Source organism: Parasteatoda tepidariorum, chromosome 1 (assembly GCF_982258835.1).
Source record: "Parasteatoda tepidariorum strain Cologne lab strain chromosome 1, Ptep-v5.0, whole genome shotgun sequence".
In the NCBI taxonomy this organism is placed as follows: domain Eukaryota; kingdom Metazoa; phylum Arthropoda; class Arachnida; order Araneae; family Theridiidae; genus Parasteatoda; species Parasteatoda tepidariorum.
The window spans coordinates 99,087,458-99,375,815 of NC_141755.1; the positions used below are offsets into that span (position 1 = coordinate 99,087,458).

General features: G+C 30.3%; 6 protein-coding genes and 1 long non-coding RNA gene across 10 annotated transcripts; 4 read left to right on the forward strand and 3 right to left on the reverse strand.

Moving 5' to 3' along the window:
- Nucleotides 1-25,414: 25,414 nt before the first annotated feature.
- LOC107439669 (uncharacterized) lies at nucleotides 25,415-61,001 on the reverse strand. 2 transcript variants are annotated; one of them, XM_016052338.4, is made up of 4 exons: nucleotides 60,845-61,001; nucleotides 52,870-53,515; nucleotides 45,208-45,312; nucleotides 25,415-26,460 (listed from the first exon to the last, which is right to left on the reverse strand). In XM_016052338.4, exons 1-4 carry the CDS (start codon nucleotides 60,868-60,870, stop codon nucleotides 26,233-26,235), a joined length of 1,005 nt encoding a protein of 334 aa, XP_015907824.3. In that variant the 5' UTR covers nucleotides 60,871-61,001; the 3' UTR covers nucleotides 25,415-26,232. The 2 variants fall into 2 exon arrangements, with proteins under 2 accessions (XP_015907824.3, XP_015907823.3); XM_016052337.4 differs by lacking the exon at nucleotides 25,415-26,460 and adding an exon at nucleotides 33,951-34,992.
- A 4,288-nt stretch (nucleotides 61,002-65,289) lies between these two features.
- Nucleotides 65,290-65,670, reverse strand: LOC147816640 (uncharacterized). The gene has a single exon (XM_087157103.1). The coding sequence runs from the start codon at nucleotides 65,668-65,670 to the stop codon at nucleotides 65,290-65,292; it is 381 nt and encodes a 126-aa protein (XP_087013229.1).
- A 15,162-nt stretch (nucleotides 65,671-80,832) lies between these two features.
- LOC147816641 (uncharacterized) lies at nucleotides 80,833-89,653 on the forward strand. Its single transcript, XM_087157113.1, has 5 exons — nucleotides 80,833-81,139; nucleotides 83,859-83,966; nucleotides 85,356-85,460; nucleotides 89,317-89,456; nucleotides 89,639-89,653. Exons 1-5 carry the CDS (start codon nucleotides 80,926-80,928, stop codon nucleotides 89,651-89,653), a joined length of 582 nt encoding a protein of 193 aa, XP_087013239.1. The 5' UTR covers nucleotides 80,833-80,925.
- Nucleotides 85,361-117,222, forward strand: LOC122268407 (dynein axonemal heavy chain 10). Of its 2 annotated transcripts, XM_087149446.1 has the most exons (19): nucleotides 85,361-85,460; nucleotides 89,317-89,456; nucleotides 90,966-91,187; nucleotides 92,869-92,946; nucleotides 95,006-95,236; nucleotides 96,504-96,740; nucleotides 99,239-99,448; nucleotides 100,909-101,091; nucleotides 102,062-102,178; nucleotides 104,993-105,235; nucleotides 106,377-106,547; nucleotides 108,568-108,727; nucleotides 108,809-108,939; nucleotides 111,249-111,335; nucleotides 112,879-112,989; nucleotides 114,159-114,293; nucleotides 114,724-114,912; nucleotides 115,865-116,025; nucleotides 116,991-117,222. In XM_087149446.1, the coding sequence occupies exons 3-19, from the start codon at nucleotides 90,978-90,980 to the stop codon at nucleotides 117,178-117,180; spliced, it is 2,844 nt and encodes a 947-aa protein (XP_087005572.1). In that variant the 5' UTR covers nucleotides 85,361-85,460; nucleotides 89,317-89,456; nucleotides 90,966-90,977; the 3' UTR covers nucleotides 117,181-117,222. The 2 variants fall into 2 exon arrangements, with proteins under 2 accessions (XP_087005572.1, XP_087005574.1); XM_087149448.1 differs by lacking the exon at nucleotides 114,724-114,912.
- An 18,295-nt stretch (nucleotides 117,223-135,517) lies between these two features.
- LOC107439670 (uncharacterized) lies at nucleotides 135,518-207,444 on the forward strand. 2 transcript variants are annotated; one of them, XM_043054345.3, is made up of 5 exons: nucleotides 135,518-135,851; nucleotides 178,896-179,038; nucleotides 197,718-197,939; nucleotides 203,019-203,126; nucleotides 203,932-207,444. In XM_043054345.3, the coding sequence occupies exons 2-5, from the start codon at nucleotides 178,922-178,924 to the stop codon at nucleotides 204,004-204,006; spliced, it is 522 nt and encodes a 173-aa protein (XP_042910279.2). In that variant the 5' UTR covers nucleotides 135,518-135,851; nucleotides 178,896-178,921; the 3' UTR covers nucleotides 204,007-207,444. The 2 variants fall into 2 exon arrangements, with proteins under 2 accessions (XP_042910279.2, XP_087005578.1); XM_087149452.1 differs by lacking the exon at nucleotides 135,518-135,851 and adding an exon at nucleotides 162,532-162,704.
- Nucleotides 207,445-211,760: 4,316 nt separating this feature from the next.
- LOC107439668 (uncharacterized) lies at nucleotides 211,761-221,119 on the reverse strand. Its single transcript, XR_001583557.4, has 3 exons — nucleotides 220,980-221,119; nucleotides 213,410-213,641; nucleotides 211,761-212,099 (listed from the first exon to the last, which is right to left on the reverse strand). It is a non-coding gene; the product is annotated as an uncharacterized LOC107439668 (long non-coding RNA).
- A 39,971-nt stretch (nucleotides 221,120-261,090) lies between these two features.
- Nucleotides 261,091-277,784, forward strand: LOC122271829 (uncharacterized). Its single transcript, XM_043054346.3, has 2 exons — nucleotides 261,091-261,463; nucleotides 276,385-277,784. The coding sequence occupies exons 1-2, from the start codon at nucleotides 261,458-261,460 to the stop codon at nucleotides 276,934-276,936; spliced, it is 558 nt and encodes a 185-aa protein (XP_042910280.2). The 5' UTR covers nucleotides 261,091-261,457; the 3' UTR covers nucleotides 276,937-277,784.
- Nucleotides 277,785-288,358: the final 10,574 nt, after the last annotated feature.

Genomic DNA, 288,358 nt, shown 5'->3' on the forward strand with positions numbered 1-288,358 from the left:
ATAATATTTTTTTAATATCTTTTTCAATATTTTTACGTGAATGAAGTGTTCAATATATAAAAATTACTATTTTTCTTTGGGAAAGAGCGAATAGTTGATAAAAAACGGTTAAATTTCGGCTCCGAAGACTCGCATAGGAATCACCCCGTATCTTCCTTTAATATTAACTTATAATTTTCAAACTCGGCAAGAGATTGGTGTTTAATATACTAAACAATCATACCAAAGAGAATTTTTATAGACATATCAGGGGGTTTACAATGTCCGTTAATAGGTTCCATTAGGTACCCGCTTTAAAGTTCTTTAAGCTTGATATTCGCGGCAGCAGTGTGTGAGGCATAGCGTGGTTGGAAGCATGACGGGCTAGTAAGCAAAGGGTTTGGGGATCGATACTGGCCGAAGATTAATTTTTAAAACTGCGATACCGGTCAAGGTTAATTTTTATTTATTTATTCTATAATATTTTTTTAATATCTTTTTCAATATTTTTGCGCTAATGAAGTGGTCTATACATAATTATTATTTTTCTTTGGGAAAGAGCGAATAATTGCTAAAAAACGGATAAATTTCGGCTCCGAAGACTCGCATACGAATCAACCCGTATCTTCCTTTAATATTAACTTATAATTTTCAAACTCGGCAAGAGATTGGAGTTTAATATACTAAACAATCGTACCAAAGAGAATTTCTATAGACATATCAGGGGGAATACAATGTCCCATAATAGGTTCCATTAGGCATAGTGTGGATGGAAGCGCGTCGGGCTATTAAGCAAAGGGTCTGGGGATCGAAACTGGCCGAAGATTAATTTTTAAAACTGCGATGCCGGTCAAGGGTTAATTTTTATTTATTTATTCTATAATATTTTTTTGATATCTTTTTCAATATTTTTACATGAATGAAGTGTTCAATATATAAAAATTATTATTTTTCTTTGGGAAAGAGTGAATATTTGCTAAGAAACGGATAAATTTCGGAACCGAAGACTCGCATACGAATCACCCCGTATCTTCCTTTAATATAAACTTATAATTTTCAAACTCGGCAATAGATTGGAGTATAATATACTAAACAATCGTACCAAAGAGAATTTTTATAAACATATAAGAGGGCCTACAATGTCCCATAATAGGTTCCACTAGGTACACGCTTTTAAGTTCTTTAAGCTTGATATTCGCGACAGCAGTGTGTGAGGCATAGTGTGGATGGAAGCGCGTCGGGCTGTTAAGCAAAGGGTCTGGGGATCGAAACTGGCCGAAGATTAATTTTTAAAACTGCGATGCCGGTCAAGGGTTAATTTTTATTTATTTATTCTATAATATTTTTTTGATATCTTTTTCAATATTTTTACGTGAATGAAGTGTTCAATATATAAAAATTATTATTTTTCTTTGGGAAAGAGTGAATATTTGCTAAGAAACGGATAAATTTCGGCACCGAAGACTCGCATACGAATCACCCCGCATCTTCCTTTCATATAAACTTATAATTTTCAAACTCGGCAAGAGATTGGAGTATAATATACTAAACAATCGTCCCAAAGAGAATTTTTATAAACATATAAGGGGGCCTACAATGTCCCATAATAGGTTCCACTAGGTACCCGCTTTTAAGTTCTTTAAGCTTGATATTCGCGACAGCAGTGTGTGAGGCATAGTGTAGTTGGAAGCGCGTCGAGCTATTAAGCAAAGGGTCTGGGGATTGATACTGGCCGAAGATTAATTTTTAAACCTGCGGTACCTTTCAAGGGTTAATTTTTATTTATTTATTCTATAATATTTTTTTAATATCTTTTTCAATATTTTTACGTGAATGAAGTGTTCAATATATAAAAATTACTATTTTTCTTTGGGAAAGAGCGAATAGTTGATAAAAAACGGTTAAATTTCGGCTCCGAAGACTCGCATAGGAATCACCCCGTATCTTCCTTTAATATTAACTTCTAATTTTCAAACTCGGCAAGAGATTGGTGTTTAATATACTAAACAATCATACCAAAGAGAATTTTTATAGACATATCAGGGGGTTTACAATGTCCGTTAATAGGTTCCATTAGGTACCCGCTTTAAAGTTCTTTAAGCTTGATATTCGCGGCAGCAGTGTGTGAGGCATAGCGTGGTTGGAAACACGACGGGCTAGTAAGCAAAGGGTCTGGGGATCGATACTGGCCAAAGATTAATTTTTAAAAATGCGATACCGGTCAAGGGTTAATTTTTATTTATTTATTCTATAATATTTTTTTGATATCTTTTTCAATATTTTTACGTGAATGAAGTGTTCAATATATAAAAATTATTTTTCTTTGGGAAAGAGCGAATAATTGCTAAAAAACGGATAAATTTCTGTTTCGAAGACTCGCATACGAATCACCCCGTATCTTCCTTTAATATTAACTTATAATTTTCAAACTTGGCAAGAGATTGGTGTTTAATATACTAAACAATCGTACCAAAGAGGTTTTTTAAGACATATCAGGGGGCCTACAGTGTCCCATAATAGGTTCCATTAGGTACCCGCTTTAAAGCTCTTTAAGCTTGATATTCGCGGGAGCTGTGTGTGAGGCATAGCGTGGTTGGAAGCGCGACGGGCTAGTAAGCAAAGGGTCTGGGCATCGATACTGGCCGAAGATTAATTTTTAAAACTGCGATACCGGTCAAGGGTTAATTTTTATTTATTTATTCTATAATATTTTTTTGATATCTTTTTCAATATTTTTGCGCTAATGAAGTGGTCTATACATAAAAATTATTATTTTTCTTTGTTAAAGAGCGAATAATTGCTAAAAAACGGATAAATTTCGGCTCCGAAGACTCGCATACGAATTACCCCGTATCTTCCTTTAATATTAAATTATAATTTTCAAACTCGGCAAGAGATTGTAGTTTAATATACTAAACAATCGGTCCAAAGAGAATATTTATAGACATATCAGGGGGCCTACAATGTCCCATAATAGGTTCCATTAGGTACCCGCTTTAAAGCTCTTTAAGCTTGATATTCGCGGCAGCAGTGTGTGAGGCATAGCGTGGTTGGAAGCATGACGGGCTAGTAAGCAAACGGTTTGGGGATCGATACTGGCCGAAGATTAATTTTTAAAACTGCGATACCGGTCAAGGTTAATTTTTATTTATTTATTCTATAATATTTTTTTAATATCTTTTTCAATATTTTTGCGCTAATGAAGTGGTCTATACATAATTATTATTTTTCTTTGGGAAAGAGCGAATAATTGCTAAAAAACGGATAAATTTCGGCTCCGAAGACTCGCATACGAATCAACCCGTATCTTCCTTTAATATTAACTTATAATTTTCAAACTCGGCAAGAGATTGGAGTTTAATATACTAAACAATCGTACCAAAGAGAATTTCTATAGACATATCAGGGGGAATACAATGTCCCATAATAGGTTCCATTAGGCATAGTGTGGATGGAAGCGCGTCGGGCTATTAAGCAAAGGGTCTGGGGATCGAAACTGGCCGAAGATTAATTTTTAAAACTGCGATGCCGGTCAAGGGTTAATTTTTATTTATTTATTCTATAATATTTTTTTGATATCTTTTTCAATATTTTTACATGAATGAAGTGTTCAATATATAAAAATTATTATTTTTCTTTGGGAAAGAGTGAATATTTGCTAAGAAACGGATAAATTTCGGAACCGAAGACTCGCATACGAATCACCCCGTATCTTCCTTTAATATAAACTTATAATTTTCAAACTCGGCAATAGATTGGAGTATAATATACTAAACAATCGTACCAAAGAGAATTTTTATAAACATATAAGAGGGCCTACAATGTCCCATAATAGGTTCCACTAGGTACACGCTTTTAAGTTCTTTAAGCTTGATATTCGCGACAGCAGTGTGTGAGGCATAGTGTGGATGGAAGCGCGTCGGGCTGTTAAGCAAAGGGTCTGGGGATCGAAACTGGCCGAAGATTAATTTTTAAAACTGCGATGCCGGTCAAGGGTTAATTTTTATTTATTTATTCTATAATATTTTTTTGATATCTTTTTCAATATTTTTACGTGAATGAAGTGTTCAATATATAAAAATTATTATTTTTCTTTGGGAAAGAGTGAATATTTGCTAAGAAACGGATAAATTTCGGCACCGAAGACTCGCATACGAATCACCCCGCATCTTCCTTTCATATAAACTTATAATTTTCAAACTCGGCAAGAGATTGGAGTATAATATACTAAACAATCGTCCCAAAGAGAATTTTTATAAACATATAAGGGGGCCTACAATGTCCCATAATAGGTTCCACTAGGTACCCGCTTTTAAGTTCTTTAAGCTTGATATTCGCGACAGCAGTGTGTGAGGCATAGTGTAGTTGGAAGCGCGTCGAGCTATTAAGCAAAGGGTCTGGGGATTGATACTGGCCGAAGATTAATTTTTAAAACTGCGATACCTGTCAAGGGTTAATTTTTATTTATTTATTCTATAATATTTTTTTGATATCTTTTTCAATATTTTTACGTGAATGAAGTGTTCAATTTATAAAAATTATTATTTTTCTTTGGGAAGGAGTGAATATTTGCTAAAAAACGGATACATTTCGGCACCGAAGACTCGCATACGAATCACCCCGTATTTTCCTTTAATATAAACTTATAATTTTCAAACTCGGCAAGAGATTGGATTATAATATACTAAACAATCGTACCAAAGAGAATTTTTATAAACATATAAGGGGGCCTACAATGTCCCATAATAGGTTCCAGAAGGTACCCGCGCTTTTAAGTTCTTTAAGCTTGATAGTCGCGACAGCAGAGTGTGAGGCATAGTGTGGTTGGAAGCGCGTCGGGCTATTAAGCGAAGGGTCTGGTGATTGATACTGGCCGAAGATTAATTTTTAAAACTTCGATACCTATCAAGGAATAATTTTTATTTATTTATTCTATAATATTTTTTTGATATCTTTTTCAATATTTTTACGTGAATGAAGTGTTCAGTATTTAAAAATTATTATTTTTCTTTGGGAAAGAGTGAATATTTGCTAAGAAACGGATAAATTTCGGAACCGAAGACTCGCATACGAATCACCCCGTATCTTCCTTTAATATAAATTTATAATTTTCAAACTCGGCAATAGATTGGAGTATAATATACTAAACAATCGTACCAAAGAGAATTTTTATAAACATATAAGGGGGCCTACAATGTTCCATAATAGGTTCCACTAGGTACCCGCTTTTAAGTTCTTTAAGCTTGATATTCGCGACAGCAGTGTGTGAGGCATAGTGTGGTTGGAAGCGCGTCGGGCTATTAAGCAAAGGGTCTGGGGATCGAAACTGGCCGAAGATTAATTTATAAAACTGCGATGCCGGTCAAGGGTTATTTTTTATTTATTTATTCTATAATATTTTTTTGATATCTTTTTCAATATTTTTACATGAATGAAGTGTTCAATATATAAAAATTATTATTTTTCTTTGGGAAAGAGTGAATATTTGCTAAGAAACGGATAAATTTCGGCACCGAAGACTCGCATACGAATCACCCCGTATCTTCCTTTAATATAAACTTATAATTTTCAAACTCGGCAATAGATTGGAGTATAATATACTAAACAATCGTACCAAAGAGAATTTTTATAAGGGGGCCTACAATGTCCCATAATAGGTTCCACTAGGTACCCGCTTTTAAGTTCTTTAAGCTTGATATTCGCGACAGCAGTGTGTGAGGCATAGTGTGGTTGGAAGCTTGCGGGCTATTAAGCAAAGGGACTGGGGATCGATACTGGCCGAAGATTAATTTTTAAAACTGCGATGCCGGTCAAGGGTTAATTTTTATTTATTTATTCTATAATATTTTTTTGATATCTTTTTCAATATTTTTACGTGAATGAAGTGTTCAATATATAAAAATTATTATTTTTCTTTGGGAAAGAGTGAATATTTGCTAAGAAACGGATAAATTTCGGCACCGAAGACTCGCATACGAATCACCCCGTATCTTCCTTTAATATAAACTTATAATTTTCAAACTCGGCAAGAGATTGGAGTATAATATACTAAACAATCGTCCCAAAGAGAATTTTTATAAACATATAAGGAGGCCTACAATGTCCCATAATAGGTTCCACTAGGTACCCGCTTTTAAGTTCTTTAAGCTTGATATTCGCGACAGCAGTGTGTGAGGCATAGTGTAGTTGGAAGCGCGTCGAGCTATTAAGCAAAGGATCTGGGGATTGATACTGGCCGAAGATTAATTTTTAAAACTGCGATACCTGTCAAGGGTTAATTTTTATTTATTTATTCTATAATATTTTTTTGATATCTTTTTCAATATTTTTACGTGAATGAAGTGTTCAATTTATAAAAATTATTATTTTTCTTTGGAAAGGAGTGAATATTTGCTAAAAAACGGATACATTTCGGCACCGAAGACTCGCATACGAATCACCCCGTATCTTCCTTTAATATAAACTTATAATTTTCAAACTCGGCAAGAAATTGGATTATAATATACTAAACAATCGTACCAAAGAGAATTTTTATAAACATGTAAGGGGGCCTACAATGTCCCATAATAGGTTCCACTAGGTACCCGCTTTTAAGTTCTTTAAGCTTGATATTCGCGACAGCAGTGTGTGAGGCATAGTGTAGTTGGAAGCGCGTCGAGCTATTAAGCAAAGGATCTGGGGATTGATACTGGCCGAAGATTAATTTTTAAAACTGCGATACCTGTCAAGGGTTAATTTTTATTTATTTATTCTATAATATTTTTTTGATATCTTTTTCAATATTTTTACGTGAATGAAGTGTTCAATTTATAAAAATTATTATTTTTCTTTGGAAAGGAGTGAATATTTGCTAAAAAACGGATACATTTCGGCACCGAAGACTCGCATACGAATCACCCCGTATCTTCCTTTAATATAAACTTATAATTTTCAAACTCGGCAAGAAATTGGATTATAATATACTAAACAATCGTACCAAAGAGAATTTTTATAAACATATAAGGAGGCCTACAATGTCCCATAATAGGTTCCACTAGGTACCCGCTTTTAAGTTCTTTAAGCTTGATATTCGCGACAGCAGTGTGTGAGGCATAGTGTAGTTGGAAGCGCGTCGAGCTATTAAGCAAAGGATCTGGGGATTGATACTGGCCGAAGATTAATTTTTAAAACTGCGATACCTGTCAAGGGTTAATTTTTATTTATTTATTCTATAATATTTTTTTGATATCTTTTTCAATATTTTTACGTGAATGAAGTGTTCAATTTATAAAAATTATTATTTTTCTTTGGAAAGGAGTGAATATTTGCTAAAAAACGGATACATTTCGGCACCGAAGACTCGCATACGAATCACCCCGTATCTTCCTTTAATATAAACTTATAATTTTCAAACTCGGCAAGAAATTGGATTATAATATACTAAACAATCGTACCAAAGAGAATTTTTATAAACATATAAGGGGGCCTACAATGTCCCATAATAGGTTCCAGAAGGTACCCGCTTTTAAGTTCTTTAAGCTTGATAGTCGCGACAGCAGAGTGTGAGGCATAGTGTGGTTGGAAGCGCGTCGGGCTATTAAGCAAAGGGTCTGGTGATTGATACTGGCCGAAGATTAATTTTTAAAACTTCGATACCTATCAAGGAATAATTTTTATTTATTTATTCTATAATATTTTTTTGATATCTTTTTCAATATTTTTACGCGAATGAAGTGTTCAATATTTAAAAATTATTATTTTTCTTTGGGAAAGAGTGAATATTTGCTAAGAAACGGATAAATTTCGGCCCCGGAGACTCGCATACGAATCACCCCGTATCTTCCTTTAATATAAGCTTATAATTTTCAAACTCGGCATGAGATTGGAGTATAATATACTAAATAATCGTACCAAAGAGAATTTTTATAAACATATAAGGGGGCCTACAATGTTCCATAATAGGTTCCACTAGGTACCCGCTTTTAAGTTCTTTAAGCTTGATATTCGCGACAGCAGTGTGTGAGGCATAGTGTGGTTGGAAGCGCGTCGGGCTATTAAGCAAAGGGTCTGGGGATCGAAACTGGCCGAAGATTAATTTATAAAACTGCGATGCCGGTCAAGGGTTATTTTTTATTTATTTATTCTATAATATTTTTTTGATATCTTTTTCAATATTTTTACGTGAATGAAGTGTTCAATATATAAAAATTATTATTTTTCTTTGGGAAAGAGTGAATATTTGCTAAGAAACGGATAAATTTCGGCACCGGAGACTCGCATACGAATCACCCCGTATCTTCCTTTAATATAAGCTTATAATTTTCAAACTCGGCATGAGATTGGAGTATAATATACTAAACAATCGTACCAAAGAGAATTTTTATAAACATATAAGGGGGCCTACAATGTCCCATAATAGGTTCCACTAGGTACCCGCTTTTAAGTTCTTTAAGCTTGATATTCGCGACAGCAGTGTGTGAGGCATAGTGTGGTTGGAAGCGCGTCGGGCTATTAAGCAAAGGGTCTGGGGATCGAAACTGGCCGAAGATTAATTTATAAAACTGCGATGCCGGTCAAGGGTTATTTTTTATTTATTTATTCTATAATATTTTTTTGATATCTTTTTCAATATTTTTACGTGAATGAAGTGTTCAATATATAAAAATTATTATTTTTCTTTGGGAAAGAGTGAATATTTGCTAAGAAACGGATAAATTTCGGCACCGAAGACTCGCATACGAATCACCCCGTATCTTCCTTTAATATAAACTTATAATTTTCAAACTCGGCAATAGATTGGAGTATAATATACTAAACAATCGTACCAAAGAGAATTTTTATAAACATATAAGGGGGCCTACAATGTCCCATAATAGGTTCCACTAGGTACCCGCTTTTAAGTTCTTTAAGCTTGATATTCGCGACAGCAGTGTGTGAGGCATAGTGTGGTTGGAAGCGCGTCGGGCTATTAAGCAAAGGGACTGGGGATCGATACTGACCGAAGATTAATTTTTAAAACTGCGATGCCGGTCAAGGGTTAATTTTTATTTATTTATTCTATAATATTTTTTTGATATCTTTTTCAATATTTTTACGTGAATGAAGTGTTCAATATATAAAAATTATTATTTTTCTTTGGGAAAGAGTGAATATTTGCTAAGAAACGGATAAATTTCGGCACCGAAGACTCGCATACGAATCACCCCGTATCTTCCTTTAATATAAACTTATAATTTTCAAACTCGGCAAGAGATTGGAGTATAATATACTAGACAATCGTACCAAAGAGAATTTTTATAAACATATAAGGGGGCCTACAATGTCCCATAATAGTTTCCACTAGGTACCCGCTTTTAAGTTCTTTAAGCTTGATATTCGCGACAGCAGTGTGTGAGGCATAGTGTGGTTGGAAGCGCGTCGGGCTATTAAGCAAAGGGTCTGGTGATTGAAACTGGCCGAAGATTAATTTTTAAAACTTCGATACCTATCAAGGAATAATTTTTATTTATTTATTCTATAATATTTTTTTGATATCTTTTTCAATATTTTTACGTGAATGAAGTGTTCAATATTTAAAAATTATTATTTTTCTTTGGGAAAGAGTGAATATTTGCTAAGAAACGGATAAATTTCGGCACCGAAGACTCGCATACGAATCACCCAGTATCTTCCTTTAATATAAACTTATAATTTTCAAACTCGGCAAGAGATTGGAGTATAATATACTAAACAGTCGTACCAAAGAGAATTTTTATAAACATATAAGGGGGCCTAACAATGTCCCATAATAGGTTCCACTAGGTACCCGCTTTTAAGTTCTTTAAGCTTGATATTCGCGACAGCAGTGTGTGAGGCATAGTGTGGTTGGAAGCGCGTCGGGCTATTAAGCAAAGTGTCTGGTGATTGAAACTGGCCGAAGATTAATTTTTAAAACTTCGATACCTATCAAGGAATAATTTTTATTTATTTATTCTATAATATTTTTTTGATATCTTTTTCAATATTTTTACGTGAATGAAGTGTTCAATATTTAAAAATTATTATTTTTCTTTGGGAAAGAGTGAATATTTGCTAAGAAACGGATAAATTTCGGCACCGAAGACTCGCATATGAATCACCCCGTATCTTTTTTTAATATAAACTTATAATTTTCAAACTCGGCAAGAGATTGGAGTATAATATACTAAACAATCGTACCAAAGAGAATTTTTATAAACATATAAGGGGGCCTACAATGTCCCATAATAGGTTCCACTAGGTACCCGCTTTTAAGTTCTTTAAGCTTGATATTCGCGACAGCAGTGTGTGAGGCGTAGTGTGGTTGGAAGCGCGTCGGGCTATTGAGCAAAGGGTCTGGGGATCGATACTGGCAGATGATTAATTTTTAAAACTGAGATACCGGTCAAGGGTTAATTTTTATTCATTTATTCTATAATATTTTTTTGATATCTTTTTCAATATTTTTACGTGAATGAAGTTTTCAATATATAAAAATTATTATTTTTCTTAGGGAAAGAGTGAATATTTGCTAAGAAACGGATACATTTCGGCACCGAAGACTCGCATACGAATCACCCCGTATCTTCCTTTAATATAAACTTATAATTTTCAAACTCGGCAAGAGATTGGAGTATAATATACTAAACAATCGTACCAAAGAGAATTTTTATAAACATATAAGGGGGCCTACAATGTCCCATAATAGGTTCCACTAGGTACCCGCTTTTAAGTTCTTTAAGCTTGATATTCGCGACAGCAGTGTGTGAGGCGTAGTGTGGTTGGAAGCGCGTCGGGCTATTAAGCAAAGGGTCTGGGGATCGATACTGGCAGATGATTAATTTTTAAAACTGAGATACCGGTCAAGGGTTAATTTTTATTCATTTATTCTATAATATTTTTTTGATATCTTTTTCAATATTTTTACGTGAATGAAGTGTTCAATATATAAAAATTATTATTTTTCTTAGGGAAAGAGTGAATATTTGCTAAGAAACGGATACATTTCGGCACCGAAGACTCGCATACGAATCACCCCGTATCTTCCTTTAATATAAACTTATAATTTTCAAACTCGTCAAGAGATTGGAGTATAATATACTAAACAATCGTACCAAAGAGAATTTTTATAAACATATAAGGGGGCCTACAATGTCCCATAATAGGTTCCACTAGGTACCCGCTTTTAAGTTCTTTAAGCTTGATATTCGCGACAGCAGTGTGTGAGGCATAGTGTGGTCGGAAGCGCGTCGGGCTATTAAGCAAAGGGTCTGGTGATTGAAACTGGCCGAAGACTAATTTTTAAAACTTCGATGCCGGTCAAGGGTTAATTTTTATTTATTTATTCTATAATATTTTTTTGATATCTTTTTCAATATTTTTACGTGAATGAAGTGTTCAATATATAAAAATTATTATTTTTCTTTGGGAAAGAGTGAATATTTGCTAAGAAACGGATAAATTTCGGCACCGAAGACTCGCATACGAATCACCCCGCATCTTCCTTTCATATAAACTTATAATTTTCAAACTCGGCAAGAGATTGGAGTATAATATACTAAACAATCGTCCCAAAGAGAATTTTTATAAACATATAAGGGGGCCTACAATGTCCCATAATAGGTTCCACTAGGTACCCGCTTTTAAGTTCTTTAAGCTTGATATTCGCGACAGCAGTGTGTGAGGCATAGTGTAGTTGGAAGCGCGTCGAGCTATTAAGCAAAGGGTCTGGGGATTGATACTGGCCGAAGATTAATTTTTAAAACTGCGATACCTGTCAAGGGTTAATTTTTATTTATTTATTCTATAATATTTTTTTGATATCTTTTTCAATATTTTTACGTGAATGAAGTGTTCAATTTATAAAAATTATTATTTTTCTTTGGGAAGGAGTGAATATTTGCTAAAAAACGGATACATTTCGGCACCGAAGACTCGCATACGAATCACCCCGTATTTTCCTTTAATATAAACTTATAATTTTCAAACTCGGCAAGAGATTGGATTATAATATACTAAACAATCGTACCAAAGAGAATTTTTATAAACATATAAGGGGGCCTACAATGTCCCATAATAGGTTCCAGAAGGTACCCGCGCTTTTAAGTTCTTTAAGCTTGATAGTCGCGACAGCAGAGTGTGAGGCATAGTGTGGTTGGAAGCGCGTCGGGCTATTAAGCGAAGGGTCTGGTGATTGATACTGGCCGAAGATTAATTTTTAAAACTTCGATACCTATCAAGGAATAATTTTTATTTATTTATTCTATAATATTTTTTTGATATCTTTTTCAATATTTTTACGTGAATGAAGTGTTCAGTATTTAAAAATTATTATTTTTCTTTGGGAAAGAGTGAATATTTGCTAAGAAACGGATAAATTTCGGAACCGAAGACTCGCATACGAATCACCCCGTATCTTCCTTTAATATAAATTTATAATTTTCAAACTCGGCAATAGATTGGAGTATAATATACTAAACAATCGTACCAAAGAGAATTTTTATAAACATATAAGGGGGCCTACAATGTTCCATAATAGGTTCCACTAGGTACCCGCTTTTAAGTTCTTTAAGCTTGATATTCGCGACAGCAGTGTGTGAGGCATAGTGTGGTTGGAAGCGCGTCGGGCTATTAAGCAAAGGGTCTGGGGATCGAAACTGGCCGAAGATTAATTTATAAAACTGCGATGCCGGTCAAGGGTTATTTTTTATTTATTTATTCTATAATATTTTTTTGATATCTTTTTCAATATTTTTACATGAATGAAGTGTTCAATATATAAAAATTATTATTTTTCTTTGGGAAAGAGTGAATATTTGCTAAGAAACGGATAAATTTCGGCACCGAAGACTCGCATACGAATCACCCCGTATCTTCCTTTAATATAAACTTATAATTTTCAAACTCGGCAATAGATTGGAGTATAATATACTAAACAATCGTACCAAAGAGAATTTTTATAAGGGGGCCTACAATGTCCCATAATAGGTTCCACTAGGTACCCGCTTTTAAGTTCTTTAAGCTTGATATTCGCGACAGCAGTGTGTGAGGCATAGTGTGGTTGGAAGCTTGCGGGCTATTAAGCAAAGGGACTGGGGATCGATACTGGCCGAAGATTAATTTTTAAAACTGCGATGCCGGTCAAGGGTTAATTTTTATTTATTTATTCTATAATATTTTTTTGATATCTTTTTCAATATTTTTACGTGAATGAAGTGTTCAATATATAAAAATTATTATTTTTCTTTGGGAAAGAGTGAATATTTGCTAAGAAACGGATAAATTTCGGCACCGAAGACTCGCATACGAATCACCCCGTATCTTCCTTTAATATAAACTTATAATTTTCAAACTCGGCAAGAGATTGGAGTATAATATACTAAACAATCGTCCCAAAGAGAATTTTTATAAACATATAAGGAGGCCTACAATGTCCCATAATAGGTTCCACTAGGTACCCGCTTTTAAGTTCTTTAAGCTTGATATTCGCGACAGCAGTGTGTGAGGCATAGTGTAGTTGGAAGCGCGTCGAGCTATTAAGCAAAGGATCTGGGGATTGATACTGGCCGAAGATTAATTTTTAAAACTGCGATACCTGTCAAGGGTTAATTTTTATTTATTTATTCTATAATATTTTTTTGATATCTTTTTCAATATTTTTACGTGAATGAAGTGTTCAATTTATAAAAATTATTATTTTTCTTTGGAAAGGAGTGAATATTTGCTAAAAAACGGATACATTTCGGCACCGAAGACTCGCATACGAATCACCCCGTATCTTCCTTTAATATAAACTTATAATTTTCAAACTCGGCAAGAAATTGGATTATAATATACTAAACAATCGTACCAAAGAGAATTTTTATAAACATATAAGGGGGCCTACAATGTCCCATAATAGGTTCCAGAAGGTACCCGCTTTTAAGTTCTTTAAGCTTGATAGTCGCGACAGCAGAGTGTGAGGCATAGTGTGGTTGGAAGCGCGTCGGGCTATTAAGCAAAGGGTCTGGTGATTGATACTGGCCGAAGATTAATTTTTAAAACTTCGATACCTATCAAGGAATAATTTTTATTTATTTATTCTATAATATTTTTTTGATATCTTTTTCAATATTTTTACGCGAATGAAGTGTTCAATATTTAAAAATTATTATTTTTCTTTGGGAAAGAGTGAATATTTGCTAAGAAACGGATAAATTTCGGCCCCGGAGACTCGCATACGAATCACCCCGTATCTTCCTTTAATATAAGCTTATAATTTTCAAACTCGGCATGAGATTGGAGTATAATATACTAAATAATCGTACCAAAGAGAATTTTTATAAACATATAAGGGGGCCTACAATGTTCCATAATAGGTTCCACTAGGTACCCGCTTTTAAGTTCTTTAAGCTTGATATTCGCGACAGCAGTGTGTGAGGCATAGTGTGGTTGGAAGCGCGTCGGGCTATTAAGCAAAGGGTCTGGGGATCGAAACTGGCCGAAGATTAATTTATAAAACTGCGATGCCGGTCAAGGGTTATTTTTTATTTATTTATTCTATAATATTTTTTTGATATCTTTTTCAATATTTTTACGTGAATGAAGTGTTCAATATATAAAAATTATTATTTTTCTTTGGGAAAGAGTGAATATTTGCTAAGAAACGGATAAATTTCGGCACCGGAGACTCGCATACGAATCACCCCGTATCTTCCTTTAATATAAGCTTATAATTTTCAAACTCGGCATGAGATTGGAGTATAATATACTAAACAATCGTACCAAAGAGAATTTTTATAAACATATAAGGGGGCCTACAATGTCCCATAATAGGTTCCACTAGGTACCCGCTTTTAAGTTCTTTAAGCTTGATATTCGCGACAGCAGTGTGTGAGGCATAGTGTGGTTGGAAGCGCGTCGGGCTATTAAGCAAAGGGTCTGGTGATTGATACTGGCCGAAGATTAATTTTTAAAACTTCGATACCTATCAAGGAATAATTTTTATTTATTTATTCTATAATATTTTTTTGATATCTTTTTCAATATTTTTACGTGAATGAAGTGTTCAATATTTAAAAATTATTATTTTTCTTTGGGAAAGAGTAAATATTTGCTAAGAAACGGATAAATTTCGGCACCGGAGACTCGCATACGAATCACCCCGTATCTTCCTTTAATATAAGCTTATAATTTTCAAACTCGGCATGAGATTGGAGTATAATATACTAAACAATCGTACCAAAGAGAATTTTTATAAACATATAAGGGGGCCTACAATGTCCCATAATAGGTTCCACTAGGTACCCGCTTTTAAGTTCTTTAAGCTTGATATTCGCGACAGCAGTGTGTGAGGCATAGTGTGGTTGGAAGCGCGTCGGGCTATTAAGCAAAGGGTCTGGGGATCGAAACTGGCCGAAGATTAATTTATAAAACTGCGATGCCGGTCAAGGGTTATTTTTTATTTATTTATTCTATAATATTTTTTTGATATCTTTTTCAATATTTTTACGTGAATGAAGTGTTCAATATATAAAAATTATTATTTTTCTTTGGGAAAGAGTGAATATTTGCTAAGAAACGGATAAATTTCGGCACCGAAGACTCGCATACGAATCACCCCGTATCTTCCTTTAATATAAACTTATAATTTTCAAACTCGGCATGAGATTGGAGTATAATATACTAAACAATCGTACCAAAGAGAATTTTTATAAACATATATGGGGGCCGACAATGTCCCATAATAGGTTCCACTAGGTACCCGCTTTTAAGTTCTTTAAGCTTGATATTCGCGACAGCAGTGTGTGAGGCATAGTGTGGTTGGAAGCGCGTCGGGCTATTAAGCAAAGGGTCTGGGGATCGAAACTGGCCGAAGATTAATTTATAAAACTGCGATGCCGGTCAAGGGTTATTTTTTATTTATTTATTCTATAATATTTTTTTGATATCTTTTTCAATATTTTTACGTGAATGAAGTGTTCAATATATAAAAATTATTATTTTTCTTTGGGAAAGAGTGAATATTTGCTAAGAAACGGATAAATTTCGGCACCGAAGACTCGCATACGAATCACCCCGTATCTTCCTTTAATATAAACTTATAATTTTCAAACTCGGCAATAGATTGGAGTATAATATACTAAACAATCGTACCAAAGAGAATTTTTATAAACATATAAGGGGGCCTACAATGTCCCATAATAGGTTCCACTAGGTACCCGCTTTTAAGTTCTTTAAGCTTGATATTCGCGACAGCAGTGTGTGAGGCATAGTGTGGTTGGAAGCGCGTCGGGCTATTAAGCAAAGGGACTGGGGATCGATACTGACCGAAGATTAATTTTTAAAACTGCGATGCCGGTCAAGGGTTAATTTTTATTTATTTATTCTATAATATTTTTTTGATATCTTTTTCAATATTTTTACGTGAATGAAGTGTTCAATATATAAAAATTATTATTTTTCTTTGGGAAAGAGTGAATATTTGCTAAGAAACGGATAAATTTCGGCACCGAAGACTCGCATACGAATCACCCCGTATCTTCCTTTAATATAAACTTATAATTTTCAAACTCGGCAAGAGATTGGAGTATAATATACTAGACAATCGTACCAAAGAGAATTTTTATAAACATATAAGGGGGCCTACAATGTCCCATAATAGTTTCCACTAGGTACCCGCTTTTAAGTTCTTTAAGCTTGATATTCGCGACAGCAGTGTGTGAGGCATAGTGTGGTTGGAAGCGCGTCGGGCTATTAAGCAAAGGGTCTGGTGATTGAAACTGGCCGAAGATTAATTTTTAAAACTTCGATACCTATCAAGGAATAATTTTTATTTATTTATTCTATAATATTTTTTTGATATCTTTTTCAATATTTTTACGTGAATGAAGTGTTCAATATTTAAAAATTATTATTTTTCTTTGGGAAAGAGTGAATATTTGCTAAGAAACGGATAAATTTCGGCACCGAAGACTCGCATACGAATCACCCAGTATCTTCCTTTAATATAAACTTATAATTTTCAAACTCGGCAAGAGATTGGAGTATAATATACTAAACAGTCGTACCAAAGAGAATTTTTATAAACATATAAGGGGGCCTAACAATGTCCCATAATAGGTTCCACTAGGTACCCGCTTTTAAGTTCTTTAAGCTTGATATTCGCGACAGCAGTGTGTGAGGCATAGTGTGGTTGGAAGCGCGTCGGGCTATTAAGCAAAGGGTCTGGTGATTGAAACTGGCCGAAGATTAATTTTTAAAACTTCGATACCTATCAAGGAATAATTTTTATTTATTTATTCTATAATATTTTTTTGATATCTTTTTCAATATTTTTACGTGAATGAAGTGTTCAATATTTAAAAATTATTATTTTTCTTTGGGAAAGAGTGAATATTTGCTAAGAAACGGATAAATTTCGGCACCGAAGACTCGCATATGAATCACCCCGTATCTTCCTTTAATATAAACTTATAATTTTCAAACTCGGCAAGAGATTGGAGTATAATATACTAAACAATCGTACCAAAGAGAATTTTTATAAACATATAAGGGGGCCTACAATGTCCCATAATAGGTTCCACTAGGTACCCGCTTTTAAGTTCTTTAAGCTTGATATTCGCGACAGCAGTGTGTGAGGCGTAGTGTGGTTGGAAGCGCGTCGGGCTATTGAGCAAAGGGTCTGGGGATCGATACTGGCAGATGATTAATTTTTAAAACTGAGATACCGGTCAAGGGTTAATTTTTATTCATTTATTCTATAATATTTTTTTGATATCTTTTTCAATATTTTTACGTGAATGAAGTTTTCAATATATAAAAATTATTATTTTTCTTAGGGAAAGAGTGAATATTTGCTAAGAAACGGATACATTTCGGCACCGAAGACTCGCATACGAATCACCCCGTATCTTCCTTTAATATAAACTTATAATTTTCAAACTCGGCAAGAGATTGGAGTATAATATACTAAACAATCGTACCAAAGAGAATTTTTATAAACATATAAGGGGGCCTACAATGTCCCATAATAGGTTCCACTAGGTACCCGCTTTTAAGTTCTTTAAGCTTGATATTCGCGACAGCAGTGTGTGAGGCGTAGTGTGGTTGGAAGCGCGTCGGGCTATTAAGCAAAGGGTCTGGGGATCGATACTGGCAGATGATTAATTTTTAAAACTGAGATACCGGTCAAGGGTTAATTTTTATTCATTTATTCTATAATATTTTTTTGATATCTTTTTCAATATTTTTACGTGAATGAAGTGTTCAATATATAAAAATTATTATTTTTCTTAGGGAAAGAGTGAATATTTGCTAAGAAACGGATACATTTCGGCACCGAAGACTCGCATACGAATCACCCCGTATCTTCCTTTAATATAAACTTATAATTTTCAAACTCGTCAAGAGATTGGAGTATAATATACTAAACAATCGTACCAAAGAGAATTTTTATAAACATATAAGGGGGCCTACAATGTCCCATAATAGGTTCCACTAGGTACCCGCTTTTAAGTTCTTTAAGCTTGATATTCGCGACAGCAGTGTGTGAGGCATAGTGTGGTCGGAAGCGCGTCGGGCTATTAAGCAAAGGGTCTGGTGATTGAAACTGGCCGAAGACTAATTTTTAAAACTTCGATACCTATCAAGGAATAATTTTTATTTATTTATTCTATAATATTTTTTTGATATCTTTTTCAATATTTTTACGTGAATGAAGTGTTCAATATTTAAAAATTATTATTTTTCTTTGGGAAAGAGTGAATATTTGCTAAGAAACGGATAAATTTCGGCACCGAAGACTCGCATACGAATCACCCAGTATCTTCCTTTAATATAAACTTATAATTTTCAAACTCGGCAAGAGATTGGAGTATAATATACTAAACAGTCGTACCAAAGAGAATTTTTATAAACATATAAGGGGGCCTAACAATGTCCCATAATAGGTTCCACTAGGTACCCGCTTTTAAGTTCTTTAAGCTTGATATTCGCGACAGCAGTGTGTGAGGCATAGTGTGGTTGGAAGCGCGTCGGGCTATTAAGCAAAGGGTCTGGTGATTGAAACTGGCCGAAGATTAATTTTTAAAACTTCGATACCTATCAAGGAATAATTTTTATTTATTTATTCTATAATATTTTTTGATATCTTTTTCAATATTTTTACGTGAATGAAGTGTTCAATATTTAAAAATTATTATTTTTCTTTGGGAAAGAGTGAATATTTGCTAAGAAACGGATAAATTTCGGCACCGAAGACTCGCATACGAATCACCCCATATCTTCCTTTAATATAAACTTATAATTTTCAAACTCGGCAAGAGATTGGAGTATAATATACTAAACAATCGTACCAAAGAGAATTTTTATAAACATATAAGGGGGCCTACAATGTCCCATAATAGCTTCCACTAGGTACCCGCTTTTAAGTTCTTTAAGCTTGATATTCGCGACAGCAGTGTGTGAGGCATAGTGTGGTTGGAAGCGCGTCGGGCTATTAATGAAAGGGTCTGGGGATCGATTCTGGCCGAAGATTAATTTTTAAAACTGCGATACCGGTCAAGGGTTAATTTTTATTTTTTTATTCTATAATATTTTTTTTATATCTTTTTAAATATTTTTACGTGAATGAAGTGTTCAATATATAAAAATTATTATTTTTCTTTGGGAAAGAGTGAATATTTGCTAAGAAACGGATAAATTTCGGCACCGAAGACTCGCATACGAATCACCCCATATCTTCCTTTAATATAAACTTATAATTTTCAAACTCGGCAAGACATTGGAGTATAATATACTAAACAATAGTACCAAAGAGAGTTTTTATAAACATATAAGGGGGCCTACAATGTCCCATAATAGCTTCCACAAGGTACCCGCTTTTAAGTTCTTTAAGCTTGATATTCGCGACAGCAGTGTGTGAGGCATAGTGTGGTTGGAAGAGCGTCGGGCTATTAAGCAAAGGGTCTGGGGATCGATACTGGCCGAAGATTAATTTTTAAAACTGCGATACCGGTCAAGGGTTAATTTTTATTTTTTTATTCTATAATATTTTTTTGATATCTTTTTCAATATTTTTACGTGAATGAAGTGTTCAATATATAAAAATTATTATTTTTCTTTGGGAAAGAGTGAATATTTGCTAAGAAACGGATAAATTTCGGCACCGAAGACTCGCATACGAATCACCCCGTATCTTCCTTTAATATAAACTTATAATTTTAAAACTCGGCAAGAGATTGGAGTATAATATACTAAACAATCGTACCAAAGAGAATTTTTATAAACATATATGGGGGCCTACAATGTCCCATAATAGGTTCCACTAGGTCCCCGCTTTTAAGTTCTTTAAGCTTGATATTCGCGACAGCAGTGTGTGAGGCATAGTGTGGTTGGAAGCGCGTCGGGCTATTAAGCAAAGGGTCTGGGGATCGATACTGGCCGAAGATTAATTTTTAAAACTGCGATACCGGTCAAGGGTTAGTTTTTATTTTTTTATTCTATAATATTTTTTTGATATCTTTTTCAATATTTTTACGTGAATGAAGTGTTCAATATATAAAAATTATTATTTTTCTTTGGGAAAGAGTGAATATTTGCTAAGAAACGGATAAATTTCGGCACCGAAGACTCGCATACGAATCACCCCGTATCTTCCTTTAATATAAACTTATAATTTTAAAACTCGGCAAGAGATTGGAGTATAATATACTAAACAATCGTACCAAAGAGAATTTTTATAAACATATATGGGGGCCTACAATGTCCCATAATAGGTTCCACTAGGTCCCCGCTTTTAAGTTCTTTAAGCTTGATATTCGCGACAGCAGTGTGTGAGGCATAGTGTGGTTGGAAGCGCGTCGGGCTATTAAGCAAAGGGTCTGGGGATCGATACTGGCCGAAGATTAATTTTTAAAACTGTGATACCGGTCAAGGGTTAATTTTTATTTTTTTATTCTATAATATTTTTTTGATATCTTTTTCAATATTTTTACGTGAATGAAGTGTTCAATATATAAAAATTATTATTTTTCTTTGGGAAAGAGTGAATATTAGCTAAGAAACGGATAAATTTCGGCACCGAAGACTCGCATACGAATCACCCCGTATCTTCCTTTAATATAAACTTATAATTTTAAAACTCGGCAAGAGATTGGAGTATGATATACTAAACAATCGTACCAAAGAGAATTTTTATAAACATATAAGGGGGCCTACAATGTCCCATAATAGGTTCCACTAGGTCCCCGCTTTTAAGTTCTTTAAGCTTGATATTCGCGACAGCAGTGTGTGAGGCATAGTGTGGTTGGAAGCGCGTCGGGCTATTAAGCAAAGGGTCTGGGGATCGATACTGGCCGAAGATTAATTTTTAAAACTGTGATACCGGTCAAGGGTTAATTTTTATTTTTTTATTCTATAATATTTTTTTGATATCTTTTTCAATATTTTTACGTGAATGAAGTGTTCAATATATAAAAATTATTATTTTTCTTTGGGAAAGAGTGAATATTAGCTAAGAAACGGATAAATTTCGGCACCGAAGACTCGCATACGAATCACCCCGTATCTTCCTTTAATATAAACTTATAATTTTAAAACTCGGCAAGAGATTGGAGTATAATATACTAAACAATCGTACCAAAGAGAATTTTTATAAACATATAAGGGGGCCTACAATGTCCCATAATAGGTTCCACTAGGTACCCGCTTTTAAGTTCTTTAAGCTTGATATTCGCGACAGCAGTGTGTGAGGCATAGTGTGGTTGGAAGCGCGTCGGACTATTAAGCAAAGGGTCTGGGGATCGATACTGGCCGAAGATTAATTTTTAAAACTGCGATACCGGTCAAGGGTTAGTTTTTACTTATTTATTCTATAATATTTTTTGATATCTTTTTCAATATTTTGACGTGTATGAAGTGTTCAATATATAAAAATTATTATTTTTCTTTGGGAAAGAGTGAATATTTGCTAAGAAACGGATAAATTTCGGCACCGAAGACTCGCATACGAATCACCCCATATCTTCCTTTAATATAAACTTATAATTTTCAAACTCGGCAAGGGATTGGAGTATAATATACTAAACAATCGTACCAAAGAGAATTTTTATAAACATATAAGGGGGCCTACAATGTCCCATAATAGCTTCCACTAGGTACCCGCTTTTAAGTTCTTTAAGCTTGATATTCGCGACAGCAGTGTGTGAGGCATAGTGTGGTTGGAAGCGCGTCGGGCTATTAATGAAAGGGTCTGGGGATCGATGCTGGCCGAAGATTAATTTTTAAAACTGCGATACCGGTCAAGGGTTAATTTTTATTTTTTTATTCTATAATATTTTTTTTATATCTTTTTAAATATTTTTACGTGAATGAAGTGTTCAATATATAAAAATTATTATTTTTCTTTGGGAAAGAGTGAATATTTGCTAAGAAACGGATAAATTTCGGCACCGAAGACTCGCATACGAATCACCCCATATCTTCCTTTAATATAAACTTATAATTTTCAAACTCGGCAAGACATTGGAGTATAATATACTAAACAATAGTACCAAAGAGAGTTTTTATAAACATATAAGGGGCCTACAATGTCCCATAATAGCTTCCACAAGGTACCCGCTTTTAAGTTCTTTAAGCTTGATATTCGCGACAGCAGTGTGTGAGGCATAGTGTGGTTGGAAGCGCGTCGGGCTATTAAGCAAAGGGTCTGGCGATCGATACTGGCCGAAGATTAATTTTTAAAACTGCGATACCGGTCAAGAATTAATTTTTATTTATTTATTCTATAATATTTTTTTGATATCTTTTTCAATATTTTTACGTGAATGAAATGTTCAATATATAAAAATTATTATTTTTCTTTGGGAAAAAGTGAATATTTGCTAAGAAACGGATAAATTTCGCCACCGAAGACTCGCTTACGAATCAACCCGTATCTTCCTTTAATATAAACTTTTAATTTTCAAACTCGGCAAGAGATTGGAGTATAATATACTAAACAATCGTACCAAAGAGAATTTTTATAAACATATAAGGGGGCCTACAATGTCCCATAATAGGTTCCACTAGGTACCCGCTTTTAAGTTCTTTAAGCTTGATATTCGCGACAGCAGTGTGTGAGGCATAGTGTGGTTGGAAGCGCGTCGGGCTATTAAGCAAAGGGTCTGGGGATCGATACTGGCCGATGATTAATTTTTAAAACTGCGATACCGGTCAAGAATTAATTTTTATTTATTTATTCTATAATATTTTTTTGATATAAAACTCAGAAAATTTATGTTGAGTTGTGTTAAGCACAGTTAGAAAAGAGAACGCAACATAGAAACATTGGTAAATACAAAACATGTTTATGACATGATTAAAATTGGTAAAATTAATAATTGCTATTGACATTTGGTCATGGATAGTAAATAAAAATTAATTGGGTATAGGGAATCGCTATGACAAAAAAGTTGTAAACTTAAGGAAAGATTGAATTGTTAAAAGCATTTTTGGTAACAGCAGCAGATGATATGGCCAGGGACTGTCCCGTTGATGATATTGAAGCAAAACAATTGTCAACCAGTAATCCAGCAAATCTAGTTAAGTGATGACCCTAAGCTATGTATAAATATGTAACAGAACATTGTACAAATATGTGGATGCTTAAGAAATATTAGGTGTAAGATAGTAAAACACAGAGACATGATAAAAAAAATTTAATGGCAATCAAAAATTAAACACAAAATAAAAATATAAAGCCCTAACGTATGTAAGATAATGTAAAAAAGCATTGCAAGAACCTAAGTGGAATTAAAATAAAAAACTAATGAGAATGAAAACACTGACTTTGATATATGATAGCAATAAAATGAAATTGTCACCGAACAATTTAAAAGAATTAAAAAATTTTAATTATTAAAGAAATGATGGATCTGGCTTGATGATAAGCACTTAACTGCGTTTTTCAACATGAAGATTGTTTGCAAAATGCTATGTGGAATAGAACACCATTAATAATGGAAAAGTGATGTGACTTTGCCATACAAATTTCTATGGTAGCCATAGATTACCATAGGCTTCTCTAAGGCAAATTTTCCTAAGGGAGTTGGCGCATTTTCTCTAAGTTATACAGATTTCAACGAATTTTCCTTTTTTCTTTTACAAAAATGTCCAGAAATATTTTTAATTCCTGTTTTTTAGCTTGGTACTTGTTAAAAGTTCTTACCATTGATGCATTTTAACAATAATATTCTTTTTCCCCAATCAATAATATATTTGATCAAGAGAATCTGCTGCCTTGGTAACCACCTTTCCTAAATTTGTTTAATTAAGAGGAAACAGAGCAATTAATTTTGTATGATATCCAAACAAATTCTCCAGTATACATTTTACCAATTTCTTTATAGAGCCGTAAATGGGCTATAGGTGGCGTAGAGCAACACTCTCTACCTATGGCAACACTTCGCATGCTTTCACTAGGTGGAGAGTCATGGAAGAAGGAAGTACATCAGTTTCTCTCTTGATTTTCAAATAAATTAAAAACTTTTAAGTTAGGAAGCTATATGGAACTGAAAACTACATTGAACATAGTCCTTAAAGGAAGCATCGTGGAAATTTTAAAAAATATTTGTGTCAAATACGAAAAATATTAAGAAAGGTAAAAATTTTTTTTTTATAAGTAATGATAACAAACATTAAGAATCAATTTTTCTTTATTATTATAAGTTGAGATCAGACAATAAGAAACCACTTAAGTTTCACGTAATCTAAAATAATAATCTGCCTAAATTGTGGCATAAAATAATTAAAATCAATATTTAGATTGATAATAATTAAAAACTCATAGTCATTACTTATAATATATTAAGAATACCATGTTTTCAGAAAAACCAATTAATAATTTTGGCTATATTATTTATAAATGATATATAAATTATAATTACAATAGCTTATAATGCAAGTATTATGCATCATTAATGTCTAACAAATGGCCCCAATGTTGCAAATGAAACTTGTCCCTGATTTTTGACAGCGTTTTATCTGATTTCGACAATTTTTGAAGTATTAAGGCAAGAAAGAATTTAAGAAAAGGAAAAATTAAAAAAAAGTAAACTACCAGATTTGATAATAAATTTAAATGCTAAAATTTAGTAATTAAAAAATTTGCTAGTATATCTGCAATACACAGATATTCTGCATCATAGATACAAGTTAATAAAAAAAAATTATCTTTTAAAAAATACTAAATCATACCACAATAAATATATCAGCATTATGAATTCAATAAAAACTAAAATCTTATTTACTTAATTAATAAAATATTTCTAAAAATAAAATACGCAAAATATGACAATTGAATAGAATTGTTTTCTTAATGATATTTTTTCCTATTTTTTTTCATTTTTATTGAAATATAAAAAAAAAGTTTTAAAAAGAAAGGAAATAAAAAAGATAGGACCCTTTATGAAGAATAAAAAATCGAAACATAAACAATACAGAAAGAAAAACATTTTATTTTATTCTCTATTATAAAATCTACAATATATTAGAGATATAAACATAATTGAGAGATTGAACATTTGTAACATAATTGAACGTAGTAGTAACATCATAAAATATTAGAAATAGAAAAACCATGTTAATATATCCGAAAAATTGATAAATAAAAGCTGATAAACTTTCGACAAACGATGTAAAATTCTGATGGAATCATTACAAATCGAAGGCAATAACAATTATCATATCGTATTAAATGTACAGGAATCAATTTTAAAAACCATAAGGTAGCGCCGAGAAACACGTGGATTTAATAAAAAATAGTTGATGGTAAAACTAAATGTTTTTTTATCAATTAAGAAATTTTCAGAAAAATAAATTTCCATTTTTTTTTCTTCTTTTTTACAAAAATGAGTCCAAAAAGTAAAACCCTGGATCGACCCCAGAATATAATTTCTAAGTTAGAACAGCAATCCCTATGATTCCCGCGAATTCTTAATAACGAGTTTAATTGAATTAAATTATCAAGCCTTGACGGTAGGGGATTAAGAAAATTAACACTAAAAAACATTAATAATTTATACTATATTATAAAACACTATCTATCCCAATAAATTTCGTAATAAAAAATAAGAATAAGCAATGTGAAGTATCAAAAGGTAATCATTGTTCCCTCCCCATTTTTTTTTCTTTCTATACCAAACATTCACATTTTGTATGATAATATTTCAGGAAAGTTAAAAAAAAAAAAAAAAAATCCTTAAAATTAAGCATCAAAAATTATTTTACGAAGCCTGATAACATGATTTGTAAAGATTATTAATAGTCTTCAAATCGAGATCGTATACGCTTAGCCAAACGCATGTCCGTCATATGACTTCTGTGATTGGTACAAAGAACAGCAGAATTTTCAAACAAATGAACGAGATACATTTCTGCAGCTTCCTGCAATGCCTCAATCGCCAGAGCCTGCCATCTCAAACCAGGTATATTTTCAGTGATTTTCCTTACGAGAAGAACAAAAGGTAATTTTGGTAACAGGAGTTTCTGAAAAAAAAAAGTCATTTTTAACTTTCGGAGTAATTTTTTACAACAATGAAGATTAATAAGATATAAATATATCACTCATTGAGTTGTTCACAGAGTTGAAAAAAGAAAAGAAAATTTTTCTTTTTTTTGGTTTGCTTTAAACAAAAGGTTAAACCAAAGCAAAATTAACCAAACTATTAGGAAGCATTTAACAGACACCTTTTTTAACTATTGGTTAATATTTTGAATGAAGAATAAAAAAAATATTCATTTTTGTGAATTGGAAAAAAAATATTATTTCCACTGGTGTTTTCCTTAAGCGCTTTTTAAAGGGCTACCCACGCTGCTTGCCCTTTGATCCCAATAAAAGACCCCTTTGTAAAAATAAGTCGCCATCCCTTAAAAGCAATTCATATTCCATTTTGAAAAAAATTTATTTACTATTAATATAATACTACACTTATCTGTGTTTATAGGTTTAATTCTGATTACCATTACAAATATTTCTTGGGAGGGGGGGACATCAATAAATTTTTTTTAACCATTTCTAATACCTTTTTTTTTTTAAAAAAAAATTTACCTTTAATTGTTCATTTTTCTCATAATTTTCAGTCTAAACTATAGAAAAAAGCTTTCAAGTCGTTTTTATCAATTAATCATTTTTTATTAGTTTCCTTTTTTGGAAAGAAAAAAAAATATGCAGAGAGATTGCCTTTTAATTATTTTTTATAAACTAAACGTCTTCTCTTATTTTGATAATGAGCGAGAATTACTTTCTGAAATATGTGTTTGAATGTCATTTTTTTCCGCTGTGAGATACAGAAAATACATTCAGCAAACAGCGCATGCTTAATCAAGAAGTTGATTTCTTTATGTACGGAAAAATCTGTAAATGAAATGACGTTTCGATGACTCGATTCAAGTTTCTTAAAGTGGCAACACCAACGGCTCGAAATAAAGAGCAAGAAAAACGGTAGAGCCGCACTGAAATTCGAAGTTACGAATTGAATTTGTTCAACACCTTACATAACTTTTTTATGACCCCCCGTTCCGGCTCTATGACAAACATTAGGGTTTTCTTTTTTTTTTAAAAAAGCATGTTTCCACAGCTGCAAAAGTGGAACGATCGGATTTGAACAGAAAGAAGCGAGGTTCTTTGTTCTTACACGGAAACCCACACGACTCTGATGCACATTATTTATTCTCTGCAGAGATAATGCGAAAACGTGAGAGGGAGTGAATTTTTTACAAATTGTTTTATCTATACCCAGGGGGTCTGTCCAGGGTAAATTTACTACTACTTAGTGGTACTTTTACAACTTCAACTTCAGGAAAAACGGTAGTTTCAGAAATAAAAAAGCAAGTTCTCATGCAAACGCTGTTCTCGTTGCAATCTATGGAAAGGATGGCCTGGCAGGTAGGGGCACTGGGTCTGTGTCGAAGAGTTTGATCCCAGCCGGCCGAAAACTCCCCGTGTAATAAATGGTGACTGATGAGCGGTAAATCTGTCGAGTCGCATTTCCTCCATGTTCCCATAACAAATCAATACCTCTGGGGGTAGGGTACTGATCCAGGAGTTTCCTTGTCTTCTGGATTGGTTCAAAATTACAAGGCTACGGAGTTGAACATTAGTAGTCGTAAACTAAATATTGGGTCGGTTGATCAACGATGAATAAAATAAATGGAAAGGAGGAGTTTTTCTGGCAGCAGTCTTTTACGAAAAGGTAGCACGTGTTTGATGAGATGATAAGCCCAACCGCAAAGCGAGATTTTTTTTTTCGCTGAGTCTTTTCAACTGAAATGTGACGAGGCTCTCCCTTTCTGAACTTCACAGGAAATCGAAATTCGAACATTATCTTAAACACTATTGTAAATTTATTCTAACAGACATTTATTTTTTTTTTATGATCCGGTTGAAAAGTTTCTTTCAATTAAAATAACTTTTACTACTAGTACTGTTAAATTCATGTTTTTATCAAATTCAAGTTGAAATTTAACTATGGACAATGATTATGAATTTTGAAAATATGGGGAAAGCCATATAGAAATTTACCAGTCAATTGTAGTGAAAATTTTTGAAAATATTTACTTACTTTACCATATTTTTATGTTGATTTTTTAATATTCAAAAATTACGTCTTAAATTTTCACAAAATAGGTACCTCTAAAAAAAAAACTAGACGGACCCCTGATACCACAAATAATAAAAATTGCATAAAATAAAATGGAACAGAAGTCGGAAAAGTGGAAGATATTTGTGATCGGAAGATCGTAAAACGGGTCCGAAATTAGCAAGTCTTCCGATGAAACCGAAAGAGTTGGTAGGCACGAATACCATAAACATTCACTTATTTCTATTTGACATGGTTTTCTTCAATGACTTTGTTACATTTGGTCCATCACTATAAAAGCTAATAAGTTATTTGAGATAACTTAGATACAGCTTTTTTTTATACTGGTGTCATAGCCTAAATGAAATGATCCTAAATGCTTAGTAAGCACCTTTTACTTTACTTCGCTATAAAAACATATCAAGTTGTTAGGTTTTTTTCTCCCCACTGAATCAGAGTTCCATCCATCTGAATTGAATAGTAAGTTCCATATTTGATTATCTCATTCTTGAGATTAGCTTTGAAAAAGGGTCCCATGCCATCAAGAACAAAACACTTAGTTCTAGAGATGGAAAACTTTGTTTGAACTTGCTATTTTAGAATCCGGAAACATTTCAGGAAAGACTTCTGTAGCAGTGTCACTAAATACAAATGGGACAATACATTTTGCTACTGCTAGAATAAGTAAAGTTTCTGTTGCAAATAACTATCGCTTTCGGAAGTTCTTCTGTCATGAGATGCCATGACATCATAGTAAAAATATTTGAATTTTAAAATATGTGTAATTCTGTAGAGCCGTCAAGAAAAGCTTTCAGCTGATTACAAACATTATCAACTTTTTTTCACAAGAGGGGAGGGCAAAGTAGCATAAAGCAAAGTTGGCTTGGTATTTAAAATCTGTGTCTCCTAAATATCATATTACTGTTTTGTAAATAAAATGTATATAGTTTTCAATTATTCTACTATTTAATTGTCGCAACACTTAAACAGCACAACATCTATGAGAAGCTAGTTTATTTTTTTATGCCACAGCAAATGCAATAAAACCAAGATTCTAGAAACTGGCTCTTGAGAATTTTTACTGGCTCATAAAAGTTTTGTATGTCCTTGGTTATAAAATTTCAAAGAATAATAAAAAAAAAATAGCACATATTAGAAAGTTTAACTATTAAAATTTTTTTTAAGAAAATACGAATGGAAAATTGAAACGGAATTGTCAGGGTAGCCACTCAAATCTGGAAAGAAAAAAACCCTGTGTTTTCCCTGTAGATACTCGTATTAAGCACAATATATTAAGAGGAAACACACTACCACTGCGCTTTTGTGTGTGCTATATTGTTATAACTATACTAAATTAAATTACTGGAAAAGTTAGAGAAAAAAGGTACAGCTGAGCACATTTCAAACAAATAATGATAGAGTAAATTAAATAGTTTGGTATAGTTAAAATATCATCCTTAAATACGCCATAGACTGCGTTTTGAGTGGTCACCATTTTTTAAAAGATGAAAAAAGGAACAAAATCCCCTGTTATTTTAGGTGATTTTTAAATTCCCTGTATTTTTCAGGTTTTCCCTGTGAAGTGGCAACCCTGATTGTGTGAAGGCCAAATTCTATGTGTTGATCTAATTCCATTAAAAATTACAGATATGCTGGGGGGGGGGAAGAATTCAGTGAAAAAAAGATACTACAGATGTCAGTTCGGGGAATATGGGATGTTGCAAAGATAAAAGGGGCCACATTTCCGTGAAGCAATAAGAGGTGAATTTTTGGAAGCATATGGGGCATCATTTCAGAATGAAAATATTAATGTTCAGTGGTGACCACTGATTTTGCTGAAAACAAGTACATATGACAGGGTGCGTAGTCAAATCTCTCAACAAAAAATAAACACCTTTAAAGTACTTTTCAAGCACTTAAAAAATCTTTTTAAGCACTATATACTTTAACAAAATGCAAAATTATTTTCAAAGAATTTGCATGATCATGATAAAATAACTAGTTTCTGGAAAAGAACTCTTATCTATAGTGGATTTATTCTCTTTTTTTATTGAATTGATATAATCTATTTTAAAAAAGTGGGTTTGACATTTTCATGAAAAGAAAGAAAATTTGACAGTATGAGTAATGTGTGTGAGTAATATGTTTAGCTCAAGGTTTTAGCAACACAGTCAAAATCTCTTAAATATGCTCCTCTATTCAGTTAATAAAAACATCTATATAAGTATATAAAGTTTTTATTTACTAATTTACTCAACAAATACAAAACAAGCAACAACAAAAAAAAAAAGATTGTTAAAGACATAAAAAAACATAAAATATAAACCATAAAAAACATAAAATATAAACATACTGTTCTTGACTTAAAAATCAGTCAAATAAAACATAAACAGGCCAATTATCGTGAACAAAATATAGTCTAATGATCAGGGGTAATTGTGAGCCCAAGTCAAAATTCCGGAAAATTTCTTGAGTAAAAAAAAAAGAAGTTTAAATCGAAAAATTAAAAAAAATTTTAAACAGGGTTTTTTCCTTTTTCTCAATATTTCTTGGTTTACTTAAAATATATTTAAAATTTTACACAAACCTATACCATTTACAAATACCTATGTCGACCTGGAGAAGTAATAAAAATTTACAAATACTTTTTTTTCTTGAGTTTATGATTATAATAACTATTTACAGATAAAAAATTAATATTAATCTTGAATATACGCTTATAAAGTATCTGACTCTCCCTTACAAATAAAATAAACTGTGCTTTTAAGTTCCACCTTTGAAAATTAGATTTCCAGAAACTTTTGTGATCAATGATTTTTTGAACCGTCTGAACCCTCGATCTCCGGAAACTTCCGGATCACGGTTAGCAAAAAATCCGGAAATCCAGATTTTTTCCGCAGCACAATCAGCCCTGAATGATGAATCTAGTCATTTTTGGTTAATGATTTTTGTCTTTTTTTAAAATTTAAATAGAAATTAAAAATATTATTTTTTGGATTAAATGAACTGAATTTTTGATGTGAGCAATCCATATTTACCAGCACATAATAATGAGTAAAAATATAAAGAACACTTTTTATGTTGCATGGCAGGGAAATTTTAAAAAACATATTATTCAAAAATAAAAATTTTAAATCAAGGCTCTATAGGAATCATTTTCCAGTTTCATAGTTAAAAACAATGACAAACTTATTTTCTTAAGTATAATTGCGAAGTTTAAAGATAGGTATGTAAATCAAGAATCATTAAAATCACAACATAACACATCATTAAAATAACTCAATATTTTGCTTTGATGGGCACAGCACAAAAATTTCAATCACAGTACGATATATATACAGTATAATTTCATTTCACCTGTAAAATAACAGTTTAAAAAAGACAATCATTCATTTTCAATGTAATATTGCCTGGATACCGAGAGAAGCAAATGCTAATTAACAAAGTTTGGTAAATTGTGGTTTTGCTGTTATCTATTGCAATTAAATATGAAGCACTTAAATTGGTTTACACATAAAAAAAAAAATATTAATGTATATGTAACTCACATGATTCTTATATAGCATCTTCATACAGTTATCTACTGACAATATGCTCTGATATCTTACAATAATGAAAAACATATGAATAAAACATTTTATTTCTATTTCATTAAATATTACTTGGCTGACATAAAGGTCATTATTACACAACTCATATAAGGAATTGTACTCAAAAGATGAACTCATAATGTTATGAATGACAGCATAGGACATTTTTCAAGTCTCCAAGTTAAATAATTTCTTTTAAAGAAATAAAAAAAAATCATTTTAAATTTATAAAGAGCAATTCTATAAAACTCTAGTATTAAAGCAAGATAACTATAGTGTAGAATTCAAACACTGCAACACCAACTTTACAACTAAAATTTTGTTTGCAGGAAAATGGTTCCCAAATATGTACTTGACTGCCCAGAAGCAGAAAGTGCCTAAAACTGTGACGTACGTCGCAGAACAAATGAAGTCCTGCAGAACAATTTGTATCTTGAAGTGACAGCGTTTTCCTGCGAAAGCAAGCCGTAAAAGAATTAAAATTCTAAGATTTTGTGAAGCAATTTGTGAATCGTGGGGATTCACGATTGACAGAATTGTTTTTAAAAGACCAAATGCTTTCGATGGAGATTAAGAAGTTGTTTGAACAACAGACCAGCGAATGTTTGTGTTTGCAAATGGTGCCCCATCTGGGTACTTGTCCCTTTGAAAGACATTTAAGGCAGCTCTTATTTTAATGTTCGGACCTTCATATCATAGTCATTTTATTAATAATTCATCATCGTCATTAACAAAATTTTGTACTTCAAAAGTGATTGAAAAAGTAACAAATCAAGAATGTTTGCCTTGGTTTAAAAAATAATGTTGTGTATCTGTGTATGATCCTGTATTTTAATAAATGAAAATATAGTATTTTAACGAAAGTTGACTTTTTTTCGCTGTGAAATGCTTGCAGAGCATATGTATAAATTAATAAGTCCTGTTGCAGAACATTTGAAAATATTCTGCTTATGGGCTTGACTGAAATAGGAACGTGCAGCGTACGAAAAAAAGAAAGAAAAAAAAAAGAACCACTCTGAATAACTTTTGATCTGACGGTCTAAAACTAAATCTCAATGATTTGAGGGGGTCACCTCAAATATACTAATTAATTAGTGCAGATGACATTTTAAGTTATGAAATCACAAAAACGTACTCTCTCTCCTCATAGGGGGTAGCCGCAATCTGGGAAATATGTCCCTCATAGTTTGGTCAGGATATCGATGCAAAGTTTGGATCTCTTAACTTTACTTTTTGCTAAAGATGCAAAAATGAACAAAAGTGAAATTTTTAATGAAGAAAAAAAAATTAAGCAACGCATGCCATGTAAATTAAAATAAAATGCTATTTTTCTACAATATTTAAAAATATTGAAGAGATGAAATGATCCCACTTAATTAATAAATCAAAATTATTAAAGAATAACTTGCCACTAATATTAATACGCAATGCAAATTAATTAGAAAAAAAAGTAAACCACCAGATTTGATCATAAAATTAAATGCTAAAATTTAGTTAATAGCTAAATGCTAAAGTTTAGTTTAGCACCATAGATACTAGTTAATGAAAAATATATAAATATATCTTTTTAAAAATACTAAATCATACCACAATAAATATATTAGCATTATGAATTCAATAAAAACTAAAATCTTATTTACTCAATTAATTAAATATTTCTTAACAAATTAACATAGAATTGTTCTCTTAGTGATATTTTTTTCCTATTTTTTTTTATTAAAATATAAAAGCAAATTTGTTCAAAAAGAAAGCAAATAAAAAAGATATGACCCGTTATTAAGAAAAAAAAAATCAAAACATAAACATTACAGAAAGAAAAACATTTTATTTTCTATTATAAAATAAACAATATATTAGAGATATAATCATAATTGAGAGATATAAAAAGCATTTATGATTGAACGTTGTAGTAACATCATAAAAACTTAGTAAAATATTGGAAATAGAAAAACTATGTTAGGAGAGCCGAAAAATTGATAAACTTCTGATTAACAATCAACCAACGATGTAAAATTCTGATGGAATCATCACAAATCGAAGGCTTTGAAAAGAATGGTGACTCCCATTCGAAATTATCATGTCATAATAACTTATTAAATATACAGGAATCAATTTGAAAAATCAAAAGGAAGTCGCCAAAAAACACATGGACTTAAATAGTTACTGGTAAAACTGAATGTTGTTTATCAATTAAGAAGTTTTCAGAAAAAAAGTTTTTATTTTTCACAAAAATGGGCCTTAAAAGTAAAACCCTGAATCGAAACCAGAATATAATTTCCAAGTTAGAACAGCAATCCCTATGATTCCCGCGAAATCGTAATAATGAGTTTAATTTAATTAATTTATCAAACCTTGACGATTGGGGATTAAGAAAATTAACACTAAAAAGCATTAATAATTTATAAAATATTATAAAGCACTATCCATCCCAATAAATTTCTTAATGAAAAATAAGAATAAACAATGTGAAGTATCAAAAGTTATTCATTGTGTTCCCTTAAAACATTCACATTTTAAATTAAAATAATTTTTTAGGACAGTTTAAAAAAAAAAAAGCCTGAAAATTACAAAACAAAAATAATTTTATGAAACCCGATTTGTAAAGTTTACTAAAAGTCTTCAAATCGTGATCGTATACGTTTAGCCAAACGCATGTCCCTCACGTTTAAAGTCACACGACTTCTGTGAATGGTACAGAGAACAGAGTCTTCAAATAAATGAACGAGATACATTTCTGAAGCCTCCTGCAATGCCTCAATAGCCAGAACTTGCCATCTCAAACCTGGTAGATATTGATCAGCGATTTCCCTTATTACACGAGCAAAAGGTAATTTTGCTAACAGCAGTTTCTGAAAAAAAAAAAAAAAAATTTCATTTTTAACTTTTGGAGTATTTTTTTAAAACAAGGAAGATTAATAAGATAAAAATATATCACTCATTGAGTCATTCACAAAGTTGGGAAAAGTTTTTTTTTTTTTTTAACTGGCTGTTTTTGGTTTACTTAAAACAAAAGGTTAAATCAAAGCAAAATTAACCAAACTATTAGGAAGCTTTTAACAGACATCTTTTTTAACTATTGGTTAATATTTTGAATGAAGAATCTAAAACTATTCATTTTTGTTCCACCAGTGTTTTTCCTTAAGCGTTTTATAAAGGGCGGCCCATGCTGCTTGCACTTTGATCTCAATAAAAGCCCCCTCTTAGCCCTTTCTGTGAAAATAATTTGCCATCCCTTAAAAACAATTCATATTCCATTTTGAAAAAAATTAATTCACTGTTAATATAATAATTACATACTGGTACAATTATCTGTGTTCATAGTTTTAATTCTGATTACCATTACAAATATGTATTTACTTTATTAGGATAATTCTCAATTGGTTAAATTTTTTAAATAATTTTGGGAGGGGGAAATATCAATAAATTTTTTGAATGATTTTAACTATTTTTTGATACTTTTTTTTAAAAATTTAGCTTTAAATGTTTATTTTTCTTATAATTTTCAGTTTAAATTGTAGAAAAAAAAGCTCTCAAGTAGTTTTATCAATTAATCATTTTTTATTAGCTTCCTCTTTTGGAAAGAAAAATATGCAGAGATAGCCTTTAATTATTTTTATAAACTAAACATCTTTCTCTTATTTTGATAATGAGCGAGAATTACTTTTTGAAATACACACATAAAATAGTATAAGAGTGTAATTTAAAAATTGTTAAAGACAAAATTCAGTTATTATATTTAATATTACACATTTGATACTATGTGTATAGTGATTTATTCAATATTCATTATTTAGATACCCTTAATAAAAATAATTGATGAACACAGACTTGCAACTACTAGAGATCTACAAAAACTTGATAATTCATGTTAAAAACCATGCTTTAATATTAAAGTTATTCTAATTTTCCTGAAAATAAACAAAAAATGCACATAAAAATTAAGTTACATTACTACACGTAGAATAATTTTCAAACTTGACGTTAAATGAGTAGTGAGTTAGTATTTAATAACCCACACATTTTTTTTAATTTTAAAAATGGGCAATAACTAATGAATCTTGTTCTATCTAGTTTAGAGCTAGAGCAAGTTCTTCAGCTGATTTACTTTTCAGTTTTACTTTAGTATTTGTAGTGAGTTAGTATTTAATAACCTACACATTTTTTTTATTTTAAAAATGGGCAATAACTAATGAATCACCTTCATTAGTTCTAAGTTGATAAAAAAAAAATTGTTCTATCTAATTTAGAGCTAGAGCAAGTTCTTCAGCTGATTCACATTTCAGTTTATTTTAGTATTTGTAGTGAGTTAGTATTTAATAAAACACATTTTCTAAACATTAAAACACAAAAAAAAAAAAATTACAGTATTCTCTTGATATCTAGAAAACCTTGTTACGAAAAAAAAAAAATTTTTTTTCCTTGGCATTATATATCCACCTAACGTTAATTTAAATTCTTACATCGAAGAGTTTCTCCTCCAAACCTAGTTATTACTAATTTTTTTAAAAATAGAAAATTAATTTTTTCGGAAAAATCACAATATAAGTTCAAATCCATTATTTTCTACTAAGTGCATAATTCTTTTCGTCTTTACATTTTAAAAATAAAATTATCACTGTTGTATTGAGACTTCTAGTCAACTATCATTACATATATATACAGTTGGACTTCTATTTATTTATAAATATTTCTTAAAAAAGAGCTTTTGGCAAAAACAATTTAAAAAAATTCAATACTGAATGGCTCATACTATTTTTTAAATTAACAATTACTTGATTTAATTCTGTAAAAGGTAATTTAAAACTCTAATTAATTTAACTATTATTTAAGGTTATTGAGTGTATTTTTCTTAAAAATTAAATAAATGTTATTTGTAATAGTAGGGGAGAGGGGGGGGTACCTTTCAACAGTTTTTGCTAAAGAATTATTTTCTAAGTATGGTGTGAGTGACTATGCCCAAATATGAGTCACTTACACCATATCACCTCCTGGGGGGCAGTTTTCAACAGGTGGCGGGGCACATTTCAACAATCGAAGAGAACTTAACAAGATCATACATTTTGGAAAATGAACTTTATTCATAAAATAATTATAATAATGAATCAACATATTGGATTGGTTTAGGTTTTTTCTACATTTTGTCTTTAATAAAATCAAAATTTACGGAGAATGTCACGAAAAATACAGCTAGAGCTGTTCCGCCTTTTAAACTTGGTTGAGGCAGTTTCATTTTAATGTCATTTCTTTCTATACTACTAATATCCTCTTTTTCTGCAAAATAAAGTGTTAATTATCATGCAATGGTAATGCGTCCTCGCTCTCCAAAAACTACCTACCCCACCTAACGAGCTGCTCCTAGCTTGGCAACAGCATTCGGAGCTGTTAAAACTCCAGTTTCATTCAAGTTATGTATTTGATCAACTGTAAAATGACCAGAAGTAAGAGCTCTCTCATAATTGTTGAAAAAATTTTCAACATTTTCTTTTTTAAAAGCTGTAGCTCTTGTGAAGCTGGTGTTTTCAGGTTTTCCTTAAAGTAAGCTGTGGGTGACGCTTCATAAAACCTTTAACCCAGTCAATTCCAGACGTTTCATTTTTGTCCCAGCTACTTGGAATTTTGGAGTTGAAACGCTTTGCGTAATCATAGGCAAGTTGTCAAACTTGCATGTAAGTTACACTATAATTGAGAATTGAACAGGTAATTATGTATTTACAAAGCCGGGTTTCTTGCTGGATGTCGAAAACTTTTTGTCTTGTGTATTTAGAACTGTAGCATTTTGTGTTAGTTGTACATTGTTTGGTTTCACCAACCAAACAATTATTTGACTTTCTTTTTTTTAATCTATAAAATAAAGCTGAAAAGTCCATTCCATTTTTATATACTGTAAGAAGGTAAAATAACAGGACTGAGCATTTTATTAAATATAATGTTACATCGCATTGTAAACTTTTCAATTTTCTTAAAATTAAATTAATTTCATTCTAAATCGAATTTTCGTGAATATTTTCATAAAATTTTTAAAAAATTATTCTATTGAATAAATTACTTGTTAATAAATTCTATTTTCAGCAACAATGCAACTAATGGAATCCTGATTTTAAGCTTTTAAAAAAATTCAATTAATTGGAAAAATTTTCGCTAGCATGCTTCCTTGAACACATTCACATGTTTTTCAAAAAGTTTAGTATAATGCCTTACAGAAAAAGTTGAGTATTTTAAATGTAACAACTGTAATTAATGGGCTTTTTGCAGACTAGTGACTTTTGCAAGATTACTTAACAAAAAAATAAAAAGCCGAGGCACCTTTCAACACTGTTGAAATGTGCCCTCTTAGCTCTGTTGAAATCTGCCCCTGGTAAAGACATTTTGGTTCAAGTATTATCAACCACTTTAGAAAAAGACTTTTTACTAATGATTAATACAGTTAGAAGCAGAATTAAATGAACTATCAGATGAATAAATATCACTTACCTTGTTAAAAGATTACTGGTAGATAAACAGTTTTAAAATCAAAACTGTCTTTTTACTTTTTGGAATGTTAAAGCATGTTCCACAGAGTAACACAACAGTGATAAAAAGAAAGTGTTTAAAACTAAATGTCAACAGTTATGCATAGTTAAAGCTTATTGTCTGGCATATTGGCCAAACATTAAGCAATGTTAGAAGACAAAAATTCTAGTTGTTGAAAGGTGCCCCATGATGAAATCTACCCACCTCTCCCCTATATTCAACAAAACATTAACAAGATTAATATTGATCATACCGAATTTATAAAAATATGTAAAGAATTAAGCAAACTTTAATAATTTTTAAATGCAAATACAATGAGTATTGAAGTTAAAAATTTTTTGTCAGAAGTAAATTATTATATTGTCCCAACACTCATAATATTTAACAAATCTGTGATAATTAAATTTTTTATATCAATTGTTTTAAATCAAATCATTAAGGGATGAATTAAAGTATTTTTGAATGACAAATCTGAAAAACATAAGATTTTTTTGCTGCTTTAAAAATTCTGAAAGCCCCTAACTTCATACTTATTTAAAATCTTGCCTCTAAATATTACTAAGATTCTTCCTGAAACAAAATAAGAGCACTGAAAATTTTGAAAGTAATAACACAATAATAAAATGCAATAAGTAAAAAAAGTATTAGTAAAAAAAAGTAATAAAGTAAAATAAATGTTTACAATATGTAATTAGTGGGTGGTCCCTCAGATAAAAATTTACGCTTAAGAAACTCAATTAATTCTTATCTTTATTAAATTAAATGAATAAAAGGGAGGTGGAAATTGAGGTTATGAAGCTTTGTGATTCTTGACTGCTCTGAGGATCAACATGAAAATATGTATTTAGTGAATGATCCCCAAGTTAATTCCAAGATCATGCTATTCTATAAATAGAATAGAGCAAGAAGGCCATTAGCTTACCATTGACGAGTAGGATGGCACTTCATTAACGATAAAATTAAGAAGAGAAATAAAATTTTCTTTTGCTTTGGCAATGTTTAGTTGGTCCCCGAAAATTCAAGGGAAGTTTCAGTTCCATTTCAGAGAGTGGAAAATGAAACCTGATATTGAGAATAACTTGCAAAATGAAGCAGAGTTGCACGTGAGAGTGCAAGAATCCTTCCCACTGAATCCAGAGCAACCCCCCACATGGCAGTAGCTTGGTTGCCGCAAAAGTGCGACTTGACGATACCCTCGGGGGAAAATATCCCTTTTGGGTCAGATAGGCAAAATTTAAGCCTACTACTTCAATTTGGAGCATGTAGGCGTAGGTTTCCACAATTTGCGCGAATTGGAGCAGCACTTGCAACACTGGGGGACCTAAATCCATGATTTTTTTTTAAAAAATAGCAAAAATCATGACATTTCATGACAAATTTTGTTCAATACTGAAATTCATGACTTTCAAGGTGCGCGGATACCCTGTATAGACCGCATAGAGCCTGGCGATAAAAAAAAACTATCTGCTTTACTGAGACAAGTGGCAGATGTAGGCAAAAGCCTGTTAAAATCTTGATTGCTTCAACGATTACCTAATTATGATTAAGAAGTAGCTGGGATTGCAAGCAATTCCAGCTACTTCTGCTAATGAGTTCAATGGCCCACAAAATATCTGATGTAATGTCGGATTACACTGCAAACGCTAAGGATTTAAAAATGGGATTTCAAAAATTTAGGTTATTTTACTAGAAATATTAATATGTAGAAACAAATAATCGAATTAAATGTAATAGTTGTCAAATTTCTTATGCACTCGTAATCAACCATTTTACCGAAAACGACAAGCCCTTCAACAGATAACACCAACACTCAAAAGTTTGACATTAAGTCTACAAAATGCCCCAAGCTTGTGCTTTTTGGGAAAACCAACTGACCAAGTATGTACAATGATGAGCCATGAAAGCCATAATAACTGTCCTTTTTGTTTATGAAAAATCATTAGGATTAAAATTACTTGCTGAAACAAGTGTAGATTTAAGTATTATACCTATCTTTTTTTTGGAATGCCAGAAACCTACAACTATTTTGAATTTGAGAGTTGCTAATGGACCAAAAAACAACTATTGAATTTAAATATAGGTTTACACCATATTTCTCCATGGATATTTTAAAATTGCAAAAGCTAAATTTGCATATTTAGTCTTAAAAGATTAATGCAGCCCTTCAAAAAGTAGTCCATTGCACATGGTTAAGAAACCAGGGGGCTCATGGCGACTATCCAACACTTAACGCATGGGTCTGCTTAGGTTTTTCTATGATGTACCTATTTTGTGAAAATTTAAAGAAAATTAAATATTACGTTAAAAAATCAACACAAAAATATGGTAAAGTAAGAAAACATTTTCAAAAATTGTCACTACAAACAAAAATTATTTATGACTGGAATTTCTATACATTTCCCCCCATATATTCAAAAACAGTTTTGCTATTATAAAGTTTTGGGCTAAAAATTGTACCCAAATTTCCAAAATCCATAAATATCATTGTCCATAGTTAAATTTCAACTTGAATTTAATAAAAACATGCATTTAACAGTACTAGCACTATATGAGAAAATTTTCAACTGGGTCATACAGAAAAAAGTTTCATGGAAAAAATGGCACATAAAAAAATAAAGGTCTGTTGGAATAAATTTACAATAGTGTTTAAGATAATGTTTGAATTTTGACTTCCTGTAAAGTTTATAGAGGGAGAGCCTCATCGTTTCATTTTTAAAAAAACTCAGAGAAAAAAAAGCTCACTTTGATATGGTGTGAGTGACTGGTTAGTCTTACAGTAATGCACAATCTGACGTGCTACCATTTCATGGAAGAAAAGAAGCTTTTCTGGCAGAAAAGCTCTTCTTTTCTACAGATTGCAACTAGAACAGGGTTTACAAGAGAACTTGCTTCTTTATTTGTGAAACTACCGTTTTTCCTAAAGTTTAATTCTGTGAAAGTACTGCTAAACGGTAGTAAATTTACCCTGAACAGACAATGCCAAGATGGTTACTGATAATTATCCAATAAGACACATGATTCTTCAACAAATTTGTATGGTAAATGTATATTTTCTTTTCTAAGTCATATTTTCATCAGGTCCCCATGAATAAAGAAGGCACTCAGAAAACTGCAGTTTTAACGCCATTTGGTTTAGTTGAATTCAATTGCATGCCTTTTGGTTTAAGGAATGCTGTGCAAAAGACAGTTTTTTAACAGACAGATGACATTTTGAATACATGGCCACCAGCTGATCACCAACACTATATACATTATTAAATTAAAATTTTCACAAGAGAAGGGAGTGAAGTGACATCACTTATTTCTTAAGGTTAACATAAGCACTCAAAGAAGAAGTAAATTTCTCTTTAACTTAAATAAGATTTAAGTGTTCAAATTAGGCTTGGTTTTTAATATCTGTGTCTGTTACTGCTTTGTAAATAGAAGGTACATAGCTTTCATTGATTCTACTATTACATTATTTGTCACAACAATCCAACAGCCAACATCTAAAAGAAGTTAGTTTTTTTTTTTTTAATGAAATCAAAATTCTAGAAATTGGCTCTTGAGAATTTTTACTGGCTCATAAAAGTTTTTTATGTCCTTGGTTATAAAATTTCAAAGAATAATAAAAAAAATATGGTAACTAAAACATATTAGAAAGTTCGACTATTAAAATTTTTTTTAAGGAAAATATGAATGGAAAATTGAAATGGAATTGTCAGGGTTGCCAATCAAATCCGGGAAAAAAAAAATTCCATGAAGATCTTATACACAATATATTAAGAGGAAACACAATACCACTACTCTTTTGGGTGCGCCACATTGTACTAACTATTTTTAATTTAATTATTGGAGAAACTTAGAGAAAAAAGGTACAGCCGAACATATTTCAAACAAATAATGATAGAGTAAATTAAATAGTTTAGTATACAGTGTTTTCACTACAGTGCGAGAATCTCGCATATTTTTTTTCTTCCTCGCATTAAAAAAATATTAAGGCGAGGAGCTCGCGCACCCTATTAATGAATTTCAAAATGCGTGAATCTAGTGAATTTTGGAAAAAATTTCGTCTTCCGCTATTTCGAATGAAATCCGCTTCGTTTTTCTTCCCTGATCTTTCATTATTTTCAATATCGGTCCTTGTTATCTAGCTTCCCTATTTACCATTATAGTTCAGAACCAGAGCCCCCTCCCCCCTTTCAAAACACATTTTTCTGCAACCACTTGTTTACCGTAGTTAAGGTTTCTTCATGTAAAACGTTTAAATTTTTTGTGCCTGAATGTAAGATGGACAAATACATTGTTAAGACAAATGTCGGTAGAAACGGTAAAAACGAAACAAATAGGGATATTCAACGGATATGGATCAAATACTAGCATGAAGTATGAACTTGGAAAAAACTTCAACGTACTTCACGATTTTATAGCAGAAAAAATTTAAAAGCCTATGCTGGCTGATGTAGAGGATAGGAAAGTGTGTGCACAATGCTACAAATTTACTTAAGTGTTTTCGAATAATTCAGCATCTGTTGCAAGGTCATTTAGCACCCAAAACCGGACTAAGACAAAATATCGTAACAGATTGAGCATTTGAGCAACCTAATGAGAATAGCTGATGAAAAAGTAGATATAGAACATTTTTCATATGATGATGCAGCAAAAATATTTAATGATTTAAAAAATAGAAGATGTTAAAAATGTATTATAATTAAGGAAATATTTTCTTCCCAGGTCTATTCGTGTTTTTTTTTTTTTAATTTTTAGAAATCTCACGTAATTTTTTGAAATCTCACCCTGTTATTGAGAAAGGGTGAGATATTCTCACCCATTTTTTTTTCTGTAATGAAAACACTGGTATAGCAAAAATATCATCCTTAAATAAGCCATAGACTGCGCTTTGAGTGGTCACAATTTTTTAAAAGATGAAAAAAGAAATAAAATTCCCTATATTTTCCCAGTTTGTAAAGAAAAACTAAAAATTCCCTGATATTTTAGGTGATTTTTAAATTCCTTGTATTTTTCAGGTTTTTCCTGTGAAGTGGCAACCCTGATTGTGTGAAGGATGTGTTGATCTAATTCCATCAAAAATTACAGATATGCTGGGGGGGGGGATTCAGCGAAAAAAAGATACTACATATGTCAATTCAGGGAATATGGGATGTCGCAAAGATAAAAGGAGCCGCATTTCCGTGAAGCAATAAGAGATGAATCTTTTGAAGCACATGGGGTATCTTTTCAGAATGAAAATATTTATGTTCAGTGGTGACCATTGATTTTGCTAAAAACAAGTACATATAAGAAGTTACATACATATAAGTCTACGGTATTATATTGAGCTCCTTAAAAAAAAAAAACTTTTGAAAACTTTATTGTGTGTAAGTTTCAATTGAACAGATTTTGATTTAAGTTCAATTGACTACTAATGGTACCAAAAAAAAAAATAAATAAAACAAAATTAAATATAAATTACTAATTAAAATCAAAAATAAAAGTTGTGATCGCCTTGTTACGATCACTGGTTACCCATTGGTGAAATGCTCTTTCTTTCTGAATTGACTTAAACGCCACAACATTTCAAATCCGGGTTTAAGCTGAGTCTAACAATTCATTAGCAAAAAAGCTAAAATCTAAAAAAAAGTTTTAGCAAAATGCTAAAATGCCATTAGGCTTATAAAATTACTTTATATCAAACAAGTGCTGTAAGATATCTAACAAAGAATAGCTTAATGTACAAGAATATCAAAAAGAATACCTATAACAAAAAAAAAAACACATTTATTATTTATCAAAACATTTTGGTTTATAATTAACAATCTTCCTTTCTTTCATGTTTGCCCATTTTACAAATGCTTCTTGAAAGTTAAATGCACTTTCAGGGCCCTCAATATTAATCATTAATAATCTAGCCATTTTTGTTGATCGCTATGCTTCATCTCGTTTGATCACGTTTTTTTCGTGAACGCTAGCGTCATGGTTCTTCTTGCGAAAGATATTTAGATTTTTTCGCCTTGTTTGACCAAGTTTTTTTCATGGATGTTAGCGTCATGGTTTTTCGCGGAAGCTTTTTTTTAAATGGAATTTAGTAAAATCCTTTAGCAAAAATGCGAAAATGCTTTGTTGAATTTTAGCATTTTTGAGGGGTCTTTTCGCATTTTGCGAAAAAAGCTACCGTAGCGGAAACCCTGTTTCAAATCATGGGTAGCAAAAACTGTCTCAATTGAAGTTTGACGTCGGATTGATTTTCATATCCTGCCTATGTACGAGTTTCAAGATGTCACAAAATACTTTCCCTTCTTCGGCATTCAAATTTATATTGAAATCACCGTCAAGTCAGTCATTATATGTTAATAATAAAAAGAATATAAAAATACTTTAAATTATTACTATGTAAATATATTTAAAATGTTTGCTAATGAAAAGAAGAAGAGCAGCGATCGCCATAGCAATGCATGTGCACTGTTTACTCTTGAACGCAGTTTAAAAGTATGCGGACGCCATCAAATCCAAACCAAGATCCTTTTTGCCAAAGGGGTAATAAATAATAATAAAATAAATAAAAAATATCAACTTACAGTTTCTTTTTGGCATATTTGAATTTCCTTTATAGCTTTATTTCCCCTTCTTCTAGGCATACCAGATTTTCTACGTTTTGAACCAGAGGGAACACTTGGTGGGACCTGGAAAAAAATAATAATACCAAGGTAAAAAAAAAAAACTAAATTTTTAAAAATTCATTCTTTTAAAAATCTTTTCAAAAGTTGAATTATTGGTGATCTACAGCAGTGGTGCGCAAACTTTTTTTGACTGCGACCCTTTTAGTAGAGGGAAAATTTTTGGCGACCCCTAGAGATAAATGTTCACAAATAAGATGTATATTTCGCGCATTTCTTTCGTTTCATCGAATAAAAACATCATCATATTTGACTCATATTAATTTTATTTATAATTTTAAGAAAATACTTTTTGTATAACACAAAAATCAGTAAATTGCCCTTTTATGAGATGTATGTGGCTGCAAGTTTCTAATTATCTCATCGATGTTTGGATGTATGTTGCTAATTGCAATTCGCATATCATCTTCAGGGTTTAAACAAAAGCGGTATTTAGTTTTTATTGAAACTAGTTTGCTAAATCCAGTTTCACATAAATTCGTTGATGCAAATTGTATTAACACTCTGATGGCATTCTTGCATAAAATGGGATATTGTTTTTCCACCGATAGCCAAAATTTTTGTCAAGGCTGAGTCTTAAATTGATTTCGACTCAGTAGTTCTCACTAATTTGAAGAGTTGAACTGCATATGTCAAAGGAAAATGGATCACGAATCCAACAAAGATTTTCAGGAAAATCCTCGAATATGTTTTCTTTAACTTTTCAATGTGATTGGAAATGATGTTTTTAAATGTAAATATATCTATATTATTTTCCTTGACAAAATCGTTAAAGCAAGGGAACATGTTGGTGTTGTTTTTATTCAGTTCAGTTTGCCAGAGACTAAACTTATTCCTAAAAGCTTGAATTTTACTGGCTGTAGTTATGATAGTTGAATTCTCACTCTGCAAGCTCAAATTTAAGTCGTTAAGTTTTTCGAAAATATCAACTAAATAGCTCAGCTTCCCTAGCCAAACTTCATTGATATAATAACTTGCCAATCTATGTTTCTTTTCGATTAAATACGTGTACTTCATTTCTTAAATCAAATATCCGTCTTAGTATTTTCCCACGTGAAAGCCATCTGACTTCGGTGTGTAACAGTAAATCTCTCATACGTTGAGCCAATCTCATTGCAAAGTATTGAAAAGAGACGGCTGTTACATTTAATGTAGTTAATTGAACTAACAGCGTCTTGCAATACGTTGTGCAACTCTTCATCCATATCTTTTGCAACAAGAGCTTGCCGATGAATCATACAGTGATTAAATACCATATGAGGCGCCACCTTCTGAATTAAGCCTCTGAGCCCTTTATTCGAACCTGTTAATGCTGCAGCACCATCAGAAAGAGTGGACAGCATGAAATTGCAATTAAACAGGGAGTGACGGCACTTCACTCTTTATATGTACACTGTATGGTATGCAGCATGCAGGGATAATGCATTTCATAAAAATTTGGCGACCCCCAAAAAACTTCTGGCGACCCAAACAGGGGTCGCGACCCCTAGTTTGCGCACAACTGATCTACAGCATTACACAGGGATGAAAGTACCAGTTAGCAAAAAAAGCTGAATTCTACATAAACGCAATCAAACATTATGAAATTAATAAATGTATGGAGTTTAAAAAGCTTTGAAAAAAGCTGAATTCAGAGTAAAAGCTGAAAACTTTCATGCCTGATTACATGAAAACAACTTTATAAGAACCCTGTGGCGGAATTTTCTCGAGCCATCTGCAACAAAACACTCTAGCACTATGATCCTTCTGCAAGACACTTTTAATAATAACAAACATGTTACTACATGTTACAAAAAATAACAAAAGCTCTGTGTTTACAAAAAAGAAATATATATTTTTTTAAATAAAACATGTAATAATTTTTTATTCAAATATTATGGTTGATATCCTCGCATTTTGCGGGGGGGGGGGGGGGACACAAATTATTTTCTTTTTCACATTTTGTAAATAATTATCATAAAAAAATATATAATAAAAAAAATCATGAAATCCATAGTAGTAGGTGCCGAAATAAAAGATCGGCGACGAAATTATGCAAATCGGGCTCCTCAAATGCATGTCTTGTTTCTAGATTCCGTTGCTGTAATAAATTATGCACAAAAAATATGGAAAAATCAATAAATGCCAAAAATTCAATAGATTTATTGCCTGAAAAAGTAAATACTCAAATGCATGAATTTTTTCCCCTTATCGTCTGAAATATATCGCAGTGTTTTCACTACAGCGCAAGAAAGCGAGAATCTCGCATATTTTTTTCTTTCCTCGCATTAAAAAATTATTAATTCGAGAAGTTTGCGCACCCTATTAATGAATTTCAAAATGTCTGAATCTCGCGAATTTTGGAAAAAATTTCGTTCTCCGCCATTACGAATGAAATCCGCTTCGTTTTTCTTCCTTGATCTTTCATTATTTTCAATATCGGTCCTTGTTACCTAGCTTCCCTATTTACCAGTATTGTTCAGAACCAGAACACCCCTCGAACCCCTTTTTCTGCAACCACGTGTTCACCGTAGGTAAAGGTTACCTTTACAAATTAACTAAGTTTGATATAAATATTATCTAAACATAATTTATTTACAATATGGCGGGCCAAAGACATTTTACTGGAGAGTGTTTTTTAATCTATTTAAAAAGAATTATCATAGATTCAGAGATTAGCCGATCTAAACTAAAATGTGTTATGGAATGGATGATAGATACAGTGTGGTACTAAAACCAGCAAAAATTTGTCATTCTTAAGAGAAAAATGAGGAATAGGGCAAACCGTGGAAAAGAAAACAAAAATCCATGAAAATACAAATTTTATTCAAAAGTCTGAACTTGTTAGAACACTCAACATCTCATTATAACCACAAAATGAAAACACAGAAAACATGGTGTCTAACATTTCTATACATTGATCTCACAGTCAGCTACTCTATGATTACAAAATAGATCATGCATGATTACTATGTTGTTGATGTGAATAAATAATTTATAAAAATCACATGAAAGAGATTAAATTAATTTGCGAAACTACAAAATTCCTCTCTACAAGATTTGCCACAATTACGAAAAATAATGAATAACACTAAGGCATAAAAACTTGATGATGTAAAATAGTTAATTGAGTTTCCATAAAATGCCTAAAATCTGAAAAGGTTTGAAACTTGAAATTCTGAAGGTAATGCTATTTGCTTCCAAAAGTAAACCATGAATAACATAACTAGAAAGGTGTAGGCTTGAAAGTCAAAATCTTTCTTAAATTGATTATTTTCAAATCCACATTCACAGAAAATGAGATGTTTAATGACAAACAAAAATCAGGACAATTACAGAAGGATTATATGAACAATTAAAAACAAATACTTTTGTCAGCATGAAGAAAATAGATATTTAAAAAGCCAATGTATAGCAAAGAAGAAAAAAAATAGATAATCTAAAAGCGACTGACATTTTACCCCGTGGCAGAATTTTTTGGGGGCTTTCTGCGATAAACCTCTCTAGTACTAATAATATCTTTCTGCATGATACTTTTAATAATAACAAATATACATGTTACTAGTTTGTAGTAACCGAAGCATCAATTTTAAAAAAAAAAAAAAAAAAAATCTCATCGCGTCAACTTAACTTTTTGGATAAATAGAAGCAATGAAGAAAAACTAAAAGACAATGGAAATAAAAATACGGCTACTGAAGCTGGCGACTTCAGGAAGTACCAGCTCCAGAAGCCATAAAAACAAAACCCTTCCTAAACGACTTTAATTCTTTTTTTTTTTTATTGTAATATTATGGGTGATATTTTCGTATTTTGCAGGGGAAAAACCAAGGTTAGCAAGTTTCTGTCGAGGTGGTTAAAACCACTGGAAGAAACCAGTTAAAACTGGCATGACAGAAATTCAGAAAATGACATAAAAGTAAGTACTGAGATTGACATCCAATGGATAATTCATAGAAAAAAACAATTAAATGTTAAACAAAGTACAATTTATTTACAAAATTATCACCATTCAAAATCAAATATTACATTGTCTGCACTCTGCATTAATCTATAACAAAAGACAAGTTTTTATGCAGTTTCTAAACCAAAACAATTTCTCAATTTGCTATGAACGAACGATAAATTTGAGAAAATTCTCTTAAGTCCATGCTAGCAGGCATTGCCATCAAGGAACAAGCAAGATTTGTGAAACTTTCTTCTATTGCATATTTTTTAAAACTGGACAGCCATGTAGCAGCTGGGGAAGTTGTCAAAACTTGACTGGAAAAATAAGTTTCAGGAAATGGGGCCGATTTGTTATAAAGATTTGATATACTGCGCTCTTTATATTTAATATAAACAAAATAGTTACAGTTATATGGAGCTACATTTTTCAGTTTACTTAAACAAAATGTCATTAAGCACTTACTAGAACAAATATAGACATTTTTTTAGTTTCTGCCAGTTTTTACAGGTTATTACCAGTTTCTGCCACTGGCATGGCAAAAATCAGTTTCTGCCGGCAAAAAGCCAACCCTGGGAAAAACACACTTATTATTTCTTTTCTGCGCATTTTGCAAATCATCATTACATTAAAAAAAAATCGTGAAATCAGTAGCAGTAACCAACGAGAAAAAAAAAAGAGCGACGGCGAATCAGACGCTAAAAAAAAGATTTACTAAATGCGTGTTTTCATTTCGAGATTCAGTTATAGTAAATATCTTATCAAAAATATCAGATTTTAAAAGCTATGTGGAAATTAATAGTATAATAACCACCTAAAAAAAAAGAACAAAAATTTCTGCGGAAAAGAAATCCAAATTTTTTATTTCATTATTCTCAAACAAGAACTGAAAAATCACAAGCGTTTTTTTTTTTTTTTCATTCTGATTAGCGAGAAACACCAAGTCTGATTCTGCACTCGATCTTTTTTTTGGTAATAACTGTTATGGATTTAACCTTTTTTTTTTTAATATGATGATTCACAAAATGCAAAAAACGAAATAGCGTCTTTCTCTCCTAAAAATAAGAGAATATATCCCATAATATTAGTATGTAAAAAGTAGTACCTACTTATTCAATTAAAAAAATTATTTTATTTGATCTCAAAAGTTATTGTTTTTGGAATCTAACGCTTCCATAACTTTAAACTAGTAACATGTATATTTGTTAGTTTTAAAAGTACCTTGCAGCAGGGTGTAAATGATTTTAATCAAATGATTAAAATCATGATTTAAATCAAATGATTTTTTTTAAAAAAATCACTGATTTTAATCAAATTAGATATTTATAGAGATCAATTATCTAATTAGACAGATAATTGTAGTGTATCAAATGTTGTCAACATCTGGAAAAATTTAAAGGAAACTCTGAAAGATTCTAATAATAATTGCTGCAAAATTTTTTTTACTAAACGATATGAACAAGCGTTAACACCAGCTCATTTCCTAGCTTACCTCTTGGATCCTAATTCTGAAGTACAATGTTTAACACTAAATGAAAAAGATCAAGCTGTAAACTTTGTTAAAGATAAGTATGGAGAAACCTCCTTATTAAGTATTTTGCTAAAATTCATTGTACGCTCTCCTCCGTTTAATGGAACTTTGTTTGATAAAGAATCTCTAGAATCTTTAAACATTTTGGAATGGTGGAAATCAATTGCGCTTCTAAAGAACTGTGTAGGTCAAAAAGAGTTTGATGCAATACAGTTGTTATGTACTGCAAAAGGAACAACTGCAGGGATAGAGAGGATGTTTTCCACTTTTGGACTTGTACATACTAAACTACGGAATCAATTGGGTGTAGAAAAGGCAGCTAAATTAGTCCTTATGTTTAAATCTTTAAATAAAACTAATTAAATGATTGTTTAAATAATTTGATATTGTAGATGTAGAATTAATAATTATCACATATTGTTTGATAAACAATTTCTTTCTTGATTTGTAGTTTGAAATCACTTTGTTATTGTTTATTTCTTATTTCACCTTTTGCTTTTAAATTATTAAGAAATATTTTGTTGATAATGGTTAGTAATGTTTATTTCCAATGTATACCATAAGTAACAATAGTAATACAATACAACTTTAAATCTATGGTACACAAAATTGATTATATTCCATAGAATTGAAATTATAAAAAAATCATGATTAAAATCAAAAAAATCCGATTAAAATCAAAAAAATCCGATTTTTTTGATTTTTTAAAAAAAATCATGATTTTAATACAGAAAGATATTAGTATTAAAGAGCAGGGGTCTAAGTTTTTCTGAGAAGTACCTATTTTGTGAAATAGACATAATTTGTGATAAATTTAAAATTACATTGAAAAATCAGCAAAAAAACATGGTAAAATTATATATTTATCGTTTCTTAAGGAATACAAAAATAAAATTTTAAGAAAAATTATTTTGTGAAACTACCGTTTTTCCTAAAGTTGAATTTGTGAAACTACTGTATTGCCTAAAATTGAATTTGTGAAGGTACCGCTAAACGGTAGTAAATTCGGCCTGGACAGACTTGATAGTATATCCAGAGCTCATTCTAGGCAGGGTAAACAGGGCGCAGCACCCTGCTGCCCTTTTAGTCAAAAGAATCCACCCTGTTGCCCCCCCCTGAAGTAAATTAGTGCCCTGATATAATAGACTCCATAACCTTTTTGCCCTTTCTTTCCTCAACTCTTCTTTGTTTTTTTCCCCAAACTCTACTATGGATTTCTTAAACTTTTGTTACTTTCAACTCTTTTTATTTAGTTTGTCATTGCTGTCAATATATAGGAATACATTTATATGGGAAAGGAAAAATAGCCATCACACCCCTTGTTGCACTTGTCATTGAAAGTTTGCAGTTACTTCCACTACCATTAAATCATAATTATTAATCATTTTAATTATTAAATCATAACTACAGAAATTTATTATTTTATTAATACAGTAGGGAACCGATTATCCGGAACGATCGGGACCATCGCTATTCCGGATAACTGATTTTTCCGGTTTTCTGAATCGCTGCAAAAGCCGTTTTTTTATCGTTAAACCCAACTAAAAAAAAAAATATATATATTTGGAAATTATCTTAAAAAGAAGAAAAAACGATGAAGTAATACACTAATGATTATTTCTAAACTGATGGTAAGGTAAACATCTTTCAAAAAAGAAAGAAAAATCCTAAAATCTTATGAAGAAAAAAACATCTTTTTAAAAAAATCGCGGGAAAATTTATCGAATTTCGTTCCGGTTTTTTGGTTTTCCGGTTTTCTGATTTCCGGATAACGGGTTTTGTACTGTATATGCATGCATTTTAAATAAATTACTAAGCTACTAAAATAAATTACTACCCATTAACTCAATATATATGTTAATTTATTAATAAAAATTTGTAATTAATATGATTGCTTTGCTACTTTTAGTAAAGTAAAGGAAAAAAAATTCTTTTACTAATTGACAATGTTTTTAATAGAATGTGTTTAGAAAGAAATTATTGCCTTTTTAGAATAATAATGCCCTTTTTTTAAACTTTTGCACCCTGCCCTTTTTTCTGCGTAGAATGAGCTCTGGTACATTAATTTATTGAAACATTAAAGAGCATCTTTTGAAAGTCTCTACTTACCTCTTCTCTGATTAAAGAGTTATCGTTTCTTCTCTCTGAAGATTCTGTTACACCTATTTTCGTTCTTGTTTCATTGGGTGGTTCATGTTCACTTAAGATTTTCGGGTTATATAGTTTACGAGTTACATCAACGGACCTCCCTCTGCTATGTTTTTCACCTTCTCTTGGTGTTTCATGTCTTCCTTTTTGGGGACTTTCAAATTCTTTTGGTGCACTGGGGACTTTCTTTACACGGGGACTTTCAGGCCTTTTTGATTTACTGTGTATTTTCTTAGATCTACCTCTCTTTCTTTGGGAATTTTCAGACCTTTTTGATGTACTAGGTCTTGCTTTTCTCCCACGGGGACTTTCAAACCCTTTTGATGTACTGGGTTTATCTTTCTTTCCAAGGGAGCTTCCAGGCCCTTTTAATGTACTTGGTCTTGCCTGTTTCGTACGGGGACTTCGTCTAACAGACTCTAACATTGCTGCTCTAGATTTATTTTTGTCAGTTTCAATATTTTTGGCATATTTTTTGGAACCTTTCTTGTAATAATCTCTTGCTGAGACCTGTGATTCGAAACTTGTAACAATAGAGGAGCTGTCCGATTCTTCAGCACCAGATTGTTCAGAATATTCAGAATCAGAGGACGATGACATTGGAAATCTGAAAAGTCAATCATTAATATTAGATAGTTGCAGGGTTGGAGTTTTTTGCCAGGACAGTGGCAAAAACCTGGTAAAAACCAAATTATCTGTATTACTGATTAAATACTATTACAAAATACTTGAAACAAATTTAAATCAATCATAAGAAATAATAAATTCGGCACATTACATGAGAAAATTATGTTTAAAATATTAATAATTAATACAAGGGAAATAATTTTTAAAAGATTGAAAGTTTTTGACCTCTTTTCATTTTAGAATCCTTAAATAAATGTTTTTTTACAAATTGTTTTTTTTTTTACTTCTTCATAATAACTTTTGGTATGTATTATTTTACATTATATCACTCTTACACTATATTTAAAGAGAGACAGAAGAAAGCTAAGATGGATGTTTTATTAGATAGATTTTGATAATCACCTCATTTCTCAATATTACTTCAAAATGCAAACAAAACCACACAATTTAAATTCCCTTGATCCTTTTCACTCACAAACCAGCCCCCCCCCCCGACTTTACACAAAAAAGGTGGGTGGTATTAGTTATACTCATCTTGCCCTATCCACACAACTCTTACATAAAAGTCACAAATGATCATCTGAAAGAGATGGATCAAAACATTGTTGCTCACATACGTGATTTCAATCTTTTGCAACAAGTAAAAGATCTTATAAAACAAATAGAACCAGTTTTAAATGCCTTGAACATTCTACAGACCAATTCAACAGCAATAGCAGATGCTTGCCATATATGGTGCAAATTGTTAGAAGATGACAATTTACAGCCTTATAAAATACAAGTAAAAATGAGATTTGTGCAATCAATCTTACCTTGGTACCTTCTTGCTTATTTATTACACCCAAAATATAAAGGGCAGAAAGAGAAGGCCAGAAAATTTCTTGATGGAATAAATCCATCATTTGTTTCATATGCCAGGAATTTTAAATTACAAGAAAAACCATTCCCTAAAACATTATTCTCAGAGCAAGTTATAGCCACAATTGATGCTAGTACATGGTGGAGGAGTGTGCAAAATTCTTGTGAAATTTCCAGAGAATTTTGTGAATTAATATCTCATTCACACTCAAGTCCTTCTAGTAGTGCTGCCATTGAAAGAGTGTTTTCAAATTTTTCATTTGTACATTTTAAAATTCGGAATAGGTTGATTGTAAATAAAGTTTCAAAACTAGTCTTCTGTTATGCTATGTTGAGGTTGAGACAGCACAAATTGTATTGTGATGATGAATAAAGTATTGAATTTGAGCAAATTTAAAAAATTGCATAGATACTTGTATATTTTAATTAACTATTGATAGATATTTTATGCTTTAAATCAGGGTTGGCAAGGTTTAGGACAGAATGGATTAATCCACGGTTTAAACTGTCCTGTCCAAAACCCATATACTCAAATTATGTCACAATTTTAGAACTAATAACATATTGATAATTAAATCTACTACAGAATATTTGTTTTTAAAAGTATAATGTTTTATTAATATTGTTTGACTCTTCAATTTAAACATTAAACAAAAGATTAATCAGTAATCAAGTTCAATTGGTCCTTTCATTCAATAGTACATAACTGAAGTTTGACCTTGCCATACAGGTTAAGCTTTTAGGGATTAAGTGCTTGGTTAGTCATAAACAGGTTTATTTATCTATAGTACTATTCAAGAATACTTTTATTTCCTTCATGTTCAATTTTTTTAGCATAGCGGTGATACATCACCAGTGTCAGTAACTGAAACTGATGTTATGCCCTTCAAAACTGTTAATACATTTTTCAGTTATTTTGTATTTTCAATTTAAACTAATATATTTATATTTAAAAACAATTCATTTAAAAATAGATGTCTTTTTTATCATACTGTGATGCAGAAATTATAACATTTTTTAAAAAAAATAGTGTGAAAAATAAAAGGTTAATTTTTAAGCAAATTTAGTATTTTTAAAAAAAATTTTTTTTTTTTTTAATATTGCTTTATTTATTCTTATGCAAAAACATTAAAAGCATATTTATATTTAAAGGATTATGTATTCACTTTTGTTGTTCAATGAATTGTGGAGCTTCAAAAATTATAAATGTTTTCCTATTATATTATATTATTTTCTTTTAATAAGTTAAAGTAAATTGTATAAAAAATATCAAATATTTATTGATACATGCAGGGGTGATTGTGAACCCAAGTCAAAATTCCGGAAAATTTCTTGAAAAAAAAATTATTTTAAATTGAAAAATTAGAAAAAAATTTAAGCAAGGTGTTTTTTTGTTATCTCAACATTTCTTAGTTTACTTAAAATATATTTAAAATTCTACACATACCTATACCATTTATACATACCTATGATGACCTGGAGAAGAAATTAAAATGTACAAATATGTCTTTCTTTTTTGAGTTTATAATTATAACAACTATTTACTGATAAAAAATGAATATTAATCATGAATATCAGCTTATAAAGTATATCTCTGGCTCTCCCTTACAAACAAATAAAATAAACTGTGTTTTTAAGTTCCACCTTTGAAAATTTGATTTCCCTAAACTTCTGTGATCAATGATTTTTTGAAACGTCTGGACCTTTGATCTCCGGAAACTTCCGGATCACTGTTAGTGAAAAATCCGGAAATCCGGATTTTTTCGGGAGCACAATCAGCCCTGTATCAATGTACATGTGATTATGCCCCCTCTGTACAGTAATTATTATGAGTACAATGGTTACACCTATAGAATTTTTACCTTTTATCAAAGTTCAAGGTTTCGGACACTTTAAGACAGTAAAACCCATGTGTCCTTTCCAAAACCAGTTTAGAACGTCCAAAACCCCAACCCTGCTTTAAATTATAGTTATATTAATCAGTGTTTTCATTACAGAAAAAAAATGAGAGAGAATTTCTCACCCTTTCTCAAAAACGGGGTGAGATCTCAAAAAGTTAAGTGAGATTTCTAAAAATTAAAAAAACGCGAATAGACTTGGAAAAAAAAATATTTCTTTAATTATAATACATTTTTAACATCTTCTAATTTTTAAAGAATTGAATATTTTTGCTGCATCATCATATCGAAAACGTTCTATATCTACTTTTTCATCAGCTTTTCTCATTAGGTTGCTCAAATGTTTATCAGTCATTTGTATATGATATTTTGTCTTAATTCAGTTTTGAGTGCTAAATGACCTTGCAACAAATGCTGAACAATTCGGAATCACTTAGTAAATTTGTAGCATTGAAAAAAATTTTAATGTCTTACATGAAGAAATCTTACCTTCCGTGAACACGTGCTTGCAGAAAAATGTGTTCTGAAAGGTGTTCTGTCATTCGGGGGGGGCATTGTGTTCTGCTTTTCGCACTGGTTCTGAACAATACTAGTAAATAGGGGAGCTAGATAACAGGGATCCATGTTGGAAATAATGAAAGATCAAGGAAGAAAAGTGAAACGGATTTTTATTCAAAATGACTCATTTTGAAATTGATTAATAGAGTGCGAGATTTTCTCACGTTAATAATTTTTTAATGCGAGAAAAGAAAAAAATAAGCGAGATTCTCGTGTTCTTGCTTTGTAGTGAAAACACTGATTAATTTAAAATAAGTTCATTTCACTGGAAAAAAAAGAGAATGATCACTAATTTTCCAATCAATAATGTTTTAAACTACTAAAATGATATATTAATACATTACTAGGAGGCTCCGCCCCCTGCTCGCTAACGCTCGCCAACCCCCGAGAATTGCTACGCAATCCTATGTGGTTCACGCCGTGAACCATGGCTCGCTCGCCAATGAACACAATGGAATGTTCTAGCACAAAGACATAATATATTATCATCAAAGACATAGTATTTTATCATTAAAAACATAGTATTGTACTTATGTAGAAGAATTCTACCAATGTTCTTATTGGCTTTTAAAAAAGTATATTAGCTATTTAGATTGTACATGGTGAAAAAATAAAAACATTAGCTAAATAAGAAACATATTAGCAAAATAAATTATCAAATATTCCTTCACTAATATTCTGCATTTTAAAACGTGAAAATTCAATGCATAAATAAACGCGAAATATAAAAAAATTCAATGCATTCAATACAAACACTTAAACGTTTAGGTAGCTCCCAGTAGAAAAATATCAATTCAACAGCGGCCTTTTAAAGCATTCTCACTTCAATTAATTAATTAATTCCTAATTGAATTTAAATTAAATATTGTCATGTTTTTAGTGCATGAATCTGAATTGAACAACCTGATAATGCTCACTCTGGTTATTGTTATCTGGTTGCTCACTACGTGCTCTTGCGCGCCGAATCCAATCAATTAAAAATGAAAACTGTTGCCAGCGCGAGAAAAGAAATATCATCGGTTTTATTGATACAAACATACGTACGTCTTAGCGTTTTATATAATATAGATGATTTAATTATGGAATAATAAGTTTGTTAATATTTTAAATTATATATATTTATAGTATATATTTCAATTTTAGGAATAATTTTGTATCAAAAATGTGTTTTTGTCCTCTCATCTTGGAAAATAGCTTTTTGCTACTTTGCTTGGCAAAAACCTGTTTAAGCCAGGACAGTTTTTACCATGGTTTTTTCCACCTGCGGCAAAATCTTGCCAACACTGGATAGTTGGCAAATAGAATTAAAACTTGTAATTAACTATAAAAATAAATCGAGAAAGTAGTTTTAACGAGTAAAGTGAGGTAGCAAAATAATTTCCTTTGTTTTAAATTTGAACAAAATAAACAAATTCATGTATAATTTTTATTTTTTTAATGGAAGTTTTTTTCAACTCATATTGTAGAAGCATTCGATACAACTTAAAAACATTCAACCTGAAGCACTAAAAAAGAAAATTTATTCTTAAATACCTCACTAGCAGAATTTTGCACATTAAATCAAACGGTTCTTTTTTCTTTAACCTGCAGAAAAAATTGTAAAATAAAGGTATGCCTTAGGGACCAGGGGTTCAATATGCGCCAAATCGCAGGAATAATGTTTGGAGTAAATGCACTAAAATTTTTTGCCTATTTAAAAATATAAAACTTATCATTCTTGAATGTAAAAAAAAAAAAAAAAATGGATGGAAAATATATCAGCGTAGAAAACAATCCTACAAAAATGAAAAACAAGGATAGACGTCAGTTGGTTGCAAATTAAATTAATACTGTACATAGCACAGGTATTCTTGTTCTTGAGAGATGAATAAAAGTCCTCAAGACCCCAAAAATTTATTAGCAAAACTTTCCAGAAAATACAGCAATTTGTGGTACACCCAGTACAAATAACAATCTAGTACACAACAAATCACAGGTTTTGGAACCTCAGACGATTCAACGAACTCTAATGTAGTCACAGATTATATCTTCTTCCCTGTGGCGGAATTTTTTTGAGCTATCAGCAACAAAACTGTCTAGCACATATATCTTTCTGCAATACACTTTTAATAATAACAAACATACATGTTACTTATTCAAAATAACAAATGACTAACGCTGTGTTTACAAAAAAAGCACATATATATTTTTTTATTTGAACATCTAATAATTTTTTATTCTAATATTGTTGTGGATGATATTCTCGCGTTTTGTTCGGGGTCGGGAGAAGGCACAAACTATTTCTTTCTTTGCGTTTGGTAAATAATCATCACAAGGATAAAAATAATTAAAAATCATGAAATCTGCAAGTAGTAATTGTCGGAAAAAGATAGACGACGAAATAGTTAATATTGTAAGAAAAATATCAAATTTAAGAGCTATGGAGAAATTAAGAGCAAGAACTATGAAAAATTCGTTAGAATTAATGCCGTAAGAATTAAATAATCGATTGCATCATTCAAATTTTCCTTATTGCGTAAAATATACTGAAATATTTAAAACCACACGAGAAAATCAATAATACAAATGCCGAAAATACAATCCAAACATTGAGCATGCCAAAAAGTGATTACCCAAATGCATGATCCAAGTAGTAGGGACATATTTTTAATATGATAAAACGGTATGAGAACTTGGAATTTAGGTAATGGTATATTCTTCGATTTATTGTTGCAGACTTCATCATAAATTCAAGTGACATTTCGATCGTTTCTTTAGCTTTTGTAACTAGCAATTCCCATGTGGTTTTTAAAATCAAACTACATTTATTACGACTCATGACTTATAATACCATAATTTAATTTATCACTTTTGACTTGCTTTATTTCTGCAGATTTAATAGTAAATTTAAATGATTTTTTTAAAGGCAGTTATCGCTGTGCTTTTTACACATGTTTTTGGAAATCCTGTTCTTTTACTAACATATCACTACGACACGAGAGTTTCAAGTGACACATTTAAATTATCCCTTTCGGACGTGATTTGTTATTGCCGGCTTTGTCTGTAGTCCAATTTTTTTAAGCAGTTTTACAATGCATTATCCCGGTGGTTTTTAAATCCGGATTTTAATCTCAGTATGTGCATTTTAAATTTTGCATTAAAATAATTACTTAAAGTGTCTCATTTATATAGATTTCATACTAATTGAAGGCAATTTTTTTGTTGCAATTATTGCAATGCCTTTTTCAACATGAATCCCCATTCCTTTATCTACGTTGCTATTACGACATGTGATTTATCAATCACACACTTAAATAATTGTTTTTTAATACAATTAATTTGTGCACATTTCATCAAAAATATGTTTCTATTTCTTGAATTATTAAAAACCTTTAATTCAAGAAATACAAATATCTGAATAATACTAAATATTGACTGTAATGGATTTGTTTCAATTTTCTATTATTTATTTCAATAAATTTAGATCAAATTTTTATAACTCTACAAAATGTATATTTTTTTGCACTCTCATTCCGTAATCTCAAGTTTTTTTTGTTTGTTAGAATTTATATCCCCTAATATATACATATGAATATATACATACATTCAAGTTCGTCCCCTTCTGAGATTTTTTTAAAAAAGTTACAACCCTTAAGCTGCCAAAACTCTGCAAATTATTAAGCCACAGATCACGATTGAACTTCTCAGAAGTTGGAGAATTTTGGAATGGGCTACTAAAGCTCCGAGTTGCAGAACAGACACCCATCTAGAATTTGCTTCAGGCATCTACACGCCACAGAAAAACAATGCCAATTTTACTTTTACCAAAATTACAAAAAAAAAAGAATTAAACCACAATCTATTCTATTTACCTCAATCACTAAATAAAAACATTAGTAGAATATACGAAAATCACAATATGACAAACAGGACAAAACGAAATTAAGACGCTAGTGACAAGTTACAAAACAAGGAAAGATGATAATTGATTTAAGAACAGAGAATTAAAATCAAACCTGGCACTCTTCACAGATACTTTCATTTGATATTTTTAGGCATTAATAGAATTTTTAATATTAGATTATTATAATACGGTCGGATAATTGCTCAAATACATGAAAAAGTGGCGGGAATAGTAGTGAAAGTAGTAGTAACTGACGAGTCGTTTTAGAACTGAAAGCTTATAAATAAGTTTGAAGCTTTCATGGAATAAAAGGCACAATGGAATACCTGCAAGTGACGTATTGTGGGTACTTCGAACCTGATTGTTTGTTGACAGGTGGGGTTTTTTTTACGTTAGCAACTGTTCATTCCATTCTATTTAGAGTAAGCCAAGTTCAATAAGTTTAAAAAGTTCTCAAGATATGGTGATATAGGCAAAAAGTAAGATAAACATTAAGGGGTCCAAACTATCGATCTCCTGACAAAACTATAGGGACCCTATTTGACACATCGTAGAGATTTCAGGGGTCAGAAGTCAGAATCCATCATAAAAAATGCATGTTTATTCAGCGAATTAACGTTTTTGTGTCTGTTTTCGTAACTTAAAAATCGTCTGCGTCCCGCAGTGGACTAATCGTTAAGACACAGTTCTCAGCAGATCACCGAAGTCAAAAATCACGGGCTGCGGTCAGTGTGCGGGTGGGTGACCACTTGGATCTGCCTGCGTAGGGACCGAGGGTGTGCGGTATTGGTCCTCGTCAAACTGTTCTGCCTTGAAGTGAACTGTTCGACTTCGCGTGCAGGTCGTTGGGCTACCGAAGTGGGAGTGCTATCCCCTCCTCAGAGGCTCAAAATTGTGATGGCGTGTCATCGGATCATCCTTAGGGATGTTTCCCAAACCGTCGCCAATAGCCCATTGTGCAGCTCTAGTGCGACGTAAATGATCTACTACTACTACTAAAAATCGTCTGCACTAATTATTTAACATATTTGAAGTCTTCCTCTTAAACCATTAAGATGGATTCCTAAATATCCGATTGTTAGATCAAAAGTTATTGAGGGTAGTCCTTTTTTTGCGCACTGTACAAATTTTAATTTTCATTTTATCATATGTTACAAACCAAACTTTTTTAAAAATATTTGTGCTCTTATAATACAATGTTTAGAACGCATTTTTAAATTTCCCATAATTTGCTGTAGTCATAAATTTAAAAAAAAAATCATCAAATTTGATTTCGTTTTCATTATTTTAGACTATATGACTATAGTTTTCTTAAATGTAGGATTTGCTTCAGCTAAATCAGTTGCTATTTCTACTATTTGATGGAAAGTATTTTTTCTTACATAATTTAAGCATATTATTTGAATAAAACAGTTAAAATGATAGTATTTTACTAAAATATTTTGATCGGATTGAGCAGATTCATTTATCATCTAAGTTCACAAGTTCATTGATTCATGCAAGTCGCAGCGCGTTCTGCGTCGCACTCGACATCTGCAAAATTTACATTTTTGCGAAAATCAATTCCATATTTTGGTATAATAAGCTTAATAGAAAAAGACTATTTAAAAATGCAATTTTTTTCAAATTTTTGAAATTTTAATGAGTAATTCTCCCTTGAAATATAAAGTATCAAACGCACTTTCAAATTACTCTTTAACAGTTTAAATTATAAAAAGGAGGCGTGAATTCATTATAATATTGAGTAATAATAATTAAGATCCACTGCTTCAGAATTTATTGGTGATCATTAAAATAAAGTAAAATTTATTGCCCTTTGCTGAAATGAGGGGAATCAGAGAAAGTATTGAATTTAAGGGATAACGGCACAAAAAGTTCTTAAACATTTTGAAGAGTATTTTTGATTTTTATACCCTTTGTTATCTGCTTGGAAAATATGTTCTCTTGGATTCGTTAATAACATTACACGAGTCTGTCAAAATTGGTAATAATTTTTTATTTATTTATTTAATCAACCGGTTAATTTATAGCTTAAATCAGAAAGAATTTTAATGTATTTCAGATAGTTATTTAATATTTATTTCAACATAACTTTGCTATGGTTGAAAGTAGCGTTGGAAAACACGGATAATGAAATAAAGTGAAAAAAAAGTTATCAAAGTGGTATTAAAGCTGTCGGGTATTTCGCCTTCTTATGAACTGCTGGTAGCAACCTAAAAGGGGGAAGATGAAATGACTGGTGCTAAATTCGAATATATGTATAGTGTTGAAGAAAATGGTGAGAGCGTGTCGGAACCAATCTCTAGAAACTTAAAATAAGATGTACTTGCTGTGATTGAAAGTGGCATTGGAAACCACGAAAAAGGAAAAAAAAAGTGAAAAAAGTAGTTAAGAAAGTGGTACTAAAGTTTTCGGGAATATCAACTTCTTATGAACTGAAGAACTGTTGGTAACAAGCTTATGGTGGGAAAGGGAAGATTAAACAATGGTACTAAATTCGAAAATAGCGACAAGTACAGTTTTGAGGAAATTTGTGAGAATAAATCTCTAGAAACTTTAAATAAGATTTACTTATTTGTGATTGAAAGTGGCACTGGAAACCACGGAAAAGTGAAAAAAGTTATCAAAGTGGTACTGAAGTTTTCGGGTATACTGAAGAACTACTGGTAACAACCTAATGGTGGGAAGATTGAACAACTGGAACTAAATTCGGAAATGGTGACTGGTATAGTTTTGAAGAAATTGGTGAGAGCCGAGACTGGTTCCGATGTGCTCTCAGTGAGAGCGCATCGGAACCAGTCTCTAGAAACTTAAAATAAGATTTACCTGTTGTGATCGAAAGTGGCGTTGGAAACGACGGTAAAGGAAATAAAGTGGGAAATTTTTTTTATGAAAGTGGTTTTAAAGCTTTCAGGTATTTCGCACATTTATGTACTGAAGAACTGCTGGTAACAACCGATAGGGAAAATATAGTTTCATGGATATATTCTCAACTGGAACTGATGTTTAGTTTTGTAGTTGGTGAGAAAATGCTGGAAACAATCACTGGAAGCTTGAAAAAGAATTCACTTTTTGTGAAAGTGACGCTGTAAATCAAGAAAATGGAAACAAAATGAGAAAAAGTATCAAGTTTATAGGCGCTAAAGCAGAAAGGGAGCAAACTGGCACAAGTCAAGTGCAAAAAAAAAAAAAAAAAAAAAAATTAAGTTTAAAAACCAGTATCACAGTGCAAAGTACGATATCAGTAAGCAGCTATTTTATCAGCAAAAAGGATTACTCAATTTTGAGATTTAACGGTCTACAATGGATACAAAATCTTAAGAACCACTCCATTAACATTACATTTCAACTCCGATGTTATGCCAAACTCTCCTTTTTGAAACTTCTTTGTGTTCTCAAATGCTCTGTAACTTTCTTAATAAAGGTGTTAACTAAATACCACCTTAAATCTGTATTTTTTAGAATCCTTCGAAATATGAAGACAAAAATGTTTACACAATGAGTGTCGCAAACTTATATTTGAGCTTGGGAAAAAGAAAATGTTTTTGAAAACAAGCAAATCACAATTGAGTAAAATGGGTACACAAGGAGCCAAAACCTAACTGATTTCCGGTCAAAACTTTAATACGTTTCTCGTTAATAGTCTTTAAACACTTTTTCTTTCTTTCCGCAAGCAAATAGGCTTTGGTACGTCATATTCCCCCCTTCCTCAATTGCGATTCGTCAGTAAACGAAAGTGCTTTTTTTTCTGTCTTAAATGTTGGGACTCTTACTTTATATGCTTTCTTAAGACCATTTGTGATAAGGTATTGAAAAAAAAGCATATATATATATACACTATTTGGCCATTAATGACCGGACACCTCTCATTTCGGATACATGAGGTGCTAGTATCAAGTCAGTAGGGCGTAGGGCCGCTACGCGCCCGAGTCACAGCTTTAACCCTTCTAGGAAGCTAGGAAGGCTATCGACTAGGTGTTGGTACACGGCGGCAGATATTGCCCGCCATTCCTCCTGTAACATGGCGAAGAGTTGAGTGGAGGTTTTGGGGCGTTGTGGTCTGGCCCTCAACCGGCGCTCCAACTCATCCCAGAGATGCTCAATTGGATAGATGTCGGGACTTTGGGATGGCCAGTCAAGTTCTTGCACCCCCATTTCATCAAACCAGTCCGTGATGACATGTGCTTTATGAATGGCAGCGTTATTGTGCTGAAACACAAACGGGCCATTACCGAACTGTTGCCACAGGGTGGGAAGCGCCGAATTGTCCAGGATGTCTCTATACCCTTCTGCGTTCAGGGTTTCAAGCACTAACACCAAGGGTTCAAGGCCAAACCATGAGAAACAGGACCACACCATAATTCCTCCACCGCCGAACTTCACGGTGGTGACAATGCACTCCGGTAGGTACCGTTCTCCGGGCATTCGCCAGCTCAAAAACCGCCCATCAGAGTGCCACAACATGTAGCGTGACTCATCACTCCACATAACGCTTTTCCATTGCTCTACTGTCCACTGGCAACGTGCTCTGCAACACTGAAATCGGTGGCGGGCGTTTCATGGAGAGATGTTTGGCTTATGTGCTGCTGCTCGTCCATGGAATCCTTGTGCAATCAGCTCCTGACGAATGGTACGTGTACTGGCAACACTGCCAGATGCAGCCCGGATGCTGGTAGCGACAGAGTCCAACGACATTTGTCGGTTTGTCTTCACTACACGTCGAAGAGATCGTCGATCCCTGTCGGACATTATTTTGGGCTTGCCGGGTCGGGACTGCGGTTTTATCACTCCCTCTCGTTCCCATTTCAACACGACGTCACTAACTGTTGACCGATGTATCTGAAACTTGTCGGAGATGGCACGTATGGAATGACCAAATCGGTGGGAGCCTATGATCATGCCCTTTTCCGCCTCATGCAGCTCTCGCCGTCCACTCATTTTCACTGTTAGCGCTCGTATGGCCGTCGCCTGCTTGCGAATGGTCTTTCCCCCACCACAGGTTGCGTATTTATTCCGCCAGGACGAGTCCACCTGCCTTTCAAGGGGTGTCCGGTCATTAATGGCTAGATAGTGTATATATATATATATATATATATATATATATATATATATATATATATATATATATATATATATATATATATATATATATATGAATGAATTGATCAGTATATTATATAAATATAAAATTCCAACAATGACAAACGGAGGTTAACATAAATTTTAAATATAAGTTTTGCAACAATAGAAAAATCTTCACTGATTGTTCAAGACTATTGTTTAAAACGTATGTAATGAGTTTTTCAATAATGTCTGCATTAAAAAGTATGCTTAGCGGGAAATATAACTGTCAACAATACCATAAAAGAAGTACAAAGAAATTCTTAAAACACTCATTCTTATCTTTGAATAAGCATTGAAAGGTGAAGCTTTGAAAATGAATCGCCTTATGAATGCAATTTGCATATCAGGATGGTTTACGTTCTTTCTCAGAAAGAAAAAAACTGTGCCTGAGCTGCTTCCTGCAGCAAGTATGGTGGGAGAGATCCACGGGCCTCAATTGCCCGAGCTTGGCATAACATCTGGCCAGGGTGACCACAGGTCACTGTGTGATTTTGTTGTAAAAGACCCTCCGCGTATCGTCTCCACATTTGTAGAGTCGCAAGAACCGGAGTGGTACAGGAATGACTGGGAAGAATCAGGAATCAGAAAGTCTTACAGTGGTGATGATAGTTTGATCCATCCACCAGAAATAGCTGGTTGCACTAATGCACCATTGAAAGCTGAAATCAAACTGATCAGTGAGTCATCATTATTTTTTTTATAAACATTTTCATAACAAACATGGCTTTAGAAATAACTTCCACTCGCCTTAACATGCAGCTTAGGAGAAAAATCGGACCATCCAGAATACATTTTAATTTAATGATTTTAGGTTCTGGAACTCAATCTTAATGGTTCACGGTGACAACCTAAAAAATTCAAATTAATTTGTGCAAACGCTATTTCTAGTTAAGAAATTCAACACCATCAATCTTATTAATCTCTATTAAACATACATTTTGTTTGATGGATTCATGTTCTTGACCCTCAAAATATGGGGTGCAACTGGAATCTGTCCCTAATAATTTGGTCAAGAGAGTTTGGACCCCTTAATTTTATTTTTTGTGCGATTTGCCGCATCTCCAGAATTTTTTAAGCGAATCGAAAAAGTTTTGCACAGAATTATTAATTTAATTATTATAATTTAAATATAAGTTTTTCAACAAAAAGTTATATAAAATGGATGAAACTAATGGTATTTCGCTTAGCTAAATACTGTAATTCTATGCAAAAGTAATTATTAATAGCGTTTTATTACCTTTATGATATTATTTAATGATGCAACTATTAAAGGGAAAATGCAAAATTTGAATGAAATTGTCAATTAGTTCTAGAGAATTCCAAATTTAAAAAATACAGCCTTTTTAAATTTTAACAACTCAAAAACTATTCGACCGAATGAGCTCAAATTTTATATTTAGTCCTTCTACCTTTTTTATTCCTTTTCACGGAATAGAACAACTGGTACTAAATTTGAAAATGGCGACAGGTATAGTTTTGACGAAATTGGTGATAGCGTGTCGGAACCAATCTCTAGAAACTTAAAATAAAATTTACTTATTGTGATTGAAAGTGGCATTGGAAACCACGGAAAAGGAAATAAAGTGAAAAAAGTTATTAAAGTGGTACTAAAGTTTTCGGGAATATCGCCATCTCATGAACTGAAGAAATGCTGGTAACAAACTAATGGTGTAAAGATAAAACAACTGGTACTAAATTCAAAAATGGCGACAGGTATAGTTTTGAAGAATTTAATGAGAGCCTATCGGAACCAATTTCTGGAAACTTAAGTCAGATTTATTGTTGAGATTGAAAGTGGCGTTAGAAACCACGAAAAAATGAAATAAAGTGAAAAAAAAGCTATCTAAGTGGTACTAAAGTTTTCGGGAATATCGCCATCTCATGAACTGAAGAAATGCTGGTAACAACCCAATGGTGGGAAGATAAAACAGCTGGTACTAAATTCGAATATGGTGACATGTATAGTTTTGAAGAAATTGGTGAAAGCGTGTTTAAGTGGTACTAAAGATTTTGGATATATCACCTTCTTATGAAAAAATAAATTTTTTATATCTTACACTTCAATTTTTTTTCCGACCATTATTAAATACAATTAAAAAATATAGTAAAAAACTGCTTCTGAAACATAGAGAGCAGAGCACAGAAGTGTTTTACATCAGGTTACTGTGATACGCATGAAACTCAAATTATTTCTCAGCCCTGAAAATAAATAGCAGAACTTACCGATCCTCTTTACATTTTTAATCATTTAGTTCTTCGAAACATGTTGTTTTCCAAATTATTATACCAATAATTTATGACCAATATTTAGTTTTAAACTAAACATAAGAATAAAATAAAAACAGTTTTTTGAGTATCATTCTTAACTTTTATTTAAAACGTAATACAGTCCAATGAATGTGATACTTGGTGATAAAATGTAACTTATTAGTCTACAATTACACACAAATAAACAACTGAAGTAAATGGAAGCTTTCTTTTTAATAATAATTTTTTGAATTGAAGTATTTTAAAATTTAGAGAAAAAAAATTTTAAAATATATTTTTCAAAATGCATATGCTCCAAAATTTCGCGCAATTACTTGCATCTTTTTGAGGTGAAAGTTGCACCCAAAAACGTGAAGAGTGGTTATAAAACTAAACTGCTGTTTGTAGAAAATGCAACACCATGAAAGAATCATCAGAATCAAATGAAATTTAATGCAGAAACGACTTGTACTGATACAAATAAATGATGAAATTTTCAAAACAAAAGAAACAAATTAAGCGTCCGAAATCAGTATTTGGTGCAGCCACCACGCGCTGCAATAAGTGCTGCTATACGACGTGGCATGGAGTCAAACAGATGTTGAATATCTGCTTGAGGAAGAGAATTCCATATCGCTTGTATGCGCAACCAAAGTTCGTCTTTGGAAACTGCAGGACGCGGATCACGAGTGAGACGCCGACCAACCATATCCCACACGTGCTCAATAGGCGACATATCCGGCGAATAAGCAGGCCAAGGAAGAAGTTGCATGCGTTGTGCTGAACAGAAGTCTCTAACAGTCCGCGCAACATGTGGGCGTGCATTATCCTGCTGAAAGATAGCTCCAGGGATGCCTTGAAGGAAAGGAACGACTTCGGGCTGTAGCACTTCACGGACGTATCTGTTGCTATTGAGATTACCCTCAATTCGTATCAAATTGGATCGTCCATGATACGAAATCGCACCCCAGACCATAACTCCGGGTGTTCGACCACTATGTCGTTCAATAATACACTCAGGAAGGCAGCGTTGACCGGCATAACGTCTAACACGAACACGGCCATCATGGGTCCACAAATTGAAGCGTGATTCATCTGAAAAGACAACTTGGTGCCAATCTGCTCGCCAGTCTCTGTGCTCAAGAGCCCACTGCCGACGCAGCCGTCGATGATCCGCCGTGAGGGGAATCCTGTATAATGGCACCCTTGCACGCAATCCACGGCGCAGCAGACGACGACGAATTGACGAAGCCGACAATTGTACACCTGTAGCAGTAGACCAATGTGCTGCCAGCTGCCTGGAGGAAGCTGTGCGATCATTCACCGCCATGCGGAGCAGGTGTCGATCATCGCGCTCTGACGTCACCTTCTGTCGTCCAGTGCCTGTTTTTCGAGTTGTTCGGTGCTCGTCGGTCCACTGCTTCCAAACTCGCATCACTGTGGAACTGTTCCGCTGCATACGAGCTGCTATTGCGCGATAGGAAAATCCTCCTTCTCGAAGGCCGATTATCCTCCCTCGTTCAAACTCCGTAAGTTGCTTGAATTTCTTATTCTTCCGTCGTGGAGGCATACTCAGGTCTCACTAAACGTTTGCCACTAACAAATAATCATAGACTATTTTCAACGTCCCGCTACAGCACTTTATTTATACGCTTTCAGCATCAATTCAGAGGGCGCTGCGCGCGCCACGCACGCGCGATGGCTCTGAAACTTTATTAATTTGCATAATATCCTATAATTGACATTTGCTGCGAATTTCATTTGATTCTGATGATTCCTTCATGGTGTTGCATTTTCTACAAACAGCAGTTTACTTAGTTATTACAGGGTAACGTTGCTTTAATTTTAAAGTGTTTTAAATTCACTTTAATATCGAGAAATGGGTTGGAAAAGTTTAAATACATTACTTTTAAATATCAAATATGTTTTCGCAGCTGGGTAAAAGTAAATACACTTTTTTTTTTTTAATCTTTCCTTACCATTTTTACCATTTGCGACAGCCCTGTTTTATTTATTTATTTATTTATCTCTGAAAACTTACTAGGACAAAATGTATTCAACAAGATGCATTCAAGTCGAATTGTTCACTTTATATCTCTTTGTTTGACTAAATAAAAAGTTTCACTTGGACAGGTATGAACAACATAATATAGTTTTTTTTTTTTTTTTTTTTTTTAAGTTAATGAAAATAAACATTTTAAACGATTTTTTAGGAATTTTAATGCGATAAAAAAGAGAGATAAATTTTGTTATTTATCCCCTAAAAAGTATCTTACATTGTAAAATATAATTAAAATATTTACACGAGAAATGTTTATACCAGAATTTATTTTATGATGTTCGAATTACATTAAGAGATTGCTTTCTTTACCCACGTTCAGGTTTAAAATAAATACAATCCCTTCAGTTTGTCACATGCAACAAAACTTGGTCTTCTTATTTCATTCTGGAGACATTATTCGTAGACACCCTGTGTTAATATTAATAGTATTCAAGTACTGTATTTAGTATTTTGCTCTTTTTCAGACGTCATTCCTGGTTCAAGTGTGAAACTCTACCGTAAAGGAAAGAGAGTGAAAAAGTTTGAAGTTGCTGTCGCTAATGATACTGTCACCATTACCTTCAAAAAACATAAACTGAGTGACAGTGGAATATACCATCTCGCTTTGTGTCACAACAACAACGAAGACAGCGTATTGTTCAATTTGTCCTTCCACAGTAAGTTATGGATTTAAAAATTTTTCAATTTAAGTTTCATTTGATTATTGCTAATAGCTAATTACGTATTTCGTAGTTTAATGTTTCGCACATTGAATTTTCATTTTCACAGCTAATTCCTACAAAAACAATAGTGTTCATATGCTTAGTTTTTAAACTGGTTTAAGTTAGTATAAAACTATAATAATATATCTTAATAATTCTGGAATATTTTTACTGCGTTTTTATTTACTTGCTTTCGTAACCGTGGCGATGGAATCATGCACCTAAAAGTATGACCACTTCCCGATTAGCTAAAGCACTCAACTTAATGCACTTAAGTAAAGCACTCAACTAAAGCACTCAAGTAAAATGAAGCAAATTAAGAATCGTTTTCAGATTACTGCAAATAAAATTTATCGTAATATTATCTACAAATTTTTTTTCTTTTTGCAATTTACATTTTCAAATTTTTTCTCACAGCTAAAACAATTAAAATTTGAGATGCAGTTACATGCTGGAAGACAATTTAAATTGCAGTCGTTTTCTTTCTTTTCTTTTCTTAATCGCCATTAACAAAATTTATCACGATATTATGTTCAATCAAAAATCCAACTGTTTTGTTATGAACTAGAGCATCCTAATTTCTATTGAAGATCTGCTCTAGGGAACAATACAAATTGCAATTATTTCCTGATCTCTACAAGGAAAGTTTATCGCGATATTATCGACAAAGAGACTTCAATTTAAATTCTGATAAACTGCCGATTATTAAGAGGGCATGAATGTCAACTGTAACTCTGTGCCTTATAACAATACAGGTTAGCTGATGATGTCAAGTAAATTGGGCAAGTTAGCATAATAAGTTAGTTAAATGATTACTAAGCAAGTTAGCTTAGCGATACAATTTATATATCTTTTATCGCCAATCGAAATTCACCAACAAATACAAAGCTAAAAATAATATAATTAAAACAAATAAAATTTCGGAAAAATGCTATTTTCTAAATATATTTTGGTCTCTTTAAAAATGAAAAACGTACTATGTATCATCACCTTAATAAATACATCTCAACAATAAATTCCAATCACGTATTTCAAAAGTGATGCCTTTTACGTTTTTCGTTGTCGCTGTGACTAAATTAGAATTATTTTAATCTTTTCAGTTCCTTGAAAAACGTAGTTTTAGAATTTTATTTATTCTTTATTAGGTAAATAAAAATTAAATGCTAAAGGCGATGAACCAGAACTAGTGAGCATGACGTTTTTGAGCATAAATTATTAGCGTAATTTATATAGTAAAAAGTGAGAACATCTTAGAAAAACATGTATAGTTTGATTTGTTTATACAATATAAAATTATATTGAGTGCACGCAACAAAAAAGTTGAGCAGTACTATATTATTTAAATAAATGAATTGCAAAATCGAAGTTATGATTGAAAAAGCATTTATCAGCTTTCATTTTGCACAAACCTTCCTAATAAGTTTTTAGTGATAAAAAGAATTTTGAACTTAAAATACATATTTTAATTTCGATTAGAATAAATTCCTCATTATTGCGTTTATGCTTTTCTCATATTTCTTAGAGATTATGATGTGATTTTTGGAGTTTAATTACTTTATAGCATGAAAGAAATTTTTTTTTGTGTTGATTAAACGCTACTAAGCATTGCATATTGTATCGTACCTAAAATAGTTACCTGATAAAGTTTTATTAAAAAAAATTAATAATAATTTTTTTGCTTAAATCCTAAAATTACACTTACTGAACACTGAATAACACTTATTTTCGTATATACAATTACTAATCACTTGATTTTTATTTATACCATTGAAAAAATAATTAAGATGATTCTCTCCAAGTACCCTTGACCGTCTTTTGTTTTTTTCTTAGGAATGATCAAAAAGAAGATCGATTTCTACTCTCACTTGCCAAAACCTAAAGGAGAAAAATATTGGAACTTCTTCGAGAACAAGGGCAAATTTTACGGATACCAGAAGCGATTCAACCTTTAGGTTGAAAATGAGGAAATGCCAAAGAATGGTAACCTTGAAATGTATTTAACTTCATGCCAGTTTAATCAGTCTTACCTTAATGTCATCAATAAAATAGATCATTCTTTTTAGCTTCCCTTGTAACTGCATTTTATTAAGAGCGAAAGAAAAACTATAGCTAAAACCTTACCTAAGAAACTTAATTGAACAATGTAACAGAATGGAAATTATAATTTAACTTGTAACGACAAACTTCTAAATCAAATAAACTTTTCTTACAGCGGCTATCTAAGGAAAATATGTTAGTGACTAGGCAGACAAATTACCTTCATATTGTTATCTGTTTTAATAAATTAAAATATCACATAATTTTGTTTTTCGGGAATCGCTAATATCCTAAAATTGAACTGTGATGGGTCAGGGGATAGAGCGCTCGCCTTCCAATGAGGTGGACAGGGTTGGAACCCCAGCGATAGCTGGTCGATACGAATTACGCATCTGGCTTGCACCGACCACTGTGCTGACATAAAATATCCTGAGGGCTAGACGGATCATGGATTAGAGTCTCCTTGCCATCAGGCTATCCGTGCGAATTTTTTGTGGTTTTCCTTTCCAGGTAACACAAATGCGGGCTAGTTTCATCAAAAAGTCCTCCACGGAGGAAACTTTCTCCCAATACTTGATCCAGGAGTTCCCTTGTCTTCTGCGTTGGGTTCAAAATTACTAGACTACGGCATTAAATATTAGTAGTCGTAAGTCTAAAATTAGGTTGACTGTTCAACGGTTCATAAAATTGTCTCCGTTCATAACAATTTCAATACAAAATTGGTTAATGTGACAACCTCTTTCATAACAATAATATCACTTAAACAGCATATTATGCGTATTATCATACCAATTTTCAATTAAAGATTGTGCACTTCTTTTATCCAATAACTCATTATATAAATTACATCTTAAATGCTTGCATAACATATTTGACCGATTTAATTTTTACGTATTGAATATCACTCCTTTTTCTTCGCGAATAAGAGCTCTGTCTTCTCTTTTTCGTGGATATGTAAATGTGATTTTAGTTTTCATATCAGCTAAAACTGCATCATCCATTTTCACGAAAAACGATCGTGGAAATCAACGCGGAGAAAAAGGTGGTGATAATTGTCTAACTGATATCAGCACTTCTCTGATTCCTGATAGCACACTGGCTGATGGAATTATTCGAAATCCAAATATTAGGAGTTCTGATGAGCAATTATTGGCTTTAAAAGTTCGATCCCATGAAACATTGGGGTTCAGAATTGATGGAGGTTTTAACCATTCTTTGCTTTTTCACTTACTTTTTACAAAGCTCATAACAGAATAATACAAACTAGAGAAAATTATAGTTAATTATTACTATAAATATTATTTAAGTTACTCTGCAATAATAAAAATTAATAATTAATTCATTATTTTTTTACAGTCTAAGAAGACATACTGTCTAAGAAGACGTTTGTACATATGTTGATGATTTTTGTTATTATCTATTCTTATTTATTCATATATATTCTGAGTTGCACTGTGCGCCCAAAATTTTTTGTACGTAATAAAACCCTTTCGGCCAATTTATTTTGTTTTTCTTAGAAGTTGGTGTGAATTTTGTTTTTTTCTACTATTTTTAATGGTTTATCAATAAAAGTAATTCATATTTCCTCCTCAAGTAGGGTTCATACGTACCTGGAAAAAATTAAAAAGTGGTAGTAATATTAATATACTTTTTTTTATATTATTATATTTATAGCTACCAAAATATTTTATTTTTTCTAAGCAAATATGTATAGATCCGAAGGTGGTAGGTTTGCAATTTTGATTCGACAGTGAAAGCTAACATCAAGAAATTTTTAGCTTTTTTATGACAAAATTGATACCAGTTATTTATTTTTTTCCCGATGAGTACGAACCCTTACAAATAGTATAACTTTTACAAATCCTAAAAACATATGGAAATGAAGTTTTTGACTTGAAATATAATTGTAGTTTTATATTAATTTTCGTAACTCAGTAACTATGTTTGTAATCCTAATAATGCATAGGTTACATAAATACACATATTTTGAAGAAGAGGATATGTAATTGTTATTGTGAGTGACCGAAATAGGTGGTTGTTGACTTCCACCGGTGAATGTTGACAATCACATAGTCGCTTTAGTAAATGTCCGAGATATATACTAGATCTAGTTCAGTGCCATTGCCTAGTATTAGGACTGGGCGATATTAGAAATTATATATCGTGATATATCGTCAGTTTTGCATCGCGATATAGCGATGTATCACGATATAGTATTTTTGAATTTCATTTACTTTAAGTCACAGAAAGTCAGATTTCTATCAAGACTTCATACGCATATTGATTTAAATCAATTTATAAATTTGAAAATATATATGTTTTGCTAAAGAAAGATATTAAATAAATTGACTAAGATGTACAAATCTTACTTAAAATATTTATTGAAAAAATGTGTGTAGATACAGAATGAAATATTTGCACTTCTTTATCGTTTATAAGGTATAAGCAGTCTTAATTTAAGTTAACCCCTAAAACACCCTTAATGAAAAAAAATATTGTTATTAAACAAAAGCTGATTTTAAAATTTCAAAATATATTTTAATTAAAATAAAAGTTAGATTGACTAAAAGCCGAAGTTTAAAATTAAAAATGTTCGAATTTTAAACTAAAAAGTAAACATAAGATTTGTAATAATTTCTTAAAATTTTCGTTCTCTGAAAGATTTCTCAGTTTAAAAATAAAAAGGGAATTTTATAAAGATATCTAGCTGAAATTATTGAAAGAAAATTTAAAAAATTTAAAAAAAAGTTTGTTAAGAAATTCATTATACACTTAAAACAAAGTGTTAAAAATATTTTTTTTTTTTTTAAAAAAGAAACTTTTTTTAACAAATCAATATTTGCTTGTACTATTATGCGTAAATAATTACCGAATTATTAAGTTCGATCGTAATGTTCAAATTCTTAATGAAGAAGTAAACACAAGTTTTGTTATATTTTCTAAAAATGATCGCGCAAATAACAAAAGATTTCTTAGTTTAAAAATAAAAAAATAAATAAAAGTGAAATTTATCAATATATTTACCTAACAGCATAGGAACAAAATTTAAAAAATAAGTTCGTTAAAAAATTATTTGTATGCTTAAAACAAAGAGCTAAATAAATTTTAGAAAAAAAATGCCTCTTAAACACTATTTTTATTATTATTTCATATAAATAATTAAATTAAATTAAATAATGACCGAATTATGAACGAAAAACAAAGTAAGGCAAAGTTTCTTAATTAAATTCTTAAAAATAAGAACAAAAGAATTGTGATATTCGGTAATATATTTAGCTAATTAACTAATAATATAAAACGAAAATTAAAAAAAAATAATGATTTTACTCTCTAATAAAACAAAGTAGTAATTGATAAAAAAAAAAAAAAAGAAATGAATAAAATTCGCAAACTTTTCAAATTCTTTTGAACAAGTAAAGTTTATTGACTTATGTCCAAAAAATAAGTTTTGTTTTAACTTTATTTCTAAAAATAAAAACAACTCAAGATTTATAAATTTAAAATCAGTAATAGAAGCCCATTAAATTATTAGAAGTTTTATCCGAAAGGTTTTCAATAAATTAAAAGAAAGTAAAAAAATAACCTAACAAATTTATTTACTTTGTAATTTAATTCCTTATGGATGCCTTAAATTAGATTTCCGATAATTTTCACATTTAAAAATATAAAAAAAGTTTTGTCAGAAAATAAATAAAAAACTTATCTAATTAATGAAGAAACTTTTCTTTATAAATTCTTTTCAATAATAGATTGCGTTCAGAACAAGGTTAAGACGGCGATCACGAAGTTAATCCCATTGAAAATAATCTACAAGAAACGATTTCAAATCGCGAAGGTGCGAAAACGAACATGTGATATAACGATATAAGGTCTCAAAAGTGATTCTGATTCTACCCGCTCATCAGTCAAGGCCGTCTCAACATAACGAAACAATATCGTCTTCCACAGCGCGAGTTGGCATCGGAACGTAAGAGAAAGTCCTTGGGTGTATCGCTATATCGTTATATCGTCTTCTTCACTCTACGGCTTAAATCAGATTTCTGATGCATCGCTTGGAATGAAAGTTGCTGTATCGGTTTGCCGATATAGGCGTTAAATCGATATGTCGCGATATATCGATTTATAGCCCAGTCCTACCTAGTATACATTTGCCCGGTATGTCCTTCATCAATGCTTTTTACGTACAGTGCCCTTGCCCAATATGCCTTTAACCGGTACTTCAAACATTGATGTTTCTCTAAGTATATCCTCAGCAAATATTAAAATATCGAAAAAATATAATAATATCATTGAAAAATTAATATCAAATCTTATATAACAAGTATTTCGGACATTCACCAAAGCGACAATGTGATTGTTGACATTCCTCAGTGAAAGTCGACATTCTTTTGATTTTGGTGAATTCACTGTAACATAATTATAAAATGAAGTTAAGTAAAAAAAAATTTCATAGTTTAACAATAGATGTTCGTTCAGTAACAGAATTTACGAAGTCAAATATGCCCCACTACCTTCATCAATGCGAATTCAATCTTTAAAACAAATTCAATTTGCGACTACAACGTAGTCACACAAAGATTATTATTGTAAAAATTCGGCTTAATCTAACATACATTAAACAAAATTTGCGAATAATTAATCCTTTAAGATAATCTACATGACATTATTACCCTTTTCATTCTAATTTACAATAAGTCGTCGCTAGATCCAAAATAAGGTTCGGGAATCTTACTTTTAATACTTCCAAATTTCAACGGAATAAAAGATAGAATCAATATTTAAAATAATTTTGTTGGAAAAAAAATGAAATTTCAGTTTTAAATAAAAATATTTCGAATGTCTCCTGACTAATTATTCAAATTTGCAGTTTTATAGCTTTAAAAATTCAAGCATCTACCTTATAAAAGTGTGGGTTCCCATCAAAAATTTTTTTTACTGTGGAATTCGGATAAGTGTCATTTCAAGTTAATTTAATTGAATCTATTAAATTTACAGAAGAACTATGTGTTTGAAACTTTCTTTTATAACTCAACAAAAGAAGCAATTACTGCCGAAGGTGTAATATTAAAAACTTCAGGTTGATTGATAAAGATTTCTACTGGTGAAAAAAATGTAAAAATATGCACTATGTGTAAAGTAGCCCTATATGATTCCTTTGAAAAATAGCGGGAAATTACTTAAAGTTTGTTATAAGTCGGATGGCCAAGTGAAATCAGCTGGGTAAAGTGATAGAAAGCAACAAATTGCAAGTCCCGAGGGTTGGGGGTTCGAATCCCGGACATGGTTACCATTTAAAAGTAAAATTTAATGAAATAATTATTTATTTATCTACGATATTGTGACTTAAAAATATTCCTTCACTTGCATTTCTTTTCCTTCTGAGTGTGTTACATAATGAAAGTGTTAAAAGTAAGAAAATGTTGCTTATACACTGTATTTATAAATTGCACCATATTTCCTCGTTGTTTAAACTATTATATATTCAATCTAGGCCATACTATACTACAACCTACTATATTCCCGTACTAAAGGAAATAATTGTAGATAAACTTTAATCCCATAACATGACAAAGCTACAAATAAAAGGGGGTGGCTCAATAGGGTTAATTTGAAAAATCGCGGGAAATTTCTTAAAGAGCCTGTTCTGAGTGGGATAGCCAATTTTTAACGATAGATTTAAGCGATAAAAAGCAACAAATTGCCACTACCGAGGCTCCGGAGTTATCCGTTTTTATCTATTATTCACTATTTTCCAAAGAAAAAAATATTTATAATATATAGAACACTTCAAAATACGGAAAAACACTATTAAAAAATTTTAAAAATTTGACTACAGCCACTATTAGAACCCAGGTCACTCAGCTCAACGAATCTTACTCGCGCACAGCCCTAACAACTAGGCCACGCCATACACGGTTAGTCTAAAAAGGTTTTTGGGCCATTGTGGGAACCCTAACTGGTCTATAAAATTTCCTTTGGTACGATTGTTTGGCACATTAAACCCTATTTAGGAGTCGAGTTTGAAAATGATAGCATAATATTAAAAGGAGCTACGTGGTTTTGACGTGTGTGTGCCGTCCCGATCCATTTCCGCCCCCTTTTCAGCAATTATTCACACTTTAACAAAGAAAGATTGTTTCTATAAATAGAACACATTATTCACGCTAAACTATCGAAAATATTGAAAAAGAAGTTTAAAAAAAATTATATAAAATAAACAAGTAAATTATCCTGAATTTATCAATTTTTTACCTATTATTCGCTATTTTCCAAAGAACTTTATAATACCGAATAACACTTTAAAAAATAATATAAAATAAAATTGCTTTCAATAATATTTCAAATTTATTCTATGAATTTGCATTGAATTTAATTCAATTTGTTGGAATAGGTATTTTTAATGAAATTTTCGGAAAGTTTCTGCGATAAATTTTTAAATAATTAAATATTATTACCATTGTTTTTATACCATTCATTTAACTAAAAATTATATTTATTTAATTTTTTTAGAATGATTAGAATTCCCAATGCAACAGATTTGTTTATTTTAAATTTAGAATGATTGCTTTTATCATAGTACAGGGACAAATTCAGATATTATCTTTTTCACAGTACTTTCTTAAATTCAAGAAATTAAAATTAATGTTATCGTAATGATTACGAAGAAAAATTAAATCCTCGGGGTTTTACCAAAAATTATAGAATTCAGAAAATAAAATATAATGATATCGTCAAGAAAAATCTGAAAAAATATTTGATATTAAGTGGTTTTTTTTCTTCCATTTAGTTAAAAATTAGATCCGTGTGATATGTCGATCATCTCTGGATCAATTTCGAGTATTATCGTTTATTTCTTAAGCCTATAATCATTTAGCTCTATCACTATTACCTCCTTATCCACAAACTTGTTTATTTTAATTCATGTTTAGCGTTTGATTACTATAAAAACTCATTAACTGATTTAACTCATTTTAGTGACTGTAAAACTATAAAAACTCATTATTTTTTGTCGAAGAAATTATTTAGTAATATTGAAAAAAGTTGAATTCTAGTATTTTTTTATAATTTTAAATATGTATTTTGTAACCGCATTTTAATATCATGCGTTAACTAAAAATTATATGAAAAATAATTATGAAAGTAAGCATCCATTTAATCAATATCAAATAAGTAAGAATAACAGGAAATAATATTATCCAAGGATAACTAATTCGCAAAGGTGATAAATAATTTGCATGTAAATGCGTTTATAATTTTCAGTTGATTACAAAAATAATCTATAAATCTTGATCTATAAAAAAATCTATAAATGGTCTATAATCTATAAAAATCTATAAATATAGATTATAGACCTATAAATATAAAAATAGATAAAAAAATCCATAAAAATCTATAAAAGATAATTGTAAGATGTATCTTTTGGTGATATTAAGGGATTTAAAAAACGTGTTATAATGCCAGTTTTACTAAACTTTCATGCAATAATATTTTTGCTAAAGTTTATGATGATAATATTCCTATTAACTAATGTTTGAGACACTTTACATAATAAAACTAGCTTTCAAATTTTACAAAACTTTTTTATTGTAAAATTATTTATTACCTTTCTAAAAAACAGCTTTGAACAATAAAAACAATCAACTTTGATTGAAAGTAAGAAAAAAAAGAACCCAATAAAATGCAGCGTTTAGAATATCGTTTGCTCAAAAAATCGAATTCTTTTCCCAATTTTAAAGATTATTTTATAGTAATAATGAAAGAAATAAAAATTACGAAATGTTGTTCTGTGAACCCGTATAATTTCAAATAAAGATTCATGAAATTAATATTCTTAAATTATTTCATTTCTTCCAGCGACCAAAAAAAAAAAAAAAAAAATCGTCACGTAGTTCTACTTGCAGATCTCGTTTCCACGGTAACAATGAAAGCTTTCTGACTGAATTTTGTTTTATTCTTGAAACAAATGATTGAAACAGAACGGAAAGCAAATTTCACTAGAATTTGTTTTCCTTTCTTCAAAAAATGAATGTTTCTTCAGATGATTTCATATTAACGTGTGTAAAAAACATCGTTTATAAATATTTAGTCATAGATATAAACGATTCGTCCTTTGAGAACTTTTTAAGCGAAGATAAAAACAAAGATATCGTTCTTAATGTACTTTCAGAACCAAATGAATCTCAGAAATGCCTGTTTTTCTACAAAACTATTATTGAAGAGGAAATTGAACCAGAAGGTACTGCAAAATTTTATAATTTTTTTAAAACTGTCATGTGAAATTTTTAGTTATTTGTAATTTTTATTTAAATTTCATGAGTTTTAAGTAATGCTAATTTGCAATGAGATGTAATTAGGTTATTAATATTTTTATTTCGTTCTCAAATATTGCATATACGCATCAAATATAAGTTGAAGCAGCGTACAGTGCACAAAAGTTTACAAAACAGAAAATTTTTAACTTCATGTCACCTTCTTGAAACATTAACCAATTTCGTTTTTCTAAACAATGAATAATTAACGCATAAATGTTAATTTCGCGTCCCTTTAAAATTTTGTTTTTTACGCTGAGGCAACGTGATTTTGAAATTTATCTGTTTTGAATAAAAAATTTTGAAGATCGTAATTCTTGCGTAATGATGCAACGAAGCGATCATAAATCTTTATATTGCAAAGTTCTTTTTTTTTTCATTTGTACTAATAACCACATAAATTGAAGCATAGGTAGCCTCATTGTATTAGGTAGGAAATTTGTAGAAAAAAGAAAGCTTAAAAATGTAAGGAACTATTCCATTCTTCACCCATATTTTTTCCACTGGTTGTTCAGGCAAGTGGAATAAAACCACGATAACAAGTTAATAAAACTAGTCAATAAATGTCCAGGTTTAGAGCATTTTTGGATTTTTTTTCCTTCTTTTCAGCGTTAAATTTATTAAAGAAGACAGTATGGGGCTAGATCTAGTGAACATGGAGGAGGATGAAGAAGTTCCGATTCCTTGAATGTTGCTATAATTATTTGTGTGTTTTGGAAATGCCATGCAATAAGAAAAGGAACGATCTATTGACCAAATCTAGGCTTTTTTCATTAAATATTTACATTATTTTTCTTAGATAGTTGCAGTATATTTCCATTGCAATCGAAGAGGCTATTCTTATAAAATCATAAAAGATAACACTCGCTCTAGAGCACCTAAAATTCCCCATTAACCTTTCTTTTTAATTTTTTCGCGTATTAATAATTCCGTTTCGAAGTGTTTTTCGCAGATTGATTCTAATTCAACCAACAATAAGGCCAAGTGACACTAGTCCCAAATGCACTATTTCGCCAAATGCTTGATCTGCAATGCCATAAACTCATGCATCGTAATGGTAGAAATTTCCAATTTTCCCCTTTCAATAAAATTATCTTTTTAGAGCTTACGATGATTTCCTTAAACATGTGAGGATATGTAAGTTATCAGAATATATATATAAATAAATAAATAGCTAGATTATAAAATACAAAATAAATCAAACGTAAAATGTTTTATCAATGTGAAATATTTTTCGGTTAAATTTGGCACATTTAACCAGCAAACTTGGATTCGAATCCCAATAATGATTGGTCGATACAAATTTCGCATCTGGCTTGCTGCACTGACCACAGAGCTGATGTGAAATATCCTCAGTGGTAGACGGATCATGGGCTAGAGTCCCCTTGCTGTCAGGCTAAACGTGGAAGGATCTCGTGGTCCTCCTCTCCATGTTACGTAAATGCGGGTTAGTTCCATCAAAAAGTCTTCCACGAAGGCAAATTTCTCCCAATACTTGATCCAGGAGTCCCCTTGTCTTCTGGATTACGTTCAAAATTACAAGTTTACGGAGTTGAACATTAGTAGGAGTAAACCCTAAATTGGGTCGACTGTTCAACGACGGTTGTAAAATAAAATAGCTTCTGATTGTCTTAATTGCATTTTATAATAGTTGTAATCTTTTTACAACTTTAGCGTTTTAAACAATGGCAAGGCGTCGAACTCTGGTTTGTAGGCCCACTTCGTTCTTGCCTACAGATTTAATTGCATCGATATGCGGAATGTATTAAAAAGGAAAAAATTACCAAATTCAAATAGCAACTGAGCAAACCAACAATTAAAATTAAAGAACTGAGTAGATAGAAGGTTCTACGCGACATTTTTCAGATAACATTTTATGATAAAAGTGATCTTCTGTGCATGGGGAAAAAAGCAATTATTCTCAAAACGCACTTAAAAGTTTGCAAAGAATGCAGAGTTGATTCACACTAGCTGACAAACCAAAAGTTGTTTTCATATTCCAAAATTGACAAGTTAAGTGTCTGAAAGTTTTAAATGACTATTTTTCGAATTTGTACAAATTAGCATTAAAGTTTATACGTTGTCCTACTTTATGTGTGATAAAATAAAGATAACGCTTTACACTTTTAAGAAGAAAAAACTATAAATTTCAAAACATTCGAAGTGTTCAGATATTTTCACATTCACACTCATGCTGTTTTAATGTACCCAAAAATGGACCTTCTAAGGTTGTCGTTGACTGCTAGTTGTAAAATAGAGTTGAAACTTTCTTAACCCCTAAAAACATTCAAAATATATCCCTTAATATCTTCATCCACTGAGATCTATAAAATTTAATTGTCCTCAAAAATTAATATTCCATAGTTAAAAAAGACTTTTCAATTTTTACAAAAATGTTAATTTTTTATAAAAATGGTACTCAGATCGTTTTTTCATTAATCTTTTTAACTTATGGAATTTAATCTTAAGACATGTAGAAGAAAAATAATAAGTGAATAAATGGAAAATTACGAATTTGAAACCAAACAAAGGGTAAATTCATTGAAATTAAGAATGGTATGCAATGAAGATGCGTGAAAAAGATTACTTTCTAGTTTTACATCAATTTCGATTGTTATGGATACTTGAAACTATTTTTATTTTCAGATGAATTACCGAATATTGAAGAGAAGCCTATGTCTAAAGTGGCACTTGATATTTTAAAATCGTTAGATATTATTGATATTAATGCCGAAAATAGACAGGACACGAATGGTAAAACTTTTTTTTATGGCAAAATAAGGATTAATGGAATTTTAAGAATTTTTAATTTTAAATTCTTCATTAGTTATCTACATTTAACTAAAACATCACAGTAGCTCTTAATCATTAATGTATCATAATTTTTTTATATCAATTCCACATTTTAATAATGCTCCTTTTAATTGTCTTTCAAAAAACATTATTGAAAGCAAAAAAAAAGTATGGAAATTATGTTATAATTTATGTAAGCTTTAATAAAATATAAATAAAAATTATGTATAATAAAATAAAATATATAATTTTTTTTTATATAAATATAAACTAATCCTGAACAAATTAAATATAAATTCGCGGTTACCCAATGATATCTATAAAAATAAAAATTATAGGTACTTTTAACGTGCTGAAAAAGTCATAAGGTTATTTCTGTATCTTTTTTTTGTCACAGTAAATGAAATTTGAAAAAATTCGTCTGCACATTTCAGAACTTACATACTATACCTGCAGAATATAATATAGTATTAACTATTGAATGTTTAATGCTTCTTAAAAATATGCAAAATTATTCCCAAAATTCGCTATCAGACGAATTGCATGCTCAAAAAAATTGCGTTCCATTTTTCACAGTGAGGCATTATTTTGGCGGAAAAAATGAATAACAATAAGCTTTTTTCTGTATCAAATTATTCTTAACTAATAGCTTATAACGTTGCGTAAAATTTAACAGCTAGTTTTAACACATTTTTGCAAAAAAAAGGAGGTTATGAACTCAATGAAATAATTAATATTAAACTATGTTAAATAAATGTTAAAATATAAATATTTTTAAAACATGAAGACGGAAAAATTATAAAGCAACGTAAGAAGCGTGAAATAGCTTGCAATACACAGTTACTTTAATGCTACAGAAAATAATCGTTCCATTCTCTAGAAAGAGAAAGCAAATTATAGTTTGTCTAAAATAAGAACTCCCCTAGCTATTCGTCTGGTCCCGTGGCAGTGACTATGGTAACGAGGTATAACTATTTCAAGTAGGGGGTAGGGTCACTGTTTAGGACAGTTTTGACTCGGGTCTATTGTGTTAGCCCTAGAGTGGAGAGAAACTACCCATTCTGAAATACGCTATTCTTGTTTCCATAGCAGCAGACGGACTCAGACTTTTTGGAGGGGGGAGTTCTAACTGTAGACAAAATATATGAAGATAATCTGCACAAAAAGCATTCTTGTTTATAGTACATGAAATACATAGCTGTATGTTTTAAAGCAGATATTTTTTTTAAAAAAAAAATTCATCTATTGTATTACCTATACAGTTGGTACACCTTAACCAAGAATGATCGGATAGTTAAAAATTTTATATTGTTTTAAAATAAGCTAGAAATTTCTACCGATTCATTGCAGCCTCAGAAACCACCCTCTTAGCAACATCAAATATAGAACCTGAAGATGAGAAGGATCAATCTGATCATAGCTTACATTCAGTATCAACTTCAGGTGAAGAACATGGTGAGATGATTTTTATTATTTTATCTACGAGCTATGCTTTTTTTCCCTTCTAATTAGTTGAAATAAAACCGACCCTTCTTCTATAGAGGCCATAGTAACTTCGGATAAAAGAAATTATGAGACAAATTCTGATTCCGGCTAAGCAGGATAGTTTTCCAAGGCCTCCCAGAAAAATAGAACTGTAAAGTTTGATGCAGTTATCTTAAAAAAAAAGTGAAATCGAAAACTGGCAAATTAACGAAAACTGATAGCATCTGAAGCAACAGTTTCTGCCTTGGCCCCAGTTAGGCACAATATGGCTCCTATAAGAATATGTACCGAGGGACCAATATTTGGATACCCAGATTTATTTAAAATTGGCCATAGAATGGCTGATATATGGCCTACATTGGCCAATATAGAATCTATAATGGCTAAATAATGGTTATAAGATATCGGGTGAATCTGACAATTCTATATAGGTCCAATATTGGTTGTAAAGTGGCTGTAGAATATCGGGTGAATCTGAAAACTCCATATCGAAAAAATAACGGCCCTTTGAACAATTATTGAGCCAAGATTCTTGAATATTGGCCCAAGCTATTTTGCTGATAGGGATTTATTTTGCAATGTTCTTTTTTTCCATTGTTTATTGATCCTATTAAGTTAAATGATGAAGTTATACTCAACATAAGTCTTTTATGTGAATATCAACTAAACTCTTTTATTATTGTTTATTCAACATAACGAACATATTTGTATTAGTCAATTCAAATTTGTAATTGGCTTTATTTTTTCTGTAACTGTTTTTGCCGAATTGTTTTGTCTGCTTATTTTTTGCAAACTTTCTTAAAAACTAGTTATTGTTTATAATTTTTTTTAAACTACAATTTTAATTATGCAATTAGATATTGAAAAATCTCTAATTTTAAGAAAGATAATGCTGTCTGTTTAAACAACAAGGTAAATGTAACTCATATTTAAGGTGTAATTATTTTACCATTAATAATTTTCAAACTTCTGAAGTAAAAAGAAAATAAGAGAAATTACTAAATAATGAATAAATGAAGAAAAAACACGAACATATATTTTCTTGGTTTTTTAAAGGAAAAAAAATGAATTAATTTCAAAATAAAATAATAAGAAAATTGCTAAAGTTTCGCAATTAGTAAATATAATAAAAAAAATTACACAGTAAGAAAATTCATCGATGAAAATAGTCCATTGCATTTTTTTCTTTCTATAATGATTGCATTATTTATCGTCTGTGTCAAATTTAGTAATCATATCGTAAATTTTTACAATCGATTGTATCTCACATTTTAAAGCAGATGGTATTCATCGATACACCTTTTACTTGAATCAGCAAAGTTTGAATATCGTATAGGAACTCTTTAGCAAGCATTCGTGCTTATCTAATTATAAGCATGTGCTTAAACTCAGGAACGGTTTTTGAATACGGGCTTTAGTTGACTATCAAAACTCATTAGGAAGTCATATGAGGAATTATATCAAAGATATATGAGGTGGCAAGAAGTGGGTTTTTCAACAAGGTGATACTTGTCTACGAAATAAAACCTTAGTTAGAGCTAAAAATATAGAAGTTTTAAACTACCCCATTTAGACGCGGTGGTTTAGGGGATAGAGCGCTCGCCTTTAAATTGGTGAACCGGGTTCGAATCCAAGTGATGGTTGCAGATTCGAATTACGCACCCTGCTTGCACCGACCATAGTGTCGGCGTAAATTATCCTCAGTGGTAGACGGGTCATGTGTTGGAGTCCCCTTGCTGTCAGGCTAATCATGGGTGGTTTTCGTGGTTTTCCTCTTCATGTAACGCAAATGCGGGTCAGTTCATCAAAAAGCCCTCCACGAAGGCAAATTTCTCCCATTGCTTAATAAAGGAGTTCTCCTGTCTTCTGAATTGGATTCAAAATTGCAATGCTACGGAGTTGAACAGAAGTAGTCGTTAGCCCAAAAATTGGTTCGGCTGTTTAATAACGGTTATAAAATAAAATTTAAATAAAAAACTACCTCCTTACCTTGTCCTGATCTGAAACCATAGAAACTATTTGAGATATTGTATTTCTAGTTACATGTGGGAACAGAAATACGTACTTTTAGTACAGTAACTGAAAAAAGCATGTGTTGAACACTGAAATGTTTATCATTGTTCTTATAGTTAACAAATTTTAAAAATTGAATTTTGTAAGTATTGATGAAAACGCTTTCTAAATTACTCTGATTGATTCGAAAATGTTGAGGAAATTAAATTTAAACCTTAAGAAAATTGGGTATTTGGCTAGAAACCCATGTCAATTAATAAAATAAAAAAAATATTTCAAATTATTATTTAGTTGATTATAAAGTAAGAATCTTGCATTCCTATAATTTTCCACAGGTAAGGTTTAGTTCATGTTAGAAGAATTCAGTTTGAACAAAACCTTTAATGCTGTTATCCTTTATATGAAATTAAACACTATTTTTGAGCCGGTTAACTAAACCAGCGGATCCCAATTTTGCATAATGGTTATTATAGAATCCCTAAATGATCGGACATCTTTTGATAGAACTATAAATATGTAACTAAAATTTATTAGGAACTGTGACCATACCAACCTAAGAAAGACTTCTAATTATTTTGATAATATTTAATATAAGGAATGATATTTTATTTAATAATCGTTTTATCAATGTAATTCTTAAAATAATAAGTTTTATGTCAATAAGTTAAATACGCAGGTCTGGAGTGGTATCTAGTCTAGTTAAAAATGAATAAATAAGCTGAGAGAGAATTATAGTTTTCGAAGAAAAAAAAACTCTTCTAAACGTGGATAATAGTTATTTTAAAATCATAATTCGCTATTCTTGAATTTGGTCATTCTATTTTGAAGTGAAAAATTCGACGGGAATTACTGACGTAATTTTTTGCATTCTTTCCTGGCATTTTACTTAAATAATTTTTTAAAAAAAGCAACCGAATCAGCAAATAGATTATGATGTATTGTTCAGTTATAAATATAATTACAGGTTTCAAAAATCATAACTGATTTTTAAAAAAATTTAGACTATCGGAACCCCTGTGACTCTTGTCCACGGAACCCTAGAGTTCTTTGGAACACCTGGACTACATACATAATACGAGTGGCCATTAATAAAATTTTAAAAAAAATGAATACTTATAAATAATTTATGATATATATTTATGATATATATTAAAAAAATCGATTGATCTTATGATGCATTTTTGGAACAGTTCTTAAATTAAGGACAATGGATAATAGGTACTTTTGGAACGATTCCTAAATTAGACCTAAATAAGACCATGAGTACTAATGGATCATGTTTTGCTATAGTTTCCAGATGAATGACTGTGGTAAAATTTTTAAACTGTCAGTTTGGTAACTTATGATGGAACCCTTTGTAACCGTTTTTATAAGGATACTAATGGGTTACGATGCAGATTTTAATGATGCATAGTTTAAAGTGATAATTTTTTCATTTTAAATGTCATCAGTCTTAAAACTTACGATGGGATCTTTTTGGAACTGTCCCTAAAAAAGACCTGAAAACTGATACAGATTTTTAAAACGCATGAATGTGATAAAACTTTTTCAAATTAAATGTAATCAATTTCGTAAATTACGGTGAAATCCTTTGTAACTGACCCTTGAAGAGATCTTATGCTCTAATATGTAATAATATAGATTTTTGAGACGAATTTTGATGTGATGTAATTTTAAAATTAAATATCATCCTTTTTGTAAACTACTATGAAATGTTTACATTTAAAAAAAAATTGGCCAACTATTTTTTTTAAAATTTTTATTTTGAAAGATTGTTCATCTCTTCATGTTTTCTTTTTTTTCTCCTTTTAAGAACCAAAAGAAGGTAATATAGAGGAAATACCGGAAGTGTTAATAAATGACGATACAGAGGATTCCGATGAAAACGAGAACCCTGACGAAGACAAAGAAAACGGAAAAAAAGAATCCAGAGAACGTCTAACAAAATCTAGGGTAAGGGTTTAGTTTCAAACTGTAAAAAAAAATATTCACAGTTAATTTTAAGTGATAAGTTGTTTAACTAGTAATATTTTTAACAATCTATAATAAATTTTTAACGTTGCTCTGGTTTAAATATTTTTCACTTTTTTTTTCAGTTTTGCTAATTTTTAAAATTTGAATTATTTAATTTATAGCTTGCTGCAATTTGATTTAGATGCTTTTTTTCTCGAACATTTCCTTCGAGAGATACAAAATAACTCAATATGCGAAGTGGAATCAAAAAATTTTAGGCTGATGATCAACCCGAGGCCTTAACCATTAAAATTTAGCCAATATTCACCTAATTAAGTCAATGTTGGCTAAATTTAGATGAGTATGATGTATGGGAAATGCTTCAGAGGCTAAAATTTACTGACAATAAATGTGTTTTAGAGTTTAGAGTTGTTTTAGAGTTAAAAAGGTCTTCGATTGGGAATTTTAATTTTTTCTTAGAAATCTTTTTTTTTATTTCCATGAAGTTAATAATTAAAAAACGTCGGTAAAGACAGAATTTTCTTTTCGTTGTAATAATCAATAATGTAATAATTTCGTTGTAAATTTCGTTAAAAAATTAGGTTAAGTTTTTATTAAAATGAAAAAAATTAGAATAATTCTTTTAATATATTATAGAGGCAAAGACTATTCCTTGTTACTATACTAAAGTATGAAGTTAACAAAGTATGCATAACTATAACTATATTTGCAATCCAGTTTTAAACGGAAAAATATTAGTAAAAACATTGAAAAAAGTACATTGCACGCACATGCACGTACTACGAACACGTACATTGCACGTACATACAAGTACATGCACGTACTACACAGCAGATGGGGTGCATGATCCGGAGTTCCAGGTACTACGAAAGCAATCAAACTAAATTAAGCCATTTTCCTTTTTGATACCTCAAATTGTTCCTTAAAATCATTTATTAGTAGCAAAAACAAACTTTAAGGCATCTTTTTTCCCTCTTAAATCTTTACAATAACAGTACTTTTTAAACAAATGATTTTTTTTCAAAAGTTATATTTCCTTAAGAAATATATATATCAATCAAACTTTTTAAAAATATATATATATTTTTTAAAACTAATACCAGTTTATTTCTTATTCAGAAAGTAAAAATTGGATTTCTTTAATTTTGAAATATTTATTTACGATGTAATGGTTCCACAAGTTTAACCGTTGCCATTCGTGGAGTTGTAATGAGGCTTTTTTTTGTAGCCGTGTAAGAGAAATAGTAACGTAAACAAAACAAAGCAAACGTTGCCACCGGCGGAAAAGAAATACAGCCAAAATTTGGGAGTCACGTAAGAGAATTATGTATATTAGATATTTTTTTACTTCTTATAACATACTTAGTTCTGAACTTGTTATCTCGGAAACTCGCTATCTCAAAATTTTTTTAGCTTCCCTTCAACTTTAAAATACCGAGAGTATACTGTATATTTTGATTCAAACAGTGTGCTCATTTTCAATTGCAGACTTCGTTGGTGATGATTGTGAAGAAGATCAAACTTCAGATATGTCTGAATGTAGCTGAATACGAACCTTCTCAACAATATGTCTATTTCCTGAAACGTGTGGACGATATTTTACCACCTGTCCATTCTGCAGAAGAAGCTCACAGAATGATAATGCACTACTTCGAGGTGGGATACCTTTCGCAGCATCCACTGGTTTGCATCGACAAAGTGATATCACTGGTAAGTTTCACTTTTAGTTGTTAGGATACCTTTCTCAACAGCCACTGGTTTGCATCGATAAAGTGATCTCACTGGTGAGTTTTACTGTCAATTGTTAGGATACCTTTCTCAGCATCCACTGGTTTGCATCGACAGAGTGATCTTACTGCTGAGTTTCACTTTTAGTTATTAGAATACCTTTCTCAACATCCACTGGTTTGCTTCGACAAAATGATTTCACTGGTGAGATTCACTTTTAGTTACTTTTATCTCTAAGCGCATAAGAGGTCAACTTTTAAGCTTTAGTAGCAAAAAAGAGTATAGAAATGTTTTCTGTGCAACGTTTCTCTTGTGATTATCATTTCAAAAATATTTATAGCTATATCATTAAGGAACACCCAAGAATATACATAGGAGAAGAAGACTAACTTCCGTAGGCATAATGCAAACCAGTGTCCCAAGGTTTGGTGTGGTCCTTGTGTATAAAGGAAAGAAACAATATTTAGAGACATAGTAGTTGAAGTTCTTGAAACGGGTTTCCATCCTCCTCTGGGGAGAAGAAGACACTTTGGTAAACGGCACTATAATGTTAATAAAGATATTCCTTTGAGAAATCATTTATATCATCCATGTTGATTACATTTGTTAAAACTAGAACAGAGATAGAAAGAAAGAATACAACGGCGGTTGGTGGGAGGCAGCGTATAGTTTGTCTACAGTAAGAACAACCCCGCCACAAAGTTTGAGGCCATCTACTGCTATGGAAACAAGAATGGAGCATTTCAGGGAAGGTAACTTCTCCTCATTCTAGTGCTAACACAATAGGCCGACGAAAAAGATTCCCTCTCTCTCACCAACTCGAGCCAAAACCTATCCCAAATAATGACCCCACACCTCTACTTTAAATAGTTATACCTCGTTACCATAGTCACCGCCACGTGTTAAGACAAATAGCTAGGGGAGTTCTTATTTTAGACAAACTATACCCAACCATACATTTAGAGTTGACCAATAACCGGTCCACGTGTGACGCACCTTCTGACTATCACTTTGATTCTCATGCGCATGCTCTTAATCTTAATACATACGAAACTTTGTTAATTCTGAGTGCGTTACTCAGATAAGTTGTTTTTCTGAATTAGCATACCGAACCGAAATAGTATTATAAGACATACAGTATTATAGTATTATAAGACAAAGACATCAGCTTATTTCCCAGCGTTAGTTGCATATTCTAAGAGCTGGACTTTTTGCGTTTAGTAGGGAAAATTTTGTCAAAAAAAAGTTTTATAAATTTATTTTGATTGTTAATATTGTTGGAACGGCAAAGATTTGCCACAAAAATTCCTATGTTGTTTAGATATGTAAATATTTCTTATTTTACTATTTAAAAGCGTTAAGGTCAAATTTTGTAAATGTATTGAAAGTTTAGGATCATAAATTTTCTGACCAAGTATCGCAAATATATAGTTCCAAGTTGTTTAAGAGAAAAACTTAAAACAAAGTCAATTTATCAATAATAACAAGATTTTTAGGTGTGAAACATCATTCTGACATAACTTATTACTGACGTTTTTTCCTGCTTAATATGTAAGGAAAATGATAATTATTTGTCTAAGTGTCAATGCGAGAATAATTTTAATAAATAATTATTTTTATTCTAATTGAGTGTAATATAAACTCTCTTGTTCCTGTCTTTTAGTTATACATGCCGATGCTTGAGGAAGAAAATTTGAAAGCTCACGTACCTTCGAAACTGTATAAGATTAAAGATGACCAGGTAATATCATCTATAATATTATTGTTCAGTTATTATCCAGGTAATATCATCTATAATATTATTGTTCAGTTATTGCATGGGTTATTGGGGCAATATAATATGGATTATTATATTCTATCGTTTTTTTTAGAGATTTTGATCCAAAACTGCTCTTTCATGGCCCTTCTCGATAGGCGTCAAGTCTATTAATTTAAATGCATGGAGAAAAAAAATTTCTTTCAAAAATAATAGCTAGATCGACTATAGTTTTAGTGCTAATCAACTCTTATGCAGTTTGCTTCTCTTAAAAAGTGCTCTTTTATTTTATAACCATCTTTGAAGAGCCGACCCGATTTTGAGTTTATGACTATTAATGTTCAACTCCGTAGTCTTGTAATTTTGGATCTAATCCAGAAGACGAGGGAACTCTTGGATCAAATATTGGGAGAAATTCGCCTCATTTTTTTGGAACTAACCCACATTTGCGTTACACGGCGAAGAAAACCTCGAAAACCTCTCACGGTTAGCCTATCGGTAAGGGCACTCTGTCCCATGATCTGTCTACCAATGAAGATATTTTATGTCAGCTCTGCGGTCGGTGCGAGTCGGATGCAGAATTCGTATCGATCAGCTATTGCTGGTATTTGAATTCGGCCCACCACATTGAGAGGCGAGTGGTCTATCCCCTGATCCAACACGGATCCTTAAAACGCAGGGTTGGGTTTATACCAGGGAAAAACCGGTTTTTACCGGCAAAAACCATGGGAAAAACTTAGTAAATACTATTAACCCATGTTTTTTTATTTTCAGATACAGTTGTTTGTTATTTATAACAGATAGCAATATGTATTACTTCCTTATTATAGGTAATATCAGTAATAAGTTAATATTAATTAATTAGATTATAAATATTTATGTATATATATACATATCAGCAAGTAACAAACGATTGGACAAGTGATATGACGTAAGATAACTCCTAAATTGTAATTGTAAAACTAATTTTTCACATTTGCCAGTTGAGGCAAATCTTCTCACTATCGAAAACTTAGGAAAGTAATAAATGTACAGTAAAACTTGTGTAAGTTGACCACTTGTGGTGCATTGTTTTAGTTTGTGGTGCATTGTTTTCCTATATCATGTTGCTATATATTTAAAAAATATTTTTACTTGACTTAATTTTATTTAGGAAACAGCCAAATGAATATCTTAAGAAATGTGTTTAAACCTGAATGAACTTCAATTTGTTACATATAATTCTAATATTTAACCAACTTTTTAGAAAAAATTATTTCGTTAGTTATGCGTGTGAAGTGTTTAATAAAAATAATTTCTTAAAATATCAGAACACGAAAACATGTAATTTGAGAACTTTAACAAAACAAAATAATTTGAACACTTTAAAATTTATTCTGTTATTACTACACTTACAAACCTATTTGTTACAAAAATATTCCCTCATTGTTGTTTGGCGCTGTTGTTTAGACTTTACATCCGCCTAATGTTTTGAATGAAAGAAATGGTCAAAATTTGACCCCCTACAGTTTCCACAGATTGTCAACTCACAAAAGGGTTTAGATTAGCTTTTTACACTATTTCACCAAACAAGTGAAATTTTAATATACATTGCAAAATGACAGAAAAGTTTCTGAATTTTTTTTCTGGTCAACTTATCAGGGTTTTAGAATAGAATTTCATGATACTCCTAGACAAAATTGACTTATTTCAGTGGTCAACATACATTCAGTGATAGCCAGGTGGTCAAGTTACAAAGGTTTTGCTTTATATTATAAAGGAAAAATTCCGTTCTTGATAATTGAGGTCAACTTATGCAGGTGTCCAACTTACAAGGGCGGTCAACTTGGCAGGTTTCACTGTAATAGATTTTCAATATGAACCTATAACCATTAATTAAATATTAAAATCATAGTAATAAATTACATTATTGTATTACATCATTGTATACCATAACTTTAATACAGCTGCATTTACGTATTGAAAATAGCCAAAAAGCTTAAATAAGCAGAATTTTGTAATTTTATTTAAAACAAATTGAACAATATTATGTACTTCTTTTTAGATTTCTTCACTCTTTGCTGGATTTCAGAAACATATGAAAGATTTAAGGAATATCACCCGGCAAATGATTTCTCAAACAGAGACGCCATTTATATTCACCCTACCAGAAATACCAGAAGACTCCAGTTTAGAACAGCTGGCACAAGAAACTGTTTTCACAACAGAAGCTGATTGTTTAATGAGAGAATGGAACGATAGAATCTTAGATTTGTTAGAACAAATAACGCAAGAGGTAAGAAAAAAAGACAAATGTTATTAAAGTATAGTTTGTCTAAAGTAAGAACTCCCCTAGCCATTCGTCTGGATCCGTGATGGTGACTATGGTTACGAGGTATAACTATTTCAAGTAAGGATGTAGAGTCACTGTTTAGGACAGGTTTTGGCTCTGTTTTTCTAGAGAAAGGTAATTTTTTTCTGCGGTCTATTGTGTTAGACCTAGAGTGGAGAGAAACTACCCTTTCTGAAATACGCTATTCTTGTTTATAGAGCAGCAGACTTTGTGGTGGTGGTGGGGGGAATTCTTACCATAGACAAACCATAACAATCAAAAGAAGAAGAAAAAACAATCTCAACTTGAAATTTTTTTTTTTGGTCGATCATTCAAAATTGGTATAGTGTCAGAGTTTGACGTAGTGTTAAAAGTACTTTAATTACCATTTTTCGATATTTTAAAGGAAAAATATTACAAATGGACGGGGATGCCCTCTTCGCAGCTTTAAACTGATATGGTGATTCCTTACTAGTGTTTAAATAAGTGCAAATAATGACAGAAAATACCATTCAAATTATTATAAAACATTTAAAAGGAAAATACAACAAAATATTAGACTTTCGAAATACAGTTTTTGCTATTTAAAGCGACAATTTTTTTTAGCCTGATCATCATTACACAATCAGTCATACCTTCAATTAATTCTACGGAAAAAGTGAAAAGAATGAAAAGAAATAAAATGTATACAAACTAAAAATTTTAAACGAGACAGTCAAAAGGAACGATGACTGACGATTCATAAAATATTTTTCATAAAAACGTGCTACATTTTTCAAATCTGGGACAAACTTTTATAATTTTTCAATAGTGTAACAATTTTTTATTTTCCTTCGAAGTTTTAACAGTATCTTCTGAAATATTTTTCGGATAAAAATCTAAAAATTTTTCCTAACAAACTCCACAGTATGATTTGATTTACTATTTCATCTCAATGCCTTAACCACGTACCATTTTCTTCTTCTTTTTTATTATATGTTTTTTCCAAGGGAATATCTTTCGTTCGTTGGATATATACGGTTTCACAAAATGCACTAAAATTTAATTCTTATACATTTCTTGCCATTTATTTTTGCAGTAGGCTTAGTTAATCTCATTACCGTGTAATTTCGTTACCTCGAGAATTTAGCTTACTATATTTCAATCATATTATTTATTAGTTTGGTATTGATTATTATTTTTATTCATATTGTCTCTTGGTCATTTTAATCACGTTTTTCCTTATGCACAGAAACCCGAAGAAAAGAACTTGTTAGAGGAAGTAAAATTTTGGGATAATCAAAAATGGAAGGTTGGAGTTTGTCATGATCAGCTCAACCATACAGCCATCAAAGAAACAATACAGGTTTTAAAGCTCGCCAATTGCAGCGTTGCGGAATTCGAGACTAATGTCACGATGGTAGAAAACCAACTCCATAAAATTACAGAAATTATCAACTATCTTATTTTATTAGTACCGTACACAAAAGTAAGTTTGTTTGTTTTTTTTTAAATAATATTGCAAAGTCCTGTTACTGAATCCATTTATGCACAATATTTGTCAATATTGATCAAAGAAAGTGTCTGGCATTAAAGAATTTTTTTCTTTAGAATTTTACTTATTTTTATAACTTGCATAAATCTTGTGAACACGGTTTTTGCTGACATATGTTTCAAGACTTATTTTAATTTGCTTGGTTGTTGTTCCTTATTGTTTTAATTTTAAACGTATTTTTAGTTTCTTATTTCTTTTAACTATCCCGTCAACTTCGAAATATATAAATTCTAATGTAATGTTTGGAATTCGAAAATGCATAAAATTTAATGTAATTCATAGAAAAGCAAAAGTTTTATTACATAAATCTCTTATAAGATCAATTTTAACATATGCTTGTGAAACCTGGACCATATCTAGTACGGATGGGGCTATGTTGGGTACCTTTGAGAGAAAGGTCATGAGAAGTATTTTTGGAGGAATTCGAAAAAATAGTGTGTGGCTTAGAAGATTAAATCTACAGCTTTATCACTCATATAATGAACCTGACATTATTAACTTTAATAAATGACAAGGAATAAAATGAGCTGGTCGCGTTATCAGAATGGACGAAGACCGTACCACAAAAAGAGTTTTCAATGCCAGATCAGTTGGCACACGAAAAAGACCCAGGCCCAATTTGAGTTGAGTAGATGGCCTAGAAAAAAAACCTTTTGGTCTTAAAAACTGGAAAGCACTAGCAGGAAAAAGGTTAGCCTGGAAAAACTTCTTGAGAAGGCCAAAGCCCACCCAGCGCTGTCGAGCCATTGATGATGATGGTCCCGTCAACTTTTTCTGATACAAAGAATCTATGACATTTTTCTGATACAGGGAATAGTTTCTACATATTATTTATGTTCCTCGATATGACAGCTAAAGAATTTCTTAATCTTTATGTTGCAAGTTATTATTTAATTTAATATAAACAGTTTAACAACGAATTTTTAAGCGCATGAAAGAAAGTGATTCCTTGAAGGAATATATACTGCTACTAGGAATACTGTTATAGGAATACTGTGAAAGTATATAATGTTTTTAATAATATATACTGCCATTTGGCATTCTATTATAGGAGTAAGTATCGAATAAGTTGGTATTATTTTAAAAAATCATTTTCATCTATGTGTTAAAACATTTGTAGTTAAACTGCTTAGATCATAATTAAAAAGTAATTGTAACAATTCTGATAACACAAGAATATTTTATAAATGTATGATACAAGTTAGATAAATATGAATAAAAAAGCTTTTATATTTTGCTATATGAATGCGTCAGACAGGATTTAATTAGAAAATTAATTTGAAAAAAGATGTTACCTATAAAACTTCTCTTTTTACAGTAATTTATATAACTGGCGAATTAGTAGTACTTATTTTTGTTTATTGGGATCTTAAATCTTTCATCGCGGCGGACGAGATAACTCGTCTTCCGAGAATATGCTCTGCGCTCTATGATGATAATTGATTGCAATTGATTATTATTTTTAAAATAAAATAAACAAATTGTAATTTTTTAGAGCTGTGTCTGGGACAAAAGTGCCATTGCAGCCAAGAAAGTGTTAAGGTTCATTGAAAGTTACATTAAAATCCATTTTCATTTAATGATTTAATGAAATTTTATTTATAGAATTATTACCGATGGAATTTTAAACACTTTTCATATATCTAAAGTTTTCAGAAACTCTGTAAAAAGTGTTTCTTCTTCATACTAACTACTTCTATGAAGGAATGTTGCGATTGATTTTTGAATTTCATTAGTCCTGATTCACCTTATAGGACGCTAATCTAGGTTCAAATTAGCGGTCGTTGATCGTATTTTGCACTTTAAATTCCAGTTTACGATCATAATTTTCCAACCCTGTCGTCACTTTTGACGTTTCAATTGTGTCTATAAATATCAATTTTAAGACAGTAGTTTTACAGCCGGTCATCATTTTTCAAGCTTAACTCGTTCCAGAAAATTTTCCATTTCACGACCACGATTTGCATCTCGATCATTTTTTTACGACATCAATCTGTCATTTTATCTTTTTCTTCAGATAGGCACGTGGATTCAGCCTCCACGCGGCCCTATAAACAGGTTTGTGGTTGTATGACGTGGGCGACGCTGCTCCATTTAGCCACGGGTGCCCACTGGGTAACGATAAGAGAATAGCAATTCTGGCATTTTTGAGGCCAATGGGAAATAGACCCAAGTGCCCGCCATTAAAAAAATCGGCAAAATTTAACCTTTGTAAATTTTATTAAAAGAAGCGTATTTTTGTATTTCTAAGAGATAATACTTAAATTTTCTAGTATTACCATATACATAATCATAAAAATCCTTTTCAGTGTCAAATGAAGAAATTTAAGAATTATTCTACTTTGTATTTAATTGCTTTAACTTTAGGTCACAGTATTGTCGTATAGAAAATGAGCAAAAATATTGATTTATCATTTCTCCTCCTTTTTTAGAATATTTTATCGGAAGATTATACCTTGGAAGAATGGAAGAAAAATTTAGAGCAGGTGTTTGTAGTTCTGAAAGTAATGTGGATGCAATCTGATTACTTTAAAAAGGTGGATAATATGAGCAGGATTTTCAAAAGTATTTCTATACTTTTAAAACAAAAAGTAAAAGAATTGGCTCGCATTGACGTTCTCTTTAAGAAGCCATTGCAAAAGGTAAATCTATTATGAACATTTAGCGTAGCCACCACAGTCTAGGTTTAGGGTTTCTTAAAAACTTGTTCTGTCCTTTGGTTTAGTATTGGATATTATTTTATTTTCGGCACTTTAAGTTTTTTAAACCGCACAGTATTACTAATTTGGCTTTCCATATGCACAGTATTTCCCATTAATTTTTATGATTTATTTGAGTTTCGTAATGCCAACTACATGTATTGTACTATAAATTCTGAGGTTGGATTCAACGGATTTTTCAATATTATTTTTAAATAACCGCTTAAAAACAAAACAAAAAATTGTTCAATTTTTTTTCCAACTTAGAAGTAAGAAAAAAAGTGTTCACATATTTTTCCACCTTAGAAGTGAAAAGTGGGCAAAATAAAATAACTTTGTTCTGCTCATAAAATTGTTCATTGTAAAGAAATATTTAGGAATTATTTATTTGTGTATCATTTCCAACAAATCAATTTCAGTAATCTGTTTTTTTTTTTTTTTTTTTTTTTTTTTTTTTTTTTTTTTTTAAAGTTAAGGTTCAAACATATTGCCTTTGTGTAAAATATATTATTAAAAAAAATTTTACGCTAATTTTCTATTTTTAAGAACTGCTTCGAATTAAAATCTATCAACTCAAAAAAATTCATTTTTATTCACGATTATCTATATTTAGTTCAGAACATTTTTATACGTACTTTTATAAATATAGATATATTATTATATTTAAACAGTAAATAATAAAACAAAATAGTGGCAAAGAGAAATTCAAACTATTTGTGGAAAAACTTTAACTAGAGCAGAGGAAAAAAAAAACTCATTACCAGAATATTTCTTGAAGACACAAACAAACAAACACATGTAGTTTTTTTTAAATCACAGTTTTTACTTAATGCCATATTACACTATATAATACCATATTAATCTTATAGTAAGAACTCTGTGAATGAATTTATATGTGGCAAGTGATCAAGTTTTATATAATAAACAAAGTTTGTAAAATCTTGAAATAATTGAAATAATTCTTTAATAAGCGCAAGGTTGCGTTTTTTAACCATAGCTCCCTTGTATTTTGGATAAAATCTAGTATCGTACAAGATAACATCATTGTAACACGAAACCATGTTTTATTTCAGCCTATACCAAACAAATGGTTTATGAATAGAAATAAAATCTAATCAAACTTATCCTGAGTTTTGTTATTTTACAATGACCTGCATTAGTTTACGCCTTTTTCTTGTTTCCCGACAAACACGCCATAACGATAGTACTGTATTTTCAATTGTATCAGTAAAGTAATTCCAAATGTTGCTTTTACATAACAGATTAATGTCCTCATCACTAAGTAGAGTTCATATTAGAGACATTCAATATAGTTCATATTAAGTACTTTTTGTTTAGAAAATCTAATCAGGTAATAAATTCATAAATGAAATAATAAAATAACATCTTCTTATTTGTTTAAGGTGAAGCAAATTGTCACAGATTCAGTCGAAGTTTTGAGCTTTTGGAAGAAACTGTATATGGAAGAGAGCGAGAACGTAAAGAAGTTTGGATCTGCTTATTGGTGGACTTTTGATATAAGGCATTTTTTCAATGATACTGATTATATCATCATCATTTGCAAAGACATGGAAAATATAGCTAATGTAAGTTATTTAATGAGTTGTTAATCACCTCTTTTCATTTAATCAACTGGTAAACTCGAATAGAAATATAAGGAAAAAATTGAGTTGTAGATAAAAATGATCCGATTAAGGTTTGTTAAGCATAATTCTGCTCTGGAAAACGAAAGCAAACAATGATAGGGAATTTTGCTATTCATTTATTTTTTTCTATATAAGGACTGCATAATCTATTTTGAGTAAATGCCATGCTGAATCAAATTCTTAATCCAAGCAACTACCCTTAATCCAGGCAAATTCAGTCAACCAGTCTTTAGTCCATACCAGAGACTAAAATGGTCACATATCAGAGAAATGTTTATGGCGAGTTCAAGAAAAAAATAAAAATAATAATAATCATTTTTCACCGAATATTTGCGATCACAACTCTCGAATACTTTTCAGGGGAGAAAACCCGTTCCATGTGTTTTTACCCCACCCTCCTCTTTTCATTTGTATAGGAATGTGCCACGGTATTTTCCCCTTTCTTAATATTTTTAGTACTTAATTGTCAAAAATATTTTTAAAAATTTTCACGATACTTTCCTTTAGAACTATGTTCAATGTAGTTTTGAGTTCCATATAGTTTCCTTACTTAAAAGTTTTTAATCTATTTGAAAATCAAGACAGAAACTAGCGTACTTCCTTCTCCTATGACTCTCCCCACGCTAATGGTAAAAGCTACGAAGTGTTGCCATAGGTAAAAAGTTCTCACCTGTTTCCCATTTCCATCTCCAATAGTAAAATTAGGGGTGAAAACAAATAATTTTAGTTCGATCAGTATTGTATGACTGAAAATATATGGATTATTTGAATATTTAAAATCACAATTTTTGGCATAAAGGCTACTCTTATCAGTACTCAAGTTTATACGTCACTCATGGTATATAATATGCGATACTTCGTATGTATCTACATATTTTTTCAAATATCTATTACATATTGATCTTTCCAGAAACTTCATGAGCTTCATAATATCTTCAACACACATCTAAGATTGTTCGTAGAAAACGTCAAAGAACTGAACGCATTGAGAAGTCGAATTTTCAGCATGACTCTCATCATACAATATGTAAGATGCATTTTTATTTTTCAATAATGAATATTCAGTCGCAAGTTTTTCATATTCACTGATGATCGAGATTTTTAGAACAACATTTTGATTGCCATACTCTTGTAGTTATGTAACTGGTGCCTAGGTATAGTAAAGTGGTTAAGCCCTTCATGATAAGACAACGCCACCTGATTAAAAACTAAGAAGTTATTGTTCCTATCTTTAAAGGGTGAGATACAAAGTTGCAGAACATCATTAATTAAGTACCCTTATAAACATAAATATTCAGAAAGCAATGCTTAAAACAGAATGCCTGTTCCTCTAAAGCATAGGTTCCCAAAGTGGTCCAGGTGGACCCCCAGGGGTCCATAGGAGACCACACGGGGGTCCATGTAGACGTGAAAAGAAAACAAGGGTTTACCAGTTGTAAGTGGGGGTCCACGAAAAATTTTCTGGTTTTCATAATAAAGAACAAAAATTTTGGCTTGGATTTACCTATCAGCGTAGGCAGATAGCATCATTCACTAGGTATGTACTCAAAAATATTCGAGACTCAGTTCAAACACAGAATTGAATAGAACAATAGATAATAGTACAAGTGTAAACCACGTGTCGAGACTTGCAAAGTGCCGCCCGTGCGCTCGCTCGCATTTAAATACCCTGCATGATGACTTCAAAAATAGATTTGAAGATATTCTGACGATGGAAATACCACCATGGATCATAACCCCATTTGATAAAACGGAAGAGACGAATGTGGTATTACAAGAGGAGCTACTTGAGCTCAGCACCAACGAGGAACTGAAGGTGAAATTTAAAAAAGGCTATCAAACTTTTTGGCTGCAGACAGAAATCCCCGAAAAATATCCTGGGTTGTGGGAAATTGCGAGAAAATTTTTGATAGCGTTTCTCTCGCCATATCTTGTCGAAAGAAGTTTTAGTGCTGTTACCAACCTGTTAACAAAAAAAAAGGAGCAGATTGAACATCACAGAACGGGGATCACAGATTACTTCTTACAAAACAGAAGCCAAATATTGATAATTTGCTGTCAATTCATCAACTGCATCCGTCTCATTAAAAGTATGACTATTTTTTATTGTTGATTTACATTTCAGAGTTTATTGTTGATTTTTTGTCAATTGTTGATTGCTTGTAATAATAAATGTGCATTAATTTTGTATTAGCACAAGTATTATTTTAATAAATAGGACACAAGAAAATGTGCTACTTTTTTTTCTTCTTAACACCCCCAATTTAGGGTGATATTTTTTTGGAATTTTTGGAATACAGTAGAAATGTAACAGCAGGGGGTCTACCGAAAATAGTAAAACTTTGAAAGTGGTCCACGAGAAAAAAAAGTTTGGGAACCTCTGCTCTAAAGGAATTGAAAATAGATTCCTCTTAAGGATTAAGCTCTTGCAAAGTGATGGTATTTCGTGACAAGTAGTTTTTTCTTTTTTTCGGATCGCTTCGTTAAGTTACAGTGTAAGAAATTTCAAACAAACAAATGCATGTTTTAAACGCTAATTTGCTGAACAATAATGTCCACAAGGTGCCTTTTGGTATTAAATCGATGATATTCTTCAAATTTGATATTTATTCTACCCCTCCCCCTCGTTCCATTTTTAAAATATGACCGCTAACGTCACAGATTGACACCACACGGATCTGTAAGCCATTTCATCTTTTAGCCTATAACCACTTTATTATACCTAGGTTCCACTTTTATAAATATAACTTTAGCCATTCTGTAATTAAGAAGGTGGATACATACTTTATTGGGCACCTTACATATATTCTTATAGTACCGAAATGACAGTCTGTATTGTTTATTTATGCTTATTACATTACATCTACGTCATTTTACTACCAGCACAAAGAAACCTTGCTTCTTTCCTTCTGCCTAACTCAGAGCGTTTCATATGAGTGTCATAAGTAAATATACACATATAGATACCTATTTATTTATACTAGTTCTCAAGAGATGAAGCAGTATGGTTGTTTTAATATTGTCTGATTATATTCCGATGTAGATATAATCAAACGTTACTTATAGTTTGTCTAAAGAAAGAACACCCCTAGCCATTCGTCTGGACCTGTAACGGTGACTATGGTAACGAGATCTAACTATTTCAAATAGGGGTGTGGGGTCATTATTCGGGACAGGTTTTGGCTCATATCGGCGAGAGAAAGGGAATCTTTTTCTTCTGTCTATTGTGTTAGCTCTAGAGTGATGAGAAACTGCCCTCTCAGAAATGCGCCATTCTTGTTTCCACAGCAACAGATGGCCTCAAGCTTAGTGGCGGGAGGAGTTCTTGCTGTAGACGAAATATAGAACAATTTTATGGCACAAGAAAGGAATATAATCAGACAACTGCCTATTATTATGGAATGGGATTATAATAGGAGAAATAAGAAGCATCGAGTTTCTTGCTCAAAGAAGAGAAACGATAATCATGTTATGCTAATTTTTCCCTCAGAGGAAAATATTTAAACATAAAGTGAATACGTTGTAGATAATTCGTTTGGATTTGTTTGGTTAAAATCATGTGAAACAATTCAATAGTAGATAATAATGTACAAGATTAAGGTTCATCCATTGCTATTTTAATTATTTCTAGTGTTAATAAATTTATAACCTGTTTTGTGTTGTTGAAGTATTTCAAATGGGGTTTTTCTATTTAACGAATTTTCCATATAGCGAACTTCTTTATCGGGATTTAGCATCTTCGCTAAATGGAGGTCCGCCTGTATTTCCAGAAAATGTCAATGCTTTCAGATTATTTCACTTGATGTACCCAAAATGACGTTTAAACCTCTTTTAATTTAAGGCTCAGTTTGATCCCTTTGAAGTGAAATGTAAATCGGAGTGGAAAAAAGTGACGAGGGGCTTCCACAGTGACTTGAAGAGTTTAGAGACTGAAGTAAAAGCGTTCCTGCGAAATATGTTTCAGAACAGTCTGTCCTGGGAAAACGGCTACATCCTCGCCAAAAGTTTCAATAATGTCTCACCCACAATAAAGGAATTTATTGTTGAGAGTCGAGTCGATATGCTACGGCAATTTATCAAAGAGGTAAATATAACATCACCATTTTATAACACTTATTTCTGAAGTCAATGCGGAACAGCAAAGTGGTGAGCTAGGTCAAGAGTGAGCCAAAATGTTTTCAATGTAAAAAAAAAATTAATTAAAAGTTCATTTACACTGACCACAATTTTCATTTTGAAAGGCATGAGATGATTGTATGTTGGGACAGTTCCAAAGTATTCTTAAGTCTTGCTCTTTCTTAAAGTTTGCCCAATGCTCCACCGTGTTTAGGGAAAATATCTTCTTGATTAAGTTCATTGTTTAGAAGACATGGAGGAACAGTAACCGCAGAAGTATCTCTAGAGTGAGGATATAGTATATATATATATATTATTATTAGTCCGAACCTCACAAGATGGCAATTAAAAATTCGAACTTCATAGTTCGAATTGTTTTAAAATTAAAATTAAATTAATAAAAGAAATTGTTTACCTGTAAATTAATTATCTATCATTTAAGTTTTTTTTTTTTAAAATACTGTTTCACTTTTTTTCTTAATTATGCTCGCTGGGACATTTTGAAACCAAGACTTTTTCCCTTCAGTCAGCAATAGGGACGTTTATTTCCTCTGCGTCTGGTTGAGTAAGGGATGATTTGGTAACAGTTTTCACCAAGAAAATGTTAAAGCTCGCCTGAAATGGAGACAGTTTCTTAAAAAGTCTCTATTTCAATTTTTTTTATTTAGAATTTCTTTGGACTCCAAAAAATTACATATTTTTATAATGTAAATTTAATCACACAAATATTGAGTGAAGAATGTTAATCTTGAAAGGGGTCGCATCCCTTCATTGATAAAATGTGTGGGGGCTTAAGCCTCTTCTGTTCCCCTCCCCCGGTTAAGGGGAGGAACATGGAGGTGGAAGAACATGGGGTATTGGTAGAGAAAATTAAAATTTTACAAAATACTCTTCTCAGTTGCAGAATTGTAATGGTATAGAAACACCAATCTGTAACGGAGAATTTTTTTGACAAAATTTTACCAAAACACTGATAATTGTTCCCTTGTTAGTAACTTTGAATCACTCTGATGGTGAGCTTCTCATGGATGTTAACTGAAAATTGTGTTTACTGATAGATAGAAACACCTTGCTCTTTTTTTCTAAAAAGAGAAATTGATTTTTGTCAGATTTCTGAAACTGAAAACATGTTCCTTGCCCAAGAAAGAAATCCCCCTCGTTTTGGAGATATCCCTGAAACTGCATCAGCTGTACTTTGGATACAAGATCTACTCTCAAAAATCACACATCCAATGGACAAAATAATGGACAGTAAAGATCTATCACATAACGAAATGGAGGTATGTGACTGCTATACTTAGAGTTTTTTAATAAAAAATAATAAAAACATGTTAAAAGTTTTCAACGTTTATTCTTGACACATTTTTTAAATGTTTCTTTTCTATAAACCAAATACAAATATTGTAAAATTTAGTGCATAACATTTATTTTAAGGTTCTGAAGGGGAGTAAAATGCATAAAAAATAAAGCAATTTTTTTGCATGTAATAAAACGTAAAAAAGGAAGCAAATTTTTGATAAAACAACATTGCACCAACCTTTTCTACTTTCTTAGATAAAAAAAATTATATATTAAAATTTATTATCTTTGGCAAATCATAACACGGAATCATTCAGTACCTTAGTGGTCAAAGCATTTATTTCCACATTGCAACAAATGACCTTAAGGAAATCTTGATTCAGGTCTCCGAACAAAGCCTTTTCCTCTAGATAAAAACATTACTGACGGTGGTATTTCTTCAGGTAACCAAGAAAATTATTATTCTAAGGAGTTAAATCAGATCTATATGGAGGATGCTCAAGAATTCTCCACTTGATTTAAAAGAGTACCGAGCATTGGTATAACCACTTGATTGCCTCTGGGTGAAATCCTCGATTAAATGTCCCTGAAAAAAGAGAAGTGAAATAATGTAATATTGGGCAAAGAAAAACACCCTATTAAATTAAAATGAAAAAACATTGGAACGATATTTATTCATAAAAATTTAAATTCATATTCTCATTAATATAAGCAGAAATGATTGTTTCGTAAAAATGTATTATTTCCTGTAAAAAAAATTTCAACATTTTTTAATTTAAAATTTTATAATATTTCTTTGACAACCACATTCTATTCTTCCTAAAATATATTACATACAATAAGTATTTACATGATAAGTTCAATTTCTTAGTAAAAATAATGCTAGTAATTTAGTTTTAGTATGATACTGATTATGATGATTAGTATGACAAGTGGCACGTAGGAAGCATACGAGAGGCATTCTAACGCAGAAGTACAGGGATTCGCCACCTGTAATCTCTAATACTTTAGTGTACTACTTAGTCATGGATTGAATATAGTTTGTCTACAGTTGGAACTTCCCCTGCCACAAAGTCTGAGGCCGTCTGCAGCTTTGGAAAGAAGAATAGCGCATTTCAGGGAGGGTAGCTTCTTTTCACTTTAGGGCTAACACAATAGAAAGAAGAAAAAGATTCCATTTTTTTTCACCGACCCCACTTGAAATAGTCATACCTCGTTGCCATAGTCACTACCACGGGTCTAGACGAATGGCTAGGGGAGTTCTTACTTTAGACAAACTATACCTGGGGCTGTTCCTTCCTCTTTACATGCTACTGATTTGAAACCTTGCTGATTCTGAAGGCTGAATGACACTATACACTGAGGGAACAAGTGGTAAGTAAGAAGCATACAAGAGGCATTCCAAATTCCAAAGCAAATGTATAGGAATTTATCACTTGTATGCCTCTCTCTTCCTCGGTTGTGGCCTGTCATGCTGTATCTGATCTGCCTCAGGTAGCAAGTCAGTTGACATAGAAGTGTAGTTTGTCTACGGTAATAACTCCCCCCACCACAAAATCTGAGACTGTCATCTGCGATGAAAAAAAAAGAATAGCGCATTTTAGGGAGAGTAGCTACTAGAGGGCTAACACAATAGACAGAAGAAAAAGATTCCCTTTCTTTTGGCGACTCGAGCCAAAACCTGCCCCAAACAATGGCTCTACTTGAAATAGTTATACCTCGTTATTATAGTCACAGCCACGGGTCTAGACGAATGGCTAGGGGAGTTCCTACTGTAGACAAACTCTATGTACAAACCTCAGTAATAACAACATTTATAAAAATAAAAATAAATAAAATTGAAAGTCTGCACAAAAAAACTGAGAACTTTAAAAAAAATTATATCTTAGTTTTTTATTAGGCACAAAAGTTTTTTATTTATTTTTTAGAAAATGAACAGTTAATAATTTCTAAACAATAATTTATTTAAAACGGACGTTTCGTTCTTAATATCATTTGCAGATTCACGAAAGATTTAAGAAAACCGAGCTTCTTTTGAGATCCTATCAACAAAGAAAATATGAATCTTGGAAAATCAGTGCAGCTGAAAAACTGAATAAATTTCTTCATTCGAATGTACTGAGAAAACTACATAGTGAGCCAGATACCTTAAAAGGAAGAAGTGAGCTCTATTTTTTTTTTAAATTTTATTTGCAAGTAAATAATGCAATAATTTATTCATTTTACTTGATAATCCTTATAGAAAAGTACGAAGAGGTGTTGCTTTACCAAATAAATTTTCCTCTTTATTTTGAAGAACTGTCGGTTGAAGCAAAATTTTTGGAGAATTATGGATATGATATTCCCAATTTCATTAGAAACGTCATTTTACAGGTAGGGATTCTTATTGAATTTTACCGTTTCTTACAACTTGTTTAAATACATTAATTGTACAGTACGGGAAAAAGTATTATATTTTTTAAATATTTTTACATCATAGGATGCAATCTTTTTGCAATAAGATGCAATCATATGATGCATCTAACTATTTTAGTTAACTCATCTATTAACACTGAACTATTTTAGTTAACTCATCTATTAACACTGAACTATTTTAGTTAACTCATCTATTAACACTGAACTATTTAGTTAACTCATCTATTAACACTGAACTATTTTAGTTAACTCATCTATTAACTGCTTAGTTATTATTTTTTGGAGAGAAAGTTTGCTTTTACATGGTTTAAGTTGTTATACGTTGTCTTTTTTTTTCGTTTAGAAAATCGATAAGGTTGTCTTACAAGCATTTTAGCACAATAAAAGCTTGAGAATAATTGACGCTTATCTCAAGAAAGATGACGTTAGATTAAGACAGCGCGCAGTGGCACGAACTCAGCACAGTTTATAAGTCAGATGCATATGTGCGCTTGTCCAAATGTCACGTGTGACGAGCATTGACGTTACAAACGCAAACGTCATGGACAGTTTCAGCTATCTCTGCAAACGGTAAGCAGTGTTGTATATTTGCAGTGTCATTCATAAAACTTTTATAGTTTTGAATAATTAGTTATTGTTTCGATAAAAACCATTCGTTTAGTTTAGATATAAATTTTAATTATCAATGCATGTGAAAAAAGAATGTAAGCATTAATAATATGGATTAGTACAACCAGCGACAAAAGTATAGCACACTTTGTATTTTTTTACGAAAATTAAAATTGACCAATTTTTAACCCAATATAGCAAACTTTGCAAAAAACACCACACACACCCATTCTCTTTGATTAAGAAGCAATAAATCTGTAATTACTTTACTTATTCATAATTACTTATTATTTAATAGATATTAAGGTATTTAAATTTCAACATTAATATAGTTTTCATAAAACTATTGTTACACAATGTACTATTACTTTAATAAATGTTTAAAATCATAAAAAACACAGTATCTAAAAAAGTTTTATTTTAATTAAACAGAAAATTTCTTTTATGGGGGTCGATGGAGATTTCGAAAAATTATGTAGGGGTCGATGATCAAAAAAGTTTGGTGACCCCTGAATTAAGATGACGTTACAAATTCATAAAACTTCCTTATTTAAAATCTCATTAATACAGAATAGAAATCAGATTAACAGTTTCTAAGATGCCCGGTGGCAGAATCGTGGCGACACGGAGACATTGTCGCAGAACGTTACCGAGTTCTTACAGAAAGATTTTTCCTTTGGGAAGTTAAAAAAAAAAATTTCCCCATAAATTTTCCAAAGTTTTATTTTTTCTTCAGAATTATATTCAAAAGATGTCTTTCTCGTGCATTGGAATGGAAAAAAATGCTTGTGGTTTTTCCAATCTCATTTGAGAATAATAAAAAATAAAGAATAATGAAGTAAAATTTGGTTTTCGTTTCTGCACAAATTTTCGTTCTAATTTTTTTATGCAGTTATTACTATTGATTTCCACATAGTTTTTAAAACCCGATAATTTTAATACGATATAATTTATTACAACAACTGAATCTCGAAATGAAAACACGCATGTAGTAACCCTTTTTTGAAGAGTCCGATTACCGTCATATTCGCGTAATATAAAATCTTTTTTTTTTTTTTTTTTAATGTGATGATGATTTTTAAAATGTAAAAGAGGAAATAATTCGTGTGTTTTCCCCCTACAAATTGCGAGAACATCACCCATAATATTAGAATAAAAACTATTACATATTTAATTAAAAAAATATTTTATCCGATCCAAAAAAATTTTTTTGAAGGTGACACTTTTATTACTTTAATTTAGTAACATGTATATTTGTTATTTTTAAAAGTATCTTTCAGAAAGATATTAGTATTCAAGAGATATGTCGCAGAATGCCCCCCCCGGGAAAAAAATAATATTCAAAGTAACAGCTCATCACAACATGTGCTCTGTTTATAACTTGCAATTAATTCATATTCTAGCAAACGATATCTAGCAAACTTCACAACATGGCATTAATTACCATTTCAAGCAGCAGCTGTTCAAAACATGCTCTTTTATTCAAAAAATTGAGTGTTTTCAAAAGTTCACTTAACATATTCTTTATTAAGCCTCTTTCGAATTTTCATATCGTTTTTTTTATTTCAATGCATCATAACTAATTCCTTGACGTTACATCTATGTGAATTTTCATTTAATAATATGAGTTTTCTTTAATCATTCTCTCATGAATTCAGGAACGCACTTTTTACCAGTATCGAAGCAAATTGAAAAACATTTTAGAGGATTTAAAGCACAGTGTCGCTGAGCTGGAAGATGAAGAGGTATTTTAATACAATTTAAAATATTTTAACATTTGTTATTTTCATACATTTTATGATAATTAACTAACTTTCGAAGCCTTTTTTTTCCCCTCTCAGATACTTAATTTATTAGAACATGGTAAACACAAGAGAAAAATTCGATTAATTTTATTTAATTGTCCTGATTTTTGTAATCATTGACAAAAATTTTATTATAAAAATTTTCAGTTATAACTCGTTTTTTTACATAAAATATATTACAAAATACTTGTTCCTGCTATTAGAAGTGTATTAATTTTAATAATTATCACAAGACCCTTTTTTCAAGAAAATATCTTGGACTTTAATTCACTTCGAACTGAAATTCATTCATTTTCCTTGATTTCGTAATGGATCAATTTTCATTAATCAATAATTATTTGTTTGCTGTTTGTGGGGATAGTAATTATCGACAATGTTCATGAAAAGGTACCTCAACATAGAATCGAGTTATCATGTCATGGATACTAGTGAATTGTAATTGTATTTTTGTAGTTGTAGACACACTACAGTACTCCAGCACCAGAATTATAGTTGTGATAGAATTTAATGAACGGCTACCACTAATTGATTCATTGCTGTTTTGTGAGAAACCGAGAGAGCTGTATTAAGATCACAGTATTTTTGAGTGCTGGTCGTGAGAGCTGTATTAAGTTCACGGTCGTGGTTGTTGTTGTTGTTACACATCCCCCTGGAGAAGGAAAGCCTAGACCAGGTCCAGAAGGCCCCGTCGCGTCAGTTCCCCATATATCTGCAGAAAGTCCCGATCAACCAGCAGCTGCTTAAAAGAAACTCCAAGGCAAAAAAGAAGGTGATCAGGACTAGCAGGTTGTGAGCAGGAACAAGGTTGGAAAGTCTTCTCCCCATTTTGAAACCTTAAACACTTAAGATGGCCACTACGAAATCTGGCCATGGCCGATACGGTCGAGGTCGCTCCTGTGTTGTCATTAGCAGTCAAGTGTTTACAGGCCGATGCTGTGTGTGATCGAGACAGAGTTTCTGTTCAAGTAAGCGTTTTCACATCACGTCCGGGTCACCAATGTGGGGAGAGTTGTTATCGTCTATGTCCACCTTCATCTATGAAAAGATACCCCATCATAGAATTGAGTTAACATGTCATAGATACTAGTGAATTGTAATTGTATTTTTGTAGTTGTAGACACACTACACTGTTTACTATATAAAGCATCGTTGCAAATTTTTCAATGATTTAATGAAGAACAAATCCATCATTATGATTATGGATGGTGCAGCAATTTGATACGGTTTTGCAACAACATGAAACAAAAATATTTATAATTTTGGAGTTAATTTGGATAAATATTTTGCCAAGAAATTAAGATAGTTTTTTAATGTAGTAAGAATAAACAATGATAGAAAATGAACAAATAATCCTTAACTTCTCACTTCTGCAACAAAAAAAAAGAAATCTGGGGCATTTCCCAGTCTAATCTAGTGCAACATTTTGGTGATTAGAAAACACCCTGTAAATATTTTATAAACTTTTTTCCTTCTCTTATTGCAGCTTTCTGTGATGGCTGTTCCTACATCTGATCTCATTAATCTGCTCGAACCTGGAATTAACATCTGCTGGGAATCGACAGAAATTCTTGAGTTTTTGAAGAATATTGAAAGAGTATTTAAACTATTTATTTTTAAATCTGTTAAGAGGAACATTACTTAAAAAAAAATTTCAAAATATTGTTTTCTTCTTTTACTTACATTATTTAAGAAAATACAAATTTTTGAAAATTTTTTTAATATTTATTAACCATAACGTGACGTAACTAACGATATTAATTAATATATATTTCTTAATATATATTAGTTACAACTTGTATAAATGTGACTCTGTTGCGTAGTGACTGTGATACAGAATACATTATTGTGACTCTGAAAAGTAGGCAATGAACAGTTTAACCTGAAACAAAATTTGTGGCAAAATATTTTTTGGTAAACTTTTTCCCTTCATACTTTTTCAGACTTAAGTTTGTCAAAGTTCTTTATTTCCAATGAGCTGCACAATCGGTCTTGCCGATGAGCAGACCTAGTGCGTTCTCCAGAGGTGGTATCCACTCTTTCAGGACCACCACAATGGGTGAGATACCGTTGGTCATGTTAATTTGGACGTCTAGTTTCTGCCACACTAGATGGCAGCACCGAGACTCTATTTGGATGCTAAAGTGCACTAGGAATTTAATTTTGCCGGAAATGCCAAGAGCCAATAAGGCACTCCAGGGATCTTTTACATGCCGCATAATCATACGACATGGCCGCTGAGGATTTTCTGCATCTCGAAAATCCGGTGTCTGGGCCGGGGATCGAACCCGCAGACTTGGGCTCAGAAGGCCGACGACAAAGCAACTGCGCCACCCAGCCACAAGTTTGTCAAAGTATTTCATAAAAAGTAGCCTGTTTGAAAAGTTTTTTTTAAAATCTGGAACTGCTACATATTATAATGAGATTTTATAATATTATTCATGAGATCCATAAATTTCAAAAAAAAAAATTATTTTAGAGAATTCTTAAAAATTTTGTGAAAATGCTTTTTACTAATTACAGCTTTAAAAAAACATTTATACGAATATTAATTGTTTCGAGAATTAACAATGAATTGTTTTTTTTTTTAAATAATATTAACTACATTTCTGAATCTAATACACTACTACTTAAAAATAGCACTTGTACACAAATTAACAATAAAAATTTACAGATTTGTACAGCATATTTTGTACAGATTTTCATTAATCTGTTTTTTTTTTTTTTTTTTTGAAAAAGAAAATAAATTATTTATTACATTTGTAGGGGGTAGATGTATTTCGAGGAGTCGTCAGTCAAGTTAAAAAGATAATAACTGAAATTAACAGCCGTATTAAGTTGCTATCTACTTGTGACCTACTGCAGTTCGAGAGTGTATTAGACAAGATCCCTACATGTGAAGTAAGTTTTTCTCATTTTAAATATTTCAATCGAGAAAATTTTCGTATTTTTATAAAAATTTTCATTATTGTTCATTAATAATGAACTAATAATAAAAGGAATAAAACTTTAAAACCCTCTAATGACTGACCACTTTGTACACGATTTAAATATGAGAGAATTTAAATAAAAACTAAACGAAATTTCAAAAATAACCATGTCAGCAAAAACGGTACTTTCTCAGGGGACACACTGCCCTGCTAACATGCTGGAGAGAGATTGAAATAAATTTGTCTCAATTTTTTATAAAAATGTCTACTTTTAAGCAATAACATAGGTATTCAATAAAATTGATTTGTATCTTTTTAAACCGGCAGATATACGTCCTACAGTAGAAAATAAATTCAATATTTGAAACCATAAATATAAAAAATCTCATTCCCGATTTTAGAATTATTTCAACACTGCGCAAAAGAATATGGATATCAAAGTTGGAAAAATGGTTCAAATATACAGTTCCTTTGAGTCACTTTTAAAGACCTTAGAGATGATCACATGTAAAACTACAACAGGAAAGTCAGAATACCTCACAGAGTACTATAGTGTATGCGAAAAGAAAATACTCCTTGCTTTGGTACAGGTAAATATGCTATTTTAACTTTTTTAGGGCAATTCCATCATTAATGTATCTCATATTTATAAACTTCAAATATATAAATCGGAGTTTTAAAAAAAATCAAGCAGCTCAAATAATTTTTGACAATGTCGCCGTGTCGCTGCGATTCTACCATGGGGTTCTATGATATGGGTAACGGTTAAAAGGAGGAAGTGATCTTTAGATGTTCCATCTGCAATATGCGAAAGAAATGCATTAAAAACCAAATTTGTCACAAAATTCCCACAGATACGCTTGCTGGAAAGTTAAAACAATTGCACAATCAATCAATTGCTCAGAAAAGCTAGCGCTTTTTAATTATAATAGTACCTCCTAAGCAAAACATGCAACTATCAGGTTTTGATCAATGTACTTACAGAAAAAAATCTAACTAAAGATTCCTATTACATTGCTTATAGGTATTTCACAATAAATCTGTTTAAATTTTTTTTTCATGAATCATGCTTTAAAAAACATTTTTACAATTAAGAAGAAAAAAAAATCAAAGATGGAGCAAATAAAGCAATATGAACTTTTAAGAATGAAGAAAAAACAAAATTTATTTATATTAAACTGAGTCATATTAATTACTGTCATAATTATCATACATTGTTTTTAATAACATTTACAAATAAGAATATTAAGATTAAGATTGTTAAATGGTTAAACTAAATGAAAGCCTAAAATTAGTGCAAATTCTGAAGTCTGAACTGCACAAATAAATAATTTTGACTTAAATACATAATAAAATATTTCCTCAGTACTTTTGTTATTAAAAAAGAATTTTTTTTTTGTTTAGAAAAGTTAAAGGCAATAGACACACATCTAAGAACTGTGGATAAACTAATATTTTAATTAATTATTAAAACTTCTAACCTGATTTGACTAAAAATAAGTAAAATTAGAACATCATAAGTATAATTTGAATCTCTTGCAGTTCATGCTGGATAATTTAGAATACTTGGAGGAAGAAATTCTGGAGCATTTTATTTTTCCATACATCACAGCTGCCTACCAATCAGAAGATGAATTGATTAGATCCTCTTTCATTGGAATAAAATTAGTATTTGTCATCTTCTTTCAAAGTCTAACAGAAAGGTAAGCATCTCTCTTGATCCAATTTTGAGCTATTAAATCTATAAAACAGTGATTTCCAGCAGAAGTTTCTTATCAATGAAATAAAAACTTGTCCAGTTAACCTCCATTATACAGAGCTGAATAAGGTGCCAAACCATTGTAACCTAATTACCTGTTTATCTGGTATGTTAACCACTGAATTTGTGAAGGAGTATAATGGGATGTTATTTTAAACTCTTAGTAAGTCAACCAGGGAAAAAAATTAGGAAATTTTCTTCACTACTATGGTACATATTAGAATTTCTGTGGATTTTTTAATTAGTACAAAAATTACCCTAAAACTCTTTGTGATTTGACTGGGCTATATGGAAAAACTATTAAAAATATGTTTGTTTATTCAACAAAGTAAATTTTAAAATGATGAAATGCATGTTTTATAATTTCACATAATTTTTTGAAAATTAACATATAAAGATAGTATTTATATTAAATAAATGGCATAAATCACTAACAAAATATGAATAGCTGACTCCTAAGTTTATTCTGGTAATTATAATAATTTATGTGAAGATATTTAAGATACTTGCTAAGTACTAAGTCTAACTATTTTTAAAATATTAACATTTAATTAACATTACTAATATTAACATTTATCTTTATTTTGATTATTTGTAATTTTAGAATATTAGTAATGTAAGAACAACAGGAAATACAGTAGTACTCGTAGTCTGAAGAAAATTTCACTGTAAACACGTGCGGCTGTCAGCGTGTTAACTGTCACAATGTCACACATTAATAGAATATATTCTACTACTCAGCTATATAAAATGAAAGAAAGCACACCATGATTAGCTCACAACTTTAAAAGATATTTCTGCCTTGAGTTCGCATTTTCCTTATGATATAGTATTAATGTGGAAAAACAAGACAGATAGTATGTTGTCCTTTCGAGATTAACCCATAACATATATTTTTTCATTTCACAGTACAAGAAAGTTATTTAGATGGTTTGATGGCAGTTGTATTTCAACTTCTCCATTTTACTCTGAACGTTTTAAGCAAAAGCTGGAATTTTCTTACTACTTGGATCTATCAATACACCCTGGAATCAAGAAAATATCACTCCGAATTTTACAGAAAGTTTTTTGTTTTGTGGACAACATCGAATCTATGTAACTACACGCATAGCTTCAAATAAACATAAAATAGAATTTTACACCTTCGAAAATATGCAGAGGGGAATAAAAGTCTGCATGTTTCATGTCCTAACCTATTTTCAAGTGCACCTATCAAGTAACCTATTTTCAAGTGCACGAAAATATGCAGAGGGGAATAAAAGTCTGCATGTTTCATGCACTTGAAAATAGGTTAAGACTTGCCAGACGTGAATGAGAAGAAATATAAAACGTAAAAATGGAAAGTAAAGGTGAGAAGCAAAATTAAAAAACCACAGTTGGCGAGATTTAACTTTTTCTAGGGATTATTTATTCAATAAAACATAAATATTTTTAATCCCAATTAAATGTATTAAAAAATACATTACCATACATCTTCAAATGGTATTGCATTTCAGCCTGAGAAAAAAAAAAACAACTCTAATAAAATGTCTCTGAAATAAAAAGTTTGTATTTAAAACATCATACAATTGAAAGGATATTTCAGAAAATTAAAAATATAATTGTGAATTCATGGTCCATTTTTTTTTTTCTTTGAGCATATTGTCTATGCATAAGTCTCAACTAAATATTCTCCAACTTTGAAGTTTTTGCGATAAAAAAAGTGAAGTTTGGTCAAATATTTCGCATTAAAATGACCATTTATAGTTCTCAACAAGTAAACTACAATTTTTTAATAGAAATCTATGTGATTTATTATAATTATTTTATAACAGGGAAGTTAAACGTAATTCATAACTCATTATTATTATTATTCAATTAACATTTCATAAAATACACTTGTTGCAATGCGAAGAACTACATATTTAATTTTAATCTTGATGAGTTTTGCAAATAACCACACTTGTCGTATTTTCCAAAAACTGTAATAATATAAAAGGGGTATAAAATTGTTCAATAAAATGACAAGATTGTCAATTAACACTGACGTCGTTGTATTATCGAAATAATGTGAAACAGCTTTTTAAACAAAATACTTGAATTATTTTGTACAAATAGTATACAGTTTTACAGAAAATAGTCCAATTTACAGCACAATTTAAAAAAATAATTATTTTGAAACAATTTAAAGCCCAGTCAGAATGAATAAAAATACAATTAAAATAGGGTTGAGACCATTTTGGACAAAAATATTTGGATTTGAAGTGAATATGAAGCCATAGTTACATTATTAACATTTTATCTATTTTTGGAATTGCCTTGTTATACCATTCCTTATATTTCGTCTTACCATTCCTTTAACAAAAAATAAAAAAAAATATAATTCAACTCAAAAAAACAAAAAATTTAAATTTGAAAAGTATTTTTAATTGTAAAGTTAATCGGTATGTTAAAAATTTAAACTAGTACAAATATGTTTTTATTTTTGAAGTTATAAAAAAAAATACAGCACAGACAGTTTTAAGTTTTATTTTAAATAGAGTATGCAATACACATAAAAATTCGTTCCCCTGATAGTTAGAATTGTAAAACAAATAAAAAGAAATACTAAATAATTACAAATACTTTTAAAACTTCTTGCATACAAGGCATGAAAAGGCAATTATGACGAGGCAATTGTTAATAAAATACAAGAAATGAAGTTTTTTTTATTTCCAAAAAATTTGTCCAAAGAAGATAAGATGAGAATTTCAATAATCCTAAACAGCATTGAAATTCTCCTCTTATCATTTCATTTTGTTATATTTTTGTGTATTTTAAAGAAGTATATTCAACACTTCAAAACTACCTTAAATTATTTTGTAGTATTATTATTAGAAGTAATACATGAATTATTCACATTTCTGTATACCAAGTTTTATTTTAAAAAATTACTTCTGCAGTTTACACGAAATTATCTTCTAAAAATCATAGTAATGATTGCATTGTCAATGAAAATTTCATGTCAAGGTGGATTTTAGCTTAGCATTCAAAAACTTGGCAAAAAGAAGTTCTATAATTTTCTAGATTTAAGATGATTTTTACCTTCAGACTAGCTTTATTCAACAATTTTTTCACCATGATTGAAAACCCTAAGACAACCTCGATGTAAGGTTTTTATATAGAAGATTGTTTTTCAAGGTTTTGGATTAGAATAATGTGCGTAAAATAGAGCAGATTGTCGGAGTCACGTTTTAAGGTTAGACGGTTATAATGCTAGCCGCACAAAAAACCTTTTTAGGTTTACATAAAATGGTTTTTGCTGAGTAAAAATAAACTTTATTTTGCTATTTGGAGTACATTACATTAATGTATTCCTAGTATAATTATTATATATATGTATTTTATATTAGTATGCAAAAAAATTTAAATAGAATTTTTGTTCCTTACTCATTTTATTTTCCCCTTAATTAAAAGTTTATTTTGACATTATTGCACTCTTTTTTCTTTTATTAACCATTCATTCATTTTAATATTTATTTATAAAATTAGTTATAAAAATATTTTCTATGTTGCTGAAGTTTAAAGGAGAAAAAAAAAGGACTGTACGTCCAAGAAATGTTGAAAAGAACATTGTAGTAAAACTATCAAATCTATATTTTTCTATTTAAACCAAGTATGTGCCCGAGAATTTTAAAACAGCTATCAGATTTGGTTATTTTATAAATTTTTATTACATAAAGCCGGTTGAAAAAAAATTCTTTTCGGCAAAAAATTTATGTATTTTTTAAGTAAATAAAAAATTTTAAGTAAAAAGGTTCAGCAAAAATGTTTAAGAAAATAAAAATATTATGCTATTTTATTTTAGTTAAACACTTTCATCAATATTGTGCTAATCTTGCGTGAAGGGGATAAATAAATAGAAACATGTTCATTTGCTGGAAAATTATTGTTTTGCAAGACTCTTAAATGAAAATTAGTCATTAAGTATTTCAATAGAGAACGCCACCATATAAGATCTGAATTAAAAGTTCTGTGCATGCATTTCAGCGACAAAGGAGAAAGGGGTAAGAGTAACTTCTTTTCCTCTATTAAAAATAGTGGCGCCATCTACTGCAATCTCGATAGATTGATTCAAATTAATTAATCTTATTAATTTTAAGGATTTTTGTATAATAACTACATCTATTTTTTTATTGAATCCATACTTCCTTTTAATTTCTAAAAATCTTGCATAAATTTGAAATATTTTAAAAATTATAACCAACACTTCAAAAATTACCTTCTTTACTTTAAGTGAACAACTAAAATTAATTTGTATCAATATCAAAATTGATACTATTAAAATTTTATACCAATTCGAAATATTATTTAAATATATAAATGAAATTTTCTAAATAATATTTTATTCATTATAATAATTGTCAGATAATTTACTTTATTCACAAATAATAAAGTTTTTTCAAGTGAATTAACTTGATATTAATATCACTACTTAGAATTAATAATAAAAGTATTAAATTCATTATTATTTAAAAATATGAAGCATTACTTTTTTAATAAATTGGAATAAAAAGTTTTATTATGAGTGCATACCAGAAACTTGTTACATTGGTATTTGTACAATTTTACCTTAAGAAAAATGACCTTGTGTAATTGTCTAACAGAATACTCATTGCTAATAATAAATTTTTTTGAAGAGTTTTCATAGTTTAATGTGTAATATTCAAAGATTACTATCCTTGTCCGTTTCGCCCACCAAGTCCCTTTGCTTTGTATTCATTACCGTTTCACCTTAAAATTTTGATATTTCCCACGAAAAACAAGGATGTTTTTTTTTTTTTGTTAATTAAATATAATTATTGAGAAAAGAAAATTTTTGTAAAAAAAATATTTATGAAGCGATATTTTTTAAAAATTCTTTTGAATAAAGAATTTTGGGACGATTGGGTAAATTGGTTTCCAGCAATAGCAAAAATAAAGGTAATTTGCTCAGAACTTTTGAGAGACAGTAAAAGGTTGTGAAACGGCTATAATTTCTGTTATAACTTATACTTCTTTAACTTCAAAAATTGTCTCTACTATGAACTTCTTCAACTGAAGTTTATATTTAGTGTACGATACGTTTACGTAACAACCATATTCCTAGTATAAAGAACTCATTTTATTTAAAATCAAAATATTTTGTGTTTTTTAGTTTATTGAGTTAGTTATAGAAACCAATACTTAGTGCTAAATTTCGGTTACGTTACTTAATGAAAGGTGCGACTGTGAAAGGTGCGAATAATGAAAGGTGCGACTGTGAATGATGTGGACAATATTTGTTCTGACGTAAGAAAACCAAAGGTAGCAGAGGTTACGATAGATGAAATAACTTAAAATGATAAATGAAACACAAAGAACATAATGTTTTACTGTTTTGCTTTTCAGTATTTTGGATAATTGGAATTGAAGAATGCTTGCAAATAATAATGAGAGTGGAGAAGCTGTGAACCGGGTTCGAATCCCAGCGATGGCTGGTGGATACAAATTCCGCACCCTACTTGCACCGACCTCAGAGCAGATGTAAAATATACTCAGTGGTAGACGGATCATGGGTTAGAGTCTCCTTGCCATCAGGCTAACCGTGGGTGGTACTCGCGGTTTTCCTCAGCACGTAACGCAAATGCGGGTTGGTTCCAGTATAAATTCCTCCAGGAAGGCAAATTTCTTTCAATACTTATTTCAGGTGATCCCTTGTCTTCTAGATGGGGTTTTAAATTACAAGGCTACGGAGCTGAACATTAGGAGTCTTAACACCAAAATATTGGGTCTGCTGTTTAACGACTGTGTGGCGTATCAAGCTATATTAAAGAACTGTTCAGTTTTTCTTTTTATAAAAACTTTTATTCAAAAACGACACAAACAGTATCAAATGAGTTACCCGTAACGGGATAGTGAAAAGCTTATTTAAAACAACAAGAAAAACCCGTAACGGGATATAAAGAAACTCAAATTCCAACCAAAAACTAATCTAAAGAAAACCAACAACTCTGTCGTTCTAAAAATTGACTTCTAATTTTATCGTCTGCTTTTATTTTTTTTTATCATTTATCTCTTTATGTGTTTATTTTATTTTATTTATGCTTTTGCAGCCCGTTATTTTCAAATATTTTTACTTTTATTTATGCTTTCGCCAGCCCGTTATTTTTAAATATTTTTACTTTTATTTATGTTTTTGCAAACCAATTATATTTTTTTATATTTTTAGACTTTAAAACTGTTATAAAGTAAAATAATTTGCTTGATACTGTTTAAAAAGTTTTCTTTTAAATATGAGCAATATAATTATTAATAACACGAATAGAATTCATAACACTAATAGTACACACAACACTAATAGAACTCATAACACAAATATAATTAACAATAATAAGAAATTATAATGAAAATAATAACTACAGAAATAATAATAGTATGTACTACTCATAAATGTAAAAAAATGATACCTTTATTTCGCAATTTTTTATTTCCCCCCTTAAAAATTTAAAAACAATTACATATTGAAAAGTTTTAGAAATATTTTAAACCTTTTGAGTCGATATCCGATATTAAGAAGGTTTACTATGTGTTAAAATGATGTTTTACTCGATTTTAGCGCGACAAACATCCTATGGAAAAAAAAGAAAGAAAAAATTATAAAGATAGAAAAAAGATAAAATAACAAGTAAAAGGTTTATAATGACAATAAAATGCATTAAATTTATTATATTGAAATGGTCTCTTAGTAGTTGCAGAAAAACAAAAAATCATTTTTACCTAGACCTGAAAATTTAAATTACATACTAACTTGACTGCATATTACTTTAAACTACATACTTAAATTTAAAATTACATTTTATTGCAGTGGCCGGGTTAGTCTGGTTGGCAGGGCGCTGGACTCACGTTCGTGAGTACGGGAGTTCGAATTCAGCCTACCGAAGACTCCCCGCGCTGTAAATGGTAACTGTTGCACGTTAAATCTGTCGGGTCAGAGAGTCCTCCGTATTCCCATAACAAATTATACCTTTGAGGGTATTGGATCGGAGATTGAGCGTTTTCTGGTCCAGGTCAAAATTACGATTTGAGGATGGATGGTTCAATGTATGAATGGGTCCACCCTATATATTTTTGATTTTATTACCACCGTTGAACACCCGACCCAATATTTGGGTTTATGGCTACTAATGTTGAACTACGTAGCCTTGTCATTTTGAACCCAATCCCGAAAACAAGGGAACTCCTGATTAAGTATATGGAAAAATTTGCCTTCATAGAGGACTTTTTGATGGAACTAACCCGCATTTGCGTTACTTGGAGAGGAAAAACACGAGAACTTCCCACTGTTAACCTGCCGGCAAGGAGACTCCCCTCCGTCTACCACTGAGAATATTCTACCACTGTGGTCGGTGCAAGCCGGATGCGGAATTCGTATCGACCAGCCATCGCTAGGATTGGAACCCGGTTCATCTCGTCGGAAGGCGAAAGCTCTATCCCCTGAGACATCGCGGATCGGGTACACCCTATAAAAGGGCGTGTCGTATGGGTGTGGCAGAAGTCGAATTCTTGACCATAGATGGCGCCACTGGAAAACAAGAAAATCGCACCATTACCTTAATGGCTTACGACAGCAACAACAACATTTCATGCACAACAAACTTGCAGTTTAAGGAAACAATTTTAGAAGATATATTTGTAAAAAATAGCGTTACATGAAAAGAGCTATATTTCACTATCTTACACGTTCACTCGCTCAATTAGAAACATCTTAATTTGAAGAAGGTTCTTTAGGGAATGTTCTGGAACTGGGACACTTACACAAATTATGCATCGAATTCATTTGAATAACTTTTCAGTTAACTTTTTAACAACGCAACTGATTTATGCATTTTTGCAATAGTTCCAGCATACATAGGTTCATAAAGGTTTAAATGTGATAAATTAAGTTTGTGATAAGTAATAATTTAAATATTTGTCACAATATGCATATCAGTAAAAATTTTATCCATTATAAATATTTCTAAACAATTTTCAAAATAACAGCAAATTCGTTTCTTTTTTCTTTAGTATATGAGCAACAATTCCTCCATTTTGCCGCTATTATTCGCACTTAGAAAAAGGATAAATAATAGTTAAAAAAAAGAGGAATTTATTATATTTACGTTACAATATTGAGAAATAAATAAAAAAACAGACAAATTTATTGCATATATTAATATATTTGTCCCTATTTATGTAGCAGCAAATTCGCTTCTGATTTTTTCTTTTTTTTAATCTTAGAATCCAACAACTCGATGTCGAGCAAATTTTTTCGACTTCGACTCATGTTTCCCCAATCATATTTTGCTTTGAGTAGAATCTCACTGATTTTTAAAAAGTTAACTTATTTAATATTCATCATTTGCCAACTTAGAAAAAAAAGCCTTATTTATGAAACCAACATTAATGTTTTGCATATGAATTAAAATGATATAAACAAATATAGTTTCTTTGCATCGAAATCCGCACTTATCCCATTCATACAGCATGGAACAGTTAAAATCAAAACTTATAAATATAAATTTCCCTGTGCAAAACATATTGACTCATAGAATAACCATCTGTTTATAGTTGCTATTTAGACTGTCTGATGTTAATGTTGTATTGACACACGATTACTGCAGAATGTTCGGTGAAATTCGTTTGAAACTGTAAACCGAGTTAAAATTTCAAAAGCCACCGACATAGTTGAAATGCTGCATTTACAATTTAATGTAAATGAATCGCTAAGAAAAATTTTTTTATGAACTAACCTTTTAATAATAGGTGAAGTATGCAAAGTAAAAATCCTCCAAAAAACCTAGTTTACTTTTGAACTAATGATCGGATTTTCACGTACTAGGACACAATATTAATAGTACAAGGGCCTAACCTTAAATATGCTAATAAATTGGTAACGATATTTTAAGTCATGAAATCAGACATAAAACGTACTTTCTCTGACTAAGCATATCTTCTTTTCGACGAATTATGACTACTGACCACTAAAATATATAGGGCCGCCATCTGAGAAATATGGTCCTAATAATTTGACCAGGAGAGCGATAAGTTGTTGAAGTTATTATTTTTTTAACACTCTGCACACTGTGCAAACTTCGTCATGAAAGAAACAATTTTAAATGAGTGTAGTTTGATTTGAACATTAGTACATTGTAGAGACTTATGCGCAGAAAGAAAAAAAACTACCCCAAAACAGTGTTGAACTGTTTGCAACAGTCTATTTACAGTACAGACCTACGTATAGCAAAACAAAAAAATTCTTTAAATGTGTGAAGTTTTTTATTAAATAGTACTTGCAGTACTGACTTATGCTTAAAAAAACAACTTAATATGCTTAAATATTTGGTTCAATGTATTGTTTTTTAGGCGCTATGGCGACTGGGTGCTTGGGACTTTTGCAGTGTGCACATTACAAAGTGAAAGTAGGATTTTTCTTTTGAAACAATGGCAATGTTTCTGTGCGCTTAACTTACCAACGTTATTTATATATGTTACGCTATCAGAGAAATGAAATCAATCAGACAGTCAACAAATTAGTTTACAGAATCTATCATCAATGACATTTAAAATTATGATACAAAATCAAATGGTTCAAAATATAACAGTTAATGAAATTAACACACTATCAGGTATATATTTTTTCCATATTTAAAGAATCAAGTTTAAGCAATAAACAAATTAATTGATAGAATAAAAGAAACAAAGTTTCAAACTTTAACGATACGGAAGCCGTTAATGTGCTCATTATCAAGGTAAATTCAGATATGTTTTTTTCTTCTTTTTTTTCCATATATTTGTTTTACTTAATGGGTTCTATTTTCGTTTCAATTTTTTTGAGTACTCCTCACACTATTGTATTGATATATTTTGCTTCGGCTAGAGTGATACAATATTAGAAAGCACTCTTTTTTGCGGATATAATAGTGTGAGCTGATGAAGAGATTATATCTTTTCTTTATTTCGATTTCCGAATTTTTAATTTATATATATATATATATATATATATATATATATATATATATATATATATATATATATTCCCGCCATTTTTGCAGTAAATTGCTAGCAACCCTAAAAGAAGAAAAATTTAACAGCTGAGAGTTTAGGGTTAGTAAAAATGGAGCGTGAAAGACGGTGAAACATGCCATACAGCCAGTGAAACAATTCAATTACTGCATGAGACATTTCCTGGTCGTGTACTCTCTCGTTTTGGTGATCAGAATTGGCCCCCTAGATCGTGTGATTTAACACCATTAGATTTCTTCTTATGGGGTTATTTGAAGTCAGATGTCTATGTCAACAAGTCCGCAACCACCCGTGCATTACAAGAGGAAATTAAACGCTGCATCAAAGACATTCAGCCACAATTATGCAAAAAGGTGATGAAAAATTTCGACAAAAGAGTGCGTATTTACCAGCAGAACCGTGGAGGCCATTTGCATGATGTAATATACCATAAATAACCCTCCGTACTTTGTGATTCAATTTAAAAAGAACAATATAAAGACTAAAGACTGTGTTCAAAATGTAGAGGAAACATGGTAAAAATTACAGAACAATGAAAAAAAAGGGAGGGGGATAAAATTAATAATAAAATAACAAAAAACCGGGGAAAAAATAATCCGTTAAAAAGGAAAAAGAATTAATAAAAACCCAGAAAATAAAAGATATATAATCTTTTCATCAGCTCACACAATTATATCGGCAAAAGGAGGAACTTAACATATATCAATACAATAATCTCTCTCTCTCTCTCTGTCTCTCTGTATATATATATATATATATATATATATATATATATATATATATATATATATATATATATATATATATATATATATATATATATATATATATATATATATATATATATATATATATATATAGATCATGTGTTATTCTGTTTTTACGTGTTATTTTTACTTATTGTGTTCTATTTTATTTGTTGTAATTTTTGTAAAAAAAACTTTTGAGTGCTCCTTACACTATTGTATTAATATATTTTGCTTTGGCTAAATTGATACAATATCAGAAAGCACTCTTTTCTGCGGATATAATCGTGTGGGCTGGTAAGAAGATTATATCTTTTATTTTCCAGAATTTAAAAAAAAAAAAAAATGTATCCTTTTTTTTCTCCTCTCGGTTGTTTGTTATTTTTTTATTATTATTTTTCTTCCCCCCCCCTTTTTTCATATTTTCCTTTGTTTTATCTTCATTTATGAACTTATTATGATTATATATATATATATATATATATATATATATATATATATATATATATATATATTATTCAATAATATATATATATAATTTGAAAAAGCGTGCAATTTAATTGCATATATAGGGATGCATTGATAGTTTTAAGCAAAATGCATGCTGAAGGTAATCCATATCTAAACGAATCAACTTTTATAGTAGCAGCTAGATATTTTTGAAAGAGTTGAATGTCAGTCTATGTCCTCTTTATTCCTTCAGGAAAAACATTTCAACCTTTACTTTTTATTGGAATTTCTTAGAATGTACTTTTGTTCCAATTCATCGATTTTGAGTGATATATTATTCTTCACGATCGTGATTGCGAATCTGACATAAGCTCTCTCACTTTCTATCTCATTTTATTAGTCATATTTATGTATTTATTTTTTTTTATTTATATACCTGTTTGCTCCATGTCGATGTTCGTACTTTTTTCTTGCTTAAAAGAAAAAGCAAGTTGATTTTAAGTGGTTTCCGGAGAGTGGAGTTGGTAGTTGAAATATTTAACTCCGACTCCGAACTTTTCTCACAGCTCGGCACCGACTTAAATTCAATGTCTTATAAAAGTACTAATGCTATTATTAAGTATTTATTTATTTCGAGTCATATATTCCATTTTTTTCTACTATTAAAGTAAAAGGCACTTTATTTGAAATTATTTTTTGTGTTATAACATAACAGTTCAAGGAATACATTAAAAAAAATACATGTGTACAAAATATTGAAATTGTGCTAAATCGCACGCGCACTTGCAAATGTATATATAGTCTTAGATAAATAAAAAATAAACTAAAATCAAACAAATATTAACTTAATAAACAAATAAATAAATTATAAAACAAAAAGTAAATAATAAATTTAAAAAAATTTTTTTTAAAAATATTTAGTGAATAGGGGAGAGTTGGACAAAACGGGATACCATTATTGTTTTTATTTAGTACGGAATATCTGTTAAGAAAAACCATACATTATTTTTTTTGTAGCTACAACATTTATTGAAGCACGCAAAAAACATATTTTCAACTAATTTTAATGACTGTGAAATAGAAAAAAAAATTAATTTCCAAACTCTTACATATCCCGTTTTAGCATACCTGGGTTGGATAAAACGGGATAGGGTTTACAATGTTTAATTTTTTGCATAAAACTAAGCGAAAAGCATAATTAACTGACAGAGAACTGCAAAGCAAAATTTCTATAAATTATATTCATGGTATTTTACTGTTCTAACACTTTTATATAGATTGTTGTTTTATAAGTAAGTACACAAAAAAATATGATGCTACATTTGTTTTTAAAGACTATGAGTTTTCAAACATGAAGGCTTATTTTCACATATTTCGTTGTCGAGATGCGCCTTGTGCTCTTAATAGAGATTTCTTAGCAGCCTTTTCTTCAATTCTCTTGGTTCTTTTTTTGTAGTTTGATAATCCTTTCCTTTTCTTCCATTTCTAATTCACTTTTATTTCTAATTCACTCCATTGATGTCGTAACATCCCTGAAAGACTCTTTAATAATCAAGCATTTAAATTCTTCAGTTACAAAGAGAAGAATTCATTTTAGAATTGAATGCAGATTGAATTGAGCAATCCAGAAAATTAAGAAGTTTATATATAAAAAAGCTCAAGTCTTCATCAGAGAAATACATTACAATTAGTTCTAAAGAAAGATGTGAAATCCTAGAGTCAAAAATAAAATGCTTAATAATGAACGTTAATAAACAAATTTTGCATTACTATATAAAGAGACTAAATTTTTCAAATATATATATAGCTAATATGAATAAGCTGCTCAAAAAGTCTAGGCCTACATTAATATATGACTATTTTAAAATGTAATAATCCAACAAATAAATAGGTGGATAAAACGGGACATAAAAAACTCTATCCCGTTTTGTCCAACTCATAAGTGTCCCGTTTTGTCCGACTCCGACCCTTTTTGAAACAAACATGGCTGCTGCCTAAATGTGCAAAGAAAATTCGATAGACTGCACATAAAAGTATTGGTAAATAAATGGTTAATCGAATTTAATATTCACCGGAATTTTATTCCCATATATAGAGGCAGTACAATGTAAAAAACAACGTACGTAAATGTAGAAAATGGCAAGAAAATAGAATAAAAAAGTTCTGAGACCTACAACTTTCTATCGAATAGTGATCTCGAGACGGGACGCACCGAGAATAATATAATCACGGTCGAATAACACGTTTCTGTCGTTGTCCACTAGATAGCTGTAATAGTCTGGTCCCTAGGCGACGTATCCCGTTTTGTCCGACTATCCCGTTTTATCCAACTTTCCCCTATTTAGGAAATCAATGCAAATACGTTTATTTCATTTGTATATATATTTTAATTAACTGAGTAAGTTAGATAAATATATTTACTTTTGGAATTTATAAAGTAAAAGATAACGTATTAATAATTCATTTATTATTATTAATTTTTTCATACTTTTAATGAGCTTTTTTTCTTCAAAAAAAGTCAAATATGAATAAATAAATTTGCTATAAAGAATTATTTAAATTAATATTTTTTTCTATACCTGTAAATATTTTTTAATTTTTGTAAATATAATATTTTTTTTCTTCTATTTTATTCTGTAGATCCTAATTTTTAGTAGTTGAAGTCAAGCAAATATTTCGACTCTTAACTCAAAATCCAGCGAAATTTTTATCGACTCCGCAGCTCTGATTGATAATCAAGAATTAAGTTGACGAAAATAATTAAATTACGTCCACATTATTTAATCACTTGGCTAAGTGGACTGCCAATCTGTTGACCACTCGTATATTTTGACCATCTTAGTCAATCATTCAGTTGAAGTAACAAGCTGAAAAAACATATAAATTCTACTTTAAGCCCATTTAGACAAACTGACCATTTTTCTAAGTGAGTCATCAAACCCAAAAATGGTCAACTTAGGCTGGTTTTCCTGTGCTAATAACTGTCCAGAAAATTTTTTCAGCAGAAGAATCTGAATATGCACACCTTCTTCTGTTTTTTTCATTGATGGACGGAATCAGATTTTTAACTTTTTAAGACGAGGAAACGAGAAATCTCAATGTAAAAAGTATGGACCCGGCAGTTAAGTAAGAAGACTTAGAAAGTTTAAGCCCCGCTTTATTTCCTCATATTTCTGATGCAAATTTACACTGTCATTTCTGAAGTAAATTATAAAATTAGTTTATGGAAGATAATTCCATGGAGAAATTAAAATTTTATGCTCATATTTTTACCCAATTTCATAGAGACTGAACATTTAAATTACTTAGGTAATTTGAAATGAAAAAAAAAAAAAATCAAAATTTGAACGGATAATCCTCTGGAAATAAAAATTATGGAAATTAATAATTTTTGAAATTTAATGATTTTTGAAATTTTGAAAAGTATTAATAAATCAAATAATTTTCGAAATTTAATACTCAGAAACTATATGATTAATTCTGTTAAAGCACAAAATTTAACTATTTAGAATGACACAATTTTAAACGATGAGAATTTGTACAAATGTAATGAATGATTCTAAAATATTTCGGTCAAAATAATCAAATAACACTCTGCACACGATACGCAGACTTACGTCCAGAAAAGAAAGAAAAAAATTCCCAAAATGAGTTTTTATTAACAATCCAAACACAATACAGTTACGTCTACGAAAAAAAAAACAATTTTAAATGTTTTTTTTAACATTACACACAGTACAGACTTAGTGTGGAAAAAAAAAATCTAGCTTAAAAGAATTTTAAAAAAAAAAAAAAAAAAAAACTACCTCACACAACTGTAGTTTTCTCATCACTTAACACATGGGACATACTTACGAAATAAGTGTACTTCCTTTCTTCCAGCACGAAGCAGACTTATGTTGAAAAAATGAAAGAAAGAAAGAAAAAAAAACAGCTACAAATGCGTGCAAGTTCAATTTTTTCGTGTCATACACTAATTGACATAAATTAATATTTTTGTTCATGCAGGAATATTATTTGTACATGAAACATTAGATATTTTATGAAAAGATTCTACCGTCTAATTACCGTCGTTTCCCTATTTACTACATTTATGATGAGGCAAAAGTTGCAGCTTCATTCCATCAGTTATATTGACACATAAAAGTAAATCATATCGCATTTCATTTAATGTTCATACAAAATATTATAACCAAAACGACAATACTTATTTCAAAACAGCGTTTCTGTATAGTTACAAAAATAATTCTCGTTGAATATAAATTAACCATGCTGGAGAACGGTATAAAAATTCTATTATTCAAAAGATGTCTGTTTTGTTTTTTCTTTCTTTTTATACGTCGGTGTAGGAAACAAAAAAGAATTTGACGTGAAAAGACATCTATTAAAAAGTCTTTACTGTTCAAAAATAGAGTGTCAATAATTAAGGAAGCTGCGTATGTAATTGAAAAAATAAAATAAGAATAAACAAATATCTAAACAAGGTTAAATGACATTACGTGAAAAACCAGGAAACGATATAAAAGTTTAGTTTTTCTTGGATATAAAAACGGTTTATTGTTGCTAAGTGATTCTCTTTTTTTATTAACGTTTGTTAGTCAACCTATTTAGTGAAAATGAAATGCATTTGAATGCAAAATTTTGAATGGCTGTACGTAATGACTTATTTTGTTTCATGTACAAAAGTTTTATTTAAAAATGTTTGGTAATGACCTTAGAATTAGACTGTGCAAAAATTAATTTGCATTTTATTACATCATGACCGCTGATGAAATGAAAAAGGTTCCCTAACGGCAAAATAACTTGGGCCCTCATTGCCTTGTCTCAATAATTGTTCAAAGGGCCCAAATTTTTTTCCGATAAGGGCCCTATATAGAATTGTCCGATTCACCCGATATTTTACTGCCACTTTAAAACGAATATCAACTCTATATGGAATTGTCAGATTCACCCGAAATTTACTGCCACTTTAACCGATTCGCCCGATATTTTACGACCACTTTAAAACCAATATCAGTCCTATATGGAGTTGTCAGATTCACCCGATATTTTACGGCCACTTTAAAACGAATATCAGTCCTATATGGAGTTGTCAGATTCACCCGATATTTTACGACCACTTTAAAACCAATATCAGTCCTATATGGAGTTGTCAGATTCACCCGATATTTTACGACCACTTTAAAACCAATATCAGCCCTATATGGAATTGTCAGATTCACCCGATATTTTACGGCCACTTTAAAACCAATATCAGTCCTATATGGAGTTGTCAGATTCACCCGATATTTTACGACCACTTTAAAACCAATATCAGTCCTATATGGAGTTGTCAGATTCACCCGATATTTTACGGCCACTTTAAAACCAATATCAGTCCTATATGGAGTTGTCAGATTCACCCGATATTTTACGACCACTTTAAAACCAATATCAGTCCTATATGGAGTTGTCAGATTCACCCGATATTTTACGGCCACTTTAAAACCAATATCAGTCCTATATGGAGTTGTCAGATTCACCCGATATTTTACGACCACTTTAAAACCAATATCAGTCCTATATGGAGTTGTCAGATTCACCCGATATTTTACGGCCACTTTAAAACCAATATCAGTCCTATATGGAGTTGTCAGATTCACCCGATATTTTACGACCACTTTAAAACCAATATCAGTCCTATATGGAGTTGTCAGATTCACCCGATATTTTACGACCACTTTAAAACCAATATCAGTCCTATATGGAGTTGTCAGATTCACCCGATATTTTACGACCACTTTAAAACCAATATCAGTCCTATATGGAGTTGTCAGATTCACCCGATATTTTACGGCCACTTTAAAACCAATATCAGTCCTATATGGAGTTGTCAAATTTACCCGATATTTTACGACCACTTTAAAACCAATATCAGCCCTATATGGAATTGTCAGATTCACCCGAAATTTTATAATCCTTATTCAGCCAATATAAGCCCTATATTGGCCATATATAAGCTGATATTGACACCGTATGAACCAATATTAAAAAATCTAGACGTCCCAATATCGGTCCCTCGGACCATGCTCATATAGGACCCATATTGAGCCCAATTGGGGTCAAGGTATTATTGTTGACAGGATTATTATAAAAGTATGCAAATTACAAAAATGACTCATTTCTTGTAGCCATTTTGTTATGGAATGGAAAGTAGTGTAGACTTTTTTGCTTTAAACTCAAATTTTAGTAAAATATTAGGCGGAACGTATGGTTTTTAAGTCACTGTGGTGACCGGGTGCTCGGGATTTATTACTGTGCCCAAAGTAAAAAAAGTGATTTCCACGAACAATTTTCGGTCTAATGGTCAGATTTTCACTCACTAGGACTATATTTGAGGTCCCAAACTTAAATATTCTAATTATTTAGTGCAGACAATATTTTAAAATACAATTTTAGATGCTAAAATGTATTTGAATAAGCATGCCTTTTTTTTCAACGAATTTGGATTTTTGACCCTCAAAATATGGGGGTAGCCACAATCTGAAAAATAGGGTCTCAATAGATTTGGCATGAGAACAATCGAAAAGTTCGGAATGATAATTTCACTTTTCGTCCTTTTCATTTTATCTCGTGAACATTTTAAGGAAATCAAAAATTTTTGGACACAGTGAAAAAATTTATTCGTCTGAAGATATTTCTATTCATTTGATAAGCATTTTACTACAAGACGCTTAACCATATTAAGCTAATCTGTTTATTTTTACAGTGTGATAATTAAACCAAAAATTTTACATTTAAACAACTTAATTCGTAGTTATTATCAAGCTAAGCATTAACAACGGCTTTTTTTAGAATTTCACTTTCGATCAAACCTTTATCGGAGTTTTTCTGTTTATTTCGAACGGTGATTTTTGATTAATAATTTTTTTTTACATTGTGATAAATAAACCAAAAACTTTAAATTAAGACAATTTAACCATAACTATTATCAAGCTAAGCATTAACAATGGCTTTTTAGAATTTCACTTTCGATCAAACCTTTGTATCAGAGTTTTTCAGTTTATTTCGAACGCTGATTTTCGATTGATAAATTTTTTTCACATTGTGATAAATAAACCAAAAACTTTAAATTAAGACAATTTAACCATAATTATTATCAAGCTAAGCATTAATAATGGCTTTTTAGAATTTCACTTTCGATCAAACCTTTGTATCAGAGTTTTTCAGTTTATTTCGAACGCTGATTTTCGATTGATAAATTTTTTTCACATTGTGATAAATAAACCAAAAACTTTAAATTAAGACAATTTAACCATAATTATTATCAAGCTAAGCATTAACAATGGCTTTTTAGAATTTCACTTTCGATCAAACCTTTGTATCAGAGTTTTTCAGTTTATTTCGAACGCTGATTTTCGATTGATAAATTTTTTTCACATTGTGATAAATAAACCAAAAACTTTAAATTAAGACAATTTAACCATAATTATTATCAAGCTAAGCATTAACAATGGCTTTTTAGAATTTCACTTTCAATCAAACCTTTGTGCCAGAGTTTTTCAGTTTATTTCGAACGCTGATTTTCGATTAATAATTTTTTTTTTTTTTTACATTGTAATAAATAAACCAAAAACTTTACATTAAGACAATTTAATCATAATTATTATCAAGCTAAGCATTAACAATGACTTTTTAAATTTTGATTTTGGGCTAAATCTTTTTCAGACTGTCTTGACACGAATTTTCTGTTGAAAACAAAATGGCAATGTTGCTTTTCTAGTTGCTGCTAGACATTTTAATATTGTGTAAGTTAAATAAAAAATTTTTATTATGGAATTTATAACAGCGCTTCCCCAGGTATGCTCTAACTATGACCTTTCAGATCTTGGTTTTAAAATAAATCTTTACCAGACTACCGTAACGTCAGATATTGTGAACTTAAATCTTATTGAAGGTAGCGGTGTTCCACGATAGGCTGCAAATTTGATATTTCCAATAAATGCGACAAAAATCATTGGTCCCCCCGGGGATGCCTTCTGAAGCTCGATTCAGAATGGATAGTTAAACAACCTTGCGAACTTTTTTATTTCCCTCCAAAAAAATAAAAAAAAAATTAAATAAAGAATTCTATGCGTAACAGCGAGACACGAAACGAAAACTCAAACAAAGCAGACGATCCGTGACAGTTGCGTCACGGGTCACGTGACTTTCATCCTCCATTCGCCGGCTGTGTGGTGCTTTCCATACGATCACTTCGCGACACCCGCCGAAAACGGTGGAGGTTGTTGCTTTCTATCATTTCGGAAATCACAAACATGTGCAAACCTGAGTGAATTTAACAACATTTGAATAATTATTCTTTAATCATATTTCTTGAGAGAAAAAAAATATACTCCTGGAATATATTTTTGTTTTAATGAGTCTTAAAATTCTGTCGGTGAGAGTAGTTTTGGAATTTTCGAACATAAAGGAACCTTCCATAGTCGTGTGTTGAACTATATGTGATTGAGAGCGTTACGAAGAGAAAACAATCACTGTTTATCATCTAAAGGTAAAAAAGAAACATCTTCTTTTATGTTTTCCTTGTATGTTAGAAACAGTGAAAGTTACATTTTATGTTACAGAACTTTTACAAACATTCTATGTTATCATTAATAATAATTAATCGGAGTTAATTCAATTTAAAAATTACTTTTTAATTCAATAATTAATTAATGTAAAGAAATTTATTAAAAGGAGTTAATTGAAATTAAAAATTAAATTTTATTTCAAAATTCGTTAAAGAAATTTATGAAAAGGAGTTTATTTAATTTAAAAATTACTTTTTATTTCAATAGTTCGCTAATACTAAGAAATTTATTAAAAGGAGTTAAGTGAATTTAAAAATTAATTTTTATTTTAAAATTCGTTAAAGAAATTTATGAAAAAGAGTTTATTTAATTTAAAAATTACTTTTTATTTCAATAGTTCGCTAATACTAAGAAATTTATTAAGGGAGTTAATTGAAATTAAAAATTATTTTTTATTTCAAAATTCGCTAATACTAAGAAATTTATAAAAAGGAGTTCATTTAATTTAATAACTACTTTTTATTTCAAGTGTCAATACTAAAGAAATCGATCAAAAGGAGTTACATTAAATCAATTTTTTTTTACTTTAATAATACATTAATATTAAGAAATATCTAAAAATGAGTAAAAGATTTAATTTGTCAGAGCTAAAGAAAAATCATACCTTTTCATTTTTATTTTCTTTTGAGAAATGTGACAAACCGTTCTTTCAAAGTTCGCCTATTAGTTTCTGCAGAATAATGTGTGTACCCAAATAGTGAAATAGTTAAGATTAATATTTTAAAGTTAAAAAAAAAGATTGCAGTAAATGAAGCATTGCTGCAATGGTTTTAGAATTACGTAAAAGAGCATCATTTTCAGAACGAAATATTTGGCCAAATGGCCCAGTACTGTAAATGTTTTAAAAGATAATAAAAAGCTTTTCTAAGGAAAATGTTTTATCAAATGAAAAATTTTTAGACTGCTGTTTCATAAACAGAATGATTTTTTATTGTTTTTTTTTTAAATTTAAAATTTAACTTTTTTCCTTATATAAAAGGAGACATATCAAGAGACGTTCTGTGATACAAATAATACATTCCAAATGTTTGAATTTTAAAAGCTTATTTTAATATCTTTCTTATTATATTAACATATTTCTTATTAAAATATGACTGCCAACCATATAACTCAAATAGTAAGTATTACTGCGTTAACTTTATTAAATGTTAAACATTAAGAAATATTGATTGCTTATAATTACAGTTCATAAGACATAATTACAGTTAACTTTAAGTCATTCAAATTTTTATAATGTCATTCAAGTTTTTATACTCCTCTGCCCGCTTCGCTCACCAAATCCTTTTATTGCTTCTCATTCATCATTGTTTTTTCTTTCTTAATCTTCAATATTTTCCACAAAAACAAAAATTTTGATTTTTAAAATTTACTATTATTTTAGCTTCATGTAAAATACATTTAATTGCAATGAAGTAGATGATCACCTAAGTTTTAAAAATAATAATCTGTACTTTAAAAAAAAATAATGTAAGGAATACAGATTGTGTGATGAATAAGCAGAAATAAATGACAAATAATTTTGCTCATTAATGAGACTTATAATATTTTTTATAGGGAACGATTTTCAAAACTCTATTTTATGTTTTAAAATTTCATTGTAGATTTGTTTCTGGCAACATGTAATCTCTGTCTCTTTTTTTTTTTTTCATTTGCTACATCTAATTGACATCTAATATTTTGCGGAATAGTAGCAAAAAAAGTTAAAACAACCACGCGTCCAAGCTATATTTCAACAGGCTGCAGATTGACAAAATATAGTAATGGTATGATAAGTTTAACATTTAATAATTCTTAAAATTTAAATTTTTTATTTCATCGTACTCCCTGTACTTTTTTTTATTTATCATCTTAATTTCAAGTTTCTAATATGTTTTCTTCAGCAAAGCAAAATGTAATGTATCGCAAAAAGTACTTCAAATTGTAACAATTTCCGAACAAATTGGAATTTGAGGGGGAAAAAAATCTGTAGATAATTTTGGAAATAGATGTTAAGTTCATAAACAAATATAGCCCTTTCAGCATACCTAATTTCAACTCTGCAGCTTCATTCCTGCGGCTATAGAGTGGTCCGTATGATATTTTTTTCTACATGTTCAACATTTAATAATTCTCGAACTACTAGTCGATAGTTAATTATTTTTTCATTTCGTCATACTCCCAGCACTTTTTTAGATTTTTTTTAAGCATAGATATTAAGTTCATGAAAAATATAGCCCTTTCAACACACCTAATTTCAACTCTGCAGTTGCTTTCCTGATGCTGTAGAGTGGTTCGTATGATATTTTTTCTTACATGTTTAACAGTTAATAATTCTCCAACAAATTATCGTACGTTACATTTTTTATTACATTGTATTTACTGTATATTTTTCTACACACCTTTCGAAATTTCACGTTTCTAAATCTCGCAGATTTTGCGTTGCAAAACAAAATGTATCGTGAAGCTAAAAACACAAAACATCGGCGACCCTTGCGATTTTTTATTATAGCGAGATAGTTTATGCCAGAAGTTAGCAGAGGTTTACAAAAATACGTGAGTTAAATGCAATAATTCTCCCCCTATGACAAATGCATTTGGTTATCATCCTCTATCGATATGAAGAAATTGTAAAAAGTGGTTTGCAGACAGTCTATATATATATTTCTCTTACACGGCGACAAAAAAAGCCTCATTACAACTCCCCGAATGACAACGCTAGAAAATAGACCAATGATTGCCGCTGAAAATGTCACATGCCAAATCTAGCTGAGGTGGCTCAACATATAGCTCTTTTAAAAACGGAAACTGAAATAACCTTAAGCTAGACAGAAGTGAGTAGTCTTTGTCGATAGATCTCTATTTTAGTATTTTGTCGAAAGCGCTTTTTTTCACGAATTTATATATTACGAATTTATTTGACGATTTTTGATTTGTCACGAATTTATTTGTTTTATTATTGTTATTAGTTATTCATTGAAAAATGAGTCTCAGTTGTGCTGTTGCGCTTTAAGATTTTATACTATAGCACATTTCTAATAGGTTTAACGAATTACATGTCATTTATTTGAATTCAAATTTATTTTAATGATTTGGTATTTACTAAAAAGATGTAATTTTTTTAAAAAAAAAATGTTGTTATATGGATTTGAATGATTGTTTTGAATTCTTTGAATTTTGTGTATTTGCAATGCACCTAAGCACAGATCTTGGTTTGCGAAACAAACCATATGAGATTGCGTAGCAATTTTCGGGGATAGACGAGTGATATCGAGCAGGGGGGTGCAGCTCACTAGTATATATTTATTACACAATTACAAATGTATATTAATTGCATTATTCTTAGCGTATATTTATTAAATTCGTATGGGCTGGATCAACAAAAACACAGAACATTTTGCTTTCGTAATATTCTATTATTTTAGCATTATGTAAGGTATATTAATCGTAACGAAATAGATGATTACCTAGATTTAAAAAATAGTAATCTGTAATTGTGTATAAAATAAAGATATAAAGATCTCGAATAAAAATATAGCAATCAACCTTTTTTTTTTTACAACAATACATAAGTTGTCAATATTTAGAGAAAAAGCAGCAAAAAAAATTAACAAGAAATTCAGTATCAGCAATATCTCAATCAATATACAGTATGAACAACACTACGAAATTCTGCAAAAAAGCTGAAAGGCGTATACCAACAAAATTAATAAAGCTAAAATATGAATTAAATTTTAATAATTTATTATTATTTTAAATTTATTATTCGATTTTGCTCTTCTCGGTGGTTTTACGGTAATAGATTTAAAAAAAAACACGTTTTTAGCTGTTTATTCCATGAAAATAAAAATTTATTGCATTAATGCAGATAATTACGAATTATTTGGCATGATACTGAGGCTCGAGACCAACTCATGGCAGTCAAAATTTACCACTATAGCACGATTTTCTCCGGTACTTATCCCTTTAGAGAGACCATAAAAACTTTTTTCTACGGTTTCTATACAACCAGTATTGATGCAGTTTTAATAGGAATCAAATACGCTAAGATAATACATTGAATTTATAATTATATATTTGATATTTATTTGCACCAATAATCATAATGCCAGTAGTGCCTACCGCAAATATACTGAACCATCTTTGGCGTCAATTATAACGTGGCGATTTTTTACGTTTCTCCTAAAAGAATTAGTGCTTTACAGTACATAGCATTTTTTTTTCATTTTAATTAATACTTATTACAAAACTTGAGTAATAATTATTATAAAAATTATTAAAAATTCAATTATAACGTGGCGATTTTTTACGTTTCTCCTAAAAGAACTAGTGCTTTACAGTACATAGCATTTTTTTTTATTTTAATTAATACTTATTACAAAACTTGAGTAATAATTATTATAAAAATTATTAAAAATTCAATTATAACGTGGCGATTTTTTACGTTTCTCCTAAAAGAACTAGTGCTTTACAGTACATAGCATTTTTTTTTTCATTTTAATTAATACTTATTACAAAACTTGAGTAATAATTATTATAAAAATTATTAAAAATTCAATTATAACGTGGCGATTTTTTACGTTTCTCCTAAAAGAATTAGTGCTTTACAGTACATAGCATTTTTTTTTCATTTTAATTAATACTTATTACAAAACTTGAGTAATAATTATTATAAAAATTATTAAAAATTCAATTATAACGTGGCGATTTTTTACGTTTCTCCTAAAAGAACTAGTGCTTTACAGTACATAGCATTTTTTTTTATTTTAATTAATACTTATTACAAAACTTGAGTAATAATTATTATAAAAATTATTAAAAATTCAATTATAACGTGGCGATTTTTTACGTTTCTCCTAAAAGAACTAGTGCTTTACTGTACATAGCATTTTTTTTTTCATTTTAATTAATACTTATTACAAAACTTGAGTAATAATTATTATAAAAATTATTAAAAATTCAATTATAACGTGGCGATTTTTTACGTTTCTCCTAAAAGAATTAGTGCTTTACAGTACATGGCATTTTTTTTTCATTTTAATTAATACTTATTACAAAGCTTGAGTAATAATTATTATAAAAATTATTAAAAATTCAATTATAACGTGGCGATTTTTTACGTTTCTCCTAAAAGAACTAGTGCTTTACAGTACATAGCATTTTTTTTTTCATTTTAATTAATACTTATTACAAAACTTGAGTAATAATTATTATAAAAATTATTAAAAATTCAATTATAACGTGGCGATTTTTTACGTTTCTCCTAAAAGAATTAGTGCTTTACAGTACATGGCATTTTTTTTTCATTTTAATTAATACTTATTACAAAACTTGAGTAATAATTATTATAAAAATTATTAAAAATTCAATTATAACGTGGCGATTTTTTACGTTTCTCCTAAAAGAATTAGTGCTTTACAGTACATGGCATTTTTTTTTCATTTTAATTAATACTTATTACAAAACTTGAGTAATAATTATTATAAAAATTATTAAAAATTCAATTATAACGTGGCGATTTTTTACGTTTCTCCTAAAAGAACTAGTGCTTTACAGTACATGGCATTTTTTTTTCATTTTAATTAATACTTATTACAAAACTTGAGTAATAATTATTATAAAAATTATTAAAAATTCAATTATAACGTGGCGATTTTTTACGTTTCTCCTAAAAGAACTAGTGCTTTACAGTACATAGCATTTTTTTTTTCATTTTAATTAATACTTATTACAAAACTTGAGTAATAATTATTATAAAAATTATTAAAAATTCAATTATAACGTGGCGATTTTTTACGTTTCTCCTAAAAGAACTAGTGCTTTACAGTACATAGCATTTTTTTTTCATTTTAATTAATACTTATTACAAAACTTGAGTAATAATTATTATAAAAATTATTAAAAATTCAATTATAACGTGGCGATTTTTTACGTTTCTCCTAAAAGAATTAGTGCTTTACAGTACATGGCATTTTTTTTTCATTTTAATTAATACTTATTACAAAACTTGAGTAATAATTATTATAAAAATTATTAAAAATTCAATTATAACGTGGCGATTTTTTACGTTTCTCCTAAAAGAATTAGTGCTTTACAGTACATAGCATTTTTTTTTCATTTTAATTAATACTTATTACAAAACTTGAGTAATAATTATTATAAAAATTATTAAAAATTCAATTATAACGTGGCGATTTTTTACGTTTCTCCTAAAAGAACTAGTGCTTTACAGTACATAGCATTTTTTTTTTCATTTTAATTAATACTTATTACAAAACTTGAGTAATAATTATTATAAAAATTATTAAAAATTCAATTATAACGTGGCGATTTTTTACGTTTCTCCTAAAAGAACTAGTGCTTTACAGTACATGGCATTTTTTTTTCATTTTAATTAATACTTATTACAAAACTTGAGTAATAATTATTATAAAAATTATTAAAAATTCAATTATAACGTGGCGATTTTTTACGTTTCTCCTAAAAGAACTAGTGCTTTACAGTACATGGCATTTTTTTTTCATTTTAATTAATACTTATTACAAAACTTGAGTAATAATTATTATAAAAATTATTAAAAATTCAATTATAACGTGGCGATTTTTTACGTTTCTCCTAAAAGAACTAGTGCTTTACAGTACATAGCATTTTTTTTTTCATTTTAATTAATACTTATTACAAAACTTGAGTAATAATTATTATAAAAATTATTAAAAATTCAATTATAACGTGGCGATTTTTTACGTTTCTCCTAAAAGAACTAGTGCTTTACAGTACATAGCATTTTTTTTTTCATTTTAATTAATACTTATTACAAAACTTGAGTAATAATTATTATAAAAATTATTAAAAATTCAATTATAACGTGGCGATTTTTTACGTTTCTCCTAAAAGAATTAGTGCTTTACAGTACATGGCATTTTTTTTTCATTTTAATTAATACTTATTACAAAACTTGAGTAATAATTATTATAAAAATTATTAAAAATTCAATTATAACGTGGCGATTTTTTACGTTTCTCCTAAAAGAATTAGTGCTTTACAGTACATGGCATTTTTTTTTCATTTTAATTAATACTTATTACAAAACTTGAGTAATAATTATTATAAAAATTATTAAAAATTCAATTATAACGTGGCGATTTTTTACGTTTCTCCTAAAAGAATTAGTGCTTTACAGTACATAGCATTTTTTTTTCATTTTAATTAATACTTATTACAAAACTTGAGTAATAATTATTATAAAAATTATTAAAAATTCAATTATAACGTGGCGATTTTTTACGTTTCTCCTAAAAGAACTAGTGCTTTACAGTACATAGCATTTTTTTTTTCATTTTAATTAATACTTATTACAAAACTTGAGTAATAATTATTATAAAAATTATTAAAAATTCAATTATAACGTGGCGATTTTTTACGTTCCTCCTAAAAGAACTAGTGCTTTACAGTACATGGCATTTTTTTTTCATTTTAATTAATACTTATTACAAAACTTGAGTAATAATTATTATAAAAATTATTAAAAATTCAATTATAACGTGGCGATTTTTTACGTTTCTCCTAAAAGAACTAGTGCTTTACAGTACATGGCATTTTTTTTTCATTTTAATTAATACTTATTACAAAACTTGAGTAATAATTATTATAAAAATTATTAAAAATTCAATTATAACGTGGCGATTTTTTACGTTTCTCCTAAAAGAACTAGTGCTTTACAGTACATAGCATTTTTTTTTTTCATTTTAATTAATACTTATTACAAAACTTGAGTAATAATTATTATAAAAATTATTAAAAATTCAATTATAACGTGGCGATTTTTTACGTTTCTCCTAAAAGAACTAGTGCTTTACAGTACATAGCATTTTTTTTTTCATTTTAATTAATACTTATTACAAAACTTGAGTAATAATTATTATAAAAATTATTAAAAATTCAATTATAACGTGGCGATTTTTTACGTTTCTCCTAAAAGAATTAGTGCTTTACAGTACATGGCATTTTTTTTTCATTTTAATTAATACTTATTACAAAACTTGAGTAATAATTATTATAAAAATTATTAAAAATTCAATTATAACGTGGCGATTTTTTACGTTTCTCCTAAAAGAATTAGTGCTTTACAGTACATAGCATTTTTTTTTCATTTTAATTAATACTTATTACAAAACTTGAGTAATAATTATTATAAAAATTATTAAAAATTCAATTATAACGTGGCGATTTTTTACGTTTCTCCTAAAAGAATTAGTGCTTTACAGTACATAGCATTTTTTTTTATTTTAATTAATACTTATTACAAAACTTGAGTAATACTTATTATAAAAATTAATAAAAATTCATTGATGTCCATAATAGTTTATTTTTTAAATTTCTCTTAAACAAACGAATACCATTTCTCCATCATTTTATCTTTTTATTACACAACTTTTTCTTAAAATTTCAATTTGCTCATGTTACTAAAATTAATGAAACCTCATTGGAGTCAACAATAACAAGGTGATTTTTTACGAATCCCTTAAATGAATAAGTATCTTTTCCCCATTAATTTCGATTACTAAAATAGAGCAATTTCCTTAATTAAATTATTACATAATAACAAATTTAATAAAGTATCATTGACGTTTCTCCTATACAATTGGTATTATTTCTCAATTAGTTTTGCTTTTCTATGCATAATATATTATTTTTTAAATCACATCTATAAAAAAAAATAAACACGTGATTTCAATTAACTTTAGGAATACTAACTTAGAGATGTAGTCTTCCAGTGCTATCATGTTCATGGTGATCATCGACTTTATCTGACACTATGAATAAAAAATAGTTAACTGTTAAAGGACATACAATAAACTCCCCCCCCCCCTTTTTTTTTTACAGAGCAGCAATATCCCTGCAAATATATAAGCTAACAAATATCACTGTTGTAATCTTTAAAATATTTTTAAAAACTATAATCCTCTGCAGTTGTAGTCTTATTTTATAAATGATAAGCTCTAAGCCAATGAAAAAATTCCATTTTTCATACGGCTCTACCGAACGTCAAATAGAAAATTTCAGATGAATTTTAGGATCGGGTGCAAAATTTGCCTCTTTGCAGCCGCTGTCCAATTTTCAGGATGATAGAACAAACAGTTTTGGAGTTATAAGCGAGACACACAGATAGACAGATAAACTCATTTTAATATTATATATTACTAATGTATATTTATTGTTAATGTATGTATACTACGCAATTATTAGTGCATATATGTTACATACTTACTACTATATATTTATTTCAACTCTATATAACTGTTGCATAATAACATTTGTACATTTATTTGTACATTTAGTGCAACTATCAGCGCTGATAAAAATAAAAAAATATAAAAAAATTTCGAATCTCAGAAGTTTCCAAACAGTACTATTATTTAACAGAAAATAGATTAAATAAGTGTTTAAAACTCTATGACCCTTCAGGGGTCTGTTTAGAAGAAATTTGTGTCCGTTAACGGACCCTTCACAAAATATTTTAACTTAAAAACGGACCCTTCACAAATTGATTTTTCTTTTAATCGGACCCTTCACAAATTTGTTTATCTTCATTATTATTTTGTTAATCGAATAAACCCTTTCCAGGGCAGAAAACAAGAAAGATGGATGTAAACGAATTAAGTTTTGTCTTCGGCAGACGATTCTTCCATTATTCGTCTGAAATTAATATTCTGCGTTCAGCCGTATAGGCTAAATACCAAATATTTGTATGTTGCATCTCTAATTTAGAAGCAGCAATTGTTGTTTATTTTTTAAAATTTAATTTTTTTAACTATAATTTTACAGTGTTGAGCATAATCTTGTATGTCTTAACAATTTAAAAACTCCTTGAAAAAGTTTTTTTTTTGCAATAACGGACCCTATTTGCACAAATTCATAAAAGCGGACCCTGGTTGAAAGAATGTGAGTAATATTTTCACAATTTCACGAAAAACGGACCTTTCACAAAATGTCTGGACAGACCCCTGCCCTTAAAATAATTTTTCTAATGCTAAGGATCGAAACGGCGGTAGTTTTCTCCATAAACTTTTTATTATCCGTAAACTTAAATTCAATAAAAAAAAAAAATTATTATAAAATTAAGTTTTTCTTTAAAAAATATCCTGTCTCCTCTCTTCACTCTTGTTCTTTTTCTTCTTTTATGTTAATATTTTCAACAAAAGAAAAACTCATTTTATGTAATAAAATATTTAGTTTTCATGATTTTATGTGAGAACACGAAATTCAAAATAACCGTAACGAAATGAACGATTACCTAGCTTAACAAAAAATAATTAACAGTACCGAGCGCAAAAATAAACATATATTTTTTTTTCTCTAACTACTTATCTTAATTATGTTAATTTTTTTTATTCCATCGTACTTTCCGTATATTTTTCGTAATTTTACGAAAAATGTCCGTAATTTCGTTCCGTTTTGTACGTTTGTTTTTGCAACCGTCGTTGACCCAAATTTTGGGTTTGCGACTACTAATGTTCAACGCTTAAGCCTTGTAATTTTAAACTCAATCCAGAAGACAAGGAAACTCCTGGATCAAGTAGTGGGAGAAATTTTGCCTTCGTGGAGGACTTTTTTTGATATAACAACTCCGCATTTGCGTTAGAAGATGAAGACCACGAAAATCTTCCAAGGTTAGCCTGAAGGGAACTCTAACCAATGATCCGTCTACAACTGAGGATATTTCACGTCATCACTGTGGTCGGTGCAAGCCGGATGCGGATTTGTATCGACCAGCCATAGCAGTGTTTCGAACCCGGTTCACCTCGTTGGAAGCTGTATCCCCTGAGCCATCGTGGCTCTGTACGTTTGTTTGTTTTTGTTTTTGTACGTATTAAAAAATATTTCGTAATTTTACGTTTTAGGTCAGGGGTCTGTCCAGACATTTTGTGAAAGGTCCGTTTTTGTAAAATTGTGAAAAAAATACTCGTAATTTGTGAATATAAAATAAACGTTAAGTCCCATTCTTTCAACTAGGGTCCGCTTTTGTGAATTTGTGCAAATAGGGTCCGTTATTGCAAAAAAACTTTTTCAAGGAGTTATTAAATTGTAAAGACATACAAGATTATGCTCAACACTGTACATTTATAATAAAAGAAATTGCAATTGCAGCTACTAAATTAGCGATGCAACATATAAATATTTGGTATTTAGCCTATACTGTTGAACGCAGAATATTCATTTCGGACGAATAAAGGAAGAAGCGTCTGCCGAAGACAAAATTTAGTTCGTTTACATCTGTCTTGCTCCCCCCCCCCTCCCTTCCTGGGAAGGGTTTATTCGATTAACAAAACGATAATGAAGATAAACAAATTTGTGAAGGGTCCGATTAAAAGATAAAATTATTTTGTGAAGGGTCCGTTTTTAACTTAAAATACTTTGTGAAGGGTCCGTTTTTATGAAAAGATATTTTGTGAAGGGTTCGTTAACGGACCCAAATTTCTTCTAAACAGACCCCTGTAAGTCTTATTACGGCTGATAAAAAATGTGACGTCAACTCACTCAAAACAGCGGTGGTGCAATATTTTAACACATAGAAAAAAGTAATTTTTCATAAATAGTAAATGAGTAAGGCATATGTTAGTGTCAGTTGAATTCTAAATTGGCTGTATTTATCGTTAATCCACCGTTCTCTGTGAGAAATGGCCATTTTCGCGCGTTGGTTAAAAACCTTTCCTAATCAAATTTCACACTTTATCTTTTGTTTCTTGAATAATAGGAGTCAACAACACGATTTTTAACGGAATTCATAAATCGGCAACACTCCTCAGGATCATGGCCAACAACAATCGAATCTGCTTTGTTGAAATATTCCAAATTGCGTCATCCCTTCAACGTCTCTTAACGTGCAACCTCTGAAAGATTTTACCTTGGCCATGCACAACATTCAGTCAATGTGAAGGTGCATTCTTTTTATTCCACTGGATTGTTTACGATTTTTTTTAATAGTACATTATGAGATGGGGTCGTAAATAACGCTTAAAATATTCTATTCGAGAATTTTTTTTTGTTGATGCGCAACGCATGTCACTGAATTGGGGGTAAAAAAGGTATTTTTTTTTCTGGTATGAAAGCTTTAGTAGAATGTTATTTGAAGATAGAAATCTTATAATCAAAAATTTATGACCAGCTTCTGTTCGAGAATTGCGCGAAAAGGTGACGGTACTGTATTTATTGTTCCAGAAAGAAAATAAAAATCTTACGCGCATTGTTGTTTTTTATTTAAATTAGTAAAATATATGAAAAAAATTATTATTTTTTAGAGAGACTCCTCAAAACGCACAATAGTTTATACTTCAAAACGCCCAATAATTTATACCTCAAAACGCACAATAATTTATATGTATTTAAATTTTTAACGCACATCTACATTATTTCAGATGTATTTCATCAGATTTCAAATTTTAAAAAGCGAAAGTAGAAAATAGCCATTTCTCATTTTATTCTAAAATATACGGTCAAGTTCGTTAAGAAGTGAACATCCTGAATAACTTTTGATGGAATGATCGGATTTTCGCTTACTAAGCCGGAATCTTAATGGTTGGAGGGCGTAACCTATAGGCCAGGGGTGGCGAACCTTTATACACCAACGTGCCATTTTTTCTAAAAAATTTTTAATGAAATCACAGACGTGCCGTCATATAATTTTGACTTCATGATTATTGGGAAAATAATAATACTAAATACTATCAACTCAAAACTCTATATTTACATTGAAAAGAAAATACATTTTGCAATGTCTCAGTTATACGCGTAATTCAACTTAAAGTAGCATCAGTGGGACTTCTGTTTTTGCAGATTAAATTACAAATAACTTATATTAGGTTGTAAGATATTAGTTTAAGCAGGACTGTTTTTGCTAGTTATTTATTGTTAGCTTGTTTTTTATGGTTATTAATTGTTCTTTTAGCATTAATTGTTAAATTGTTTATTAATAATTGCTTATTATTTTGTTTGTTTTTTGTGAATTTTAATTTAATTGTTACATATGCTTCATAGTGTGTGACATTTGTGTAATAACAATTCATAGTGCAACAACAATTGTGATCGGTGGCGTGCCCAAAATATTGCGTCGCGTGCCATAAATGGCACGCGTACCATTGGTTCGCCATCCCTGCTATAGGCTAATTAATTAGAGCAGACGATAATTCAAGTTACGAAATCAAGCAAAAAGCGTACTTTTTCTGAACATATGAGAATAAATATGCGACTTCTTAATATTCGATAACTCAAAAACTATTTGATTAGTCCTATAATCATTTAAAAAAAATTAAGAATTATTATTTTCTTCAATACTTTGACCCACATTTCTGTATTTAATTGAAACAATAAGTGTAATTGCTAATAAGAAATTATACAGGTAAGAATGATTCGATTGGACTAAGCACAGTGTAATGTTTACCTAATAATCTTAATATGTAAGTAATTCTTGTTATAAATATCACTTTTAAGAACTATTTTCAGCTGCGATGCATGTGCATGAAAGAGACAACGCACACCTATGCATTAAATTTTTTCTATATGAATTATATATCTTTTAATAATAGAGCTTTAAAATGTTAACGGTAGAGTAACAAAGATTTAAATGATAAATGTTTAAAAACAAAACGTTTATAATAATTATAGTGTTTCGATAGTAAAACATATTTAATTACTATATTTTATCAACTTGTTTATCGAAACATTTTTCAATAAAAACATATTAAAATATATAATTTTGTCAATATCCCCTATGCAGAACCGCAATGGCTCAGGGGATATACCGTTCGCTTTCCAATAAGGTGAACCGGGTTCGAATCCCAATCGATACGAATTCCGCACCCGACTTGCACCAGCCACAGTGCTGCCGTGAAATATTCTCAATGGTAGACGGATCATGGGTTAGAGTCCCCTTGCCGCCAGCCGTGGGAGTTTCTCGTGGTCTTCCTCTCCATGTAACGCAAATACGGGTTAGTTCCATCAAAAAGTTTACCACGAAAGCGAATTTCGCCCAATACTTGATCCAGGAGTTCCCTTGTTTTCTGGATTGGGTTCAAAATTACAAGGCTACGGAGTTGAACATTAGTAGTCGTAAACCCGAAAATTGGGTTTGGATGTTCAACAACGATTACAATATAAAATAAAACATCCCCTATGCCAAGAGTTTCCAGTTACGAAACGTTGAAAAGTATGAAAAATAATATTGCTTTTGCAACGAGACTAAATTTTTTCAAAAATATTTATCCAAATAGATTTTAATAACAAAACATTCTAATGTATGAAAAATAATAAATTTGAAACACAATTGAGAATTCCAAGAAGTAGCGCTGTCCTTTAGATCCGCGTTTCCCACATGGTGCTCCGCGGAACTCTAGGGTTCCGTGAAAGAATAAAAGGGGCTCCGTGAGTCAGTTCTTTTTATAGCCAGTGTTGAATTTTGAAACCTCTGATTATATTTAGATACAACCTATAATAATTCATAATTTATTTGATCTCTCGGTTGCGTTTATAATTATTTCAAGTCAAATTGAAATAGAATTTTTTTTAAAATAGAATTTTTCTAGTGTCAATATGTTGAACAAAGTAAGAAAAGAACAAGAATTTATAAAATATTGCATTAGTCTTTCCTTTCGCGCTTTTCAAATCAAAATAAAATAATTTAATTCTTTACTAAAGAATTATGTTTCCTTAATCGCCATTTTCAAAGTTAATAGCAGTTCTTTTAAAAATTTTCAACTCAGAGTAAACCATAATTCGGGTAATTTTAACCATTTTTTGCATATTCATATATACCAAAAAAGAATTGAAAACTAGACTAGATATGGCACAAGGACCGCAATCCTGACTGAAAGACACAAAACCTAATTTAAGATTATTAATGGTAAAACGATGAAAAATCTTCATTCCTCTAATTAAATATTTTAAATACAGTCTTTTATAGCTTATAAAGTTCACTTCTACCTTAATAAATTTTATTTTACATTTTATAACCTTCGTTGAACAACGGGCACAATTTTTTGGGTTTACGACTGCTGATGTTCAACTCCGTAGCCTTGTAACTTTGAACCTAATCCAGAAGACAAGGGAAATCATGGATCAAGTATTGGGAGAAATTTACCTTCGTGGAAGACTTTTTGATGGAACTAACACGCATTTGCGTTGCGTAGAGAGGAAAACCACGAAAAAAACCCACGGTTAGGTTGACGGCAAAGGGACTCTAACCCATGATCCGTCTACCACTGAGGATATTTTAAGTCAGCACTGTGGTCGGTGCAAGCCGGATGAGGAACTCGTATCGACCAACCATCACTGGGATTCGAACCCGGTTCACCTCATTGGAAGACGAAAAATAAATTTTATCTATATAAGTCGGTTTTCCACTGAAAGAAGGTTGGTTATTTAGGGTTCCATGGCTGAAAAAAATTGGGAACCGTTGCTTTCGGATAAAGGATCCGAAGCGTGAAAATGGTGTTAATCCTTTTTTTTTCATTTTTTTCCACTGAAATAGAAACTTGGCAGAAAGGGAAGTCTTGTTTCTCAACAGTAAAAAGCTTACTCACCCGATGTATGTTTTAAAAAAAAAAAGTTTCGTTTTTGAAAAATAAAGTCTGTTATTTTTTCTTTTCCGTTTTAAATATTCGAAAATTCTAAAGCAGTTTTCGAGACGAAAGTTTCTTTTGAAATGAAAAAACCAACAAGTAGCAATTTGAGGATTCCAGGAAAGAAAATAGTTCTATAGTGTCAGGTGCATTTTTCTTTTATAATTTTTTCATATCTGAAATGGGAAAAAAGCGGTAGTATACTAATTTAAAATTAAAATAATTAAAATATTTAGTTTTTTTTTAAAATGAAAAACCAACAAGTTGCAATTTTGGGATTCTAGGAAAGAAAATAGTTCTATAGTGTCAGATGCATTTTTCTTTTATAATTTTTTCATATCTGAAATGGGAAAAAAACGGTAATATACTAATTTAAAATTAAAATAATTAAAATATTTAGTTTTTTTTTAAAATGAAAAACCAACAAGTTGCAATTTCGGGATTCTAGGAAAGAAAATAATTCTATAGTGTCAGGTGCATTTTTCTTTTATCATTTTTTCATATCTGAAATGAGAAAAAAACGGTAATATACTAAATTAAAATAAAAATAATAAAAATATTTAAAATAATTGTTTTAATTTAAAGAGGAAGAGTTAGTGTGCTTATAAGATTATAACTAAGCAAAAATTTTTTTTATAAATATGTATTAATAAATACTGTATAGTCTCCCCCCCCTCCCCACAAAAAAATCAATGCATTCTGAAGAATTTTTAATTGTGACCTGAATTTAGTTTTAATATTAACTAACACTCATGTTGAAGATTAAGTAAAAAGTAGATCGACCTTTTCAAAACTTTTTATCAAATAAATCAGCCGATTTTCATGAACTAAAAAGCAATGTTATTGATACAAGGAAAGAACTTAAAAAAGTTAAATAAATGCAGACAATTTTTGTGTTACAGAATCAGACAGGAAAAGGTGTTTTCTCTGAATAATTAATTGATTCAATTCTCACCACACACGAAAGGCGAAGAGGTTGCTGCAATTTTGAATTTTAATGCAAATTTTACTAAATTTATGTAAATTTTCTATTTTGCCCATTCGGAATTTTTTTTTTCTATCAAAGCAAATCAGAAATCTGTAAGTACATAATTATACAATTATAAAATGTCTATAAAAATAACTTTCAGAATTTCGTCCTACTTAAAGCGATAAAAAAAGGTTGATTTTTAAAGTATAAACCACTTATTATCCTCGTAAAAATGTAATTTTTTCTTTAAAAAAAATAATTATTGTTATTGTGCTAAAATGTTTTAATATAATCGTTGTTTTAAATTCGTATAATTGGAAACTACATTCACCAATTTTGATAAAATGCTTGGTTTTATCATGTAACGTAACGTTAATTAACATGTAAAATTTTAGAAGTTTTGAGAAGTTGGCTCAAATTTATGCAAGTTTTCTTTCGCATTAATTAATTTTTCGCCAAAAAATTTAAATATTTGTTTTGTTAAATGCTAATTCATCGAATTGAGATTTTTTTACTCATCTTACAATGTGTGTAACATAATAAGATAAAAATTAAAAGGTGAATTCCCAATGAATTTAAGATTTATTTTAGGTGATAACGATTTAGGAAACATATTAAATATTTGTTATTATGGGTATTTTTTTTCCTGGTAACTGATTCAGTTATTTTGGCACTCATAAACGTGAAGCATCGTTTTTGCAAAATGCCATATTCCCAGAAATTATCTTCAATTATTAACGGCATTCATAAATATCGTCCTATTTCACCTTGTTGTTTTGGGAATTTGAAACTTTCGTAAGTTATCAATTATCGTTATTGTTCATAAGCTAAAATTCGAATTTCAAAACACCATTCCTGTCAAAATATTTATTATTCATGTGTCAATTTTATTTAAAAGTCATTTTATTTAAAAAATAATAGAGTAAATTTTGTGCAATGCAGATGAATGAAAGAAAATGACGCAAATAAAGCACTGCGTTATCATTTGTGCTGTATTCACGTATCTTTTTTTTAAATTAACATTTTGTTAAGTTATAAAATAAGATTTAATCCACATTGCACTAAACGAAAAACTAAATAAGGAAGATGTTTAAAGTTGGAATAGCACGAGTTCGTTTTACTGACGTTAGTTACTGGCAATTTTTACCTTCATATGGTATAAATTTACTGGAAATCCCAGTTTTCAAAATTATAGTTCTTAATACAGCACAATTAATAAAAAATACGAAATTGGAAAGTAAATTTGACCGAATAAATGGATTTTATTCCATGCTCTAAGATTTTAATAAAAACACCAAATTTTGCCACATTTACCTTATTTTACCACATATTATTGTTAATTACACTAATATCCTTATCAAAGCGATAAAAATTATTGAACTTTTTGTGTTTTTATAGAGCCAGAAACACTGTATTCCTATAGTTTTGACCATTTTTTTTCTCAGTGTCGAAGATAGTTTTAGATTGGAAAATTGCAATACCATAAAAAATGCATTACTTACGGTAAGCTTATTTGATAAACTAAATTATTAAACCATGACAGAGTTCATCAACATTATTATGATAACATAGCATCATTGGTTCTGATCTTTTTAAAAATAGTAATCCAGCAAACTGATTTACTTTAACGTAGATCCCAATATAATCGGAAAGCAGTTTTTTTAGAAATTGGTGTTTCTTTCTTTAAACGAGGAAGCAAGTTTTATGGTTTTAAATTAAACGTAATTATCAGCTTCTAATACAGCTAAATTTTCAGCAGTACTGCAAACGAACTGTCATAATAGCAGTGGAACATGTTAAATATCCTGCTATTAGAGATTTAATTATTGAACACGTGTGAATGTTAACGTGAATGATAAAAATCAAGAGAATGTCGACTTTTGCCAGTGAATGAAATATTTGTTATATCCTATTTGATATTAATTTATTCGTTGAAATTATTATACTTATTCGATACTTTAATATCTGCCGAGGATAGATAGATTAAGAGGAAACATCAGTGCTCGGAGTCCCGGTTAAATGCATACTGGGCACTTAACCTTAAAACGTTGATGTAAGGCATACCGGGCAAATGTATACCGGACAGTGGCACTTAACTAGACCTAGTATATATTTCATGCATTTACCAAAGCGACTATGTGATTGTCAACATTCACAGGTGGCAGTCAACAACCACCCATTTCGGCCAATCACAGTAACGTATGTGCTAGTACATTTTTTTTTCGGTCAGCTCTTTTTGTGTGCAACATACGAAATGCTACATAGTTTACGTAAAGAAAAAAAATTATCGTAAAGCTAACTGAAATTAATTCATAAATCAGTAAATAACACTAACGTCAAATTTTATTCCTTCATTATGTCAAAAAATTTAAACGGATACTTTAGTTTTGATATTAAAGAAAAATCATGAAGTATGTGTAAAATAAACAATTTAATCGGTAAAGAACAATGGTGAGTAATTTTTTTGGTAAATGTTTTTAGAATATATATTAAATTTTACTAAATATGTTTAGGGTAATTAATTAAAATTAGACGCTTTAATACTGAACATGATACCTGAAATAATTAATTCCAACAAAATTTTAAATTTTTACATTTGCATTTTATTTGTTTTCTGTTCAAACTTGCTTTGACAACTTCACTGACATTAACAAATTCGGCGACTATATCAATGGAAAATATAAGCATATTTTGAAAATCTAAGATATCAGAAAAATCTAAGATATAAAATCTGAAATATATCAGAATTCTTAAATTAAGTCCTTGTTATACAATGCGCCAAAAAAAGAAAACGGATCCCCGGAATAACTTTTGATCTAATGTTCGGATCATCACGTTCTTAAGACTCAATCTTAATGGTTCAAGGGTGACGCTTCAAATATACTAATTAATTAATGCTGACGATGGTTCAAGTTACGGAATCAGATACAAAAACGTACTTTCTCTAACTCCTTTGTTTCCGAAGGATTCGGATTTCTGACTAACAAAATATAGGGGGTAGCCGTAATCTGGGAAATATGGTCCCAATAGTTTTGTCTGGAAAGCGGTCCCTTTAGTTTATACCCTTTAATCTCAATTTTATCTTTTGTGTATTTCGCCATATCTATGGAACTTTTTAAGCGAATTGAAAAAAGTTTGCATACAAATATAAAATTCGTTTATCCAGAGATAATATATTTATTATTTTTAACTATTTTATTTAATAATAGTCGAAAAATTTTGAATTGCAAGGTATACAATTTTTGACATATTTTTAAAGTATGTAATTTTACATGGCTAAATACAAAAATTGAGCGAAATCAATTGAATAGTTCCTTAGAAATAGAATTTTAGATATACACCTTTCATTAAAACTCGATTTCTCAGGAATAATTCAACCGATTTGCCTCAAATTTTGTATTTTGCCATGTAAAATTACGTACTTTAAAATGACGTAAAAACTCTATATCTTGAAACTCAAAATTGTTTTGAGTATTATTAAATAGAATAATAAAATGTAATAAATATTTATTAAAGTTATATTTTGCATGAAAATATATAGTATACTTTGGACAAGCGAATTTTACAGTTGCGTGGAAAAAGTTTTCAATTCTCTTTATAAACTTTCGAGATAGGGCGAAATTTGCAAAAAATAAAATTATCAATAAGGGATCCAAATTTTGGACCAATATCCTGAACAAACTATTGGGACCCTATTTTCCAGATTACCGTAACCCCCTATATTTTGGGGGTCAGAAATTTGAATACGTCGAAAACTGGTATGTTTTCAGAGAAAGAACATTTTTGTGTCTGATTTCGCAAATAAAAATATCTTCTGAATTAATTAATCAATATATTTTCGGTCACCCCTTTAAACCGTTAAATCCTAAATCGTTAAAGTTCGATCATTAGATCAAAAGTTATACTGGGTTGTCCGTTTTTTATTTTGAGTTTTACATTTATGTTTTCAAAGCAATACATAACGAAATATGGGATGTACTACTTTTCATTTATGAATTCTTTTAATTTTTCCTTTACTCATTTATTTATTTATAATTATCATTTTTTGAAAGTTGTAAGGCCAAACCAGCCAAATCTGTAACGTCAAAAAAATTAGGGCGAAAATTTTTCTTTTTTCAATGAAAAATGCGAATTGCTAGAGCTAATAGTTTTTTTTAAAAAAAAAACACTTTTACCAAAAATAACGATTTTTTCCTTTTTTTTAAATTTAAAATTTCCCTCCAAAATTTTTTACAACTGGAAATTCATGAAATAATCCTTTTCAATGCTTTAAAGAACGCAGTTTTATCTTTATATTTTAAATTTACAGTTAATCAGCGATGTTTTTCACTTTTTTTTTTAGTTATAAATTCAGTCGAATTAAAAAATAAGTGTCGAGAAAAACGCTATTGAAATTTTTTACCGCTATTGAATTCATAAACCTGTTAGCATATGATTTTAAAGCATTAAATCAGCTTTTAAAAAAAAGGCATTAAATTAGACTTTGAAAAAGTAATTGATTTGAATTGGTCTAATTACTCATTAATAGGTCACAAATCTAATGCAATCCTTAATGGGTATCCCAAATACTTTTAAATGTGAAAAATTTCATCGCTTTAATCGACTCTTCCTTGAATAATTATTCACTCAAAGGCAAGCTAATTTTTTAATAAATTGTAAATAATTCCTTTATAATTCATACTTTGTACCTGATAATAAAATTTTTGTGGATATAGAATACACTCAAAAACATTTTAAACAAACTTTTCAATGTTATAATTAATTTCCTTATCATCTGTATTTGGTCTGTTACCTGATAATATAATTTTTGTGGATTTAGAATACACTCAAAGACATTTCAAACTAACTTTTCAATGAACTAGAATTAATTTCCTTATCATTTGTATTTGGTCTGTTACTTGATAATATAATTTTCGTGGATTTAGAATACACTCAAAAAAATTTCAAACTAACTTTTCAATGAATTATTATTAATTTCCGTATAATTTGTATTTGGTCTGTTACCTGGTAATATAATTTTTATGGATTTAGAATACACCCTAGATATTTCTACCAACATTTTCATTGATATTACTTCCCTTATGATTTGATGAAGTCTGCTACTTGCTTTTTGCGTATTTAGAATACATGTTACTGTGAATGACAGAAATAGGCGGTTGTTGACTTCCGCCGGTGAATGTTGACAATCACATAGTCGTTTTGGTAAATGTCCGAATAACTGAATCATAATTCTGAGTCTAGTTAAGTGCCACTACCTGATAGGCATTTGCCCGGTTTTCCCTAGATCAATATCGAATAAATCAATATATCAAATATCGAATACTCAAATATCGAATAAATATAATAATATGAACGAATAAATCAATATCCTATGGGATATAACAATTATTTCGGACATTCACCAAAGCGACAATGTGATTGTCGACATTCACAGGTGAAAGTCAACATTTTCTTGATTTCGGTCATTCACAGTAACATACGCACTTGATACATTTAAAATAAATTGCTCACTAAATTTACTTCATTCTTTGAAAGTTCCCCCCCCCCATTCGTTTCTTTTTATAGCTGCTAACAGTATCGATTAACCAAGATTAGAAGCGCTTATTCGTTGCTGGATTGTTCTATTAACAGCAAAATTATTTAATGGGAATTTAATTAAAACGAGAAATAATGTAATCACGACATCATTTTTCCGGATTTAGTATAGGCATTCAGCCATATTTCAAACAAATCTTTAAATGAATTATAACTAATTCCCTATCATTTGCATTTAAAATACTTATAATACGTTTTTCATTTTCGAGTACTAACAGTTTTTTTAAACCTAGATTAGAATGCTTAATCGTTGTAAGATCATTTTTTTAACATTAAAATTATAAATTAAATGAAAGCGTGAGTCATTAGCATCTGGTACGACAACCTTGAGCTTCCTGTTGATTCTTTATCCATTAGGCACGCCTAGTGATTATTACTCTGGTGTTATGTGCACTTGAAATTGATTTCCTTTTTTTGTATGAAAGAATCTTTGCTAAACTTATCACCATTTTATGGCACTTGTCTCAAAATTCAAATAATTTCTATAATATTTTCATTATCTATTTGTACAGAATGCTTAAACATGCTCAGTATTCCTTATGTTCGATATCTTTTCGCTCGGGTGCTAAATTTAATGTTGTTTTTTGTACTTTAAATTAATTAAGTAATAATGTTTTAAAATTCATTTGCAATTTTTAGCAGCTTAAAACAAAGAGGCGCGTAAAAGCGCGTGATTATTGAGACTACCCAGAAAGCATGTAACCTTACGACAACCTTGTGTCAGGATTTTCATTTTATTGTCACGTAAAGGTTTGTACTAAAAACGTTTTTTCAATAAAGCAAAAATATTGCAGTATTAAACCTTTCGTCCTAAAAGGATTAAAAAAATTTTTTTTGAACCTTTTTTTAAAAAAGTATTGTGATTTAGGTAAAATGGTCACTTATGTCCACAATGACGATTTAAGAGACGTCACACTAGCGATAGGATCAAATTGCATTGTCCATTAAAATTTCATGACAAAGGGGATTTTATAGTGGAGCATGCAAGACGTTGCGAAAAGAAACCTTATAATTATCTAGATGACCTTACCGAGATCTAGAAACCTTATAATTATCTAGATTATTCTCACCTTGAGACTAGCTTTATGAAAGGAATTTTTTTTCCCGCTTGTAAACCTTAAGTCAACCTCGATTTAAGGTTTTTATATAAAAGGCTGTTTTCAAATATTTTGGATCAGAGTAATGTGCGTAGAATAGAGCAGATTGTCACAGGTCTTGTTTTAAATTTAGAAGGTTTACGCGTAAACCGCATAACAAACCTTTTTAGGTTTACATTAAAAGGTTTTGCTGAGTGAAAATAAACCTTATTTTGCTCTCCGGGTAACTCCTTAATTCTAATACACCTGAAAATAGATGCGTGTAATCACCTGAGAGAAATAAAAATTTTAATTCGAGAATTATTGAAAATTAAGTCAATTAACATCGGAAAATTATATAATTATAAAAGTTCAAATCCTTATTTTAAGTTTATTTAGTCTACATGTAAGCAGAATGCTATTCATGGTAAGAAATTTTATTATTTCCGACAAAATATTCTTAATGCTTTTCCCAAAAGAAAAATTTTTTAAATTTTAATAAATTTAATCAATCTGAAGTATTTTTGAGCCCTACAAATTATTTTTATATTCTTTTGGAAAAAATATAATTTTCTTCGTAAAATCATAACTAAGAAAAATGATAGTTATACATTTGAAGTTTTAATTTCTTCTAATTTTGGCTCGCTCCCTTGGCATCAAGGCGACTTCGGCTTTTCTCTATAAGCCACTGCTGGGAATGTTAGAATTGAATAATAACTTACAGGGAATAAAACAAAATTATTAGTCACAGTCTGCTCAAAACGTAAAGAAAGTTCTTAAGCTATCTTAAAAGCAGAAATATTAGTTTCGCATTAAAAGAGGACTGATAAAAAAAATAATGGCTAAGAAAAATTAGAAATGGGTGAAAATTTAATTCGAATCTTTGTGCGTAACAAAATTGCAACCATAGCTGGCTTATGGTGTGTGGCTCAATTACGCCTATGTGTTTAATAAAACTTGTTGATGAACTCACTTAGCCGTGCTAGAAAAATTACATGATACTTTTACACGCCCAATTATTTTTTCGCGTGCATAATTTCGAAAACACATTGATGTTCTTATTATCAATTTGTCGAATAATGACATAACAACAGTATACTTAACGATCACTTTCATTTCAAGCTATATTCATTATTATTATTAACTAAGTTTTGGGTATTATAAACGAACAAGTATTACGCACGAATAAGCATTTATGGAGTCGTTTTGCATGAATAAACATTGATGGATTTAATGGAGGGCATTACTATTATTAACGAAAAAATATTATCATCCGAAGTGTTAAGTATTATGCATGCTTTTAGCGTGGCAGCATTGTTTGAGGAAGTCAGTCAATGTTCAACAGCAGTAAATGGATTGAAATTGGAAGGTTCTACTTCATAACGCTTATTTGCATTAAATTCTCATTTTATAACATCAATGTCTCAGTTGATTATTGAATCAAAATCACTTACTAATCAATGTCTCTGTGGCTTACTGCACCTATGTTGCTTATTACACTAATATGTCTCAGTAGCTTAGCTCAGCATCAATGTCGCTGATTGGCTTAATGTCCCTGGGCTTACTGCACTAATGTTGCTTATTACATAACGTGCAAATACGTGCTCGATCGTAATTTTAACATGCCCCGGGCATGTCCGGTAATGTTACTTTCGAGCTCTGATTTATATATAAAAAAAGCAATATATGTCTAAAACAGTAGAGAATAAAAATTTTCATTCCTTCATTATATGAAGTTCCTTTAAATATTAAGAAAACACTTTCTTTTTGTTAGTGCTGAAAAAGTGACCTAACACCTGAAATAATTGGAAAACTGGCATAAGTGATTAGGAAAACAGTTTCAGTAAAAGTTCCAATATTACTTCGAACTTCAGTAGAAACTCTATTTCATTTCATAATGTTTTCAATTCAATGGGCTTTAAACTTTATCTTTAAGTTCCATTACTTGATTTCCGTAACTGCGCAACGTAATTCGTTTTCTGAATTTGACTCGATTGTTTTTTTGCACATGAATGATATTTTTCACAGATTTATTGCGTTTACTATTAAACAACGATCATATTCTAAGAAAAATGGCTGTTATGCTTGACTGCTGCCACCTTTTAAAGTTGTAATTTAATTCTCCTTCAAATAAATTTAACGGAATCGTTTGATTTCATATTTTCAACAAAACGAATAATTATAGCTGGATCGGAAAATAACGAATTGCAACACTTGTAACGCGCGATAAGTGAAGTTTTGATGTTTATTTAAATTAAATAAAAATTTTATCAAATGCAGTAATACAAAGAATGAAAGGTAAACTTTTATTTATATAATATAAGATTTAAACTAATTTGTTGTTCTCTGTCAATGTTTTTCCAAAAGTTTCCAATTTGAATTCTTTAAACGTTTTCTTGTTTTCATATTAAGTGTTTTAAGAATATGTATAAGAATATGTTTAAGAGCATATTAAGAATATGTTCAGATTATGCATTCAATCTGCAACAAATGCCATACTTTGTTTGGAGAATTATAATGTAGTCGCAGTGAATTTGCTTGATATAGTTTAATCACGCTAAAAATTTCTGTAGCAGAAACATTGTATAGTTTTTAGTAAATATACTATTTATTAATATAATAATAAGAATATGATATAATAGTATCAGAAATCCAAATAATAATATTAAGACTTATGAAACTAAATTAATACTTTGTTTGGAGAATTATAATGTAGTCGCAGCGAATTTGCTTGATATAGTTTTATCACGCTAAAAATTTCTGTAGCAGAAACATTGTATAGTTTTTAGTAAATATACTATTTATTTATATAATAATAATAATAAGATATAATAGTATCAGAAATCCAAATAATAATATTAAGACTTATGAAACTAAATTAATACTTTGTTTGGAGAATTATAATGTAGTCGCAGCGAATTTGCTTGATATAGTTTAATCACGCTAAAAATTTCTGTAGCAGAAACATTTTATAATTTTTAGTAAAAATACTATTATTAATATAATAATAATAATAAGATATAATAGTATCAGAAATCCAAACAATAATATTAAGACTCATGAAACTAAATTAATTTTTCCGTGAAAAAAATTAATCCAGTTTATTGAGTCTTACTGGATTAATTTTTCCGGGGAAAAAATTAATCCAGTTTATTGAGTCTTACTATTAGAGAGAGAAGAAAATGTTTATAAATATATACACCTTTTTAATTCCTTTATTGTTTTGAATCCTTATTATTTAATCGTGAATGCGTGCAGCGCATTTCGAAAAACAATCACTACGAAATCTCGATGCATAAATTTAATTTTTGAAGTCGCCTTTTTCAGCCAGATGTAGAAAAACCTCTCTTATGTTTGCAGTAGTTGCATTCGAAAGCATTTCTCGTTCACGGCGTAAGTTGAAACGAGATGAAAACAAAATTCGGTTGTCTGCCAAAAAGGAGCTCTGAATTTTTATGTCCACAAAAAATATTCTTGTTTTTCCTCGCTTCTCTTTGATGTTTTTTTTTTATTATGAAAACAGCAAAATTTCTTTTAAAACTGGTAAGATATTTTAACTTTTTTATATTTTTGAATAGATGCATAATTACTGAATTGAATAGTGTGTATGAGCAAATTTCGAATTCATTACTATGATTTATATCTGCATATAATTAAATAATAAATATGCATAAGCGTTTGTGAATTTGTCTTCGTGCCAATTAGAAGGCAAACGGTAGCATTTACAGCTACGAAATTTAATGTTGGTATATTTCGAACAATGTCTGTGCACCTCAAAACCCGATTTTCGAATTTTTGATAGATATTTTTTAACTTTGAAATTTCCCCATAGGATTTATATAAGATCATTGTTACAGTTTAACTGTATATGATTTAAATGTTAATGTAAGTTTTAAATGTTAATTGAATTTTTTTTTCAAAATTTTACATGGGATTTAGTAAGTTGTTACGCTGATTGCTTTGTTTTTAATTTTAATTATCTTTTTCCTATTTTAAAATTTATTCATATTATTCATATTAGATGATTGTTAACGTTTAATATTTAATTTTTATTTGTATTTTTATAACGGGTAGTAATATTAACTTCATTTATTTTTTAGAGCTAGGTACGTAATATTCTGAACTATTAGTTCTGATTCCTTCTGTAAACCTTATCATGTGTCGGAGTTAAAGTTCCTACCAATGGACATATTTTGAAGGTTATTTTCAGTATTTAGCACTTAAAAGAGTGCTATTGGAGTGAGAAAGAAATTTTTAGATATCTTTCCTCTTTTTCTTCGTTTTCCCTGTTCTTCATTTACGTAGCATACTGGAAAAAAAATATTCAATAGTTTGTTGCATAATTAGCAAGATGGAATTTTGGAGATGTTAAGTTGTTTCTTTCATGGTATGTTCAGTTGAAAATAAAACTGTTCATTGTTCAACTGTTCATTGTTCAACTGTTCATTGTTCAACTGTTCATTGTTCAACCGTTCATTGTTCAACTGTTCATTGTTCAACTGTTCATTGTTCACCTGTTCATTGCTCAACTGTTCATTGTACAACAGTTCATTGTTCAGCTGTTCGTTGTTCAAGTGTTCATTGTAAAAGTGCATAGTAGTTAAATCAATTTTAAATTTCGATTTTATTGACATTTTGCATTATATCCCAAAGTTTAACCACTTCTACTTTTTAAATAAACAAAATTTTTTAGAAAGGATTTCGTTAGTACTTGTAGTTGACTTACATAGTAGTTGATTTACATAGTAGTTGATTTACGTGGTAGTTAAATCAATTTTAATTTTTCATTTCTTTGACATTTTGCATTGCGACCCAAAATTTAGCAGCTTCTATTTTTTTATATAAACGAAAATTTTTAGAAAGGATTTCGTTAAGCAAATTCTTTGTGTTTTTTGCATAATTTTATATCAATATGCAAAATGTTAATTAACATGAAAAATAGTAACTTCGGCATTAATCAGTTATCTGCAAAAAAAATTTGAAAAATTTAAATTTAGAAAAAATATATTAAAATTTTTTTAGGGTTCATATGCAAAACCAAAGAAATGTAAACACCCTCAATTCATTTTATCAGAAGTAATCAAGGTTGCATTTTTTTGTTTTACTTTTTTTCTCTATTCTATACTTTGTTCAGGATTTGGAGTCATATATTTTCGTATGTTTTAGTAACAGGATTTATCGTCATATATTTACTTGCATTTTATATAATACTGCTATACAGTTGGATGAATTTTAGGTTTTCGTGATAAGATATTTGTCTGTATTATCTTCGGTATTTACACTTAATATAATTCTTTTTCTTAATAATAACATTTCATATTTTTGCGTGTCCCAGAAACGAAGAACATGCCATGTTCTTTTTATACACAAAAACTTCCTTTTAATATTCGCGTAAAAGAAGTCTCACAAATTCGTCATGTTTCAATCCGAAGATAAACTAGGAAATGTCACGTGGAAGACATTTTTAGTTCCTTCCGTTCACACCAACAAAAGAAGAAAAAAACTTGGGGGTGGTACTTGACAACGGAAATAAAGAAATATGAGCCAGTCCCATTTAACAAGACAGATGGTACAAAAAGCATGAGTTAAAACCGTTTAAACTATTTTAGTCCCTTTTTTTTCTCCCCTTACCCATCCAAGGTATAGCGAGGACATGATAGGAGAGAGTAGCAGGTCCCCTCCACCGACAGAAGACAGCTGTAGACGTCGACACTCCGGTGATCTGTCCCCACTTCGGTGAGAGGGAGGACAACTCTAATGAAGGTTTTTTTTTTAATATACCTTTCGTTTCTGGAATAGTTTCAAGTATGGGGGGAAAAAGATTCTATTCGGTGAGGGAAAAAGGTAATTTGCGGATCAAATGTGAAGATGTTTTCAGTCGTCGTTTTTTATTGAATTGTTTATCTACCACGGTAAAGTAAATAGCTTTTCCTTATGTTTATGGAAGGAAAATTTGTTAAATTATGTATTAAAAAAACATTTAAGATCCTAGGAATCCCACTGAGTTTAGTTTTAGTTTAGTTTAGGCCCTGTTTAGAACTCTTCGACTTTCCTGATATCCTATAGCTATTACTTAGCCCATATTTATCCTAAGTAGATTTTTCCGACTGAATTTTTCAAATATATATAAAAAAATTAATGTCTTTGCAGATGCATTACTTGGACTGTCATATAAGCACAATTCTCGAAGCTTGTAGAATTTGGGCAAGCTATAAGAGTGGTGTCTAGATAAAGTAAAGTGGCCATGCATAACTTAATAAGACCGACGACTGCATCACCTGGGGGAAACCTGTAAAGGTAGCATTCCTATCTTGAAAATTATTGGTAGGTAGAATGGATTGATAGGAAGAAACAATTGGGAAAAAAAACTCGATTTAGTACCAATAGACACAGCATATGTGTAAATGCTAAAATAACGAACATATAACACAAATATCCGTTAAAGTACCAAAATAAAATGTATTATTTCTCAAATAACCAAGATAATCCGCAAACTGCTTAGATATTCTGCACATTACCAACTAAGCACTCGTTGAAGTTTAAATAAGATCTCAGCTGAAATAAGGTTTATGTGAGGTTGTACGGTTCAACCTCGACCCCTCTTTCCTGCATTTTCCGTTTTCCCATATGTATCGTCTTGTTTTAACAGTCCCGTCACAAATGCCATTTTATAATGTTAATAATACCCATTTAGATCGTTTTTGAAACTAGCAGATCCCAGTTTCTATCGTTCAGAAATTCCACTTCAAAAAAAAAAAAAAAAAAAAAAAAAATTGAAGCTTATTTGTTTTGAGAAGTAAAACAGTATATTCCGATGCTAATATTGAAGAAAATGTAGAATTGTTACAGTATGGGTAAAACGCCTCAAGTAACAACAGGTTTGGTGTTTATGCAATAGTCGATAAAACTATTGAAACTCGTAGTGTTATCGGTTCAAGAAATGGTTGCTGAAGCTAAGAAACGTAAAGTGGAGATCGAATTTAACGCAACCAATTAACACTAACATTTGCGGAACTCTTTAAAACAATGACGAATATTTCGTATCTATTCACGCGAACTTTCAGAAACAGCCACCTGCAACAAAAGCCAAAAATGCATTGTTTCTGCTCAAAAGAAAGAGAACCAAAATTTTCAAATATTTTAAATAAATAAATATATTCAATCATCCTTCTTTTACATCGTATATATTTTTCAAAAAATTACTTAATTTTTTTCCAACTAAATTTATATATATATATATACAGGTATATATACCCAAGTCAAAATTCTTGATGGTTTTCCATTGATGGACTGACATAATCTTGATGGTAACCATCAATAATTCCATTATGAACCATTATATTTTTGACGGTAACCAACATAATTAAGCATCACCCCAATGTAGGAATTCGGACTGATGTATGATGGTCCAACACAGGGTTGGCAAGATTTTGCCGCAGGTGGAAAAAACCATGGTAAATACCGGTAAAAACCGTCCTGGCAAAAACAGGTTTTTGCTAAGCAAATTGGCAAAAAGTGGCAAAAACCTATATTTTCCAAGATGAGAGGACAAAAAACATTTTTGATACAAAATTATTCCTAAAATTGAAATATATACTATAAATATAAATAATTACAAAAAAATTAACAAAATTATTATTCCATAATTAAATGATAATGTAATAATATATCATTTTAGTAGTTTAAAACATTATTGATTGGAAAATTTGTGATTATTCTTTTTTTTCCAGTGAAATGAACTTATTTTAAATTAATATAACTATAATTTAAAGCATAAAATATCTATCAATATGTGTAGTTAGTTATTGTAAAAATAATAATTTTTTATAATAAATAATAATATTTATTTATTTGTAAAAAAACATTTATTTTAGGATTCTAAAATGAAAAGAGATCACAAACTTTCAATCTTTTAAAAATTATTACCATTATATTAATTATTAATATGTTAAAAATAATTTTTTCATGTAATGTATCAAAATTATTATTCCTTATGATTGATTTAAATTTGTTTCAAGTATTTTGTAATAATATTTAATCAGCAATTTAGATAATTTGGTTTTTGCCGGTTTTTACCAGTTTTTGCCGGTTTTTACCAGGTTTTTGCCAATGTCCTGGCAAAAACCCATTTTTGCCGGCAAAAACTCCAACCCTGTCCAACATAAGAATAGCAACTTGTTTTGATGGTTTGTTCATGTTAAACCATCAGAAATTTCCACCACAGTTTCTTGGAAGTCAAATGTTGGAATGATCATGAACCACCATCATCCCCAATGTAAGAATTCGGACTGATTTTTGATTGGCCAACATTAAAAAAAAATTGTTTTGATGGTATATTCCTGCTGAATCTACAATACTTCCCATTAAAACATCATGAAAATGTATAGTTGGAACCACCACGGATCATCACGGATTGTTGGTCTATGAGAATCAAACTTCTCTTGATGATTAACTGTCATAGTATTAAAGTAGCATTTTCTATCATGAAATGATGGAAGTTTGCTGGTATATCAAAAACCATGAATGCATAATAATGGAAGATGTCGGATCATGGTGACCATCAAGTGTTGTTGGACCATCATGACATAAACCATTAAAATGCTTTGATGGGACCATCAAGAATTTTGTCACTATTTAAAAAATCAAGTGCTACAATCAAACACTCAGCACATGAATTGATTAAATCAACCATTTATCACTTTATTAAAATCTAAAATGACAAAAATCAAACGGTTTAAAATAGTTTTACAGTTGGTTGGTAGAACGTGAACAAAGTTTTGAACTTTACCGATACGGAAGAAGTTTACGTGCGCATTACCTCGGTAAAATGCGGATAACTGATTCTGCTCTTTAAATGAGCAGATGAGTTCATTCTGCAGATTAACTAGGCAATGTACGCAGTAACGGCTTTCGAGTTTCAACTCTAACATATAAACTTCGTATATGCTTCACTTGTGGGATTTAACTTGTCTGCTTTGCCAAAATATCGAGAATGAGCCTTCACTTTATGAAGGTAGTGGTGATCGAATGTAATAAATCACAGCTTACTGCAGCAGGTAGACAAAAACAAAAATTCCTTTTCATTTTTATTTTCATTTCATTTCCTCTCATCTGTAAGAGAACGATGTTATGTAGGGGCATAAAAATTGTGCGTGACTGTTTTTTTGACTTCCATTAAAAACGCACGAGAAAAAAAATTCCTTTTTTCATGGTCGGCTATGAAGATATCTTTTTCTAGCAACGCACCAACCAGACAATGCACATTTAATAAGAAAATACCATATTTAAGATGTCATCACTTCAAGTCGAAATATTACAATCATAATCGTCATAAGTTCTAACAGCAGAATATGTATCATATTAAATAAAACTAATAAATAATATCAATCATGTAAAACTGAAATATAATATATATCACTTGGTAATAAATAAATAAATTACGTGTCACCCAATATTTTAATCGAAAGATTTAATGCGTAAAAATAGTTTAAATTTATATTGTATGGGTGAAAGTGTTGTACCTTACACTAATTTTAACTTTTTATTTACATATTTTGATGCAGCGGGTAATAGATAATTCAATTAACTTAGAAATTTCATTCCAAATGCATTATATACTTATCTATATTATAATTTTTTATTTGAAAAAAATCTGTCATACCCTCCTGATAAAAATTTTTTTAAGAAAAATGGGATCAAGGAATGACATGGTGTTTTATCTTGGATTATTGGATATTTTTCCTTGAATAAACTCGAATGAGTGTTATTTAAGGAAAAATATCCAATGTTATAAACTTGTATTGAGTTCTTACTTTTAAACATGTTAGTTGATTGAATTTGGATGTTTATGCATTGTATGTTTTTCTAGTGATATAATTTTTTGTGTCCGAATTCTGTCATACACTCCAGAAAAAAGGTATTTTTTTAAAGTATGAAATATAGGTTCTTGATACAACGCTGTGTTAGGATCATTGAATATTTTTTCCTGTATTACACTCATTTTGAGTCGTTTTCTTCAAATCTTGTTAGTTAATTGAATTAAGATATTCATGTGAGTAAAACATATCTAATATGTAGCCTACATAAGCTGTAAAGATTCACGTTAATCATAAACGTAGTGCCAAGCAATATTTTATTGGATTATTTCAAATACTTGTAGATTTTCTAAGAAAATAAAATATTATAAATTAGCCAGCTCTCGGAATTTTTTACAGTGCATACATTTGATTAAATATTATGTTCTCTCTCATTTCATTAAATAAAAGAAATACTCTAAATAATAAGTTACAAAGGAAAATAAAAGCATTTTCAACAGATTCCTCATTTATAAAAAGTTTGAATATCATAGGCTTACATTCTATCTTGCTTATCTAGCAAATATATTCCATTATATTTTCTCTCTCGTATTTTTAATTATTTTTTTCTTCTCGATACCAATGATTTATTGTGTATTAGACGACACATTATTTTGTCACTTTTCTCCCACACTTGTGCCTGATTCTCAGGAGGTATAATTAGTTTTTTTGAAAATCCACTTTCGGAAATGATTAGTAATTTTGCAGGTGTTTATTTCATGAAGCAGGTGATCGCTTGCTGTGCCCTTCATGATCCGTATCAAGGTTGCCTTCCTTCCCTTCCCTAAATCTTTGCTTCAATTGTCTCCTTCATGATTCGCTTCGATGGGTTTTACTTTTCTTAGTAAAGAAAAAAAAAATCATAATTTATTCATGATCATAATCGGTGTTATAATATCGGGGATAAATTTACAATACACATAAACATTCACCTTATTCCCGACTGTGTTTGATATGTTCGTATTTGTTTCATCTTCCGGTAGAAGATTCAGGTAGAAGAAAGACTAAATTGCTCAAATCCGCATCTCAACGATCAGGTAATTGCTTATCCATATAGGATATTTTCGCAAAGTACTTTTTTTTCGTTTCTTCATTTGATATTTTAAAATATGAAGAACACATTTTTTTATAGCAAAAGCACGACACAAAAATTAAATTCAGAACAATTGAGTATTACGAGTATATATACAAACGAACCCGGAAAGTCTAAAAAGAAATAGTCACCTCAATGCTATGACGTCAGAAGAGGACCTCAAGACTTCCGGTAGAGTTCGTTTGTTTGTTTTAGGATAGATGGTGGATAGACATTACTGTTTTTGATTATAAAAAAAGGAAAAAATAGTTTAATAAACAAAGAGGCCTAGCGAGAAATTTTATTTTGAAGACCATTTATGAATTTTGTAAAGGATCGACAATCAGTTCCACTCCGGGACCGAGAAATTCGTTGAAACCTCTTCACTGTAATACTTCTCCACAATGTGGCATTGTACACACGCTTCTGATAAGACAAAATTCAATTGTTCTTTAAGGAGATTTGAATTTTATTACAGGAAGAGTTTCTTTATGTTCTTTATCCTGAATTTAAGATTTTTTTTCTTCTTGTTGAAAGAAATCCCAAGGTTCCCAAAACATGTCAGCACATCTTATGCGCTGGATTTCAATCTTTTAGAGATGTATATTTTTGCCCACGATTTCATTAATCTCTGTCTTAAACTCCAGCTAGCTATTTTTAATATTTGATCTCAACAGATTCTGGAGTAAATAATGATAGTTTGAAATACAATGTTTAAGAAGGCCAAACTTACTCGCCTAAACTCGTTGTACTTTTTAAGCGAATTGAAAATTTTTGAACATCATTATAAAATTCAGTTATCCAAACGAAATTCAATATAAAAAATAAATTTTTAAAATGGTTCATTATTTTATTTAATATTAGTAGAAAATTTTTTGAATTGTTGGGTCTTAAAATGTTTACATCATTTTAAAGAAAGTTGTTGTATAAGGCTAAACACTCAAATTGTGAATGAAATCGGTCGAATAGAATTTTTAAAAATAGTTTAGAAATAGAAATAGTTTAGTCAGGAACTATTCTACCAATTTTGTTAAAAAAAAAATAATTTTTTTTTTTGCCTTTTTAAATTGAATTCTTTACAATTATGTAAAAATTTGTAAACCTTACTATTCAAAATATTTTTGGCCATTATTAAATAAAATAATAAAGAATAATAAACAATCATTACCTATTATTTTTTACTTGAAATTATCTTTTTATAAACGAATGTTATAAATTTGAGCGAGAATTTTTCAATTCGCTTGAAAATTTCTTGAGATATGACGAAATGCGCAAAAAGTAAAATTAATATTAAGGGAAATAAACAAACAAACAAACAAGAAATACTTTGGATACCGGGATCACGTGGTTCATAGTGGTAAAAATAAAAGCTGTTAATAATAAATTTACACAAAAGAAATAAAATTTTCATCTGCCTTCCCGATCAAAACTATTATAACCATATTTCTCATATTGCGGCTACCTCCTGCCCCATTTTAAAAATCGAAAATCAAAACGAAAGTACGTTTTTTGTACATTCGTAACATATCGTCTGTACTAATTGGGTATAATATGAAAAAAGCACAACTACTTCCACTTACTAGGAATAACATTTACCTTTTAGTTTAATTAATAAACTGAGTTTTAAATATGTTTACTAAATTCATAAACTTCGGTAAGACAACAATATAAATTATTTCCAAAGGAACTAGACTAATACAATTCCAACCTGGCGAGTAGCGACTTATAAACAAGACACTTCGTTTGATGCTTTTACTTGTTGCTAGAAATCAGGTTCGCAGAAAATGCTGTTTACTAGTTAAATTTAGTAGGAATAACACGATCTGTGACGTAGGCTATAGTATACCCAATTATGGGATACCTGCAGGTGACGTAGTGTGGGTCTCTCGATCCTGATTGGTTGTTGAAACGGGGCATTTCTTTACGTTAGCAACTGCTCTTTCCATTCTATTTCGAGTAAGTCAAGTATCAATTCTCTTAAGTGACACATTCTAAATTCTTTCTCAAAAATTTCTATTCGTTCACCATTTATTTATACAGAGACTTAACACAAAGACAGGCGCGAAACCGTGGGGAATATAAACTAATTAGGGATCGAAGTTGCCAGGTACACAAAACAAGAATATATCTCGGTTACAATAAAATACATAAACAAATAATTAATTTAAGTTAAGTAAACCCCGTAGAAGGGAAATAATTATATTTAAACTAATTCGATGTGTGATACAGATCTGTATTTAATTAATTAATCATTAATTAACATTCTAACTTATGTAGAGAAACTTAGCTCGACTTTAATACGCCATTTTGCTGATACAGATGAGCTGTCACTGACGTCACAGGTCACATGTGTTGTTATGAGAGTTCTTCTTGAAGTGCAAGTACTCAATTAAAATCATTTTTAAGTAGAGAAGTCATCCTGCAAAGAATGGTATAAAATTGACAAAATAACTATTGTTTGAATAATTAGTTCTAATATATTGCAGAAAAAGTGCTTGTTTTTAAGCGAAATGTTTTTGCCAGGAAGTTATTAAATTGAATTCGAATGCGCATGAAAATATGCGTTTTCAGTAAATAAACAAACAAATAAATAAAATTCTAAAAGTGAAAAAGTAAATAAAAAACGTGAAAAATTGTTGCAACTGTGCACCAAAATTTTGTTCAGTGTAGCATGTGAAAATCCGAACACTAGATCAAAAGCTATTCAGAGTGTTCTGATTTTCTTACGCACTGCACACATTTTTTTTTTTTTTTTTTTTTTGAATATATAAAATTTACTAACGTGAACTATTAATAAAAATATAGCTATATTCAAATTTTCTTAGTCTAAACGATGAAAAGGTAGCTTAAATGAAAACATTTTTACAAAATTTATTTGGAATATACTACAATAATTAATTTTTCTGTAACACTTTTCTATTTAATTTACTATTTTTTCTGTTGGCATTGCAATCTCATATTTCCTTCATTCGGCGTTTTAAAAATATCAGCTATTTAAAACTTTTAAACACTCAAAAATGTTCATACCTAAAAAATTTTTTTTCATTCTAAAACGATATTCTTTGCTTAAGGGGCATGAGAAAGGGGGAAGGATGAAGTGTGTGCGGCATCCAAAAGGGTGAGAAGCAGAACATCAATTTCATACTCCCTCTAAAGAAAATAAATGCGTAACACGTGTGGTTTTTTCGCCAGATACCCAATAACTCTATTTTTAAAAGTATTAAACGATGCTGAAAGCTTGGCATCGCTGTTTCCGCCAATTTCAGTTTCTGTTTCTGAGTTCCTGTTTACCTGCCGCAATGATAAATAATTTCTTTGTAAGACTTTTGTTCCAAATTCTAATTAAAAGGCTTGTAACTTTAATTTCCTGAGGCGAAAATGATTGAATGTGTACCCCCCCCCCCAAAAAAAAAAGAAAGACCATAGCAGGGTAAGGAAGGAAAAAAAAATATTAAAGAAAAGTTTTGCGCCTAAACATGCATTTTCTTTGATATTAAAAATATTTTTATTTAAATTTTATTTTTTTATTTGCCAATTTTATTTTATCACTTAAATATCCATCGATTAGTTATTCATTAAAAAAATTATTATTCGTTTCCTTGATTTTATATTTGACGTATTTTCTTAACAAAGTTTTTGCTATTAGTAAAATATTATAAATTACTATTAAAAAATAAACACAAAACTATCCATGAACCACGTTTTTGTTTAAACAGAATTCCAAGATAGCAAATGCCGCAGATGTTGTTTGTTAAATAATTGAAAAAAAAAAAAAGAACCTCTACAGATGTTGTCTGTTAAATAATTGGGGGAAAAACAATCTAATCGTCTGCAGTTTAATTCACAACAGTGCTTAATAACTTTCGAGAAAAATTCATTTTACAAGTATCACTAATTGTAATTTTAGAACAATTTTTAGCATCGGGGGCTAAAAATTGCTCCTTGCTCTCGTTTTTTAAATTTCTTTTTTAGAGTCATAAAGGAGTCATGACTCATAAGAGAGTCATAACACAAACAGACACTACACAACCTTTTCTTTTTATTATTATAGCTTTTTCTGAATACTGCGAAATTATTCCACCAAGTTTAAGTGATTAAAATACCTATTAATTTTATTGTTCCATAAATGTTCCGGATGTTTAAGTTTCTGGGATTTAGTAATTGATACTTGTTAAAAATTCTCGGATATAATAATTGATGCTTGTTTTGCGAATTATTTCACTGGCCTAATGAATTTACAAGCTACATAAAAAACCCAGTTTACTCTCAATTTTAATCGCGGTATTTCTTTGGATAAGACAATGCCCATTAAATACTAATATTTCGGTTCATTTCGTAGAATATACTTTAATTAGACAAACTGGAGAGTAAAATATTTTTTTTCACTTAAACTGTTCGTTAAATATGATTGAGGAGTTCACTTAGTTCAACTGATTCTTCGTAATTGAACAAAGGAGGAGAAATATTAGTTCACAAGATAATAACTTCATATTCACGATAAAATATATGCTTGCAGTTCAGAAAATAGGTTCTTAAAAAAATTCAAATATTATGATGAATGCATTGCAACATTAATAATAATGATTGCATTGAACGTTATGATGAATTCATGAAATTCAAACATTGTGATCATCCGTCTATTCATGATTTCTTACGTTTTTTCTAAGCAATTTAGTAAAATTTTTCTATTAATTTTACGTCAAAGTAGATGGTTTATTTTTTTCATTTTTATCTGTACTTATTACAAAACGTAATTAAAAATCATTGGAGCTTATAATAGTTAGATTTTTTACGTTTATCTTAAGCGAATTAGTACCATTTATCCATTAATAGTTCTTTTTAGTGCACAGCTTTTTTTCTCATTCCAATTTGTACACATTACCAAAATTAATTAAGCCTCATTAGTGTCAATAATAGTCTGACGATTTTTCACGGTTTCCCTAAGAGAATCTCCATTAATTTTACGTTTTAAAGCGTATATTTCCCTTAAAAGAATAAGTATCTTTTCTCCATTAATTTTGCTTTCTCGAGCACAGATTTACCTAATAACAAATTAAATGAAGTGTAATTACGTTTCTCCTATACTAATTAGTACTATTTCTCTATTAATTTTTCTTTTCAATGGATAAATTAATATTTTTTTAATTTCAATTGCTGTTGATTTTAAATTATTTAGTTTTATAGATTCGCGTTTTAAAAGCATAACTGTAAACAAAATGAACACGTGGTTTCAAATAAGTTTAGAAATACTAATTTGGTGACGTAAACCGTCAATGCTATTATGCTTATACTAACTATTGAGTTTATCTGACTTAACGAATAAAAAAAATTAAATATTAAAGAACGTACAAAAAACTCTTTTTTTTTCTCAATAAGCTGGAAAATATCATTGATGGATTTCTTTAAAATATTTTGAACAAAGAAAATCGTTTGCAGTCTCATTTTTATCAATGGCGAGTTCTAAACCAATGGAAAAAAATTCCATTTTTTTAAACGGCTTTACCAAACAAACTAATTGAAAATTTCGTTGGAATTTTAAGATCAGGGGTTGAATTTGTCCCTTTTACTCTCTGTTAAAATTTAGATGCTCTTGATATTAATTTTGCTTTCTGTCTATTTCACTCTTAAGCGGATTTCATATTGTGTATTTTTCACTTCTTAATGATATTGTAGACTCTGCTTTAATCAACATAACCAGTCAAAGAAACATACTTTCTTCGACTAAACATTACTCCGTGCTCTTTTTTCCCCCTAATATTTTTATTTAATGGTGTTAGACTTTCACTCGCAAAATATTGCTAAGTAAAGCCAGAAAAATTTTGAAAATTTATAGGTCTTTCATGTTAATTTTGCTCTCAAGCAAATTTCTCTTTGCGTGTATCGCTCGTTTGAATGGTATTGTAGACAATGTTTTAATGTTTTGAACTATATAAAGAAGCGAACTTTCTCTGACCAAACTACGCTCCTTATGCACTGTATAATTTTTTAAAAAACTTTTTATTTAGCTGTTTTTTAACTTTTTATCCTTAAAATATAGAGCGTAGCTGCTTATAGTCAGGAAAATTCCGTTTTAAACTTATAGGCCCTTAATGTTAATTTTGCTTTTTGTTTATGTCGCTGTCATACAAAGTTCGCATTGCGACCCTTTCTCTTTTTAATGGTCTTGTAGACGCTGTTTTAAAGTACTGAACCAAGCAAAAAGCGTCTACAAAACCAGTCAAAAACAAGAGAAAAGCGTTCTTTGACAAAACATTTCTCTTTGTTCACATTTTTAAATTTTACTGGTTTGAGACATTTTACCGCCAAAACATCAATCGTTGCTGCATGCAGTCAAGAAAATGCAGCTTAAAATTTAGAGAACTTTTATTGTTAATCTTGCTTATTGCGTATACCGTTATTTCTCCCTTGAATTATTTATATGAGTTAAAGCTTTTTTATTGTCTTGAGATAATGATGAGATAATGCCTCTTGCAAAAAAATATTAACTCTTTATTATTAAATTGACCTTTAAATTTCCGAATTTAATTTTTAATAAATAATGGTTGAAATCAACCGAGAAATGGGTGTAATTAATAAGCAACTTACAAAATTATACAAGAATTTTTCTCGAATTACATATTAATAATTTTTTTATTTTACTTTTTACATCAGCATGAAATGCTTGAGTTTACACAATGATATAATAATTCAAACATAATTTTTCATATAAATAATCGTTCTCAAACATAATTACTTTTTATGTAAATAATCGCAATTCGTAACACAGCTAATGAAATCGTCCTCAGCAGATAGGACGCCAATAATGAAAATGGTCACAGACAAAGAAATAAAATATACAACATTGCGTTCGAAGACAATAAAATAATTTTAGTAAAGTTGAAATAAATAAATAAATAAAGAGATTATGCAAAGGTTGCTACAAAAAGAGATATGAGTTTTAAAAAACGTCGCAAATCTACGAGTGCATTGGAGTATTTTATGTAAGTCATATGAAAAAAATCTGCATTCAAACGTCGTTATATATAATGATCGAAAAAACTTTGAATCGAAACTTTGAGCTTTGTTTTGGACACTGGAAATTTTCAAAGAAATCTTTATTTCAAATGTTTATTTCTTTTTTTAAAACTATTTCTAGCATTAGATTGCATGGTTAAAAGGATGCAATCAATTTATAAGATACTCTATGTAAATAACTACTTAAAATTATGTTTTGCATTTAATCTTGAATTAACAAGTTTACGTAACGTAAAGCATAAACTTACTATTTTGACATCGGTTGCTATTGGAAATTCATTTTTCAGATTGTACATTAAACTTTGGATTTTTGACCACAAGTTTTGTGTATGAAAAATCCAAATCCATCAAAATTATATTTATCTATTCAAAAGGGTAAAAAATAGCGTCCTGAAAATTTCACAATTTGTTGCCCCTTATTTTTTATCACTCTTTTTATCGTAAATTATGCAAGAAAAATTTCGTTCTAAACGAAGAACAACGCATGTTTATAAGTTATATTTACGTTTTCTCTCACCCCTTTTGAGTCATAAAAAAAAGCTGCCTATGTCTATATCCGGTCATGAACATCCGGAAATCCTGTTTTTCCTCAAATTTTATGTGGCTTTTTTTATGTATTCTATCACTTTTACTTCAGATCAAGGTAAATAATTTTATGACAAAAAACAAATATACTAAAAACAGTATCTTCTGTTTCCGATCATTTACTGTCAATCTCTGATCGTGATGCATTAACGTGTATAGTCATGTATATACTCTCTCACCCAGAGGTTATTTTGATCACTTTTTTAGTAGGCTTAGCTTAGTCTGGGCACTTGAGAGTAAAATAGCTTTATTATCTAATATGTCTATTGTTTATCTTCCCTTAAGGTTGTTTTTCGTAGGCTTTTTCGTCACATGAAATCACGCCTTTTAGCGTATAATATGCTGTTGCGATTTCGAAACAATCGTTAAGTTGCATTTCTTTCATCTTTCATTAATTTAGCCATTTCCCTGTGTGATAATGATGTAAAGGGTGGAAAATTTAAGAAAAAATGTAGTTTGTTTTCAACTTTTTGAAGTTTTTAATAAAGAACTAAAATTTCTATAAATTATAAATTGTATAAGCATGGTAAATGATAGTTTGTGATGCTCATTCAATTGACAATTCAGTGATTTCAGTAATAGAGAGTCACGCCTTTTTGCGTATAACATGTTGTTGTGATTTCGTAACAACCGTTCATAAGTGTTAAGTTGAATTTCTTCCATCTTTAATTAATGTAGCCATTAAGATGCCAAATGCTAGTTTGCGGTGCTCGTGCAATTCAGTGATTCCGCAATTGAGAGTTCGCATTGCATCGTTTGAAATTGTAAAAATTGGCAAAAGTTGTGAATAATTTGATGGTTACAAAAATTTTGTCAATAGCAGGTTTTTTTTTAAATCAGTATTTCTTTTAAACAAAAAGAAATTTTTAAAAATAGGTTCGATTGTTTTTTAAAATGAATTAAAATTTTCACCCACTCAATTCCTAGAAAGTATAAAGCCAGAATTTCATACGGAGTTTAAATTATTCAAACTGTGATTATTTTTTCCTTGGAGGAAAAGCTTCGAAAAGCACGTTTGACGAAAATCTTATGACAATAATAATAATTATTATTGCTTTTTTTTAAATTAAGATATCTTCAGTTTTAGAAAAAAAAATCGAAATGTTTGCTATAAGTTACTTTCCCCTTTACATTTGATTATTTATTTTCATGAAACAACCGTAAAAAATGTGAGAGTAGCAAATTTAAAACTTTTGTGTTGTATTTCAGGTGGTGGAGTACTTTAGCAGATCACAATGAATACTTCAGCTGTTGATAAACTGCACCAGTACACCGTCGTTATGCCAGAAATATCCGATCCACCCTGTGAATATCCACGTGGCATGCACAGCTTGTTGATGCTACTGCAACTGGCAAGTTCTTCTACTTTATATTCCCTATCTCAAAAATTGACAAATGCATTTCACGTTGAGCATTAGTCTTGTTATAGAGTCCCTGGCCAAATTATTCGACGCACTATAAGATTCTACATAAAATCTTAATTATCAAGTGATACTATACGGCTTTATTGTTTTTACGCGACTGAAACCGGTTTGCACTTGTTTACGTTCGTGTACCAATGGGTTAAATTAGACGATTGGATAAATCAGACGATGTATTATATAAATATAGAATATTTATTATATCAAGCATTATATATGAGTATATTATAATAATTAGACCAAATTATTAGACGTGCTGTAGTGTTTTAATAATGACATGTTTTGCACGAGTTTATATGGAATACTTTTATATTTACATGTAATGGGCTTTTATTCAGGATATTTTTTATATGCTTCCCATTTGTATTTATTTTTAACGTATTGCATTACAATGTTAACCCATTGATACACGAACATAAACAAGTGAAAACCGGTTTCAGTCACGTGAATACAATAAAGCCGTATAGTATCTCCTGATAATGAAGATTTTACATAGAATCCTATAGTACTTCTAATAATTTGGCTAGAGACTGTAGTTAAACTATGTACTGTATAGGACAAGGCAAAACTGCGACAATATTACAATATTTTGTAACAAGTTTACAAGACGTAACTTTCTACCGATCACTCAAGACTAGGACTGGGCTATAAATCGATATATCGCGACATATCGATTTAACGCCTATATCGGCAAACCGATACAGCAACTTTCATTCCAAGCGATACATTAGAAATCTGATTTAAGCCGTCGAGTGAAGAAGACGATATAACGATATAGCGATACACGCAAGGACTTTCTCTTACGTTCCGATGCCAACTCGCGCTGTGGAAGACGATATTGTTTCGTTATGTTGAGACGGCCTTGACTGATGAGCGGTAGAATCAGAATCACTTTTGAGACCTTATATCGTTATATCACATGTTCGTTTTCGCACCTTCGCGATTTGAAATCGTTTCTTGTAGATTATTTTCAATGGGATTAACTTCGTGATCGCCGTCGTAACCTTGTTCTGAAAGCAATCTATTATTGAAAAGAATTTATAAAGAAAAGTTTCTTCATTAATTAGGTAGGTTTTTTATTTATTTTCTGACAAAACTTTTTTTATATTTTTAAATGTGAAAATTATCGGAAATCTAATTTAAGGCACCCATAAGGAATTAAATTACAAAGTAAATAAATTTGTTAGGTTATTTGTTTACTTTCTTTTAATTTATTAAAAACCTTTCGGATAAAACTTCTAATAATTTAATGGGCTTCTATTACTGATTTTAAATTTATAAATCTTGAGTTGTTTTTATTTTTAGAAATAAAGTTAAAACAAAACTTATTTTTTGGACATAAGTCAATAAACTTTATTTGTTCAAAAGAATTTGAAAAGTTTGCGAATTTTATTCATTTCTTTTTTTTTTTTTTTTTTTTTATCAATTATTACTTCGTTTTATTAGAGAGTAAAATCATTATTTTTTTTAATTTTCGTTTTATATTATTAGTTAATTAGCTAAATATATTACCGAATATCACAATTCTTTTGTTTTTATTTTTAAGAATTTAATTAAGAAACTTTGCCTTACTTTTTTTTTCGTTCATAATTCGGTCATTATTTAATTTAATTTAATTATTTATATGAAATAATAATAAAAATAGTGTTTAAGAAGCATTTTTTTTCTAAAATTTATTTAGCTCTTTGTTTTAAGCATACAAATAATTTTTTAACGAACTTATTTTTTAAATTTTGTTCCTATGCAGTTAGGTAAATATATTGATAAATTTCACTTTTATTTATTTTTTTATTTTTAAACTAAGAAATCTTTTGTTATTTGCGTGATCATTTTTATAAAATATAACAAAACTTGTGTTTACTTCTTCATTAAGAATTTGAACATTACGATCGAACTTAATAATTCTGTAATTATTTACGCATAATAGTACAAGCAAATATTGATTTGTTAAAAAAAGTTTCTTTTTTTAAAAAAAAAAAAATATTTTTAACACTTTGTTTTAAGTGTATAATGAATTTCTTAACAAACTTTTTTTTTTAATTTTTTTAATTTTCTTTCAATAATTTCAGCTAGATATCTTTATAAAATTCCCTTTTTATTTTTAAACTGAGAAATCTTTCAGAGAACGAAAATTTGAAATTATTACAAATCTTATGTTTACTTTTTAGTTTAAAATTCGAACATTTTTAATTTTAAACTTCGGCTTTTAGTCAATCTAACTTTTATTTTAATTAAAATATATTTTGAAATTTTAAAATCAGCTTTTGTTTAATAACAATTTTTTTTTCTTCATTAAGGGTGTTTTAGGGGTTAACTTAAATTAAGACTGCTTATACCTTATAAACGATAAAGAAGTGCAAATATTTCATTCTGTATCTACACACATTTTTTCAATAAATATTTTAAGTAAGATTTGTACATCTTAGTCAATTTATTTAATATCTTTCTTTAGCAAAACATATATATTTTCAAATTTATAAATTGATTTAAATCAATATGCGTATGAAGTCTTGATAGAAATCTGACTTTCTGTGCCTTAAAGTAAATGAAATTCAAAAATACTATATCGCGATACATCGCTATATCGCGATGCAAAACTGACGATATATCACGATATATAATTTCTAATATCGCCCAGTCCTACTCAAGACGTATAAGCTGTATAGGCTACAGCTTGGGAACATAAGAATTATAGGAGTCCCGAAACCAAAATATATTTTTAGGCACTGCATGAAGCAGTTCAAAATCCGCAAAGGCGCCCAAAACTCAAATTTCCTTTTTTTCTTTCTTTTCTTACATTGTTCAATGCTTATCAAAATCTGCAAATGGAAAAAAAAATTCTCCCTAATTTTCCTAATTCTCTAATTCTCACCGAAGCCTTTTTTGATGACCAATTTCTAAATCCATCCTCGTTCGCAAATGTCCTCGTTTACTTCATAGGAGGGCGCAGTGGCGTACGCAAGGGAGGGGTTTAGGGGTTTAAACACCCCCCTTGAGCTCAGACAAAATGGCAAAAATAAACATTTTTGTAAAAATTATGCGAGCTATTATTTTTTAAGACTATATATTTTTATGTGCCTTATGCCTACTTTTTTTTCGCATGGTATTTCTCAGAATACAGAAAAAACATTTACTATAATAGGGTTGTACTTTTGAAACCAAAATCACGTGATATATATATATTTGCTGTTCTTGGATCTTTAGGATGTCAAAAAGCAAGAATTTAACAATTTTTAATTACTTTGAGAAAAAATCACGACCTGAACTTAGTGAGGTGACGGCATCTAATACCAATGTAAGTTTTTCTGTTGTACAGAAATGTGATACTTCCGTTGAAGAAAACGTTTCTAGCATAACAAAATCTGATGAATGTGATAGTGGCCCTCAAAGTGTTACTACATTGGACTTGTTTCAGAAAATATTACATTACGTTCTTAAACTTAAAAAATCAAATCAAAATTTAACTAAACAATGTTGTTTAAATAAAAAGTCAAAATTATCTAGTTGTCTAAATTAGGGAAATAATAGTGCTTTATTACAGACTCGAATTTCTCTTAGTAGTTTCAGAAAATTATGAACACCCCCCTTGAAAAAATTCTGCGTACGCCACTGGGAGGGCGATTCAGATGGGAAATCATTTTTTTAAGCCAATAATAGGACAGATTGCCCTATCTACTTTAAATTGAATAAAAAAGCTTTTAATAAAAACTTAAAGAATGTTTGTTGTGTCCAGTAGTGTTTCAACGCAGATTTACGTTGATTGATTTTATACACAATTTGTTGATATTTTGCTGCTTTATCGAACAATAATCGAAGAAGTCCGGCTCTCCGAACACAACTAACGTGGAAAAATATTTCGGGTAGGTATACCAGAAAACCAAAATACAAGGAAAGCATCATACTCAGAACTAGCAGAGCCGCTTATTCAGATTTTATTTTTATTTTATATCCGTCGCTGAACAGCCGACCCAATTTTAGGTTTACGTCTATTATTGTTCAACTCCGTAGCTTTGTAATTTTGAACCAATCCAGAAGACAAGGAAACTCCTGGATCAGTGCCTCCAGAGGTAAGATTTGTTATGGGAACATAGAGGACTTTGATACTCGACAGATTTAACGTGAATCAGTCACCGTTTACTACACGGGGAGTCTTTGACCGGATCGAAAGGGGATCGAATCCACGACCTCTTAGACATGGGTCCAGTACCATACCAACCAGGCTATCCCGACAGTTCGCTCTTGAAAAAAGTGAAAACGGAGTTAAACATATAAGAACTCCTTTGCCTTCAATAACTTAAGGCCAGACCAAGCTTAAATCCAGCTAAGGCACCGAAACAATACGTAAAACTGGACATTGAAAATACATAATGCTTTAACTTGGACAAATTTTCGATACAACAATTTATTTAAAGAGCTTTTTGATTGTGAAAAAAAGATTTGAAAGGTTCGAATTATTTTGCCCATTTTAAAATCTTTTATTTGGCCATTTTCAAACCTCCAATGACATTAGGAAAATTCATTGAAGCGTTATGAGGCTTAAAATTTATTTTGTTTTCTCCTTAAAGAGAAATTGTTAAGCTATGAAATTCAAACTGCTCAACCATAACGAAGTTGTGAAAAACAGCTATGGGAATTTTTTTTAAACATCTGTTGCCGTTAGTATCGTTGCCTCACTTATTGCTTTTTTTTCTCTCTTCGATTGGATAGTAATCTTTGCAATGAGCATTGTAATAAATCTACCAAAAATCAAGTGAAGGCCATTATGTACTGTTTTTAACGTAAAAAAGGGCAAACATTGCCTAGAAGTTACTCATATTTTGAAGGATATCATTATTATGTCACAAAAGTGAAAGTTTATGGCAATGTTATATGCGTTTATGATCTGCATCCGTAGTATTGTGGTTGGTATAGGAAAAAAATTAGTTTGAAAAACAAATCATAATTGATGCTTGAAAGAAGTACAAGTGTTGAAAGTGAATAAGCATCTTAAGCAATATAGCATTGAACTTATTTTGCATTAAATACAAAATCTTAAAAAAAATCATTAAAAAATTATAATAAAGAATTCATTCTCATACTTAATCATGCAGGCCATGAACTGAATTCTCAAAAAAAAGGGTGTTTCGTTTTGATCATGTGAGGTTAATGTTAAAGTATGTTAAATTGTCATATCTGGTGCATGCAATGTGAACTTAAGCAGATACTAGATCGCAGGTTGGACTTTTTAGTGTGGTTTTGAATTGACCATGCACACTGAAAATAGTGAAACTCGCAACCTTGTAATGTCAAATTTAGTTCATTCAATTGACAAAAGATGTCAGCTAAGTATACAGATTTTTATTGCCAAACAATATGGAACTACTCTACAAGGGAAGAATTAAATACATGATCGATAATAAATAAGATAATCTTTTCAAATTGATTTTATGGTCTTAATTATATCTATGCAGATTGATTATTTCATTGTTTTTTTTTATATCCATTATTGTCATTACAAAAGTATTTTTCCAAACCGTCGGCAGAAAAACAATGCTGCAGGAATCTATATCGGTGTACACTTTGAATTTCACTTTTGATAATATTAGAAAAAATGTTGCTTAGACTTTCCGACGGCAAATTTAACGTCTAACGTAACGATAATATTTTCGTTAACTGTCGGCTGACAATGTGTTAAAGGCATCTAGACGAAGAAAACTTTTGACAACGCTAAGAAAGAATGTTGCTGAATATACGATGTTGCTAATGTTTTCGATGGCTAATTTAACATCTAACGTAACGATAATACTTTCGTAAACTAACGGCTGGCAATATGCTAGGGGCATCTATACTGAAAGGACTTTTGACAACGCTAGAAAGTATGTTGCTAAATGTACAATGTTGCTAATGTTTTCGATGGCTAATTTAACATCTAACGTAACGATAATACTTTCGTAAACTAACGGCTGGCAATATGCTAGGGGCATCTAGACGAAGAAGACTTTTGACAACGCTAAGAAAGAATGTTGCTGAATATACGATGTTGCTAATGTTTTCGATGGCTAATTTAACATCTAACGTAACGATAATACTTTCGTAAACTAACGGCTGGCAATATGCTAGGGGCATCTAGACGAAGAAGACTTTTGACAACGCTAAGAAAGAATGTTGCTGAATATACGATGTTGCTAATGTTTTCGATGGCTAATTTAACATCTAACGTAACGATAATACTTTCGTAAACTAACGGCTGGCAATATGCTAGGGGCATCTATACTGAAAGGACTTTTGACAACGCTAGAAAGTATGTTGCTAAATGTACAATGTTGCTAATGTTTTCGATGGCTAATTTAACATCTAACGTAACGATAATACTTTCGTAAACTAACGGCTGGCAATATGCTAGGGGCATCTAGACGAAGAAGACTTTTGACAACGCTAAGAAAGAATGTTGCTGAATATACGATGTTGCTAATGTTTTCGATGGCTAATTTAACATCTAACGTAACGATAATACTTTCGTAAACTAACGGCTGGCAATATGCTAGGGGCATCTATACTGAAAGGACTTTTGACAACGCTAGAAAGTATGTTGCTAAATGTACAATGTTGCTAATGTTTTCGATGGCTAATTTAACATCTAACGTAACGATAATACTTTCGTAAACTAACGGCTGGCAATATGCTAGGGGCATCTAGACGAAGAAGACTTTTGACAACGCTAAGAAAGAATGTTGCTGAATATACGATGTTGCTAATGTTTTCGATGGCTAATTTAACATCTAACGTAACGATAATACTTTCGTAAACTAACGGCTGGCAATATGCTAGGGGCATCTAGACGAAGAAGACTTTTGACAACGCTAAGAAAGAATGTTGCTGAATATACGATGTTGCTAATGTTTTCGATGGCTAATTTAACATCTAACGTAACGATAATACTTTCGTAAACTAACGGCTGGCAATATGCTAGGGGCATCTATACTGAAAGGACTTTTGACAACGCTAGAAAGTATGTTGCTGAATATACGATGTTGCTAATGTTTTCGATGGCTAATTTAACATCTAACGTAACGATAATACTTTCGTAAACTAACGGCTGGCAATATGCTAGGGGCATCTAGACGAAGAAGACTTTTGACAACGCTAAGAAAGAATGTTGCTGAATATACGATGTTGCTAATGTTTTCGATGGCTAATTTAACATCTAACGTAACGATAATACTTTCGTAAACTAACGGCTGGCAATATGCTAGGGGCATCTATACTGAAAGGACTTTTGACAACGCTAGAAAGTATGTTGCTAAATGTACAATGTTGCTAATGTTTTCGATGGCTAATTTAACATCTAACGTAACGATAATACTTTCGTAAACTAACGGCTGGCAATATGCTAGGGGCATCTAGACGAAGAAGACTTTTGACAACGCTAAGAAAGAATGTTGCTGAATATACGATGTTGCTAATGTTTTCGATGGCTAATTTAACATCTAACGTAACGATAATACTTTCGTAAACTAACGGCTGGCAATATGCTAGGGGCATCTAGACGAAGAAGACTTTTGACAACGCTAAGAAAGAATGTTGCTGAATATACGATGTTGCTAATGTTTTCGATGGCTAATTTAACATCTAACGTAACGATAATACTTTCGTAAACTAACGGCTGGCAATATGCTAGGGGCATCTAGACGAAGAAGACTTTTGACAACGCTAAGAAAGAATGTTGCTGAATATACGATGTTGCTAATGTTTTCGATGGCTAATTTAACATCTAACGTAACGATAATACTTTCGTAAACTAACGGCTGGCAATATGCTAGGGGCATCTAGACGAAGAAGACTTTTGACAACGCTAAGAAAGAATGTTGCTGAATATACGATGTTGCTAATGTTTTCGATGGCTAATTTAACATCTAACGTAACGATAATACTTTCGTAAACTAACGGCTGGCAATATGCTAGGGGCATCTATACTGAAAGGACTTTTGACAACGCTAGAAAGTATGTTGCTAAATGTACAATGTTGCTAATGTTTTCGATGGCTAATTTAACATCTAACGTAACGATAATACTTTCGTAAACTAACGGCTGGCAATATGCTAGGGGCATCTAGACGAAGAAGACTTTTGACAACGCTAAGAAAGAATGTTGCTGAATATACGATGTTGCTAATGTTTTCGATGGCTAATTTAACATCTAACGTAACGATAATACTTTCGTAAACTAACGGCTGGCAATATGCTAGGGGCATCTAGACGAAGAAGACTTTTGACAACGCTAAGAAAGAATGTTGCTGAATATACGATGTTGCTAATGTTTTCGATGGCTAATTTAACATCTAACGTAACGATAATACTTTCGTAAACTAACGGCTGGCAATATGCTAGGGGCATCTAGACGAAGAAGACTTTTGACAACGCTAAGAAAGAATGTTGCTGAATATACGATGTTGCTAATGTTTTCGATGGCTAATTTAACATCTAACGTAACGATAATACTTTCGTAAACTAACGGCTGGCAATATGCTAGGGGCATCTAGACGAAGAAGACTTTTGACAACGCTAAGAAAGAATGTTGCTGAATATACGATGTTGCTAATGTTTTCGATGGCTAATTTAACATCTAACGTAACGATAATACTTTCGTAAACTAACGGCTGGCAATATGCTAGGGGCATCTATACTGAAAGGACTTTTGACAACGCTAGAAAGTATGTTGCTAAATGTACAATGTTGCTAATGTTTTCGATGGCTAATTTAACATCTAACGTAACGATAATACTTTCGTAAACTAACGGCTGGCAATATGCTAGGGGCATCTAGACGAAGAAGACTTTTGACAACGCTAAGAAAGAATGTTGCTGAATATACGATGTTGCTAATGTTTTCGATGGCTAATTTAACATCTAACGTAACGATAATACTTTCGTAAACTAACGGCTGGCAATATGCTAGGGGCATCTAGACGAAGAAGACTTTTGACAACGCTAAGAAAGAATGTTGCTGAATATACGATGTTGCTAATGTTTTCGATGGCTAATTTAACATCTAACGTAACGATAATACTTTCGTAAACTAACGGCTGGCAATATGCTAGGGGCATCTATACTGAAAGGACTTTTGACAACGCTAGAAAGTATGTTGCTAAATGTACAATGTTGCTAATGTTTTCGATGGCTAATTTAACATCTAACGTAACGATAATACTTTCGTAAACTAACGGCTGGCAATATGCTAGGGGCATCTAGACGAAGAAGACTTTTGACAACGCTAAGAAAGAATGTTGCTGAATATACGATGTTGCTAATGTTTTCGATGGCTAATTTAACATCTAACGTAACGATAATACTTTCGTAAACTAACGGCTGGCAATATGCTAGGGGCATCTATACTGAAAGGACTTTTGACAACGCTAGAAAGTATGTTGCTAAATGTACGATGTTGCTAATGTTTTCGATGGCTAATTTAACATCTAACGTAACGATAATACTTTCGTAAACTAACGGCTGGCAATATGCTAGGGGCATCTAGACGAAGAAGACTTTTGACAACGCTAAGAAAGAATGTTGCTGAATATACGATGTTGCTAATGTTTTCGATGGCTAATTTAACATCTAACGTAACGATAATACTTTCGTAAACTAACGGCTGGCAATATGCTAGGGGCATCTATACTGAAAGGACTTTTGACAACGCTAGAAAGTACGTTGCTAAATGTACGATGTTGCTAATGTTTTCGATGGCTAATTTAACATCTAACGTAACGATAATACTTTCGTAAACTAACGGCTGGCAATATGCTAGGGGCATCTATACTGAAAGGACTTTTGACAACGCTAGAAAGTATGTTGCTAAATGTACGATGTTGCTAATGTTTTCGATGGCTAATTTAACATCTAACGTAACGATAATACTTTCGTAAACTAACGGCTGGCAATATGCTAGGGGCATCTAGACGAAGAAGACTTTTGACAACGCTAAGAAAGAATGTTGCTGAATATACGATGTTGCTAATGTTTTCGATGGCTAATTTAACATCTAACGTAACGATAATACTTTCGTAAACTAACGGCTGGCAATATGCTAGGGGCATCTATACTGAAAGGACTTTTGACAACGCTAGAAAGTATGTTGCTAAATGTACGATGTTGCTAATGTTTTCGATGGCTAATTTAACATCTAACGTAACGATAATACTTTCGTAAACTAACGGCTGGCAATATGCTAGGGGCATCTATACTGAAAGGACTTTTGACAACGCTAGAAAGTATGTTGCTAAATGTACGATGTTGCTAATGTTTTCGATGGCTAATTTAACATCTAACGTAACGATAATACTTTCGTAAACTAACGGCTGGCAATGTGCTTGGGGCATCTATACTGAAAGGACTTTTGACAACGCTAGAAAGTATGTTGCTAAATGTACGATGTTGCTAATGTTTTCGATGGCTAATTTAACATCTAACGTAACGATAATACTTTCGTAAACTAACGACTGGCAATGTGCTAGGGGCATCTATACTGAAAGGACTTTTGACAACGCTAGAAAGTATGTTGCTAAATGTACGATGTTGCTAATGTTTTCGATGGCTAATTTAACATCTAACGTAACGATAATACTTTCGTAAACTAACGGCTGGCAATGTGCTAGGGGCATCTATACTGAAAGGACTTTTGACAACGCTAGAAAGTATGTTGCTAAATGTACGATGTTGCTAATATGTTCAATGACTAATTTAACATCTAACGTAACGATAATATTTTCGTAAACTGTCGGCTGGCAATGTGCTAGAGGCAGCTAGACGGAGAAGACTTTTGACATCGCTAGAGAGTATGTTGCTAGATGTACGATGTTGCTATTGTGTTCAATGACTAATTTAACATATAACGAAAAGATAATATTTTCGTAAACTATCGGCTGGCAATGTGCCAGAGGCAGCTAGACGGAGAAGACTTTTGACAACGCTAGAAAGTATGTTGCTAAATGTACGATGTTGCTAATGTTTTCGATGGCTAATTTAACATCTAACGTAACGATAATACTTTCGTAAACTAACGGCTGGCAATGTGCTAGGGGCATCTATACTGAAAGGACTTTTGACAACGCTAGAAAGTATGTTGCTAAATGTACGATGTTGCTAATGTTTTCGATGGCTAATTTAACATCTAACGTAACGATAATACTTTCGTAAACTAACGGCTGGCAATGTGCTAGGGGCATCTATACTGAAAGGACTTTTGACAACGCTAGAAAGTATGTTGCTAAATGTACGATGTTGCTAATATGTTCAATGACTAATTTAACATCTAACGTAACGATAATATTTTCGTAAACTGTCGGCTGGCAATGTGCTAGAGGCAGCTAGACGGAGAAGACTTTTGACATCGCTAGAGAGTATGTTGCTAGATGTACGATGTTGCTATTGTGTTCAATGACTAATTTAACATATAACGAAAAGATAATATTTTCGTAAACTATCGGCTGGCAATGTGCCAGAGGCAGCTAGACGGAGAAGACTTTTGACAACGCTAGAAAGTATGTTGCTAAATGTACGATGTTGCTAATGTTTTCGATGGCTAATTTAACATCTAACGTAACGATAATACTTTCGTAAACTAACGGCTGGCAATGTGCTAGGGGCATCTATACTGAAAGGACTTTTGACAACGCTAGAAAGTATGTTGCTAAATGTACGATGTTGCTAATGTTTTCGATGGCTAATTTAACATCTAACGTAACGATAATACTTTCGTAAACTAACGGCTGGCAATGTGCTAGGGGCATCTATACTGAAAGGACTTTTGACAACGCTAGAAAGTATGTTGCTAAATGTACGATGTTGCTAATATGTTCAATGACTAATTTAACATCTAACGTAACGATAATATTTTCGTAAACTGTCGGCTGGCAATGTGCTAGAGGCAGCTAGACGGAGAAGACTTTTGACATCGCTAGAGAGTATGTTGCTAGATGTACGATGTTGCTATTGTGTTCAATGACTAATTTAACATATAACGAAAAGATAATATTTTCGTAAACTATCGGCTGGCAATGTGCCAGAGGCAGCTAGACGGAGAAGACTTTTGACAACGCTAGAAAGTATGTTGCTAAATGTACGATGTTGCTAATGTTTTCGATGGCTAATTTAACATCTAACGTAACGATAATACTTTCGTAAACTAACGGCTGGCAATGTGCTAGGGGCATCTATACTGAAAGGACTTTTGACAACGCTAGAAAGTATGTTGCTAAATGTACGATGTTGCTAATGTTTTCGATGGCTAATTTAACATCTAACGTAACGATAATACTTTCGTAAACTAACGGCTGGCAATATGCTAGGGGCATCTAGACGAAGAAGACTTTTGACAACGCTAAGAAAGAATGTTGCTGAATATACGATGTTGCTAATGTTTTCGATGGCTAATTTAACATCTAACGTAACGATAATACTTTCGTAAACTAACGGCTGGCAATATGCTAGGGGCATCTATACTGAAAGGACTTTTGACAACGCTAGAAAGTATGTTGCTAAATGTACGATGTTGCTAATGTTTTCGATGGCTAATTTAACATCTAACGTAACGATAATACTTTCGTAAACTAACGGCTGGCAATATGCTAGGGGCATCTATACTGAAAGGACTTTTGACAACGCTAGAAAGTATGTTGCTAAATGTACGATGTTGCTAATGTTTTCGATGGCTAATTTAACATCTAACGTAACGATAATACTTTCGTAAACTAACGGCTGGCAATGTGCTTGGGGCATCTATACTGAAAGGACTTTTGACAACGCTAGAAAGTATGTTGCTAAATGTACGATGTTGCTAATGTTTTCGATGGCTAATTTAACATCTAACGTAACGATAATACTTTCGTAAACTAACGACTGGCAATGTGCTAGGGGCATCTATACTGAAAGGACTTTTGACAACGCTAGAAAGTATGTTGCTAAATGTACGATGTTGCTAATGTTTTCGATGGCTAATTTAACATCTAACGTAACGATAATACTTTCGTAAACTAACGGCTGGCAATGTGCTAGGGGCATCTATACTGAAAGGACTTTTGACAACGCTAGAAAGTATGTTGCTAAATGTACGATGTTGCTAATATGTTCAATGACTAATTTAACATCTAACGTAACGATAATATTTTCGTAAACTGTCGGCTGGCAATGTGCTAGAGGCAGCTAGACGGAGAAGACTTTTGACATCGCTAGAGAGTATGTTGCTAGATGTACGATGTTGCTATTGTGTTCAATGACTAATTTAACATATAACGAAAAGATAATATTTTCGTAAACTATCGGCTGGCAATGTGCCAGAGGCAGCTAGACGGAGAAGACTTTTGACAACGCTAGAAAGTATGTTGCTAAATGTACGATGTTGCTAATGTTTTCGATGGCTAATTTAACATCTAACGTAACGATAATACTTTCGTAAACTAACGGCTGGCAATGTGCTAGGGGCATCTATACTGAAAGGACTTTTGACAACGCTAGAAAGTATGTTGCTAAATGTACGATGTTGCTAATGTTTTCGATGGCTAATTTAACATCTAACGTAACGATAATACTTTCGTAAACTAACGGCTGGCAATGTGCTAGGGGCATCTATACTGAAAGGACTTTTGACAACGCTAGAAAGTATGTTGCTAAATGTACGATGTTGCTAATATGTTCAATGACTAATTTAACATCTAACGTAACGATAATATTTTCGTAAACTGTCGGCTGGCAATGTGCTAGAGGCAGCTAGACGGAGAAGACTTTTGACATCGCTAGAGAGTATGTTGCTAGATGTACGATGTTGCTATTGTGTTCAATGACTAATTTAACATATAACGAAAAGATAATATTTTCGTAAACTATCGGCTGGCAATGTGCCAGAGGCAGCTAGACGGAGAAGACTTTTGACAACGCTAGAAAGTATGTTGCTAAATGTACGATGTTGCTAATGTTTTCGATGGCTAATTTAACATCTAACGTAACGATAATACTTTCGTAAACTAACGGCTGGCAATGTGCTAGGGGCATCTATACTGAAAGGACTTTTGACAACGCTAGAAAGTATGTTGCTAAATGTACGATGTTGCTAATGTTTTCGATGGCTAATTTAACATCTAACGTAACGATAATACTTTCGTAAACTAACGGCTGGCAATGTGCTAGGGGCATCTATACTGAAAGGACTTTTGACAACGCTAGAAAGTATGTTGCTAAATGTACGATGTTGCTAATATGTTCAATGACTAATTTAACATCTAACGTAACGATAATATTTTCGTAAACTGTCGGCTGGCAATGTGCTAGAGGCAGCTAGACGGAGAAGACTTTTGACATCGCTAGAGAGTATGTTGCTAGATGTACGATGTTGCTATTGTGTTCAATGACTAATTTAACATATAACGAAAAGATAATATTTTCGTAAACTATCGGCTGGCAATGTGCCAGAGGCAGCTAGACGGAGAAGACTTTTGACAACGCTAGAAAGTATGTTGCTAAATGTACGATGTTGCTAATGTTTTCGATGGCTAATTTAACATCTAACGTAACGATAATACTTTCGTAAACTAACGGCTGGCAATGTGCTAGGGGCATCTATACTGAAAGGACTTTTGACAACGCTAGAAAGTATGTTGCTAAATGTACGATGTTGCTAATGTTTTCGATGGCTAATTTAACATCTAACGTAACGATAATACTTTCGTAAACTAACGGCTGGCAATGTGCTAGGGGCATCTATACTGAAAGGACTTTTGACAACGCTAGAAAGTATGTTGCTAAATGTACGATGTTGCTAATATGTTCAATGACTAATTTAACATCTAACGTAACGATAATATTTTCGTAAACTGTCGGCTGGCAATGTGCTAGAGGCAGCTAGACGGAGAAGACTTTTGACATCGCTAGAGAGTATGTTGCTAGATGTACGATGTTGCTATTGTGTTCAATGACTAATTTAACATATAACGAAAAGATAATATTTTCGTAAACTATCGGCTGGCAATGTGCCAGAGGCAGCTAGACGGAGAAGACTTTTGACAACGCTAGAAAGTATGTTGCTAAATGTACGATGTTGCTAATGTTTTCGATGGCTAATTTAACATCTAACGTAACGATAATACTTTCGTAAACTAACGGCTGGCAATGTGCTAGGGGCATCTATACTGAAAGGACTTTTGACAACGCTAGAAAGTATGTTGCTAAATGTACGATGTTGCTAATGTTTTCGATGGCTAATTTAACATCTAACGTAACGATAATACTTTCGTAAACTAACGGCTGGCAATGTGCTAGGGGCATCTATACTGAAAGGACTTTTGACAACGCTAGAAAGTATGTTGCTAAATGTACGATGTTGCTAATGTTTTCGATGGCTAATTTAACATCTAACGTAACGATAATATTTTCGTAAACTGTCGGCTGGCAATGTGCTAGAGGCAGCTAGACGGAGAAGACTTTTGACATCGCTAGAGAGTATGTTGCTAGATGTACGATGTTGGTATTGTGTTCAATGACTAATTTAACATATAACGAAAAGATAATATTTTCGTAAACTATCGGCTGGCAATGTGCCAGAGGCAGCTAGACGGAGAAGACTTTTGACAACGCTAGAAAGTATGTTGCTAATGTTTTCGATGGCTAATTTAGCATTCAATGTAACGATAATACTTTTGTAAACTATCGGTTGGCAATGTCCCAGAGGCATCTAGACGGAGAAGACTTTTGACATTGTTCGGAACAATAATTCTAAGACGTTTTGATGGCTAATTTAACGTCGAGCGTAACGATTTTCGATAATGTTTTAGCAAGCTTCTTACCTCACCATCTTGGATTTTAGAATAAAATTTTAATTTCAATTTTCTCGATGTCTATTTATTCTTGACCAGCTTTTGATGATAGTCTATCATTCGGCCGTAGTAATCAACGCTCTCTGCTCTCCTTCGGTAGCACTTTTATTAGATTTGGCAACTTTAATCTTATAAAACGACGCTCTCTTGTTCGACCATTCAAAAAAGTTAGAAAATAAAGTCTTATTTTCGACCATTTTTGTAAGGTCGAACTTTAGAGCGTCATTCATTAGACATTCAACATTTAAAAGAATGAAATTATGCTATATGTAACTCGGAATACTTTATTTAATGCAATACATTTTCCTGTTTTCAACATTCGTTTTTATTATTGTTTTAAATGATGGAAACCAGACGATTGACGGTCTTACGTGCTTCGATACATACTGCTAAATCGAGTAAATATCCAACAAAGATTTCTTTAGAAAAATTAATTAAAAAATAATTAAAAGTATATTTTTATCGAGTTAGATAATTAAAAGTATATTAATACTTTCGTTTTTTTTTATATATATATAAAACTTTCAGTAGACACACCTAAAAGTAAATTATGTCATCCACAATAAATATTATTATGTAGTTTAACATTTTGAACAACGTGATTTTTATAAGCAAGACAAAGCTAAAAAAAACTGAACTTGAATTCGATGCAGTCAATATTCTATTTTACATTTTTCCCAACAGAAAAAACTTACAAAGGAAACATATATTCATGTCCAATTCTGACGCATACTGAGAGAGAAATTAAATTATAAAATATACCATAATTTTTATGTACATAATTTCATTCTTACATTGTTTGCTTGGGATTTTTTATGGTTGTATAGTTGACGTTCTCTTGCTCTATTGTTATTAATAAAAAAACTTATTGCTAATCTGTGCGTTTGCATTCTATTATTCATTCTCGAATTTATAAAGCGACAATATTTATGATTCTGTTATTGTATATATCGATTGTATTACACCTATTTAGATTTTAAAGAAAGTATTACACGGTTTACTCACAACGTTATAGGTAATTGATGTCATTACAATATTGTTTATTATCTGAAAAAAATCTGTTTCTTTATTTTCTTTTCGTGCTATGTCTTTTTATCAGCGCTTAACTGTCGTTTAACTTAAAAAATAAAAGAAGAAATCTTTGTTTAAAATTCAGTTAGTTATTTTTTTCGACACACCGAATTAATTAAACAAAATAATTTTTGTTCAATTCCAAAAGCTTTATAGCCACGTTATTAAGTAAATGCTTGTGATAATTTTGAATTAATTGTATTCAGCATTTTTTACTGATAAGAAAAAGTGAAAGTTATAGTTATTTACCTTTCTCCATCATCATAACGTAGCTTGTAAATGATGCATCTGATATTTGTTATCTAGAAAAACTGAAAATTTAAAGTTATTTGGTTTTTTTTCCGATCATTATCATGTAATGTAAATTGTAAATGACGCATCTGTTATTTAGGATCTAGAAAAACTGAAAATTTAGAACGTTTTAGAATTTTGAGAAACTGAAAATGTATAGTTATTTATTTTTCTCCATCGTTATCATGCAAAATATAGATGAAGATATTTTATAGAATATTTAGGATCGAGAAAAATTGAACCATTATAGAGATTTAAGATATTCAGAATCTTAGAAAAACTGAACATTTATAGTTATTTATTTTTTCTCATCATTATCATGTACGAGTAAGTTGTAAATGTCGCTTCTGATATTTAGAATTTAGAAAAACTGAAAATGTATACTTATTTATTTTTCTTCATTATCATCATGTAAATTGTAAATGATGCATCTGATGTTTTAGATATTTAGGCTTTAAAAAAACTGAACATTTTGAGACATTAAGGAAATTTAGGATCTTAGAAAACTGAGAATTTAGAGTTATTTATTTATCTTAATTATCTTCATGTAAATTGTAAGTGACGCATTTGATGTTTTGGATATTTAGGCTCTAAGAAAACTGAACATTTTGAGAAATTAATGTTATTTAGCATCTTAGAGAAATGAAAATTTAGTTATTTATTTTTTTAATTATATTCATGTAAATTGTAAATGACGCATCTGATGTTTTGGATATTTAGGCTCTAAAAAAACAGAAAATTTTGAGAAATTGAGGATATTTAGGATCTTAGAGAACTAAAAATGATCAGAGTTATTTATTTTTCTTCATTATCATGTAAATTTTATATGATCTAGTTCAGGGGTGGTGAACCTTTATACACCAACGAGCCATTCTTTCTAGAAAATTGTTTAATGAGATCATAGACGTGCCGTCAAATAATTTTGACTTCATGATTATTGGGAAAATAATAATACTAAATACTATCAACTCAAAATTCTTTATTTACATTGAAAAAAAAAAACATTTTGCAATGTCTCAGTTATACGCGTAATTCAACTTAAAGTAACATCAGTTGCTGCAGATTAGATGACAAATAACTTATATTAGGTCGTAAGAAGTTAGTTTAAGTAGGACTGTTAATTTTTTTTTTGCTAGTCATTTATTATTAGCTTTTTATGGTTATTAATAGTTTTTTCTTAGCATTAATTGTTAATTTCTTTATTAATAATTTTTTATTATTTTGTGAATTTTAATTTAATTGTTACATATGCTTCGTAGTGTCATAACAATTGATAGTGCAATAACAATTGTGATCGGTGGCGTGCCCAAAATATTGTGTCACGTGCCATAAATGGCACGTGTGCCATTGGTTCGCCATCCCTGATCTAGTTCTTTCAGGTGATGGAAATGAAATTTGATTTTTATTTCAGGTACTTGGTGCCATAACGATAGGTCTAGTTGCAGACATGGGGAGCTACCAGGCACAGGCAGTACTGTCAGAAAATGAATTTACAGTGGCAGCCTTCATTTCTTTCGGTGAATCCACAGCCCTCATGATGATCGCTTATGGTTGTCTCATCACCACCTTTCTACTCCTCCTTTCTTCGATCCTTTCTGCAAGAAGTTTTTATTACGTTCCAAAATCTCTCTTTGTAAGTCATACATCAGCTTATACTTATTTAATTCTCGTTTGGACTCACTATTTCTTGATATAAATACTTATCATTGCTTTTTTTTAGAAATGAGTCTTAACAACATTGAATAGTTTATAGAATCGTTTTTTTTTTTTTTTTAATTTCTAGATAAAGTTTTAACAATTACTTTAAAAATTCATGTGTGTTAAAATCATATGTTTAAAAAATCCTACCTGAGGCTTAATAATTTTAAACAGTTGTGTTCCATCTTCTTCGTTTCTAGAGAAGATGAAGCTATACCGCAGAAATGTTCCGACAAGATATTTTAGACATACAAGATATTTTACAGAAAATCTCATTTCTTAGCTTTCACTGTAAACCTTTTTTTTTTTTTTTTTTTTTATTCTAACTTCGTCAAGGTTTTCAAATGCAACAATTTGTTTGCGCTAAAAACTCAACAATTACACTGCTGTATTTAATATAGACAATTTATTAAACTATTAAATTTAAATGCAAATACTATTATACGTTTGACACTTTTTATCATTCCATTCTATAACTTACAGCATGCAATCATAAAATTTATATCAGATGCGTATTTTATTCCCTTTTTTTTTATTAATTTCGATTGACTACCTCAAATAAAAATATATATTGTCTGGCGTCTGGGAAACGAATTCGAATTACTTTCCTACCTGTCATCCGTGTGTCTTCGAAAACAAAGTATTCAAAGTTATCATGATGTCTTTGTCTTAAGAGGAAACTTATCAGTAAAACTGGTTTTCTTGTTTCATCAATGTATCGGTGATTTTTGAAAGAGATTAAGGCATACCTCAAAACTCAATATTTCGCGGTTGATTACATTTAATTTTTTGAGATAACGTACACTGGTGTCAGAAATTAAGAGAATTTGCAGACTCGATCTATTTTCTCTAGAGCTACTGGACCGATTTTAATGTTATTTGATATGTGCATACATTGATACAATACAAAACAAATAACCATTCAACAATTGTAATGCACACTCATGATCGTGCTTAACACTCATTGAATCGGAAGGTATGAAACAGCTGTTGCAGAATAAATTTTTAAAAAATGGGTTAATAGGGGGTATGGTCCCCTCTTACAGATACGAGGGTTGCTATTTATATTTCTGGCCTAATAACGAAAAAACAAATATGTAGGATCGAAATTGGTTTCATTGTTTTTCAAAATATTCTCCATGATGATCAATACACTTTTGCATGCGTTTGAATCAATTTTCAAAGCACTTTTTCCAGTCCGATTGAGGTAACTCCAAAACATGCGTTTTGAATGCATCAACTGCTTCTTCGGGGGTCGAAAATCGTTGTCCACGTAATTTATTTTTGATGTGTGGGAATAAGAAGATGTCATTGGGTGCCAAATCAGGGCTGTACGGCGGATGACCCATCAGTTCGATCTTTCGCTCCGTCAGAAATGCTTTTGTTTGAGTCGATGTGTGAGAGCTCGCATTGTCATGATGAAGAATGATTCGCCTGTTCTTCTGCTTTTTTCGAATTTCTCCGATGACTTCTGGCAAACAAATGGTCGTGTACCATTCAGAATTGACCGTCCTGCGTTGCTCTATCGCCACTGTTGCCACATGACCGTTAATGCCGAAGAAACAGGCAATCATTTGTTTCCATGTGCTTCTTCCTCGAACAACTTTTGTTGGTTTTGCCTCGTCTTGGAAGACCCATACAGTTGATTGCTGTTTTGTTTCCGGCTCATATGCATAGATCCATGATTCGTCACCTGTGTAGATGTTATACACAGCCTTTGATGTACCTTGAACGTATTTTTCCAACATTTCCTTGCACCAATCGACACGAGGCTTTTTTTGAGCATTTGTCAGATTATGCGGGATTCAACGCGAACAAATTTTTTTACGCTCAAATGTTCATGCAATATTTTATTGATGCTAGTCATACTAATGTCCAAAGACGCCTCTATCTCACGGTATGTCACATGACGATCTTGCTTCATCAGTTCACGCACAGCATCGATCTTTTCTGGCAAAACAATGTATTTTGGACGACCTGCACGGGATTCGTCCTGGATCGAACATCGACCACGATTAAATTCGTTATACCAATTTTTTACAGTGCTGTAGGATGGCACTTTATCGCTGAATAAAGAATTAAGTTAATCGAAGCTCTCTTGTCTTGACAATCCACATCGAAAGTTATGAAAAATAATGGCACGAAAATGTTCACGATTCAATCACGAAAAATAATGGCGGAGAAGAACTTTTCAATTTACTGTCAACAACACAAATGAAGCTATAATGGTAAATCGTCTGCTGAATTTATGTTTAAAAATGTCAAACTTTCGAATAAAGTCGTCTGCGGTCGCTTAGCAACACTTACTGTTGCCAAGGCCAGAAATATAAATAGCAACCCTCGTATACAGGCCTTGCAGCGTGATTTCATACTTGAAATAAGGCAGTTTATCGTTTCCTGTGGCAATTGACCTGAATTGTCCTGTGGTAATTTCGTACCTTCCTACTCCAACGAGTGTTACTTACGATCACGCGTGTGTATTACAATTGTTGAATCGTTATTTGTTTTGTATTGTATCACTCTTTGTACATATCAAATTTTATTGAAATCTGTCCAGTAGTTCTAGAGATTATCGACCAAGTCTGCAAATTCTCTTAATTTCTTAATTCCTTCTTTATCTTTAATCTTCATCTAATCAGTCTTTATCTTTAATTACGTTCTCATTTTCTTAATTAATTTCTTAAAATATGTGATGGATTAAGTAATACAGTTATTAACAATTTTTGACAGTCGTGCACTTGTTACAATTGTCCCCACTTACGGGGTCAATTGTAACAGTTCATAAATTCAACTAAAACATAGTTAATTATACATATTATCATAGTTGTGATATATTTTTTTATTGATCAAAATAGTAATGATATTTTAGGAGTCAAAATAATGATGAGCAGAGACCTAAAGGGTTAAACTTTAAGGGGTTAAGAATTTTAATTTATGCTGTGAAAGGTGACAAATGAAATAATGCACATGCAACATAATATAAATGATATAGGAAACTATTGGTGGTTCTTAAAGAGTTAAGTAATGGTTTGTAAACATAAAATTATTTGTTTTCAGCTGTTACAATCGCCCCTTTACTTATTGTTACAATTGTCCCCAAGACGCCATTTCAGCTTCATTTGTTAAAAACAATGCTAGTTAATTAACAAAACTAATATTTTTTTTTTCAAAATGTTCATTAAGGTGTCCACTTACATATTCGGTTAATAATTTTTATTTGTTTAAACAAAATTACGTTGTTACAATATAATATTCTAATACCAAAAAAAGTACTTACGTAGCGTGAAAATATCTTTTGTGATGTAACTCTTTCAAAATTACATAAAAATAGTTGCCAGCAGGGGTGTACATGTAGATTTATTAAATACACCTTGTTCGCCACCTAGGAACCAAATCTAGAACCCGACACTCGAAATATTTGCTCTGTTACAATCGTACCCTGTTACAATTGACCCCACTCTCCCCTACAGCATAATTTATATTTTGAAAATTTGGTTTCTTATATTGAAGAGCTTTGTCGATCAAAATAATATGGATTTAAAAGCATCGGCATTTTTGAGAATTTAGAAGCATCAGCTTTCATAAAAGCGTTGGTTACGAAACTGCTTTTTTCATTGAAACCTGTACCATTTAATAACTTGGAGTAAAATAAAATTCAGTTTACCATAACATGTTGGATGTTATAGTCAGTGCACGTAACATGTTATTACAACTAACCACAATATGTTCTTAAAATCAATTTAGCCCTTAAAAATTTCACATAATACTTTCTACCACTTCAATAAAAATGTTCAAAGTTTTAATTCAAAATTTCAAAAACTTTTAAAATACCTTAAGGAAGAAAAAAATTGTCAAAAACTGTAAAAAAAAACAATTATTTTAAAATTAATTTCATGAATCATCCTGAGTAAAAAAAGAGAATAAATTTTAGAAATATTATGTTTTCAACATTTAGAAATTGAAACTTTTATTGACTATAAATAACGAAGTGAGAGTTTTCAATAAACGTTACAATCGGACCAAGCTTATCCGATATTACAACTCTTGATTTACATTAGATCATATGTGAGGAGATAATTTGCAATGACTTTATTGGATCGTTTAAACCTAAAAATTCCGATTCTCTGTGTTTGGCAATAATACTTACCGGTCAGAATTTTGAATCACGATTAATAAATCTCTGAGAAACTATTCGCGATACATGATTCTTAAATATCGCTATTGTAAATCGCGAAGTGAAACTCGTGAATTGATTGATTATAAATCTCGATAATGCGATTAATTAATCACGTGATACGATGCATTTATTTTTAAATAGTATTAAACAATCAACAATGTCTTATTTATGAGTATATATGCTGTGCAAAAGAGCAATCGCTGAAACCACATGCGATTCATTTATTTTTAGATTGTGTTAAACAAACCGCAATGTCTTATTTGTGAGTATCTATGCTGAGCAAGAGAGCAATCGCTCAAATCTCATACGATGCATTTATTTTTAAATGGTATTAAACAAACCACAATGTCTTATTTCTGAGTATCTTTACTGAACTCAAACCACATGTGATGCATTTATTTTTAAATAGTGTTAAACAAACCATAATGGCTTATTTGTGAGTAACGATGCTAAGCAAAAGACCAATCGCACAAACCATATCGAACCAACTTAGCAACGGGAAAAAGCAAACGCACCACACACTTATGATATTTCAGAAAATACCTTTATCCTTTGTCAAACTCAATATAAGGAAAGATTAACGTACTAATTCATTTCATGAAAGATTCATTTTTAATCATTTTAATTATAGTTTAATGTTTGTGTACTTGATAAATAACATAATAAACTGCCTCAAATTATCCAACAATTTTGATTTTCTGACCATCTGACTGTCTGAATGATATATGCGTCTGAATGATATATGCGTCTGAATGATATATGCGTTTGAAGTAGCAAAGTTATAATTAATTTAAAATTATATTTGTCATTTTTAATCATAGTTGTTGTTTTTTTCAGTTTGTGATTTATCATTTGATCTCAGCATCATTGTATTTGTCATCGGGACTTTCAGTTGTGATTCTTGGATACCAAAGGCGTTATGAAAAATACTACATCACAGCCGGGGTAAGAAAGAAACTATTTTATCATCCTTATTATTTTTTTTCCGTTTCCGTCTATATGCTTTAGATGGCTATAAAATAACTTAGCCAATATGTGGCTCCTAGCCGAGCGAGGTTTTTATAAGAAAGAAATTAAATATTGCATAAACATAAACTCGAGAAGTCTCAACAAAGTTTAGATGCTCTGCCGGTCTTGTACGAAATACCTGTCCGGCCTCAAATTAACTGCCCAGCCACAAATTAACAGCTTCAAATTTAACTTTAATGAAATCATACATTAATGAAATCATACAAATGAGCCAATTATCAATAATTGTTCAAGAAAAGAAATTGTTGACAGTTTAAGTATTTGAAGCATAATATATTTTTAAAAAAAATAAAGCAGCAATGCATAATAATCTTTAGTTAACGGAGACAACTTTAATAAATGTGCTCATCAGTATCCATAGGCGTAGAATGAAGAAAAAAAATAACAAAAATGTATCATCATCATTGTCAGTTCATTATAATTTTTCATTATCAATTCATTCAATATAAATCTGCATTTCTCTTTATAATAGCTCTGGGTAAGTATTTTTGGCTAGATTCAGTTCTAGTTTCAAAGAGCTAGATATAATTCGTGTACTACCTTAGATCAAAGATACTTTTTGTTGTTAGAATAATATGCTTTCGTAAACAAATAAGTTTTTAAATTTAGCACTTTATTAAGGTTGAAGAAAATTTACACCTTGAATTTATGGCACAAAAAATATTAAACTTATTTTTTTATTTTATAATCTAACCTCATTTTTTTTTCTTATTTCTTATAGGCTCTGGGTATTGTAAATTCCATACTCTACATTTTCAGCACCTGTCTTGGACTTCGAGCTCTGTCCCTTAAATAGAGGCGATATAGACCCAAGAACAGAATGAGCTTTATAGAATAAAGACCAAAAATCGCCAGAAAATTGTGATCGATCAACCAAATCTTTCATTTTTTTTCCTTCTTAAATTAAAAGTATTTTAATTTTATTTTTTATGGAGGAGTAATATGTATGATTAATTGGAGGTAGGGAGATGTGTTTTTGATGAGAGAATTTCGTGTTTGTTTTTGTTATTTTCTCTATATCTCTATATTTTCTCTGAAGCATGTACGTTTTACTTTTTTTACCTCTTGCCATAGAGATGCCCAAACTGACTTCACTTGGAGGTATCTTATCTTCAGTGATTCATCAATTAATCAATTGGTTGCCAATAGCAGCAGATGAAGCCCATTGTCTCTGGTTTCCACCAAAGAAGTTTCCATCAGCAACTGGAACACGAAAACAATTGATGGATTGCTGAAGGACATTGATCTCGTTCAGTGTGAAGTCCATTGTTTCTGGTTTCCACAAAAGAAGTTTCCATCAGCAACTGGAACACGAAAACAATTGATGGATTGCTGAAGGACATTGATCTCGTTCAGTGTGAAGTCCATTGTCTCTGGTTTCCACCAAAGAAGTTTCCATCAGCAACTGGATCACGAAAACAATTGATGGATTGCTGAATGACATTGATCTAGTTCAGCCTGATAAATTAGGCATCTCTGTATAAAATTTATTCGTATCTGGTGGTTTTTGTGCGAAGATCTCTTTCGAAAGTTATCCGAAACTTTTCCAGTAAGGCATATTGAATAAAGCCTTACCTATGTTTGTATGCATAGATATGAAATTTGATTATTGAAACAACGTTTGTTTTTAAATTCACTCGTTTTAATAAGCTGTTTTAAATATGCTTTAATAATTTACGTAAAATTTACAGTCGTAGTCAAGTAGAAATTCTGTAAGAAAAATAAATTTTACAATTACAAATGTTTATATAAATGGTGCTAAAATTTGGTTTCTTTTCATTCTTTGCTTTTATCTTTAGAAAAATAATTAAATTATTTTATTGTATAAACTGTTATCAAATAATGTTAGACTTTCGTATTTGGAGTATGTTTAACTTGTAATAGGTCATATATCAATGTAATATTTTATTTCTAGAATTAATTTCATGATGAATAAACTTTTTTTTCATCTTTTTATTTTTTTATTTTTTTTAAAGAAATGTTTTTTTTTTCTGTCGTTATTTGTAAAATCAGTTAATTCTACTTTCAGAAATTCTAGTCGGCATTTAAATTCGGTTAAATAGTTTGGAAACAACGCATGCCCACAATTGTTACTAAAATAGTCAAAAAGCAACTTAATTTTTATGTAATATAAAAAAGCTATTTTTAATTGAGTCAGTTTTTAATTATTTGTTATTATTTTTGCCGTCTTATAGAAGAAAAATCCAACTGTCTCCTCTTTAATTTGTTGCTGAATTATATTTCTTCAAAAATTTAAGGCATTGAAAAAATATTTTTTAATGCATGTTTGTTTTGTTTTACTTTTAAAAATATTTAATTTTTAATATAAAATTATGAGAAAAACTGAAAATTTAATTTTAATAAAATTAATAAAAAATGAAACGAAATAACAGATATAGAACTATCCAAAAATTAACAATAATAATAACGTTTGAAAAAGCTGTATTGAGTTGATCTTAACTCTTGCGTCATCATTCGAGGATAAGTCATAATTTAGTAAATGGTTGTAGTAACATGATTTCATAATCAATTTTTTTTTTTTTGGTTAAGCAAACATTTGTATCCTCCATGTGATTTTTAAAATAAAAGTATTAACATGGAAATAAATTATGCATGTGATATTTTTATCTAAAGTTAAAGTTGTAGTTAGAAACAAATTAATAGTTGTAAGAAACAAATATTGCATTTGAATGTATAGGACATACACTATAGCCACATAAAAATTCCGGCGTTAGTTCTAAGAGCACCAATTAACTGAGTAATTGGAATTTCTTCTAATACAAAATAATGCAAAAATCAAAATATTAAAAGCATCTATATTTTTTTGAATGTCTTATAATTAAAATATATCCAGCATCTTATTATTAAATGTAAAATTTAATATAAAATAATGCAAAAATCAAAATTTTAAAAGTATTTACATTTTTTATCATGTCTTATTATTAAAATGTATCCAGCATCTTATTATTAAATGAAAATTTTTTTATAAAACAATGCAGAAATCAAAATTGTAAAAGTATCCATAATTTTTTGGAATGTCTTATTATTAAAATGTACCCAGCTTCTTATTATTAAATACGAAATTTAATGTAAAATAATAAGAAAATCAAAATGTTAAAAGTATGCATATTTTTTTATTGTTCTTATTATTAAAATATAGCCTGCATCTTATTATAAAATGTAAAATATAATATAAACTAATGCAAAAATCAAAATTTTAAAAGTATCTGTTTTTTTTATTTTTTTATATTGTCTTATTATTAAAATGAATACAGCATCTTATTATTAAGTATAAAATTTAATATAAAATAATGCGAAAATAAAATTTTAAAAGTATTCATATTTTTAGAGGTTTATTATTAAAATATTGGATCTAGCGTATATAACCTTGAAGCTTATGGCCATAAACTAGCATAAAGTAATGCAGAAATAAAATTTTTTGAATATCCGTATAAATCTGTCTTATTATTAAAATGTTGGATACAGACCAAACTCAACAAAATCATTTTCTTTTACGTTTTGTATTTAATATTTCTATTAAACCATGTTTCAGCTATATTAGATACTAAAAATATAAATAGAGATATATTAGATACTTCAAATATGTACTAACAACGCAAAATAATGGTTTGAAATGGAAGGATGTTTCTTTTACTGAAAGTTTTATTCAAATCATTTACTTTCAACATGCATGAGGAGGAGTTAATGATAAGCCACATTTTTAAATTATTTCGGAAAGCATTGTTGACGAAAAAACCTACAATTTTTGTGTAAGACCACAACATGTTTATGTGTATTAAGCTGTTACTTAATTGTAATTCTGAAAACTAGCGAAGTAGCTGTCTGAACAAAATATTAAGGAACAGTTTGATGTACAAATGTCAGCTTTGAAAAAAGTGTCGCTCTTCATTCATATTTTTATAATCCTTGTTTTAATTAGATTTGTTCGAGTTTAAGTCTCTCTTTATTGTACTTTTTTCTCAATTATGCTGTATTTCATGTGCTTTTAGCTTAGCCTATTCAAGTCAGTATTGTAGATAAGAGTAGTTTTTTTTTCTCTGCATCGCAAGGAATCTCCTGTTGTTTAATCACAAAGTGCCTTACCAAAGTATAAAATTTAAATTTAGATGTGTTTATATGTTTTGTTGCAGATAACGTGACTTTTAAATACTGTTGCTGTATATTTAATATTGATTATATAAAACGTAAAAATAAAAAAAACTGTTGAGAACTCTTTTTCTTTCTTTCTTTTTGTTCTGAAAACATCTTTAAAAAATATTAGTTTTACTAAATGTTTTAAAATTTTTATTTACTCGATAATATAAACAAATGGAATGTTTGAACTAAAAGATAGTATAACCGAGAAACTGAGTATTTTCGTTAAAAAGTAAAAATCAGTCTTTACATTTATTTGACACGTTTAATTGCTGATTAAAATGGACTTCGGCTTGCCAACCAATTTTATTTAACTTTTTTAAGCCTTGACGGAAGATTTTTGCTATTAAAAATTTTTCTTCTCTTAATACTGAAACCATAGAGTTGAGACTTAACTGATCTAAGTCTTAAATGTAAGTACTTTAATGTGAGTACTCTAACATATAATTTATGTACGTTTGGGACATCTATCCGCTGTTGTCGCCTAACTCTCATCTTTATCGGTTATAAAGACCATATATTGGCGATTGCTTTTTCCAGTTGTCGCCCACACAACATTAACAACCATGAGTACAAATTTGCATTGCCAAAACTATGTCATGATATATTCCTTGTTAATTTAATTTCCACATTGTCATCAATATTTTACTCACCTTAATAAAATGTCACACCATTCAAAAAATTAGTATTCGATTATTATCTCATATTTATAATATTCACTCTGGCGCTGACGTCATAGGTCACATGTGTGGGCATCCCTGTTACGTCACTCTCATAAAATGACGTCATTCATTTAAAGTGTAAATATTAATAACGTGATATTAACCTGTGTATATATGAAAAGTGTGAGTGGCAATAGAAAGAATGTTGTGCTAGATATGTTCTGCGAAAATTAAATGGTTGCTTTTGTAAATATGTGTACGCAGGTATTTCTTGTAAATTTAAGTTATTTCATCGCTGGATAGATCGGGTAGATTTATCGGAAGCACGAAACATTGTGGTGACCCGGATTTTATAGGTTAGTTTTCATTTGCAATATTAATTGGCGACTGCAATTATGGATTCTCTTATCGCCAAACGAATTCCTGTTCGTGGAACATTTACAAAACGTTATAATCAGTTATTGGCGATGTGTAAGGAAAATAAAAGTACTCGTGAAGATATTGAAATTAAATTTTCATCTTTTGAACGTATTGCAAACGATTTGGCATTATTAGATGAAGAAATATATAAATTATTAGTTGACGCCAAATCAGAAAGCTTATCTGAAGAATACGATAAAATTGAAGAGTACAAGGAAAAAACTGATGCTTAAAGTTAAAATACATTTGGAATAATTTCTCACATTTCCCGAAACCGCTTTGTCTGTGGCGGCTGAAAACACAAAATTAAAGCTTCCCAAAATAGAATTAATTAAATTTAGTGGGGAAGTCGAGGATTGGTTAAGTTTTTGAAGCCAATTTAGTCGAATCCATGATGATGAAGGTATGAGTGATGAGGACAAATTCTAATATCTCATTCAATGCATGTTTGTCGGAAGTAGAGCAAGGGAAATTGTGGACAGTTATCCGCCGTCTGCTGATAATTATGCCAAAGAGGTAGAAAGTTTAAAAACGAGATTTGGGCGGGAAGAACTCCTCGTCGAATATTACGTAAGAAAATTATTAAATTTAGTGGTGAAAAATGTAATAAACACAAAAGCAAAGATGAACATAATGCAACTTTACGATAAATTGGAGTCATATCTGCGTTCACTGGAGTCTATTGGCGTAACAAAAGAGAAATACGCAGCAATGTTGTTTCCGCTTGTGGAATCATGTATTCCAGAGGATTTATTAAGAGTGTGGCAAGGCATGAATTCTGCAAAGTAAATTATATATTTTAATTTCTTTTCACTTTCTTGTTCTTATATTTATTTTAATGTTGAATTTAGTACTTACTAACATGGATGAAATGCACTATTAATCCTTTTAGACTATTGGAAGAATAAATATAAAAATGCGTTATCAAAGTAGATTTTTTTTCTTTTCTTTGCTTATAATAAAATTTATTCTATGAAAGAATGGAACTGGACAGGAGTAAATAAAAATCTAAAAGAAGTACTTCTTACGTAATGTAGAACTAAAATGTAAAATAAAAGATATGGAGTTAATTAAGAAAATTTATGCTTCTGCATAAATGTACAATATGAAATTATTTCCAAAAAGCTAACATTAATTCCCCAATCTAATCTCAATTAAATACTTTTGATTGAGATAATTAAAATTAAAAAATAATAAAATCTCAACTTTAAAGCAATAAATCACAAAAAATAACACTGCATAAAATACCATAAACACTCACAAACAATAACACTACATATTATATCGTAGAGGGTCAACTATTCACATCTACTGAATCAACTAATCGTTTCTGTTAAATTTTTATAGAGGGCGCTGCAGGCAGAAAGGCCAGGAGAAACTTCAATAAACGCGTTGGGATGCCAGAGTGGATCATCCTTAAGTATAGTTTATGATTTAGCATTACCACTGACGGTGAAATATAATTTTAGCCTGCATATCTGTTTTTAGCACGTTTTACTTCACTCAAACTATGAGTTTAGCGAGCCTTAAAGATATTTTTTTCAAATGGTTTCACTACTTTTTTTAAAAAATGCGTCACAGTTTATTTATTTGAAATATATATGTACTTTGTTTATATTCTGCCTCTATCCCCTCCCAAAAAAAGACATAATTGATAATTTCAATCAAATCAAATATAAGTTTCTAAAAGTAAAGGTTTCGTTCAAATTTTACGATCAGTGATATGCCATTCATTGAACTAAAATAAAATTCAACAAAAAATGGAATTTTCAATACTAGTGTTAAATATGTCCTACTATATGGATCTGAGATAGGACACTGCAAATAATCATGAAAAACTTTAAGTATCTATTAACAACTCTTTAAGAAGAATCTTACGCATCAAATAGTTCCATAAAATTTGTAATGCAGAAATCCTTCGAAAAGCAAAGCAGAATGGAAATGGATTGGTCGTGTTGTACGTAAACCTGAAAAATTTAAAGGAAAACAAATTTTTGATTGGAAACTTGAGGGCAATAGAAAAAGAGGAAGACCTAAAACTACTACACCGTGGGACTATTGTAAACGAATTGAAAATAGTAGGAATGACATAGAGAGAGGCAAAATGTATGGCCACAAATAAAGTGAGATGGAAAACTATGATAGGTGCCCTGTGCTCCAATTCGGAGAGAAAAGGAATGTGCATGTGTATGTAAACTTAAACTTAACATTCAACTTAATTTGCATGTTCCAGTAGACTTTATTTATCTTAAAAATCTAAATTCCTAAATGAGGCTGCTCACTATAAACTTTTTCTTGGTGCCACGCAACTTAGCTTTTTTGACCACAAACAAATTGCGATGACTAGCTTTCTACATTCAAATCGCCACGTGACAAGTCCCCTGAAAGATGGCAATTTGAATGTAGAAAACCGCAATTTGTTTGTGGTCAAAAACATGTGCGAGATAGCATGTGCTAGATCGACTGGCACCAAGAAAAATTTCCTAGCTGCCAGCCTTATAGACACGATCCAATAAATGAGCTCCATATCAACTCATTCAATTTAATTTACATGTTCTAACGCATCACATTTAACATAAAAATCTTATCATTACCATAATTGGTAAGACACAGTCCAATTAAAGTGCTTCACATTATCTCAGTCAGCTTAATTTACATGTTCTGGTGCATTTCAGTAATTTTTTTTTATATGATGTTGAGACTTGGAAACGAACAGGGATACTTATTCACCCTTATCATTATCTTATTACTATCTTATAACCATATCTTATTATTATCTTAGAGCCTTATCTCATTTTTATCTCGCAACCTTGTCTTATTATAAATTTCATATATTCTGAAGCATTTCTTTTTGGTTAAAAACTTAATAAAAATTGTAAATGCTAAGACATGGTCCAAAAAACGAGTTTCTTATCAATTCATTTAACTTAAAATGCATATTTCAATGCATTTCATTTAAAATAAAGTCTTATCCAAACCATAAATGTTAAAACGTGGAAGTATGCTCCATATCTTTTTATTCAAGTTATTTTACATGTTATCAACTCAACTATTTGTATGTTAAATGTTATCAATATGGAGTTAACAACAACTTTCATTCTAAAGCATTTATTTCAGATTAAAAATCTTGCTTAAGTTATAAATATTAATTTAATATTACATGTTAATATTTAATATTGCTTAATTTATATGTTCATGCGTATTTTTACACAAAAATCATATCATTGTGCTTTAAATTTATTTCAAATTTCTGAAATGTTTTTAATCGATATGCATAACACGTTTGTTTTACCCCGAAATAAGAAAACATAAATATCTGCAAAAAAGTATTTATTATGAACAATGAGGGTTGAGTTGAAAAATTTAAAAAAAATTTTTAATTAAGCAGCACTAAATGAGAAATTCTCAACTACATATGCTAAAAAAGAAAAAAATTGTAGTTTTAATTTTTATAGGAAGATATAATGTAATGTAATGCACAGCACAGAGTTTTTTTTTTTTTTTTTTTGTGCTTATTTTTAACACATTTTCGTTACTATCACAGATACTGCAAAGCATTTCAAGATTCTTAAATGCACATTAAGGTGTTAACAACAGTAAACTAAAAGCCTTTGTTTCATCTTGACTTGGAACATCATTGCATCATTGTTACCTGAAACAAAAGTAACATTGTCACATAAATCAAGCTACAACATAACACATAACTATATGCATGGTAGTTTCACTTTCGGTAATTTTTTTTTTTTTGAAGAATTAATTATTAAGAATTTACTTTGTTAAGAATTTAATTGTTAAGAATTTACTTTTTATTTCTATTTTTTATGGATATTTCTTTGATAAAATGTATCATTACATTTAAGAATAACTAGACCGTTCATTGCTTCTATTGTTTTCTTCCGATTTAAAGCATGGAAAATATGGTATTACAATGCACCATTGTTAACGAGCTATTCGCGAAGATACAACCACTCATTAGTTATAAAGAAGCGTAAAATTGTATTTTAACACTCAAATCGAAAATCTTAGAGCACTGAAGCAGCAGAAAATTCTAGCTGAGAATTATAATGCAAAAATAAATGCATGTGATGCTAATGAATCATTAGATCAAGTTTATTACAGGTACAAATATTACAAGCCCAATCTGGTGATTCAATGAACTTGGAAAACATCGGATCCGGAATTTTGGACAAACTATCGTCCCAAGTTAAATATTTATTTGAAAAATATGAAGAAATAACTCGTGTATTAAATGGCCGCCAGTTCAGCAAAGCAATTAAGGTTTTTGTTTTGTAACCGTCGTTAAACAGCCGGCCCAATATTTGGGTTTACGACTACTAATGTTCAAATCCGTAGCCTTGTAATTTTGAGCCCAATCCAGAAGACGAGGGAACTCTTGGATCAAGTATTGGGAGAAATTTCCTTCGTGGAGGACTTTCTGGTGGAACTAGCCCGCATATGCCTTACATGGATAGGGAAACCTCCCACGGTTAGCCTGACATCAAAGGGACTTTAACCCATGATCCGTCTACCACTGAGGATATTTCACGTCAGCACTGTGTTCGGTGCAAGCCGGATGCGGATTCGTATCGACCAACCGTCGGTGGGATTCGAATCCTGTTCACCTCAATGGGAGGCGAACACTCTATTCCCTGAGCCATAGCGGCTCAAATTTTTGTTAAAAATTGTGAAAAAATGCATGAATTTTGTAATTATTGTGAAAAAAATTAAAACTTCATCAAACAGAGAATGACGAGAGAGTCAAGATAAAAAGTAAGAGAACCTATTGGATTGCCGGAGGAATCTCAGAAGATAAGTAAAAGGCACTTTATAAGAAACGTCTTCAAATGTGCTCTGGCAGTTAATCTCAACATAATATTTTGCGTTAACAATGGTTGATTGAAAATAAAATCTAAATATGATTAAGAAATGTGACATTAAATAATATGCAATAAACTTACTGACCATATTCTAAAAGCTAATGGTGGTGGTGATGACCATGATGGTGATGACCATGATCCATATGGAAATAACGGTGGCTAGTTCCTTGTCCGTCATGATGTCCGTGATGATGGTGGGGATGGTGGTCTATACTGACCTCATATCCATGGGGATGAAAATGTCCATGAAATCCATGACCATGAACATGATCTCCCATTGAAAGAGAACTCAAGGAAGCGATGATGAGGACAAGAATCTAACAAGTAAATGATAATATATTCTAATAAAAATATATAACTATGCAATGCGAAAGGAAAACGAATCGTTCAGAATAACTTTTGATTTGATGATCGGATCTTCACGTACTAGCACTCAATCTTGTGGTGAAGCTCAACTTTCATCGATCAAATGGTACCCCAAGATTCAGTCGTGTTATCATGTCCTATATACTAGTGAATTGATGTTTAATAATTGTAGTGGTAATTACGTCACAATACTTTTCCACCAGAATTTAATCTGGGATGGAATTCAATGAACGGATACCACAAGTTGTCGTCACCAGATTTTGAGAGCTTATGGTGCTAGCTGTATTAAGTTCACCGAGTTTTAAGCATTTGTAGTGAGAGCTGTATTATGATCACGGTTGTGTGTGTGGTCCGTCCTGTGTTGCTGTTACCAGTCGAGTGTGGGCAGGATCCCGATGTGTGTAAATGAGACTGAGAAGCAACAGTGCGAGGAGGACGATGATGCAGTCACAAATGTTAAGTAAACTGTTCAATGTGGACAATCCATCGATGTGATCATATCACGTCCGATGGTCAACAATGTGAGGAATAGAGTCTTCGACGATGTCTAAATTCATCGATCAAAAGGTACCTCAGGACAGAATCGAGTTAGCATGTCTTATATACACAAGTGTATTGATGTTTAATAATTGTAGTGGTAGTTTTACGCCACAATCTTAATGATTTGATGGTGGGACTTCAAATATGCTAATTTATTAGTGCCGTCGCTATTATAAGTTACGAAGTAAGAGGCAAAAATGTATTTTCTTTAAATAAACTTGTTTTTTTTTTCGATAAATTTTAATTTTTGACCCTCAAAATATAGGGAGTAGTTGCAATCTGGGAAATTTGGTCAAGAGAGTAATCTAAAATGTGAACCCCTTAATGCTGATTTTACTTTTTGCGTATTTTTCAATATATCGAAATTTTTTCAAGTGAATCGAAACGTTTTTGCACACTATCATTAAACTCGTTCAACCAGAGATAATTTCACGCAGTAATAATAATAATTTTAATAGTTACTTCTTAATTTTATTATTATTTTATTCAATAATAGTCTACAAGTTTTGAAATGTAAGGAGCACAAATTCTTACAACATTTTAAGGAATGTAATTCTAAATGGCGAGATACAAAATTTTAGCGAAATCGATCGAATAGTTCCTGAGAAATCAGATTTAAGAAATAATACTTTATTGGAATTCAAATTCTGAGCAACTATTCGACCGATATTGCTCAAATTTTGAATTTTGCTATTTGAAGTTTCATTCTTTGGAATGATGTAAAAAAATTGCATACCTTACAATTCAAAAGTTATTAAATTAAAACTTAAAAAATAATAAATATTTAGTAAAAATATCTTCAGATAAACGAATTTTATATTTGTGAGTAAAATTTTTTCAATTCGCTTAAAAAGTTCTCGAAATAGATTAGAATACGCAAAAAGTAATATTAACTTTAAGGGATCCAAACTTTCGACTGTTTCCCTAATTAAACTATTGAGACCATATTTTCCAGATTGCGGCTACCCCCCCCCCCTGTATTCTGAGGGCCAGAAACCCAAATCAGTGGGGGGGGGGGGTATGTTTAATCAGAGAAATTACGTTTATGTGCCTTATTTTATAACTTAAAATAACGCATGCACTAATTAATTTGCATTTTTGAGATCACCCCCTGGAACCATGATTTAGTCCTAGTACGTGAAGATTCGATCTTTAGTTCAAAAGTCAATGAAAATAATTCGCAATATTTTCGCAATATTCCGCAAATGTATTCTACGTTTTAACGAGTCTTTTTTCGTTCAATAATTCTGCCATTCCAAGTACATTATTGAATCATTGATCAAAAAGACATATAAAAAACTCAGACTAAAGCAATTCGCACTATCTTTTAAAGCATTTCAAACTTACGTATCAAATACTAAACACTTATTTTACCTTTGCATATATTTTTTCATTTCAAATTTACTAAGATATATATTTAAGATATTTTACTTCACTAAATTTCGTCAATTTTAAAATTTTTCAATTTTGGCAAACATTTGTCCTGATGAATTGAAGAAAAATATCTTTTTCTAAATTTGTAATGACTATGGTTATCATTGAGCATTAATTTAAAATTTAAATTAGCAAAAAACTAACTTAAGTATAAAAAAAATCTATCTAAATAGATGTAGTTTTCTCAAAAAAAAGAAAGGAGAAAACATTTATAATTAGAAGCTAGTGGTTTATAACTATGTATTCTTCACGTTCATATATTTGTTACTAGATGGCAGCACTAATAGTAAAATCGATATTCAGACTGACATACTTTTTCAAACCCAAAGTTGCGGCTTCGGCTAATATCAAAAATCCAAAATTATTAAATAAAATAAAATCAAAATGCCTTAAAAAAATGAATATTAAAAATAAGATGGAAATAGTGTAAAAGTAATCCAAAAATGAAAAACTTAGGAATAAAGATGTAAAATATGAAACCGGAATCAGAAATTCCGGAAATTAGCAAAAAACTAACTTAAGTATAAAAAAAATCTATCTAAATAGATGTAGTTTTCTCAAAAAAAAGAAAGGAGAAAACATTTATAATTAGAAGCTAGTGGTTCATAACTATGTATTCTTCACGTTCATATATTTGTTACTAGATGGCAGCACTAATAGTAAAATCGATATTCAGACTGACATACTTTTTCAAACCCAAAGTTGCGGCTTCGGCTAATATCAAAAATCCAAAATTATTAAATAAAATAAAATCAAAATGCCTTAAAAAAAATGAATATTAAAAATAAGATGGAAATAGTGTAAAAGTAATCCAAAAATGAAAAACTTAGGAATAAAGATGTAAAATATGAAACCGGAATCAGAAACACAATTGTTTTGTTTATTTTTCCCTTCTTTACAAAAATTTTCACAAAATAATAAAATATAAAAATTATAATTATTTAGGTCTCTATCGATTTACTTAGTCTTTTTTTTATCAATTTAGGAACATAATTGGTTCCTGGCTTCGCTGGATATGCGAAATTACTGTATAGATTATAGAAAAAAAAATACATGAAAATAACTTTTGTCAGAATAAACTATTTTAAAAAACGCGTTTTTAAACAAAATTAGTAGGTAAATTTTGGTTAGTTGGCAAAATTTTAAATAATCAAAGCCTAAAACTTTAAAAAAAAAAAAAAAAAAAAAAAAAAAAAAAGGAGGATAAAACAACTATCTTAAATAGTTTTTCTTTCGCAAGATGGCAGCACTAAATATTATATTTTAAATAGCAAAAGAAAAAAAAGAAGTACAGAAAATACATTTTTCAGTATTTAAATAAGATGACATTTAAGCGAAACAAAAAGTAGTAAAACAATAGAGAAGTGGAATTTTTCCAGAACTCTATCTCTATTACTGTGTTGATAAATAAGTTGCAATTGATAACAGCACTAAGAGGAGGTCTGAAACTTTTAAATAGAACAACTGTCCGGAATTATTTTTTCATTCATAAGTTGGCAACACTAAAAATTTGTTTTAAATATCTCAGAAAAAAAGTTAAGAAAGGAAAAGACATTTTTTGGTATTCAGCGATATAAAAGAATCAGAAAGTGGCAGAATTATACAGAAGTAAGACATTTTTAATTTAAGAAAGGAAAAGACATTTTTTGGTACTCAGCGATATAAAAGAATCAGAAAGTGGCAGAATTATACAGAAGTAAGACATTTTTAGTTAAGAAAGGAAAAGACATTTTTTGGTATTCAGCGATATAAAAGAATCAGAAAGTGGCAGAATTATACAGAAGTAAGACATTTTTACTTAAGAAAGGAAAAGACATTTTTTGGTATTCAGCGATATAAAAGAATCAGAAAGTGGCAGAATTATACAGAAGTAAGACATTTTTCATTAAAAAATCACTATTACTGAGTTGACAAATGAGTTGCAACCTTATATATTTCTCATTAATTTGTTTACCATTTTGTGTTACGATTTTAAATTATATCCTGGTACATGAACATTTTGTTTTGTTATTATTTGCGTAATTATGCAGTTTAAAAATCAAGGATAGATCATTCCAATAATAATAATAATTATAAAATATTAAATGTAGCACGCTTTAATTTTAAAATTATTTGATTCGAAAGCATTTAAAAATTGATGTTATTATTTCCAATATCAAAAATTACGTTTTTCAAAGAAAATTGCGCTTTTTTTATTTATCTATTTATTTATTTATTTATTTTTTATTTTTTTTTTACAAAATGCGGTTAAGTACAGTGGACATGCTTGCGTCAAAAAATGCAAAAGATTTCTAAAAAATACTAATCTAAAATTTTTTCCTGATCAGGTGAAAAAAAATTCTTTACTTGAAAAAGATCGATACAAACAAACGCAAAACATAAAATTACTTTTCGAAGGTTCTTTTGTCAAATTAAATACCGCTTTTTAGCATATATTAATATAAATATTTTTTTAACTATTGTGAGTTTCTAACAGTTATTCGCGACTGTTAGCTTAAAGCTGAACTTGATCGTTAACGTTGGTGTATACTGTATAGGCTGAAACATTATCACCGGGGAACTATATCAATCTGATTGTACATTTCAACTTGAAATTTCTATTTTTCTTCTGTAGGGGATGTTAGTTCCTTTGTAAGTAGGTAGGTATTTTATTTACGTCGCACTAGAGCTGCACGATGGGCTATGGGCGACTGTCTGGGAAATATCCCCGAGGATGACATGCCATCACAAATTTGATCCTCTGCACTTGGGATGGCTCCTTCAATTTCTTTATAAGTATTAACATTTATGCGGTATTATTACATTGAATATTTACATGCTTTTTTTAAAAAAATATATATACTTTAAAAGGCAGTTCGTATCTGTTCAGATAAATCATTAAAATGGTGTACTGTTGAGTTCCTTTTTTTACATCTTATTACTCTCGAACAGGAAAAGAAAGTGGAAACGTTACAGCCTGTTCCGTAACAGTTAAGTTAATGATCCAGTTCAGTCTTGGTTAGGTTAAGTCTTCTCTATGCTAATTATAAAAATGGCAATGGAGAACAGCTACAGCTTTATGAAAATGATGGAACGCTTGTGATCTAATTTTCTTAATATTTGAAAAGTTCTTCCTACGCTGCGCTATCTGGATTCATAAAAATTTGTTACAGTTAAGAACTATTCCTTACTTTGAGAAGTTTCGTTTCAGTATAAAAATGTTGAATGAATTTTTTAAAAAAGTATTTAGGCTATTTTTCCTTCCTAAAGCACAGATAATTCATTACTATAAAATTGGTGGTTTACACTTTAACTTTCTACATTTTCGTTGGCGTAAAAGTTTCGAATATTGCCCCAAAGTATACACCAAGAGGCTGCTGTACGCATTTTGCCTTACACACTACCTTATTGAGTGTTTTGATGAAACGTCACAAGGGAGTCGTGGGGGGTTAGGGGACAGAGGGTTCGCTTTCCAAAGAGGTGAAAAGTGTTCAAATCCCAGTGACGGCTGGTCGACACGAATTGTGCGCCAGGCTCGCATCTACCGCAGTGCTGACATAAAATATCCCCAGTGGTAGACGGGTCATGGATCCCTTGCTGTCAAGCTAACCGTGGGAGGTTTTTATGGTTTTCCACTCCATGTAACGTAAATGCGTGTTAGTGCCATCAAAAAGTCCTCCGCGATGGCAAAATTTCTCCCAGTACTTGATCCAGGAGTTCCCTTGTCTTCTAGATTGGGTTCAAAATTACAAGACTATGGAGTTGAACATTGGTAGTCGTAAACCCGAAAATTGGATCAACTGTTTAACGACGGTTATAATGTATAAAACTTCACAAGGAATACGGCTTGATGGGCGCATCTTTCTTTTCTTCGACTTCTGAGAACAGCAGTTCCATTCCAATTATACAAATATATGAATCATAAAGGCTGGAAACTCTCATAGATTTGTTTTTATAAGACTACTTGTTGTAGTAACAAAATTAAGAACATTAATTAATTATAATGAACTGCCATTATTTTAGTAATTTCTGTTGATTTATGGGGGATTCTCTCCAAATACGATAATTTAATGTAACTTTCACAAAAATCTAATATCATACAATCAAGTGATGATTTTTTAAAAATTAATTCCAATATTGTTAGCTGTTTAGAATGACTTTATTTTCTCTTTAAAAATTACATATACAATATTTAAAAATGTATCTTGAGTTTCAAAATGTCATTTTCAACAATTACTTGTTTTACAACTGCAAGCACATTTTTCTCTGCCTAACTTTTTTTTTACTTCGAAACTGATTAAAGACATTACGCATACAAGGAATAATTTCCAAAATATTTTATAAAAATAATTTTTTATCAATCGATAATTTGTATATCATTCGAAAATACGTCATTTACATGGCCACTTATTACTTCCATTTCTCTCTTACCTATTTAAATGATTTATGACATTATTAATTTATGTTTAAATGCGTGATTTTTTAAGCCATTTCAATAAAATATATTTTCCAGTAGGAACAGAGAAGAAAATTTCAGAAAAAAATATACTCCCAGAGATTTTAAAAAGCAAGTAAGTTTTTATGTTATTATTTTCCTGCCTTTTCTAAATTGCCTATAACGTAAACAATATTATTCACTTTGAGCTCTTAAAAAAATATTGTTGTTAATAACACAAAGTAAAAGTGTCAGGCGTAAAAGTAAAATGCTATAAAATTATAAAATGTCATTATCCAAGCTGTCATTTTTTGACACTTGAATGTCAGAAAATAATTGTAAACTGCATAATGTCTGTAAACTACACTTCACAATTAGGGTATTATTAATTCGATTTACTGACTGAATATTTAAAAAAAAAACTCTAATCAGTTATCAAAGTTACTCTTATTAGTTGTTAAAGCTGTTTAAAAGTATTGAAATTCAGGTACCTTGCGCAATGGCAAATCACTATTGCAAATTATCTATGCAAAATATTAAGAGTATAATAATACTTGTTAATGTCAATTAATCATGATTATTCACTTTTCTGCTAAAATTAATTGCCTTTGGCTTATCATTTATTAAAACTGTTCTAAAGACTTAAATATTTATCACTTAATATACCTTGTCATTTGGCATACCCTCAGCTTATATTAAGAGCATTATATGCATTATATTAATGCATTATATTAAGAGCATAAAATCCCTGAATTTTTTAACATTAAATGTTATAAGTGTTTCTTAGACAGCATGCTTGATTATCAGGAAAAAAAAAATTAAAAAATAAATATCAGAAGAAAAAAATCGAAAGGAATAAATAAAAGTTGTTCAAATAAAAGGATATGATATGCTTCCTTACCACAAAAGATTTCATTGTTCTACTGTTGAAGTAATCCGAATAACTGTATCAACTATTATGATTTTCACCAAAAGCATTCATTTTTCTGCTTATATACAAATTACCCGCTCTACATAAATTCGTCACAGATGAAATAAAAATCGTTTAATTTTTTTTAACCTCTTTTTTTAAGAACAAAAAAAAAAAACTTCTTTTAATTCATTCTTAATGATTTTAAGGTAAACGTCATAACAATGTTGAGGAGGTCAATGATGTTGGGAGATGGAGACGACAAACAAGGAGGGAAGACAAGGAACGTACCTGGTGAACCGGAAGACGGAAATTAGTTGAAAAAACACTTTATTGTCAATTGACAATTATGACAAGAGACTAGTTTTCATTAATGAAATTAGGGGACCATACAAATATTTATTTTGTAAAAGTACACAGTAGGGGTAAAAGAGGGATACAGCCCCAGGCATTTCGAGCACAAGACAGGCATTAGAACAACTAAGGAAGCTGAAGTTTTAAAGCTATCACTATTTTTATCATGAAATTAAATTTCTATTAAATAAATATTTAAGTCAAATTTTTTTGGAAAGAATAAAATCATGATTTTTAAACAAATTTAATAATGAGATTTTTAATCTTTATAATTCAAATTGTCTTGAATTTAAAAAAAAAAAAAGAAAGAAAGAAAAATGAACTTAAATAAAGGAAATACAAAAAAATTGTCTTCGAAAGGCTTTTTTGCCTCAGATCAATTTTATAATTTGTTTAAATATAATATTTGCCATAGATAGCTTGTCTAAAATAAGAACTCCCCTAGCCAATTGTCTGGACCCGTGGCGGTGACTATGGTGGGTTAGACTTATTTTAAAATAGTAATAGGTCTTAAATTAGTAATAGGTCTTATAATAGTAATAGGTTTTAAAATAGTATATAGCTGTTCAAATGATAGTAAGATTAAGATTGAGTATTGTTAAAAAAAGAGTTGGTTCAAAAAATGCTCAATTATTGATGGGCTCGAGTGTTGAACAAAAGAGAGTGCGATAGAGAAGTGTTCAAATGATAGTAGTAACGATTAATGTTCAAATTATAATAGGTTCGAGAGCTGATCAAATGATAGCGGGTTTTTGATTAAAATTTGGTTGTTCGATTATTGATTAAATGAAAGTGGGTTCGAGAACCGATTTAGAGATAGTGGGTTCAGTAATTGATTAAATGGTACTGGGTTCCAGTACTGATAAAAATAGTGTGTTCGATTATTGATCAACTGATAGTAGGCGTAGGTACAAAAAAAAAAAAAAAAAAAAAAAAAAGGAAAAAAAAAAGAAATTCTATAAACCATAGTGGGTTTGTGTACCAATCGAAAATAGTGGTTTCTGATCATTGATCTTTTTATAGTGGGTTTAAGTACCTATAAAAAGATAGTGAACTTGAGTAATGATCAATTCACTAATCGAGTAAATCCAAGTACTGATCAAATCATAGTGGTTTCGAGTAATGATAAAAATAATGTGTTCGATTCTTAATACAGTAATAGTAGTTCTTAATAAAATAATAAAAAAAAAATTGTTTCTATTACACATAAAGGGTACGAATACCGGTAAAAATAGTTGGTATGATGTTTTTATGAAATTATTGTAGGTTCGAGTTTTGATAAAAAGAATGTATGTTCAAAAACTGTTTAAATGATAACAAATAAGTGGAAACTTTAAAGTTAACTTTTTAAAACTTCTTAGGAAATATTATATCTATTTTTATAAAAGAAACCAGTTTCAAATTGATCATTGCTTTCAAAAAATTTGTAGATTTGTCTGAAAGATTTTAAGTGATCTGATTCTATTCGTCATATAAATTCTGTAAAAAATTGTGAAAGAAGGGAGTTTGTGTTATTATAATCATAAGAAAGAGTTAAATGACAAAAATTAGATTAAAAAAAGGTTTTTATGTAGAGAGAGAGGGGGGGGGGGTGAGAGAGAAAGACCTTTTAATGAGAGTTTTTCTTTACAATTACAGTAAAGATTTTAACTAAGCAACCTTATATTCAGATTCCACATAACAGCGATTATTAAAGTTTATTAAACTAAAGTTAGTCTGAAAGCTTAACATTTTGTCTAATTTTTTTTTGTACAAACATTTGGCTCAGATAAGCTCTTTAATTCAGCAATCAGCGATAAATTAGTCAGTACACACTTGCCTTGCTTTTTGCTACCTCTGAATTACAGATTTAAGTCCTTGTCAGGATTGATAATCAGGGATAAGTCACTAAAGGATTCTCAAAATTAAAAAAAAAGGTATCAAGATATGTAAAAAAAATAAACAAATTAATAAAAATACAATAATAGATTTATCTAGCAAATAATCGTTATTTCTAAGAGATGAAAATTTTGGGTACATTTGGCGACAATGTAAACAATAGTAAATTATGCGATTTTTTTCGCATTTTCCTCTCCTTTGTAAAATTTATAGGGTCCTACTTATAAACCTGAAATATTTGTACCCAGAACAATTTACTTAGTTATTAGAGGGAACACCTAATCTATGGGTTTATGTCTTTCATCCATGGGTTGTTCTCCTTCCTCCATGGATATTATAAGCAAAAAAAGGTTTGTAACACAAACCCACTCACTCTAAATATATTTTAATGGTTATGTTAATGCCCTCTGTGCGTTTCACATTGAATGATTTGGAGTTTTATAATTTCTTTATAAATATTTCTAGTTATATTTTAGTATTTTCTTAAACTATGACACCAAGTCTTTTATATGAAACCTGTTTTAAATAAATTCCGTTACTGTTTCTGATATGATATGATTCGATTATTAATTTGAAATGTTATTAAAAAAGAATATAAAATTGCCTTCAAGATGATAAAAAATTTTTTTAGACTCCATTGTAGTGGAGAGTTTGAATAATTTGGGGATTTTGAAACTCATTTCCCCAACGATATAATTTTTAAAGTGTGTGTGAACCTTATAAATATTTTTAAATTTACTATAACAGATATATTGTTCATTTTAATTAATCCGATATTTCTATATCCATATGCTCCCTCCGTAACATTTTTAATCGTTTAGAATTTTGGCAGATTGAGTTTCATAAAAATATTTATTACCTTGACTCGCTCCATTTAACCGAGGAAAACAAAAAAACGAAAAGAAAGTAAATAACGAAGGATCAGAAATGAATTTACCTTTCCGCCCAAACAATGGATTGATGTAAAAAATTTTCTGAAAAAAGTTGTTTAACTGTTTGTGATTGGCATCTAATCAAAAACGCAACGTTTATTTAACAATGTTCATAAATTTAAAAGAAAAAAAAAGGTTAAATGTAAAGAAAAGTAAGCTTAAACCTTGTGTAAAATAAATCGCAAAAAATATTTCTCAGGGGCAGGCCTAGGTCAAACTGAGAAAAAAAAAAGTTAACATTATTATATATCTATTTTAAATTTTTCAATTGTCTACATCAAAGTTTTTTTTTTTTTCTTTCAAAATTTCTATTAAAGCAGTTAATATTTAATCTAAAAAGTTTCTGGAAAAAATTTGGAAACTAAATAATATTGATCATTTAAATTTAAAAAAATACAACTATTCTAATGACTTTAAAAATGAATTTGATTCATTTGGCTCAACAAATTAGTTAATAAGTGTGCGTTAATAATTTAAACGAGTGCGTTTAAATTATTTACTTGTCAGTTCAATTATAAGTTTCGCAGGTCATTTTATTTTCTTGAATTAATCAAATTCGTTTTAACTTTTTAAGACGACTTATAATATTTTTTTATTTAAATCACTAGCAATTTTATTTAGTTACAGCTGGTACTGCCAGTTCCTACTCGTCGTACATCTTTTTAAATTATATTATATACTGTGACCACAATATTATCATATTTAACTATATAATGATATTGTGGACACAGAAATAACTTTTTTTCGTCGATAATAATTGAAGTAAAATGTGTCAATCAACTGCAAAAGCAATAACAATATTAAAATAATATTAAAAAATAAAAGCAAGAAAACTTAAGAATTATTTCATGACGAGGTTGAAATTCAGATTAACATCGAAAAAAAGAATTAAAACAAAAAGTAGAATTTGAAATACAAGACTGTTGCTTTGTTAAAAATTATTTGAAATATTAAAAATTTTTTTTTTATCAAGTTTAAATATGTTTAGAGCATATAAGCATTTAAATTTGAGCACTTTTTACGTGTTTATGAAAAATAAATAAAAAATAGCATAAATAGACAAAAATTTTCGTGTTTTAAAATTTTCGTTTCTCGAGAGTTATTTCACTGATTCCATGACAAATTTGGATAAAGTCACTTAAAATTACATAGTTTGAAATGATGTAATTTTTTAATACTTAACAATTTGAAAAATTGTTCATTATTATTTAATTTAAATATGTGAGTCTACACTCTTACTTATTGCTTTATGACTAATGTTCCATGCTGCTCCTTTGTGAGAAAACATATAAATTTGTTTCATTTAAAAAAATCTTTTATTCAATCACCATAACTCCTCATACATGCCAGTCAGTTATCAATTTTTTTTTAGTTGCCTATGAATTATATTGTAAAATTCAATAATTATACTAGTAAATGAAACTTTATTATACTAAGAAATTCAATAATTATACTAAGAAATCAATAATTATACTGAGAAAAAAACTTTAAACAAAATGCTATAAATCGCTTGGAAAAATTCTTTACTGTAAATTTTATGTAGTATATTACTAAATATTAATTATTTTACTTTGTGATTGTCAGGCAGTTGCCTTTTGCAAGAAACGGCTTATATTAATTTGTGTGCAATGGCTTTCTTTTTTCCTTCTTCATATATACTCTTTCTAATACGATTTTTTAGTAAATTCTATATAAAGCTGATAGCTTTCATGAAGACAATTACGCATTACTACAACAATGAAATTAGAGAAAAAAAAATTTAAAGATAAAAAAAGTTGCGCCCAACGTGGGGCTCGAACCCACGACCCCGAGATTAAGAGTCTCGTGCTCTACCGACTGAGCTAGCCGGGCGATACTAAAATTGAGAAAATTAAATTTATAACCAAATCTTAAGACGCATAAGTAAAAGAAATTTTTTTATTGACACATAAGATAAAGCAATCTTTTAATTTTAATCGAATGTAGATTTCTATAAGTAGAAATTAAATGCATAATTGATGACGTACCCAAGATTTTTTTTTCATGCAAAGGGACAGGTACAAAAATAATAAATAAATGTTTAGAGCGTATTGAAATTGTTGGAAAAATGAATAATTCTGTAATTTTTAAGATTCAATTTTTTTACTTCATTTAGGCCATTTCTATGTTTGCATCTTTTTGTATTAATCACAGATTATAGAATAGTAAAAAAATGTTGAATTTGAACTCGTAAGCAACATAAAAAATTTTGTTTCAATTACATACAACTTAATTATTAAAAAGTTTATAAATTGAAAATTAATATTAAAAATTTAATATTAATAAAAATATAATATTATTAAAAATTTAATATTAATACACTGAGACAAAAAAAACTTTTTTTAATAATCTTTCAAGCTTTTATTAACAAAGAATACCATTGGGAAGAATTCATTAAATTTATAATTAAACTTCAAAAAATATGTAATTCATTTCTTTATAACAAGTAAACAAATGAATGTTTTTAATTTTTTAAATATTAGTTAATTATTTTTTCATTTAAAAATTACAATATGAAAAAGTTTATAAAATTATTTTTATGGGCTAAAGATTTGTGTAAGAATATCCGCCTAATAATTATTAAGAAAAGTTAGATCACTTTGCAATAGATGGCAATAAAATAGCCATAAAAATTCAAAAACAAAATCAAAGTTACAAAATTTTAGAATACTGTGGCGCCATCTATTTTAGATAAATCCATATTATTTAAGCAACTTATTTATGATGGGAATAGTCTCTTAATGTAAGATAGTTTTTCTAATTTTATAATAACACAATAAAAATGTAGTCACGAATAGTTGATACCACGAAGCAATAAAAGATATATAACAATTTAAATCTAAAAGGTGACAATTAGATAAATATTAATTTAAGAAAATATATGATGCATTTGTATTTTATGATGATTGCATAAGAAATAATAATTTTGACAACATAAATATGGAAACTTTGGAAATAACATTAACAAATAAGTATTAATTGAGGATTAAAAAAATACTAACAAATAAATTTTGAATTAGTATTTATAAAAATTATGTACTTACAAACAAATTGTTAAATATGAATTTGACTGTCTTGCTATTAAGGCTTTATGTTAATAAAATAGGCAATGTTTAAATAGGCAGTTTATTTTAAGTTGAAAAAATACAAATCATTTAGATAAAAGAAAAAGAAGAAAGTGGAATAAAGGCGGATTGATATATTCATAAGTATTTGAAATTAATCAGTAACTTATTAAAATACAAGAAGATGTAATGATAACAAGAAGATGAAAAATGTAATTTTTTTCTTTTGATAGTGAGCACATAAGAATTGCGCGATAAATCATGATTTTTTTTTTGCGACGTTGTTATCTAAGTTACAGTATAGAGAATGTAAGGAAATTTATTTCATATAGACTTTACCTTTTGAGAATTTCTTCTCAATTTCATATAAATAATTGATGACATTATTTAATCATTATTTACTTATCAATTTTACAATAGTATAACTTGTAATATGTAAATTATCATCATCATTGACACCCAATACGCCTTGGACTTCCCCAAAACATTTCTCCTGTATATCGCAGATCTTGCCACTGAAGAAATACGCGACCTTACGTCATGTTAACAAACATTTTGAGAAATTTATTCAAAATCCTCAAAGCAAATAAATATCGTTTAATTGACGATCTCGGATTTTTATTTTGATATCTTTATTTATTTATTTTAATTAATACTATTATAAAAATCTTAATTATTTTATATTGTTTTTTTAAAATTAATGTTATAAAATCTTACTTATTTCATATTATTTTTTATACTTTTCATTATTTTATTTTTTATTATTATTTTTATTTATTTTAATAATTAGTATTAAAAATATTTGCTTGTTTTTACAACGAAGTAAACCACTTAAGTAACACAATTTAAATCATTTTAGAAGTTCACAAAATTTTACAACAAAAAATTGCTTGAAACAAAGTGAATATATAATTAAAAAAAAAAAATATATAAAACTATTGAGCGATTATCAATTACTAAAGGCAAGATTGGCTCTTCTAATAGATAAGTGATTATCACCCTCTTATTGTTTAGATACAGCTCAAACAATTTTTTTAAGGGTGGTGGAACGACACAAGTTACCACAAATGCTAAAGTTAACACATAACCCGAATCTTAAAGAAAAATTACCAGAGTTTAGAATCATGAAAAAAAATTTTTTTTTAATGCGTTCAATAGTGATATTAAAAATAAAAATAATTAATCACAAGCTATTAATTGCTTCGCAATGTTACAAACAGTTACATCCTGAGTAACAGGCGACTAAGTCACACGCTAGTTGACAAGTCTCAATATTGCAAACAAATAGATTCCGTTAGTCACAAGTCACTGGATCACCAGCTTGTAGTAACAGTTCTAACAGAGTTGCAGTTTATTCCTTTGGGTAAAAGCATATTTTGGGATATTTATGTGTCTAACTTATGTGTATCCATTCATCTTTCCTTCCTATTACCGGTATGCCGGTGGAAATACCGGTCTTTTCAGAAACTGGAGGATTTTGATGAAGTCAAGAACAGGAATGGGTTGTTCCTTTGGGGGAGAAGGGTATTTTCGGTAGTCGTACCTGATACTCCTTCCAAAACCTTTACCACCCACTCCGGGTACATGGTTGATAACTAAAGCATATCCTTCACTGACAACATGTTCGGGGAAAAGAATGAAAATGAAGCAAAGGACCACCTGAAAAAGGATGAAAAATATGAGAATGTGACAAGCAACAAATACATTCATATGTCATATCTTCCAATCCACCATTTAATAATGTTTTTAGAAACTTTTTATTAAAAAAAAAAAAATTACAGTTTAAGTGCTTTATGCTCGAGGCAAATAATTTTAAGCTTTTTATACCAGAGTGAAAACAGATTGGAAAAATTTAAAAAAGTGATGTAAAGCATTTTATGAGGTTATCGAAAATTTTATTGGCTTTCAATACTTATTTTGTGGCCTTTAATGCATATTTTGGTTTTTAATTCATATTTCTCATTTATTTAGAAACATGCTGACTCCCGAGGAAAGCTAAAGTTGTATTTTAACTCAAAAATAATTTTACGCGTTTTGGGCCTTTAGTACATATTTTGGCTTTGAATTCATATTTCTCATTTATTTAGAACTATGCTGACTCCCGAGGAAAGCCAAAGTTGTATTTTAACACAAAAATAATTTCAGGTTTTTTGCTTTTAGTACATATTTTGGCTTTGAATTCATATTTCTCATTTATTTAGAACTATGCTGACTCCCGAGGAAAGCCAAAGTTGTATTTTAACTCAAAAATAATTTCAGGTTTTTTGCTTTTAGTTCATATTTTGGCTTTGAATTCATATTTCTCATTTATTTAGAACTATGCTGACTCCCGAGGAAAGCCAAAGTTGTATTTTAACTCAAAAATAATTTCAGGTTTTTTGCTTTTAGTACATATTTTGGCTTTGAATTCATATTTCTCATTTATTTAGAACTATGCTGACTCCCGAGGAAAGCCAAAGTTGTATTTTAACTCAAAAATAATTTGAGGTTTTTTGCTTTTAGTACATATTTTGGCTTTGAATTCATATTTCTCATTTATTTAGAACTATGCTGACTCCCGAGGAAAGCCAAAGTTGTATTTTAACTCAAAAATAATTTCAGGTTTTTTGCTTTTAGTACATATTTTGGCTTTGAATTCATATTTCTCATTTATTTAGAGCTATGCTGACTCCCGAGGAAAACCAAAGTTGTATTTTAACTCAAATTTTTTTTTTCCTGGATCAAATTGATGACAAGTGATTAAAAAAATTTTTTTTAAAATAAAATTCAGATTTTTTTTTAAAATAAAAATATGTTAAAGTATTTTTATTTTATTTATTAGTAATAGGTTATTGTTCGTCCCTTTTGAAGAAGAGAAAAGCCCTCGTACATTTTAACGCACATTCACATGATGTTAAATAAAAAATAAAATTTCAATATCACATAAAAAGAATTCTAATGGTTGTAATAAAACAAAAACACATACATAACTTACCCACAGATTCATTGCGTTTTACAACCGGTTAAAGCGTAAACCGAATATATAATGCCATGCAACTATGAATTCTGATAAATATAACCTACATATATTTATAGCAACTTTTTTACGTCAATGAAATCGTAATGTCAAGGCTAAATGTTAAAAAGTTTACTATAAACTGAAATACGTCTGGGGAAATAATTGGTGAAAATAAGGTTCAGTTTTGCAAAATTTGTTTATTATTTTCTCAAAAATCTCAAGTCCCAGCCATATTACGATCAAAAAGCTATTTGGATATAATTTCTCTGTTTTGGTTTTGATACACGTGAGTGATACGCTCTATTAAAGTTGATTGCAAATGAAAAATGGACGTCGTATCTCAGATATATTCAAATTATGGTGTTGAATATGCATTTGAGAGGATATTAAGCAAGACGGAAAAGCAATAAAGTATCATAATATTGACGTTGATTAGAGTTACTAACAATTGAGATGATATCTTGGATTAAACTTATATCCTTTCTATCCATCATGAACTTCTCGATGGATTTTTTTTCATGCATTTTTTAAAATTTTAATTTTACTTTAAAATTTTTAGCTTAACTTACGATCAAAAATTTTTTTCGCATACAATTTTAAAATTTCTAATTTTACCTTAAAAATTGTAGTTTTATTTATGACTTACGATTAAAAGACTGTTATTTTTTTGGCAAAAATAATCGTGATTAATTATTGAGTTACAATAAATATATTTAAAATTATTATCGAGTTATAATAATGGTGATTAATCATAGGGCAGTTAGTAAAGTGAAACTTATTCAGCACAATTATTAATTTACAACACGTTTTATAAAATTGTAACAAATGTTAGGGCAAATCTTTTGTTCTGTTATTTTTTTTCAATTTTCTATAACTTTATTTCAATTCTGTTATTGACAATATTATTAGGTAATAGTAGCATTAATTTATTATTCAGTAACAACATTAAAAAATATCATAAAGTCAAAATAATAGTGATAGAAAATTTTAAATTCAAAAGTACTTCAAAATTATTACTTGATCTTATAATATTATTAATTAATTATTGGGTATTATTAAACTGCAATTTTTTGTTTTATTTTTAACTGTAACACGTTTTAAAAATTGGTTTTAAAGTAGATCCTACTTGGAAATTTCATGTTATTACTTACTTTTACTTTCGTTCTTTAATTTTATTTTATAACCGTCGTTAAACGGCTGACCCAATTTTTGTGTTTACGACTACTAAAGTTCAACCCCGCAGCCTTGTCATTTTGAACCCAATCCAAAAGACGGGGGAACTTCTGGATAAAGTATTGGGAGAAGTTTGCCTTCGTGGAGGACTCTTTGACGCAACTAACCAACATTTGCGTTACATGGAGAGAAAGACTACGAGAACCGCTCACGGTTAGAATGACAGCAAAGGGACTCTTACCCATGATCCATCTACTACAGAGGATATTTCATGTCAGACTGTGGTGTAACCCGGCTGTGGATTTGTATCAATCAGCTATCACTGGGATTTGAGCCCGGATCACCTGATTGGAAGACAAACGCTCTATCCCCTGAGCACACAGCGGCTCTTTGTTTTTTAATGGAAAATGTATTATCAGGCTATAAAATAATGATTAATTGAGTGATAAAAAAGTGCAAATTGTTCAGTGCAGTTAATAATTAACAGCTCATTACGTTTTATCAATTACTTGTTATAGTGTAAAGGAGATTTTGTTAGCCTTTTTTTGATAAATAAAAATAATATTTGCTCATTATAATTGAGTTTAATAATGGGACAATAAACATAAAAAATTTTAGTGTAGTTATTAACTGCAACATGTTTTATAAATTATCTGCAATATTCTCTTTAAAACAGTGACATTTTATTTGAGTAAACATTTCGCAATATATATGAAGAGTTAGGGAAAATTAAATAATGAGCCTCACTGATTTCAAATGTGACATTTTTACATCCAAATAAATTCTTTCTAATAAGTTCCTTAGTATTATTTCCAAATAAGTTCTTCTCAAGTTTCCGGAATTTCTCCAGCCTAATACGCAAAGCCATTCCACTGCCTACATGCCACTAAAAATATTCTCTTAAACAATTTGAAAATATGGCTTATCATTAAATTCCCTCAAATTTCTTAAGATGAATCTTTTGCTTAGAAAAAAATTAACTGTCATTTTTTTTTAACTACTGCATTTTTTTATTTGTAAAATAATGAATAATTATCTTCAGTTTTAGATTTAGAGCCACTTTTATAAATTGTACTGCGGGCGTTACCGGAAACAGTCATTTTTATGTCACAATAATTTACGTGCCACAAGCAAATAGCAACACACAGAATATATATTTTACTCCAAGTAAATGAAGTAAAATAAAGTATTAGTTGTTTCAAATCAAAGGCAGTGAAAAATGTTGACTTGTATTCAACTAACAAACGACTATGAAATAAGACTACTTGAATAATAATTTAAAAAAATAAGTTAGTGCATTGCGTTGATTTGAAGATTGCTCAAAACAATATTTTAAAACTTCCTAAAAGTAAGTATAAAAAGCTATAAATAAAAAGAATAAACAAACAATAAATAAAAAGAACAAACAATAAATAAAAAGAAATATACATAAAACCACGAACAATAAAGTAGACACTTTTAAATGTTAACGTTGATGACAAATACTGGTGCGCAATTTCTTGAAACGATTACAAAGAAAATCAATGTAATATGGAAAAAAAGTGAGAATTTTGCCTAGTCTGGGGCACTTAAGTTTTAAATATTCTGCCAATTATTTTCACTTCGTAAAAAGTCATATTATTAATTAAGTTTCAAAGGATGTAAAAAATTTTTTTATATAACGCAAAATTTTTCTAAGTATCGGTAAATACTTTTTTTTAAATTTTGTTTTACGTTTAACTAGATTACGTTCTTATAGTTTTCTTTTTTCTCATAGATACGAGGGTTGCTATTTATATTTCTGGCCTTGGCAACAGTAAGTGTTGCTAGGCGACCGCAGACGATTTAAATCGAAAGTTTGATATTTTTAAACATAAATTCATCAGAAGATTTACCATTATAGCTTCATTTGTGTTGTTGACAGTAAATTGAAAAGTTCTTCTCTTTCAAAAAATGGAATTGAATCGTGATTATTTTCGTGCCATTATTTTTCATAACTTTCGACTTGGATTGTCAAGACAAGAGTGCTTCGATGAACTTAATTCTGTATTCAGCGATAAAGCGCCATCCTACAGCACTGTAAAAAATTGGTATGACGAATTTAATCGTGGTCGATGTTCGATCCAGGACGAATCCCGTGCAGGTCGTCCAAAATCCGTTGTTGTGCCAGAAAAGATCCATGTTGTGCGTGAACTGATAAAGCAAGATCGTCATGTGACATACCGTGAGATAGAGACGTCTTTGGGCATTAGTATGTATAGTATGACTAGCATCAATAAAATATTGCATGAACATTTGAGCGAAAAAAAAATTTGTTCGCGTTGGATCCCGCATAATCTGACAAACGCTCAAAAAAAGGCTCGTGTCGATTGGTGCAAGGAAATGTTGGAAAAATACGTTGAAGGTACATCAAAGGCTGTGTACAACATCTACACAGGTGACGAATCATGGATCTATGCATATGAGCCGGAAACAAAACAGCAATCAACTGTATGGGTCTTCCAAGATGAGGCAAAACCAACAAAAGTTGTTCGAGGAAGAAGCACATCGAAACAAATGATTGCCTGTTTCTTCGGCATTAACGGTCATGTGGCAACAGTGGCGTCAGAGCAACGCAGGACGGTCAATTCTGAATGGTACACGACCATTTGTTTGCCAGAAGTCATCGGAGAAATTCGAAAAAAGCAGAAGAACAGGCGAATCATTCTTCATCATGACAATGTGAGCTCTCACGCATCGACTCAAACAAAGGCATTTCTGACGGAGCGAAAGATCGAACTGATGGGTACAGCCCTGATTTGGCCCCCAATGACTTCTTCTTATTCCCACACATCAAAAATAAATTACGTGGACAACGATTTTCGACCCCCGAAGAAGCGGTTGATGCATTCAAAACGCATGTTTTGGAGTTACCTCAATCGGACTGGAAAAAGTGCTTTGAAAATTGGTTCAAACGCATGCAAAAGTGTATTGATCATCATGGAGAATATTTTGAAAAACAATAAAACCAATTTCGATCCTACATATTTGTTTTTTCATTATTAGGCCAGAAATATAAATAGCAACCCTCGTATACGCTTTTTTCAACTTCAACTGTTAAGTTTAGGTTGAAAGAAACAATATTGAACTAAATCTGGTGTTAACCAGCTTTAACTAAACATCAGCTTCCACTGGTGCTGATTCAACAATAATATCAAAAATCATAAAAGAGAATTTCATTAATTTCGTAATTTAAAAAGAAATTTATCTTCAAAAAATTAATTAAAAAAAATTTCTATTGATATAATTTTTGAGAAAAATAATAAATAAGAAAAATATTAAATTTTAGTTTTAAACTATTTTATTTTTTTCTGAAGAAGCTAGTAGTAGGTAATACTAAAAATGTATGATAATATGGATATTTTTTGCTCAAAATAAATTGAAAATAGTTTATTTTAAATAGTTTAATGATAGTTTTTAATGAATTAGAATCATAAAACTTTTAAAATCTATGAATTATTTCTTCTTTATTATAAGGTACATACGTTGATGATAGGTCTAGCTCCCGATACATGTCGAATTTACAGCTATCACTCACTTACTTCCACACCATTGTAAATTGGAACTCCAGTTTTGAGGGTCGGTGAGCTCAGTGAACAGGGGGTAGATATTACATTAAAAAAAATAAAACTACTATTATAAAAGTCGAAGAAACTTTAGTGCCGACATTCGTGAGAAGGCGTGTGCTTTGAAGAAGAAAAGGGAGAATAATACAGAGGGAAAGTAGCTTTTTACTTTGGGAGTCAAAAATATTGGGAGATGGGCAGAGATAGCCTGGTTGGTAGGGCACTGGGCCCATGTCCAAGAGGTCATGCTTTCAGTCCCCGCCGGCCGAAGAACCCCCGTGTACTAAATGGTGACAGATGCACGATAAATTTATCGAGTTACAAAGTCCTCCATGTTCCCATAACAAATCATACCTCTGGGAGTACTGATCCAGGAGTTTCTTTGTTTCTGGATTGGTTCAAAATTTCAAGGCTACGGATTTGAACATTGGTAGTCGTAAACCCAATATTGGGTAAGCTGTTCAATGACGATTATATATATATATATATATATATATATATATATATATATATATATATATATATATATATATATATATAAACATCGGGAGTTAAGTGGGAGTCGTGGTGGCTCAGAGAATAGAGCGGGTTTCGAATCCACCCGAAGACTGGTCGATACGAACCCGCATCCTGATAGCACCAACCATAGTGCTGACTGAAATGTTTCATGGTTTATAGTTCCCTTGCCGTAAGGCTAACCATGGGAGTTTATCGGGGTCTTCTTCTCCCCGCAATGCAAATGCAAATGTTAGTTCCATCAAAAAGTTCTCAACGAAGGCAAAATTTCTCCCAATACTTGATCCAGGCGTTTCCCTGTCCTTTGGATTGATTTTAAAATTACAAGACTTCGAAGTTGAGCATTAGTTGTCGTAAACCCAAAAAATTAGGTCGGTTGTTCAACGACTGTTAATAAATAAAATAGAACATTGGGAATTACAGAATCGAATTTACATGGGAAAGCGATAAAAAAAAAATTAAAATAGCTTTTTTTTTAAAAAAAAAAAAGGAGAAGAAAAGAAATTTAAAACTAACAATTTTGAAAACTGAAGGCAAGTTTCAGAATGACTCTCACTAAATTCTTTAGAAGAAAACAATCAAACATTCGCTTAATTTTTTATTCTTAAGATGGCATTGACCGATTTAGGTTGATCGAAAGCAATACCTTAAATTAATCTTCATTCTCACTTCAAACGTTAGAAAATAATTATAACGTGTGACTCGTGCTCACGATGAATTTCGAGCTGGTCGGTTTTAACCTGTCATTAATTAAAAGTCGTGTTTTTACACCTTGACTTGCGAGAAAAACCACAGCTATTGTTGAATGGTTACTATTCGTACAATATTTTACTACTCTTCCAAAGTTTTAAGATAATGAAAATAAAAATTAAAAATCCTCAGTTCAAGTACTTTATAGTCAAAGCAAAGCTTTAACTTAATATTGCTAAAAAAAAGCTGACCTTGCTGATTTCAAAACTTACAAATAATTTTACAAAATTTTCTTAAAAAAAGGGAGAAAGAAACTATCAAACATATGTTTAAAATAATCGTCAGTTTGGCAATTTTTTAAAACTTGATTAAAACTATTAAAATCATGAAACAATTCTCAATGTTTGCATACTTTCATGAGCCCAAAAAATGCAATCTAGCAAACAGAGTTGTGGTGACTTAAGGGATATAGCGTTCGCCTTCCAATGAGGTGAACCGGGTTCGAATCCCAACGATGGATGGCTGGTCGATACGAAATCCGTATTTGGCTGCTCGCACCAACCACAGTAATGACGTACAATTTCCTCAGTGGTAGACGGATCATTGGTTAGAGCCCCCTTGGTGTCAGGGTAACCAGTTCCATCAAAAAGTCCTTATTTCTTCCAATACTTGATCCAGGAATTCCCTTAACTTCTGGTTTCGGTTCAGAAATTACAAATCTACGGAGTTGAACATCAGTAGCCGAAAACCCAAAATTGGTTCATCTGCTCAACGACGGCATTAAAATAAAATAAAATCTGGCTCAGGGAATACAGCCTTTCTTCTTCCAATGGGGTGAATCAGATTCGAATCCCAGCGATCGCTGAAGGATACGAATTTCGCACCTGGCTCGACAGCAGTGCTGACGTAAAATATCCTCAGTGGTAGACGAATCATTGTTTAGTCTCCTTGCCGTAAGGCTAACCGTGAGAGGTTTTAATGGTTTTCTTCACCATGTAACACAAATGCGGGTTAGTTCCCTCGAAAAAGTCCTCTACGAGAACAAATGTCTCCTAACACTTGATCCAGGAGTTCCCTTGTCTTCTGGATTGGGTTCAAAATTACAAGGCATTGGAGTTGAACATTAGCAGTTGTAAGCCCAAACAATGCGTCGGCTGTTCAACGACGATTATAAAGCAAAATATAAAATCTGGCAAACAATGCAAAAGGGGAGTGATTTCGTGGAGTGGAAGGAAAAGAAGAAAAAAAAAAGATTGCAAACGCTTTTTATTTTCATAACACTTAGGTTTTCCTTCACATATTCATTTTGCATCATTCTTATCATTAAGATGGAGGGTTCTAGCCAAAGATGAACAAAATTGGACATAACAGTCATTAATAACTGTTACAAACTCAAAATAGGTAAATAGAAGTGGCTAAAAAATTGTTATTTCATTCGTGACAGAAGAGCAATTGCGAGTTGAATGAAATATAGAAACATGTTCAGTGGTACTTTATTTGATATTATGCCCGTTTGAGACAATTCATAGGAGACAAAGTGACTCAATTTTGAGCTCACCCCTAATTACGGGACCAGCTGTAAAACAATGTTTCATTCATATTTTTGAATGTAGGAGTATGCATATCAGTGTGACGTAGCAAAACAATGAAGTGACTTGCAGGCAGTAAATATCTGTATATAAAAAAGGTAAATATATCATTCATTCACTCACTCACTCACTTATTCCTTCACTCAATCATTAATTCTCCCACTTTCCATGCAGTTAGAAAGCTAAAATTTAGGAGATCAATTAAAAAAACTGAAAAACGTTTCATTTCGATGTTTTGTAATTATCAGGATAATTAGCCTAATTGATAGTAATACTAAATAATGCGTAAATCAATAGAAGTCTCAAATTTGACCATGGGCTCCCCATTAAATATAATAGATAATTAAAAATATTTCATTTTGATATTTTGTTCAACTCTCTACACATTCTGTATTCCGAAGTTTAAACTTTTTTTTTCCAAGTTCAATTCATTATTTTCAATTATAAGTAATCGTTTATATTGTTCTCAAATGCTTTTATGTTCTTTTAAATGATCTTATGAAAAATGGTTGCTATGAAAAATATATAGATTGAAAAGAAAGGATCTATTGAACTTTAGAGATGAGTTTATGTGCGACTGAATGCATAAAGGTGAACACACGTACTATGTTCGAACTCGATTATTTTTCAGCATTCCATTTCTGAATTATAAATTCTATATTAATTTTAATTATCGAATCCGTTTATTGATAATTAATTATAATAATATATACGGAGTTCGATCTTTTATCATCTGTAATTCTATTTATGAATTGCAGTGCAATCGTGAATTATATATTAAATTTAATTATCGTAACCATTTATTGATATTTAAATTATTATCTAGATATCATTTGGTTTGTTAAAATAGTTGATGATTAACCATAAGTTGAAGAGAATGTTGATTGACGTATTTCCAGTAGTCCATATATCATTCCAGTGTGGTGTAGGCAAGCTATTTATTATTTGACAAACATCACAAATTGCTTGATGCAGAATAAAATTAAAATAAACAAAAATAAAACTTATGCGGAGCTCCAAATTAAAGATTCATCTCAATTTTTAATATAAATATACATTATCAAATTATAAATTTGAAAAATGGCCCGGGCTTCCCCACAGGACACCTTCGTACGTCCGACTTTGAAATTAAAAAATACTACAGCTTCATCTGAAAAAAAATACTCCAAAATACTACATATTTTTAAGCGCCATCTACAGTAGTAATTTGGAAGTTTAAATAAAATAATATTAAAAGAATGAAATACTATTAAATGAATAATAAGACTATTAAAAGGATAAAATAAAAGGATATATTACTAAGAATAAAATAATTTTAAGATAAAATAACAATTATATTTTTCCTTTCATGCACTTATACTTCAGGTAAACGAGCAGGAACAAAAATTTAAATCAGCAACTTTGTCTAATAAGAATGGTGTGTATCAAAAGAGATTTATAACAAATTTGTAGAAAATCGAACCTAAATGAAAAAAAAAAAAATCCCATATTTTATTTTATATCTTTCATAGAAAAAAAAAGCGTAAAATCTATTTTAACGTTGTGTTGGTTGCAAAAAAAGCACTACAAAGAAAGGAATAAATAAATTTTATTTCTTACAATCATCACAAGATCGAGCGACTATTTTGACTAGTATAAAACGAACGGTTGGCGGTACATCTTGATTTCCACAGCCATCGCTATTTAAAACGACGCCAACAATAACGCCAAGCTAGAATAATTCGCATTTAGTTAGTGACTTCCATATCCGGCAGATTATCGCGGTAACCGTGGAAATCAAGACGCATCCGGTTGGCTTATTTCAAAAATTGCTTTTTACTTCAAAAAACTAGAGTGGCATTTCTTCTCTTTGATTTAAATATTGATGAAAGAAAAAAAAACATGCAACTTTTTAAAAAAATACTACGAAAAATACCACATCCCTATCTTTTGGTGAAAAAATTCTACAGTAGAGTAGTATTGAAAATACTATGTGTGGCAACCTTGATGTAAACGTTGGCACTGTTTTGGCCAAGGAAAGTTGAGAAATCCATGTATTGGTTGTTAATTGATTAAATTTAATGCCAAGGCTCTTATTCTTAGCCTTACGTATTCAAATATGTTGGCGAAAAAGAAAGCGTGAGAAATAATAATGAATTCAAAACGTTATCAGCCATAAAACAGTTCTCAAATTCTATGCTAATGTTTTAGGCAGAAGTAGAGGGTAAAAATAGATTTTACTTTGCACTCAATTCAAGGTAGTGGTGCAAAAAGATTACAGAATATATTAATGATTTTTATTCATTGAAAAAAAAATTAAATAGTATATTTATTTTGTTTTTGAATGTTTGAAATATGTTATGCATACTTCAGCATGACATTTATCATATTATATATCCATTTATGAATTGCATTCATTTGTGTTTTGTTAGAATTTATATAAACAAAGGTGTGGGTTGCTACAACTTGTTTCTCATGAAATTGAAATATTTTTTCAGATTTAGTTCCCGATTCAGTTGGAACAAACTTTCAGCTAAATCATTTTCATATGCATTTCCATCCAAACAATTGTGTTTTTAATGTTATTTAATTTTTGGATTTAATAAAAATTCGTTTATCACCAAAAATTATTTAGAAGTCAAGTGGAAAGTAATAAATAATAACTTTAAATTTTGTGACTCTAATTTTGAACAATAATTAAAATTAAAAACCTAATAATGACACAAAAAAATAATGTTAAGACGTAAGGGTAAAATAATATTGCCCGCTAACACTTTTAAATAAAGGGAAACTATTTACAGGTAAATACTGTTATAACTTTTAGAAATGGCAGTTAAAGATTTCAGACAAGTTAAAGATGTTAATTTATAGTAGCCAAAGATTTCAGTATTTTCTTTGTTTTCTTATGATCATACCATGTGATTTTTATATCCAATGAGAATACACAAACAGGCATCAATACACCAAACGGTACGAAAAGACGTTTCAGTAATTATATATTTTTTGTGATATGTAGTGAAAAACTTTTAAGATTTATGTTTTTAATAAATTTATGGATAACCGTAAACTGCACATTTTGCAATTTTTAAAATTAGTTTTTAAATTTCTTATAAATAAATTAAAACTTTCTAATTCAAAGCGAACCTCCGCGATTCGGCTATTCATAAAAATTAACTCAGTTTTTTTTAAAGTAATTTTCTAAGATAGGCAAGTGGTTATCATGATTAATAACTAAATTGCAAATTATTGCGCAATATTTGTTTATTAAAATAATGAATATTGCGAAAAGAAAAATTTTAATTTAAAAACGATAAAACCATATTTATCATATAAAACAGCTTTACCTTCAATACGGTCAATTAACTTTATATATTAAATGAACGAAATTGAGGTCCTTAAAAAGACACATATTTTGTTTATCGTTAATGTATTTATTAAGTATACATGTAAATGATTTCAAGGAACAAAGAATGAATCTCTTTTTTCTCTTTCTAATTTGTGAACATGAATATAAATAAAAATGAATTTAAAAAAAAGAGCAAAAACAAATTTATAATGAAATCGCGTCACGTGGTCATCAATTAAATGAATGTATCTTTTAAAAGCAGGAAAATATACTTACCCATTAATCATACGTTTTAAAGACATTGCATATTTTTACCTCATGATTATTCGTGATGGTATCGTAATAAAATCTACAAGATTTTTGCCGCAGTTAAAGTATTCTAATCCCTATAATTACATAGTGATTCTCTCAACTCTCTCTATGCTATCTGTCATACAAATTATCCTTTTAATAAAAAATTGTTTTTATTTTAAATTATGTACACGTCTTAAATTGCTTTTATTAATTATATATTTAGAAATCGGGATTGTGAAATATATAATTTATACTTAATAACAATTTCTTCAAAATATGTTTTTATTGACTTAAAATAGATTCTTTTTTTACATATTCTAGAAATTTTAAATGTATATTTCATTTAACTTAAGAAATAAAAATCATATCGTTGTAATTGTTTTTAATGTCGCAATGATATGAAATACAATGATAACAATAAAATGAATCAACGGAATCACCAAGAAAATAGTTTTGTGAATCTTTAATTTTTTTATGTGTGTTTTTAAAAGAAAAATGGCATTAGTTACCTTCAATTAAATCATTTTAATTTTGACTTTTAAATTACTTTAATTTGACTTTTTCGGCTTTAAATGATTTTAAAATGAAATTGGTTTTGACTTCTTTTAACAAATGAAGTGTAATTTAAATAGATGAGAACCTATTTCTATTTCATTCATTAACAGGCAAGGCAGTAGATGAAAAATTAAAAATATGAAAACCGGTTATATGTTTTAAAAACAATTTTTTCTCGAAAAATTGAAGTGAATGGCTGAAAGAAATAAACATTGTTAACTAAATATATATATACTAGGAGGCTTCGCCCCCTGCTCGCTGGCGCTCGCCAACCCCCGGAACTACTTTCGCACTTCATTTCGGATTGCTTCGCAATCCAATGCTCGCATTGCTCGCTCATTGGATACGTTCTTAACGTCTAGCTTTTGTATACTTTTTTGAATACTGAAGTTCCGAAAACTTTTCACTGTTGAAAATTATAAACCTGTACATTTCAATATTAATTTGAAATTGCAAACAGTTCACATATTTTTCTTAATCACACTATTCTAAATTTCAGTTGTTGAGAAAAGTAACTGTTGTAAGTTTTGTTTTAAAGTCTTTCCCACCACAGTGCTAAAGCCATGTGTTGTAAAACAATATGAAATAGTAGTCTGAATAGTAGAGAGAGAATTTCTTTAAAAACACAATTGTTAATTTTGGCATTTGGCGATACAACACTTATAAAATTGAAGGATTTGTTACGTCAAGAGCTCAGGTATCTTAATTTTGATCTAGTTGCGCTTCTATGTCATTTTGATTTATGTTGCTAAGTTAACTTTCAAAAAATTCTATGGCAGGCAACAGCAATTTTATTTAAGTTGTTTATTTTTATTTCTTTTAGAATTCGCTCTTTTTTTAGCGAAATGTTTTTTAACCTAACAGAATTCTTTGCCGACTGTTTTCTCTATAAATGAAGAAAATGAAGTAAATATTTAAGTGTTGTGAAAGGAATCTTATTTAGTAGTACAAAGTACTTCAGCCAAAATTTGGGAGCCACGTAAGAGAACTATTTATATATATATATATATATATATATATATATATATATATATATATATATATATATATATATATAGATATATATATATATATATATATATATATATATATATATATATATATATATATATATATATATTACTAAAAAATTTTTTTTAAAAATTTCCTTAACAAATTTTAAAAAAAATTAAAAAGCCGCAAAATAAAATAAGTCGTCAGTTCACATGATTATATATCCGCTAAAGAAATGCTTTCTAATATTGTATTGATATAACCAAAGCAAAATATATTAATAAAAAAGTGCAAAAAATGCAAAAAAAAATTTTATTTAGTTTTTTTTTAAATATTTTAAAACTTTTTTAGAAACAATTTATTTTATATTAATTTTTTTTCTATTTTTTCTGATTTTCTTTGTATTTTTAAAGTATTTTATAAACTGGTATATTTTTATAAATTGTGTAATGTAGGATTTTAATGTTTACTTTAAACTTCAAATTTTCTTTGTGTCACGAATAAAAAGATATGCTGCATTTGCATTAGTGCTTAAACTAAATTATCGGAAATTGATTAAATTTTCACCCCAATTTCATTAATTCGAGAATCTAAGCATGGAATATTGCATTAAAATTTTAACCACTAACCGACTAGCTAATAAACTCAATATCTATAATTGAACCTTTGCTGCTGGTCCTTTAAGTTTCGTTTTTCCTTTATACACAAGAATTGTATCAACCCTTGTCAGACCGATTTACATTATGTTTACGGAAGCAAGCCTTATTCCCCTATGTTCTTCAATTTTTACAAGTTCTTCAAGTTTCACCATATAACATTAAATGAGCAACACTACCGACATATTCGATTCAGTACCAGTTATTGAAAATGAAATAAATTTATTCCCTCGGTTCTAGTTTATTTATTGAAATGCTTAAATTAATTTTATTTGCTTTTTCAAAAATTTCTTGTTCTGATTTTGATACTTTTTTTTTTTTAGTTTTTCTACTTCTTTGTCTTAAAACTATCTGATAACAAATGTGAGTAAAAACACAATCCATTATTACACATATATACAATAAACACGTAAAATCAGAAAAACCAGAAACAACGAACACTTTCAATATATATTCAAAATCAAAACTGAAACAAAAATCCACGGAATAGGGCGTTGGTTACTACTGTAATTTATAAGTTCGAAAGAATTGTTTTTAAAAGGTATCTATGAAAAGGCCATGAAACATAAGAAAGCTTTTATCAATCTCTTATCAAGAGTTCAATACAATAAGTTCAGATTTCCCCACGCATTGAATCAGACCTAGATTAAATTTCATTAACTTGTGTTCACGCCCTTTATTAATATTTACCTGCTATGTGTTTCGATAGGGAAAAACGAAATACAATGTTACTTTAGCTGTAAGTAATTTATAAAATCCCATTGGAATTAATAACAAATAATAAATTTTGAAAAAAAAGTAAAATTGTATCCAGATTGTCTTAAAAGAGTGCAGCAATTACCATTCCATGATTCCATTCCAACATGTAATGGTGATTACCATTTCATGTTAGATTACCATTCCATGATTCCATTGCAACATGTAATGGTGATTACCATTTCATGTTAGATTACCATTCCATGATTCCATTCCAACATGTAATGGTGATTACCATTTCATGTTAGATTACCATTCCATGATTCCATTCCAACATGTAATGGTGATTACCATTTCATGTTAGATTACCATTCCATGATTCCATTCCAACATGTAATGGTGATTACCATTTCATGCTTGATTACCATACCATGATTCCATTCCAACATGTAATGGTGATTACCATTCCTTGATTCCATTCCAACATGTAATGGTGATTACCATTTCATGTTAGATTACCATTCCATGATTCCATTCCAACATGTAATGGTGATTACCATTTCATGTTAGATTACCATTCCATGATTCCATTCTAACATGTAATGGTGATTACCATTCCATGTTTGATTACCATTCCTTGATTCCATTCTAACATGTAATGGTGATTACCATTTCATGCTTGATTACCATTCCATGATTCCATTCCAACATGTAATGGTGATTACCATTCCATGCTTGATTACTATTCCATGATTCCATTCCAACATGTAATGGTGATTACCATTTCATGTTAGATTACCATTCCATGATTCCATTCTAACATGTAATGGTGATTACCATTCCATGTTTGATTACCATTCCTTGATTCCATTCTAACATGTAATGACGATTACCATTCCTTGTTAGATTACCATTCCATGATTCCATTCCAACATGTAATGGCGATTACCATTTCATTTTTTATTCAATGTTAGACTGATAAGACCAGGTAAAAAATAAAACAGCCAGTCGTAGCCCAGGGGTTTTCAGAATGTAAGATGTCACAAATTTCAGACAAACTGATTTGATGATGATAATATGATCAGTATTGTGCACCGGTCGCTTTTACTTCCCGAACAAGCTCGTACTCATCGATATGAAGCTAGGAAGGCTTCAAGCCGTCACTGGAACTAGAATAAAGACTGCTCATTGCCTTAACCCTTTCGATCTGCATTAAAATTTAAGAATGAAAAGTAGTTTATGTTGATGCTGACACATTAAAATAAGTATACTATGAGTTTAAAGTTTTCCATTTTTCCCGTTTACCAGAAAATTTCACAGGACAATAAGTCTCAATCGTATTGAATATTGTAAAAATTCTTACATATTACATGGGAATAAATAATGAAAATAATACAAGTGCATCGAATTATTTATTCTTACCATAAGTTATAGAAACCAGAAGTCGCCGTTAACTAAAATTTTGTCTTATAATGTTTTTTTTTATCACTAATGGGATACATTATCCAGATAGTAAGTATGATTGGGACAATATACCCACAAAACAAAATGTGTCAAATTTCTAAACCTGATCCTAAATCGGTACAAATATTACTACAAATATTACTCGGTACAAATATCGATATTATCAAATATTTAATCTGTACAAATATTACTTATAACATAACTATTTTACACAAAATATGGCAAAAGTATAGTTGTACTTACCTCAAAATTCAGAAAACACGTAAATTAAAACGATATTAACAGGCGCTCTCGCAAACAGAAGTCCGCCATTTTTGATATAAGAGTGTTGCCAAGTTCCTTTAGTCATATTTTCATTCCCTAATGCCTAAAGAACCCTGAAAACATAAAAAAAAAACTTGCAAAATTGTGATCTGTTTAGCCATTAGGGAATAAAGTTTCATATTTGGGTCATATATGTCCCATTCGGTTAGAAAGGATTAATTCCTCGGCGACAGCGGTAGAGAATTGCTATGCGTCAGATGGTTGCTGAAGTTCGAGCAAGATTTGAATTGCATAGAAAAAGCTTGTTGTTGCGTGTATCAGTAATATTACTTAAGAATGGGGATCAACAAACATTGTGAGCATCTCAATCAACTGAATGTTGGATTCAGAACAAAATGTCCATGTTTCGTTAATCAAAAAGGCATAATGTTTCACCATTTGTCTTCAGTTACCTATTTTATCATTTAATTTTTTTAACGTGCAATTCACATTTTGATACTTACTTATTATTTTTTTTAAAGTATAACTAACATTTCGGTACTTAAAATCTGTTTAATATTTTGGTGCTTATTTTTCATGCTTCATTAATTGAAAAAATCTAGAGTGCCGGAGCTTTTGGCGCAATTCGATTTAGAGCAAGCTAATTTCTTCAACTTTTGAGAAATTTATCATTGTTGGTTAACGGTTGAATTTTCAGTTGATTCAGTTCGTAATTTTTACGTGGCGTCATTATTCTTTATTTAATAGCAATTCTTTTAAATATTTCCTTACATTTAAATATTTCTTATATATAATGTTTAACATTTTGGTGCTTATTTTTCATGTTTTATTAATTGAAAAGATATATTGTTTTTTTTTCCCGTTCGGCACCACTCAGAACAGTTTGGAGCGGGGTTCAACCGAGAAACTGACCCATGGTTTCTTTCACTATATGTCACAAATTTACCTAATATTTCATTTCTCATCTTTTTTGAAGTATACTTAATATTTTTTTTTTACTTATTCTTCAAAAGTGCCCTTTACATTTTAGTACTTATTCTTTAAAACGCATTTAATATTTTGTACCTTACTTTTTTAAAGTGTACTCAATATTTTTTTTTACTTGTTCTTTAAAAGTGCCCTTTACATTTTAATACTTATTCTTTAAAATGTATTTAATATTTTGTACCTTACTTTTTTAAAATATATTTAATATTTTGGGGGCTTTTTTTCCCACTTTTATATTTAGAAATATTTATTTAAATCCAATTAAAAAAATTGATATTCAAGATAGATTCAGTTGTAGGAAAGGTGGAGTTAAAAGTGGATCAAGGATGAGTGGAAAAAAAATGGCGAGAAATAAGAAAGGATGGGCATCCAAGGGCAAGTGCCAGTGGCCATTTTTTTTACTCTTATAACTGACTTCTTCGCCAGAGATGGGATTAAAAAAATAAGAAAAAAGTAATGACAATTAATATATTTGATTGAGATGCGCTTTGGGCGTAAAACAGGTTAATGTTTCTTCTTTCTTTACTTTGTGGAAGAAGACAAACGTGACCTTGAAGAACTGTTACTCTTTTACACTGTATTATAAATCAATCGATTTGAATGTTTATTCAGTGGCTTTTAAATTTAAAAACTCTAAGGAAATTGCTAATGCAGGAAAACTGTTTGAATGGTTTTAATTTAGTGGGTTTAAAATAAATTCTCGTCTTTTTTCTTTCTTCAAATTTTTTTACATTCCGAATTTTATTAAATGCTTCTTGCTTTAAAGTTTTCTTGGTTGAAGATTTTTTGCCATTTTTTTTTTTTTAAATTTTGAAATGAGTCGAAACATTAAAAGTTTTTCGCATAATGTTTCGGATTATTTGAAAGAGGATGTTTTATCGGAATCAACGACGTAATGTTTTTATGTTTAGATAAATTTTTGTTAATTTTCTGAACGTTAAAATGACAAGCTGGGATGGACGAGTATTTTCAGCACATTGTTATTAATTTATTTATTTAAGTTTATTTTTCATTTAATTATTTTTTTAGCTTTTAATCAGGGATTTAAGACCTTAAAAACTGCTCCTAACGTTCGTGCTATATATGGAGCGACTGCTATAGCTCAAAAAATTGCTCGTGAATCCAGTGTCAAGTTTAAAAACTTAAATTTTGATGTCAAAACTGATTCTTGTTGGTCCAGTTGAATTTAACATAGAGCGATTAGGCCACATTTTGTATGAAAATTTGCAACAAAAATATTTAAACAACAAGGAAACTGATAGAGAAAATAGAGTATACATACTCAGTTACTAACCTTATACTACCCTGTACTAGTTACTAACCATATAATAACAGCAATTGAGATTATAACAACTAAAATATTTTTAAACTTTTACTAATTAAAACTATATTTTAAAAACTTTTGGAGTATATAGTTGCTAAAATTTTTGGGTTAGAAGTAAAATAAAGTATTTTTCATTGTATGTAGTCACATTTCTTATTTACTTTTTCACTGTTATAGTTTTATTTATTTTTTATTCATTTTTTGTTTATTGACAACATACATTTTCATGCGCGTTAGAATAAAGTTCAAAATATATCACTTAAAAAACAAACACATTTTTAGTAACATATCCGCTAGATTTATTTCAAATAATTGTTATTTTGTCAATTTTAAATAATTCTTTGCACGATTCTGCAGTTCTGTACCTAAAAAGGCATTTAGTTTAACTCAACTCCAAAAATGGTGGCAACTTTATACTAACATTTTTTACAGTGTACTAACAAACAATTTTGGAAAATAGTTTTACATTAAATTTGTTTTATAATAAATAATTACAGGGAGAAATAAAATTCCGGTAAAGTTACCTTATTATATTACTATATTACCTTATTACCTTATTATATTACCTTATTATATTACTATTATATGACGCTTATGATAAAAAAAAATATAATTCTGGTTAATGAAACCAAAATATGCTATATTTTAACAATTAATTTGGTGATTTTTTCGTCCATATGGCAATGGTTTACCTGAAACCTTATTACCACACATTTATAACATTACCCTTATACCACATATTATACCCTATTACCACACATTATACCTTACCACACATTATACCTTAATACCACACATTATACCTTACCCCACATTATACCTTATTACCACACATTATACCTTATTACCACACATTATACCTTATTACCAAACATTATACCTTATTACCACACATTATACCTTACCACACATTATACTTTATTGCCACACATTGTACCTTATTGCCACAAATTTAGTAATAAATAGAAAAATGAAAAGTAGATTTTACCGAATAAATGGCATCCTCTAAGGCTAAGGTATTATGCTGAAATTGCGAAATTTTAACACATTTATCAAATTTTACTATATTTGCCAAATTTTATCACAGATTATAAAACCATATTTTATTGTTAATTTTACCAAAACCACCTTCATTTTGGTAAAAAGTAGCTTGTTTTTACATGTTTTCAAAGAGCCAGAAACACGGTAAATTTTACCACATTCTGGTAGTTTCGACCATACTTAATTTTTTAGTGTAATTTATTAGGAAAGTTGTGAGATTAAGAAAAGTATTTAAAGTTCTGATAACTGTGAAAATAAATGAAACTGTAATCATAATTGAATAGTTAATTTATTATTTAAATTAATTTGAAAACAATACATATTTCAGGAGAAAATAAATGAAACTGTAATCATAATTGAATAGTTAATTTATTATTTAAATTAATTTGAAAACAATACATATTTCAGGAGAATACGTACCTTTACATTGTGTACTAGAATTACTGGACAACTGGAAAATAAAATTATGATTATTTGTTTGGTTTTTAATTTTCTTCTTTTTATTTCCAAACTTTCTAGTTTTCTTGAAAGCATTCATTGTAAAAGTACAAAACAATTTAAGTATTTCGCAAAATAGTTCTCAAAGGTATTAGCAAGGTGTTCTAATGTAAATTTGTAAATTTTTCTTCTTTTTGTTTTCTACTTACAACTGCAAACCTCATGCAATACTTTGTGGTTCATGAGGAGTTTAAAGTCGTTTAAATAAAAAAAAAAAAAAAAAAGAAGAAATAAATAAATAAAAAAAAAAACGGTATTAGCACGAAATAGCCCTCACTTAAAGACAATGATATGACTCAAAATAAATTTTTAAATAGTCTTACAAATTTATTATGATTTCATGTTTATTTTGTTTTAAAACCGTCGTTGAATAGCCGACCCAATTTTATGGGTTTATGACTACTAATGTTCAAGTCCTTAGCCTTGTTATTTTGAACCCAATGCAGACGACAAGGGAACTCTTGGATCAAGTATTGGGAGAAATTTGCCATTGTTGAGACTTTTTGATGCAACTAACCCGCATTTGCGTTACATGGGGACTTAATCCTTCCACGGTAAGCCTGACTGCAAGGGGACTTCAACCCATAATCCGTTTACCACTGAGGATATTTTACGTCAGCACTTTGGTTGGTGCTAGCCGGATGCGCAATTCGTATCGACCAGCCATCGCTGGAATTCGAACCTGGTTCACCTTATTGGAAGGCGAACGCTCTCTCCCCTGAGTCATCGCGGCTAATTATTTTATCTTATTTTATAACCGTCGTTGAACAGCCGACCCAATTTTTGCGTTCACGACTACTAATGTTCAACTCCGCAGTCTTGCAATTTTGAACCCAGTGCAAAAGACAAGGGAACTCTTGATCAAGTATCGGGAGAAATCTGCTTTCATGGAGGACTTCTTGATGGAACAAACCCGCATTTGCGTTACATGGAGAGGAAGACCACAAGAACCTCCCATGGTTAGCCTGAGTGAAAGGGGACTCTAATCCATGATCCGTCTACCACTGAGGATATTCCCGTCAGCACTGTGGTCGGTGCAAGCCGGATGCGGAATTCGTATCGACCAGACATCGCTGGGATTCAAACCCGGTTAACCTGATTGGAAGGCGAATGCTCTATCTCCTGAGCCATTTTATTTTATTTTATAACCGTCGTTGAACAGCCGACCCAATTTCATGGGTTTACGACTACTTACGTTCAACTCCGTAGCCTTGCAATTTTGAACCAATCCAGAAGACAAGGAAACTCCTGGATCAGTACCCCCAGAGGTATTGATTTGTTATGGGAACATGGAGGACTTTGAGACTCGACAGATTTAACGTGCATCAGTCACCATTTACTACACGGGGAGTCTTCGGCCGGCGGGCATCGAACCCACGACCTCTTGGACATGAGCCCAGCACCCTACCGACTAGGCTATCCCGGCCTTCTTCTGAGCCATTTTATGTTATGTTATGACCGCCGTTGAACAGTCGACCCAATTTTTGGGTTTACGACTACAAATGTTCAACGCCGTAGCCTTGTAATTTTGAACCAATCCAGAAGACAAGGAAACTCCTGGATCGGTACCCCCAGAGGTTTTGATTTGTTATGGGAACATGGAGGACTTTGAGACTCGACAGATTTAACGTGCATCAGTCACCATTTACTACACGGGGAGTCTTCGACCAGCAGGGACCGAACCCACGAACTCTTGGACATGGGCCTGGCACCCCTGTGGCTTATTACAAAAAATAAATACTAATAATAATACAACGAACATGGGGTGAATTTGCGATGGAAAAAACGGTGATGAGGTGGCGCCAGGAGGACAATTTTTTTAATCGCCATTTGTTATATTTAGTAGTTTAGTGGCCAGTGGTGATCGTTAGTTTTGCCCTATAAAATTTTCAAATGAAAAAAAAAATTTGACGACAATCGAAATCACTTTCTAAAAAGTAAGAGAGAGAGAGAGAGAGAGAGAGAGAAAATGTTCTAATAGGGTAATTAGCTGGTATGGTGAACATATTCACTCAAGCGTTCCCCCACTTTAAATTCTCCCCCTGGACAAGTTAATATTCTCCCACTCATATACAAAATGGTGCATTTTGTTTTTTCATTCTGTGTCATTATAACAACCTTCTTCGAAGAGAAAGTTCTCATGGGTTTGAAAAGTGAGAAAATTATTATGTATCATTGTTGTTGTTTCATAATAATAATGTGTGAGAGACTGACCGGAACACTTTGTCTACTTCTGTTCTTAATGAGAGCAAAAAAAGGGCTCAAAGATTTGTCCAGACGGTGACGGAAATTGGAAGGAAGTATGAGCTTTTTACAGGTAAGGAATATTTTATTTCCTCCTTTTACCACCTTTCTTCTCAATGCCCGTTGGAATATTATGAATATTGGTTTTTGTATAAAAATTTTGGATTATAGAGAAAAAATATCAAATCAGATTTAATAATAAAATTTTCACATATTACAAAGTATTCAAGTATTTCTGCCACCGCAAAATAATTATTTCTTTACATTTATAATTGGGATGTATTAGTAAAAAAAAAAAATCGGCTTATAACTTATAGAAAAAAAAAATCAAATCAAATTTAATAATAAAATTTTCACATATTACAAAGTATTCAATTGTTTCTGCGACCACAAAATAATTATTTCTTCTTTATAATTGGGACGTATAGGTAAAAAAAAAATTGGATTTATAACTTATAGAAAAAAATATCAAATCAAATTTAATAATAAGTTTTTCACATATTACAAAGTAGTCAAGTATTTCTACCACCGCAAAATAATTATTTCTTTACATTTATAATTGGGACGTTTATAATTGGGATGTATTAGTAAAAAAAAAAAAAAATCGGCTTATAACTTATAGAAAAAAAAAATCAAATCAAATTTAATAATAAAATTTTCAAATATTGCAAAATATTCGATTATTTCTGCGACCACAAAATAATTAGTGCTTCTTTTTAATTGGGACGTTATAGTAGAAAAAAATTTGGGTTTATAATTTATAAGGGAAAAAAATATCAATTTAAATTAACTATTAAAATTTTCACATATTATAAAGTATTCAATTATTTCTGCGACCTCAAAATAATTATTGCTTCTGAATAATTGAAACGTATTAGTAAAAAAAAAATGGGTTTATAACTTAAAGAAAAAAAAATATCAATATCATATAACAAAATATTCAATTATTTCTGAGACCGCAAAATAATTATTGCTTCAGTATAATTGAGACGTAATAGTAAAAAATTTTTTTTCCAATGACCACCTGGGTTGACATTCGACAATTCAGGCGTATTAGGGCAAATTTGTTGGCCACTCTTTCTAGGGCACCATATACCAAGGGCACCATACACCGTATATAGGTGGGCCAACGTTACTCCCACTGCATGGACAGATAGTACAGAGAATGAAAGAACATCCATGCCTTATCTGGGATTCGAACCCAGGAACTTTCTGATACAAGGCCAGTTTCCTGACTCCTATGTAGTCCTCTCGGCTTATCAGTAAATATATAGGACTGTAATTGTTCACTACTATTAATTTATGCGTAATTACTGATTAATCTAAGTTGATATATTTTGACGAAGCATATTTTTTTTTATTTTATTTTAAAAATTTCTTTAAGGATCTGCAGGCGTATTTTCGAAACTACAGTCCGCGAGCCAAAATCGAGCCGAAAACATCACCGGTACGAGCTGCTACACAGTGCCTGGAAACTTTTAATTATAGAAAAATGAGCCGCGAAGGCTCAGGGATAGAGCGCTCGCCTTCCAATGAGGTGAACCGGGTTCAAATCTCAACGATGTCGATACGAATTCCGCATCCGGCTAGCACCGACCACAGTGCTGACGTGAAATATCCTCAGTGGTAGACTGATCAAGGGTTAGATTCCCCTTGCCGTCAGGCTAACCGTGGGAGGTTCTCGTGGAAATGCGGGTTAGTTCCCTCACAAATTCCTCTACGAAGGCAAATTTCTCCCAATACTTGATCCAGGAATTCCCTTGTCTTCTGAATTAGGTTCAAAATTACAAGGTTTCGTAGTTGAACATTAGTAGTCGTAAATCCAAAAATTCGGGTCTGCCGTTCAACGGCTGTTATAAAATGAAATTACAGGAAAAAATGCGCACATCTCGTGTATGCATCGATAAACTAAGCATTTTTTCTTGTTATTTTTCTATTCTACATCAAAAGACCAAAACTGAGTTTTTAATAAAAGCATTTTTGAGATATCATCTTTAATTTAAATCTTGAATGCTGTTCTTGGTATATTTAATGCATTTTAGGCGTAAGCGCATCATTTCAATAAATATTTTTCATTAACACTGTGACTAATTGTATTCACTAAGATTATTTTTCTGCTATCGTCAAGCGCTCTGAAGATATCTATAAAACATTAATAATTCAACTTAAGTAAACACTTCCTGTTGAGAAATTACGCTACGCTAGTTTCTTAACTTGAAAAGGCTGTTGACAAATTCGACTTTTCGGAAATGTATAATTATTCCATATCAGATTAATCATATGTTTTTACGAGGGATTAATTTTGAAAATTCTGTAAATAAAATTTAAAAAAATTTCAAAAAAGAACTAGTGTTCAACTAAATAATTTGTTGATTAATTTGGCCTATGCTGCATAAATGCGCCATTTTATTTCGTAAGTAAAATATTGTATTTTCATGCTTTTCTTTACTTAATGAATGTAATGCCTCTATCACACGAGAGAAAAATATGTGCAACTGCAAGTGTAACTGCAAGTGTAAGTGCAACTGTAAGTGAAATTCCCCCGTTCGGAGTTGCCGAAAGGGTTGCTTAATTGCCTGAACGGTTGCATGAAATTGGGTTACCATATTTTGTTATTTATCTTTACTTTTGGCTCGTATTTAATTTTATCATATGATTCTATTATATCATAGTTTCTCAACGATGTTCGTAAAGATGCTGTAGAATATTGATTGATTTTGATTTAATTTTTTACATTTGTATTTGTGTTAAGTCTTTTCTTCAGCAGGAAATTAAAATTCTGAGAACTTTATTTCCCCATTAGTGAAGTAGCATAGTATAAAAAGGATTATGATTTCTACCTCATAATATGAGATAATATTAAGATATCATTGAATTTCATGCTGCGTCCCTAAAAAGATAAGGGGGTGAAAGGGGGATGGACTTAAATACTATCTAGAATTTTGACGATTTTTTTACGTTGATTTGAGTGACTAATGTATAAAACATGGTGCGTAGCAATTTTAAAAAGTGCTTTTTAAGTGAAGTAGCATAGTATAAAAAGGATTATGATTTCTACCTCATAATATAAAATGATATTAAGATATCAATGAATTTCATGTTGTGTCCCTAAAAGGATAAGGGGGTGAAAGGGGGATGGACTTAAATACTATCTAGAATTTTGACGATTTTTTTTATCTTGATTTGAGTGACTAAGGTATAAAACATGGTGCGTAGCGTTTTTAAAAAGTGCTTAAAGGTGCTTATTTTTGATTTTCATTTTTTAAAGACCCTTAAAGGTGCTTTTCTTAATAAGTGTTTTTAAAAAGTGCCTTATTTTCCTTTTTCGAAAAAGAGATTTATGAAAAGGAATGTCGATTTTCGCCACATATTATGTAAAAACGTACTTTTCACATTTTTCTATTTCACGTTTTCAGAATTCATTCGTCCCGCACTGGACTGATCGTTAAGACACGGTTCCCAGCAGATCACCGAAGTCAAGCATCTCTGGCTATGGTCAGTGTGCGGGTGGGTGACCACTTGGATCAGTCTGCGTAGGGACCGAGGGTGTGCGGTATGGGTCCTCGTTAAACTGTGCTACCGCAAAGTGCTCAACTTCGCTCGCAGGTCGTCGGGCTACCGAGGCGGGGGTGCCATCCCCTCCGCAGAGGATCAAAATTGTGATGGCATGTCTTCGGATCATCCTCCGGGATGTTTCCCAGACCGTCGCCAATAGCCCATTGTGCAGCTCTAGTGCGACGTAAATTAACAACAACAGCAGAATTCATTCAACCATGATTAATTTCAGCGTACCGTCAGTCCATAGCGTATGAAAACGCCAATCATTTTACAGGTTTGGTGAAATACTTGCGAGTCCGCATGTGCGTCTAGTGAGCTGGGTTCGGTGAGATTCTTGCTCTCTCATGCTGTATTTTGCAAGATATTCTCAATTTCAGGCTTTATTTTCCACCCTCTGAAATCGAACCCAAAAATCTCTTGATCATTTTTTTAATGGCTAATATAATCAAGAAAACAGTTCTTTGTCAAATTCTAGTTATTTTATCATGATCATGTAAAGTCTGAGAATTATTTTGCATTTTGTCAATTTACCTAGAGCTTTAAAATATTTTTTGAGTGCCTAAAATGTTCTTAAAAGTTGCTTATTTTTTGTTGAAAGATTTGGCTCCGCACCCTGTAAAAGCATAGTTTATTTATATATATTTACTATGTAACATGCTAGCTAGGCAAGTGCGGTATCATTATCTATGTAAGCACTAAATCGAATGAGAATAAAAGCAAGCTGTCTGATTTAATAGTTTAACAATTCGAAAATTTATAAAAAGTTTAATGTGTAGAAAGGACAATTTTATGACTTATACCACTTTATGCAACTGACATTGCTATCTAATCAAGTAAGGCATTTCTTCAAATTTATTTTTTAAGCTTAATTCAAAAACATAGTCCTTTGAAATAATTCTGTAGAAGAAATGATGGTTTAATGTATGAAATATAAATTTTTGAATTACCTTTCACTCATAAAATATTTATAACATCAAAACTATTAGATCTATCAAATCAATTCTATTTTTTAAATTCAGACTAAAAAATACATAATAAATAATGTCAGACTTGTCTATACTACAATGTCTCAGAATTTTATTTTCATCAAATTAATTTACATTACATGAAGGGATCATCAATTTTATTCATTTACACATTGCATATCAGGAATATCACTTTTATGAAAATTATTTTTTCCACTTTCTTAGTAAAATTGCTTTTTAAATATAAGAGGATTTTCAATGTCATACTTACATTTTATTATTGTAAAATTTATATCATTCATTATTGGCATAAGATAATTTAATTAAAAATTATAGGATTTATTTTGGGACAAATTTATTGTAATATACAGTATATAAATTAAAATTTATTTATAACTATAAAAAAAAAACAATATTTTATTAAGAACATACTTTTAATGTATCATATTATTTTGTTATAGCCCTTTACGTGTTTTGTTTTGCATTTTAAATAATACAAGAATCAATTTAAAAAATAAAACACTTATTGTCAAGTGAAACATTTAGAACATTATTCATTTTTATTTCTTATTTTTAAATTTCTTCCATAAGAACAGTATTACATCTCTTTCCTTCTTTACCAGATAAACCTTACAGGATTATACGAAATATCTGAAATAAAAGAAATAAATCACTTTCATGATAAAATTTTACCAACACATTATTAGAATAAGGAAGATTAAATGCCATTAATTTGAAATCATTTAAGTCCTTAGGTATCCCTTTTAAACTTATTTTAAGTTTGACAGATATTTTGATTATAGTTCTAAGATTATTCTATACACTAATGAAAGATGGCAGGTGTGTTTAGTTTTGTAGTTCTTATGTTTGGATTGAAATTTGTTTCAAGAAAAATAAATTGTATTTATAAACGAAGACTCTTAAAAATGTAAGTATATTGAAAAATTAGTAAGGTACACTTACATACTTACTGTCATTATAGAAAAGCTAAGTATCAAGAGATAAATGTGAAGTATAAATAAAAAGTAAAGTATCATTAGTTAACTTTGAATAATTATAAACAAAATATTATGCAAATCATCATACACAAAAAAAAACAAAAAAAAATAGAAGGGATGAATGTAGAAACAGACAAGGAGATTGGGAATTTGCATTTTTAATAATTACTTTTTATATATAATATACTACCTTTCTTGTAATACTTTTCAATAATTACTGGAAAATGGGGTAACTTTGTGAGAAACAATTTAAATATTTACCACACATATTTTCTAACTTGTTTTAAAATGAGATTTTCAAAAATTAAAAGAATTCTTAGGGAAAAATAAAATAATTATTTCACTAATAATTATAAAACTTTAAAATAATCGGACACATGCTTTTACAATCAACAGAAACAAAGATTAAAATTTAAAAATAAAGAAATATAATCATTATTATATTTTATGTTATAATACTGAAACAAAGTTTGGCGAGTTGCTTGGCGAATATTTCAAAGTAAAGCTTTTCGCCAGTATAATTCTTTACATATATAAAAATAGAAATTATTTCTATTTAAAGTAATTAAAACTTTGATCGGAACAAATTATAATAAGTTTTAATTTTATTAGCTTAAAATAAATAAATAAATATTTTAAAAGAAAATTTATCGCAAAAATAATGTACTATACTTACCGATACTAAAATCGTGTGCAGGTTCCTGTTATGGTAGTACATCAACTGCATTGAGATGGTCATCTCATAGTGCGAAAGTATTTTTAATGCTTTCATTTTAAAGGAAATGTTATTATTAAACTAAAAACTTGTTCCGTCTCATCTATAAAAAATCCGATCATCTATAAAAAATCCGATATCCGATCATCCTCTTCCTAACGTCGCCGCCATTTTTATTTACATTTGTATATGTCATCACATAAAATTGAAACGTCATAAAAAGCAAACGATCTGATTGGTTCATGAAAGAAATTGCCTGAACGGTTGCAGATATTTCGTGCAACCGTAATTTCTATATCACACGAGCGTTTTTTGGAGAAATTTCACTTGCAGTTGCACTTACACTTGCAGTTACACTTGCAGTTGCACATATTTTCTCTCGTGTGATATAGCCATAACTTACGTTCATTTCAATGAATTCATTTCTTTGAATCAGCATAATCCATCAAATTAAGTTCCAGAAAAAAAAATTAAAATATAAAAAAAAAGAATTTTTTTCTAATATTTAAGGAAAAATAGCAAAATATTTAATGACTACCGTAAAATTTATTAAATATTGTGTTTCTAAAAAACTTGAATCAGCTATACTTTAATAATGGGTGACTTTTTCTCAAGGTGGTAAAAGATTAAGAACCCTTAGAGAATAACTAGTTATAAAAATCATTAGGATAATCGTTAGTTTGTACAAAACAATCTATTTAGTTTTTATTAATATTTAAGTACAAAGGAACTTTTAAATACAGCTATAGCAATTATGTTTATGAAAAGAACTTAAGTTTCCTTTAGAATTTCTGTTTTAGTGAACTAAAACTAAAAAAAAAAAAAAAAAAAAAAAAAAAAAAAAAAAAAAAAAAAACAAGTCCAGAATTAATGAACACCTTTAAATTCTGAAAAATTAATCATTCGTAGCACTTTTTTTAAAGCCATTAAAAGCGTCTCCAAGACCATTACATTTTCAGGCTTTAATTTTTTTAAGGTTCTTAAATTTTTAATTTTGATCCCTTTCAAGAAGTATTAGTAAATCTAAATATTATTTTTATTGCTATTATCAATTATTATTATCATCTATTCTAAAAATGTGGATATTGTTGAGGTTTAATATTCTTTGATAAGACTGATGTTTTTAAAATTATTTTAGCTTCCCGATAAAAGGATTATTAAATATCTGTTATTGTAAAAATGTGAATAATATGAAGTTAAAAAGTTCTTCCTGATCATTTTTACATTTTTCATTCTTAAATTATTGACTCTTAAGTTCGTAAAATATAGTACGCCTCTCTGAAAAATTTTTAGGCATGTGAAAATGTAATTAACGTCAGGGTTTAAAATTCTAGGTTATAGGTTCTTAATCTTTCTAATAGACTTCCAGGTTCTTAAAATGCTTACATATATAGATATAGATATTTCACGTCCTACAGAAGGAATTATTATTTTTTATTTAAAAGTGAGGGTAACTTCGAGGATAATAGTTTCAAAAACTATTTAGAGTTTTTTTTCTAATTTTTTATAGACTTTAAGGTTTTTAAAAAGGTTGTATCATTGTCATCCTAATGGGTCTTTCAAACTTTTTAGAATATTTTTTTTTTTTGCATTTTTGTTTCCGGTTTCTATTTTTTTTTATCAGGTTCTTAAAATATTTTTGTTTTTGTCCAACGGATTGAAGTATTGAAAGTATTAATTATTATCTACTATTAAAAATGCAGATAATTTCGGGAGAAAGCTACTGGAACCTTTTTAGAATTTTTTCGTTCATATTTTCGGTTTTTGGTTTCTAATTTATTGAAACGCTTTCTGGTTTTTAAAATATTATTATTATTTTTTTCGATAGGGGGAAATATTATCTGCCATTAAAAATGACGATAACTTCCAGGTTAAGAACTCCTTATTTTTTTTAACTTATTTTTTTATATTTTCGGTTGAAATTTTTTTAAAGATTTTTAGATTCTTAAAATGCTTTTTTTTGGCATTCTATTGGAAAAATTTTAATCCTTGTTTTCTTTAATTATAGAAAGAAATATTCAACAACAGCAAATGTAAAAATATGTATAAATATGTGTTAAAATTAAAAAGTATTTTTTCTTTATTTGAGTTCGAGATCTGAAACATCTTAGCGAAAGAATATAGCTTTTTAATTTTTTTAAAACTTGACTAACTTTTTTTAAAGAAAAATTCAAGGAAAAATGTGCAAAATGATTACTCACAGTTTTAGAGCAAGGTATTTTCTCTAATTTCTTCTCTAATTTCAGTCATTAAACATTCTAAATTTAAAATAAATAAGAAAGAATTTTAAGGTAATAGCGCATTAGAATTTCTCCCAACCACAGCCTAGAAAATAACTCATTGTTTCTATTATTCTTTATTACTCATACCCGCTTCTAAAGAATGTCCCATTCATTTTGAAAACAATTTTCTCAATTCTATTCTTTTAATTTACAACTTTTCTTATCTTAATTTTCATTTGGCGAGATCGTGCGACGGAGTTGAAATTAGTTTCCGAAAATCGATTTCATTTTTAACTAAATTTCTGGTCGGTCAATTGTTCCAACAGAGGAAAAGACCTGCGATTCCCGATTATGATAAGAAGACACCTTTCCTTGAAATGTTAGCCAATTCTTTGTGTTTGTTTTTTATTTATTTTTTTCTCAAACAACCTGTGAATCGTCTGCCCTTCCGTCGCAATGATGAAAGAGTCGATTTAAACCAGATAGGGATGTTCTTGAAATGAAAAGAATAATGAGTATTCGAAAAAGAAAAAAAAAGAACGGGCATCTCTCAAAACAGGCTTTTGACTAATTTGCTTTGGAGGCTGGGTGTGGGGAAAAATCACATCTTCGCTTTCACAAAAATGAAAGGATGATGATGCCACTAAACGCTTTGAAGTTCTTTACACAATTGGGAGAAGTTTTTGTTTAGTGAACAGGTTTCTAGAGCGATTCATAGAAAGTTTGTTTTTTTATCAACTTAGATTCCTTGCTCCTGCAATGATATAGAGAAGAATTAGAAAGCATTTGTGGATTTCAAATCTCTCAGGATACTTTGTGTGCAGCAATAAACCTTTTTCTTTCTGAAAAGCAAACGAATCTTCCAATTTCATCATGAACGTAAGCATTTTATAATCGTTATTTTTTAAAAAAAAACTAACTTCGAATTTATGAATTTGTATTCAATAAAATATAACTTATATGAACTAATTAAATATCTAATTTTTCTATAAGCTACTTAGATTTCAAATAGCTAGGGACACTTTGTGCGCAGCAATAAACTCTTTTTTTCTTCTCAAAAGCTACCATGAATGTAAGAATTTTTATTATTTTTATTCATAATAATGTCTCATTTTGGATTTATGAGCTTTTAGTCATTAAATATTATTTTTATGAAATAATTAAATGTCTGCTTTTACTAAGAGTTATAGTATTTTTGACTAGCTGTGTGTAGAGTAATAATCTTTTTCTTTTTGAAAAGCAAACGAATCTTCCAATTTCCTCATGAGCGTAAACATTTCTTAATCGTTATTTATAAAAACACCTAACTTTGAATTTATGAATTTGTATTCATTAAAATGTAACTTTTATGAACTAATTAAATATCTGATTTTACTATAAGCTATTTGGATTTCAAATATCTAAGAATACTTTGTGTGCAACAATAGTAACCCGTTCTTTCTGAAAAGCAACGAATCCTCCAACTTTCTACTTTTAACGTAAGCATTTATTATTTATAAAAGCATCTAACTTTGGAATTATGAACTTATATTCATTGCAATATTTTTTTCATAAAATAATTTTACTCAATCATTCTTCTTTCTTAGTTAAGTTATGCCTGAGAGATGATAAAACTAATGTTTTAAAAGCAAAACTTCTTATCAGTGGGTAAAACTGCTAACTTTTGCTACTCGGAAATTAAAAAAAAAAATTATTAACCTCCTGTGGTTTGTCTATGAATAACAATCCAGCTATTATCTTTATATATATATTTGTATTACGTAACGCCAAAATATCGGGATTTCTTTACTTACATTGACAGCACTTCAATTGTAAGTAAACTACATTGGATGTATTCTTGACTTTGAAATGTATGTAAATATGTCTCATACTAAAATGAATTGTTGATTTTTAATTAAAAATCTATATGCATTTCGAACATAAGTTTTTTCATAATTTTTTATCAACAAAATAAGTTCACTGTTATTATTATTATTGTTTTTAATTATAAGACATTCTTGAAGTCAAATAAGACAGTTAATACATTTTTGAAATAAGATAAAAATCAAACTATTTATCTAATGATGGTGTTGCAGTTTTCCTTGGTTGACGGTGCATTTTTATTGGGCCGGAAAATGCATATGGTAGGATCCAGTTTTTCCACATTAATTCTCATATTTGTTTGGTTGTCATGAGCATAAAATTGATATGAATCGTAAAAATATTGTCTTCCTATAAATATTTTTGCAAATTGAATAAATATTTCGAAAATTTAAAGGGATTTACATGAATTGTTATTCTTACGTTTGTAGTTTTGTTTGTTTTCTAGATTAAGTGTTTCAGAGGATTATTATTAATTAGAATAACGTAATTCAACGTTGCATTTTAAGATAAAGTTATTCAAATCGGTGTCCGATCTTATTAATCATTTTACAATTATTATTTTTTGGTGCTACTATATGAATACATACATTTATATACTAATATGAATTACAGTTAAAGAGATGTGTTTAATTATTTAAAACTTAACTTTTAGCTTCGTGCACAAAATGATGAGAGCAAGCATTGTATTTAAAATATATCTGAAGAAAAAATATAAAATTACAGTTGTGATTTCTCCAAATTTGTTACAATAATATATTTTTAATTGGGTATACTATAGCCTACGTCACAGGTTGTGTTATTCCTACTAAATTTAACCCATGAACGGCATTTTCTGCGAGCCTAACTTCAAGCCACAAATAAACAAACGAAGTGTTAGATCGTTTAAATAGCTGCTCGCCAGATTTTATTGCATTATAAAGAAAAGTAATTGATATTCGATTTTTGATTAATAATTGATTTATGTGGATAGTGGCATAGAATTTAGCATTGCGTCATGGTAAATGTTATTCCTACTAAGTGGAAGTAGTTGTGTTTTTTTTTATATTATACTCAATTATGAATGTTATATATATATATTGTTAGATTTCAAAAAAATTAGTTTATGTCCTCTAATAGATCTTAATAGTATCATAAGGGAAATATTTATACGTGGGATATGGGGGCACTAGTGTTCTTTTTAATGCATGTGTGTTTAGTTGAAAAATTTCAACTGTTTTGTGCGAAAAAACTACAATTATTGCGAAATAATCATTGGGGTTGGTGAGCGTCAGCGGACAGGGGGCTTAGCCCACTGTGTACTATATTTTGTAAACATTATTACTACAACAATTTTAAATGTACTAAGAAAAATAGTGTGGCTACCACTATTATTATTAAACATCTATTCATTAGTATATAAAGCATGCTAACTCGATTATATCTTGGTACCTTTTGATAGATGATGGTTGACATTGTCGATTACTCCTTTCCCCACAAACACATTTCAGAAGTATTAAATAGGTTACGGTTGCGAAGTATCAAACAGATTTGATGAGTTATCAGTAGTTATTTTGGCTATCTACCCTAAATTTAAGCTTAAAATTTTTCTGTAGTTTAATTTGTAACTAAGTTAAATAATGTTATGATTTATAATTTATTTTGACTTTCGTTTTAGGAGGGAAAAAATCGCTTTAATTTCTTGTATTTATTCATAACGGATTTTGAGAGCTTTCAGCATCTTCTGTGATTAAGTGTTTAAACTATTGTATGAATTTCAGACTTGTGAAACTTTTCTTAAAATTTTTCAAGAAAAAAACATTAAAGAATTTTTCATTCATTTAAATTTGATTTTGAAAGTTACTGCCTTCAAGATTCATTTTTTTTTTAACTATCATGAGAATTCAGGCTCTAAACACATGCTCTAAAAACGCCATTTTATTTTCGGATAATGTATTTTAAAATCGCTGGTTAATACTCTGAAATTTTTTTACAACTCTATGAGTTTTACTCAATACTAAGTGTTGAAGTTATAAAAATTCAGTATATGTAGTTTAAATTAAGTTTTGTTAATTATTGAAATGTTTTACAACCACTTTGTTTTGCAAATGATCTTACAATTTAGCGGTGATTCACAATAGATTTTGAGAAAAATTAACTTGACAACTATTTTCTTTTTCTCTCTAATGCTATCAATGCTAAAAAGAAATTCAGAAATTTGATAATTTGTAATATGTAGCTTATTATACAAAAATGCCAACTATATAAAAAAAATGTCACTTTTCTGTCACTTGCGTTGATTTGTCTATTGTACGATGGTATGAATCTCCGTAGTAGTTCTTATTTTTTATAACCGTTGGTGAACAACCGACCCAATTTTTTGAGTTTACGACTGTTAATGTTCAATTCTGTAGCCTCGTAATTTAGAACCCAATCCGGAAGACAAGGGAACTCCTGGATCAAATAGTGGAAGAAATTTGCCTTCATGGAGGACATCTTCATGGAACTAACCCGCATTTGCGTTACATGGAGAGGAAAACCTCGAAGACCATCCATGGTTAGCCTGACAGCAAGGGGACTCTAACCCATGATCCCTCTACCACTGAGGATATATTACGTCAGCACTGTGGTCGGTGCAAGCCGGATGATCGACGAGTCATCGCTGGGATTCGAACCCAGTTCACCTCATTGGCAGGCAAACGCTCTATCCCCTGAGCCATCACGGTTCTTTGTAGTAGTTGCAGAAGATACCGATAATGCTTTGTGGTTATCAGATTATAGATTTTTCCTCCATATCTGTGATATAAATTATTTAAACCTTCTGCGCTGTAATTAAACACCTTTTTCTTCAGACAATATATTTACAAGAAAAAGTTTCATTTGTCATCAAACGAAAATTTTATAATAAAGCTATTACGAAACAAACATTTAAGAAGGACAAAAAAAAAATCTGTCATTAATTGCACATCTCTTGTTGATATTTATCTTGAACAATAACGATAGATTGTTTTGTCTCACGCTTTTCACTCTGAAATAAACAAAGCACGTAATGTTTCGTGTGTTTACCGTTTTTTTCTTCTATAGAATATAACTTTTGTCCTTCGTGGAAGTTCAGTCAGGTTGAGAAATTCCCAAATGCTAATTATCTGGTAATTCCCATTTAATTGTTGAAGATTCCCCCCTTCTCAATCTTGCTTTACATTTTAAATGCAAAAGAATTGTTAATTTCATCACGGTGTTTCCGATTTGCTTAAGAGGATGCAATATCGATGGAGAAACGCTTCATGGCAAATTATGTTTTTTCATTAGTAATTTAAAACCTACATTTTAAAAAAAAGTGAGCTAAGGTATAGTGGTATTGGGGTAATAGGTTATCATAGTGGTATTGGAGTAATAGGCTATCATAGTGGTATTGGAGTAATAGGTTTTTTTTCACTCGCCATTAAAAGGATAAGTAAAGGAGAAAATTGCCTGATTTTGGTGAATTTTTTAACATTAATTTTCAATTAAATTTACAAATATTTAAATTTAAAAGCATTGAATTTTCGCTAGTCTTTATTATATTCCTCACTCCTCAAATTTAAAAATTTAAGACATAAAAAAACACCTAACTACAGAAGCTAGTTAATGTTTTGAAAGTCTGAAAACTTCAACGAAAAAAAAATTAACAGGAAGACAGTATTGCCATGTTAATTAGAATCAAAAAGATGACTAGATAATTTACTAATCCAATGACTAGATAATATCTAAATTGTTGAATATGCCTTATTAAATTAACTATAAATATTTTTGATATAAAATTACCTTGGGCATTTTCTAAAACATCTCAAAGATGATTCAAGCGAAATTTAACATTTCAAATTTAATTCATAATTTGAAGATGATATGCATGTTCTAGCTAATATGAACTATATTAAACTAAGTTCAACTTTAGGAAATAAATATGCATCCTTTGAATTATTGCTTTTCTTACCGTACTTACTCATGTAATTACCAAAAACTGGCCATCTATATAAATGTATGCTTGTCTTTAGAAAGCTTGTCTCACTCATATAATTACCACTGACACACATTATTTTATTTTTGTTCAACTTTGTAATAGCCTAAATTGAGTTTCTTAGTTAAATCGTTTTATGTGCTTATTAATATTAATTATTTAAATTACCTTTGCTTTTATTTTCGTGGCTACAGTAATTGCGACAAAAAGAAAATCGGTTTCGTCTTTTTTTAATGTAAGCATTGCGCTCACATTTTTTTCTCTATGTTAAATAATGGAAAACAGCTCTTTGATGGAAGTAAAACAGCCAATTTTCTCACGTTTCAAACCCATTTCCTTTTCTCAATTTCTTCTTCAAAGAAAAAAATAAAATAAAATCTGAAATCATCCTACTACTTTTCAATTTAATTGTTGACCCATATGGTCAAGGATATTCCTAAAACAAATAACTTGTTTCATTTATGCATGTTTCTTTAAACTTATTATTAACTTCTCATTTCATATTCTAATTAATTAAATAGGGGTTTAACAATGCCGCATATTTCACACAGGCTGAAGATGACAGTAAGATATGTAAATCAAAAAAAAAAAAATTTCAATTAAGACAATTCAAAACAGCTGACATCAAATCATGTTGCATGTCATGAATATATTGAAATCATAGACTTAGTGACTTTTCACAAACTAATAATTAAAAAAGTAAAGTTTGATAGGTTAATATATGAGTAGAGTTTCACAATCTACTCTTGAACAAAATAGTATTTGAATCTGAATGCGTTTTTTTGAAACACTTGACAAATAATATTTCAACGTAATGAGTTCTGAAAAACAATGATATATCAAGGAAATTGCGAATGATTGTTTTATATTATTTTCACTTTGGGTTGTAATATTTGATTTCAGGTTTATTTAAATTGTAATTAACCAAATTCAACATTATTTGGAGGACAGACCGGAATGTGTAGTGGTCAGGGAGGTGACCTCACATCAGAAATGTCCCGGGTTCGAATCCCGGATAAGGCATGGATGTCTTTTCATTCTCTGTACTAACTGTCCTTACTGTGGGAACAACGTTGGTCCACCTAATATGGTGCCCCGAAAGAGTGGCCAACGGAATGACAATTGTCAATTGCGTGGACATTGAAAAAAAAAACATTTAGAGGGAAAGACATTTTGTTTAAAGTATTACTCTGATCAACTGTAGTAAGTTATTGAAATACACATTTTAGCGATTTAACTATACACATAAATTATTTTATTTCATCCTTGCTAAAGTAAATATTGTTTCAAGATAATTAGGTACTTGCACTTCAGGAAATAAAAGACCACGTATAACAACACATGTGACCTATGACGTCAGCGACAACTGATTGCTTATAAGCAAAATTGCGTGTTTAAGTTGAGATAAGTTTCTCCGCATAAGTTAGAATGCTAATTAGCGTGAGAATATTTAAATACAGTGTCTAATAGGGCATCAAATTTATAAAAAAATTATTTTTTCTCGTTTACGTCTTTTTCTTAACTTGGATTCATTATTTGTTTATGTATTTTATTGTAACCGTGATATATTTTTGTTCTGTGCACCTGGCAACTTCGATGCAGAATTAGTTTGTTTATGTTCTACATGACTTCACGCCTGTCTTATGTAGTGAATGTAAGAAGATGTAGTGAAAAAATTAAAATCTTTGTACAAGAATATAGAATGTATCATTTAAGAGAATTGATGCTTGACTTTCCCGAAATAGAGTGGAAAGAACAGTTGCTAACGTAAACAAATGCCACGTTTATACAACCAATCAGGATCGAGATACTCACCCTACGTCATTTGCAGATGTCCCATTGCTTAGTAATTTCTTCTTTGTAATAAATTATTCGACTTCATGCTTATGCGAATAATAATTATCAAAACCCAACTTTATTGGGAGGAAATTATGTTTTGTTTAAAATGTTACTTATAACACTCATAGTTACTTTATATAATTTCAAAAATGCAGACATTTTATGTAATTGGATACCTGCATGTAAGAAACAACTTTTAAAAGAAAAACAAATCAATACTTTATTAAAATTTACACACACCGTTATTCTAAAAACTCAAAATCTATATCGTACACAAGAACTGCTGTTGACAAAACATGGAATACTAAATACTGCTGTTGCCAAAACATGGAATACTAAATATGTAATAAGAATATAATTAATGTTCACGTTCACACTTTTACACTCGACCATCCTGACTTTTGGACGACCTCGTCCCTTCGAAACAACTTATAATCCTTCAAGTGAAGCGGCACACTTTTACACCTCTTTGGTCTACTGTTATCTTGGCTTAAATTTTTATTTGGATCGTCGTTGCATTGATTTGTACTATTGTTGTCGTTTATGGGCTCACAAGCAATGAAGTTTTTCTTACTTCCAGTAATATTGTCCCCATCATCAGACGGATCTTCGTCGTTGACCAGATGAAATAGTTTCATTTGCGAAGCGTGGGCGGTAGTCGTATAATTATGTTGCCTTCTTCTTCCTTGTCCAACTGCGCGTAAATCAGTTACTTGATAAGTGTCGGATGGTAATATTTTGATGACTGTCAAAGGACCTCTGTACTTAACTTGGGTTTTAGTGTTAGATAAGGCAGTTTGTTCAGGTAATCGTCTTACGACCACAACGTCACCTATATTGTACTTAAATGCATCACATCGATGTTTGTCATAATTCCTTTTCATCTTTTCTTGTGCAATGATAATACTTTCTTGGGCATTTCTTTGCAGTTTTGTTGGATTTACGTAGTCATTTGATGTTGGTAGTAGATCTTGCGTTACCAATTGAACTGTACGCGGTTCAATCACGAACTTTTCGAGGGTCTTCAACACAACCCTATCAGGCATTTCATTAATCTGGAAATCATGCAAAAAATCCAGGTCTTCCACATGAACTAACTTGGACCTGCCTTGATTTCTAACCATTATTATCTCGGGTGCGTCAATGATGTCCTTCCCGATGAGAACATCCGGGCCTTCAAATGTATCATCAGTCACTACATAAAACAGAACTTCCTTCAGCTTTACCCTGTCTATAGTCACATTAAGTATGATAATTCCTAGTGACTTCCTTACACCTCCAATACCCCGAATTCGTGTAACTATATTTTTATGAATATTTTTATTAAGCATTTGTGCAAAACTATATTTTAACATAGATATATCAGCAGCGGTATCCATAAGAGCACTTGTATTTACTTCTTCTATGATAATATTCTTCGTTGTACTATTACTGGAACTGGGTGAAAACGAAACTGCATTGACTAATGGGAAAGACGCTATCTTTGGACATTCCTTTGTACCATGTCCTTCTGTTTTGCAGGCAGTACAAAACTTTGGACGTTTTGGATTTACACAATCACGGGCAAAATGGCCGGTATCATAACAATTGTAGCAAACAGTTTGATTATTAGTTGTACTTCGACTTGGCTCTGTTTGTTCACCTTTGGCGACATTTTCTTCTTTCAAAAACTTATTGTTACTATATTTATTATTATACTGAATATGATTCTTAAAAACATCTTTGAGTTCAATAAATTCATCTACCTTTTCAGCTAATGTATAAGGTGAAATTATATGGGTCCACTGATCCAAGTAACGTTCTCGTATATCTGGCGGCACCCGAGCTTTCATTCGATCTGTGATGATCAGGTCTTTTAAACTCTCAAAACTACTTATTTTAAGTCCTGCAGTCCACCCATTAAAATACGTTTCAAGCTCGTGGTAATATTCTTTCCATGACTTTCCATCAGTATTCTCATGAGAATAAAAAAGTTGTCTAAATTTTTCAGGACTTAGTCTGTAGCACTTAAGCAAAAGAGATTTAACATAGTCATAATTTTCTGACTGTTCTTCTGGTTCTCTCATTATCATTTGGACAATTTCACTTGGTAACTGGTTAATTAAACATGCCATCCACAATGAACTTGGCATTTGTACTCTTTTCATTACTCTCTCGAAATGTACTAAATAAAGGCTGATATCCTCATTACTCGTAGAAAACTTTCTCAGTTGTGACTGCCAATCAACTTTTGGCGACGATGTTATTACTTCAGTTTCGACTACTTCTGAAGTTTTAGCAGCAATATCTAACTTCTTGAGTTCCAATTCATGTTCCCGATCGGATTTTTCTTTTTCCAATGCATGTTGGCGATCGGCTTTTTCTTTTTCCAACGCATGTTGGCGATCGGCTTTTTCTTTTTCCAATGCATATGCATGTTGGCGCTCGGCTTTTTCTTTCTCTTCTTGACGAAGGCGCTCGGCTTTTTCTTTCTCTTCTTGACGAAGGCGCTCGGCGTCTTCAACTAAATTTTCTACCATTCCTCGAACCATTTCTTCATCGTATTTCTCGCTATTCAATATTAACTTTCTCAAGTCAGGGATTTTCAAAGTAGTAGACGAAACATCTTCAGATAACTCATTAGCTACGTAACGTAACTGATCTTTGCGAAGTCGCGATAAAAATGCCATTTCAAACTCAAAACTCAAAATTAATAACAGTTGCCTGTTAATCCCACTTCTGATAATGTAAGAAACAACTTTTAAGAGAAAAACAAATCAATACTTTATTAAAATTTACACACACCGTTATTCTAAAAACTCAAAATCTATATCGTACACAAGAACTGCTGTTGCCAAAACATGGAATACTAAATACTGCTGTTGCCAAAACATGGAATACTAAATATGTAATAAGAATATAATTAATGTTCACGTTCACACTTTTACATGCAAGTGACGTCATCATGAGTATGGGTCCTGAATGCTTATCGAAGCGTGTCATTTGTGTAAGCAACTGTTCCTTACATTCTATTCCGAGTAAGCCTAGCCCTTCAAATAAGAATTCTCATAGATGACACATTCTATATTTTTTCACGAAGAAAGAATCAGTTTATTGCTTACTAAACACAAAGACAGACTAACGTCGCTTTTGTGGTTTGATTATAAGTGCCACTTTCATTTTGTATCCTAAGTTTAGTTGCCCCTGAATGGCAACATGGTGAAAGGAAAAGAATAAGCTTTAACTTAAAAAAGATTTTGCTTTTTTTTGTTATTGAAAAATAAAAAGAATTTTGGAGAAAACTATTGGGGTTTCTTTTTCTTAAATCCAACAATATGTACTATAAAGAATTCTGTTTGCTTACGCTTGTGATCTCACGTCCAATATTCATTTCTTAAAAATTAAATTTATTTATTTGAGTCATTGATAAATATTATGAAAGGTGAAATGGATAGAATTGTATCATTATATTTCGCTTATGATTCTATTAGTAATCATAAATAATTTTCCTTAATAATCATCTTTTTAACATTTAGAATTAAAGGTAATTGTTATAACAAATTTAAAATTAAAGGTAATTGCTATAACAAATTTAAAAAGTCTGTCTAGAAAAACAACTTTAAATTATGTTCAGAAAAAAATAATTAAGAATAAGAGATAAGTCATTCAAGAGTTTATTTTTAATTAAATAATTTAATTTTTATATTTATCTTTTTTCAGAGGTCGACTTATACCTCCCAATATAACAGAAATTTTCTATCTTATATTCAAAAATAGAGGGTCGACTTAATACACCACAATTTTCGCTATTTTTCTGCACAATCAAGCTTTAAAATTAAAACTACAATTTCAAAACTAAGGCTACTTATTTTTTATGATATGAATCTTGTGCAGTTATCAGTCTAAACAAAGAAGAGGGGAGGTAGAGGGAGTTATTCAGGTATTTTGATGGCGTCATAACTTCTAAATAATGAGTCTCCCAAGGAATTTCGCAATAACTTAAGGATGTGTCAAGGACACGTGCTCATCCGAAGAGAAAGTTAAAATATGACGTAACTATCTTTATTCTGGAATAACCCTTTCTTGTGTGCTCATCTGATTCACAGACGATATTTCTTTCCTCATTCTTTTCAGTTGATTGCTATATATATATCGATATATAAATATCGATAGTTAAAATTGAGTTGTGCTAGGCGATATCGTAATTTCACAACGCGATGTTTTTTTTTTTTTTTTTTTAATTAATTTACATTATTTTAACATAGTTATTGAGCTACTTTTCTTATAAAAAAAATAAGTAAATAAAATAGGAAAAAAAACTTAATTTTTGAATTGTAGGCAAAATTTTGGCGATAGAGTAAAGGTCATGTTTTAAGGCCTACGCGTTTTCATTGTTATTCACTTTTCGGTGAAATATAGTGTTTTTGTACTTATGTGTCGTGAGGTTTTGCATAGAGTATTTTTTTAATGTTAACTGCAACGCTAATTTTAGATACACTGATCTGTAGAGAATTTTTTCACATGCTCTGTGTTGCGTCAATGATTTGTAAACTCTCTAGGTCAGCTAGCACTACTGTCGTCAGCGCTACATCGTAGCGAAGAAGTCATAAACTAAGTCTGTATGCTTGTAGTTACTTTTAAAATTTTCATTAAATTTTCAAACTGAATTGTTTTGAACATTTTTTTTAAAATTATATGTAGCTAAATAACTGTCTTCCAGTTTTTTACACGTAATTTTCGCACGAGAAATGTAGAAAAAAATTTAAGCATTTTTTAAACATTATTAATTATGAGTAAAATATAACAATAGATTTGCCAAGTGAATTACACTCAACATCAACTACAGTATCGTTGTCAATTATTATCCCGGTATTTTATAATCGTCGTTGAACAGCCGTTTATGGGCTTATGACTACTAATATTCAACTCCGTAGCCTTATAATTTTGAACCCAATCCAGAAAACGAGGGAACTCCTGGATCAAGTATTGGGAGAAATTTTGCCTTCGTGGAGGACTTTTTGTTGGAGCTAAACCGCATTTGCGTTACATGGAGAGGAAAATCACAAAAACCTTCCACGGTTAGCCTGACGGCAAGGGGACTCTCACCCATGATCTGTCGACCACTGAGGATATTTCACGTCTGCACTGTGGTCGGTGCGAGCTGAATGTGGATTCGTATCAATCAGTAATCGCTGGGATTCGAACCCGGTTCAGTTCATTGGAAGGCGAATGGTCTATCGCCTGAACCATCGCGGCTCATTAATTCAAGAGTTATCGTTGCAAGATGAATATCTTTGACAATAATCCACACGATATTACCGTATTCGATCATTATTGTTGCCGATAAAATTCGTAATATAGTCGTTGTTCTTAGCTATTTATTTATTTAAACATTCTATATCGGCATGTTAGTATGTAAAAATCATCTTTGCTCCACCTATCTCAAATAATTTCTCATTCTATGGCGTAAGATTTGAAAAATGTTTTATGCTTTTTTTTTTTTTAAATTTCTGTAGTTATTTAGTTTGGTCATGAATTTTGAGCTTAGATTAATATAGATAATTACGTATAGATAAGAAGAACATCCACACCTTGTATGTGAATAGTCTATTCCCTCGCAAGGCAATCTTTGTAACCAATTATCAAACTTGTTTTTCCAAAACAATAAATATTTATTTACTTAATAAGTATTTATTATTTTTTGCAAGTTCATTTAAAAATGTTTTGAATTGATTTAAAATGCAAAGTAAAGAAATTTTTACATTTTGGCTTAAAATCTGAGACAACGTTAGAAGCATTTCTAAGGAATAAAAATTCAAAATATTCATATTTCTGAATATTTCTTTTTCAGAAACTAACAAACTTATTTTGAGCAAATTATTGATTTTGATTGCTAAAATTATTAAAAAAATATTTTGCTTGTCTTACTGCAATTGAATAAATACGTTTTACGTGCGTGAGCAACATATTTTTCATAGCTAAATTGGTTATACTGTAGCCTACATCACACGCCTACTGAATTAAACCAGTAAACGGCATTTTCTGGATTCTAGCAACAAATAAACATTAAATGAAGTTAATAAGCAACAAATAAACATTAAATGTTTTAAGTCGCTGCTAGCCTGGTTGAAATTGTATTAGTTTAGTTCTCTTTGAAATAATTGATTTTGTTGTTTTATCTAAGTTTATGTATATATATATATATATATATATATATATATATATATATATATATATATATATATATATATATATATATATATATATATATATATATATATATATATATATATAATAAACATATTTAAAGCTCAGTTTATTAATTAAACTAAAAGGTAAATATTATTACTAGTAAAATTTTCGAAGTTGAAGTAGTTCATATTATACCCGATTAAGTACATTTAGGGTTAGGGAAATACAGAGAGTTAAAGTTACATTAAAAAGACGCTTTACTGTGAAAGAAATACTTTGTGGCGAATTCTGTTTCAGCTGCTAGTTTAAAATAAATCATCATTATATTAAAAAATCTTCAAACAGTAAAAAAAGTCTTATTCGCGAAATATCGAAGGGCTAATAAATTATGTTAGAACTAGGATGCTTCACATGATGATCGTATAACAAAAATATTTATTTTGCGATATTTATTTACATTTCTTAATCATTAACTATTTCATAAATTTGATATTTCTCTTGTTTGAGTGAATTGTCTTTTTCGAGGCATTTTGCTGGGAGAACCGCAGTTTTTAAATTCGAAACATATTTAATTAGCTAGAGTAACGAAAGTTATAATAGAATTATGTGTTTGCGTTTGGCACGCATTAAGGGTTGTCTCAATTTCAAGCGCGGAAATGTTTCTCCTCTTACTCCCGCACTGTAATTAACTTAGCGTACGAGGAGTTGGATCCAAGTGCCAACACCCAGTGAACGAACTATATCAACATTTTGAACTTCATGGTTTACTATTGTTTTGTCTGAACTCACTTTTTTCTATACTATACATTTTTAATTTTTTAATTGAGGAGAAACAGAATTTGCCATGTAGGGCTTCTTGCCTGATATAAAGTACTCTTAAGAAACCCTTTCAAGGTAAATTCTCTTTCACCTGCGTAAGTAACTTAAAATTAAAGGCATCAAAAAGTGAGTTTAGGTTAGACCTCGAGTAAGACATGAAGTTTTACTCCATTTAAGTGCTGAAAAATCATTTTCAAAATATCGAAATGTACGAAGAAATTATGGCAGGATTTCTCAAGATAACGCAATGGAGAAGCAATCCTGTAATAATTTGGTTTTCTACATTAATATTTTGAAAACTTTTTTTCCGAATTTTAATCTTCATGATTTAGTCTACGTTTAAGGCCGGCCGAGTGGTTAGCGTGCCAGACTGCGGGCTCGAATCCTGATCTCGGAATGAATGTTTCTTTCTGTGAGTTGTTTTTTATTGTGTATGAAAATTGAGTCGTGATGGTTAAGGGGATAGAGCTTTCTCCTTCCAGTGAGATGAACCGGTTCGAATCCAGCGATGGTTGGTCGATACGAATTCCGCATCTGGCTTGCACCGACCACAGCGCTGACGTGAAATATCCTCAGTGGTAGATGGATCCCAGGTTAGAGTCTCCTTGCCGTCAGACTAACCGTGGCAGGTTCTCGTGGTCCGGCTTAATTTTTAGGGTAGAACTTATCATTTGTATTACGCGCCTACCCAAGTCAAAATTTTTGATGGTTTTTCAATGATGGCCCACCATAATCTGGATGGCAAACATTAATAATTCCATCACGAGCCATTATATTTTTGATGGAAGCCAACATAAGTAACCATCACCCCAATGTAGAAATTCGGACCTATGTATGATGGCCCAACATAAGAATAGCAACTTGTTTGGATGGCTTGTTCATGTTAAACCATCAGAAATTTCCATCATAATTTCTTCGAAATAAAATGTTGGAATGATTCTGAACAACCATCATCGTACTATAGGAATTTGGACTGATTTGTGATGGGCCAACATGAAAACAAAATTGTTTTTATGGTATTTTCTTGAGAAACAACGAGAATTTCCAATAAATCATCAATTTTGACTTTCTAATGCATGTAATTTTTTTTTATAAATTATTGCATCCGACTAACCTTATAAAATTTCTTTTGCAGATACATTGGTTTAGACTTGGGGGAATGATTCTCAGTATTGTGATCTGCTTTCTGACTACCGTGTACTGCCAGGATCAAAATTGGAATGGGCATTACTATCAGCATTATTCACCCAGTTCAATGTGGGTTGCACAGAACCACAATAATCGAGGCGGAGATCTGGAGTTGCAAAGTTCAATGAATAGACCATCTTCCAGCTTTGGAAAAATGCCTTGGAAAAACCCACAGTCCAAGCCACAGTGGCAATCTCCAATGTACAAGCCGAAATGGCAAGATTTGCTTTCAAAACCGCAATGGCAACTATCGAAAGCACACCACATGAAACCGTTTATGAAACGACCATTTAAGAATTCAAACTCACTAAACAAACAGCCGCATGACCAATGGAGAGCAGGACCTAAAGAGTGGCAAGGAAGATTTCGTACTAAACCTAATGGCATATTTTTCCCACAAACTACACCCCAACCCAGAAATTGGCCAGATTACATTCCTCCACTTTCTATTATAAAACCTTCTATGGATGATCCACATGCACTCTACAACTTCAAATAATAATTATTCATCAAAAATGACGCAAAACATTTATATGGTTTAAACAAATTCTCATTTGTTAGTGTATGATAAATATATCTGCAAGAAAGTATCTTAAAACAAAATCGAAGCTTTTTAGTACATATATGAATATCTACGATCTGTCTAACTAAAGAACTTCCCTTGCCACAGCTTGAGCACAGTCTATGACCATGGTTACGAGTTAAAACTATTTCAAGTAAAGCAGGTTTTGACTAGAGTCAGTCAGGGAAGTAAGCAAGAGCCGGACCTCTTTCAAAAAGCGTTTTTCTTGTTTCCATAGCAACAGACAGCTCCAAGCGCTTTGGCGAGAAAGTTTTTGGATTGGGCAGACAGATGCTATTTGGCGAGTGTTTTTCTCCCCACATATTGAGGTGAAATTAATGTTCCTATTTTGAGCTGTAGAAATTCCATATTTTTAAACTCAATATATGAAAAAGAGTTCTACTAAGGGATTTTTACCGGAAAGTGTCTAAATCATTGAAACAATTTTTTATTGCTCTCATTTAAGTTTTAACTCACTGAAAAAAATTCCATGGCTTTACCTGAATTTTTAATGTTATGACGAATTTTGAACTAAAAAAAGAACAACCAGCAAAAATTAAAATTTGAAATTAAGCTGCAAAAAATTTAGAAAATTGAATAAAGCGATGCTTTATCAGAGTAATTTCAAATTTTTCTGCCTAAAGAAGGAGTCTGTTTTCTTTTTCGTTATGTAGTTTGAATCTAGGAATGTTTTTAAAATTTTTCTTTTAATTATTTACCTTTTTAAGTTTTTTTAGGTGTTTTGTTATGTATTTCAAATAAAGGAAAGTTTTGTTTTTAAGATTTTATAAGTCTCTCTTTAATTGAACTGGGCTAATAATGATTATATTGTTCATTATAGGGGGAAAATTTGATGAATCAACTGTACAATGATTTGAGAATTTAGGTAAAAAAAAAGTACAACAGAACACTTTTTTCACAAGAAAGTTTAACTGACAGCGCTTTATACGTAATGATTTAAATTGTTCTTCAAGTGACTGTTTTTTTAGACATTATGATGTTATTTTATAACCGTCGTTGAACAGCCGATCTAATTTTTGGGAATTCGTACTGGGACTCCGTAGCCTTGTAATTTTGAACCCAATCCAGAAGACAAGGGAATTCCTGGATCGAGTATTGGGAGAAATTTGCCTTCGTGGAGGAGTTTTTGATGGAACTGACCCGCATTTGCGTTACATAGAGAGGAAGACCACCAGAACCTTCCACGGTTAGCCTGACGGCAAGGGGACTAACCCTTGATCTACCACTGAGGATATTTCACGTTAGCACTCTGGGCGGTGCAAGCCGGATGGCGAATTCGACTGGGATTCGAGCCCGGTTCACCTCATTGTGAGGCGAACGCTCTATCCTCTGAGCCATCACGGCTCAGTATATTGTAATTATCATCGAGAGATTAACTCATGTGTTGTCACAGAGATTACCAAATGCTCACTTTTCGATGGCATAGATTCACAAATTTTATTTTTCAACCAGAGATTATTTAAAGCACTCTTAATGTGCATATTTAAGAATTATTGTCGAAGTTGAAGCCATAAAAATGCATTGGCTAGGACTCTTGAAAATATATTGGACTTGAGAAAAACATTTAAAATCTAATGAATCCTTTCTGAGAAAGGTGACCAGAAAAGATCAAAACCCGTTTGTTTGCCAGAAAGGAATTGGAATGTGATTATTAAATATATTTTTAATTTAATATGCAAATCAAACTTATTACGATTGCTGATAACTCAGTTTCATCTGATGAAATAAAAGTGAAAATTCTTTTAATATTTGACTTAATTTCTGGATCGGAAGCAAGCTGAAAAGTTATTATTTTTTGATATAAGCATAAACTCATAATTTTCCATCTTAAATTGCGAAGACACTTTATCAGAAAAAATATTTTCTTTGATTTATAAATGACCAAATGGGGATTTTTAATTGATGAGTCATGAGTCAGGGCACAAAAATTATATATTTAAATATTAAAATAATTTCCAACCAAACTAATGTACAACCCAAATAATCATATGAAAGCGCATTAATTGTTTCGAAAATTAACTAGTGTTCGAAGTAAAGCATCAACTTTGTAAATTTATGAGAAAAACAATATAGTATTTCTCAATTCAAAAAGAACGGAAGAATTCATTTTTAGACGACAACTTCCGAATTGGAAAGAGCTAATCAGAAGATGTAAATAGAGTTTAATCAAATAGTGTAAAGACGGCACTTTCAGAAAAAATGTATTTCATTTGATTTAGATAACCAAAGGAAAATTTTAATTTAGCAAATAACGAGATAGAATTTTATACAAACTATGCAAACAAAATAATGGGAAAAAAGTATTTATTGGTTGAAAAACTAACTCGTATTTGAAATAAAGCATCGAAGCTTGCAAAGGGGACAAATTGACTAAGACTGAGTATAGAAAGCTCAGTATGGAAGAAAATATCCTAACATCGTTTTTTGTTTTACAGTGCAGGTAAGTGTACATTGCAGGTACATATTTCAAACATTTATGCATTTTTAAAGAGCTTTTAATATTGAATGAAAGCACAAATTGCGAATTTTTATACCTTAATTTAATTTTTTAAAGGAGAGGTTAAAAATAATCCAAACTTAGATAATTAAACTTGTAACTGTAATTATTCAACACGAATTAAAGTCCTTTATATTTTCTTTATTAATGTCAAACAAACTAACGTAGCTTAAAGAGAAAATTAAATTTCATTAAAATATAGATTTGATAAAATTTGCAGTTTTTGAAGATATTAAAATTTTTCAGAAACACCCGGACTACTCAAAACTGATAAAAGTTCTCTCTTAACCGAACTTTAGTTAAGTTTGAAAATCTGTTTACAAATTTGAATTTATGTTGAACTATGTAAGAAATTAAATCTGAAATAATTGCTAAAAATTTAACTCAGAACTTCACAAGAAATAATTTATAAAAGGATTTTTATAAGATTAAACAAAAATAAATTTTTAAGCAAATTTTTGACCTTGTATTTAAAAATCAAAGATAATTTAATTGGAGTTACGTACAAGTGACAAGTTTTAACCGAGAAAAAAATTAAAACTCATAAGAGAATCTAGAAGCTTGCATTCTAAGGGAAAAATCAAAAAGTTATTAACTTAAGAGATTACAAGTGTCGAAACGTTTGGTGGGACTTTACGTTATGCAGACTCTTTTTCTGGTTTGACAAAGAGTATGCTTAGATTAATTTCGATGGAATCTAAAATGTTCATTTTATGGAAAATCTAAACAGTTTGAAACTAGAATTAAACAGATTTGCTCTAGCAAACATATTTAGTATTTAAGGTGCCCTCGTAATCTTTAGTCCACCAACATCCTGAGCCACACAGCAAGAGTGACACTTAACTTCAAATTTTGCCCAAACTATATATTAGAAAAAAACTTTCTAGTAGAACCGTAAAAATTCCGCTTTGTGCGAGAGTATTAAATACTGGAATTTTTCTAATCCCGATCCTTAATCTGCAAATTAAAACCACACTAAAAACAAAAATTTTTAAATCAAAAATTTAATTTATTTTCAATATAAAATACACAGTACAGATACGATTTTTACAATTTATCTTTTAATATAGTCTAGCATTACAAAAAACTAAAAATCTATAACCAAAATACTTTTATGATATATAGTATAAATATCAGAGTAAAATTTCTTTCAATTACTGTAAAAAGTTTCAAACACTAGTTCAATACAATTATACAATGTAAACATTTACCACTAATTTTTTTCGTTAAACATTTACTACTAATTTGCTCCTGGAAAAATTTAGAATTAGAAATTATAACACTTTCACTTCCTTTGACTAATTTTCCACATTACTAAAAGCAGTGATTAATAAACAGTAAAAATCCTGATTTTAAACTAAATCTGTTAACTTATAAATTAAAAATTTTAGATCCTTGTAAAAAAAAAGACTTGTTTACTAAAGTCTTACAGCATGTTATAAAAATCGAAGCTCTATAAATTCTATCTATATTTGTTAATAAAACCAACGCTGCGATTATGACAACACTTTAAACTGTCAGAAATTTAGAAAAATTTTACATTTTGATTGGTAATTTATATTATTTATATTTTTGATTGGTAATTATATATATTCAATATTTGTTTTAAAAATATATGCAGAACTGATTTGGATTTATCATAGTAAATATACTGAAGCAATATATTCAAATTTATACTTTATAGTTTGGTGTGAGTTAGGAGAGGATTTTTACACCAATAATTTTCTTATATACGTATTAGATTAATTTTAGTGTCAAATGCTCACAAATTAATGAGTTTCAAAAATAAAAATACATAAATTTCTTATCTAACATATCAGAGTAGCATCAATATACATCAATGACATTTACATAATGAAAAATTATGATTTATGAATTCCATTAGGTACATATTTTATAATATAAGTTTCATTTTATGCCATACAAATAGATTACACATTCGATATCTAAGACAAGACTGATTACATAAAGCCTAAAAAGCAGTGGAATATACAGTTTAAGTCGATGTTAATTTAGCTGATACAAAATATTTAGGAAAAACTAAAAGTTTAAAATTTGAATAATTGTCTTAAAGTAGAATTTAATTAAAAAATAGTATTAAAAGTAAATGAAATAAAATGTACACTTTACAAGTTAATGCACGGCATAGCCTTCTCTTGTTTGTAAAAAAAATTCAAAAAATTTCTCAAACACAATTTTAAAATATGCTGATCCAAAAATATTAAAATTGACCTAAAATTAAAAATTTATTTACCTAATAATAAATCGTTAATTTCAAGAAATTTTCTAAGTGCTTAGAATTTTGAATAAACAAAACTGTTAAATGCAATTTAATGAAAATTACTCAGGTCGGTAATTGAATTTTTTTTAACAAGGTTTTAATAAAAGTACGAGTTAATTGTTAAAGTTTTCGTTTTCACAGACACTTTGCTAAAATTTCAAAATCTACAGAAAAGTTTTACTACCATTTTTAGGCCGATTATAAGGTAATATAGAGAAAGTACGATAACTTTAATAGTTACGCACTTTTAGCATACAAATCTTAGTTTACCGTTAACTCGAGTCGTTTAAAACCAATTGTCATACAACTTAAAAATTAAAATTTAGTTAATTTTGAAACATTTTTTTTATCCAGCTCCTCACTTCCTTAATTTCTAAGTTACAATATATCACTTTGACGTCTTAAATTTCTTAACAAAAAGAGAGTTCTAAATTAACACAACTGCTGAGAGTTTTTACGTACGGCAACTTACACTAGGAAATCTGAAACTTTCGAAACTGCTGAACGAGTGAGGGGGACGAAGAGGGCCGTCTACCGCTACCATTTCTAACTCCACACTTGTGTAGGACGGAAAATTTCGAAATTTTTGAACAAGTTTTTTTTGTTAGCGCTATATCAATATCCAAATCAAAAAGAAAGATTTCAAAGAATTAATAGTAATTAAGTTAAGTGTTTAGAAGTCTACGAATCTCATTAAAGTTTAAAACTATTTGATTTTAGTAGCGCAAAGAATTTTCGGTTACTCTTCTTAAAAATGTCAAATTTCGATTTTAGATTTGAGTAATGTATCGATGATTAACTTTAGTATTCCTGCTACCAAATTAACGGTTAATATTTTGCGTGCGTGCGAGCGTGCGCGTATGATACTACTTTCGCTCTATACAGCTTTGTTTAATCCCGGTGTTTCGATTTAAATTAAGAACCGTAATCGTCCTGTAATTGTTTTCCAGCTGTTTATTTTCTAAAATTAACTATTGGAACTTTAAGATAGAACTGCATTTTTATCTTAGAACTAACTTCAGGATGTTTTAAACGTTTTAAATACTATAAATATTACATCAGGCAAGGTATTACGAAGGAGCAATTTGAAAAAAAAACTCAATTTGGAAAGGTACAAAATGCAGTACTGCATCTTTTACGGTATTTTGTAAACTTTAAGTATTTGTTTCTTTATAGATAAGCATTTCATTTAATTATATTAAAAAAATTACGATTTCCTAACAAACTTTAAAAGATTTTAAGCTCTGTTTAGTACTTTATGAAGGAATTCACGATTTTGTATTCTCTAAGAAAAAAAACTGTTCTACATACAAATATTTTACTTTAAAACTAAAAACTAAAATTTAGTAAACCAAACCAAAATTTTCGGAAAAAATTTTATAATTTTTTTTGCGAAATTTTCTGTACAACGTTAATTTTAAGTTTTTTTTTTACTCGATTCTGCATAAGTGCTTTATAGGAATTTAAGGAAACTAATTCCACCACTGAAGCAACAAGTTAGTGTTAGATGTTAAGTTAGGGTAAGTTAAGTGATTAGTAAGTTAGGAATTATTTTGTTACTTCAGCAGCAAAATTAAGTTACATTAAACGTCCTGAAAATTATGAAAATTTGCTAATCAAAAATATTGGAGTTTTATTTATTTTAAATATTAAAACGCTATAGCCTTCAAGTACTTTAAAAAAAAAAAAAAAAAAAAAAAAAGAAAGAAAAAAATACTAAAAAATAGTTTTAGTTAATTTGTTGAAATTTTTTCCCCTCATAACACGTTAATGTCTACAACTGGATACATTATCCGCATAATGTATCCAGACTTTTAAATAAAAATTATCAAAGTATCTGCTTGTTTTCACATTAATTTTTTAAATTTTATATTTGGCGTTAACTACACTAAGTCATATAAACCTTGGCATGAGAGTTCGTATATTAATTATTTTAACTGCAAGTCAAAGTATGTAGAACAGTAAAAATATGCGAAATTAAATTTAGAAAACCTAGAATTTGAATTGTTTTTTTCCCTTTCAAGAAGCACCTTTATAATACCTGCGTTTCGAGAGTAAAATCTCCCCCTATTATGCTCTGTATGAATACCTTCCTTTGTTTTTCAAAAATTTACCAAGCTTTTATTCTAGCTTTGCACACGAGAGTTTTAATTTTATGTTACAGTATACGAATGATATATTTCTTCAAATGTATTTGAAAAATTCAATTAAATTGCTTAAATTTGGATTTAAAGTAATATCGCACATTATAATTTGTGTGTGTGTTCACTGTCCATGTTTGAGTTTATTTCAGTCTAGCTTTTGATTCAAAGTTATGAATCCGTGAAAAGTGCAGAGGATATTTTGAAATTTTATTTCTCGCAATTTTGGTGTATAGAATTTTGTGTGGATCCGTTTAAGTTTCGTTAAAGGGATTTTTATTTACAAAACTTAATACATCAATAAAGAAGAAATGAGACTTAACTGCGAACTTTCTGAGAAATTTTATTTTTGAATGTTCTGGCATGAATACTAAAAGCTAATTTAAATAGTTTGGGAACTACTGTAAAACAAAGCTCATAAATAATGCAATTAGAGACAGTAATAACTGTTTAATTTAAGAGTTTTTGTATTTAAGTCACTTTTTCGAAGTTTGAATGTCGGATTTTAGTTAAAATTAAATTGTGCCAAAATTTACCCTCCAAATAAATATAAATTTAGAAAATTTAAGCTTAGATCATTCTAAAGCACTCTAGCATTGTAGTACCGAAACTATAGTACGACCTTTTCTACATACTTTTATTTACGATCTATTCACTTTAGTTCACATTGTATAAAGCAAATGCTATTCTTTTTGGTAATTATCATAAAATTTAATTAAAATTTAGTTTATTTTGAATACTGAACATTGTTTTTTATCCAGCTTTTACTTCAATTTCTAAGATACAATATCTCACTTTGAAGACAAATTTCTAAACATAAAGAACGTTCTAAATTAAAGTACGTCAGAGCGGAGAGTTTTTACGTACAGCAACGTACAAGTGGGGAAGAGGGAGCAGACCTGCCGCCTACCGCTACCAATTCGAAATCCACACTTGTTCAGAAATTTCAAAATTTTCCGTCTTATACAAGCTTTTATGTTAGCGCTATATCAATCTCCAAATCAAACAGAAAAATTTCGAAAAATTAATAGTAATTAAATTAATAGTGTTTAGAAGTCTACGACTCTCAATTAAGTTTTAACCTCGAATTTAGTAGCGTAGAGAATTTTCGGTTACTCTTCTTAAAAATGTCAAATTACGATTGTAGATTTGAGTAATGCACCGATGATTAATTTGTTCCATATTCCTGCTATCAAACTAACAGTTAATATTTGGAGCACGAATGATACTACTTTCGCTCTAAAGCCCCTTCAAGAAGGTCTACACAACTGTGTGTAATCCTGGTGTTTCGATTTAAATTAAGAACCGTAATCGTCCTGTAATTTGGCTGTTTATTTCATAGAATTTAAGCTTATCTGTCAGAACTAACTACGTTTGCGTAAAAAGTACTTACGCTTAACTTAAATTTCACTGTAATTAAAATTTCGGTCAAAATTTTAATATATATATATAACTCATACCTTTATTAAAAAACATTGCCTACCTATTCTAGTAGTATACAATTTCAACTTAACATCTCAGGCACACAGATTTCCAGAACAGGTAGTCTTAAAACATTACTACAGAATTAAACGACATAAAATTCTATCATTCGTCAACTGATCTCATGCTGGGATTGAGCTACGAAACTGGAATAGAAAAAGAGCAGTAATTTCCTAAATATAGCCTAGCGGCCTTAATTCGATCAAATTTTCAATGTTTAAAGAGAGCAGGCACATTTTAAAAATTAATTTAATTGTTATGAAATTTTATATAACCAGAGCTTATTCTACTTCCCATTACATAATATACTAGCTCATAATAACTTTGTTCAGCCTTTTAGAAATTTCGAAAACTTTGGGAAAACTTTAATAAAAGCATTTCCATAACTTTTCATATTAAAACGCAGCAATCTGTTTTAATACAAATCCTTATTTTTTTAAAAAATTTATAGAGATTTAAGACACAAGACAGTATAATTCCATGATTGCTAATAATGCTTTAAATTTTAGACTGGATTCTTTCTGCAGAGTTGAAAATAGTAAAAATCTGTATATTAGAGGAAAATAGGGTATCAGACGAGGGGAGCAGGCGATTAAGAAAATGTGTACAGTCCTTGTAGACAGCTATATTTGCATTTTGTTTTATATGTGCTTCTTATAATTGTTTAATATTTTGTTTTTACCTTTTCTTTTTAAGAATTTTAAAGCTTTTATTAGTGAAAATTCCGTACTACAGTTAAAATTAACTAATAGAACTTTAAGATAGAACTGCATTTTTATCTTGAAACTGTTTTCAACGCTTAAAAATACTCAAAATATTACATCAGGCAAGATATTACGAAGATGCAATTTGAAAAAATCACAAACAATTAGGAAAGGTACAAAATGTACTACACCTTCACGATAATAAATTTGTAAACTTTCAAGTATTAGTTTCTTTAAAGAGAATCATTTCATTTAATTATATTTAAAAAATTTATGATTTCTTAATAAGCCTTAAAGGATTTTAAACTGCTGTTTAGTATTTTATGAAGGAATTCACTATTTTGTGCTCGTAAAAAATAAAAACTGTTCTACATGCTAATATTTTACTTTTTAGAAAGAAAAACTTTAAAATTTAGGCAAAACGGGCATATTATTAAACCAAAAGTTTCGGGAAAAATTACATTTTATAGATTTTTTGCAAAATTTTCTTTATAACGTTAATTTTAAGTCTTTTTACTCAATTCTGCATAATATTTGCTGTTTTAGGGGAATTTAAAGAAACTTATTCCACTACTGAAGCAGCAAGTTAGTGTTAGATGTAAAATGTTAAGGTAAGTTAAGTGATTAGTAAATTACGGATTATTTTTCTACTTCAGCAGCAAAAATAAGTGACATTAAACTTCCCTGAAAATTTGCCAAACAAAAATATTTGAATTTTATTTTTCTTTAAATATATAAACGTTACAGCCTTTAAGTACTTTAACAAAAAATACTCATTCATAAAAAAAATCAGTTTAGTAAGTTGAACATTTTTCCTCTTTCTAACTCGTAAATGGCTACAACTTTCTTAAATTATCCAGATAATCTATCCAGACTTTAACTATTGATGTAAAAACAAGCAGTTACTTCGATAACAATTTTTATTTAAATTTTATAATCGGTCTTAACTACACAAAGTCTATATAAACCTTTGCATGAGAGTTCGTATATTAATTACTTTAACTGCAAGTTAAAGCATGTAGAACAGTAAAAATATGCTCAATTATACAATTTAGAAAACCTAAAATTTGAAGTCCTGTTTTCCTTTTAATGAGCACCTTTATTATATCTCCCTCTGCTTAGAGCAGTGATTCTCAACCACTGTGCCGCGGCACTTTTGTGTGCCGCCAAATTCTTAAAATGTGCCGCCAAATATTAGAAATGATACAATAAAAATTATAATGCTTTTTTTATTACAAGTAAAGTTTAAATTAAAGAAAAGTCTATAGATATATATTATTATATATATATTTTTTATAATTTTTCCGCACTTTAACCGCGTGAACATCTCTTTGTGGGCGATTGTCTTGTCTCTGACAATCTTAAAATAAGAAGGAAGTGTTTAAATTGTGTTTGACACACAATTTGAAAAAATGTTGAAATTAGTAGGAAATTTAATGACTATTAAAATTATTAATTAACAAAGGCTAAAACAAGTTAAATACTAACTTCCAAGCGAAAATGAAAGCTAATTATTAAGGTAAGCTATGCAATTAATAGTTATAAAAACAAATTAACAAAGGATGACTAGCAAAAAAAAAGAAAAGCTAGCAATTAATAATTAGCAAAAAACTAACTAACAAGAAATCGCAAAAAATAATAATTAATGTAAAAAAACTAACAGTTAATAACTATGGAAAACAAGCTAACAATTAATAACTAGCAAAAAAAAAGACTGTTACTAATTAATAAAAAATTAGTCGAAAGAAATAATTAATCCCTTAATAAATGTGCTTTTGTAGTACATATTATTTTATTTCACATTCAAAACTATTATCACAAACTATTTAACACAGTGTATTATAGGTAAGTAAACAACTTTTAAACTAATTTTTTTCATTGTGTGCCGTCAAATTTCGAAATCGTTAAAAGTGTGCCGCCACAAAAAAAAGGTTGAGAATCACTGGCTTAGAGAGTAAAACATTCCTCTATTAAGTTAAGACTGAATTCCTTCCTTTGTATATCAAAAATTTACTTAGCTATAAATCTAGTTTTGCACACGAGAAGTAAATTTATATTACAGTATACAAATAATATATTTTTTCAATGTATTTAAAAATTTAAATTAAATCTATTAAATTTGTATTTAGAATAGTATAGCACATTATGATTTGTGTGTGTTCAATGTCAAGTTTATGATTCCAAGTTATGAATCCGTGAAAAGTGCAGGGGAGGAGAATATTTAGAAGTTTTA

Coding starts and splice junctions, on each gene's coding strand:
- LOC147816640 (XM_087157103.1), bottom strand. CDS start 65,670: ATGAGTGGACGGCGAGAGCTGCATGAGGCGGAAAAGGGCATGATCATA.
- LOC147816641 (XM_087157113.1), top strand. CDS start 80,926: ATGAATGTTTCTTCAGATGATTTCATATTAACGTGTGTAAAAAACATC. Junction 83,967..85,355: donor AAATAGACAGGACACGAATG/GTAAAACTTTTT, acceptor GATTCATTGCAG/CCTCAGAAACCACCCTCTTA. Junction 85,461..89,316: donor AACTTCAGGTGAAGAACATG/GTGAGATGATTT, acceptor TCTCCTTTTAAG/AACCAAAAGAAGGTAATATA.
- LOC107439669 (XM_016052337.4), bottom strand. CDS start 60,870: ATGAAAGTATCTGTGAAGAGTGCCAG. Junction 53,516..60,844: donor GTATCTGTGAAGAGTGCCAG/GTTTGATTTTAA, acceptor TTGACTTTTCAG/ATTTCCAATGTCATCGTCCT. Junction 34,993..45,207: donor AAATATGCCAAAAAGAAACT/GTAAGTTGATAT, acceptor TTTTTTTTTCAG/AAACTGCTGTTAGCAAAATT.
- LOC107439670 (XM_043054345.3), top strand. CDS start 178,922: ATGAATACTTCAGCTGTTGATAAACTGCACCAGTACACCGTCGTTATG. Junction 179,039..197,717: donor TGTTGATGCTACTGCAACTG/GCAAGTTCTTCT, acceptor TTTTTATTTCAG/GTACTTGGTGCCATAACGAT. Junction 203,127..203,931: donor AATACTACATCACAGCCGGG/GTAAGAAAGAAA, acceptor TATTTCTTATAG/GCTCTGGGTATTGTAAATTC.
- LOC122268407 (XM_087149446.1), top strand. CDS start 90,978: ATGATTGTGAAGAAGATCAAACTTCAGATATGTCTGAATGTAGCTGAA. Junction 91,188..92,868: donor TCGACAAAGTGATATCACTG/GTAAGTTTCACT, acceptor CCTGTCTTTTAG/TTATACATGCCGATGCTTGA. Junction 105,236..106,376: donor TACGGCAATTTATCAAAGAG/GTAAATATAACA, acceptor GATTTTTGTCAG/ATTTCTGAAACTGAAAACAT.